This window comes from Carassius gibelio, chromosome A6 (genome assembly GCF_023724105.1).
Source record: "Carassius gibelio isolate Cgi1373 ecotype wild population from Czech Republic chromosome A6, carGib1.2-hapl.c, whole genome shotgun sequence".
Classification (NCBI taxonomy): Eukaryota; Metazoa; Chordata; class Actinopteri; order Cypriniformes; family Cyprinidae; genus Carassius; species Carassius gibelio.
This window is the reverse complement of record NC_068376.1, coordinates 22822075-23086492: the sequence shown is the minus strand read 5'-3', so window position 1 is coordinate 23086492 and position 264418 is coordinate 22822075. Positions and strand designations below refer to the sequence as shown.

General features: G+C 37.5%; 16 protein-coding genes and 2 pseudogenes across 32 annotated transcripts; 12 read left to right on the top strand and 6 right to left on the bottom strand.

The window, feature by feature from the left end:
* Positions 1 to 2662: 2662 nt before the first annotated feature.
* On the bottom strand, positions 2663 to 5914 carry endou (endonuclease, polyU-specific). Its single transcript, XM_052599848.1, has 7 exons — positions 5748 to 5914; positions 4353 to 4503; positions 4074 to 4273; positions 3474 to 3587; positions 3287 to 3393; positions 3017 to 3159; positions 2663 to 2903 (listed from the first exon to the last, which is right to left on the bottom strand). The coding sequence occupies exons 1-7, from the start codon at positions 5803 to 5805 to the stop codon at positions 2789 to 2791; spliced, it is 888 nt and encodes a 295-aa protein (XP_052455808.1). The 5' UTR covers positions 5806 to 5914; the 3' UTR covers positions 2663 to 2788.
* A 965-nt stretch (positions 5915 to 6879) lies between these two features.
* LOC128015187 (elongation factor Ts, mitochondrial-like) lies at positions 6880 to 9206 on the top strand (annotated as a pseudogene).
* Positions 9207 to 11136: 1930 nt separating this feature from the next.
* LOC128015752 (myosin light polypeptide 6) lies at positions 11137 to 16712 on the top strand. Of its 2 annotated transcripts, XM_052599847.1 has the most exons (7): positions 11158 to 11244; positions 11569 to 11596; positions 12529 to 12672; positions 13141 to 13314; positions 13705 to 13782; positions 13883 to 13918; positions 14998 to 16712. In XM_052599847.1, exons 1-6 carry the CDS (start codon positions 11242 to 11244, stop codon positions 13909 to 13911), a joined length of 456 nt encoding a protein of 151 aa, XP_052455807.1. In that variant the 5' UTR covers positions 11158 to 11241; the 3' UTR covers positions 13912 to 13918; positions 14998 to 16712. The 2 variants fall into 2 exon arrangements, with proteins under 2 accessions (XP_052455806.1, XP_052455807.1); XM_052599846.1 differs by lacking the exon at positions 13883 to 13918 and having other exon boundaries at positions 11137 to 11244.
* A 203-nt stretch (positions 16713 to 16915) lies between these two features.
* On the bottom strand, positions 16916 to 31162 carry LOC128015751 (SWI/SNF complex subunit SMARCC2-like). The gene is made up of 26 exons (XM_052599845.1): positions 31037 to 31162; positions 29553 to 29672; positions 29371 to 29456; positions 28341 to 28422; positions 28110 to 28202; positions 27738 to 27807; positions 27535 to 27604; positions 27373 to 27448; positions 26948 to 27192; positions 26677 to 26801; positions 26541 to 26597; positions 26188 to 26225; positions 25525 to 25655; positions 25332 to 25403; positions 25108 to 25221; positions 24847 to 25000; positions 24539 to 24655; positions 24383 to 24445; positions 23534 to 23792; positions 23162 to 23323; positions 23011 to 23078; positions 21767 to 21887; positions 21327 to 21490; positions 21099 to 21233; positions 20483 to 20789; positions 16916 to 19773 (listed from the first exon to the last, which is right to left on the bottom strand). Exons 1-26 carry the CDS (start codon positions 31145 to 31147, stop codon positions 19709 to 19711), a joined length of 3105 nt encoding a protein of 1034 aa, XP_052455805.1. The 5' UTR covers positions 31148 to 31162; the 3' UTR covers positions 16916 to 19708.
* A 5178-nt stretch (positions 31163 to 36340) lies between these two features.
* On the bottom strand, positions 36341 to 44556 carry LOC128015154 (complement C1q-like protein 4). Its single transcript, XM_052598834.1, has 2 exons — positions 43796 to 44556; positions 36341 to 36933 (listed from the first exon to the last, which is right to left on the bottom strand). The coding sequence occupies exons 1-2, from the start codon at positions 44318 to 44320 to the stop codon at positions 36754 to 36756; spliced, it is 705 nt and encodes a 234-aa protein (XP_052454794.1). The 5' UTR covers positions 44321 to 44556; the 3' UTR covers positions 36341 to 36753.
* Positions 44557 to 69449: 24893 nt separating this feature from the next.
* LOC128015749 (ATP-dependent 6-phosphofructokinase, muscle type) lies at positions 69450 to 79506 on the top strand. Of its 2 annotated transcripts, none has more exons than XM_052599843.1 (23): positions 69450 to 69703; positions 69910 to 70005; positions 70426 to 70521; positions 72174 to 72247; positions 72481 to 72558; positions 73455 to 73644; positions 74417 to 74582; positions 74666 to 74710; positions 75044 to 75152; positions 75269 to 75364; positions 75439 to 75531; positions 75629 to 75754; positions 75917 to 75981; positions 76064 to 76127; positions 76251 to 76397; positions 76485 to 76555; positions 77076 to 77163; positions 77262 to 77414; positions 77506 to 77670; positions 77757 to 77818; positions 77967 to 78078; positions 78199 to 78298; positions 79058 to 79506. In XM_052599843.1, the coding sequence occupies exons 1-23, from the start codon at positions 69676 to 69678 to the stop codon at positions 79153 to 79155; spliced, it is 2322 nt and encodes a 773-aa protein (XP_052455803.1). In that variant the 5' UTR covers positions 69450 to 69675; the 3' UTR covers positions 79156 to 79506. The 2 variants fall into 2 exon arrangements, with proteins under 2 accessions (XP_052455803.1, XP_052455802.1); XM_052599842.1 differs by having other exon boundaries at positions 69469 to 69703; positions 72174 to 72292.
* A 423-nt stretch (positions 79507 to 79929) lies between these two features.
* On the top strand, positions 79930 to 91078 carry LOC128015750 (integrin beta-7). Its single transcript, XM_052599844.1, has 16 exons — positions 79930 to 80083; positions 80868 to 80931; positions 81011 to 81090; positions 82191 to 82389; positions 82662 to 82832; positions 83347 to 83588; positions 83715 to 83870; positions 83951 to 84046; positions 84577 to 84666; positions 86634 to 86774; positions 86899 to 87089; positions 88874 to 89100; positions 89194 to 89401; positions 89883 to 90070; positions 90198 to 90358; positions 90520 to 91078. The coding sequence occupies exons 1-16, from the start codon at positions 80081 to 80083 to the stop codon at positions 90616 to 90618; spliced, it is 2316 nt and encodes a 771-aa protein (XP_052455804.1). The 5' UTR covers positions 79930 to 80080; the 3' UTR covers positions 90619 to 91078.
* Positions 91079 to 92381: 1303 nt separating this feature from the next.
* LOC128015748 (separin-like) lies at positions 92382 to 95996 on the top strand (annotated as a pseudogene).
* Positions 95997 to 97503: 1507 nt separating this feature from the next.
* Positions 97504 to 101324, top strand: LOC128015747 (prefoldin subunit 5). Its single transcript, XM_052599841.1, has 6 exons — positions 97504 to 97619; positions 98164 to 98266; positions 98381 to 98412; positions 98587 to 98661; positions 98756 to 98861; positions 100625 to 101324. Exons 1-6 carry the CDS (start codon positions 97554 to 97556, stop codon positions 100702 to 100704), a joined length of 462 nt encoding a protein of 153 aa, XP_052455801.1. The 5' UTR covers positions 97504 to 97553; the 3' UTR covers positions 100705 to 101324.
* Positions 101325 to 102345: 1021 nt separating this feature from the next.
* Positions 102346 to 132167, top strand: LOC128015743 (la-related protein 4). Of its 5 annotated transcripts, none has more exons than XM_052599835.1 (17): positions 102346 to 102753; positions 112337 to 112481; positions 113323 to 113436; positions 113536 to 113626; positions 120154 to 120290; positions 120372 to 120475; positions 120811 to 120921; positions 121270 to 121323; positions 122042 to 122242; positions 125473 to 125576; positions 126170 to 126211; positions 127541 to 127714; positions 128037 to 128085; positions 128191 to 128367; positions 128492 to 128613; positions 128794 to 128974; positions 129086 to 132167. In XM_052599835.1, exons 1-17 carry the CDS (start codon positions 102652 to 102654, stop codon positions 129461 to 129463), a joined length of 2286 nt encoding a protein of 761 aa, XP_052455795.1. In that variant the 5' UTR covers positions 102346 to 102651; the 3' UTR covers positions 129464 to 132167. The 5 variants fall into 5 exon arrangements, with proteins under 5 accessions (XP_052455795.1, XP_052455794.1, XP_052455796.1 ...); XM_052599834.1 differs by having other exon boundaries at positions 128489 to 128613; XM_052599837.1 differs by lacking the exon at positions 102346 to 102753 and adding an exon at positions 110637 to 110885 and having other exon boundaries at positions 128489 to 128613.
* LOC128015745 (uncharacterized) lies at positions 114309 to 115562 on the top strand. The gene is made up of 2 exons (XM_052599840.1): positions 114309 to 114978; positions 115217 to 115562. Exons 1-2 carry the CDS (start codon positions 114474 to 114476, stop codon positions 115540 to 115542), a joined length of 831 nt encoding a protein of 276 aa, XP_052455800.1. The 5' UTR covers positions 114309 to 114473; the 3' UTR covers positions 115543 to 115562.
* LOC128015744 (putative nuclease HARBI1) lies at positions 116475 to 117609 on the bottom strand. Its single transcript, XM_052599839.1, has one exon. It carries the CDS (start codon positions 117384 to 117386, stop codon positions 116490 to 116492), a length of 897 nt encoding a protein of 298 aa, XP_052455799.1. The 5' UTR covers positions 117387 to 117609; the 3' UTR covers positions 116475 to 116489.
* Positions 132168 to 132698: 531 nt separating the features above from the next.
* Positions 132699 to 143392, top strand: LOC128015741 (cyclic AMP-dependent transcription factor ATF-7). Of its 3 annotated transcripts, none has more exons than XM_052599830.1 (12): positions 132699 to 132795; positions 134167 to 134242; positions 134665 to 134761; positions 134992 to 135122; positions 135227 to 135385; positions 135490 to 135644; positions 135913 to 136006; positions 137872 to 137991; positions 138174 to 138269; positions 138498 to 138686; positions 140620 to 140722; positions 140856 to 143392. In XM_052599830.1, the coding sequence occupies exons 2-12, from the start codon at positions 134195 to 134197 to the stop codon at positions 141041 to 141043; spliced, it is 1380 nt and encodes a 459-aa protein (XP_052455790.1). In that variant the 5' UTR covers positions 132699 to 132795; positions 134167 to 134194; the 3' UTR covers positions 141044 to 143392. The 3 variants fall into 3 exon arrangements, with proteins under 3 accessions (XP_052455790.1, XP_052455793.1, XP_052455792.1); XM_052599832.1 differs by lacking the exon at positions 132699 to 132795 and adding an exon at positions 132856 to 134073; XM_052599833.1 differs by lacking the exon at positions 138174 to 138269 and having other exon boundaries at positions 132700 to 132795.
* Positions 143393 to 144412: 1020 nt separating this feature from the next.
* On the top strand, positions 144413 to 183669 carry LOC128015740 (disco-interacting protein 2 homolog B-A). 5 transcript variants are annotated; one of them, XM_052599825.1, is made up of 40 exons: positions 144413 to 144661; positions 159164 to 159235; positions 159647 to 159808; positions 161758 to 161883; positions 164089 to 164361; positions 168087 to 168224; positions 168544 to 168561; positions 169485 to 169604; positions 169681 to 169878; positions 169963 to 170054; positions 171008 to 171118; positions 171227 to 171350; positions 171455 to 171564; positions 171649 to 171751; positions 171881 to 171945; positions 172506 to 172599; positions 172679 to 172798; positions 172898 to 173012; positions 173096 to 173235; positions 173990 to 174126; positions 174265 to 174345; positions 174434 to 174561; positions 174654 to 174768; positions 175518 to 175719; positions 175843 to 175955; positions 176082 to 176105; positions 176225 to 176305; positions 176397 to 176520; positions 177070 to 177191; positions 177311 to 177422; positions 177845 to 177954; positions 178250 to 178380; positions 178536 to 178704; positions 178813 to 178983; positions 179147 to 179208; positions 179513 to 179570; positions 179647 to 179721; positions 179995 to 180169; positions 180482 to 180605; positions 180693 to 183669. In XM_052599825.1, exons 1-40 carry the CDS (start codon positions 144577 to 144579, stop codon positions 180943 to 180945), a joined length of 4833 nt encoding a protein of 1610 aa, XP_052455785.1. In that variant the 5' UTR covers positions 144413 to 144576; the 3' UTR covers positions 180946 to 183669. The 5 variants fall into 5 exon arrangements, with proteins under 5 accessions (XP_052455785.1, XP_052455786.1, XP_052455787.1 ...); XM_052599826.1 differs by lacking the exon at positions 168544 to 168561; XM_052599827.1 differs by lacking the exon at positions 176082 to 176105.
* A 1094-nt stretch (positions 183670 to 184763) lies between these two features.
* LOC128015739 (cyclic AMP-dependent transcription factor ATF-1) lies at positions 184764 to 190221 on the top strand. Of its 3 annotated transcripts, none has more exons than XM_052599822.1 (8): positions 184764 to 184953; positions 186395 to 186498; positions 186613 to 186732; positions 186821 to 186918; positions 188235 to 188368; positions 188604 to 188780; positions 188882 to 189029; positions 189154 to 190221. In XM_052599822.1, the coding sequence occupies exons 2-8, from the start codon at positions 186400 to 186402 to the stop codon at positions 189296 to 189298; spliced, it is 921 nt and encodes a 306-aa protein (XP_052455782.1). In that variant the 5' UTR covers positions 184764 to 184953; positions 186395 to 186399; the 3' UTR covers positions 189299 to 190221. The 3 variants fall into 3 exon arrangements, with proteins under 3 accessions (XP_052455782.1, XP_052455783.1, XP_052455784.1); XM_052599823.1 differs by having other exon boundaries at positions 184778 to 184953; positions 186398 to 186498; XM_052599824.1 differs by lacking the exon at positions 184764 to 184953 and adding an exon at positions 185754 to 185993.
* A 5526-nt stretch (positions 190222 to 195747) lies between these two features.
* LOC128015737 (putative methyltransferase-like protein 7A) lies at positions 195748 to 197766 on the bottom strand. The gene is made up of 3 exons (XM_052599818.1): positions 197135 to 197766; positions 196735 to 196820; positions 195748 to 196439 (listed from the first exon to the last, which is right to left on the bottom strand). The coding sequence occupies exons 1-3, from the start codon at positions 197627 to 197629 to the stop codon at positions 196292 to 196294; spliced, it is 729 nt and encodes a 242-aa protein (XP_052455778.1). The 5' UTR covers positions 197630 to 197766; the 3' UTR covers positions 195748 to 196291.
* A 1381-nt stretch (positions 197767 to 199147) lies between these two features.
* LOC128015738 (putative methyltransferase-like protein 7A) lies at positions 199148 to 202232 on the bottom strand. Of its 2 annotated transcripts, none has more exons than XM_052599819.1 (3): positions 201605 to 202232; positions 200278 to 200363; positions 199148 to 200051 (listed from the first exon to the last, which is right to left on the bottom strand). In XM_052599819.1, the coding sequence occupies exons 1-3, from the start codon at positions 202097 to 202099 to the stop codon at positions 199904 to 199906; spliced, it is 729 nt and encodes a 242-aa protein (XP_052455779.1). In that variant the 5' UTR covers positions 202100 to 202232; the 3' UTR covers positions 199148 to 199903. The 2 variants fall into 2 exon arrangements, with proteins under 2 accessions (XP_052455779.1, XP_052455780.1); XM_052599820.1 differs by having other exon boundaries at positions 199909 to 200051; positions 200255 to 200363.
* An 11477-nt stretch (positions 202233 to 213709) lies between these two features.
* LOC128015735 (sodium channel protein type 8 subunit alpha) lies at positions 213710 to 262511 on the top strand. Of its 2 annotated transcripts, XM_052599817.1 has the most exons (27): positions 213710 to 213851; positions 218895 to 219232; positions 223479 to 223597; positions 224037 to 224126; positions 224658 to 224786; positions 226449 to 226540; positions 234195 to 234416; positions 234543 to 234606; positions 234820 to 234961; positions 235734 to 235940; positions 236049 to 236324; positions 239464 to 239757; positions 241008 to 241140; positions 241327 to 241565; positions 242313 to 242486; positions 242686 to 243045; positions 244035 to 244511; positions 247824 to 247941; positions 248196 to 248350; positions 249684 to 249857; positions 251695 to 251817; positions 254841 to 255125; positions 255279 to 255332; positions 255409 to 255546; positions 255808 to 255912; positions 256659 to 256929; positions 257024 to 262511. In XM_052599817.1, exons 2-27 carry the CDS (start codon positions 218951 to 218953, stop codon positions 258178 to 258180), a joined length of 5880 nt encoding a protein of 1959 aa, XP_052455777.1. In that variant the 5' UTR covers positions 213710 to 213851; positions 218895 to 218950; the 3' UTR covers positions 258181 to 262511. The 2 variants fall into 2 exon arrangements, with proteins under 2 accessions (XP_052455777.1, XP_052455776.1); XM_052599816.1 differs by lacking the exons at positions 213710 to 213851; positions 218895 to 219232; positions 223479 to 223597; positions 226449 to 226540 and adding an exon at positions 226787 to 226878 and having other exon boundaries at positions 224042 to 224126.
* The last annotated feature ends 1907 nt before the right edge of the window (positions 262512 to 264418 follow it).

Below are 264418 nucleotides of genomic sequence, written 5' to 3'. Positions count from 1 at the left end.
TTAGATTGTAATAATATTTCACAATATCACTGTTTGTACAGTCAACACTGAATTGAAATGAATTCAAGAGGGGGCTAAAGAACAGAATGTCTTGGAAAGACAATTTTTTTTTTAATTAACTATAAATATAGTCAAGTAATGAGCCTGTCTCTTTGTGCCTCCATTAACTCTTGTTTTAGAAAAAGAGCTAGAGATCTTAATCTCCAAATGTAACTAAGATTTGCCAGAATGTGCATTTTATAGATAACTAAGCTGCACTTCAGGTAGTATTTTCATGGTCAGTACAGTAGGTGACTGCTGCTCTTTGGTGGTCACCAGTAAAAGGTGCAGACTGTGGACACTCAGAAGGACCAGATTCAACCATAGAGCACAGGTGGTAGCACTTTATTTTACAGTCCTGTTCCTCATGTACATACTATGTACTTATTATAGTAATTACAATAACTATGTAATAACTATGTACTAACCCTGAACCTACTTCTAAACCTAACCCTACCCCATGTAGTTACCTTGTATTACCAGAACTTTCTTAGATAAATACACTGTAAGTACACTATACATACATGTACGTACTGTAAAATAAAGTGCAACTGCACATGAAATAAATAACTAAACAATACCACATGAGCAAGTATAGTGATTGCAATAAACACCAATGATACTATATAATCAGATGATATGTTTTCAAGTCATATACCTGTGTAGAAGTTATATTATGAAACATAATATCTGTTTTTTTTATCTAATAAATCACCCTGTGCTGCATGTGCCATGGAGTGATGCACAGGTGTACTGTGTGTGTGTTTTGTTCATTGTTTGTCCATTTTAATGTATTTTTTACATATTCTCTCTGCCACTATTATGCTGCACCATGGGGGAAAACAAACTAATACCCAGAGGGCAGCACTATGCTAACCTGTGGCAGGGAGTTCTCCCTGTCACCGGTAACAGAAAGAAAGAAACAAAGTTGATTTATGTGTGTACTGGGTTTTAAATTCAGACAGGAGAAATTAAAGAACACTGACTGATTACCTGGGGTTATTTTGGCAGGTGATGTCATTTCCTGCCAGTGGCTTAGGGCTGCATGACATGGTGGGAAATGCATGGGAGTGGACAGCAGACTGGTGGAACGTGCATCACACTACAGAAGACAGGTACAACCCTGTGAGACCAATCTGAGTCAACTATACACACATCCACACTTTAAAGTTCTTTCTTTAATCATGTTAGGCTGTTCATGCATTAAAACCTTATCCTTATGACTTATCCTTTTTTTCACATAAAGGACCAGAAACAGGGACAGACAAAGAGGTCAAAAAAGGTCAAAAAAGGAGGATCCTACAAGGTAAAACATATACTAAGCCATCTAATGTAGAACTGTCATAAGTACATCAGGGTTATTGAGGTGTGGGATATTTTATGTTACCTAAAATGCTTCTCTAAGTATACTACATTCAAAAGGTTTGAGTTAGTAAGATTTTTTAAAGAAGTTATTACTTTTATTTAGAAAAAAGGATTCAGTTGATTTAAAACTGACAGTAAAGTCATGTTTCAAAAGATTTCTATTTCAAATAAATGCTGCTCTTTTTCACTTTCTATTCATCAAGGAACCCTGAATATATAAAAAGGTTTCCACAAAATAATTAAACCGCAAAGCTACTTTCAACATTGATAATAATAAGAATGGATGAATGTTAATTAAGCAAATCAACATAAGAGAATGCTGATTTCTGAAGATCATCTTTGTCTCTATGCCTGATGCAGAAAGGCTTATTCACACCTTTATAACATCCAAGCTTGATTATTGTAATTCTCTTTTTGCAGGGTTACCTGCAAATGTGATTAAGAGGCTGCAATATATGCATTTAGCTGCTCGAGTTTTAACTTACACACCATCCTGCAGTCATGTTTTTATCTCAACCTATAAAGCAGAACATGGGGGTGCCCCCGGCCCGAGTATATTTGTATTTTGATCACAATGTCTACTACACCATCTGGGTCTCTCCGCTCTGCTGGTTTCTCTTACTCTGTACCAGCCTCATTGTAAACTCAAAACTATGGGAGCTCATTCTCTTGAATTGCTCCCAGGTTGTGGAATTCTCTGCCTTTTCCTAGGAATGCTTCGTCTTTTGATTGTTCTAAGAAATTACACAAAACATGTCTCTTTAGTGAAGCTTTTAAGTTATAAACTTACAGTTGTTGTTGCCATTGTTATTATTGTGTTGTCATTGTGATTGTTATATTGGAGTAGTATTGTTTATTTTATTGTTGTTTTATACTGTAGTAGCACTTTGAGTGTAAGAAAGGTGCATTACAAATAACATTTATTATTATTATTATTATGTGACAGTGAAGACTGGAGTAATGTCAAATCTAGGAAGATTTAGTATTTTATGTAAATAAAGCCATTTGCAAGAGTTTGTTATTTGTTCTGTTCTTTTAATTACTATTAATTTTTTTTTCTTTTTGTAGTATAATTACAGAAGGTATTGAAATGTCAAGAATATGATTCTATCATAAATAATTAATTTCGAAAATGGTTTTAAATCAAATTTAAAATGGAAACAAATTATATGTGACACAAGTTTGCTTAACAACAAACTAAAAGATAGACAATATTTTGACAGAGAGTGTGAAAGAATGTTATTATGCCTTAGTAAAAATACAGACAGGAAGGGTGTTTTTTTGTATTCCTGTTTTATTTGGTCCAATATCAACTTCGAACAACCAGGAGAAGAATTAAGAGTTGTTCTGGTTGTGAGTCTGTTGATATTCAGATGACAGGGAATCATGGTGTGGCAGGGTAAGCAGAGCCTATGTACTTCTTTCCATCCCCATAGCTGCTGTTGTCCCATGTATAGGTCTGAATGCCCAGAGTCTGTCCTCCCAAACTCACATAACATCTGAGAATACAATCAGACAGATGTGCATTTCATGCAATGCATATATACATTTGTAGGTTTGCTCATGTGACCAAAAATGAGTTTTATTTGATGAATGAATGTCCAGAACTCACTTTTTGCCAGGGCGGGTGATGTAGCAAAGACTGTAGATAGCCAGATCAAATTCAGGACTACAGCCAATAAACGCAGAACCAACCTCTTTGAAATAGCCATCCCATTCAAACTGCATTCCTAATACATCAGGGTATGTGCTCCACTGAAAGAGAGGAGAAACTTGTCTTTTACAAGATCAAAACTTCTGATACAGGTAGACATCCAGACTTTTAAAATGCATGTTGTACTAGCACTGATTTGTTTTGATTCACATGCTCATTGGAACTCACAGGGCCATCAAAGCTATGACTGTAGTAATTCAGCAGTCCCTGTTTCTCACTCAGATAAAACTGCAGCCAGTTGTGGAAACCAGACACCTTTCCGCTCTTAATTTCCCCTGTTGACACACTGCATGTCAGCCAAAGAGAGATAAACAGAAGTCTGACAGCAAATCACATGTGGTTAACTCAGACTGACCGACAAAGATGTGTTCAAACCCGCTGGAGTCCAGTTTGCCACTAGATCGAGAGTAAAGACCAAACCACATCATCTTCAGATCCTGGATAAACTCGCTCTGTGATGAGTATACACCTAAAAAAAAGTGTTTTTTAAATTCAAATAGTTTGCATAATCTATTTATGGTACATACAATTTTATAGTTTTGTGGTACATTACACTATTTTTTTAAAGAGTTTAGTATATAAGTAAAATATTACAAAAATGTACACTGGCTTTCAGAAGTTTGGGATTGGTAAGATTTTATTGAAAATGTTTTGCATCTTAAGCTCACCATGGCTACATTTCTTTGATAAATATATGGTAAAAACTATAATATAGTGAAATACATATAATTCAAAAGCTCTTTTCTATTTTAATATATTTTAACATATAGGCCTAATTTATTACTGTGATGGCAAAGCTGATTATTTTCATCAAAAATCATTCGAATATACTGATTTGCTCCTAACAAAAAACAGTTTGTATTATAATCAGAGTTGAAAGAATATATCTGAAGGTTAATCATCCGAGGTTACTAAAAATTCAAAAGGTCTGACATACGGTTAGAGTCACACGTACCTTTAGAGTGGAGGAAATTGTAAAGCTCCCTGCCCACATCAGTGTTCATGGTCTGCTGGAGGAAAGTGTCCTGCTCCTGGACTTCCTGTGAGGGCACATCCTCCACTTCTCCTGTCATCCTTCTATAGTTGTCTAATAGATTCAGCAGAGCTTTATACGTGGGCTTGGAGAGCAAAGTACTACTCACTTGCTTGAACAATCTAAGAGAGAAAGAGTGCATCAGAATACATGATCACATGCATGTTTGGGTATATATCTAGATATATCTGTGTGTCTTACGGGCGTGATGAGTGGTCATTCTTGGAGCCGGTCTCAGAAGGAGAGATCAGTGTCTGAGGATCGATGACCAGCTCTGAGGCTGTGGCCCTGTTATGGTCTAATTTGTACAGCGTCTCGGACAAAGACTTGATCTCAGCGTCAGAGACACTGGCTAATGATTGGGATGGGAAATGGATTCATAAAGAAAGAGTTAGTGCTTGATGAGGAAAGACAAACCTGACAAAGCCTGAGAAAAATGAAAGAAAAAAATATGAGAAAAACTGAAATAGTAATTACTGCAATTTATAGTTTCAAATTTCAACATTCAGTTTCTAAAATTGGTGTTAAATTATGTTAAATTAACAGTCAACATAAAATATTAATAAAAAATAATGTTTTATGAAAATAAATAAATAGATGACAGTCGCTTTTGTCTGAATGTTATTGTAAGTGTTCTTAATACAAATAACTCAACTGTGATTAATTACATAATAGGAAATATGGTGTTTAGTATTTTGGAAAGAGTTTTGAGAGTAACAAAGTGTGTGAAGCTATAGAAGTGGACACAGCTGAGTTTCATGCCATTTTCGGGATCCAAAATAAACAAGACTCAGGGTCACTGAGTCACCCCCTAATATTAACAACTAAATCTTTCTCCCATTTTATATAAAATGCTGATTTGCCCCATGTGACTCAACAGACCTTGAGGACTGTACAGTATTTAAGAGACAAATAAAAACTGTTTGTGTCTTTTGTCTAACTGAACACAGACAAGGAGTTTTGAACTATATTTGTTCATCTACAAACTCCAGTCTGGCGTGACGGAACAGCAACTTTTAACTTTACTTTAGCTTTAACGTACAAGACCCGCTACTTAACTACTTTTTTTAAAATCCTACCATGTTAAACCTACACTCTCAAAAAAATAAAAGGTACAAATTAAAAAGTACTAACATACTCTTTAGGTACTAATATGTAATATGTACTTTCATGGTACTAACATGCACTATTTAAGGGTAAATGAGGTACAAAGATACCTTTTCCCCTCTGTACTTGTACTGACAGCTTTGTATCTTTTTTTTTTTTTTTTTTTGAGAATGTATTTGTTCTGGTTTTGTTGACCCTTTGACACTACATATCTCATGTTTTACAGAATTACAGATGTTGAATCTCACCTCGATGACCACACTGCTTTTTATAGTAATCACAGCAGTCCTCGTGCTGCTGGCATTGTGAATCGCAGTTACAAAAGTTACATTTTATGTGAAAGAAAAGATTTACCACCCAGAGGCATATCAGTACCCTATTATTTGTACTAGTTTTAGAGCTTGATAATACTGAGCAAAACATAGAACAATTAGACACAAGGCACAGGATTTAAGGATATTTGGGTATGAATAATTTGGAGGAACTTACCACTGCAGCCCTGAAAGATCAGGGTGACGGTGAGAAAGAGAATCAGGCTGAGCTTCATTATGGACTTTAGACGATCCAGAGACTCAGTTTGGTTTTTATACCATCTCAGATCAATAAAGCCTTATAGGGGACTCCTCCCATGCACCAAAACATTCTGTTGTGATAATAACTCATATTTAATAATACATTACCAGGTGACTCGTCTTGCTACGTTGCTATGATGATAAAGGTCATTTTGGGAGTGGTGAGACGGTTAAAAATAGGAAGTTGATAATAAATAAAATCAAATAAAATAAACGTCTCTTATTCAGTCAGCTGGTCCAAAATCTATCCAGTTTAAAGGCTCTAGGAATGGTAGACATCTGGTGAAAAAAAGATGAATATAGTATTTATAAAGAATACTCTGCATTTAATACAATATGTATACTCTCCTGAAATCATGAACTAATCCACAGCAAGAATGTGTTCTTGGCAAGAAAGTATTCTGTATGTTTCGATGCGCAAACAGTCAAAAAGACCAGGTGGTAGCATTCACACTGCAATCGCAATCCTTTTGTCAAAGGTTTTTATCTCCACGTGTGTTGGTGCTGAGCTTCCACATGTTCTTACTCTTTTTGAAGTGTGGATTTGTTTTTCCCCATATTTTACTTTGAGTCAGTTTTAATGTGCATTCCAATTTCGTTAGGCATTGTTATTCTTGTTCTTTTCATGTTTATAATGAGTTACACTGTTCTCTCTGTCTTCAGTCAGCTGTAGTTTAAACTCCTGTGCAGTAGATGGAGTGTTCAATTTGACCTTTCTCTCTCTCTCTCTCTGTAGAAAGCGTGCTTCTGCTTCACTGACATGCCTGCCAGTAACTGATCTCAGGAAACCTTAGTCCCATAGGTTACTCCAGAGGAATTTTGTCACATTTCGCACTCTAATGTTGTAATGATTTTGACTAGGTACTTCAGATGCTCTCTGAATGGCAGTCTGATATGAAATATTTGGCTTGTTATTCAAATAAAGGCGATTGTGAATAACAGATGACAGTATATCAGTTTCCATACGGCTGTGTAATGCTCTGTGGCACCATTAAATCATGTGTCATATTGATTAATAATATGTTGTTCATAGGGATGTCTCACACAGCATGTTCAGTCTCTCAACACCGAGTTTAGCAGCAGATAAAGCACTTCTCCTGAGATTACGAAAATCTACGGGCTACACCTTCATCAACTGCAAAAAGGCACTGGAGAAATGCAACAATGACGTAACACAGGTGGGACTGTCCACTATTTTCTGAATATTTTTAAAAGCTGGCTGTAAAAAGAAAGGAGGGTCCTATGCAATATATTTTCATGTCACCATCACATTCTCCTCATGGAATCCAAAAATTACCCATATACTCGCTGTCATAGTCCTAAAAGTTAACCAGAAAGAAATATATTCGATTTAATTGATTAAAAGTCTCTTTTTATTTTCAGAAATACTGAGCAATACTGAGAAAAGTCTCTTTTTATTTTCAGAAATACTGAGCAAAAGTAGTTGCAAAAACAGCTAAAAGTGCCCCTATTCACTTCCACTGTAAGTGCCATTTTTACTTTCTTTCTATATATATTATATATACATACACAATTTTCTTTCTATTGAAAATAATGCCAACCATTCTCTTCCATTTTAAATGGCACTTCTTTTAAATGCCACTTCTTTTAAGTAGTGAAATTAAAAGACTAAAAACAAAATTCTGTAAATATAAATTATTGTGTGTTGAATACAGAATATTCATATTTCTTTTAATTTCACTACTTGAGTTTTAAACCAACTATATTTTTTTTAACTGAAATGTTTCTAACTAGATGCTATGTATCAATTACTAGTCATCTAATTTGTCAAGCACAAACAGTAAACTCATATCCTTGTCATAGTTGTTGTCATCTTTGTTTTTGTCTGTGTGTGTGTTTGTTTGTGTGTGTATATATATATATATATATATATATATATATATATATATATATATATATATATATATATATATATTTATATATATATATATATTTTCTAAATCTTATGTTTGTAGGCAGAAAGCTGGCTGCATGAACAAGCCAAAAAAGAGGGCTGGAGCAAAGCGTGTAAACTTGAAGGTCGGAAAGCCAAGGAAGGGCTGTTCGGTCTCCTTTAGGGTCACAGTGTTGCTGTCATGGTTGTCAACATGTCATTCTTAGCACACAATGTGTAATTGGTCCCCAAAATGCTGCAGTGTGATTTAACTAAAATCTATGTATTTATTTTCAGGTGAACTGTGAGACAGATTTTGTTGCAAGGAATGAGAAATTTCAACAATTGGTAAAGGATGTTGCTTTGTCAATAATGGCTCATCACAGCTGCAATAAACAGACAGGGTATATCAAGGTACATGCCCATGATTGGCATTTTCAGAAAGCTATTTCTTCCACACCTTCTGTAAGCTCTGACTGCTGATCTGTTCTCTGATTCAGAGTGTGCTGTCTTCTGAGGATATTAGTCAGCTCCACGTTCCTGAGGGACCCTCGCTGGCAGATCAGATAGCCTTGAAAAACCATTATACATTTATAATATTACACAAAATATCTCCTTCAAATAAATTCTGTTCAGTCTGTTTATCAGATAATCCTCGAAAATGTTAAAATATTGAGCATTGTAATCAAGATATGTTTCTTGAGCAGCAAATTAGATTGATTAGGATCTTGTGACAGTAAAGACTGAAGTAATAGCTGCTGAAAATTTAGCTTTGCCAGCACTCTAATAAATTCCCTTATAAAACTGTTATTTTTAATTGTAATAATATTTCACAATTATACTATTTTTTTCTGAATTTTTAATCAAATATTTGCAGCCTAGGTGAACATAAGAGACTTCAGAAAGCCTTACTGACCCCAGACTTTTTAAGTCTATATTGTACAAAGAATTATATAATTACATGATGTGACTTTATCTTCACAACATGAGTTGTACGGCTTGTAAGCATTTTTAGCACACCCTGTCTATTGTCTTCCTCCTAAGAATTAAATATAATAATAATTTTTTTTCTCAGGTTTAGTATTCTATTTTTTTCTCCCTTTCAGGGCGATTACATGCGGCGTGCTGTATCACTTGCTGTGCCCTCTGATTGGCACATTGGCTCATACGTACATGGAGCAGTTCCCGAGCAGGTTGGCATTGAGATGGGGCACTATGGATCGCTAGTTGTGTTTCAAGGTGGACCAAAGGAAGGCATGGATGCTCTGGGAAGGAAGCTGGGGCAACATATAGTGGGTGAAGCATCTATTTCTCTTGGCTACATGGACGATATACCATGTGGTGAATCTGAGATGAGACTTTTGCCCCAGAACTTCCTCCTAGATCCCAAATATATTGTGGGACATTACTTGACTTTACAGAACGCACGTGCGAGACTTCATATGCTTCCAGTGTGGAGAGAGCACCAGTGAGGATGAGTGAACAGAGCTGTTTGAGTGAGAAAATATATTTCCTTAAAGGATGAACTTGTGAAATAAGAATGGTTCAAAATCATATTTTCAATAAAATGTACAAAAATTACTATACATCTTTTATTTATTTTATTTTTTTTGTAAGGATCAGAACATATCCATATCTCTGCATGCATCACTCAACAAAAATTCTAGTTAAGTCATGAAGTGAATTAAGAAAATGATTTGTTTTAACACTGACCTTTTACTGGTAAAAAAAAAAAACAAAAAAAAACAAAAACAAAGAAAAAGACAAAGATTCTGAACTCTTGTGCTGGTTTTGTGCCATCACAAAAATAAATGTTTAAAGATCTGAAATACTGACCTGGACAAGTGTCTGTAGACACAGTCTAATCTAGTGCTTTACTGCCACCTACTGAGTTCATTTCACTAGAATAATTGTCTGTTCATTCTAATGTTCTTAATGTGCTAACACCCATCTTGACTGAATCTTTAGTGTCATCTAATGGAGTGCAAGAAGAATGTGCATATTTTTTTACATTGATGATCTGTTTAGAAGATATCCAAAAATATTTTAGAAACATGGATTGGAATCAATGGCAATTATATTATTGTGATTTTTTTTTTTAAACCTGGTTATGATCATACAACTTATATTTTAAATGTCAGTTCTTTGATCTTAATGTGGGCCACCTTGCTGGAAAACTAAAACTATGTCAACTCTGGTATACCAGGTCCAGCATCTCTTTAGATGCCATGCAGAAATAACTAGAACAAATAATTCTATATTTGCACAGAGCCTTCTTGACAGTAACACTGTGTACATGAATGTTTCTTTTATTTTCTTTTTTTAAGATACATGATGTCCCTGTCTGAAAGAGATGTAGTTGAACATTTTGGCAGTGTTTTGTTTGTTTGTTTGTTTTCAGCTATAATCATTATACTCTTAAAAATAAAGGTTCTTTATTGGCCTCCGTGGTTCCATGAAAACATTTAACATTCATGGAACATTTCCATTGCAAAAAAAAAAAAAAAAGCTTCTTTACAGTGGAAGAAGGTTCTTTAGATTTTAAACATTTTCTTCACACTAAGAAAACGTTGCTAAAGAAAAACATGTTTTAAGAACTGTTCACTAAAGGTTCGGTTCTGTTCTGTTCACTGATGTCACTAGTGCATTAGGAAATCATCAAACTTAATATAATAATAAATATAATAGGAATAAATAATAGACACTAATCATAAAAGTATATTATTGTTATAAATAAATTGTACTGTAAAGTAAAAAAGTAAAAATATATATGATGAAAATTATCATTTAATTTTACACTAAAAGTTAGTCACTATTTATGTCTTAAATTCATCACTTTCAAAGATTCAAATCTTTGAGGTTTTTCCGAAATTTTTTGTATTGAAATACAAACAACCTACTAACGTATGCGAATTGGGTGAGATGAATATGAGATGCTGAAAACACTGGATCATGATCTGCTCATCTTTGAAGCAGACCTACTTTATTTAATTAAACAATTAAGTCTTAAAGTTATATCTCGATTTTACTATTATTATTATTATTATTATTATTATTATTTCGATGAATTCTGCAGCCCAATTTAGTTATTTAGATTTTACATTCGAGTTAGCTTGTCATCTGTTGCAAAAACAGTAGAGCAGGCAGCTACCATGCCGAGGTCATGGGTTCGATTCTCTGGGAGTCTGAGACAGTACAAGAACTGATCAAATGCGTACGTTGAATGCAAGTCGCTTTGGCTAAACTTGTGTCTGCCAAACACGTAAATGTTTATGTGCACACCAATCAACCCCCCACCATCCCCCGTTTACGGTATTCAAAGTTTCTACAACTGCGCATTTAATATTGACACACCGGTAATGACAGGAAAGGGAAAGCTGCGCCCTTACTATTTGATTGGCCTTGAATCGAGATGACATGACGTCATCGTGAATATAGCGGTGTAGCAGAGAGTGTGCGCCCATACTGTAATTCACACAGCGCTCGTGCCGACGCTCCATCCTCAATCACTGCAGTCATGGTAAGTACATTATGATAGACAGCGCTTCATTTCCACTATAATTCAGGCAACGCACAATTAGTCATGCAGCCGGTAGGTTTACCAATATTGCTGCCTATATGGACATAACGTCAATACCCCAATCACCATAAGGTATTTAAGCCACTAAGCTCTGCTCTCAGTCCAATATCTCACGCCTTTAATATTCAAAAATTGCTCGGAGTGTTTTGTTTCGTAGGATAATCTTGGAATCCTTAGAATATTATTGGAATAATATCAATCCAATGCATCTTCTGTTTTTAACGCTGATCTTCTCTATTGCCCTTTTTATCCTGGCATGGACAGTCTGACTTCACAGAGGACCAGATCTGTGGTGAGTAATGAATGCTGGCTATTTAAATATGGTGATGCTATGAATTCGACGTGGTTATATAGTTGCGATTTTTTTGCCGATTATTGCAAAATAAACGTAGGCCTGCACATCAGTTAAACTGGCTGACAGATGTACAGTCGATGCTCTCAGATGGGCTTGATATGATGTAGATGCTTGTGCTCGCTGTACCTAATGCCATAATGTAACAGAAAAATGAGGAGGTGTCTTTTGTTTTAAATTTTGTTGCTGACATACTGAGATTGAAGTGTAGGCAGATTACAGATGCGTCGCGTTTGAAGGACCGGAAACTGCTCCTATAATAAAGTAATAATAAAATGGGTTTTTCTCACCCAATGGGTCGAAACAGCAGCTGCACAAATCTCCAGGTTTAAAACATTTAGTGATCACAAATCACTGTCTGGAATCATCTCACTGACATGAATCTTTTGAATCGGTTCACTGAAAAGATTCACTCACTGTGACTCGTCCAGTGACCCGTTTGCAGGTTATATTTTACAGAGTGCATCGTGTAAGTGCATGGTGTACAGTGTTTATATTCCTGTCGATGTAGTGCTTGTTCTCTTTTCTGCCCATATATGGTTAATCACAGTAAGTATGTGTGTGTGTGTGTGTGTGTGTGTGTGTGTGTGTGTGTGTGTGTGTGTGTGTGTGTGTGTGTGTGTGTGTGTGTGTGTAAAGTTTGACTCGCATTCCTGTAAGCTGCTCTGCCAAGCGCTATGATAGTGATCTTAAAGCCTCAAGCAAGAACCAGAAGCCTAATGGTTTTATATTAAGATGTTCTTGTTGTTTTTTTTTTTATAAATGAATCACATGCTTTTTTACTCATTTTCATTTTCAGTCCACATAACTACAAATAATTTTCTGCATCATTCGCCTAATGCATTTTCTCACTCTCATTTTCTCGCTAACAGAGTTTAAGGAAGCCTTCCTCCTGTTTGACCGAACAGGAGATGGGAAGATCATGTACAATCAGTGTGGGGATGTGATGCGTGCTCTGGGGCAGAACCCTGTCAATGCGGAGGTCCTTAAAGTTTTGGGAAACCCCAGTAATGAAGGTCAGGCCTGTCTTTGGTTTCTGTGATGTCTGTGAGGTATCATGTGCTTAAAATATGCATTTATTTACTTGTTTTAGAACAGGGAATGATATTAATATTTAATGTTGTCAATATATGTAAGGTTGAATCATGCCAGATTTATTGACTGAAAATAGCAATGTTTGAAAGCCTTGGTTCTGTTCATTTAAAGGGATAGTTCACTCAAAAAGGAAAAAAATCTTGTCATTTATTCACCCTTATGTTGTTCCAAACCCAGATGACTGTTACTTCCCTTGAGCAATAAGCTACATACTGCTGTATAAGTAAAAAACAAAATCAGTCTAAATGCACTCAGACTCATTTCAGACAGTCCCACTAATTTACATATGTCTGTATTCTCTGCAATTATCATTTTTGGCTTACTTCTTAGTGTGTTAAGATGTTGGCATGAATGAAAATAAGAGTGATTTTTAATGTCCCTTTTCTCAGATATGAACATGAAAATGCTGGACTTCGAGCAGTTCCTTCCCATGCTGCAGGCCATCGCTAAGAACAAGGATCAGGGTTCCTTTGAGGACTTTGTGGAGGGGCTGCGTGTGTTTGACAAAGAGGGAAATGGAACGGTGATGGGCGCTGAGCTACGACATGTCCTAACTACACTGGGTAAAGAGTCACTGCCTCTTTTAGAACGATATTACAATACAGTACAATACTATCTTTCTTTGATTCTTTTCAAAGTTTCTTCAACTTAGCAAGCATCTTAGAATGTTTATTTTTTTTCAGTTATTGTCATCTTTTACTGAGAATGTTATTCTTTTTAAAACTGCTTACACGTTAGCATACTTTTAAAAAGATCAATTAGGATGGAAATAATATGCTGCAAAAGAAATTGCTCAAGTGCCAACTGAATATAAGGTTTTTAGACACTAATTTGGGTTTTAATTCAAAGAGACTAAACGGCAACAAATTGTTCGGAATAATGTTCTTTTGAAAACAGAGTGAAAAATCTTTTTTGAGAAGAATTTGATGCAGAGATTTGATGTTTTATGATAGGTGAGAAGATGACAGAGGAAGAGGTGGAGACGCTGCTGGCAGGACATGAGGACGCTAATGGCTGCATCAGTTATGAAGGTAGAACGCTCACAAATGGGTCTCTTTTCTTCTCTGAACATCAAGACTACAGCAAAAGTTTTGAAGTCCATGTTTAATCCGTTTGCTTTCCTTCTGACAGCATTTGTACGCCACATTATGGCTGGTTGAGGAGAGGGTACGGATGGTCCTCTGTTTGTTTTCCCTCATTCTTCTCTCCTGCAGCTCCCTCTCTACTGCGTCCCCTGGCTTTAGCGTAGCATGTAGCATTTCTGCATGTGCATAGGCGTCTCCTGAATCCCACTGTCGCCATGAAGATGCTAAATTTGCTGGTCACCCTAATGCCCAATCCCCCCCCTCCCATGATTCATATCTTTTTTGTTTAAATGACTGTCACTCCTAAATCTCTGCAGTGTGTTCGTAACCATTGAGTGTATAGGAGGCTAAAACGGTGCCAGTGTAGTGGATTCAGGCTGAGTTGAAAGTACAGATTTCTCGATTTTAGTCATTATCTCATTTCGTTGAACCCATAACGTTTATCAAATCTTTTGGTCTACGCTGTTTTCAGCTGAAGCGTGAAAAAATCATCTACCATGGAAAGATGTCAATAAAACAGCTTGTAAACAATGTCCCATAATGTTACATTTACCATTGAAGAGCTTTTATTTGACCTTTAATATTATAGTAATGTACCAAGTTGACAGGGTTCTCTGTATAGTTTAGAGCATTAGTTATGAGAGGTTTTTCCTTGAGGAAAATTGATCAGAGTTATTCATGATCGATATTTAATCAGATTGCAAGCTTGTGAATTGTGATCGAGTCATGAAATTTGTGGAAACACCCAGCCCTATCTTTTATAGAATTGCTGTTACGTTAGGAGGCTTTGTAAAGAGGTGTATTGTTGGTTCTAGTTTCCCGTCCCGTTACATTGCTGTTCCTGCTTTCTATCTGTTCTCCCCATGCCTTTATAAGGTATGCTAACTCATTCTAATTTTCTTTAGGCCTGGACAATCTCTTTTCCTGCCCTTTTCCTTCAAATCATCCTGGGGCTTCTGCATTTTCAGCTCCTGTTGTTGCAGGGAAATGTTACTGAGCTACACATGAAGTCTGTTGTCTTAGTACGATCTGTGGCTGTTGTGGGTCTAGAAGTATCTAGAACTTAACGTGTAGTGTCCATGGCAACGTTTGCTGATCTACTGTGTTTTTTTTCTTGGATCACTGCCTCATACTTATTCTTGTTTTTTCTTTCTTCTACAGAACTCGTAAGGATGGTCATGAGCGGTTGAAGAAATCAAACACATTTATTTTATTTTTGTCCGTCAGACCCCCCCCCCCATGTATGTGATTCTTCATTTCAATTCTAGCTTTTTTTTTTTCCTTAAGTGCCTTTTATCATATTTCTGGAGAATTATGGCTCATTTCATTCCAAAAGCTTCCACTGGTGTTCATAGGTTTGCTTGAATACCTCCCATTCAGCCATTCATTCCAGCAGTTCATGTATTCAGCCCCTGTTTGTCTTAAACTGTGAGGGACATTTTGATCGGCTCTTAATTGTAGTTTTTTTTTTTTTTGTATTAACCCATTGTCTAAATGTTTGTAAGTCATTTGACATCCCTCTTTATTGTCTGCTGTGTGTCATAATAAATATTCCGAGGGATCTTTGATTTAGTTGATTTGTGTGTGTCAGAGCTGGGAGTGTGGGTGTACTGTATGTGTGTATGTGGGAGTGTGGGTTGCCTTGTAGGGCATTGTTGTACCAACCACTTCCATTTTAGTATAGTTAACTCTCTCCCAATACACACAATACAAGACAATGCCAAATTAGGAGTATGAGAAGGTATTTGAATGTGCTGGCTGGGGAAACTCTCATTGCCTACATATTTTAGTGGGCCTGTGTTTAGAAGACGAGTGGACTCACTAAACAAAACTTAAAGGACTATTTAGACATTGATGGTATCTAAAAGAACACCTTGTGTTCTTCAATCACAGCACGTTGCAAGTGTGAGGGAGCATGCGAACAGAAAGAAACGCTTCTGAACGGCTGTTGTGTGGTCCATAGTGTTGCATAATACCCTTTTTAAACTTGGTCAATGAACGTCGATTGTGATTGGCTGTCAATGTTTACTTTGTTTTATCATCCATTATTGATCTGATGGTGATTGTAATGTCATCTGTCGTTATTGTTAAGGCCTGTTCATACCACACCGTTTAACAATGATAAGGAAGCCTGTTTCAGCCACAGAATTAGAGAGATATAAACAGAACTGTGAGGAAAAAATATTTTTGAGATATGAACTCCGAAATTCCAATTCATTTTCTCGCAATGTTGAGTTTATATCTCATGATTCTGATTTATTATTCCACAGAATATTCGAAAAGCTGTTATCTGTTATAGCTATTCAGATATTTTATTCTATCCTTTAAAGATATATCTATTATCTGTAGATTATATCTAGTCTATAGTTTATGTCTTGCAATTATGTTTTTGTTTCCCACCACAGATTCAAAAATAAAAAAGGAAGCAAATCTTTCTCACAATTTTTATGTTTTTTATTTTTTTTTATTTTTTTCACAAATGCGAGTTTGACTTGAACAAGTTTGAGCCTTTAAAGCAGCAGAAGACAGAACTGCATATAATAAGAAGAATAAAACATTATATTGTGCTGCTGTGGATGCTAACACAGTTATGTTTTTAGTTATCATTCTTGGTGTTTTTTTCTTGTTTAGTTTTTTCAGTCTGAAATATAAATATTGCCAACTAGTGAATGAATGACATTCTTCTATTCAGAGTCTTGAAAGGATAGTTCACGCAAAAATTTAAATTCAGCATCATCCTCTCTCTCATGTTGCTCAAAACCTATGATTTTATTTGAATGGAAAGTACAATGTTTAAGAAAGTTTTTCCAATGAAAGTGGGTAGTGACTATGTCTGTGAAGCTCCAAAAAGATCAAATAAACTCCAAAAGTAGTTACGGCTCGTGTTTTCTGAAAGGTAGAATGGCTTTGTGCAAGGAACTGCTTAAAATTTAAAACATTACTTGCTGAAAAGTTTTGCTTTCATATTTTTTCAAGTTTAAATGTCACATTCATGATAAACTTTAGAGCTACTTTTTGTACAAATGTAATGCATTGTTAGCATGATGAATTCTGAAAACTCTTCTTCACACAGCTCATATCACTGATGATGCCTTTTATTGTGCAGAAACGTTCAGTATTTTTGAAACCAAAATCGGTCCATTCTAAACCAAACAGGTGTTAGACAGCTCCTGCTACATCTCCTCAAAGGTCGAACTGAACATCTTCAAACATTCACACAAATCTCAATGCAATGGTTACCAGCTTTCACCATTAAAAAACAAAGTAGAAACAAAATGTAAAAAATAAACGACTAGTTATACCACTAAAATGTAAAAGACAAAGAGCAAAGAGCTGAGCAAATTGATCAAATGACATTTTCAACACAGATTATGAGGCGTGCAAAACTGTGAGGTTGATGTGAATCTGTTCTGTCAGTAATACTGCATGTTGGACTACTGCATATGTGTGCATTCACATACATGTGTGAGGATGTAAACTGCAGGTACTATCACAGAGGGAGTGTATGAGTTTGTCTGTTCTGATATTGGCAGATTGTACATCCATCACTAATAGCATTTGTAGTTTGGAAAGACTGCAAATTAATGTAGATTATAATAAAATATAAAAATACATACGTACATACAAAAAGATGTGTGGCAAATAAAAGAATGCATGCACCACACACACACACACACACACACACACACAAAGAGTCCAGCTTCATTGTATAAAGCAACTGACACTTTCACATGAACATGTCAATAATACGACAACATCCAAAGTCAGAAAGAGAAGGAGACATTACAGATATGTATAATATGATAACAGCATTACATCATTTGTAATGGTGTAAAGAAACATATAAAAATACAAAAATAGGACAGTTACAATATGAAGATATGAGATACACAGACCACAGCTGCAAACATAGTTTTTAAATCGCTTGTCCCTACTCATCAGGTAGTTGCCACTTATTTGTAAAACAAAATGATTTTCCTTCATCTCGTAAATACTTTTTGTGGGTTTGGCCTGTTACTAAAACACACACACGCACACACACACACACACAAACATTTAACCCTTGTGTGTCCTTTTCATTTTTGTTATTTTGATCATTTTGGCTGTTGATGTAAACAGCATCAATTTTGTCAAGAAATCTGTTTAGTTTTTTTTTTGGAATTTTAAAATTCCACCTTCGTTTCCTTTCATAAATGTATTTTACTCTAGGTATAAAAATTAGTCAAACTCAGGACTTTAAGGACAAAAATGTCCCCAGTGAAACAACAATATTTAATCCCAGTGCCATTAAGCATACAATAATAGATTCTTTGTTAATATGCTCTCATTCTTCAACATTTTTAATACTTTTTTTCATATTTATAGTGTGGTTCTTATGAGTGTTATTTTTATTAAATTTAATTTCCTTTAAGGTTTAAGTTATTTCAAGTGAGGAAAACATTTTGAAAATGATTTTAGTTTTAGTAAAATGATTTTACTTTTAGTGCTTAGTACATGGTAAAGAATGACTTTTTCATGAAAAACAGTGGCATTATGTAAACAAACTAGCATTTAAAAGGTTAAAATCCTAAAACAATTATTGCATTTTTGGTAGTTATGAATAGCACGGATGCATTTTTGTCAAGGAAAGCGGAAAATAATATTAATATATAATATTTTTATTACTGTTTTTAACATGTACATTTTGTCATCTAAAGACCTCTGTGTAACTTTTTTGAAATTGACGCACAAGGGTTAACAATCTGAACTGAAACATCAGTTCTGGCATGAACACTGGATAATAAAATGTGCAATATAATCTCACTAAAATGACTGATTCAACTATTTGAGCTGAGGAACCAATATGATTCCTTGCTGCATTTCCCAAAATGTTTTCATAGGCGATTAATCATACACTCCAATATTTAAGTATTCTCACAAACATTGCAATGAGATGAGAACGAAACAACTACTTTCACCTGTTAGAAATGTAGAGTAACTTATATTTTGTGGTAATGACGTACACACATACCCAAAAAATAACATGCAAACATCAATTATTCATGACAGGATTTCCAAGCTTACAGTACATGTTGTCAGAGACAAAGTAAACAGAGTTAATACTAATTTGTCTCTTTTTTTTTATCATGCTCATAAGAAAATAAAAAAACAGGCCAAACCACTGAAGCTTTCACATTGTCCCGAAAGACAAACCGACATTCACACACACGCATACAAATGAACGATAACAAAGTCAAGTTTTTCTTCAGACTTACTCCAAATCAAGTGCTTCTATGAAACAAATACAAAGATTAAGTGATAAAAATAACGTCGTTAAAATAAAAACATTAAGTCAGGGCTAATTTTGACTCCAAAATCCCTCCAAAAAGTACGATTCGGAAACATTCTCAAAGTGCAATCTGTTCTTGGTTTTCTTTTGTATGTTTGAGTACCTAAAGTACATCGAGATGCTTCTGGAGTGCAGATCACAGGTATCCTGGATCCTGTGGTTCGGCTCAAAGTTAAGAGATGTTACTGAAAGTGGAGGACGGACAAGGGTATGTATATTGAGCTTTGGGCCTGGTACTTGGATGCAGGCTGTTTGGGTAAGGAGTGCTTTTTGTTGGGTGTAACAGGGCTTTCAGTTCAAGACCTTTCCAAAAGTCCAAACCAAAGGTCTTGTTTTCAGTTTTATTTGTCAGTTTAAAGGTTATCTGTGTTTAGCTTTAGCTATTTATTTTGAATGATGTCATATTCAAGATGCTGGCAAGAATTCGAAGTGACAAAAAAGAAGATATCGCTTCCCTTCATCTCTGTCTCTTTTGCTTTCTATCTAATCTCCTTCATTTTCTTCACTGGAATCATTGATCCCCTTTAAATCTCACCATTTCCTTTACTGTGTTGGAGGCACAGGGGCATTTGGATACAGAGAATCCCCTGCTAGTGGAGTGCTGGAATCTGGAGTAAACCAGAAAAAAAAAATCTATTAGACAATTATACAATACTTACATTACAAGTTAATATAAATATACATTATATAAAAATTGGGGCAAATATAAGTGCATTTCACTGACAGAACAAGCACATCTCTAAACCAAAATACAAATTTTGACCTATTTCAGTTGTAAAAATATCATGAATCGTGCCAAAATCATTTAAACACACTGAACAGTGACCAAATTTCAGATTTCATGATGATATATATTTAAATCGCATCATTGTAAGAGCAAATAGCCAAAAGATTTTCAATCAGTAATATAAATAAAAAAATTATATCATACTTTAATTCAGCAAGTTCAATTGATCAATTGATCAAAAACAGTAAAGAGTTTTACATTGTTACAGAAAAGTTATACTTTAAATAAATGCTATTCTTCTGAACTATATTTTCATCAAAGAATCCCCCAAAAAGTATCTTAAATTCCACAAATTATTAAGCTGTTTTCAACATTGATAATTAGCACCAAATCAGCATATTAAAATTATTTCTGATAGGGATCATGTGACACTGCTGACTCGAGTAATGATGCTGAAAATACAGCTTTGCCCAAATATGAGCATAAGACTAAGACATAAAAAAACGTATCAACCTCAAACTTTTGAATGGTGATGTATGCACACCCCTGCTGTGTGTAGTGTACATGCATGTGTATGTTTCTGTCATTACCATGCGCTGCTCCAGTCTGTGCGATGGTCGGGGGAGAACTGCGAGAGGTGGGTGGTGGAGCTTCATTGAGGGCATTAGTGGCGCTCACAGAGGCGGGGCTTTGTGTTGGGGGCGGGCCAGAGGCGTTAGTGACAGGCTGGTGGGTTACAGATGGAGTACTGCCAGACTGATTGGCAGGCTGGCTGCTATGGTGCTGGTGTTGGATCTGCTGGAAGTGTTGCTGTCGGGCTCTCATCTCTGCATACTTCAACTGCTCCATATGAAACGACTGACGATCAGCAAGAAGCTGCTGCCTCTGATACTCTAGCTACAAACACAATATACATATATTCAGATTCATTTTCATTTAAAGGAATGGATTTTCAATGAATAATGACTTTGATTTCTGTCTGTTCCTCATTAAATATCATACTGTTTTTAGACAACAGCAAAAAAATCTGATTGAATTACTTTTGGAGCCTCTGGTCAATGATTTTTTCATGCGCATGAAAGAAATAAAATCATACAGGTTCTGAAAGAAATGTCTGTGAATTGTTCTTTTAAGCAACAGATGTACAAAACTATAATTTGATGAACCACCAAACGTAATATATATCCATTATCCATGTTGCCTTACTGCCTCTCTCTCTCTGTCCATGATGGTTTCCAACTCTTCAAAGTGTCGGAGTTTGATCTCCAGTTTCTTCATCTGGGTCTCCACCAGCAGAGCCACCAGAGACTTGATCTTCCTTTCCTCTACTGCTGCCAAGTGCTGAATGGAAAGAAATCAAAGAATACAGCGATAAGTGTTTCATTTGCAGGAAAGCTGTTTGATTTCTCACCATGATTTCACCTTTTCACACACCTTAGCTTTGACGGCAGCAGCAGCGAGTGCTGAAGCAGCGGCAGTGGCCAGGTTTCCCTCTCCTACATCTCTCTCCACCTTTGCTTTCTTCTCCCCCTCGCTCTCTCCATCCCTCTGACCCTCTTCCAACCCCTCCTTCTGTTCTTTCTCCTTCTCGCCATCAGCTGCAGAGATCCCAAACAGTTCAGTTAAGAAATGTTATCTAAGCATTTTGTAACTTTTAACAATTTATGCACTTTGTAACTTTAACACATACAATTGCAGATGTGTTTGTACCGCACTTACACAAATAATGCATTAGTATATCTGCATCACACTAAGAATCTGCATCTCTTAATCTTTGCATTTAAATTTCATTTGATGTCTTGTTCTATGTCCGAATTTTACTCTATTCGAATTTACACATTCTATTTTTATATTTTTTTTGCTGTAAAACTCACCCATTTCTGAGTCTGTTTTCTCTGTCTCTCTGTCCGTCTCCCCTTCTCTCACTCTCTCTTCCTCTTTCTTGCCGTTCTCTCCTTGTTTTTCTTCCTCCTCACTGGCTCCATCTTTGCTCTCCTAAAATGTCAAGACGTAGGAATGTCACATGTGTTAATATTAGGAAAATATCACAAATCTCCAGATAATATTTAACAGCACAACTGTTTTCAACATTGATAATAACATGAAAAGTGTCCTGAATCCCAAATCAGCATATTACCATGATTTATAAATGATTGTGTGACACTGAAGATTGGAGTAATGACTGCTGAAAATTCACAGGAGTTAAATTTTCACAATATTACTGATTTTACTGTACTGTATTTTTATGAACTAAAAGCCTTTTTAAGAACTTCTTCCAAAAATCTTTAAATAGCCAACACAAATTTTGTACGGTAGTATATATGAAGGGTTTGGTTCCAAAACGTGGTGAAAAAATGTAGTTTCCGCCAAAATCAGTATTGTATCTGGTGGGTATTGAAAATTCAAGTTTGAATTTTATGCAAAATACAATATTCGCAGTTATTAGGTCATCTTTTCTCCCTTTTTTCCAAACCGCGACAAATGCCAGTCTCCCTTTTTGTTGAACGCGATATATACGCTCAACCAATCACAGAGCACCATTCCACGCACTGTAAACTGTAACAAGCCGATTCTGTGATTAGTAGTAGTTGGAAGTTGAATGTAAGATAAAAGTAATTGTGGAATTTCTGTGGTCTAATGTGATATTGTTGTTCATGTTCTTGTTCATGATGAAATTTTATTTTATTGTTATAATTAATTTATAGCATTAACAACATGACCCATTGAATTCATTTTTGGAGCGATGATTGATGAATGCATTTTTAGTTCAGACGCTGTCATATGTGGATTAATTTACTATGTTGTATATTTTAATCAGTTTCAATTTTGCATTTTGAGAAAAAAAGTTATTAATTATTGCATTTTGAGAAATTTTTTTATTATAACCTAAAGATGCTATGTGAAAGTTTGAAACAGAAAATAGTGGTTTTCATCTTGCCACTTTCTTGGTAAAGAAAATACATTTTTACTCAAATTAAAACTTAATTTACTGCGTTTTGGAACCAAACTCTTCATATTATGTTTTACATTTTCCAAATTTCTAAATCTTTTTGTTTACTTCTTGGTTAAAATCAGACTTTTAATCCCAGATTTAGATAAACTTTTTATGCACATTTACCTTATTTTCTCTTTTATCTTGGCTAGACTGACCATCACTGTTTTTATTCTCCTCACTTCCATCTTCAGCTGAAAAACAAACATACACAGTTATTTTCTCTCTCACTATGCTCCAAAAAGCATAAAACATGTGAAAACGTTAGTTCATTTACAGGGTTTGTCAGAATCCTCAAGGCCGGTTCCTGCTATGCCACTGCCCTCCAGGCCGTAGAGAGGGTCTGGTCTCCCGCTTGATCTGGCCGCGTCCTCCACTCGACGCACATGAGCCTCCACCAGCGCAGCTGGTACCTCCTCCTTCATTCGAGAGAACTCCTCTGAGAAAAAGAAAGAGAAACATGATGCTCATGTAAAGAAAATACAAATCAAGTCCTTTTTGGGGCTTGACAGCCCCAGTTCTTATTTACTATTGTTCCATACAGAAAAAAAGACGAAAAGAAATCATACAGAAACAGTCATTCTGAGTGTTATTAAATTATGATATTTATTTATGTGTGAACTATCACTTTAAAATGGCATCTTCTCACCAAGTGCTGATTTAGCCGCAGCAGAAGCCACTCGAGGGTCAACCACAGAGGCCAGGAATGCCACCGTGCTCATGACAGGATTCCCCGCCTGACTGAACGGAACTGGCTGATAGGCCAGCGGGCCTAGGGAGGAGGAGCTATCCTCCAGGTAGGGGTCTTCGATCGGTAGACGCAGGAAGTGGAGGATGCACTCATCCTGTGTGCGGCTGCCCACGTGTTCCGATACTTTATTCCAGTCATCTTTATACATCTCTAGACCCTGAAAACAAACAGGAAAAGTCAAGTTCACACTACTGTTCAAAAGTTTGGGGTCAGTAAGACCTTTTTTTAATTACTACTTTTGAAGGACTAAAAACATCAAAAGTGACATTTAAGCCTTTTACATTGTTAAAAAAATTCTAAGAATTCTAATCCAAAACATTCAACTCAAAGAATCCTGAATAAATGTACCACATTTTCCTAAAATATCCATCAACACAGCCGTTGAAAACTGCTTCTTGAACACCAAATAAGCATATTAAAATGATTACTGAAGAATCATGTGAAAGAAAACTGAAATCAGCTTTGCCATCATAGGAATAAATTACATTTAAAATATACTAACATAGAAACATTATTTTAAACTCTAATGATATTTCACAATATTATGGTTTTATTGTACTTTCATCAAATTAATGGTGAGCATAAAAGACCTCTTTCAAAAATATTACAAATCTTACCGAACCCTAACTTTAGAACGGTAGTGTAAATCATGTTTAAAAATCAAATGTAAAAAATGTAAAAAAAAAATCAAGCATTTTGTCTAGTAGACTCAGAGAGTCTTGGACATTTGATATGTTTATACTGTACCTCCAGCAGTAGCAGTGTCTCCTGGTCTGTCCATTCTCGAGTGGCACTGGCAGCATTTTTAGTCTGTGGAATGACAGAAGATTCATATTCCAAAGTTCCTTTCAACCTGACACATTCTCATTTTCTCTCTGCCCCATCTGTGATGGGAGCTCTTACTTTAGTTGGGCCGCTTTTCTTACTGTACACATCTGTCCTTAACCCAAAGTTCTGCAAGTCAGCTGGTTTGTCCTTGATTTTGTCTGGGAATGAGAGCATCTGCTGAGAGGATGAAGTCTAGAGAGAAAAACAACGGAAAACAGCTTAGATAACCAATCAAGTGAAGACAAAACATTTTTTAGGGCTGTCAATCAAATAAAACTTTTTTCCTAGTTAATATGTTAATGCCTTCAGCTCACTTTAAACATGTTGAGCTTGAGAATCTGTGTGAATCACACATGCCGCAGGAGAAGACTATGTTATTTTACCTGGGATGCTTTAGGCTGTAGTGGTACCAGACTTGATGGAGTATCTGCCAGCACATGAAAGTGTGAGGTGGGTGGAGGCCCCATGGGAGTGGGCCGACTCTCTGAATCCACCTGATAGTTAATCAAGCCCCACTGTTCCAGAAAGGCATGGACCCTGTTCACACAAATAGACTTTCACTTTCACAAGTCAAAGTTGAAAAGAACCATGCATATATAATTTTTAGCATTTAACATTTTAGCAATTTCTTTCCTTTCCCAGACCTCATAATGGCACAAACATCTCCAGCCAGGTTCCTTCGGCATGCTGTAGAGGTCAAATACTCCTGTGGGTTCAGTCTGTACGTGTCAATCATGAAGTTACGGTATGCCAGGTAACTGTAACACAGCAGAAAGTGAAGAAGAAACAGGATCATTAATGAAGGTCAGAAAACATACTTAAATTCAAGTCAGTCTTTGTGTGAAGGTCCACCAGAAGACATTCTTACATTTCAGGTGTCTTTGACTTGTTTTTCCCATTGAAAAACTCAGGCAGTGCTCTGCGCTCTATAGCATGGACACTAAAAGAGACAGAAACAGACTGTTACATTCTGACTTTGTTGTGACCTGATTTTTCACTTCCTATTTAAATGAGTGATTCTTGATCAGAATAAGTTTCAAGGTTGTGTGTAGTCACAGTACCTGTTATAGTCAAACCAAGCAGCATAGCTAGGTATAATGATGTGATGGGTCTGTTCAGTGACATTATCCTCATGAAGGTCCGAACCCTTCACCGGTTCTCCTTTCACACTCGGAGAACCTTCTTCTTCCTCCTAGAAACACACAAACATAGAGCAAACCATTAAAACTGCTCATGAAATACAGTTGGATCTGTCTTAAACACCTGACACACTGATAGTCGAGACAGTCTAGATTAAGATTTTGAAACATTTTAATATAAAAAATTTACTATTTTTGGGTCATCAATCAAATCAAGTCATCAAATCACGAGTTCATGCAACCTGAAATACTAAAAATAATAATTTTTTGTTTGTTTAAATTCATATATTCTTTCAAAATTGTATGATACAATTTATATAAAAAGTAATTATTGTGATTAATAATAATACGAATAATCATATATTTTAATGTATTATTTATTTAATAAATGCAAATTTAAAAAAATATACATTAAAATTCCATTCAATTAAAATACTGCAAAGCATTTTAGAAGCATGACTATTATTTGGTCTCAAATCCAAATGTATATGTATACTGTATATAAATATATATATAAAACTAAACATACATAAATGTGAAAACTGAACTTTTTGAGCAGGAATACGGTTTAATTTGATGCTATACCTTCCCTACAGTCTCCATTGATTCATCCTCTTGCTCATCTAGGTGTGATAGCAGAAAACAAACATAGTTGAGGCAATTTTGCACATATACCTTCTAGTACAGAATAAAACAGTGTTTATTAGCACAGAAAGATGAAGTGTGTGCTTTTCATATTAAACTTTCTTCTAAAACGTCCTCCTATCACTGCTGTTCTGTGCAAAGACAGCTGTAATTACCCATTCACAGGCTGACATAAAGATCCTTTATTTTAGAAATTCCACTTGGTAACATTAATGGCACAGAAAACACACTTCACCTTTCAATTAGTTTGAGTGGCTGGTGTTTTAGAAACAAACACAACTGTAGAGACATACCCAGGTCAGTCATAGTGCCTCCTTTCACTGGAGTAGAATCTGAGTCCTTCTTAGTCACTACACACACAAATATCCAGATTACACACAATTTAGACTCACGCGTTAGGTAAAAACTGTTAGATGTGTGTGAAGGAACCTGTTTTAGGTAGTGTTGCTTCCTCCACTGCAGGCACAGGTGAGGGTTCATCTAAATCTTTAGTCAGATCTTCCTGTTCTTCCTCTCTCTGTCCTCGTTTGGACTTAGTGTAGGGAGTAGTGGGCCTGAAAACACACACACACACACACAGGTTCATACAAAGACACAGAGAGAAGTTCACATTTTAAAAAAAAGATACATTTTTTTAAAGATATTCTCTATGTAATTGTTTCCTGAGAATCAGGAGTTTAATATGCAGTAATAGAAATACCCTTTCTTGGTGTTTTTCTTCTTGCTCTCCTGTGGTGGAGGGGTAGGAGATGGAGACGGGGAGCGCTTCCTTTTTTTGGCACTGCTGGGTTTTTTATCCCTCTTTTCATCTGGAGCGCTCACTTCATCTGTGAGAGTCTTTGCTGAAATTCTCTTCCTCCGTGGTCCTCCTTCTCCCACCTCATAGTCTTCCTCATTCATCCACTCATTAAACTGATCCAGGTCAAGAATCCACTTGGCATGGACCTACACACACACACACACATATAAACTTACAGTTAGGTGATAAATGGCTGAATTTCTCAGATAACCATTATGAAAGGTAGAGAAAGCATGTGCAGGACAAAAGAGACAAAGAAGAAGAGAGGTAAAGACTCGGAGACAGATGGAGAGAGGTAAGGGGGTGGGGTGGGGGGGGGGTCTAACCTTCCTGGGTTTCTCAGCAGTGGGCGGATCCTCCACAGCAGCCTCCACCTCACTGGCTGAGATCCATGTGTCATAACTGCAACATAAACACAACACATTAATCCTGCATTCACATACACACTTGAACTCTGTATGTGTGTGTGTGTGTGTGTGTAAGCTCACCTATCAGGCCAGTAGCCCCAGTGTAGCAGCATCTGTTTGTCTCTCTTCATTACAGGACGAACCCACTCCTCTGAAAAGCACACATTTGCAAATTACATTATTACTACTTTTTTTTCTTTGGTAGCACATTTTTTTAGGCCCCTTGTACACTACACATGTATGTGAATATATTTTTACACTATGAAAAACACAGCAGAACGTACCGTCCTCCAGACTAGCAGGAATAGGCACCACTACATGAGAGCTGGACAGTTTATCTTCAGTCACAGATCCCTACACACACACGTACGATATTACACACAAAACTGTGTGTTATTTTATATACTGAATAAACATTTTACCAATATTTAAATGTTTTAAAAATCAATGATTCTGATGCCAACAAAAAATGAAGCAACACTGTAAATATGTAAATAACAAGTTTTATTTAGTAACCCTTTAAGCTGTTTTAGGGCACACACATAGCTACTGAGATACATATTGAATATTTTATAAATAAATAAAATTAACTCCTTATTTAAAATAAATTTTCCAGCCATAACTAGATGACCTTATCTACTGGTTTTGGCGAGTACCTGGTGTCGTTTGATGATGTCCTTCAGTTTTCCCAGCAGCTTGGGCTCTATCTCTGAACTCAGGTAAATCACAGGTCGGGACAAGCAGTTATTCTACAAAGGGAAAAACACATCATTAGTCAATATTTAATCTCACAGATGTACGTACTAATAAATACTAACTATATCATGAGTGCAAGTGATGTTCTTCTGACTGTATAACGTGTGTGTGAAACCGTGTTTGATACACACCTGTACCAAGGACTTTTCTATAGTCATGAACATTTCAACATTGCGGTCCATTCTCGAAGGATTCTGGAAGTCAAATCTCCTCCTGATGGATGCAAAAGTGAACAACTAATGAGTATTAATTAGATTTCTGATCTGCAATCACTGAAAGAGCTCTTCACTAATAAGTACTTTAACGTCACAGGATTGATTCACTGACAGAAAGTTCAAATGCAGCAGAAATGTCATGCAGAATCTATTCAGGAGCATAAGGACCAATTCACACCATGAGGGAGGCGAATCACGACTCTCTTGTCAAGTGTGCCATAAGGTTAAGTGTCAGAGAAATTATACAACAGCTGATTAGGACCACTCAAATAAATGGCAAATGTACATATTTAATGAATAGATACTTAAGCAGTCCACATGATGAATATATAGAAGTTTTGGAAGAACATTTTTGCAAATATTCATAGCCTATTCACACCTATAGCACAGTTGATTGAGGAAGAACATAATGCAGAGCAACAAGTCACTACATGATGTAGCCTTTAGAATTAAGTTATGTGCTTCTAAAATTCGATAGTTAAGCAATACCACACAAGCAACGAGTGCAGTGCTGTTTTTGTCCCAAATAGCACTAGTGCAAATGTGATATTGATTTTATACAACAGATCATTTAATGAAAATTTAACACTGTTATATTTTAGACACAATATTGGCTGTTTTTGCTCAGTTTTGCCAACGAAAATATTACCTATTAAAGCCACAGCAGAACTGTTGTGCATCTTCAAGCAACACTCAGTTTCTGAATGAATCTGTGTTTTAAATTAATTGGGTGAACCAAATGATTCCATGGCCTAGATATTTACATATTAATAAAATATATTTGAAAATGCATTTTTTATATTCATTTTAACAAAAAATTAATTAAAATATGTATATATAGCAAATTGATACCTTTTATTCTGTTTAATTTAAAAATTAATTAATAGCATTTATATATATTTAATAAAATAATAAATAGAGGTGAAAGGAGAGAGAGGACCATTACCATCCTTGATCACTCTTGAACTTGTAGGCAGCAGCCAGAATATGACACAGAGCTCCTCCAGATTTAAAATCAAAAAAACACTTTATCTAAGGGTGAGAGGAGAGCATCATCAGCACTCTACAATGCTGATTAGTTTATGCATTCAATTCAATACTATTACGAAAGAAGGCTTGTGTGAGTACCGGTAGTCTAGTGAGGGGAGGGTTGCTGACATGCCGGCCAAACACTTCCTCCTGAAACTGAAGGAGCTGAACCACCAGACTTGACAAAGATTTATTGGTGGGGGGCTCTGCTTGAATATACTAGAAAGAAACAGAGAATGTTTTAGACACTATAATAAAAGGGACACACACACACACACACACACACACACAGAGAGAGATATGTAGATTAATTAACAGACTAAGACTGATTAATTAGTCAATATTTGGTCATTGTGATCTTATCTGCATTAGCCAATGACAATAATACTGCATTAAAATTAAGAGCTAATTTAACTTCTGCAGTTTTTTTTTTTGTATATTTTGTTACCATGGCAAACTGTAACATATACAGTCGTGTTCAAATTCATGTAAATTCAACATTTCACTCAAATTGAATATGTATAATATAATTTATGTAATGAATTAAATTGCTAAATGAATGTGTTTTCACTATGGTTTCATTTCCTTGACCACTAATATGGACATGCTTGCTTTTGCTTATTTATATTTAGGAGTCGTCTGTGAGCTTTCCTCCATCCACAACTAAATGACTTGACATTTTAAAATGTAAAATTAGTATTTTTGAATGACAAAAAAAAGGAGAATCAGTCCAGTGGTTTTATGTTGTTTTTGTATAATTTAGCGTAGTATTTTTACGTATAATTTCAGCTTTTCATAAATCTATTTAATGTTTTCATATTCATATTTTAAAACTTAATTTCATATTATTTTTGTAATGGTAATTCCATAAAGGTAAATACATGCATTTATTGAAATTAGGTTTGCTTTGAACTATTAAAATACGTTTTCTATGCAAGGAATATCTATCTTTACCTCATATATGAAATACCTTTGCATTTTCATTTATTTGCTAACTGAAGTGTTTCATTGGAGGGAAATTACACTTTGTTGCACACTATAGCCGGTTCCCACACATTGCTTCAGTGTATCGAGTAATTTCCACGGGTAAATTGTTGCAACTGAATGGAAAAAAAAGCATTCTTCAGATCCGATTGTGAATTTGTCATCGTCTGTAACACATTGCTGTTTTTTTACACACACGGCGCGCGAGGCGGATTTGGCTGCACATCTGGATTCACGCACTTGCGCTGCCAGTACCGCAGCCCCGTTACACGAGCTGGCCTTACCTTTAATAAAAGAGAAAGGCCATTCATAAAAACCTATTAGATAAGGTCAAATGAATATCCAGAGATGTGGAAACGATATCAGATATTATAGATAAAACAAATTCTTGGGTATGACTTAAGACTTTTCTCAAGACGCGCATCCGGCATCTTCTATTGTCTGAGACGCGTCAGACTGTGGATTTTAAACAGCTGGATTTCTCTCCATCTCCTTTCCTGCCCTCCCCTCTGCTTTCTGCCTACCCGCCTCTAGTCTGCCCATTCCTGCACAAATATATCACGAACGGCCAGTGCTGGTTACAAATAAACGAATGGTACCTTTTTATAATTCTTGCCCAGCCAAACCCGGACATTGTCGAACTGCGAGACGGTATCAGACGCTTCGAAATATTTTACATTCGGGCCGCCGTCTTTCTTCCGTACCGCCATCTTTGTCTGCTCGAAAGTTTTGCCACCCACCGCCCCCTGGCGTTCATTCGTTTTTGCTAGAAAAGTCGAAAGTGGATAAGATGGATAAGAAACGACCTCCATTCCGGCTCAAATCCAGGCTTGCGCTTCCATTGCTGCTTTGGAAAACCTTGAGCCAATATGGCGGACAAAATTGGCCAGTGTATTCCCGGCATCCCATCCCCCTCCTCAAAGAGTGAAATCACATTGAGCTGTCCACAATAGATTGTTGTAGTCCCCAGTGATGGGCTAGTTACCTTAAAGAAGGTAATATATTAGTCACTCCTTTCAAAAGTAATATTGTTACTTTTCTTATTACTTTCTGGCAACAGTAATTACAGTAGTTACACTACTGGTTACATTACTGTTTCTTCACACCACACAGAAGTTGTAACTGTGTAACTTCCACATAAAATTCCTCTAGAATGTTACTAACAACATATTTCTGCCTCATCATTTGACCAAAATCCACACTGGATCGCAGTTATTACAAAAACTCAGTAGGCTAGTGATTGTGACATTCAAGTAGAAGTCTTATACTAATCTCATTACTTGTCATGTGTAGCTTGAAGCTAATTGTAATTTCTCTGTTACCCATATACGTTTATATTTCATTATGAATTTGATTAAATCACATAAATTTGTAAGAAACTGTTTATAATATATAGTTTATGATATAATTATAATATAATTTACCAGATTCTGATCCGAGGGATGTGGGTGGGATGTAATGCCAGAATAAAGTAAAGCCACAATTTACACAACAGTGTTCAGATCATCTTTTTTTATTCCTGGCAAAATCAATATAATGCAATGTTTCTACATGCTGAATGTAAGCTTTTCCATATTCTAAGCTTGCCTGTTGCACTGGTGACATCACATGCATGTGCAAGTTGCGAAAATTATGAAAATAAATCTAGGAATTATTTGATTGTTGGATTGTAAATCAGAGGCGTTGAGACATCAAAAGTAACTTAGTAACTAAGCTGTTTTATGTATGGTACCTGTAATATTATTACTGAAATCTTATTTGTTATTAGATACACTACCAGTTACTGCAAAAAGTAATATTATTACAGTAACAAATTTATTAGTAACTATAGCCTAGTTGCTGCGCAATACTGGTAGTCCACCTAGTAAACTTGATAGCCCTTGTATTCTATATTCCTAGCCTATAGAAAAACCTCACAGGAAATGTTTTCATTTGCTATTACAAACAATGGCAACTGAAGCTATATCTTGCGCAACAATTTAATTTTTTCTATGTAATTCATATGAAACCAAGGAGAGGTGCAGTGTTTCCAGTCTGAACACATTATCTGTAATGTGGTCACACCCACACTATATGGTCATCATCAATAATTATAATAGCATTTTTTTTATAAACATTATAATAGAAATATATACGAGAGGTTGGGTTTTTCCAATGAAAGTGTGTTATTATGTATATATTATGTATATATTATGTGTGTATATATATATATATATATATATATATATATATATATATATATATATATATGGTGTGTGTTCCTCAAGAAGTAGAGCATTCCGTTAGCAAGCGCAAGGTTGGGGGTTCGAATCCCAGGGAACACTGTTAGCTTTTTAGAAAATTGTTAGCTTGAATGCAATGAAAGTCGCTTTGGATAAAAGTGTCTGTTAAATGCATATATATATATATATATATATATATATATATATATATATATATATATATATATATATATATATATATATATATGTGTGTGTGTGTGTGTGTGTGTGTGTGTGTGTGTGTATAATTCTGCTGTTGTTGCTTGTTTTTCTAATAGGCCTAGAATAAAATAAATAGGCTATTAGTATCATATTGTATTCAATGTAGTTGTAGATCACATAGGCTAAAGCAACATTCGAATGCAGTTCTATTGCTCCTTAACTGAGCTCGCGGTTGCCGTGTATCGGTTCAGTAACTACAGTACGGTATTGTTACAGTAGATGCACTTGAGCCTCTTGAATTTATCAAGTTCAAGTCTTTAGTTTTGTAGTAAATAGCAGTATCTAAAAGTATACAATAGGTGGCGCTGTTGTCTAAAGTAAAGTATTGCCAGAGCTGCGTTTTTTCAGTGCTGAAGTAGTATCTCATGTTCTGTCCGTTTAATAAACATGTTAAACATGATGAGATGATATCTCGTGACTTATCCTAATCTAATGAGAACTGATTATAAGCAATAGATGCATATGCTTATTGTCTGTTAAAAAATAATTCTAATAAATGTTTCTATCTATCTATCTATCTATCTATCTATCTATCTATCTATCTATCTATCTATCTATCTATCTATCTATCTATCTATCTATCTATCTATCTATCTATCTATCTATCTATCTATCTATCTTTCTATCTGTCTGTCTGTCTGTCTGTCTGTCTGTCTGTCTATCTGTCTGTCTATCTATCTGTCTGTCTGTCTGTCTGTCTGTCTGTCTGTTTTAAAGTTTTGCATTGAAAAAAAGTAATGACACGTTTTTGTTTATGTCTAGTTGGCGGATGTGTTTGTGAGAATCTTTTACCCATCAATGTTTTCTCAAGTGACATCTTGTGAAGTCTTACCTACACAAGAAATTCAAGCTTTAGAGACCTGCAGTGTCAGTGTAGATTGACAAACAGTGAATTTTTCTCTTCCATAACCTTGTTTCTGTCAGAGTTATCACAAATTTAGAAAGTGTTGATGTTGCTGTCTAGCCAATCTCTTTGACCTTTTTACTATTGTCCATCAAAGGATGCCCAGTCATCTATCTCCCCTCATTACCAAGGAAATGTGTCTGGTTGTGTGTGTGTGTGTGTGTGTGTGAGGCACAGTGAATAGTAATCAACACTATTAATGGCTTCCTGACTAGTAAGTGGTGTGTTTTGAGAAAAGGAAAAAGAGTGTATGTTTTTATTACAGTTTTTCTCAGTCGCTTTGGTACATTTCTCTAATCATTCTTGAGATTTGCAAAACAGTAAGTGCATTTCTCAAAACAACTCGTACAAATATCAAAACACAATGGATGACCTGCAAAAGCCAGTCTCTTGCTCAAAATCCTTAGTTCATCTCTCAAAAATAAATATCTAAGACAGTCAAATTGCTTAGTCATGTTGTCAATTTAACAGTGGAGGGATGTTCTGATGTAAACTACTGTATTGAACAGTATGCCATATGCTTATGTATGCCATATATCCATTTCAAAACTACACATTTACACATTACTGTTTGTGGGATGTTGATTGAAAGAGACTGGATAGAATTCCCAGTTACACTTTTACTAGTGGTCTGACCAAAAAAAAAAAAAAAAAAAATACTTTTACAATGCCATTGTGATATAGAAAAGGAAATATGGGAACAAAGATGAAAATAATTCCATTTTCAGAATTTGTAACTCTTGTGTTGTCCTTTGTCTATACAGTATAAGCTTTCCTACTGAAGATTCATGAGATGAACCTTTGAGCTATTTCAGAGAAATGGTTTATCATTGGTTTATCATCTACATTCTCTTCATTAGTAAAGATTCACTTGCACAATTCATGCCAAATTGACAAAACATCTAATAATAGTGTGTAAAAATACAAATAAAAAGTGTGCTTGGCAGTTTATGACAACTAGATTAACCATTTTGCATTTAATGACTTATACTATGAACTAAAGACTAGATGTTTTGGGGGGTAAGACTATTGCACAGAAAACTGTATAATACATTTTGAGCAACATGACATTAGCAGCTGATAATGTAGGAAACCGCAGATAAATGTGCGTAATCAATTGCATGAATGTACAATAGCAATCGCAACTTGTTCAAAAGAATGAGAAACTGGTTTTATGATGTGTATTAATGACTAGATGATGTGGAGGTTGTACAAGTAGTTTTGAAAATTGCATTTCTGTTTTGAAAAATGCACCAAAGTGACTGAGAAAAACTGTAACAGCTAATTTTGTTTGTGATTTTATTCTATATGAACTGTTTTTCTATCTTACATGCTCTTTTTTAAGCAGTTATGTAGCTCAATTTAATAATGGGGCAGGCATGTATTGATTATATGTTGGTTAGTTAAGTGGATTGCCTGGCCTTCATCCTTTCAGGCTGTTCAAATACACACACTTAACCAAAATAACCCCCCCAGATTGTCAAATGCCCAACTTTAATTAAAAATGGAAGGCAAGTTGAAAGATAGACACGGAAGTGTTTATTTATTTATTTATTATTTATTTACAGCATGTCTTTAACATGCCAGAGTAAAAGTCTATAATAATGATTAATTACACAACTGTAAGGCTTTACAACAGCAATCAACCTACAAGTCAAATATTTAGAAGCAAATTTTCTTGCACTTTATATTGATATGGACACATGCTGTATGTGAATTGTGTGCTTATACACACACACACACACACACACACACACAAACTGCATGTTTTCATATTACAGATGGATCAGGTCACTTTTAAATGTTTAGTCCACTAAGATGTTTGTGGCATTAAAAAGAGAAAGACTTAATATCATTATCATATAATTATCATTTATAATTTCACAATAGTCTTAAAGTTCCTCCAGTATAAACACTGTGTACATACTTAGTAGACATACAGGGTTAAGACATACAGTTTCCATGCCATGAAATGCAAACACCCTTTTCCCAGTTATGCACACACATACACATGATGCAGGGGGAGAATGGTGATCTAGTAAAATGCTGATAAATCTGGGTAATCCTTTAATGTAGTTTTCTTTTTAGCCTAGTGGATTAGCTTTGCACACAACATACTGTAACAGTGTCAAACACTATAATTAAAAATAATCAATTACAAATATTTTCATTGGTGAGCTCAAAATCAAAATATAAGACCCTGACTACATTTTTCTAATGTTTCAAGTTAATTCTTAATAGTAGCAAATACACCATGACTAGACCAAGATGACTGATAGTAAAGTCAATACAAAGTGTCTACAACTTGATTAAAGTCAACATGAAATCAAATTTGAAAAACCCTCTTTACTTTCTTAATACACATTCATGGTGTTATTGTGATCAATTCATCTGTTCACAGTATTCCAAAGAAAAAACATAATCAAAACATAACTTGATTAACCACCGAAAGAAATTTAGTAAGTAGACTTTTTTCAGCTGTTTATATTATTATTATTACTATTTTTATTTTTTTGTCTGTAGTTATAATACTATGGAAGATTTTTTTCCACTTTCCACTCAAATTTATTAAGGCTTATGTTTAAAATAACATATTTTATGGAAGAAGACTAAATTTACGTTGAGTGACAGACCACTTCTTACAATCCAATCAATTTCCAGTGGATAAAATCAAGTCCCAGCAAACTTTTTTTCTCTTTTAACATCCTGTTTGACTTTGAATTACATCACATCAAGAAGGTAAAATGGGTTGTCACTGCTGTTGACTTTGTCACTTTAGGTTTTGAAGTAAATTTTACAATGTTCCTCTCGAAGTTCCATCACGTTGTTGTATCGCTTGAATCGGATGTTGTTGTCTATCAGTCAGTCTGATTTGATGGTGTTAAATATGTGATAATATATTAGATTTTTTTGTGTGTTTGTGTACTTATTAGTCAGGGTAGATGAGAAAGCCACTGAATGTGCTGTATTTGTTGGTGTTTCCTCCATGCACTTTTCCACCATCCAACTGCACGCAGATCTCATCCCCCACGTCTAAATGCAGGATCACACTGTTAGAGGCGTAGTCATAATTCTGATCTGCATCCTGAGCGATCGCACTGGCCCTCACCTAAGAGAGGGAATGAGAGAGAAAAAATGGTTTTAATGTCGGATAAAACAAAGAGTAAATAATAATTAGCTGGAGAGAGAGGAGGTAAGTGTTCAGCAAATAACAGCTTGAATTTTGTCTTTTCATCACACAAAGCTAGTGTATTGTTTTAAAACTAATTGCAATATAGCACATAAGTTGCATGGAATGCATACTATATGATACTTTTATGCTTCTTTTGCAATTAAGTTTGAAGGCTTCAGTTAGACAGCTTCTTTCTAATATCCTATCAGTCTGCTTCTTCTCATTGTCAGTGTGCAGATGCCTTTAAATCTTTTAACCTCAATGGAAACTGGCAATCTCTCTCATAACAGTCTTTCCCTCCCGTCTTATGATTTCTTGTCTCCTCCCCAAGTATCCTATGGGATACACAGAACCGAGAGAGAACAAAAGACCAAGACAGACCAAGGTCTGAGGGAATAAGGTTATTGATCTGTGTGTTGCATGTGTGTGTGGGGTAATTTATAGGAAAGGCTGTTAAACACTGTGGTCTTCAGCCTTTCACAAATGTACTAATTTGTTAAACTCATATAATACTATTTATTTTGCATATATCCCAAGCTTTGGCAATATTGAATCACTTACATTCATGCCAACAATGCTACTCTGTTAAAAAAAAAAAAAAAAAAAAAAAAAAAAAAAAAAATTAAAATTGATAATTTTTTTGAACATCAGAATTATAATAAACACTGTCATGACAAAAGAGTGATTAATGTCTATGCTTCAACCAAAGCCTAATTTTTGACTGCTAATTAATGCATAGTATATGTACGAATCAAAGCAAAATGTATGCTTCCAGTCCTGTGAAAAAGTGTCATTCAAATTTATTTAACCCTTTATGCTCAACAAGGTCTGCTGTCATTAAAATCTATAAAATATATATCCCTTTTTAGTTCTCGTTTATCCATAAAATACTTTTTGCTTTTTAAGATTAATGTTTCCAAATTAATTTCGGTCGCGTCTCCAAGTGATCGACATTTGAGTTGTGCTTAATTCTTCTCACATATACTCATTAATTATCCGTCTTCCCCTCATCTTTCTTTTCCCAGCACCTCTTCCCCCGTATCTGTTCATTCCTTGCAGCATCTATCCATCTTTTTCTGCTGGGATCTAATAAAATGCAGGTCACGCGCGTGTCTCTACTGCGCGTCTCGTGTTGGCGCGTGTCCCTGTCCAGTCTAAATCAGATTGATTAACGGCGCGAGGGGGCAGCTCCCGCGGGAGGCCTTGGGCTGCGTCGGGGCCTCGCTAGCTCGGTAATTGCCCGGCGCAGTGCCTCGGCTGTTGCTCCTAATGTTGCCCACTCCTCAATAACTCCATTGTATCACAATAAACGGAGACTACCGACCACCGGTCAAATGGAGTCACTAAGTATTAACTGTATGTGTGCGCGCGAAATAGAGAGACTAGGATATGCATTGTATTGTTCCCCCAAGTGATTTCAATCAGATTAAATAGCAGGTCTTCGGCTTAAACTATACAGACAGTTTCTGACAGAACCAGCGTGATGATAATGCAAACATTCGTTAAATAAATTCAAGAACCAAATTATGCGTTCAGAAAAACATAAAATTGTCAAAAAAGAAAAAAAAGAAAATAATACACAGAAATTCATACAAATTATTGGTTGTTAACCTAATTTATTTTATTTGGTTATGGACATAATTTATTTATTTTGACTTTTATGAAAGCCAAAAAATAAACTACACATGACACATGGCTTACAGCTGCCTTTAGATTTATCTTATTATTTTTTTGCATAAAAACAAATAAATCTATTCCTGTAAAAACTATGGACTTATGTTGTGCTGTACATAATATTCCTGAAGTTTCATTACTAAATAAATTTCTTATAATGAAATAATAATATTACTAATAATAAAACAACATTTTTAGCATGTCAGTCCAAAGGCATGTAGCTTTACCACAGTGTGTAACCTATATATATATATATATATATATATATATATATATATATATATATATATATATATATATATATATATATATATATATATATATATATATAACGTTCTCCATTGCTAAAGGTTAACACTGTGATTTATGAATTCATGAATGAACCATTTATCTTCTGTAATTCTGTATTCATACAAATCCCCTTTTTCTGAGTAACATTTAAGAGGCTAATTGGTTATATGACTGCAGTGCTCCCTATATGACTGATTTTACTTGAAGTAGCACTTCACTTATCTGGTGGAATTAAAAAAAAAATGTTTACAAATATGTCTTGGTAAAAAAATAACCCTGGAATGAAAGAAAAGGGAACTGAGAATGGCTAGAGATCATAATCACAATTAAAAGAACCAAAGACTTAAACTACTTCAATCTGTGTGCAGTGATTTTATACACAAGTTTCACAATTTGAGTTGAATTACTGAAATAAATGAACTTTCCACGGCATTCTAATTTATTGAGATGCACCTGTATTTTTGGTACAGTATGTCCACTCCTAAATGGGGCTCCTCAAAAACATTGACGTAATCTCAGATTTTAAATTAGATTGACCTTTTGTTCATTCAAAGGGCAATGTAAGCACAGGAAATGAGAGCTAGATACAAAAGGAAATAAGAGGCTGAAAAAAAGGCGCAGATCTGTAAACAGGGAAGATGGGTATACAAGTTTCTGTTGCAACAGCTGTAAAATCCCGTCAAGGTACTGAGGGATTACCTCATTACCTATATTAATTAATTAATTGGAGTATGTAAACTCATTAGCTGCTGTGTAATTGACAGGATGTTCGAGGCTTTTCTAACAACTTCTCTGCATCACACCTTAATTAGTGCCGCGTTACTCTGACGAGACCACAGAGAGGGTGAGATTTTCGAAAGAGACAGGGAGGTGAAGTGCTAAAGATGAACCCAAAGTAAAAGCTAGACGTACAGTGGCATGAGAATAGACAGGTTTACATAACCAAGAATCAATTACTGAATTAATGAATCAAATTTGAAATGAGAAACAAATTGGCTGGGTATTTTACTTGAGTGACATTAATTTGTGGACGTTGCGCTCCCTGCTTCAACCCTCATGATGCAGTTTTTGTTTCTTATTCAGCCCCATTGCATCTATCCCTGCCACGATGAACCAAACTTCAACTAATAAGTGGCATTTCACAAATACATTAATATTCAGAGCCCTCTAAAAATAAAACTAATTTCTACAATCTCGCTGCAGTTACAACAAAAGTTTTGCCTGTCTCAAAGTGTGTTGGAATCTACCTGTATTGGATAGAAGATCATATACTATGTCTGTAGTATCAGCTTCTGCAAATCTTTGACCTGCAATGAGGTCAATAGTCCTTTCTCGTTGTCTCTCTCACTTACACATGCGCTCAGACTTTCTGTCGTTTTGCTCATCTATCTTACTTACACTGATCTGATGCTGTCTGTGTCTCTGGCCTCGCAGTAACACTTTCTCTTGACCTCTCCTGTCGGCTCTCCAATGATTAGCCATCCATCTTCTTCTCGTCCGTTCATCTCTCTATCATCCCACACCATTTTACTGCCTCCTATTGCACCCCCTGCTCATTTGGGTGGGCTCACATTTTCATGTTTCACACTTTTTAATTGCCTTTTCACTTTAAACTTTAAGCTATAATAAATATAGTGTAAATATTGTTTTACACCTAAAACAACAGTGACATTGGGAAGTTAACAGCTTTCTTTTCAAAATAATAAGTATTTCATCGTTTACTCACTCTCATGTCGTGGCTTTATTTCCTCTCAACAAAAAAGAAGGCGGAACTGTTTGAGTCAGTATAAAGTCAGTGCACTGTAAAAAATAATTTTGAGACTGCAGTTTCAACTCTTTTTTTTTTTTTTTTGTAGAATAATTAGAAAATGTAAGTTTATTGGATCTCAACTAAGCTGAAAGCTAATTTAACTAGTAAAACTGTTGTTTCAACTCAAAAACGCATGTTTCCGAAAAATTGTAAGGAAGTGGGGTAACAAAGTTGATTCAACAAATTGTTTTTTACAGTGTGAGGACCAAAACAACACTGGACCCCATCGCTTGTCAATTCTGTGAACAAAAAAAAAACACTTTTCAAAATGTCTTTGTCTTTGGTGTACCACAGAAGAAAAATTTTTGGCCATAAGGATGAGTAAATGATGACAGCAAATTTCATTTTTGGGTGAACTATCCCTTTTGAGTGAATCCAAACTCATGTTGGTTTGGTTGTGTGTATGTTTGTGAGAATGCTTTGAGTGGACCTTGAGATGGGTTAAATAATTTAGCTAAGGCGAGAGATAATTAATGAGGGCAGAGATAGACATTTGGCAGAGTGTGGCTCTGTGTGTGTGTTTGTGTGTGGCCCAGATGGAAAAGAGGGAATCTCATCTTAAAGACATGAATGATTTAACACAAGAGGAGATCAGTGGAATGACAATATATGCAATACAGCATGCCATACACTGCCTAAGCTTACTCTCCTCGTCTTCTGACTTTCTGCATCTCATCCTCCACTTTATGGAGGCTGTGTTGAATCCCTAAAATTCTGGATTTGGCCTGCAGCACAAGAGCCACTTCAGCAATGAGTAGCATAGACATTCTGCTCCTCAATGGAACAAACTGAGTAACAGCATTAACAAAATTCTGTATTTTATTAATATTTCAATTAGTCATAAAGTCAATTAGAGTAACTTTTGATCTGATATTACATTCAAAACGTGTCCCAATTTGACTTTTAAACTATACACAAAAAGCTAGATTGCAGCAGTTTCTCAAATTAGATTCCCATCTGAACATAACCTTGAAAATGAATTTGAATTGTTTATTTAATGTATTGTGGTTTATCCAGTCATATTCTAATATTTGACCCTGGATCAAAAAATCATCTTAAGTTGCACATGTATATTTGTAGCAATAACCAAAAATAAATGTTATGGGTCAAAACTATACACTTTTCTTTTATGCATTAGGATATGAATAAAAATCATGTTCCAAGAAGATATTTTGTAAATGCAAGTTTTAATTAGTAATATGTATGGCTTCATTTGGACAACTTTAAAGCCCATTTTCACCACAAAAAAACAAAGACTGTCACTTAGTTGTAGCTCGGCCAAGTATTATTATTATATTACCCTATCCTACAAACTATAAATCAATGGAAAGCTTATTTATTTAGCTTTCATATGAAATAAAAATCTCAATTTTGAAAAATTTACACCTATGACTTGTTTTGTGGTCCAGTTTCACATATTAACATAATATTTTTGAATAAATATTAAAAGTTAAATTAGATGTTACCACTTCAAACACATTTTAAGCATTTTTACAATGTAGGACGAACAGTAGTTCGATGTTTTTATTTTTTGTGAAAATTGATTTTTTTTTTCCTACATTTTTGAAAGATAAATCCACTGGTTTAAAAAAGGCTAATATACTGCATATGTTTGGCGTAGTTTGGCTTCACACTCAGAGCTTGTGAAGAGATTGAATCAGTACATTTAGCTGAGAAGGTTCATATAGCTAGTACGATTACTAGTATTTCACAGATACACTCTTTGGATCACAAACCTGTGGACTCACAACAAACAGTATCTTTTGTGCTAGATCATTTATGATGAACAGACAAAGAGCATAATTGCAGGTGTTATGTCATGTTAATGGCAGTGTGATGAAGGGAAGCTGACAGGTTGCTACAGACTCATTATTGGGTTTTCATCATTTCCTGTCAGATATATCTGTCACAAAGGGTCAAAAGCTCCAGGAATCTGTGTGTGTGTGTGTGAGTGTGTGTGAGAAAGACAGAGACACTGTGTGTATGTAAACACATGTTGCCAAGGGAATTTTTATCTCCTTGGATAATCCCCACTTTCTGTTCCACTACTAAAAATCAAAACTGAGCGGTTGAGTTGAGAGTGCCTGAATCCCAGATCCGTGTCATGTTTCACCAGATGGAGAGGTTTTTTCTCTCCTTACTTTTTCATTTATTCTAAATCCACGGCTCCTGTGAGGACTGTCTCCAGCTGTTGCATTTCGTTCCTCTCCAGAGAGTCAAATAGAGAGCATTTGCGTTTGTTACAATTGTCCTCTTTTCATTGGAAACTGTTAACCTTTTGCTATTTCTGACTGTTCAAATAAAACCATGGTTTATTCTGTTAAACAGTCCCAAATGGACTGTTCAAAACACATTTTAACCCATATGATATATGCTTTTTTTAAGTTGTCATTGTCTTATCTAAATCTGTATATATGTTTGCATTGTCTTTTTTCCCTCTCTCTGTAGGTGTCTACAGAAGGATAGGCTGAAAAAATTACTGATGAATAATTGAGTAGCAGCCTTTCTGGATCCTATTTAAATGTTAAATGTATTCCTTAATCCTTCTGGTGAATTTAATATTTGTTTGATATTTCAGTCTTTTACAGTTCATTCTGACTTAGTCTAGTTAAAGTAGCTCTAAAAACTTAGTTAGCAAACTCTACCATTGTGTAGAATGAACCCAAAGGCTGTTTTTACCAGGGATAGGCAAAACTAAGAGATGAACAATTGGCTTTCAATTTAAGAGTTGGAATTTGAATTGAATTGGTCACAGTCCACAAGTCCACATCTATCTATCTATCATTCTGTCATTCTATCTTTCTGTCTGAAAACAAGAATTCAAAATTAATTTTGTGTCTTGAAAAACTTTGCTTTTCTAGTTAAAATGAATTGACAGATTTTTTAAATCTTGTTTGCTACCTGAATTTAATTCAGGAATTGAATTGGAATTTAAAAGGCATTCTCAATTCAGCTCTAAATAACACAATCTTTGTGTACACACACACACACACACACTCACACACTCACAGTCACATCTCCTACCTGTCCATTCTTCTTGAGGTCGGCCCACATACTAGTTCCATCTCCGCCCCTCATGAGCACATGATAAGTGAAGAAGTAGATTCCAGGAAGAGGGCAGGTGAACTTGCCAGTGGTAGGCTCATAGTAATTCCCTACATTTGTCACCACATCATCAAACTTAAGTATCTCACTCCCCTCATGTTGTTTGCGCAGACCTGCATAAAAGGCCATTTTAGGGCTGTAGAACGATGGGATGTATCCTCCTGGGCCTGGACCTGGAGGTCCAGGTGGACCTGGTTTTCCAGGTGGCCCACGTGGGCCTGGTGGCCCTTGGTTTCCACGAGAACCCGACTTCCCTCCCCCTCTGCGTCCAGAGGTGTCATGAGGTGGAGGCGAAACAGGTGTTAGTTCATTGGTGGGCGTTAGAGAGTCACAGACCATCTTGCAGCTTCCAAGCATCTCATAATGTGTACTTCCGCCTCCAGACCCACCCAGTTTGGTGCTGTGGACCAACAGTGGAATAGCGACTAGTAGCACGAGCACCATGGCCACACCCACTGCCGCGCCAATAACGCGCTTCCTGCGGCTGAGGTGCGAGGCAGCGAAAGAGAGGAAGTCCTCTTCCCCTTTAGAAGAAACAGGCCCGGCCAGAATGAACTCTGGGAAGGAAAAAGCACTAGGGTGAGATAGAAAAGTTAACGAGAAAAGTGGCTTGTGTCTGAGAAATGAGCTAAAATAAATACTTTTTTTATATGAAAAATCCACCTTCGGCAGCAAACAAATCAAATATCCTATATGGAACAAAGTCTTTAAGAACGTTTGTGTTCATTTCCTTTTAAAAGTTTAAATTTCTGCTATTTTCCCCATCTGCTCTCAATTACTACTTCAAAATCATAATCACCAGTAACAATAAACCACTAACCACTACCTCTTCTGAGTGACACACACCTGGTTATCACTCCATTTAAACAGCAATTCTAGATGATCCAGTGGGTTTATATTGTCACATGAATATATATTACTTGTCTAATATAAGCGACATGGGGGAGTTGGTGTCTCCAAATGTATGTCCGTGGTTGGAGATTCTATCAGGTGATGTGGAGGTGTATTTCTTAGGGGGTGCTGTATGGCAGTGGTGTCTCCTCATAGATTGGTGGACTGACAACGGTGAGGCTTATTTTTCCATGAGAAGTTCAAGAAGCGTTCTGGAGAATTCCCAGAAAAGTCCATGTCCACCTCAGCATTTAAACAAACTCTGCCCTTCCTCTCACAGAAAAAAGCTGTGACTGTGATTCAAATTGATCAAAAACGATCCACGCTGTGTATTATTTTGACAGTCTTAAACCTTCAAATGCGTAAAGGTTTTTGTTCTTCGCTTGTAAACATCCTGTAAGCCCGAAATGGATGGTAAGATATAATCTTAAATCAGGCTCACAGCACTCTGGGTGATTTTCAGTCCCCGCTGGTCTTCATCAAACTTCAGCTGAATAACATTCAGGTTCCAAGATCAACCAGCATCTCGACAAGTGTTTCACTGAGTTGAAACATAAAAAGACCTAAATCAGATTAACTGTAAAACTTACAGCACATCTTTTAAGAGCTGCCAATGGATTCACTGATGCTTATTGAGAATGCGCTATGAGGTTATTTATTTTTGTTCAAAATTAGGCTTTTCACAGAAAAATAAGCTTTTAAGCACAAGGCCTCCTAGTGACAAGTAAGGTTGCATATAATGTATTTTAATCATTATTTAACTGACTTTAATAAAATTATACCATCAGAGTTTGCAGACACATTACTACATCACAGATACATTACCCCTCCAAAGCAACTACAAACATTAGCCAATCAGCAATCACAGATTTAAAGAATTTAAATAATGAGATAACAATCAATGTGGTGTCAACTGCTTGTTTCCAGGTATTGTCCATTTACCTTCAAACATATATATTAACTTTTGTATTGCACTTTGTAGGCTTCTTACTAAACCACTATCAAATAGCTATGTTTCCTGATCCCCCCCCCCCATCCAGTTAAAATGCAAATCATGAAAAACATCCATTAAAAGTTTTTTAACACTTTCTGAGAAACAAATGACCACGACAAAACAATTCAACCTACCTTACAAGTTCCCAGAGAGTATGAAAATTGATGAGTAACTCCGCGCGACACAGCAGCTCCTCTCGCGTGCGCGAGCAGCTCAGAATATGTCAGAGAATCTCGAGCCTTAGGGTTTTTCTGTAACAGTCACTCTGCTCTAACCGTTGTCAGATTGAAATATCTTGTCTTCTCCTTTTGTCGCTTCTTTGCGACCTCGTCTGCTTCTTCAAGACATTTCACTTTAAACGCCTACTTCTATCCTATCATATCTTTAGGGATCAATAAACTAGGCCTACTGGTGACTGCAAAAATTATTTAGTAACCAAATTACTGTTTAAAAGTCCGATATGGCAATATTTTTGTCAGGATATTGTCAAGAAGCAACAGTTTCTCACTTGTTCGTTTTCTGTGAGGAAAAGGCGCTTCCACCTGCGAGATGTGTGTCTCGCGCTCCACCCGCCCTTCACACAGTGATACGCTCGCGCTCACTCGCACCAGTCTCCGCAGATCAAAAAATCGATTTCCCGAGGAGATGTGCATCCTAATAGGGTTGCTGTCTTCCCAATTAGTACTTATAAAAATAAGTCAGGTTGTATGGTATGCTGTCATAGCAGAAGTGAGGGATGGCCGCAGTAAGAAATAGAGGACCGACTGTACATAAGCTGTCTATAACTACTAGTCTGAATGTGGGAAATGCCCAATGATCAATGAAGGCTGTATTTACTGCTGAATTGTTACATATTTATATACGAGTTTATGATGATTATGTATCATCCAATATATTAACTGGGATTTAATGTAATCACTTGATAATTTTATTTTTGTTGTTATATAACAAATCACACCACTGCACTCTTAAAAATAGGCTACAAGTTCTTTACTGGTATCAATGATCCTGTGAAAACCGTTTAAAATCCATGGAACCTTTCCAATTCACAAAAGTGTATTTTTTTTTAGTGGAAATAGAGTCTTCAGATTATTTAAACATTAAGCACTAAAACGTCATTTTTAGAAGCAAATGCAAATCTTGTGCAGGAGAACGGTACACATAAAACATTGCATGAAATGCTTTAAAGTTTAATGTAAGTATGCCTCCATAGTAGTTTCAAATGTAAGACAAAAGCACAGATAATATAGCATATTTGAAATGGTTTAAATAAAACATAATGAGAATTATTAGCATAATCTGAGCCAAAAAAAGTGCATAAATTGTGTGACTAAAGAAAATGTCCTGTGGGCAAATGTACATTTGATTGTCTTCTTCCATATTCAATGAGGACATCTTATAGGATTTTTTTTTTTAAATCTTCACTCTCTTAGCAAAATTCAACCCTTGTTTAACTCCTCTCTCACTTCACTGCATATGCCGCAGGAGTCGACTGCCCTGAGAACGCGTTTGTCATGGTGAACCTATAGCCTTCTACAGTATATCAGCTTACTTATTAATGCCTGCTTAGGCGTCTTTACACTTATTAGTAGCATGAGATTCTACAGTATATCAGCTTACTTATTAATGCCTGCTTAGCTGTCTTTACACTTATTATTAGCATGAGATGTTTTTATCATATGGCATTTATCTGTGCTGATGTTAAAAGAAGGGAGAGGGAGGAGAAAAGGATAAGAAAGCTTGAGAGAATGACAGTGTGTAGGGTGAAAGACAGTTTAGCTGTGTTTTCAAGTCTGTTGTCAGTGTCTCTGTGTCTTAAGCCTTCAGAGCTCATTAGGAGTGATAGACACATTGCTACTGACAACCTCCCCCACACACTTTAGCTCTCACCTTTCTCTTTACCTATCATCCAACTTTCACTGTCATTTATATATCTATCACCATTTCGCTTTGCTAGTCGCTATTATCTATTGAACCAAAGCACCTCTCCTTTTCTCTTTCACCATTAGTTTTTATCTTGGACTGCTGGAGAATCAGCATTGATGTTTCTCTTGTTGGGTTGTACTCACTGTTAACGTGAGGTCTTTGTCACAAGGTGTAGGTGGTTTTATTCTCATTAAAGTGTATGTTCCTGCACATTATGATCGATTGAAAGATCTGTGTTTTTGCATTTTCAGTTTAAATTATCATTGATTTGTTCTGATTGTTGAGGATGATACAATAAATGGTAATGTTGGAACTTACTGTGGTGCTAAACTTGATATGATATAATCTCAGGTTTCTCTGAGTGCAGATAGAGAGAAAGAGAAAGAGAGAGAGAGAGAGAGAGAAATAATTTACACTATTTCACCACTGCATTCACACCATTTTGACCAGCAAGCATTGTCAGTTTGTAGTGTTTCAAGTGCACTGAAACAAGGAATCATCTGGCAAAGCTATAGGTTTTCATGATTCAGAGTTTCAAAAAGCTCAGTTTGTCCCATAACTAGTGTCCAGTGATGTCGGGACAACCAATGGCATTTGGCGTCATTAACTCCAAACTTGTGTGAAATTTCTCACTGTGTAAAGTTTGAACAAGTGCAAATGAGACTTCACGATTTTAAGTTTAAAATGAATTCAAAATGAAAAATTCTCTCAATTACTCACCCTCACCTTCCAAAACCAAGAATAATCTTAAAAACACAAATCAAGATATTTTAATGAAATCTGAAAGTCTTCCGATCCTTGAAAGTCCATGCCATGTATTTGAGAGTTGATAGAGATAATCCATATAAATCAAGCGGTTTAATCCAAGTCTTCTGAAGAGACATGATGGCTTCATATGAGGAACATATTTCATTTGGCTTTTTTTTTTAACATAAAAAACACTGGTTCTTCCGCTGACCTCAACCCATGCCTTGCTTTCTCAATGTCTGTAGCTCGTCGCGACGCCTGATACCACGTGATGTAGAGTTTGCCGACAGGTCAAGATATTTAACATGCCATGGCGCTTTCCCACTGCGTGGTGCGTCTCAGCTCGGCACGGCTAAGTACGGCATGGCTCGATCTCAAACATATTCTTGAAACTGTCGCTTTCAATGACTATTATTTATTTATATTAAAAAAAATCTTGTTACATTGTTTATAATTAATATATTGAGGAATACTAAGAGAATTGATGTCTAAATTTAAATGAAGGAAGGAGAGTGTAATGAATTACTTCCCAGGTCGCCGTAGACCTGAGGTATGCATTTAAGGGTTAATTCCACAAAGCTATCATGGCTTCAAAACTTTTAGAAAGTTGAGTCAAAACACTTAATCACTTAACTACTGCAGAATGAATTTGAGGAACAGTAGTATATCTAGTTGAATTCTTGCTATTAAAAGAAACTATCTTTCAAATCTTGACAGACAAATGGCACTCATTTACAATTCTATTGATGGTTTTCTGGAGTACAGAGGAAGAAGGTCACCCTAAAGCCTTGGAAGAGGAAAGATGCGTGTTTGTGTAACACTGTAGCCTTTCTACACCATCTCTTTGGAGGTTTCATAGGGCCACTTCTGTGTTTTAGTCTCTTTCTATCACAAGTAATTGATTTTGGTGAAGCTATTGAGAACTATTGTTGTAGCAGCTGTTTATAATTGTGCGTGTCTGCCTGTCCATGTTTCCTCCTGCTTAAAGCTCACTGGGGCAGATCCAAGGAGGACTTGTCACCATTTTGCCTCTTGATCAATAGAGCACCTCCCATGATGCACCTTGTCAGCTTCTCACACTGGCAACTACTTGATGTGTCTGAGGTCACATTAGCATAACTATCTCATGAAAACTTTTAGAGCAACTCAACTCAGTACATAAATAATTAATATGCAAAGACATAGTATCCAAAAAAAAAAAAAAAAAAAATGAATTGCTAAAACTAAAACAATTAGTAATTTTTAAATGTAAATAAAAATGTAATCAAATAAAAATAAAAATAGTATATAATAATTCATAATATGAAAAAAATTATCATTATTTGGGGTTTGGATTTGCCTTCTAAAATTACTTTTGTAATGAAAAAGAATAAGGCAAGGGGGAAGCTGAGTTTGTAACGTGTGTTTGTGTGTGTGTGTGTGTGTGTGTGTGTGTGTGTCTCTGATTGCTTGCTGATACAGGGTGACATGGTGCAGATTGACTCAGCCTGCTTTTCTAATTCTCTCTATTAATAAGCCACAGCTTCCCACTGTTGCACCGGACTATATCTATTCATCTCAATTTGTCATCTGCTCTCTCCCCTCTTCTCTCCTTCTCTTTCAGTCTTTCTCCTCGTAAACACCTCTGCCCATCTCTCTCTCTCCTTTTCTCCAATCATCTCCTGCATCACATCCGATTCACTCCTCTCCTGTTCCAAATCTGTCCATTCCACCTGCCTCTTGTGTCCTTCTCAGCATGAAGATGGAGAAGGCCACCATTCCTACATCTTAATTCTATTGAAATACGAAGGCAAGATAAGATGTTGCTCTTCAGTAAATTGTCCTGGCATGAAATTATTCAGCTATTTAATTTAAATAGGAAATAATGCTATCACTCAGAAGCATGCGGCAAAAATCAACAACAACAAAAAAACCTTTTCATAAGATCCTTGATGGAAATAAAGGCTTCACAGTACTCACTTTTATATTTAGAACACTGTTTATTCAAATTCATCCTTGCTGTTTTCATGAAAAAGTTGTTTTCCCCTTTCTGATTGGGCAGGGATAGACTGCTATAATGAATCTTAAAACAATCATGCTTCTTTTATGCCCCCCCCCCATGCTATTATTTATTGCAATGCAAGTTCAGAGTCTAACAAAACTGCATGGCATCTTAAAGAATAATAATTCAAGCAAAAGTATTTAATGAATTTCAAGTTGATGTGACATTTTCTGAAATATATAGACAACATCTCCCACTGTGTTGTCACAAAATGTCAACTTGTTCAGTGAATTTGATCTTTTAATGTTGGAAATGTACATTAGCTTTTTTATAGACAAACTATTTGTCTAGAAACTGACTTTCATCAATCTGTATAAGCCTATATATATTTTGTGAAAGACCCTGTATATTCACAGAAAAAAATACACAAACACAGGATTGCTTTCTGGAAGAAAATGATGACACTGAACATTTTGAGAAAAAAAGACAAAATGTATTGATGTTACAGAAGTACAAAAACTAAAAAGATAAAAGAAGAATCTCCAAAGCATGACAAGGGCTAGAAAGACAGCAGGGAAGAAGAGAAAATGAGGGAACATCCAGCAAGACTGACAAGAATCGCCGTTAACTTCATTCATTTGCAAACACACATACACTCGCTTCTCTAACCAATTTATACAGACATTAGTCACACAGTTTATGAAAATATATATAATAAATGCTTTTCTTGATTGGTAACACTATATAATGTTAATTATTTTAGTCTAACACCTACAAACTGCCAAACACAAACACAAAACTATCAAAAATCTTTTATATGTATTATATATGTATTTATTGCTTTCACACATTCTAATTTATCAAATGTTTACTGCAAAGCTTTACACAAATATATTCTTGAAGTACAGATGTGAACCATTCAGAAAGACTTAAAAAACTAACTTAAAACACAAAATAATAATAATATATATATATATATATATATCTTTTTTTTTTTGCGAGCACAAACCCAGCTATCCAGAATTTCAGGGAAAATGTTAACAAAGGTGAAGCCAGGAAGTGATTTTTTTATATTTTTATGTCCAGTCAGTGATCTCACTGGTGTGTTATCGGCAGTGATCTGTGCATTTGCTGCATTTTGTGTTTCATTTGAAACCTAATATTGATCTTGATGGAAGAGAGTAAAGCTTAAAGCATTTTTTAATGCAAGTTGGAGGTTTTGTACAAATTGATGTTTCATTTGAGATTGTGTTTGTGGTGGTTGAATCAAAATGCATGTGTGAAAGCGTCATGTCAAGCAGGTACAATTACTGGTATGACCAACATCAGCATAATATGACCCTGAATAACCCACTGCTAGGATGCATTTTTATATCAGTATGATTTTAAGTATAGGTTCACAACTACACCCCCCCCCCCCCTTTTTGTTGTTGCTATGTTTGTGTGTTTGTCTAAGGTTTTTAATTAATGCATCTAATTTAAGAGATCATCCAAAGAACTCCCACCTTCACATTCTCTTCCTCCTCCATCTTTCTCTCCCTCTCTGTCACCCAATTTATTATGAATGAGTGTTGTCTGTCTCGTTAGTGTTCAGAACACAGCACTGTAAACATGAACAAAAACAAACACATCAGGCTAACCTCAGATAATTGCTGTCTTTCTATTTCTTTCTGCATTCCTCCTTTCTCTTTCTCTCCATCGTTTCTTCAACTTTCATTGTTAGCAAACTACAGTGGACAAAACTGGCAAGTTTCATACTCCATCCAGCATGCTTACAAATCCACCCATTAATTAATGGGCTGCAACTCCTTGTGCCACAGAAACAGAGGCATGCATGGCAGAGGCCAGTTTTGACTCTCATTTAAGCTAATAATTGATTTCAGTAGAGTCTAATTTGAGCGTGTAAGCGAATTAATTTAATAGCCTAGTTTGAGTATAATGTTTAATTGATTCGTCAATAGGTAGTGACAAGTTTCTGTGTGGGAGTCATTGTGTTTTCAATGGTTAAACAAACTACCAATAATGTGTCTAAAATGTAATAACTTAATATTAGCTTATTTTTTTTAAACCAATATCGCATTCGCAATCATACTATTGATTTAGCGAAGTAAACTTGCTTGGAAGTTGACAACGTATCTTAGAAGGCTAATTAATAGCAATACATTTTTTTGGTTTGTTACATATGCCCTTAAATGTAAAAAAAAAAAAAAAAAAAAAGACTGACTAGGCTAAATCTTGCTTTAGGCTTTACACTTTAATCTGACAAAGTAGGCTATAGAGCAATGCTGCAAATCCATAAATAAATAATCAAACAAAAATAAAATAGAATAGTAAAAATACCATAAAGTATCTCCTCTCCAAACATGCAGAATCCAGATAGCTAAGGGCGCTCTGTTTGTGAGCTAGTTAAACAAATATGGTTGAGGACTCTGGCTGTTGAGATAATTGCCCTCTTTTGCAATGATACTGCTTCAGTAAATAGAAAATAAATGTAAAAGGGCAAACTGCTCTTGGGTCAGGAAGCCGTTCTCTTGTAAACATGCACTTCCCTCCCACTGGACTCTCATTGAAATTCTACACAGTCTCCTGTAGTGTTGTTAGGAACATCTTTCAGAGCCAATTAATTTCCCTTACACATGTCTCTCTCTTTAACTCTCTGGCATTATGTATTTCCAGTTCCTGTCCCAGTTCCTCTTAACAATCTTTCCTGACCACTAAGTTCATGGTGACTTTACGATACCAACATACTATTGAAGTTAAAGTCATTATGTTGTTCTGAAAAATCCCTAACCTGAGACCAGCATTTTAAAGTTATACTTCTGCTATGCTTTTAAACTATGCAGTCCGCAAACAGCTCTTAAACTTGTTTTGTGATATAACCTTTCTGATCTATAACCAATCATTATGTATCTGAATGGTTTTTCCCTAGGTTGACAACCAAATATCCCAAAACCTATAGACCCCCACTGAAACTTTTGACTGTTCCTCCTAGATCCTGTAGGCTAGATTCATTAAATTTAGTGTAAAACATCAGTACCTGTTTTGGGCTGCTAATTTTTTCCCTAAGTATTATATTTACAGATATTTTTCCAAGAGTGAAAGATCAAAATTACAATAGACAACCATTGCATACTTCTGACTAGAATTCCCCTCAGAGTTTTTAGGTTGGCACAGTCCATTATAGCCTATTCTGACTTCCTGAATAAAATTAAAAGAAGTTTTACTTGGAATTTTCACAAATTTACATGCCAAAAGCCACTGACTTCACTTTAGATTAAAACACTATGGAAGTGAATGGCTACCAGCACCTGTTTGGTTACCAACATTTATTGTTTTATTTTTTTAATATATTATTTTGTGTTCAAGAAATAAAAGCATACAGGTTTGGAACAACTTAACAATAATGATAGATTTTTCATTTTTGGGTGAACTATCCCCTAAGGCTTTTTAATCTCTCAGTCAAGGCTTTATCAAACCATAAAAAGTTTGTCTTAAAGAATTTTCTTTCTTTTTTTTCAGACTGGGAAGAAGGATCAGGATGAAATGAGTAGGAAGAGAAAGAAGCAGATTGTGTCAGGAGCTTTACCCCTTGAATGTGAATGCACGCAGGAGCCTTCACTTAACAGAAGGATCTGTCACACCACGTACGGTATGTGGTGCGTTTACATGCTTGTGAGAATCAGACTCTGTTGACAGAAAATCTTACAGAGCTTGATGGTATTGACAGAAATCACTGCCTGAAAATAATACAGTGGACATTTGAACACATGGGTCTGCCCTTGTCCACAATGACAAGATGAAATATCACTGAAGACTGCATTTGTGTGTGTGTGTGTGTGTGTGTGTGTGTGTGTGTGTGTGTGTCTGTGAGCATGACAGTTCTCTGACTTTGACAACATGCCATAACGTGCGACAATTTAATTATGCATTAATTAAATTGTAGGAAAAGTAGGAAGAGCATCATACATTCAGATTAATTAATAAAGACTAAAAATGCTGATAATCACACTAAGGTCGACATAGATCAAGTTTTTTTTTTTTTTTAAATGGTGATATTTACAGGATCTTAAAAATAAAAAAATAAGCCAAGGCTTGACTCCATGTAATACAGTTCTGAAATTAAAAATTTCAAGTTGTTTTAGCTTATTCTAATGAAATAAAAAGCTATAAAAATAATTTTTACTGTGAGTATAGCATTAGCCATTGCTGCCAAAGAAGAAATGTGAAAATGCAAGTATTTGTTTGAATCAGTGTGAGTGAGTCAGTATGACTTGGTGTGCCCTTTATCTTCATCAGTTAATTTGGCAGTAGCTGGTTTGAGTCTTCCACTGATGCTGATTTTGTGGAAGGAAGTGGCCTTTTCTGGGAACACAAGGGAAAATGTTTGTTTTAAGAAGAGTTATAGAGTCTCTCTCTCCTTCTCCGTCATGCTCCCTTGCTTCTGCTCTTAAGGTCACGGTTTGTAACCACCGTCACTGACTGTCACTCCATTTCTCTCTTTCTTTCTCACTTTTTCTCTTTCCACCTCTACCCTCCCCCATCTCTCTCTGGCCCTCTGTCAGCCATTTCAAAAACACCTTTGAAATAAAGCGAAAAAAATAAAGACTGAGGAACAGTAAAAAGGAGGTGAAAGAAAGGAATAGAATCAGACTGAAGAAAGGGAACAAAGACAGAAACGTCAAAATATTGACCATCATTCCATCAGAATCCCTGCCAGGAAAAATCAATCCATTAAACATCATGCTAGTTGTGTGTCACGTTTTGTTTGACAGCGCTAACAGCTAAACTCTGGCCATGCACTAAAATAATTCAGAATTGAAAAGGTCGTTCTTGCTCTGTGGTCTCTGTGAACTATTTACAGTGCTCCAGTTTTTCATGTCAAAAAGACTTTTACCTCAAAATCTGACACATAAAAATTGCCCGACATTCAGATTAAAATAAAAATCTTAAATAACTGGCAGAATCCAAATAAAGAGCCCATATCAATGCAAAGTGTACTTATGTACAAATTGTACAAAACCTAACATTCAAATGTATGATTTTATTATTTATTTATATTTAAAGGTGCCTTAGAATACATTGATACAATATTTTAAATTGTCTGCTGATGTTCCCAGAGTGTGTATGCAAAGTTTTATCTAAGAATACACCACAGATCAGTTTTTATAGCTTCTTGAAATTGCCACTTTTAGGGTATGAGTCAAAACGCTCTGTTTATTAGTGATGGGAAGTTCAGATCATTTTTGTCACGCTGTCTGGTCTCTGTTTTCCTGGGTGTCCACTAGTGGTCTCACTTCCCCTTAGGCACCTCACCGTAGGCACTACAATTCCCACAAAGCCTTGTCCCTTCATCACAGTAATTGCACTCCTGTTAATTGCACCAGGTGCCTTCACTTATTAATCATTATCCTCCCAATATTTACCAGTCTTTTCCTGTTTGTCTTGATCCTTTCCATCCTTTCAGTCCTTTCCTTCCGTTACCCAGTTTTCTTGTCTTCCGAGTTCCTTCCTGTTCCCTTTCCTGTTACTTCTTTGTTTGTTTGTTTGTTTGGATTGATTTCTGGTTTTGACCCCGGCTTGTTTGATTCTGATCTGGATTACCCTTAATCAGTGATCCTCAAATCTGGCTCGCGAGATCCAGTTTCCTGCAGAGTTCAGCTCCGACTCTAATTAAAAACACCTGCCTGTGATTTTCTAATGATCCTGAAGACACTGATTAGCAAACTCATGCGTGTTTGATTAGGGTTAGAGCTAAACTTCGCAGGAAAGTGGATCTCGCGAGCCAGATTTGAGGATCACTGCCCTTAATAAACCACACTACGATTGGATCTTTCGTCTCCTGTATTTCCCTTGGTCTCCGATCGTCACAATTTTACCCACATTTTACCTTTGAGTCTCATTCAGCAAAATTAACGTATCTTTGTCATCTCATTCATTTTTATCAAAATACAATTAAAATGTTATGCGTTACTTCCCTAACATGTCTACTAGTACTTACACAAACGTTGATCACACTACAAACAATACAAAACTATACTGCTATAAGAAACAGAAAATATTAGTTCATTGATTACCTTGGTCATAATTTACAAGCTTCCTTACAAACGGGTGCATAGTCATTATTATCAACATCATCATTATTAACATCATTATTATTATTTACTCTTACAGTTACTGCGTTTCTTATCTTAAATTGTAGTTTTTTACTTCTTACAGATTATAAAAATGAACTAATCGTTTGAGAACAACCCATCACTACTCTTTATGTGTATGTCCCCTTTAAATGAAAATGAGCTGGTGCTCCCTCCTCCCTTCCAGTGTGGCCAAGTGGTCTACCTTAACACTTTTGCCACAGGTTGCTTTTCATATGGACGGGGGTTTGTTGCCTTCTCAGAAGTGTGCGGAGCGGTGTTAGGTGACCACCACATACCTATTCACGATCATTCTGGTAGCATGTGAAGGCAGCATTAGTGACAATGGTAGCTTTAGCAACATTAGCCTTGCAGAGAGCCAATAGGTTTTTTGGAAAACAAAATATGATGTGTGATGCTTACTTTGTCTGGAGTCTGGGCGTTTGCGCACGATACATTTGTATCGATCCTTCTTTCAGAAGCAATGTTTGCACAACTCCAGCACTGAACTTACCATCTTTTTGTGAGGCAGTCGAGTCCGGTGTAAAATATTAGCACAAACTTTTTCTTTTAGCATTGGACATTTCCTTCGAAAATTAAGTTTAAGTCAGTGGTCTATGGACACTTCTATGTTCGTAATGCATCCAAACCATAGACTGTATTAAAACATGGACGTAGTGTCTTTTAAGGCACACATAGGTTTCCGAAGAGCATATTGAAGCCAAAAGTAGGCGAAGGCGTCACCGGTTGTCACTCCTTGATAATCGAAAATGGGCAAAAAAGGCGGGAGCTGGTTGCTGAAACCACACCCACCTAGCTCGACGGCGGTGACAGCAGCGGCAATCCACCTGTCACTCAACTTTATTGTAGGTGGGCCTCCAGACAACTGGATGGGCCAGTTAAAATAAGACAACCCCCCCCCCCCCCCCCCCCCCCCAAAAGACGGGGTTACCTTCATCTCTGTTCCAGCGCTTTTGTGCGCCGCTAAGTACAGCAACTTGTATCGCTGTCCTCAGCTCAGTGCTGTGGCCGAAAATTTGCTGAATTTAAAATAAAATAGCCTGCTTTGTTTTGTTTTATGTTTCATATTAGCAAAACTGACTGTGTCTGTCTTGAATGATGTTGGGAAGTCGTGGCCTAGTTAGAGAGTTTGACTCCTAACCCGAGGGTTGTGGGTTTGAATCTCAGGCTGGCAATACCACGAATTAGGTGCCCTTGAGCAAGGCACTGAACCCCCAACTGCTCCCAGGGTGCCGCAACATAAATGGCTGTCCACTGCTCTGGGTGTGTGTTCACGGTTTGTGTGTGTTCACTGCTGTGTGTGTGTGCACTTTGGATGGGTTAAATGCAGAGCACGAATTTTGAGTATGGGTCACCATACTTGGCTGAATGTCACTTTCACTTCATGAATAACGTCCGCCAACTTCATTCATTTCATTGGATCACTTGCTGGTGATGATGCAGAGTCCAAACGTGGGGTAGAAGCCACTGAGAAGCTTTCACTCAAAACTTTCCTCGGGCTGCTTATTGGATGAACTGAAAATCACTCTCTCTCTACTCATGGGCCTGAGACAAAACGGGTGGGCCCGGACCCTAAAATAGGTGAAACAGAAATTTTAGGCTTAATATAATTTAATTGGATGAGTTCTACAAAAAATTCAGCCCCCTCATAGTTGTCATGAAGGGCAAAATTGGCTATATAGACCAAATTTTTTTTTAAACTAGGCAGTAAATGTTTTTTTCTGCTGTAAAATTGTCTTACAATTTTTTTTTGACGTGATTTTGCCAAGTAAAACATTAGTTTTACTTAGTTTAACCTGGATCAACATTATTGTCCAAAAAATATTATTTATCGCGCACCCCTATAGGTGAAATCATGCTCACCGTCATCATAGTCTGGTATTGCTTGTGTAGAGAGACTGTTTATGACTTTTTGAAATTATTGGATTATTTACCATTAGTTATGGATTTTTACCATTATAGGCAGGTTGTTTTCACACACTGCAGCCACACAACTGTATTCAAACACTGTATAAAAGTGATTTTTGCATTCTATGGCACCTTTAAAAGAATAGTTCACACAAAAAATTTTATTTGCTGAAAATGTACACACCCTCAGAGATGTAGATGAGTCTCAGATTTGGAGAAATGTACCATTACATCACTTCTGCAGTCAATGGGTTCCATCAGAATGAGAGTTCAAACATCTGATAAAAACATTGCAATAATCTAAAAATAATCCACATGACTCCAGTCTATCAACAGACATCCTGTGAAGTGAAAAACAACTAAGAATTTCATGATGAATAACATCAAGATGATTAAGACAATAATCAAGCATTCTGCATTAGTTCATGCAGGCCTCATAGTCAAGCTCTGCTATCATCTGATTAGAAAAAATCAAACCCAGCCCCTATCAGTTTATCTGACTCCTAAACACTCAGTAGGCAAATCTCAAATAGGGCATCATACTTAATTGCAGCTTCTGTCTCCTTGCTTTAAACTTAAGTGGTCCTTACTGAATTATAAATGGAGGGCTCCGAAAGCAAAGGTTTGAAATAATAAAAATCTTTAGGATTGAATTTGTTTATTGATCTTCACTTCACAAGACTTTTATTGATGAACTGGAGTTAGATTAGATTATTGTGATGTTTTCATCAGCCGTTTGGACTCTCTTTCTGACGGCACCCATTCACTATGGAGGATCCGCTGGTGAGCAAGTGATGTCATGCTAAAATTCCCCAAAAATCTGTTCCAGTGATGAGACCAGTTCATACTAGATGACCTGAGAGTGAGTACATCTTCAAAAACACCAAACAGGTTTGTTATTACAATTTAAGTGTATAGTTTTTAAATGACTTGATGGTTTAATTTTCTCCGAAGCCAATAATTCACAGTGCAGAACTCACAGTAGGCACCATAATGTGTCACTCACAGCAACCAAATAAACACTAAATGTTTCCTCTTGCCTTCAGATTACTAATACTATGTTCAATGCAACAGTGCATTATGTATTTACTTAAGCAAATAACACATCTCAATATTGGCTTACTCATAGAAACATATTCAACCAAACATGCAAAGAAACAGCAAAGTAATTCATTTTAAAAACACATCAGGGATCTCTCGGTTTTCTTTATTCTTTTTTTATTGTTCGATACTTTTACTCTCTTTTTTTTCATCCTTCTCTCTCCGTCTGTCTCTGTGTGATCCCTCTCCCTGGACCTGCTGTGATGCGTTCAAGCGCTCCACCGCCACGCACTAACGAACTTCCAACATCTTGTCCCGTCACGGCAATTACACACACACACATGCACACAGTGTTTACATTGACACTAATACATGAATTCCCAATACACCCTGCCCAAATTAAGGCCTGCAAATTATGTAGTAAGGTGTGTGGATGCAATATCATTAACATTAGCCATCACAGTCGATTTAAATCAAGCACTGAAAAAGGATATAGGAGGCCAAGGAGACTGGTGTTAGTCGGCTACAGGAGTAGATCATTTCTGGTTCATAATTGATGCTGTCATAAATTGTAACATGAATGTTTGCTCTTTGGCCCACAACAAGGGACTGTTGTTTCAATATGAAATGATTCATTTAAGCGATTCGTTCAAAAACGTTGATTCAACGTGCTTTTATGTGTGAATCGTTGAATTATCCACTAAACTGATTAAAGGGGGGGGGGGGGGGGGGGTGAAATGCTCGTTTTCACTCAATATCCTGTTAATCTTGAGTACCTATAGAGTAGTACTGCATCCTTCATAACTCCAAAAAGTCTTTAGTTTTATTATATTCATAAGAGAAAGGTAGTCTGTACCGATTTTTCCCAGAAAAACACGAGCCGCTGGAGGCGTGACGTGTGGGCGGAGCTAATGAATCACGAGCGCCAGTAGGCTTTTGCGTTGAGAGCATTTGGAAGCTGTGACATTAACATGAGGAAAAAAACATCCAAAACAAACCATGGCTAACAGAGGCTGAAAATGAACAAGAGCAGCATCAGCAATGACTACAGCAGGAAGTCTCTATGTGGTATGTACTGAAACTGTATATATTTGCTTAGCGGTTTTGGAAAATGACTAAGTTCCACTTTATGTCGTCTTTTTTTTTTTTTTTAAGCTGTACATGTGGAAAGTGCAGTTTGATGCCAACATCGCATGTTGTTTACTTGATGTGCTTATGCGCCAATAGCTAAGTTAACAACACAGAGATATTTGAAGCAGTTTTACTCACCGCCTGCGGTTCCAACACAGGATCGTGACCCTTTTTCGGTGGGACTGCATTATCCTTAAGAAATAAACGATGTGCAAATCTGTCGTCAAACTGGGCCTTGTTTGTAAAACAAGCATCTTCGAAATGCAGGGAACAAACAAAAACACTTGCACAACTCCGTTGATGCTCTGTAAAAATAAACTCCATCCACTGGTCCCTTAATGCTGTTTCTCTTTTGGTAATCTGTGCAGGGTTGTCTTGCCCTCGCAACCAAAAACACACTTCTTTTGTGACATTTTGCGACACTCTCGCTCTGATCAGTGAATGTCTGTGCTCTCAGTGCTCTGCTATACGGGAGCGCGCGCTCTTCCGGCAGAAATGCCCTTAGGACCCATATAAAGAAATTCCGTTCCATTTAACGTCACTTTCCAAAAACTTTCCGAAACTTGTGACAAACCGTACAACTTAATTTTTGAACCTTTGTCGATGTTTAGCATGGGAATCCAACTCTTTAACAGTGTAAAAAACTCAGTATGCATGAAATAGCATTTCACCCCCCCCTTTAAAAAATACTGATTCATCCACTATTGTTTGTTGCTTGGAGACTCCAGGGTTCATTATGGCTTTTTTTTTTCGAGAGCTAAAATAGACAAAGTAACTAAAAGCAATGTCGTAATTGTGCCATTGTTTATTATAAAACCGGTATAAATTATGCATACATCAATAAATTGCTAATAAAAATAGGTGTGTATCTATGTAACAAATGAGATAACAAAATTTAGCGAACATCATTTAATCACACTATCAGAATTTATTGTGTGAAAATGTTATGAAGAAAACGGTTCACTTCACTTCAACAAAACTATAGATTTACAGTTTAAGGAATATATTTGAGTGGTTATGGACACTGTCGTCACAGTGATATGACAAAGACATAGGGTTAATTATGGCTCAGATTTCAATAACACATACTTAATCATTCATAGCTTAGCTGACTAAAGCAGGCCTAGGGCCAGACACACATATTCACACTTGCATGCATTATTTAGCCATATTTCTCTTTTCCCTGTTGCTCCTGAGTAGACAAATAGACAAACACACATATCAGCACTTCTGTAATTGGCTTAGGAGACACAAGAGGTTCATTTGAGCGTTTGTGGGTATTTTTTACAGACTCACACTCTGGATGGATGGATTGCTGAAGACCACTGGCAAATTAAAATGTTTTAATAGCATAGTATTAAAGCTGATGTTCAAATTGCCAAGGATTTGAAATTAAAATGAAATGCAGAGGAAAATTTAAGAGCATTAATATAGACAAGCAATTACCATAAGTTGATGCAGCGAATAAACCAAACAACTAATATTTGAGAATAAACACAAAGGTGAGTACAGAATAGGTCAATCAATACATGCATTTTTGACAATTTTAAACCATAACAAATGTGTACAAATTCGCATTCATACCAAATTAAATGTGACCTGTTATTTAGACAAACCAAATGCAACTTTATAACTGTCCTTCTCGCTTTAGTCTGAGACGTAAATTGAGTGTAAGAAGAAAACAAACAGTCTTTGAGGGAGAGAGAACAAAATAAAGCTGAGCGCCAAAAAGAGACTCAAGGGATGGTTAGGATTTATGGTTCAGTAGCTGAACTCACGATCAGATAATTCAAAAGTTAATCGCTTTCCATAACTCTCTTGCACATAATCTTGCTCATCTTTTATCAATGACAACACCAAATACCAGAATAAACTGCATCTCATGCTATTGCATCCTCACGCACTGCTTGTTTATGAGAAGAAATTATGCCCATTAAAAAGTTTGCTTTCCATCATGAAACAGCAGCAGTTTGGTGAACAGTTTTTGTACGCTTTTGTAGACAGTGCAGCACTGAGCCTTTAGAAAAGTTATGGGGATCAGGCATGCAACAAACATTTACAAAGACATCCAAAATTGTGCTGTGTTATTTTATTTAAATATTTGCATTTAGAACAAACCAATAACTAGAATGTTAGAGGAATATTAATATAGCCCTGCCTTGTTTGTAATTCCCACTTGCATGTTAGAGTGAATAACAGTTTATTTCAGGATCCTCCATTATGTATTGCATAAAACTGAGCATTGCATTTTAAACCTGGTCTATTATAACATATGCATTTAGACTATTCTTTAAAGTTTGGCTCAGATAAAAATCTTTATTGTTTTTGAAAGTAGATTGTTATGCTCACCAATGTTGTGTTTATTTGATCAAAAATACAGTAAACACTGTTTTTTTTTTCAGCAGCCATTACTCCATGCTACAGTGTCATGATCCTTGAGAAATCATTTTAATATGCTGATTTGTTGCTCAAGAAACTTGTCTTATTATTATCATTGTTGATAGCTCGGCTGCTGAAAATTTTGCGGAAACTGATACATTTTTGCTGAAAAGGAAGTACAAAAGAACAGCATTTGTTTGAAACAGAAATGCATCCTTGCTGAATGAACGTATTTCTTTCTTTCAAATAAATATGTTCTTATATTTATTTTTGGATTAAGTAAACTTTTGCATTTTAGGTTATTATATTGAAAAAAAAAAGTGTGACAATAGGTTGACTTCTGCTGCAGTATTGTCATTTACTCCCTTGGGGGTGCAGACCACATTTTAAAACCCCTTAATTAGTCAGGTCTTACATGGAGAGGTCTTCAACTGAATTCTTTTTGATAGTTTTAAGGATTTTGACACTTTGTTTGATTACTTGAAGCTAATATGGCAAAGGTTTCATTTCTTGAATTTCAGAGCTTTCAATCGAATCCCATTCTTCCTGTATCCACACTTCACATGCCGTTAGATGTTCATGTTTCTACAAGTTTTACCAGTACATAAGCTTTATATGTTGCTGTTAGTCTGAGGAGAGATGTTTTTAATTAATGGTGTCAACAATCAATATCCTTACCAATATATTCAGTGTGTTATTAAAAAACCGAGTGGCACAACAGAACATCTTCACACCTTCATGCATGTTATGGTATTTGAAATATGCTTCTGAATGTGTGTCTGTCAAGTTGCAGTCAATACCCACTGGGGTGGACTGAGGCATGGGGAGTTAAAAGTATACAGCTAGCAGCCAGTTCAAGCCAGGACAGATAAGCCAATTATCTATAAGCTATAAAACAAGTTACCTTGTTTATTTGCTTCTTCAAGTTACATTTGAAATCTTTTGATGCTGAGCATGTTCATATGCATTGGCACCATGTTGTGCCTTGCCTGAACCAGTTTTCAGCAGAAGGGGCAAAAATTCTGGTTGGGATGTTACGACATGGTGAAGGATTAGCTTTTGAAAATGAATTAGGTAGTGCTCAAGCAACAAATAAATCTGGTCTTAAAGGGATAGTCCATCCATGAATGATAATGCTGTCATCATTTACACATCCTCATGTTCTTCCAAAAACTGTGTAGTGTACAAGTGTGGCAAGAGGCAGAACAACATGGTCAAAGTCCAGTTCAAAACACAGACTGTGCAAAACTGTTTTCTCATTACACAGTTATTTGAAGGAGCAGTCATTCTTTCTCTGACTAATTAATTTGTTCAAATGAACATCTGTCTTGAATATATACTTCAATCACGGTTCACAAATCAAAAAATAATGTAAATAATGCTTATGTCAATGTAAATAATTGTTCTTTTAATCATCACTTTTATCTCTCATATCAGTGTCTTATCACTCGCCATGAGCCTCATTGTACAAAGATGCTGGTGCACTGGGTTATCTGATTTTGACATTCAAGAACAAAAGACATGTAAAAAAAAAAACATACCAACCAGCATGTGATGTAATGGCTAGCACCACACTGAAACCACAGAAATGTTCTAGGCTAAATGCACGCTTGTTAGTGGCAAGATAAAAAGAACAAAGAGATGGGAAAGGAAAAAATGGAGGAGTGAGGGGATTTGTTGCTGTAACTGAACAGATCTGGTTTGCTACCACACAGTTATAGGTGTCAAACTGGGTGTGTTTGTGTGTGTGTGTGTGTGTGTGTGTGCTAGCAAGAAAGTTAACACATATCCTTATGGCCAAAGTAGCATGAATGTTTGTTAGTGTGTATGCACATGTGTCTTTGCATCTAAGAATGAGAAAGAGAATTTGAAAAACCACATGCTGATTATTATTTTTCTCCTTTCTGAGCACATAGTGTTGTCCATCTAATAGGTTTTGTTAGCGTCTTTTCAAAAACAGGTTTAACAGTGAATGTGGTGTTTATTATGCACAGTTCCTCCAGACCTGATCAATGTATCCAAGATGACTGAACGTTACTATTAACTGTATTTTTAGTATAAATGCTAAATGGATAGTTGCAATTCTGTAATCATTTCCTTACTCTCATATCTTGTCTTTTCACTCCAGTATTTTATTCCTAAACTTTTTCTACCTTTTTCCAGGTAGGCATTATCAGCCCTCCTCCAATTCCCATGTAACATTCTTCTGACAGCCCTAGACGGTGTTTCATGGGTTGGTGATCAGTACAGCTTCTGAAGCTCATCTGGCAGCCTTCAGGAGATGTTCTGTCCAGCTCTCTGAGTGAACAATGATGTCATGCAGGTAGCTGACAGCAGACATAGTGAGGTCTCACTGTGATTCATCTTACCCCTAAGAAATTTTTTGATTGAACATAAGATTTTGAACAGTTGTGTAATTTGAAGATGATCTCTAGGGTATGGAGTCCCGCACATGACATAGCAGAAAAAATAAATAAACTGTGCACAAGATTTACTAATTTGTTCCCTTGATGTACTAAAACGTGCACACATTAGTATTTGGTTCCCTTGATTTGCTAATTCATTCCCTCGATTTGCTGAAATTTTCCCTCAGTTTGCTAATTTGTGCACACAATTTACTAATTTGCTCTATCGATTTCGATCTCAATTTATAAATTGTGTGAACGATTTAACAAATGGAGGGAACAAATTGGTAAATGGTGCGCACAATTTATAAATTAAGGGAACGGAATAGTAAATAGTGCAAACGATTTAGCCTACTATTTTATGTGCGGGGCTCCATACTAGTGTGTTGTGTACATAGCTAAAAAAAAAAAAAGAAAAATTATAATTGAATTTTATTCAGCAAGGAACCACTGATGATAAATTGACAGTAAAACATTTATATATATAAAAAAAACTGTTTCAAATAAATGATATTCTCTTGATATTTCATCAAATAATCCTAAAAAATCAGTTTCCATAAAATATTTATCAGCACAACTGTTTTTAACCCAAAATCAGCATATTCAAATGTTTTCTGAAGGGTCGTATAATTTCTAAATATCCTTTCTTCAAAGTATATGCCCATTTTTAGCATCCATAATAAGGCAAAAATCATTGATCGGATCATTTAGAAAATAATGGCTAATCACTGAGCCCCAAGTATGAAAAATAATATAAATTTCTTTCATTAATAGTTTGTATTGCCAACTTATTTTAAGACATACACAGTTTCAGTATTTGAAGATTTTATACCAAGCCCCAGTGCACAAACACCCTTCATTCCATTTCCTGCACGGCCACACACACACATTCATTTTGAAATGCAGCACAAAGTGTGTGTGTGTGTGTGTGTGTGTGTTTATGCATGTGCATTCTCAAGTGTGTGCTTTAAATGTCAAGGGTGTGTAGGTTTAGCATTTCATTTAGCATACAATTAAAAACAGGAAGAGTAGGGATAAGAGAAAGATCACGAAACAAGAGAAGTTAGGAGAGGGCAAGTCACTATAATGAATGTGGGTGGTGGAGGAGGATGAGGAGGGAAAGAGGATAAACAAACATTTATTGAGAAGATAAATGGAGGAAAGCAGAGATGGTGAAAAGGCTAAAGAGAAATTAAAGATGGGGGAATGAATCAAGTGAAAATAGCAGATATGTTGAATAAATAAAGTAGCTGGAAGATGAAATAGCAATACAGTATGAGGTATACATCAGAGAGAGAGAGAGAGAGAGAGAGAGAAAGAGAAAGAAAGAAAAGACTGCAAAATGAAAGAATGGATTTTTATGGATATTTCTATAAAATTGACCACAATCCATCATTACAGAATTGTAGCACAAACAATTTAAATTAAAATAATCTTTTTTTTTTTTTGTGAATCATTATGGTGTGGATTTTATTTACTGAATATTTTGTACCCTCCCTATACAGCTGTGAGAAGATTTTAAAGTAAGTAGCATATATTTCCACCCACTGGTGAGAAATAGTATTGCAACATGTTGAACGAACACTTAGAGAGAGAGATAGAGAGAAAAGAGAAAGATACTGAATAAAACAGGAATTTTTGTCTTATCATACTGTACGTAATATGGATCTCATAATGAAGCCCTGGCCTAGTGTATGATCTTGTCTATAGTAGAGTATTTGCCTTTTTATAAATATCAATAAATAAAGTTTTTTATTTTCAATATAAACGTCCCTACTACAGTGGTTAGTTCATATTTGCACTTGCTTATATTTTCACAGGCTGCATCAAAACATCATCTGGTGATTTTATTATTGGCAGCATATATATATATATATATATATATATATATATATATATATATATATATATATATAGATAGATAGATAGATAGATAGATAGATAGATAGATAGATAGATAGATAGATAGATAGATAGATAGATAGATAGATAGATAGATAGATAGATAGATAGATAGATAGATAGATAGATTTGGGCAAGAAAAATATATTTTCATTAAATGTTATGTTTAAAAAAACAGTCCACCATAATGTTGAGGTAGACAAGGTAGACAAACAAACAAAAACACTGTACTAATCCTGTTAGTCATAAGCATGGTCTGTTTTTTACTAACCTTTACTTTATACTAGTGGCATAACTCCTGCTTTGAACCAATATATTCTACATGTGAACTCTGTTACATGCAATCCTATTACAATATTAGACTTCCTCTGCTGTGAGCCCAGATGATTTCCAAGTAAAGAGGCAAGCAGCAGTAAAATACTATTCATTCATTTGATTAAGATAAACTCAGCCGAAACAGACCAATGAACAAATGCAGATTTAAAAGACCAGAGAGTTAGAGAGAGATTTTTTTGGAAAATGCTGAAGGAGTAAATGAGTGCACAGAAAGGGAGAAAACGAGGGAAGGAGAGAGGAAAACGTGAGTAGAAACGTGAGGTCAGTTCTAATACTGATAAGAGCTTGTCATGGCCACCACACACTATCTCACTCTACTAGAAAGAATGGAGGCAGTGTTGGACAGCTGTGTGTGTGTCTGGCAGGTGTGTGTATGCGTCTGGGATGTGTTTGTATGTGTATGTCAGATTAGTTTTTCTTTGTTAGAGTTGTTCATGTGTATTCTGCGATTGTATGTACTCCTGTTCCACTGGATTCCTCACATTGGGCTGGCGGTGTTCATCTGGCAGTTCAAGCACAGGAAGATTCAGTTAGATCCAGTACACATACAGTGTTTGTTTGTTTGCATTCATATGTGTGTAAAAATGATGACCAAATGACACAGCACATTTATGTTTTGATGTCACAGTAAGCAAGCATTGCTCAAAGTGAGGTTGATATTTATAAAATGGGAGTGGCTTATTAAACCTTCTCCCAGGGCTGTTTGATTCCAGAAGTTTGGAATTTTTCAATTCCAAGAATCGGAATCTATTTACTTGATTCTTAAGAAAAAAATGGGAATTAACTTATGTTATCTTAATGGGAATGTATCTGGCAATAAACTGTCTAATGGTTTAAACGTGATAGTATGAATGGCACAATATCTTGACATTTCTTATTAAAATTAAATGGGTCTATGTAAATCTAGAAAAAAGTGTCCTTGAATTTGTAATTTAAGACAAATTTTTGTGACCGAGAAGGATTTCTATTGACATGAAACACTGTACACACTGATCTGCCATGAGATCACATCATACAATATCTCATTACAGTATCTTAAAGGATTCAAAGAAATCATACAGTATGTATAGTGGGTTTAAGTCTAATTATTTTGAAAAGCTTTTTAGAACAGCTTTTCAGAATAAGTTTTTGTAGAGAAAAGATGGCACTACATTTAATGTTGCCGGAGAGAATTATCTGGTGTTAAGGAGGTTTAACTCAGCTCTGTAAATGACTTGTTTAAAACAGGATTGGCGGATTTGTAGTGGTCAGCTTCTCTAAACCATAACAAATAATTAAGAAGTACCTGGCTGGGTATAAGCATAAACACCAGTAACACTGATTAGTCTGCTGTCCCTGATCCACAACAGCGTTCGATCAGTGGACAGTAACATACTGGAGTCTAAACATCTAACACCAATGTCATCCAACAACAAGCAGCTGTTGTACTCTGGGACACCAGAGTCATGGAGTTTAATACAGACTCTACTATAATCTCATTAAGACTCTAATCTTGTTTACTAGAAGTCTTCTTCTTTGTAAATGAAGAACCATAAGATATATTTACTATTTACTGTATTTATGTCACTGTTAATGAATAGGGTGGATAAGTTTTTACTATAATTAGAATTAAACACCATAACATCAATGAATCCATGTACATCAGGGATCCTCAAATCTGGCCCACGAGATTCCCTTTTCTTGTAGAGTTTAGCTCTAACCCTAATTAAACACACCTGAGCATGATAATCAATGTCTTCAGGATCATTAGAAAAACACAGGCAGGTGAGTTTGATCAGGGTTGGAGCTAAACTCTGAAGCATATTGGCCTTCCAGGGAAACATTTGAGGAACCCTGAAATACATGTTTTGTTAGAAAACAAAGACATGCAGTGCAAACAAAACTAGTGATTTGTTTGATGCGTTAGCCAGCTATTATATTGGTGACCTGAATCTGTGGAATTACATCACAGTAAAATTTAATCTGCAAGTGATAATGCAGCTCTGTCCATTTAAGACTTGAGCTTGATGAAAGTCCTTCATTGTTCCCTTTATAGTAAGGGTTATCTGTAATAGTTGCAGCACTAAACAACAGCAAATGCACACACTTCCTCAACATATAATCATGATACTGTGTTCATAGTGTTTTCTCAGAAATCTCAGATATAAGTGTGCTATAAATGGTTGAGTCATGCTAGAGCTTTGTTGATTATTCTAGGATGAAGAAGTAAATTGATCTTTTTCAATGCCCTTTTGTTATAGATGGAAAGCCCACTTCTACAAACTATTTAGACGGAACCCTGAACAACCTCAGCTGTTCCAGCACCATACACAATGACTGCAAGTGTGTGTGCATACGTGAGTATTTTTTTGCATTGCATACTCACAGTATGCTCTATGGGAAAAGATAGCGTAAAGGTCATGTTGGTGTATTCATTTCCAGCCATGACTGTATGCCTTTGTTTGTCCATGTAAGTGTTTTGTGATTGTATCTGGTTTTGTTTGTGCATGAAGATCACATGACATGGGATCAAAGTGACTGTAAATGCAGTGTCTATGTGTGTTTGTTTTAGTCAGAACACTAGCAGCGTGTGGTGCCACTCCAGATAATTTTATATTTGTTTGAAGGGGGTGGATCATATCTGTGACACTGCATGCCAGGGTAGAGGGAGTTCATACTGTCACGTTCCCACTCCACTTTCTTAGTCAGTCTCTTTCAGCGGTCTGATAGAGAAAAGTGTTCACAGTTGACTTCAAAATTTCCCTTGTCTTCCCCAGGCCATCTCAATATGCAACGTTCAGCACCTGTGGACCCCACAAAGATGGGCGTTGGAAAGGCCATCGCTGTCCTCACCTCTGGAGGAGATGCACAAGGTTAGGTTTGTGTGGGCCTTTATAGAGACCAACTCCGTGGAAGTACAGGGCTTTAAACAGTTTTGGGGTGCACTCTTTGTTTATCTCTACATCCTAATTTCTAATACTGAAACTAAAATGTCTTGTGCCTTAAAACATAACTTTTCCATATTTTTGCGATATGGCAACTGTATAAAACAAAACAAATAATCTACCATCGGTCTAATAATGTCAAAAGATGATTGGGTTTTTACGTTTCTGTGTATGAACAGTACTATTCAGAAATTTGGGGTTGGTAACATTGTTTAATGTGCAGTGTTACAAGATCCTTCAGGAATCATTCTGATATGCCTATTTGTTTCTCAAGTAACATTTTACCATTATCAGTTGAGAATTTTTTTCTCTGGAAACTCACATCCCCCCCCCCCAGCCTCCCAAGGTTTTTTTTTTTTTGTTGTTGAATAGAAAGGTCAAAAGAACAGCATTTATTTGAAATTGAAATATTTTGTAATGTCTTTACTGGCACTTTGATCAATTGAATATGTCCTTGTTGAATACAAATATTCACTTTTTTAAAAAATAATTACTGAGCCAAAATGAATTTGAAGTATAAACACTATAACAAATTCCATATGAAAACGTTTGATACAAATTTTCTTAATGCATTTGTTCATGTATTCTAAATTCTTCAATTTGTTTTCTTCCTCCTCATTGTTGTGTAAATTTGGACTGTCCGCTTTTGTTATATGGAATTCTGCAAAGCATATCTTGTTTCACAATATGAAGGAACATGAGTCTAGAATGACATGAGTGTGAAGTGTTGGAAGAACTATACCTTTGAAATTGGGTTTCGATTTTGTGGAGTGAGAAAAATATCAGTATTTGTCATATTAGTAAGGTTTTTACCTGTATTATCAAGAGTGATATGCAGTTTCCTCTTTGGCATTAAAATGCAAGGCATAAAGTCAAATGTGTGTGTGGTATTGAATTTGGCCGTAACTTGATAGATGATCATTTAAAGTGGTTTTGTTGGTTGCTTGATTACCTGATTGAACTTCCACCTCCTCATTTACAACATGAATTGTACATTAGAAAGGTCATGAGAAGTGCAAAAGCTTTCACACTGACCTTTTTATTCAACCTTTAGCAATTGGAAAAAAAAACTGACCTTTAACCTTATCTGGTACCAGCTGGAGAATAAGTCAAATAACTGAGTAATGGCAACTAGTAGTAGAAGAACCTTAACTATGTTCGCCCTATCATTCCCTCTCCCTCTCACTCAATTCCTCCCTATGATCTCTGTCTCTCTCTTTGTCTGAGGGGTGTTATATTTAGCCGGTGACCTTTGGGAAAATGTGGTTGCTTTAGAGAGCTGGGCAATGAAGCTTGCCTGTTGTCCTCTCTGGTTCAGTCTTTTAAATGAAACACTGGGACTTAACCACCATGTGTGTTTGTGTGACCAGATGACAAGATCACAGGTTTAGAATAGATTTTTTTTAATTACACACTTTCCAGTTAATTAGTAGTTCGCTTGATACATTTCATGAACAGTCACCAAATCTTAATTAAATGTAATGCTTGTGACAAGTTAAAGACAACCTTAGACCTCTTAGTTCTGGAATAAATGAATATAAATGTGCAATAATTATAATTCTTTAATGATTATATCTCAGGTATGAATGCTGCTGTCCGAGCCACGGTGAGAGTTGGGATCTACACCGGTGCGAAAGTCTATTTTGTACATGAGGTCCGTACATCGAAGCACATACACATAAGAAATAAAGAATTAAAGGTGAAAGACTGCTATTCGCTGCACACAGAAATTGAGAATTTGTCATTCTAAATTACCGCTATTAGGCAGGAGAAATTCACTTTCTAATTCACTCAGCTCTTGCTTATTTTTAAATCCACTCATTATTTAAAATGTTACGTGTGCATGTGCATTCAATTATGCATCCTCCAATCTTTTTGTGCATCTAGGGTTATCAGGGCCTAGTCGATGGAGGAGATAACATCGGACAAGCAACTTGGGAGAGCGTGTCAATGATGCTGCAGCTGGTAATAAACTCATCATCGTCATCAGCTTTTTACTGGGTCACGAAGGAGTTGTTTTACAACAGTTTACTCATGCACTGAATCGTTTGCAGCAATTTCTAGCACCATAATGGAATACTTTATAAGACAAAAATAGTGCTGGATGAGGTCAAATTTCGCAAATGTCCAATATCATTCGTGCAGCTATTAAGCAGCTCTTTATTGCTTGTGAACATTCAGCACACTCTGTACTGCAGGTAAAGACAATTTCTATCCATATATCCAAAACTGTATCACGATATGAGAACACTTTTTGATGGGAGGCCCGTGTTCCAGTACTTTTGAGAAATTAGAAATCCTGCTTTCAACAAACCTTTTTGGACATTGTATCATCACATCAACATAATCCATAACTGTAACTAAGGGAGGAGTTCATCAGGTTATTTGTGTATATAAGTGATTATGTTGCATGGTATAACCTCTATGGTTTAGTACAAAATGCCAGAGTTCACCCAGAGACCTGCTTGAGACTTAGGGTAATGTTACACACACACACACACACACACACACACATACTCGCGTACATACTGCTGCCAACACCACAAATTCTAAGTGAGTAATCACACGAGGTGCAGACATCATGACAATGCTTTTTGGCTGATGGCACCACATGAGCATGGGCAGTCTCAAACCCTTGCTAACCAGCCAAACCTTAACCACTGGTCTAGCACAGTTGCCAGAGAGCAGTGTGAGTCTAAATTATCCCTCTAATATTATCTCAACACATCTCAACTACACTAACCATCCACCGCACTTTAGTATATTCCTTGGCCAACATCTTAAGTTATTTTAATGTTTGGCATTTTTGCTGAAGTGTTTGTTTCCTATTATTTTTCTGTTTTATCCGATTCTTTTGTCAGGGTGGCACAGTCATTGGCAGTGCCCGGTGTCAGGACTTCCGCTCTAAAGAGGGTAGAGCTAAAGCAGCATGTAACCTGGTGAAGTTGGGCATCACTAATCTGTGTGTTATTGGTGGAGATGGGAGCCTGACAGGCGCCAATGAGTTTCGCAATGAGTGGAGTGAGCTGCTCCAAATCTTGCTGAAAGCAGGTAGGACCATATCACATGGTAATCATTATCGGTCTGTCAGGGTTTTTCACTTTATTTACTTTTATTCAGAATGGATGTATTAAAACAATCAAAATGGACAGTTAAGTCAATAAAGGGGTAGTTGTGAGATTATGGCTAGACAGTCGGACTTGTAACCCAAAGGTCGTGGGTTTGAGTCTCAGGTCCGGCGGGGATTGTAGGTGGTGGGACTGAATGTCCAGTGCCCTCTTACACCCTCAATACCACAACTGAGGTGAGACCCTTGAGAAAGACACCGAACCCCAAACTGCTCCCCCAGCACTGCAGCATTGGCTGTCCACTGCTCCGGGGTGTGTGTGTGTGTGTGTGTGAATGTGTTTGTTCACTACTCCGTTCGGTGTGTGTGCGCACTTGGTTACAGTTTTTTTCAAATGAATGCTGTTGTCTTAAACCATTCAACAAACTTCCCTGAAAAACATGTATCAAAGTTATTAAGCAGCACAACTCTTTTAAAAATAAGAATAACAACACTGAAAATAAATAAGCACCAAAACAGGTAATGATTTCTGTGAGTAATGGAGTAATGGCTGAAGAAAATAATTAAGCTTTGCCATTAATATAATAAATTGCATTTTAAAATATATTAAAATAGAAAACACTTAATTTAAATTGTAATTTAAATGTAAAATGCAATATTACACAATTACAGTTTTTACCTGATGAGAAGATTCAGTGTGTCAATTTTTCTTAGATATATAGAGAGAGGCACGTGTCTGTGTGTCTTTGCTCATAGGTAAAATCACAGCAGAGGAGGCTAAACGTTCATCTCATCTGAACATTGTTGGGATGGTGGGATCCATCGACAATGATTTCTGTGGCACAGACATGACCATTGGCACTGATTCAGCTCTGCACAGGATCATGGAAGTAGTGGATGCTATCACAACAACAGCAACGAGGTACATACATGCATGCATACTACACAGTTGGATACTGAACTTGACAACACATTGATTTGTCTGTTCTTATCTCACCTTTGCAGTCATCAAAGAGTATTCATTCTGGAAGTTATGGGGAGGCATTGTGGGTATGTTGCAGTATGGATGCATATGTCATTTTGTTATTGTATGTTCGCATATTGTGGGGGGGATATTGTTTATTTAAACTTTTACATTTTAATTTTAGTAATTTTGTTATTTGTCATTATTTATTTTATTAGTTGTAGTTATTTTAGTACATCAAGTTATACTAAGTGAAATTATTTCAGTTAACATTTATTTTGTTTCTAGCATATTCTTATTATTTAAATTTGAGTTGAAAATGGGTTAGTTCTATAATTACCCTGGTTATCACAATGCAGTGTTTCTCTTATGTTCTGCCTCTAACACAAGAGAGTGTGTGTGTGTGTGTGTGTATTTAGATATTTGGCCTTAGTCACTGCCCTGGCGTGTGGCGCTGACTGGGTTTTTATTCCTGAAATGCCTCCAGCTGAAGGATGGGAGGAACATCTGTGCAGGAGACTTACCCATGTAAGATCTATACACATTATGACTGCCTTTTTTTTTTTTTTTTTTTTTTTTTTTTATCATCATAATCAACGTCATCATATTCTTTCTAATGTCATTATGCTGTCTTCATTGTGCAGCAAAGAAGCATTGGCAATCGTCTGAATATCATCATTTTGGCAGAAGGTGCTCTGGATCGCCATGGCAAACACATCACCTGTGATATTATCATGAACGTACGCATTGGGATTTTTCTTTATCAGCTAGTACATAACATTACATGGCTAATTCTTCACATTTCTTTGTTTAGCTGATCACTAAGAAGCTGAGCTTTGACACACGCGCCACTATTTTGGGTCATGTGCAGAGAGGAGGAACACCTTCCGCCTTTGACAGAATCTTGGTTTGATTAGAATTCCGATTTTGAAAGTAGTTTTTGTTTATTTGATGCATCTGTAACATGCTGCCAACAGGTCTTCCCCTGTCTGTCTTGTTTTCAGGGCAGTAGGATGGGGGTGGAGGCTGTGATGGCGTTGCTTGAGGCCACTCCTGACACCCCTGCATGTGTGGTCAGTCTGTCTGGAAACATGGCTGTTCGACTGCCTCTTATGGAGTGTGTGCACCTGGTGAGCAGGCACAGACACATCCTGCCTTGGTTTCAATGTGGTATTTCAACAAACTGCTGTCTTCCCAAATCAGATATGTACAGTTAATGTTTGCTTGTTTTTCAAAATGTACACTTATGTGATTTAATTTGTAATACATAGTCTTATTCACTTTTTTTTTAGACAAAGGAAGTAACCAAAGCTATGGAAGAGGGCAGATTTGAGGAAGCCATTAAGCTAAGGGGAAAGTGAGCTCTTTATCTTGTATATTTTCTTTTTTGTTTAACAAAAACTGATCTTGTGATTTGATCTGTTGTTTCTCTTCTGCAGGAGTTTTGAGCACAATTGGAACACGTATAAACTCTTGGCCCATGTGACCGCCCCAGACGTGAAGGTGTGTACCAAGCATCATTTTATCGTGTAGTTTATCACTTTTGTTAGGCTTTACTCCATGTATTTTTATATATTTATTTATTGTGCTTTAAGATCTTCCTCCCATCTTTCATTCTTTCTTTAGAGTAATATAAACATAGCTATCATGAACGTTGGAGCTCCATGTGCAGGAATGAATGCAGCAGTCCGTTCAGCCGTCAGGATCGGTATCCTTCAAGGACACAACATGCTAGCTGTACATGACGGCTTTGATGGACTTGCACACGGAACTGTAAAGTATTTAACATACACGAGGAATCCATGAGTAAATATGTAGAAATTCGTCAATTCAATTTCAACTGTCTCCTGCTTTTCACAGATTGAACCAATGACATGGGGCTATGTTGGAGGCTGGACAGGCAAAGGTGGTTCTAATTTAGGAACCAAGAGGTACAACAGAACTGTTCATTTACTGAAATTGATTAATTTTATATCTCTTAGTGCTTCAATATTCCAAATCAACTATTAGTAAGGGATTTTCTTAAGAATTTTTTTTTATTCAGCAACGATGCATTTACAAAAGTAACAGTAAAAGACATTTATAATGTGAACATTTTTTAATTTCTAACATGCTATTCTTTAGAAATTTGGTTCATCAAAAAGTTTTCTTTTCATTGATAAAAATGTTAAATATGTGTGGTGTTTTTTTTTTAAAAGCACCAAATCAGCATAGTAAAATATTTTCTGAGGGATCATATGATACTGAAGACTGGAATAATATCTGCTGAATAATGTCACCCTGAATAAATTACGTTTTAAAATATATTAAAATAGAAAACATTTATTTTCAATTGCAATAATATTTACTGTATATTTGATCGAGTAAATGCAGCTCTGGTGAACAAAAAATCCTTTGGATGTTAGTGTATGAGGTCCAGCATTTAGTTGTTGTTTTTGTTTCTCCCCGGAGGTCACTGCCAACTAGTATGATTGAAGAGATCAGTCTGAACATAACCAAGTTTAACATTCACGCCCTGGTTATCATTGGAGGGTTTGAGGTGATAAAATTTCAAATATTACTTCCAATATGAATAAAAGGTGTTTTTATTTATTTTACCTCACCTTTCTGTTCTCTCTCTCTCTCACACTCATTTAGGCCTTTGTTGGAGGTTTGGAATTAGTGACTGCCAGAGAAAAATATGAGGAATTGTGTATTCCCCTGGTTGTTATTCCAGCTACTGTGTCTAATAACATTCCTGGATCAGACTTCAGCATCGGTGCTGATACTGCTCTCAATACTATCACAACTGTGAGAAACCACATATTATAAAAATGAATATACAGTTCACAGATGTGTAAGTCCCCAACTATAAATGTAAGCATCTGTTTTGTGTCTTTAGACATGCGATAGAATCAAGCAATCCGCAGCTGGGACAAAGCGCAGGGTTTTCCTCATTGAAACGATGGGGGGATATTGTGGATATCTGGCAACTATGGGAGGACTGGCTGCGGGGGCTGATGCTGCTTATATCTATGAAGAACGATTTGGCATTCGCGACCTGGAGGTACATCATGCTTGGTTTAGTTGATGTTTGGTTGAATGCATCTCATTTCATTTTTTTTAACCATTAAATGTCTGGTTGGGAGGTAGACAAACGTGGAGCACTTATTGGAGAAAATGAAGACCACGGTAAAAAGAGGCCTCATCCTTAGGTTGGTCACTCTGTCACACAATCTGTTTCTGCATTTTTTCACTCTCTGTTTCATTCAGTCAACTTCTCCAGTAATCTAGACAAATGACTCTGGTCTTATTTTATTCTTGCACCAGCGTTCTAAATAACATCAAACTGTTTTCCCTCAGGAATGAGAAATGTAATGCAAACTACACCACAGATTTTCTCTTCAGCTTGTACTCCGAAGAGGGCAAGGGAGTTTTTGACTGCCGCAAGAATGTGCTTGGGCACATGCAGCAGGTCTGTGTTTACAACATTGATGGTATTTTTTGTTTTAACATCATAACTGAGCTGAGATATCCCTTGTCATGATCACTGGGGCCTGGGCTCAATTATTCATTTTTCTCATGGTATTTTCAGGGTGGAACCCCTACACCTTTTGATAGGACCTTTGGCACAAAGATGGGTGCAAAAGCAGTGTTGTGGTTGACTGATAAACTGAAGGAGTGTTACAGACATGGTGAGTGAACAGTCATTTCAATGAGTGCATGGCTGAGGAAAATAATTTTAACCAGATCACTTGCCTTTTATTTGGCTCTTTACATCAATGTATAAATCCTGACCAGGATGTGTCTGGGGGGAAAAGGGGACGTATGGTCACCCTAGTTTTATTTATATAGAAAATTCTAAAGGGTTCATAAAATTTAAAGCAGAACTGTGTGTGTATATATAATAAATGGTGACAGTCAACTTTAGGAAGTCAAACTAAATATGTAAATTATGTTTTAGCATTCAAGCTGTCTTTTGTATTAATTTTATGAACAATTTTGCAAAAATGACAAAATTATGTTTCATGTGTGAATAACCAAAAATTAAACACACTTTAAAAAATAACACCACTACTACGAATTGAAAAATATTTCAATAAATAATGAAAAAAATGTACATGCTTTACTATGAAAAACTGAATATCAGTTTCACAATTAAGGCTTGTCTGTGTTTGATGGTAAGTCAAGAAGTAAAAGAGGCCAAAATCATCATTTTAAGAGTGGGATGATGAGATTGAATGTGTTTTAACTAGCTACTTTATGCCAGGTTCATTTTATCTTAGGAAATAGTGTAACATAATAAATCTCACAACCTTTAGTGCATATAAAAGCAATGGAACACGCAAGTGGAAAATGCATTTACATATGAACCTGACCTGTTTGTGTGAATAATCTTCTATTTTTATCTTTCCATAAATGTCTTCATTTCATTCATATCATCATATGAGCAGGACGTATCTTTGCTAACACGCCGGACTCTGCCTGTGTTCTGGGAATGAAGAAGAGAGCCATGGTATTCCAGCCTCTCTCTGATCTCAAAGAGATCTAAAACTACTAGATTTCGGATTTTGGATCATGTCTGGACTAAACTGTACTATTGTTTGAAAATGAATAAAACTGACTAAATGCAACCTGTATATTAAAGACGTTTTCAATGAACATAGAAAATATTGAAAAGATATTTGAAGATTCATATTAATATCAATTTCGGGAGAAAACGACACTGTGTTTTGGTTTTGTTTTAAAGGGCCAACAAATTACTTCATTTAAATTGAGCAAAGTTCCAAAGTGCTCAGTTTTTCTTATGGTAAGATACGACCAAAAAAACAAACAAACCAAAAAGAAAAACATTGTATTCTTGCATTATTAAAATAAAACCTCAAATATACCAATCCTACCACACTTCTTAGTTTTCCTTTTGTTTTCTTCACAAGAGCGCCGTCATGTGGCGAAAAGGTTCTCACCCTAGTAACAGTAATTCGCTTTTAGTATAACTGCTGTATTGAGTCAATGCTATAAATAGTCATCTTAACCATAATAAATACAAGCTTCTTATCAAATGCTATAGATTTGAATATTTTAAGCGCGTTGCATTTGGCTTGAGGGGAAAGTTACAAATTAAGACGCAAAAACATAGGCCTACAAAAATTGAACTGGAAGAGGTAAAGTGACCACATTATTCTGTGTAGTGATCAATGTGCTGTGTCTCAAATCCTAGTGCGCTGCCTATCTAGACAGCACGTTTTTTTAAAAAAAAATGTTTTAGGAAATGACATACACGTGCAAAAGTTTCTACCATCATATCTGTCCTTATATGTCGCACCTGTGTGTATCGACCAAAAATGCTGTCTAGGTAGGAAGCTCACTAGGTTTTGAGACAGCCTTAGACACGCCGATGAGAATGAGGATGACGCCTCCAGTCACAGTGACCCTTTGAATTCTCTTTCACAAGCTCCGCTCGACATCAACCTTTTATGGTAAGAGACTCCATTCAAATGATTAAAAATGATAAATTTCGATGTGTTGAGTTTAAACTCAATATAAACGGCTAGGTTTGGTTAATACTTGGCAGCTTTAGCGTCTAACCGGATAAGTTTTAATTTGCAGAAAAGCATTTTTCTGTGTCGCTGTTAGGCTGAAACTTGTGGTAATTGAATTACTGTTTGAGTGTACCACTTTCTTTTAAAGAAAGAAAATAAATGAAGTAAAAAATATAGTATATTGGTAGCCAGTAAATAAGAATACATAGCCATAGTTAACATGCCGTTTGGCCTTTTAAAATTTTCAAAGGGTTAAAAACTTAGTAATGACATTAACTCTTACGTATAATATTGTATAATATAGGCTATGAAATTTATGTGTGTACACGATTAACCTTCATATGCCATTTCGTACAGGGTACCTAAAAAACTGGTTGTTTTTAGCCTAATCAATTAGTCAAAGTGGCATCATACAGTAAGGTATATTATGTTTATTAAAAGTGGATAGGGATATTTTCCCCTTCTTCATAATTTGTGTAAAAAGAAATGGTAAAGAAGTTTGTTTTGATTAAAAGTCATGTAAATATGAAAGCATGAGTGGTTTAATAAAAACTTTTATTCTGCATAATTGTACTTTTACTAAATTGATTAGTATTAGTACAGGTTGTTTCATATTAGAAATTATATAAAAATAATTAGCAAATGTTAATCAAATGTGCTCAGAATTAACATTTTGTTGTTGTAACCTCAGAAGTATAATAAAACTCTCTGTTCTCTGCAGATGAAGGCTGTTTTGATAGCTTTGCCGGTTCTCTTTTACTGTTTGGAACAGAGGTTTATACATGGTAATGCACTTGGTCTCTTTAAACACATCCAGTCTTTGATGACTTTTTATTTTAAATGATCTGTGCATGTGCATTTTAGGGCAGGAACCACTTTGCCAATCTCACTTTTCGTGTTCTGACTGTATAAGGAGTCCTGGATGTGCATGGTGCAAAAAGACCGTAAGTGAACCTGCCGCAAGAATCAGTTTCCCATGATCAGGAAAGAGATGTCAGTTGTCAGCCTGAGAGAACTGAGAAAAGAGATTGCTAAGAAACAAAGCAATCATTATATGTTTAACACTGACAAATATTTTAATGTGTTCCCTTTTGAAGTTTTTTTTTTCCTGCTGTGGTACTTGTGGCTGAGCATGTTTTTTTTTTGCAAATTACGCAGCTGCTTTTACAGTAATTCATGCTCGTACATTTTAACACTTATCCTCACATGGTGACCTTAATGGTATAGTCTGTTTCCTAAACTAAGCAATATAGGCAGTGTTGTTGAAACACTACATGCAATCTATTGTACTGTAGATTATCGGTTGTGAATGTATCACGAACTATTTCCTGCTTTTTAACATTTAAAACAGAGTACGTTCAAAGTACTTTTAGTTAATTTTGGAAGACCTAAGAAGAAAATGGATAGTTAAACACTGTTTGCGATTAGGCTACTTATATACATTTTTCTATTTGTGTATTTTTAAAATCAATATACAAGTAAAATAATCAAATAGACAATTATGACATTTCTAAAAGTTGTTAAATGGGCAAAAAGAATCAGCAATTTGGTAATTATATAAACAAAATCAATTATTCAATTTTAACAAAAATTACGCCTCCTGACCATTAATACGACTTAATGTAGGTTGATTCAGTTAATAAGTATTATTATAATATTTTAAATATTTTCACTTGAAGTTAATTTAGATGTTACCATATGAAGCACAGTTTCAAGTAACCAAGTAAAAAAAAAAAAAAAAGCTAAAAAGCGAATTACAAATTGAGAATGCAATTGGGAATCACTTTGTAAACTATAAAAATATATTTCTTTGAAGTTGTAAATAAAAGCTTATTCAAAAGATTACTTGAGTATATTTTACAAGAAAATGGCACTTCAGTTTTTCTGCTTAAGTTGTTTAATTCTTTGATTATGAAGTTTACTAGCAATATATATATGAGAAAATATTTTCTACACATGTTTTTTTCAGTGTAGTCATACTAATATTATTATATTTATTTATTAAATGATTGTGCTTGTTAATGCAAATTTCCTTGTAATGCAGGACTTCCTGAAATCAGGTGAGTCAAATGAACGACGATGTGAGTCTCCCGAGGCTCTGAAGGTCAGGGGATGTAAAGGGAATGATGTGATCAATCCTGGAGAACATCCCTTGACCTATGTGAAGAACAGTGTCCTCAGCAGCGATCATGCAAATGTGGTCCAACTCAAACCGCAGAATATCAACATCACACTCAGAATTGGTGAGATTAAGACTTCGGTTCAGACATACAACAACATTGCTGCATTATATTGGAACATAAGCTTAAAGCCATTTGCAGAGCATTTACGCTTTAGTGTAATTAAACACTTTAGTATGCAGATGTGTTAATATACAGCCAAGATGTACAGTCATATGCAACTTACACATAAAAACAATACAAACTGGCCACACAACTATATATATATATAAAAAACAATCGTGCTTCAACAGTCTTTGAATCTTTTCCTCTGATTGTTCCTTTTAAATGTGCAGGAGTTCCACATGAATTCAAAGTTGAGTTTAAGAGGGCTAAGGGTTACCCTATAGATCTGTACTACCTGATGGATCTGAGCTATTCCATGAAAGATGATCTGGAACAAATCAAAACCCTGGGGCAGAAAATCCTCAAGAAGCTGAGAGCCATCACAGACACTGTCCGGATCGGTGAGACAATATGCTAAGTGAAATACTAACATCAGTTGGTGTCTGACCAATGGTGAATTTTTTAACAATGGTTACGGTTTCCACAAAAATAATAAGTAATGTTTCCTCACCATGTCAGCATTTTAGAATAATTTCTGAAAGATCATTTGACAATGAAGTAATGTAAGTAGTAAGTAGGAGTGTCAAGACATCAAAGTGGAGTAATGGCTGCTAAAAAATTAACTTTGCTATCACAGGAATAAATTACATTTTAAAATATATTTAAATTAAAAAAAACTTATTTTAAATTGTACTATTTCTTTAAATACTATTAAATATGTCACAATATTAATGTTTTACTATGTTTTTGGTAAAATATTTTTTTCTAAACATTAGAAAATCTTACGGATTCCCAAAATAGGCTTCATTAAAATATATCAAATTCAAATAGAACTATTTGAACTGCACTTCTAAAAAAAGAAATAGAGCTGTATTACTGTCATTCATCCCAATAAGCCGTTCCTCTTCCTTTCAGGTTTCGGGTCTTTTGTTGATAAGGAGATGTTGCCATATGTCAGTCAGGTGAAGTCAAGACGTCTGAACCCCTGTCCCAATCGCATAGATACCTGCCAACCGGCTTTCAGTTTTAAGAATGTCCTGCCCCTGACTCACGATGCCAGCGAGTTTGAACGAGAAGTTAGCAAACAGAATATCTCTGGCAACCTGGACGCTCCTGAGGCTGGTCTGGATGCCATTATGCAGGCTGCGGTCTGTAAGGTGAAAACTGCGTATTACCTCTGTGTAGTATATGGTGCATGTAAATGATCAGATTCGAACAGATCTCATCCACAGCTCACCATAGTAGCAACATAAAAAGGCTTATTTTTTCATTTCTCACCTCAGGATGAGATCAGATGGGGTAATGTGACAAGGATTCTGGTTTACACATCTGATGATACTTTCCACATGGCAGGAGATGGACGACTAGGTGGTGTTTTTCAGCCACATAATGGACAGTGTCATCTCAATAATCAAGGTTCCTATGATGGAAAAGCCTACGTGAGTATTGCACATTTAATGCAGTTCAAATGGGATCATTTGTATGTGAAGACATACAATTATTTAAATTTGTTCTACAGGATTACCCATCAGTGGGCCATGTATCTAGGGTTCTGCAGGATAACAATATTCAGCTAATATTTGCTGTGACTGAGAACATCTATCCAGCATATAAGGTGTGTATGAATTATTTATACCACTGTTTAAATGTTTGGGATCAGTAATTTTTTTGAAAGAAATAAAACTTTTTTTTCAGCAGGAATGCATTACATTTATTAAAAGTGACAGTAAACACTTATAAATTATTGCAAAATAAATTTGATCATGTGATCAAATGAACACTCTCAGAAAAAAAGTTACAAAAGCTGTCACTGTGGCAGTACCTACACATTTTTACATAAACAGTCCATATTGGTGCTTTAAATGTATAAAAGTGCACCTTTTGAAAAGGTACTGCCCCAGTGACCGCTTTTGTGTTTTATCCTGAGTGTACCCTTGGTGACTTCTTTCAAAAACAACAAAAAAAATTATCAATCCCAAACCTTTGAACGGTATTGTAATATACATTAGATATTAAATATTTAATAATAATAAATTTTTTTATTATAATTAATCTCTCTCTTTTCCATTATTCTCTCTCTCTCTCTCTCTCTCTCTCTCTCACACACACACACACACACACACACACACAAACAAACATTCACAGGCATTGAGTGCATTGATTCCTCAGTCAGCGGTTGGTGTATTAAAGAATGACTCCAGTAATGTTGTGGATCTCATCTCTGAAGCCTATCGGGTGAATGTTTTCAGATTTAAAATGTTGACTCTATTTAGTGATGGCTTTTGCACTAGCTCTACTTCCCATTTTAAATAACAGTAATGACATGTGGCTGCTAGAACAAAACAGTCAGTGTTTCCCCACAACCTTGTTTTTCACTTCTTCTTAAATGGTTAAATCATTTAAAATTTATAAACGAACTGAAACTGTTTATGTATTACGTGACCGACATTTACTCAGTGCAACTTATAACATCCAAGTGAAAGTTATAACACCAACATTATAACTTTCACTTCACCAACAAACAAAAAAAAAGTCACTGAGTTAGAAAAAGGATCACCCACTTGTGTCAGTATTTTGTTGAACCACCTTTTGCCTTACTTGCAGCCTAGTCTGTTAGGATATGTCTCAACTAACTTTGCACATCTAGACTTTGCTCTATTTGCCCACTCTTCTTTGCAGAACTGCTCAAGTTCAATTAAAAATGGTGACCGTTTGTGGACTGCGTTTTTTGAGTCATTCCACAGATTTAACGAGGTTTAAGTCTGGGCTCTGACTAGCCCATACAAGGACATTCAGACATTTTCTCCTTCAACCAACTGTGGTCAGTTTTGGTGTGTGCTTCATCTCATTGACAACTTTCTGGCAGAGGGCAGCATATTTTCCTCAAGAATTTGATGGTATTTTGCCCCATCCATTTTTCCTTCTATCCTGACAAGTTCTTCAGTCCCTGCTGCAGAGAAACACCTCCAGAACAGGATATCACCTCCTCCATGCTTTACTGTAGAAATTGTTATTTGGATGGTGAGCTGTATTGGATTTCTGCCAGACAAATCGTTTGGAGTTGAGGCCAAAATTCTATTCACTTCATTCAATTCATTCAATTCAAAGTCTCATCTGCCTCAGAATCTTCAAGGTGTGTTTTGGCAATGCTAAGGCTGACTGCATGTGGCCTTTCTTGAGGAGTAGCTTTTTTCTTGCAACCCTCCAATACTAACCACATTTGTGGAGAATTTGTGATATTATTGTCGTGTGCACACAATGACCTCTGTCATAAATTTCTGCAACTGCTTCAGAGTTGCTGTAGGTCAGCTCTTGGTCAGTAGCCCCTCACTGCAGAACATGAAATCCAGGGCGTGGTTGGATCCACATTTAGGGGGTGGGGTTTGGTAGGTTTAGGGATCAGGGTGGAGATGGGTAGGTTTATGTATATGTAAGGAGGGAGGAGTTGGATCTGGATCCAACGGCGCCCCCTGGATCTTGTGTTCTACAGTGATGACCATCTCCTCTTGGTCCCCTCTATGAGCAGTTTCTCCTGGCTCTTTCATCCAGTTTGGAGCAATGTTTTTATCCAGTCAGGGTCTGTGTTGTACCAAATACCTTCCACTTTATAATAATAATTGGCATCACAGTGCTCCTAGCCGTTGTCAAAGGTTTTGACTTTTTTGAAAGGTTTTTTTTTTTTTTTTTTTATCCATCTCCTGACTTGCCTGTCCACAACTTTATCAGGCATATCTTTTGACTGCCTTGCCACCCATAGTTGATTGTCTGCTTCGGTTGCACTACCAAGGACTGATATTCTCCAGGAAAGCTCTTTTCATATTGATCTAATCAAAATGACCAAAGCTGATCACAGTTGAATTTATGGATTTATGTGCCGTTGAGAAGATGATTAGCTATACCTGATTGAGTTTACAAGTCATTTTTAGGAGAGGGGTGATCCTTTTTCCAACTCAGTGATTCTTGTTTTTTAATTAATTTTTTTTCTGACATGTTCGTGTTACAGTATATCTTTCACTTGGATGTTATAAGTAGAACTGGGTAAATACAGCTATATAAAACAAAAACTGTCTTCATTTCAGGCTGCAAAGCAACAAAATGTGATCATTTTAAAGGGGGAAAATTATTTTCAATACCCACTGTAGATACCAAATAAGTAATTACCATGATCTTATTGTGATCATCTGAATGTTTATGTGAGCCAGAATTTGTCGTCCAAGCTGGTGTTAGAGCAGGAGGGAGCTCCAAAAGAATTGGATGTGTCCTACAGGTCTACATGTAAGGGGAATCAGGTAGATATTGAATGGAAGAAGAAAGGAGAGTGTCAAGGTATCAAGCATGAGAAGGTAAGCACCACCTTCAGTGCTTTCATCTGAATTATCAGCAACCAGGAAACATTTGGTGTATCTCATAAGACTGATGGGTTTTCTTTTTCTTTTCTTTTTTTTTGTTGATACATTGATTTTATAGATTACTTTTGATGTACGTTTGAATGCATCTGCATGTCTGAAGGAGCCGCAGACATTTCGGATCAAAATGCAAGGTATCAATGAGGAGGTGAAGATCACAGTGGATACGGAGTGTCACTGTAACTGTGGTGTTCCAGAGAAGGCTTCCATACACTGTAACAGTTCAGGAGCTCTCTCATGCGGCGTGTGCAAGTAGGTCCTCCTAGTGTCTCAGCAGTGTCTTTATCAACAATACTTATACTACCGAGCCAGAAAGACAGAAAAGCATAATTAATGTATCTAATTTGCTATCACAGTCATTATTAGGTCTTAAAGGTCCCATGGCATGAAAATTTCACTTTATGAGTTTTTTTTTAACATTAATATGAGTTTCCCGAGCCTGTCTATGGTCCCCCAGTGGCTAGAAATTTCGATAGGTGTAAACCAAGCCCTTGGTGTCCTGCTCTCCCTTTGAGAAAATGAGAGCTCAGATGGGCCGATCTGGAATCTTCTCCTTATATCGTCATAAGAAGAAAGGTTACCTCCCCTTTCTCTGCTTTGCCCGCCCAAACATTTACATATAGTTCAGTCGCAATGTCAGCTGAGCCGTTGCAAACAGATCTGATCTGTGATCAGTGATTTCTGAACTGTAACTAATTATTCAAGTTCAGACAGACTTTCTTTCTAAATTGTGTAATACTGTTTATGCATCAGTAAATCAAGCCAGTGGCCAAACGATCAACTGCACGTTGTTTCTCTTAGTAGCATGAAACAAATCTCTTATTTAAATTTTGATTAAACTACAGAGAGCACCTTTATGTTGTTCGGAAGTTGTCAATCAAACATCGCAAGTATGTCTGCACACTTGCCCAAACTGCTGTTATAATGAATGAATCTGTTATGCTGCACAACGAAGTTTTTACTGTATTCATATCGATATTGTGTTTACTGTTAGTTGTGGTGAAAGCATTTTGTGAGAGAAAACGTGTTGCAATGACGAGATCACTGCATTCACGTGATAAACAGACTCAATGCTCATCACTGCAGCCTTTCATGTGATGGGAAAAGATTTAAAAAATAATGCTATAATCAACACTTCCACGATTCGTTAATCTCGACAGCTGTAATAGTAAACGTATTAGAGAGAGGTTCCACATGCAATATGCATTTTGAATGTAAAGATGCCAGCCAAATACAACAGTTGGCATATACTCTGTGTCTCACAGCAGACACTCCCCTTCAAACAGAGCATTCAAGCCAGAGGGATAAAATCACGGTATAAAAATGACCTTTATTTATACATTTTAAATGTAAAAATCATACTAACAATATAAGTACACTTCAGAAAAACATTTAAAAAAAGCATTTAAACAAAGAAAATAATCAATGTCATGGGACCTTTAAAATCCAGTCACATTTCCTGTCACAGGAAGTCCAGACTGAAGTCTCAAAATCTAAATATGAGATAAGCATCAAAGTTTGATTTCCACCATTGATTTCACTATGATCTCAGTCAGTAATAAAGGTATCATTGTTATATTTTCACAGAAAGCTCTTTACCTTATAAAGGATTATTTTATATAGAAAACAGTAAATCACCAAAAATTACTTTTCCTAGACAGGGTCCCATACGTCTTGATCAGTCACATGACACGAGAAGCAATAGGATTTGGTGTCAGATATTTCGAGCAGGACATTTTCAAGTACTAGCAACTTAAAGTTTAGGCAGTATAAATCAACTTTTGCATTTTTCACAAGAAAGAAAATATTATGGGTCCGGAATGTGTGTGATGTGATCACATGTTGAGATTTTTATTTATTTTTTATTATTATTATTTTTTATTAATATGTGATGAGATTACCATGTTGATTTAATTAAAAAAGCTCTTTTAAATGAACACCTTATTTGATTTAGCAGCTTTAAATGTTGACACACATAATACTGTGTCTTACCGGTTTACATTTTTTTTAACTTCTAAATTGTGTGTGTGTGTTAGCTGTGATGAAGCGTATTTGGGTCAGCGCTGTGAGTGTATGAAACAGAGTGATGCGGACTCTTATGCCAACATGCTGGAATCCTGTCGGCCTGACAACAACTCGCTGGTTTGCAGTGGACACGGCAACTGTGAATGTGGCAAGTGTGTGTGTAAAGGCCAGTTCAGTGGGAAACTCTGTGAATGTGATGACAATAGTTGTGATTATCATAATGGCCATCGCTGTAATGGTAAGTACAGTGGATTGGCACAAACATTTAGCTATTTATATTTGTGTTTTAGATTCAAACCTCAGTATCTACTCCTCTGTATATTGGTCATAGGTAAAGGCATATGTAAGTGTGGAAAATGTATCTGTTCTGATAACTACACGGGGTCTGCATGCGAGTGCTCACCTATCCAAGACAAGTGTATCAAAGATAAAAGGCTTTGCAGCGGTCAAGGCAAATGCACTTGCAACCGTTGTCAGTGTAACACAGGCTTAAAGGGAGAGCACTGCTCTGCATTCATTAATGATTGCAAGCTGTTGAAGTGAGTATCTGTCTCTTCCTGTGATCTCATATCTGTGTTTCAAGATTGTTTAGTGAGGTGTGCATTCGTGTATGGGTTTGTTTCTTTTTTGAAACCACAATTTCAGTTTCCTCTTCCTGAAGTTTGAACTTTATATAGTTCATTTCAGCCATTAGCAGAGGCAACATTTTTCATTATCATTTAGTTTAACTTGATGTATTAAAATAACTAAAAGTAATACTGAAATCAAAACAAATACAAACTTTATAGATATAGTAAAAAACTGAAAATATAAAACTAAAACATAATTCAAAATATTACAAAAAATTATAATGGTATCTCCGTTATATTGAAATATATCTGCTAGCAACACCAAGGTCATGGGTTCGATTCCCATGTAATGCATGAACTGATAAATCACTTTGAATGCAATGTACTACAAATTCAAATTCACTTTGGATGAAAATATCTGAAAAATGTGTCTTTGTGTTAATGTCTAAAGGGACTGTGTGGCTTGTCACGTGGATTTTGGTGCTCCTGATACCGATTTCTGTGCTATAAAATGTTTAAATGCTACAGTATCTCGTCTTGAAGGAGCTCATGAGCTGCATTGCACATATCAAAACACCACTTCGTACGATGTGAAACTTGATGATGGCAAAATTGTGCTCAAATATGCAGACTTGCCACGTATGTATTAAAATCTGATATAATTTAATTTGACAAGAACGGAAAATAAGCACACTCTTGAGCTCATGTATGACACAGAATGGAGGTAACTGTGAATGTTAAATATTTGTTCTTTTTGTCTCTGTAGGTTCTGTTGATAAGACTACACTTTTAATTGGATTCTCCGTGTCAGCCATAATGTTCATTGGCATTATAATAATCATTATTTACCGTTGCCTGCTGGAACTGTACGACATTAGAGAGTACCGGAACTTTGTAAACGCACAGGAACAGACTAAATGGAAAGAGGTGAAATACTCACAGTTATTAACCACTCAGACAGATTTAGCTTTGTAGGCTTTAAATGAATAGCAAATTATAACCTCTGTAGACAACATATTGTTTGAGTGTGAAATTAAAGAATTCAAGACTGACCATGTTTCAATCAAATATTTCTTTGTTTTGTACAGGTCCAGAATCCTCTTTTCATAGGTGCCAATACAACGGTGTATAACCCTTTGCATACGAATCACGACGAAAACGAAAAGGAACATTCTGAGCAGATTTAAAGGGGTGGTTGATTAGCTTTTTTGCTTTTTTTTTTTAGATTGATTGTGTTTTTGTGGTACAGTGGGACATGTTCATTTTCATGTATTTTACCTTTATTCTACACCACTGTTTCTGTTACATCTTACATTGTGCCAACTTCATTAAAACATTTTAATACAGAATTGGATGATTGTTATAAATATTGTGATGTATTTTATGCATATTCATAGATACGCTTAACAATAGACTGTATAAAAACAGCTCTCAACACAAAGCCTTTTTTCACTTATACATATAGATCTATTCTGGTTGATAAACTGAACAACTCTACAAGACAGTTAGCATTTGCAGACCATGGATTTCTGAAGAATGTCATTTTATGAATCAAATAAAGTGTTTAACATTATTTGATGTTTGTGAATTGTAAAGCAGCTACATTGCTAAATAAAAACTACAATGATGTGTTTTCAATCTTATAAAGCAGCTTCACAGCTTACATTATTATAATTTTTTTTTAACAGTTAGGCTACTTAAAGTTATGTCTGATGACCTTAACCGCTTTAGTTCATAACCTTATGGAATAAAAGTTAATAACTGTTATTGTTTTACTTTCACTTAAAAGAAAAAAAGTATGTATTCATCTTTTCATTTAAGTTCAATTAGCAGGTCACATTTTATTGTCCTTTTCTATTTCTGAATGACTAGAACTTAAACGTATCAGAACCATAGACTGTATAAAAACAGAACTAAGGAAAGCATAACATTTCTATAAACTACATTACCCATGTTAAATTAGTTTCACTTCCGGGACGGTGTAGTTTCCCGATAGGCTATGAAAAACAAAAAAACACCAAAAACAACGAAGAGAGAGTTGAAATAACTAATTTTACCTTTATTCAAACACATGTATTAAAAATACACATGAACGCAATTCACAACACTCAAATAGTCTCGCCGTTCCTCCATATTTGAGAGTTTATCCTGGCGTGGTGGTGGCAGGTTAACTGGTTTGTTTGATTTGTTTACACTGATTGAGGATTTAGGCTGGGCTAAGTTAGCTAGTTAACATGCTAGGTTGTAACTTAATGTCAAAGTAAACAAGACGATATAGTTGATGATCATGAAATATACTTTTAATGCAGTAACGTTAACTCAAGAGTATATATTTGTATTTTCAAGCTTTTATTACATAATTGCGTGTGTTACTTGGATATGTTGGTTGTATAAATCTGTCTTGTTACTAAATCGTCTAATATTTGAGTGGCTTTTCATTTACAAGTAACGTACTTTGTTTTGCAGTCCAAACAGTGATAATGAAGTGCTTGAGAACAGAGGACTACGTCCAACAGTTATCTTGTGTAAAGGACACTGTTGTTCTTCACAATGAGCTGAAGGTAAACATTGATTTATTGTATATGTACATGTTAGATTGGGAACAGTTTCCCATTTATTAGCATTTATTTGAAATATATTTTTTGTAACAATGTTAATGTTTTTGTCCCTTTTAATCCATTTATTGTGTCCTTGCTGAATAAATATATTAATTTCTTAAACAAAAAACAAAGTTGTGAACACACCAGTGAGTGCATGTAAACTGAATTCTATATTCATTTCTTTCTTTCCTTTCTTCTCCCTAGTGTGTGCAGTGAATAATGTGGTATATGAGCTGTTTAACAGGAAGCTGTATGAGGGAGCCTTTGGTTTGGCTGTGATTGTGTGTCAGGAGCTGCCCATCCTCTCTTCCTGTGGATAGGGTAAGAACTTCAGCTTAGTCTGGTCTTTTGTTGACACTTTTTTGGGATTAACGGTGAATAAAAAGGAGCAGTATGAAATTGTGACATTTTGGTACATATGTGGCCCTTGAAGACAATTATATTGTGTTTTGTTTACTTTATTATGAATATTTTGATTATTTTCAAGCTTCTGAGAACAGGGGACAAAGGGAAGGCTACAGTCCTGTGGGAGGAAATCGAGGCAGGATTAGAGGCAGTGATCCCCAAAGGGGCACTCACACCAGAGCTTGGGCACATCAGAGCTGCTCTACTGGGGGCTAAAGCTGTGTCCTGCTGCTTGGCATTGGCCATGAAGAAACAGTGTACACCTGAAGAACTATTTTCTTCTGTATGGGGCTGGAATCCACCAAAGTTTAAACCTCAATTAAAACTAAAAAACGAACCAAAGCATAGATCCAAGAGCCTTTTTCTGACACAACTCCTCCAGAGGCAGATGCAACATGCCACACAGATGTTAAGAGTGGATCTGCAGAGCATGAAATCAGGAAAGCCAAAGAGTTCCCTGTAGTTTCTAAGAAACCTAAGGACTTGGTGCCTAAAATCACCATCACCAAATCTTCCATGTTTTTCAAAACGCCTAAAGCAGCCAGGACAATCCGGCCCAAATCTGTCTCCACTAGCACTGGGATTGGTGACTTAAGAGCCTTTGACTTTACTAATGAGGTCCCTGAAACGTCTGTCAACTTTACGCACCAGATGCACCTAAACGAACCAAGCGCTCTCGCTTCAAGGTTTGGCCCATTGGTTTCATACCTCCTGAGATCATGGTAGAAGATATCTTTATATCAAAAGTCATTATTAATTATTTACATCTGTTCTGTCTCTTAGGTTGAATTCAGTGATGAAAGTGGCGCTTAAGACATACCTCGTGCTGTAGTGGAAAAGTCAGAGAAAAAGCGCAATGCCTCCAACTCCAAAACATCTCGCACCCGGAAACCAGCTCTGAACTCCGTTCCTATTGACGCCAAAGTTGTGAACCCCACTGTAGAACCAGAACCTCCCAGACGCACACGGACCACTAGGAAAAGCATAGCCCTCCCCTCTACCAGCTGCCTCTCTTCTGAGGAAGAAACTGGCTTATCTAACCAGACCCGCACCCGCAGAGGACGACCAAAAAAGAGTCAAAGTTCAGAGGCCACAGAGGAGCCAGAGAGGATGAGGATGATTAAAGAGGATGAAGATGATGCTGTTTTGGACATCAGCCTGGAGGAGCTCAGAGGGTCTGACACGGAGAGAAATGATGCGGGTGTGTTTGTTGAACAAACTGCTATAAAATGATTGCTCATTTGATTAATTCTCATGGACTGAATTAATTGTATGTATTTGATTCTAGGCAGCCCAGATAATGACTGTGAGGTCTTGAGGAGAGATCTGGCTGCAGATGTTGGACGAGAATGTTTTAGTGAGCTCAGAAGAAATGGACAGAATGGCTCGGGATCTCACACAACTATACCACATGCATCTTGGGGTCAGTAAAAAGATCAGTTTGTAGTTTGTTTTACAGTCATGTAAAACTTAAAAAAATAAAATAAATGTAATACTTTTATTACATTGAACAAGAGTGACAAAGACATTTATAATTATAATGCATCTGCATCTGCGATGCTACATGCACAGTCACTGGGGGTGTCCACTCGCCACCATATGACCCTTCGTGTGGTTAGCCAGTTCAGGTATGTCAGTTAGTATGAAATGGAGACATTTTGACAAAAAATAGTCACAGCCTGTCTTCTAAAGCATTTGCATTAGGAATCAAACCTCTTCTCTGTCTATTTTTGTAGGAAGCTGAAGAAATCTTGTAATGATGTAACAGAAGGTCTTGGTGCTCTGAATCTGGAGGAAATGTCTTGGGCAACACAGTCTCAGAAACTCTCTGCACTAGAGCAAATCTTTTCCTTCACCTCATCGCACCCAACACAGTTCCCACAGACACACTGTCACCAGTTCACACAGCAGCTGAAAAGATCTGCCAGCAGGTAACGACTGTGCTAAAAGTGACCCAATGAACGGCACTGTTTATGACAATAATGCAGGGGTAACAAAACATTGGAATGATTTATGCATAATTGCAAGAATGATGCAGAATGGTTTAAAATTGATGAAATTGTGCTGGTTCAAGGAAATTATATTACTCTGCAGGCACTCTCGGAAAAAAAAAAGTCAACTCTGAATCCATATTACTTTTATTTAAGTTTATTTAAATTTGATAGTTCCACATCATACAGGTTTTTAAAATACTCTTTCAGCTTGTTACTCAACATAAAAATAGCCAAGGATACTGGCCTGGGATTAAAATGACAAACAACCATCCATTTAAATTGGGTGGTTTTTTTGCTCTAGGAATAACAGTGTGCATGCTTTCGCTCACGGGTGTCTATCCTGATGAAATCGGCAGCAGTATTCTTCTGACCTGACTGGTGCATGGCTCTAACCCAATCACTGTTCGAATCCCTACTGCAAACAGAAAGGTACAGATATATTTGTGATGTTTACACTACATTGGTGTATTATCTAATGCAACAAGTTTAAAACATTTAAAATGATGACAGTGAGAAGGAAATGGGGAGATGTTTGCACAAACTATCTGTTTATTTTTAGCGCTCTGTTGCTGTGCTGTTGGAAGAAATGGATGGAGTATTGAAGGGGCAGAAGAGAGTGAGCACGGTGGCTGAGAAATCGCAGTGGTGGGAAGGAAGAAAAGCTTTGGATGTTCGTGTGGAGGAAAGAGACACAATCTTTGATAGTTTGCAGAAACTAATTATTGTAAAAGGATGGATGTAGGATACTGAATGTGATGCTGTCTTACTTTATCCTTAAGAAAATGTTAGAAGAGATGGAAGAGGCTTTAGGTGTGTGGCGCACTCTACTCCTGTCTTTGACTTCTGACCCTGAGCTTGAAGTTCATGCAAAGTGCTTCCAAAAGGAACTGAAAGGAACCAAGATCACACAGGACATTCTTAAGGTATGGGTATCTCTTGGCACCTGCAGTAGTTTGATCATCGCATGTTCCCACCTTCTCAATACTACTTTCTCTCTGAAGGTGGTTCTCTCAGCATCTCCACTGCTGTCCTGTGGGACGTGCTCCACTGCTGTAACCTGTGGGACGTGACAGATCGTGATTTAGATCGTTTCACGTTGGCTCTGCTTCAGTCCTGGCTCTCCGCTGGTTCTGGCTCCTCCCTTCTTCAGCATTTAGCCCAATCGCGTAATGCCACACATTTAAAACATATAATTGGTGCTGCACCCATTGCATATGGTTTGCCTGTGTATATTCACTAGCCCAGATTAGAACTTTTATTTTTCACATCTAATGTAGCAAATATTTGGTGTGTAAATGCAACTATCTGTTATTTAAGGTCTAAAATAACCATAATCTCAGGGCTTGTTTACAATGCAAAGAATAAGCTCTGTCTATATGAAAATGAACCTAGGAAATATAAATTAAATGTAACTTGGTCCTAGTTGACAAGCTCAAAGTGTTTAACCATTTTAAAGTCCTTATTTAATTTCTGCCATGTTCTAGTTCATTCTTGTACATTTTTATTTTCTCTTTTAAATTATATCAAGTGACAAACTACTTTAAAATAAAATGATTTTTTAGTCTATTTTTCACAGTGGTTGTTATTTCCACTTGCTATGGTGTAGCAGGAATGAGGGAACTACAGGTGCATCTCAAATTAGAATGTTGTGGAAAAGTTCATTTATTTCAGTAATTCAACTCAAATTGTGAAATTTGTGTATTAAATAAATTAAATGCGCACAGACTGAAGTACTTTAATTCTTTGGTTCTTTTAATTGTGATGATTTTAGCTTACATTTTATCAAAAACTCACCAATTCAATATCTCAACAAATTAGAATATGGTGACATGCTAATCAACTCAAAACACCTGCAAAGGGATTTGCTGAACCACAGACAAGGTCAGAGGCATCTTACCTGGGCTAAGGAGAAGAAGAACTGGACTGTTGCCCAGTGGTCCAAAGTCCTCTTTTCAGATGAGAGTAGGGTTTTTTTTATTTCATTTGGAAACCAAGGCCCTAGAGTCTGAATAAACCAGACCTTAGCTCTATTGAGTATTGTTGATAGGAAGATGAGAAACGAGACAAAAAAAATGCAGATGAGCTGAAGGCTAAAAAAAAGGTCAAAGAAACCTGGGCTTTCAGACCACCTCAGCAGTGCCACAAACTGATCACCTCCATGCCACGCCGAATTGAGGCTGTAATTAAAGCAAGAGGAGCCCCTACCAAATATTGAGTACATGTACAGTAAATGAACAAACTTTCCAGAATGCCACATTGGTCTTGGTCTTATGAAGTGTTCTAAATTGTTGGGTCAAAAAATCAATCATCAAAAAAATCCAAAATCATCACAATTAAAAGAACCAAACACTTAAACTACTTAAGTCTGTGTGCATTGGATTTATTTAATACACAAATTTCACAATTTTAGTTGAATTACTGAAATTAACTTGTCCACAACATTCCAATTTATTGAGATTCACCTGTACATTCTAGAGAGTAAATATGAGGGGAAAAACAGCAGGAACAGGGCAGGTGTTAACAATAAAAGATAAACTGACAGGCAGCTCCAAGGACCAAACAATGAAGCCTGTGTCTTCAGAATATCAAAGACGGTGGTTTCAGAGGACATGGGGGATCTATATTTTTAACAAGTCTCAGATGTTTCTCTGATATGTGTGCAGGGGCAGGCTTGATGAATGTGAGGAAAGTGGAACTCAATAAAAAGATTTTTATCAATTATTGAATTTTATTTCTTTGATTCACCTGTTTTTACATTCTGGGGTTTTGTAAATAAGTGTGTTCATGACCCACTCTGCTTTTTGTTTGAAAATCTAAATAAGATTTGGCAAAAGGGCATGTGCATAATAATAAAATACTTGTTCAAATTGTATAATGCTACAGGGTGAATGCAAACTTTTAACTAGCATTAGTAAAGACAAAAATCCATCAAAAGTATTTGCGAGCATTAGAAAGTATTTTAATTAATAGTTTTTTTGCATTTAACTTTTCTGTTTTTATTATAGTATTTATTTTCATTATTGTGTTGAATAATGTTTTTTGAAATACAAAATAATTGATAAAAGTCCTTCAAGTGGTGTCCGGCTGACCCGGAAGTTTTCCTCACCTCATTCTATTGTCAACATGGCGGTGAATCTAACTGAATTGTCTCTTTCACAATTAGAAGGCTTGAAAACTCAGCTTGATCAGGTAAAATATTTTATAAATATAACCCTTTTCTCATTTCATTTTGAGCCGCAATATACGCTGATATAATCAGTCAATGGTTTAGTTATGTGCACGCAGCGGCTGTCATGCTGTCTGTCCGCGTGCTGCTGCTCTGTGATTCACCATCAAACTGATACTTCAGCCGAATGTGAATATTCTGTCATCATTCACTAACACACATATGATTTCTATTTTTCCCAGTCACCATTTATTTGCATAGTATGGAATAACTGTTAGATCAAAACATTCTCCCTTACACTGAGGAATTTATGACAGATTTTTACATTTTTCTCTTTATATATATATATATATATATATATATATATATATATATATATATATATATATATAACACAGAATAAAACATTAAGAATTGTATTACTTTTACATTTTTATTAATTTTATTTTGCAAGGATGGGACAGATCTGCACATATTAGAATAAACTGTTTTCAGTTTTTGAATTTAGTAAACTGCAATTTGTCAGAGCCATGGTTACAAATAAAATGACAGGAATTTCTTTTCTAGGAAACCGAGTTCCTGTCATCATCCATAGGTCAGTTGAAAGTTGTCCAAACTAAATATGTGGAGGCCAAAGAAAGTTTGAATGTACTTAACAAGAGCAATGAAGGTGAGCATTACTGCTTCAATTTAATTTGATGCTCATGTGAAAAAAATTGAGTTCTTCTATTGTTACATCTACACTGAGTTCTTTTCTTTTCTGAATTCTTTTTTTTTTCCTCAGGAAAAGAACTACTTGTACCTCTCACCAGTTCTGTATCCTCTCAACATCTCATCTGAGTGATAAATAAGTGTTGATTGATTAATTTTGTCTCAGAAAGTATCAATCCACCATCAGGTCCTCAAAAATGTCACACAGGCTGTTTGGTGTTTATGTGAATAATTTGCATAAATCAAAGATAAGTTGTTCCCTTAACTACTGTACTGCAGATGTATGTTCCTGGAAAACTGAATGATGTGGATCATGTCTTAGTGGATGTCGGAACAGGTTATTTTGTAGAGAAGGTGAGGCAAGATTTTGCCCAACTTCATAATATATATATACATACAAGATTTTAAAACACTACCAAAGAAATCTCACTGCTTTTTATCTTTTCAGAAAGTAGAGGATGGCAAAGAGTTCTTTAAGCGCAAAATTGACTTCCTTACAAAACAAATTGAGAAAATTCAGCCTGCCCTTCAAGAAAAACATGCTATGAAACAAGGTAATATCACAAAAATACACACACACACACACACACACACACACACACACACACACACAGTAAGGTCCATTGATTTTGGGACATTGACACAATTATAATCTTTTTGGCTCTATACACCACCACAGTGGATTTGAAATGAAACGAACAAGATGTGCTTTAACTACAGGCTTTCAGCTTTAATTTGAGGGTATTTATATCCAAATCAGGTGAACGGTGTAGAAATTACAACAGTTTGTATATGTGCCTCCCACTTTTAAAGGGACCAAAAGTAATGGGACAATTGGCTGCTCAGCTGTTTCATGGCCAAGTGTGTGTTATTCCCTCATTGTCCTATTTACAAGGAGCAGATAAAAGGTCCAGAGATCATATCAAATGTCCTATTTGCATTTGGAATCTGTTACTGTCAACTCTCAATATGAGAGCCAAAGAGCTGTCACTATCTGTGAAGCAAGCCATCATTATGCTGAAAAAACAAAACAAACCCATCAGAGAGATAGCAAAAACATTAGGTGTGGCCAAATCAACTGTTTGGAACATTCTTAAAAAGAAAGATCGCACCGGTGAGCTCAGCAACACCAAAAGACCCGGAAGACCACAGAAAACAACTGGTGGATGACCGAAGAATTCTTTCCCTGGTGAAGAAACCCTTCACAACAGTTGGCCAGATCAAGAACCGTCTCCAGGAGGTAGGTCTAGGTGTGTCAAAGTCAACAATCAAGAGAAGACTTCACCAGAGTGAATACAGAGAGTTCACCACAACATATAAACCATTGGTGAGCCTCAAAAACAGGAAGGCCAGATTAGAGTTTGCCAAACAACATCTAAAAATCCTTCACAGTTCTGGAACAACATCCTATGGACAGATGAGACAAAGATCAACTTTTACCAGAGTAATGGGATGATAAGAGTATAGAGAAGGAAAGGAACTGCTCATGATCCAAAGCATACCACCTCATCAGTGAAGCATGGTGGTGGTAGTGTCATGGCGTGGGCATGTATGGCTGGCAATGGAACTGGTTATCTTGTATTTATTGATGATGTGACTGCTGACAAAAGCAGCAAGATGAATTCTGAAGTGTTTCGGGCAATATTATCTGCTCATATTCAGCCAAATGCTTCAGAACTCATTGGATGGTCTTCACAGTGCAGATGGACAATGATCCGAAGCATACTGCGAAAGCAACCAAACAGTTTTTAAGGAAAAGAAGTGGAATGTTATGCAATGGCCAAGTCAATCACCTGATCTGAATCCGATTGAGCATGCATTTCACCTGCTGAAGACAAAACTGAAGGGAAAATGCCCCAAGAACACGCAGGAACTGAAGACTGTTGCAGTAGAGGCCTGGCAGAGCATCAACAGGGATGAAACCCAGCGTCTGGTGATGTCTATGTGCTCCAGACTTCAGGCTGTAATTGACTGCAGAGGATTTGCAACCAAGTATTCAAAAGTAAATAATTTGATTTATGATCGTTAATCTGTCCCATTACTTTTGGTCCCTTAAAAAGTGGGAGGCACATATGCAAACTGTTGTAATTCCTACAGCGTTCAACTGATTTGGATGTAAAAACACTCAAATTAAAGCTGAAAGTCTACAGTTAAATCACATCTTGTTTGTTTCAATTCAAATCCATTGTGGTGGTGTATAGAGCCAAAAATATTAATTTGTTGTCGATGTCTGAATATTTCTGGACCTGACTGTATATAAAATATTGTGCACCAATTGTAAATGCATTAAATAAGAGTTTAATTTGCCTCCTATCAGCTGTTGTGGAAGTCATGAATATGAAGCTTCAGCAGCTTCAGAGCCAACAGGCATCACAGTCTGGCACCACTAAAGCCTAAGAACAGTTCCAAGCAGCATGGCAGATTCTGGGGAGGTCCTGATCATTTACCTTTCAGATGGAGCCGTTATAAAACCTTTAAATGGGGAACCACAGCTCAGATGTCAATATGTTCACATCTCCTTTGGGGGGAGAAGAAACTCCTGCACTTTTTTTTTCTGCATCAAACAACGAACCAACTTTTCTGTTCCATGTTTTCATCCTCATGTTTAGTGAACAAAGCTTTGGGTATGGCCCGTGGTTGTATCCACAAAGCCTCCCAGCACTGCAATTCGTGTCTTTGGAGGAGATTTACTTAGTGGCACAACATAGCTTTGTGGCAAACATTTGGTATGAATTTCTTTGGTAATACAGCAACATTTTGACCGTAAACATTTAAATCTGAAATTGGCTAAAGAAAATATTCTGTTTTTTTCTAAAAGTGAGTTTAAAGAAATGTACAAGTGTCTGCATTTCATTACTTGTATTTTCATGTGTCAAAACAATAAAAGGAAAAGCTTGATTTATTGTCCCAAGCAGTTACTAGTCCATGTTACAGAGAGCAGAAACGTTATGACTACTGTAAAATGTACAATTTTCCACCCATGCTGAAAAAAATAAAAGCTGACATTTGAAACCTGACACTATGGGTAACATTCATTAAAATGAACCATATCCGTGTAAACTTCTGAAAACAATTATCTAGACATATGATGCAAGCACACACACACACACTTCGAGAGAGAGAGAGCACTTTTTAAAAGTATGGGAACATTACGATTTTTAAAATATTTAAATTAAGTCTAAATATTGCTAAATAGTCATATTACAATAAAAAAAAACTGTATTCTATTGTAATATATTCTGGTCACACACAGCTGAACATTCAGCATAATTACTCCAGTCTTCAGTGTCACATGATCCTTCAGAAATCACTAATATTCTGATTTACTGTTTGAGAAACATTTATTATTATCAATGTTGCAAACAGTTGCATTACTTAATATTTATACAGAAACCATGATTTACTACCATTTATGTTTGGGTTGTGTGTGTTTAATAGAAATGAATGTTTTTATTCAGTAAATATGCAATCAATTGATCAACAGCGACAGTAAAAACATTTAGGCTATAATGTTAGAAAAGATTTCATTTCAAATAAACACCGTTCTTTTGAACTATTCATCAAAGAATCCTGAAAAAAAAAGTTTCCACAAAATATAAAGCAAAAACTGTTTTAACAATACAAATAAGAACTATTATTAATAGCCAAGTACAGCCAATCAGCATATTAGAATGATTTCTGAAGGATCATGTGACACTGAAGACTGAAGTATTGATGCTTACAATTCAGCTTTGCATCACGTGAATAAATTACATTTTATGATACATTTAAATAGAAAATAGTTATTTAAAATTTTAAGAATATTTAACAATATTACTGTTTTTTTTATATATATACTTTATTATTTTTTGGACTGCTGTAATTCGATGTGGATTAATTTCCGTATCACGGTTCGTTGCCCGGGTGCACTTTTCGTTCAGAGTCTGTCGCTATGCGGCGAGAGCGCCAAGTGGTTGCTATGCGGCGCAGCGTCTGTTGCGCTCTGTTGCTATGGAAGAGCGAGCGCGATGGAGGGGGTGGTCGCATTGTCTGTCGGGACAGTGGCGGTGTGTGAATTTCTGCCAGAAACACTCGCTGATCCCTATTAAGGCTTGTTTGAAGTAGACCCGTACTGGAGATAGATTCGCAAGCGTTAGTGTGAGCGAGTCTTATTTTTTCTTCCATCCTTCGTTTGGTTTCTGAAACGGTAAGACAAACCGACCGTAACTACCTAGAGCAAGTGCTTGTTGCATTCAGGCGGCGAGAGGAGGCGCGGAGTGGCGGACCGGGCGAGGAGGCGCAAGGCGCTTGATCGCGGATTAGGGTCGAGAGTGGCCGGCCGGGGGGCAGAGTTAAAAGCGGTTGATGACTTCGGAGAGTAGCAGCCAAGCGCAACAGAAGGAGGTCGAGCCGGGATCAGTCGCCCGTGATCAAGAGAAGAAAACCGGCGAGGACCAAGGCGGCATGGTAAGCTCAGGCCTGAGGTGCTGAATCGGCACAACCCACTTAACCCTCCCCCTAAACACGACGTTACTGTGTTATGACTTTTCGTTTATAATGTAAGTTAACACTTTCATATTTTAAACAAACGACAGTGTGACTGTTTATCGGACTGGTAAGCACTAGTGTGTACGTTACTTGCAGTATGTTGACAAACTAACGTTACCTGTGTTCTTGCGCGCTGACAACATTGTCAGGTCGTTAGCAAATTAAGTTGTGTTTAATAACGTACTGTTACGTCTGGTTAGCCCCCTTGAAGTCGGACTTCGGTAAGAAGACATTACTATACATAAATATATTGCCACCAAGGCTTAGTCTGCCCATAAATGACATATCACGTGTTGATATTCTTGTCAGCGGAGCTCTGCTGTAATTGAGCAATTATTTAATGACTATAGGACACGTGACACAAGTTCATTTTAAAGGTTACAATTAACTACTTTTTTAACTATTCAATTTTTTTTCGAGATGCTAGAGTAATAATACTGGGTACAATTGTAAGAAGAAAAAAAACATTATCATTTAATCATTTTTGTTGATTAAAAAGTAAGAATTGAAATGGATAAAACCTCATTATGAAATGAAATGTATTAAATTGTTTTCATATAAAGCAGTGTTTATGATGTTTTAGTCTAACCAAGCAAGCTGTATGACTGTCTTTCCACTAAAAATGCTAGTCCTAATGTACTTTTTACATGTTTTATTTTCTAGCTCCGACAGATATTTTATTACAGGTATATTATACATTTAAAGATGTGCTTAGATTCTCCTATCATGTCTGTATTCATGAGGCAATGGTAATTTCTTGTTAAAGAGGCTTAAAGGGCTAGTTCAACCAAAATTTAAAATGAGCCATATGACTTTCTTCCCTTGGATAAATCCAGTCAGAGTTAAATGAAAAAAAAATTCCTGGCTATTCCAAGCTCTATCATTGCAGTCAGTGGGTGTTGCAGTTCAGGGGCGGACTGGCCATCGGGCGCTGTGCAGTCGATCAGGCTGACGTGCAATAGGCTGTTACGCAACTGCAAATTAATTGACGATCTTATGAATCTACGAATCAGGCGACCGCGGAGTGATATGAACCCACCACATGACCAAACATCAGCGAAGCACTGCCTAATTGGCTATATCCAGAGGCAGGCTTTATCTTAGAAAATCGTGCAAAAAATGGAGCGCAAAGGAGGAGCAGAGAGGGAAAGGAGAAAAGCCCTGGGAAAAGATGCAGCAAGTTGCTGCAAAATCCCAGCCATTTTCGCCAGTAAGGGAGCAGGTCGGTCAGAATTACATTTATATTTACTATGGTTCACTGAAAAAACCGAACTGTTCAGTTTAGCACACACGGTTCGACACGCGCTGGGACCGCTGTTCAACTTAAATCTGACAAAGCATCTGTAATATGGTTTAAATAAATAAGGCCGGGCATACACTGTGTGATTTTCATCCGATTTTGAGCCGAATTCTGACTCGTGCGACTCTTTTTCGGGTCGGGCTGAATTTCAGCATTTTCGTGCGTTATTTGTCGTGCAGTGTTCGTGCAGTGTACAAGGGGAAACGAGAGGCGATAAGCCTCTCCCGACTGGCAATCGGTTGGTCGGATGGATTTCTGACATGTCAGAAATTTTGGTCGCCTCTCGTGAGGTATCGCACTATTGAAGCAGGGCTAAGAACCGCTTTTCCGCGTTTCCCTCACTGCGCGTGCATGAAACCATAAAGGGAAACCATGGTGACACCTGACACAGCGTGTAGTGTGGACTGAAGTGACGGAGGGATAACTTGTGGAGTTATGGCAAAGAAAAATAAAAATAAAAGAGGGGAAAAACGCCTGCTTGCCTCCAGTTCGCGTTGCAAAATGGATTGACCATATAGGGCTTGGGCGTCATGACGTCATTACTTGGCGTGGCCGCCACGTTGAATGCTTCCTTTACTGCCACTCGGACTACTGCGCAGTGTTTAGACATGCTCCCTCTCATCCGTGTGTCTTAATTTGATGAATTAAAAATCTATTTTAACCATTTTCAACCGTTGCTTTATTGTGGGGTGTAAAAGCGCAACACATAATAGCCATGGGGAAAATAAAATGAGAATGGATTAACTTTAAACCGCTTTCCTGCTTGGAGGCGCGACTACGGAGACCATAACATCTGAATATTAATTTATATAGCTTAAGTCAACATTGAAAATAAGGGAAATTTCTCGAGTTACTCATCCAAAATACGGGAAATTTCAACATTCATCTTTTTGTTGCTATCCCTCTGCTGACAGCAAAAATTTGTACTATAAAACTGCTGCATTAACTAACGTTAAGCGATTTGTGAAGCTAGGTCTAACGTGACTTTAGTTACAGATTGGCGTGAAATCGTGCTCTCACAACAACCAAGCTATCTTAAAGGTGGACAGCTACTAACTACACTTTTGAAACACATTGTTAAAAGTCCATGTGTGAATGGTTGTTAGCACTAATGGTTACTATACTAGCAGCTAGGTAACGTTAGAGCGCAGCTTACCAGATTACTGTATACTGTTTTGCCGCTGTTCCGTTTCTATGATTTGCAGCTCCTGAACCCATCCATTTGTGAACTGTACATGAGACTTGACTTGTAGCTTCGGAACTATTCTGAAGTGTAGGCACTCACAAAACAAACAAGGTAGCCGAAGATATCTGTAATGCAAACGTGCGGCAAAGAGTCTCCGTCGGTACTCCACTATATGTTGGGAGTTTCATATGGATCCAAACTGTTAATAGAGCCGATTTTGTCCACATACCGGTCCCTGGCATCCCTATTTAACGTATCCCTATAAATCCCACAACCTTTTCGGGATTTTGACATCTTTTTTTCTTTCTACCAACTCTGCTCTTTTCGTTAAACTGGCTGTATGTTTACATTCGCGAAGCTGGCAACATGGCCGCCACGTCCCAGAATGCAACTTGGCGCCCAAGCCCTATTGGCCACGTCTTCCCCATAGACAGTAAAAGAAATGGACACTGCGACCCCATTGGAACTCAACTGAGACAATTGAAGCCCATTTTTAGCGTTTTTTAGCACTTCCGTTTCTGACGCGCAGACTGAAACGAAGCTTGACGATGTCAGCGACCTGTCTGACAGATGTAAATCTTCTAGTAGCGAACTTCTAGTGCAAACTGCCATTGTTAATCTTGCAGAGACGGCGAGCTTGAGCGGGGAGTTCTTTGGCGTGAGTGAGCAGGAGTAAGTATTCTGATTTATTATTTTGTATAGTATTTTTAAATGTAACGTCAGTACGCCATATTAAGTTAATTGCCTGCGAGCTTCTCCTCCTGTCTGTACGGTAATGCGACAGAGAGTCGAGTGGTTCTGACGCAATCGATAGCCTATTTTTTACAAAAACTGTTTCTACGGGGCCATAATGTATCTACAAGGTAATGGAACCCTTTATACATTGTCGTGTATCTTTAGAAATAAATAATGGACAAACAGAGTCTTTAAACGCCTCAGATGTAAAGTTATTTGCTGTCAAAGTGACGCCAAAATGAATGGGAGTCAATGGGAATGCTAACGCAAGTGAAGTTCTGCTACAAGATGGCAGCACGCAGCCGACTTCAACTTCCAGTCGACTTCCTTGCCCCCTGGTCTTCCCACGCACCTGCGCATCTAGATACGCCGACGCTTTTTTTTTTTTTGGACGTTTCAGCACACATAATTACGCTTTGCGCATATCACCAAAGCAGTGCATTTATCCCGGGAAAGCATGTTTATTCTGAAACAGCCACAAACATCCAGGTTCTGAGGGATCATACGTGTTGATTCGGTTGATTCCTCACATATAGTGTGAGCAGTCAAATCGCAACTCGGCAATCGGACCGTACAGTGAGCGCACAAAAATCGTGAGCTTTGGCTTTACATTGCATGCGATCTACCCGTACAGTGTGAGTTGGTACCTTGCCGAAATCGCACAGAAATCGCACAGTGTATGCCCGCCTTAACACATAAAACAAACAGGGTTCAGATAATATATGTTTCTGTTGATGCATGCGCATTCTGGATTCCCAGACATTACAACAACAGCGATGGAAAAAAACCTCTACAAACCATTGACTCTTGTTCAATACTAATACGAACACTGGATCAGTGCATTCTCTTAAAGTGACAGTCTTTATATTAATCGAACAGCAACAACCAAGAAATCACTCACTGCTCTTGATTAAAAAGGTTTTTTTTTTTTACTTAAATAAAGAATAATCTTTAATTTATAGTCCAAAATGCAATGCTGTTTTACATTTGATTACTTTAATTTCTGTCCTAAAAAATAATGCAAGACCTACCTAAAAAAACCTGAAAGTCTTTTATCTTTACTCTATTGTATTTATTTGTGCTGTTGCTTGTATTTAGAATATTCTTAATAATATGATAATATATATGTTTTGAAAGTATAGTTTTTCCATAAACATAGCATATACAACTATACCGAAACCGTGACTCTAAAACCGTGAAACAAATCGAACTGTGAAAAAGTTGAACTGTTCCACCCTGATATTTAAATAATCATTTGGCAGATGGAAGCTTTCATTCAAAGTGACTTACAATAGATAAAATCAATTTAAAATAAATATATATTACAAATGTATATAATGATAGATGTTTTAAAAGAGCATCTTAATGACAAACTAGCACACTGTTTTACATATGAAGATACAGTATTTTTTTTTGTGCCAAAATTGACCAGAAACTGATTTTCTATTTCTAGCCTACCATGTATAGCCTAGTGTACAATGATTATTTATTTTGAAGGTGACGAAGGAAGCAACATTAGCACTAGTGTTGTTAGTGCTCCTGCTTTGAACAAGAGAGGGAGGACCCCTCAGCTTTTGAGTGAGAGCAGGAACCTTCAGCTAAAGTTTAAGCTATAAGCAAAACTAAACATGCTGGCTATACTCTTAGAAAAATATGTGCTTTTATGATTTATAAGGTCATCAGTAGTAGGACTGTGATCATTGGGACATACAATTGATGGCTGCATAATTTAATATAGATTATTGAAAGTTCTTATTTGATATTGCAGAGAAACCCAATGTGCAGAGTGAGAGAGGGGATTCAGGGAAAGATGATAGAGACAATGAATGCCTTGATACTTCTTGATACTTCATTTGATTATTTTGCCTGTCCACAGTCTAAGGATTTTGGTTTATTTTTTAAGTATAACCCAATTCAAACAACTGAAAGAGCCAAAGAGTTTAGCAGTCTGGTGGACACATGAATTGGGTGGTGACTGCAGCAACAGAGGTGGGCTGGGGTGGAGTCAGATTCCCGGCCTGATTTACTGTCCCAGTCCACCACTGTTGCAGTTGAACAGTCCACACATCATAAATACATAAATATATAAATAATACATAAATATATGGCTCCGGGGAGTGAATAAAGTCCTCCTGTAATGATCCATGTGTTTTTGTAAGAAAAATATCCATATTTCAAACGTAATAAACACTTTTCTCTCACTTCCAGTATCTGTCATACACTGAAGCCGTTCCGGCGGATGACATAAGACGTCGCCGTTGAGTGATTAATGACAGATGTGTTATGAGATCAAAAGAAAATGCGTTATGAATTAGAAGTTAAAACTGAGGGTTTGTAAAGAAAATTGTTGGAGGATTTCGATATAAACCAAGAGGAGACTTGTTTTCCTTCGCTAAAGTAAGGAAACTTTGCTTCTATAAACAAACTTGTGAGACTAGCATAACTCAGAGGCACTGCGCATGTGCTGTGTCATCCGCCAGAACTCATTCTGCATATGACAAATACCGGAAGTGAGAGAAAAGTGTTTATTACATTTAAAATATGGATTCTTTTCTTACAAAAACGCATGGATTCACTACAGGAGGCCTTTTGTTCACCTCCCAAAGCCATGTGAGGCAGGTTTTATTATGGGTGTGCGCGCTTTATTTAACGACTTGTGGACTGTTCAACTGCAACACCTGCTGGCTGCAATGATAACACTTGGAATAGCCTGGACAATTTTTAAACATAACCCTGACTGGATTCGTCTGAAAGAAGAAAGTCATATACACTTAGGATGCTTCGAGGGTGAGTAAAACAAGCTAATTTTCACTTTTGGGTGAACTAACCCTTCAAGTGGCTTGGTTATTGTAATTAATGTTTTAACATAGTGAGGAAGGTCAGCTTTAACATAAAAACCCCTTCATTTTACCTATATAAAGCACTATCATGATGCAGTGATGCTATTCGTTGGTAATACCATGGTACTTTCCTAAACTATGGCTCTGAATGATAACCATTTTATGTACCATAATATTAATATAGTACCGTGAAAAATAGCAGTGTGCCAGATGTGGACTTCCACCAAAAGGAAGCTGACAAATTCAGTTTTTTTTCCCCAGTTTCTGTCCTAGATGTGCCAAGTCTCTTATGCAGGAGTCTCTCTATCTCTCTTTTAGAATAAAGCAGACATCAGTATAACCTGTGAGAATACTTTCAAAGCATTTTAACTACAAAACCCCCCATTGTCCAGAACAATGTTTGAAGGCCCCATGACTTTCCCAGATGATCATGATTTATTTTCTTTCTTTCTTGTGCTATCTTTCTATCTCTGCCCCACTTTGTTATTCACTCAATCGTTTGAACCGTCACTTAGCACAATAACAGCATAAAAAAAAAGTTATAAGAAATTACTGTTCACTGTATGGATTGAAGATTTTAAAATATTTATTTGAGATTAAATATGTAGTAAATCTTAATGTAAAATTTTAATTAGTAGGCCTAGCTATGTGGTTGCTAAAGGAGCACTGTCGTTGTTAATGTGTTCAGAGTTGTTTCTTGGCAGCTAATAAGGTGTTCTGGATACTTGTTAGGGAATTGCTAGGAGATTGCTGTATTGCTGAATAAGGTGTTCTGACTGGTTGACATGCCCTTGCTCGGTAGTTGCTAGAAAAGAGAGATAATCCATAACTAAGTTTGTACAACATTAAAGATTCTGATTCTCACATCACACTTTAAGTATGAGGATAAAAAAAAAAGTAGTTTGTGCTCAAAATTTCTACCCCATAAAATAACTCAGAGCTTGGCAAAACTAGAAAAATGGATATAAAAAAATAAATAAATAAATGAATATAAACAAAAATGCCACTTTTTAAAGCAGGCTACCTGTTCCTATAATATTTGTGTTTTTCAATTTCAAAGATTTTTGAGGAGGGGAATTCAAATCAGAAATATCTTGATTTTAAGTTGTTTTAGCTTATTTTAATGTTGTTGTTTTTTCTTCTTAATTTAAATGTAATTTTGAGGAGGCCTTGTAGGTTTGCTGAGGCACCAGCCCCTGGTTGAAATTTGTTTAAACGTTTTCTCTGTGTGAATTCACAGTAAAATACAATTCACGTTTTGTTTTCTGAGCTAGTGTAGATCATGATTCTGTGTTACAATTCAAGCAGTATAAAATTGCATTTTTGACAAACTAAATACACAAACATGAAGTATTGTATGTTTAATATTGTTTTGAACAAATAGCATACTTAATTCAATAAACCACTATCAAACCAATTTTTTTATTATTGAGATCCAGCCACCAAGACTGTTCATGATCTGAATTGCGCGAGACCGACGAGATTACATCACGTTTTTTACAGCAACACAAATTTCATCCTCAAAAGCCGTTTTAATGTTTCGTAACGTCATATTGGAATATTTCAGCTGTCGCCACGTGCTCAGCAGTGATCTTGGTGGCAGAGACTACAGTTCCGGTAACTTGAACAGAAGTTTGACAAACGTAAACCTTCTCCGTCCTATCAGCCGGAGATTCGTTATGACGTATTTCAGTACGCACCAATCCCATTAACAGTGGTCGGGAGATATTCAAAGCGTGCTGTTGCATGTGATCACAAAAGAGGCAACGGCTCTGGGAAAGACTAACGCACGGCCAATCAGACTCGTAAGCGCCTGAGCAAAGGGGGTTGATGCAGATGATAAGTGGCCGCGAAACTCTCTGGCAGTGAACTTTTGCTTTAAACGGAAAGAAGTGGAGTACGGTCCGTGTTATTGTGAGCTAGATTAATTCTAGGTATCTAGCGAGTGATAACGTTGTCCGTGGAGAAGACCATGCTGTTGTTTGTGGAGGTGAGATATAATGAGGTCATTTTGGCGACTGCGAAGATTTTTCACATCTGCGGCATGGATTGAAACTCATGGCAGGCGCCATCTAGCTGAACAAGGAGAATGATTTGTTGTGTTTTTGTAGTTAAGTTAACATTCTGCTTTGTTTTTGTTTTGAGTTTAAAATGGTTATTAGCGATTACACAATTATTTGAGCTGCTATGTGAGACCTTGTTTATGTGGACGCGAAGTGACCGTCGACAGTGAAGGATCCACGTGCGCGCAATAAATACTAGCTATTTAACGTTACCCAGCCAATTTTATTTGCGCTAAATGCGTAACTTTCATCAGTGCAGTTAACAACTAAAGCAGTGATCACAAAAATGCTGAAGGTATCCACAAATTTCCTCGGCTTTTTAATTAAACCTTTAGATTAAAAATATATTTAGCCAGTCCAAATCCTAGTCAGGTTAACCAGGCTGCGTTTCTTATGCAGGGTTGTAGCTCTTTGCTCTGAACTCTCGCTCTGGTTTATCAGAGTGATTAATCAGATTAAATGGGCGAAAGGCCGGCTATTTAAAACCTCCAGCTTGTATGCATGGAGTGTCGCGTCGGGTAAGTAATAGATCTTGTGAATAAGGTTCTAACCTGATCGAGCGTAATAGTATAGAAGTTGTTGTGCACATTTCTGGTTTTCCAACTCGTGAAGTGTGTTAATACCTACGTATGCCCTTGCCTGTCCTGTCCTGTGGTGTTTGCAGCGTTTATTTGTTAAGAAAGCACATTTAAGCTATATTGTATATAGTGCCTCGGCGTGTCATGTGAAACTTTGATAGCGTCGCATCTGTTGACGATCGCATTTATGCGTCTTCTTCCCCTCCAATTGAAGTGATTTTAAAAGTAGCGATTAAAGAGTTTTTATGTTGCCCACTGGTGCACTTGAAAAGCTGTATTGTGCCAGGTGATTGAAATGTGATCATGTTTTAATCGCTTAACATGTTGGGAATTGAGAGAAGTTTAAGTCAGATATTGAAATTTTAAAATTATCCGTGACTTATGTTATCAATAGGATTGTTCACCTGCTGCAAGCTTTGACGGGCTTTATCGCTACCAAAAATGTTGTTAATATCATCTCTGAAACCCTGAACTGTGCTGTTCACATTAGTGGTAACTGTTTAATTGCTTTGTTTTTTCAGTATTTCTTTACTGTTTTTATTAACACTTTTTGTGTGTGATCACCCTGCCATCATACTGCGAAACGGGGTGGATAACTATTTGCCTACTGAACATGAACTTTGATGAGTTTGTGCAAATATTTATGTGGCAGTCTTTTTCTGACTGCATAATAATGGGTAGTTAAATGATTAGCAGTGTTCTAGTTAAAGTCTTAAAATTGTTTACTAAAGCTGCAGTTAGCAAATGTTGACAGATTTCTGCTGACTCAAACCCAGGATTTGTTTAACCTTGTCTTCAAGGTGACCACCAAGGGGGCCGGTCTGAATCCCAATGCTAAAGTGTGGCAGGAAGTGTCTGCAACAACCACCCAGACTCCAGAGGCGGCCACAGAGACGTGCCATTGGCCACAAGCAGCAGATACTGTCTCCACCGAGGAGTCAGAAGGTACATGTATTGACTGGCAGTTGTTCAGTGCTGTAATTAATGTGTAAAAATTGACATCATATGTTATCTGATCTGAAATTGTTCACCCGGAAATGAACCTCATGTCCTTTAAAAGCCATATGCTTTGATTTATTTGTGGAATAAATGGGGAATGTAAGAAATTTCCTACACACCAGTTCATTGCAGTAGGCTGTTAATAAGATACTTAAAAGCAACATAAAATTAGTTCACACATTTTATTTTCAAACATGTAGCCAGTTGTTTGCCATCTGCTAACATTGGTTTCCATGTGTCTTAAATAATTTTGACATTAATTTTTTTTCATAACTATTTCTTTAAGACTGGGATTCCCAAACTATTTTTTTGTCAGCTGATTTTGCATTATTTTAAGTACCCAGTGGGATTATAAATTAATGTGTATAAATAAACCCATCTGAATGGTTCTCTGGTGTTGGATTAATGGACACATGACATGTAAGTAAAATATAAAATAAAAAATATTACCCCAACGGTTTGGAAAACCCTGCTGCTTTAAGGGAATGCTGATGCAGTTTGTCTAATGGAAAATGGCTAAATCATGGTGGTGTTTTGTTGATTTATGAAATGAATCTTGTGTGTTCCATATGCAATAGCAACATTAGCAGTTCATCTCACTCCTTTCATTCTCATCTTTTTCAGTCTCTTTCTCTAATTCTCAAACAAAATTTCTTGGTCATTCTCTGTGGAGTGCGTGTGCCCTAATGAGCATGAGATTTGAGGGTTAAATGGCCTATTGCTGTTCTTACATGGTGAAAGATCGGTAAGCTTCAAAACTAATTTATTATTGTCATTCCTTATCTAGGTTTCAAGGAGTATGGTGTTGGCTATGGCGACTCTGAGTCAGCCCCTCCTATGGAGATCAGCATGTTGAATGGCATTGAGTCTGCAGAACTGGCTTACCCACTCTGCGAACCAGGTCTGTCACACCCTCTGTTACACTTCAGTTGCACTCCATTCTAGTGTTGCTTACTGGCTAACTGACATTGTGGGTGTGTACGTGTCTTGTTTTACTCAGTGGAGGTTGAGGCGGTCGAGGAGCAGCCTCCGCTGTCTGAAGAGAGTCTGAAGGAATCACTGAAGAAGCAGCTGGAATTTTGCTTCTCAAGGTAACGCCCACTGTACTCCCAGACATGCTCACACCTGCTTCCCTATATTACGTAATCATGTAAGGGATGATTGGAAATTCATAATCATCTGTACAGTAGAGCAATGCTTATTTACTCTTGCTTGAGAAAATTCTCATTCACAAATAAATGCAATGTCATAATGGAACCATAATATTGGAAAAGATTTTTTGTGGATGATCCGATTGAAGCCATTTTATTTGGCAGTATTGTAATTTTTGGTTGCAAAATAAGGACAGTTTAATTTAATAATGATAAAAAAAAAAAAAAATCACCCACATTTTTTTAAATTATCATCTTGTACTCACCCAAATGCCATTCCAATGCATTGTGGCTGCTGGATGCTAGAAGTAATTTGTTTCTTGTGTGTCGTGTGACTATTCGGAAGCTTTAATTTCAGCAAATGTCAGTAGTTGGTCATTAATCAATTAGTGAGTTAATCTATTTATTTTTTTGATTGGTGGTTGATCAATACTTATACTGGACAGATTCTTTTTTTATTTTTTATTTATAATTAAATATTCAATGACTTGTTGGCTGGGATGAAACTGATAATTACATTTCAAATATCAGCCATTTCTAAATCGGTCCACTAGAAGCAGTGCTTTTGAGTGTTGAGAGCATCACCATTGAAAGGTGAACTGCAACATCTGGGGCCGGTTTCACAAAGATAGACTTTGACTATGACTTAGATATAGTTGATAGTCAGACTTCAGATAGACATCTAATTCAGACCATTGCACAAAGCACTTAAGACTCTGACTATCTCAAGTAGGACTACACTGCAGTGCATTCTGGGTAAAATAAGACACTTTTCAAAACAAAAAACATGGCGGATCGAGTAAGCGCATTTAACCGGTCAGTTCAGTTTACCCCAGCAGAAAATATGTGTTTGTTGGAGGAGTATAATAGTTACAAGGACATTTTACTAGGGAAATTTAGCGGAGGAGAATGTAGTAACAAGAAGAAATGTTTAATTTGGAAAAAGATTTCCGCGACAGTAAACAGCATTAATCCGACCGTTGAGCGCAGCGTTAAAGACGTACAGAAAAGATATAAAAACATGGTGCAAGATGCCAAAAAGGAAATATTTAAGAGGAAATACCCAAAAACGGGAGGAGGACCCCAAGAGAAACTTAAAGACACCACTGAAATGGTGATGAATATATATGGTGGACAGTCGCCGATGTTCTGGGGGATAAGCGGAGGACGGGAAAGTGGAGTGTGTGGAGCCGTCAACACTGACGTAACCGGCGGAGTTCCCTCAGCCACTGACAGCAGCACCCCGCCGCCACATCAAGAGGAAGAGCCAGACAGTCAAGATGAGAATACAGGTAACAGCGGGTGATTGTTATAAATAAATCAGTTTGGTTTCTCCTTTTGCTTTATTGCCTTCGATTTGATGCTTATAAAGTCAAGTTGATGATGTATGCTAATATGAACCGGTAATAATGTATGCTAATGTGAACCGGTAAGCTTGCTATCCAGCAAATCATGTGAACAACGTAATGACTCAGCCTATAATAGAAGGAACCTACAAGTAATAAAATGTTATGTTCTTATTTTTTTTAGTGACCCTGTCTTTGAATTGGGACCGAAGCGAGGCAGTGGTGGAGGAGCCGGCTGAGAGACGTGAGGGGACAGGAGATGAAGAGTCTGAGTCAGCGTCAGCATCAGCATCAGCATCAGCTACAGCTACAGCTACAGCTACAGCTACAGCTCCTGGTCCCATGGGTTGCACAACGGTGTTCAGAGGAACAACCATGTCAATGGTGCTAGACAAACAATACAGGAATCTTCAACTGGAAGAGAGGAAATTGCTGCTAGAGATTGAAGTTTTACAGCTTCAGAGAGATAAATTAAAATTAGAGCTTCACAAACAATCGCTGGAGTCCTGAATATCTTTGAGTAGCCTACTAATTTATTTAATAATTTATTGAATGAACAGTGTATCACTTGTTTTGTGAGTTAATAGTTTTCCAGTTTGTATAGTAAGTTGTACTTTTAATAACCTTGAAGATTTTGATATGAATGAAATGAGACTTGAATGTAATTTATAGAATAATTTATTGAATGAACAGTATGTCACTTGTTTTGTGAGTTAATAGTTTTCCAGTTTGTATAGTAAGTTGTACTTTTAATAACCTTGAAGATTTTGATATGAATGAAATGAGACTTGAATGTAATGTATAGAATAATTTATTGAATGAACAGTGTATCACTTGTTTTGTGAGTTAATAGTTTTCCAGTTTGTATAGTAAGTTGTACTTTTAATAACCTTGAAGATTTTGATATGAATGAAATGAAACTTGAATGTAATTTATAGAATAATTTATTGAATGAACAGTATGTCACTTGTTTTGTGAGTTAATAGTTTTCCAGTTTGTATAGTAAGTTGTACTTTTAATAACCTTGAAGATTTTGATATGAATGAAATGAAACTTGAATGTAATTTATAGAATAATTTATTGAATGAACAGTATGTCACTTGAGAAACCTTAAAAAATAAATTTTTATATTTATTAAGTTGTTTGCTACTCATTTAAGCCTAATAGGTAAAGACAGGCAACATGATTTTTTCAATGTTTCAGACATTGAAAATCCTGTCAGCGTACATCTGACGCACATATCGACCAGTTCCATTCTGCTCCTCTAAATCTTCTCTATCCTCCAGTTCATTGAGATTGTCATCTCTGATATCCTCACCTTCAGGCTCAGGTAGCCGGAGATCCCTAATGATTAATGAAATAAATAATTTTGATTATAGTTGAAGCATGTGGTAAATAGTAATTCAATTAGGCCTATTGAAAATGGATGGCAATGTGGATTTTGTTTTCAGGTAGGCCTACCTCGCTATGTTATGCAGCACTACAGTCGCACAGATGATGTTACACACTCTGTCAGGTGCCATTCGCAATTCCCCATGTAGGCAATGAAAACGCCTCTTCAGTACACCAAATGCCCGCTCTACAGTGTTACGAGTTGAACAGTGTGCTGTGTTGTAGTTTCTCTGTGCAAGTGTAGTAGGATTCAGGAAGGGAGTAAGGAGCCAAGGTTTTAGAGGGTAGCCCGAGTCCCCCAACAGGACCCCATCGATAATGCCTTGCTCAAATGCTAGACAGAGTTGAGAATTTTGCAGAATTCGAGAGTCATGAAGGGATCCAGGCCAGCGGGCCACACAGTTGAGGAACCGGAGATCAGAATCACAAACAGCCTGAATGTTTAGGCTGTGATATCCTTTTCTATTGACAAACAAATGTTCATGAGCAGGTGGAGCCTGGATTCTGACATGTGTCCCATCAATTGCTCCAACAACATTGGGAAATCTTGCTATGCTGAAGAACCCTCTTTTGAGTTTGTTCAGCTCAGCCATTTGGTTTGGGAACTGAGGGAGCTTATTTGAAAGTGCCCTTGATACCCTGTATACCACCCGTGACACAGAAGCTTTGCTGAGACCCACTGTGTCACCAACAGTATTCAGAAAACTTCCTGTAGCATAAAATCTCAAAGCAGTGCAAACCTGTAGCACTGCTGGGATACTGTGGCTCCTTGAAGTGGCAGGGCTCAGTACTTCAGCTAATTCATCTGTCAGACTCAGTATAACTTCTTTGGGCAAACGAAACCGACTGATGAAGTCCTCATTATTATACATTTCCAGTAGGTTACTGCGGTCCCTAAAAACCCTTTCCCTTCTCATAGCTCTCTCCATAACGTTGTCAGCAAACCACAAATTATGAGCCATTTTCCCCTTTTCTCTTGGCTGTTTGTTTCTGCTGGTTGCCAAGGTAACAGAGTCTTAGACCTAAGTTAGCCTGGGGGTAAGGTGTCTAATTTTTTTGGTCTAAATTAAGTCAGTCTTTATCTTTGTGAAACAGTCTAACTTGCATTAGACTAGTCTATGAGTAAATTTTAGACTTGTCTAACACTATAGACCGGTCTGAATAGCTTTGTGAAACCGGCCCCTGTATTACATAAAGCTTCCTTAGTAGTGTTGTCACGATACCAAAATTATTTTTTCGATACCTAGTCAAGAATTGCAATTTTGATACTTTTTCGATACTTTTCTTGAAAAGGGAAAATACACTCAAATATCATTGCTGTGCTTTATTTTAAAACCAGGACAACATACTAATCATATAACACACTTATAAATGAACATGAACAGCAGATATAGTAAAAATGGTAACAATTATGAAATATCAAAAATAAATTAGAGAAATTACATTCAAGGTAAAGAGAGAATAAATTTAGCAGAATTATCTGTTATCATAAGAAACATAAGAGTAATAAATTTATCTTGATTCTGAACTTTGAATAAAAATATAAACGGCGATTATATTAAACAATGTTACTGAACTCTTGTTCTGAAGATTAAATGTCAAAAGAGAAATAATACAAATTTAAGCGAAGTGCAACCTTTTCTTTCAGAGGAGAAAACTCAGCCAGTGAGCTTTAATGAGTGTCATCTTTTTCTACCAGTCGTGGACCAGCGGCCACAGTATCACTTGTGCTCGCACATGCAGCCTAGTGATGCGCGGGCGGGTTTCTGTCCAACCTGCGGGTCCCGCTTTTATGAAATTATTTGGCCCGCCCCAGCACCCAAATAAAGTAAAATTTATTTTCTCATTTCTCGTTCACTGAAGTTCCTCCCTCCACAGCAGCATGCGAGCACGGTGCTATTAGCAGCGCATGCGCAGCTCGTGAACCGCTCTGTGAATTGTTTCATCCTGTCAGAGTTTCTCAAGATGTGACTGAGCATGTGGTTTGTTGAATGTAGTGAACCCATACGCCCTTCACTGAACGAGATCAAGAGATCTTCTCATTCGTGTACAAGTTGAATGAACTGATACATCTCGTTTATGAATGAAATGAATGAGTATACAGGGTCAGTGAGCCAAGCATGTAAATCTAGATCAGCAAATACAAAGCGGTGCAGATATGCTCGTTTTCATATTTAGCTTACAAAACATAACTCCATGTTTAATCCCTGATTAATGTGAATATTATATATGAACTGTCTGACCAAATAATTAAAATGTTAATTATGCAAGAAAACCTCGTGCTTTGTTCATCTGAACAACTTATTTAAACTATTTAATGCGATTATGCACACATTTTAGTTAAGCCAAATCAGTTTAGTAAAGCCACTAATGCAGCCATCTCGCTGTAGTGCTTTTTTGCCACTTGCGTGAGGAGAAGAAACACCGACGTCCATAGGGAGGCACTGGAAGCATGCGTTGCGCACACCAACATGAAATAGCCCACGTCTCTTACAAATCTGGAACGCAGTCATTCTTTGAGGCATCGATACTAATAAATTTAGGAATCGTGACGTTTTTAATTTCCGAGAATCGCGATATTTTTGAAGTAGCGGTGCACCGTGCAACACTATTCCTTAGGACCAAATAGTTGACTAGTCGTTCAGGAAACCTACTGACTTGTCTAGTTTGAAATTTAGATTTGCACATATGGTGTTTTGAAGCAACACAGTATGTAGTAAAAGTTCCGTATTCCTGAAGGGAAAAAAAAGTTAGTTCTCAGGGTTTTTTTTATTTGCATGCGTGAACTTAAAGGGTTAGTTCACCTAAAATGAAAATTAGTGGGCTTTGCATGCATCAGTCCAAAAGAAGTTAAATAAAGAGCCAATCCATAAAAAAAGTCTTGCATGGGTCTGGGGGGTGAACAAAGGCCTTCTTTATCGAATCAATGCATTTTTGCAAGAAAAATTTCCATATTCAAAACGTAATAATCATTTTAATGTAGTTTGCGCCAACAGTTGTACATGGAAGCAGGTTTTTTTTATGGATGGGTGCTTTTTATTTAACTTATTTTGGACCATCAAAATAAGAAAATTAGGTCACACTTTATTTTACGGTCCACTTCTTGCGATTAACAAATCATTAACTGATTTTGCCTAAATATACTCCCAAATGGCTGCTTATTAATAGTTAGTAAGGTAGTTGTTAAATTCAGGTTTGGGGCAGGATTAGGAATGTAGAATATGGTCATGCAGAATAAGTGCTTTTATATGTTAATAATAGACATGCTAATAAGCAACTAGGTAATAGTGAGAATTGGCCACTAAAATAAAGTGTTACTGAAAATTATTTTGGACCATGAAAAAATGAGTGCCATGAAAGAGCTTAAAAGGTCAAAGGCAATTTTTTTATAGAACTCCTATTGGATTCGTATACACCTAGGATGACTTGAGGGTGAGTAGTTTATGGGTTAATTTTCATTTTCGGATGAACTAACCCTTTAAGCAAACCAGTCCTTTAGTGGTGTGATAACATGGTAGTATTCAGTATTTTCAATGTAATGTGCAAATCATGCAATGGTAGATTTTTAGTTAGCAAAGCAGGCATTCAAATTCCATTTTCCCACTGTATACACTTAATCTGTATTCAAAATGTTTTTGCAGTGAAATTCTTTAAAGCACACTGACCATTTCGAGTGCAATGGATATCACTGCAAGTGTTCATCATCTGTTCATTGTGTTTTTCTTACAGAGAGAATCTCTCCAAGGACCTTTATCTGATGTCTCAGATGGACAGCGATCAGTTTGTCCCTATTTGGACCATTGCAAGCATGGAGGGGGTTAAACTGCTGACTACTGATATGGACCTGATACTTGAGGTGCTACGAGGTAAAACAAAACCCGACCACAGTTTCAGAGTTTGTTTATTTCTTGCAATGCATGAATTCCTTTCTTTTTTGTCCTCCTCAGCCTCTCCCGTGGTGCAGGTGGATGATAAGGGGGAGAAGGTACGGCCAAACCACAAGCGATGCATCATCATCCTCAGAGAGGTTCCTGAGACCACACCTGTAGAGGTGAGGGCACACTTCACGATCATCTCTGGTGGCTGTATATAGAGACTGGTTACCATAACTGTCACCCCAGTGATGATCAGTATCGCGCTTGGAAGGATCCAGAATCACTGCTGCTGTTGAGACTTTTCTGTCTTTTTCTTTCTTTTCATCTGCTCTTATTCACCCCCCCCCCCCCCCCCCCCCCCGGTTCCCCTCCTCTCGCTCCTTTTCTCAGTACAGTGGATTTTGCCCTAATGACCGTGAGATTATGAGATCTGAGGGATATCTGGGCGCCTAATTGTCAGTAGTTTTCACTTCTTCTGATTTGCTGACTGATGCTTTTGTCTCTCTGTCAGGAGGTGGAGGCCCTGTTTAAAAGTGAGAAGTGTCCACCGGTTATCAGTGTGGAGTTTGCACACAATAGCAACTGGTACATCACATTCCAGTCTGACACTGATGCTCAGCAGGTATTATTGACAAACGCACACAAAGGGCCTTTCTCATGGAATGAATGTTTGTATAAATAATTGGTAAAAATCATATGTGAGGAATATTTCATGGTGTTATTTGCAAGTAAATTGGCATGAATTTATTCACTGTAATATGACTTATGACGATAATCTATTATTTGTAACTTTGTTTGCCATTTATAATTATTCATCAAATATGGTCATAATGAAATCTTAAGAAGCTGTAGGTAAATAAAAACATTTGCTGTGCTGTTCTTGCATTTTATAGTGTTTTTGCATTTTCTCTGCTGGTTTAATAAATGCAGATTTTTGTCCAGATTGACTCAAACTCTCATTGTTTTATAGGCCTACAGATACTTGCGTGAGGAAGTCAAAACCTTTCAGGGCAAACCAATTATGGTGAGTGTATATTATGATGCCACCTCTCTTGTTAGATCTGCTGTAATTTAAGCATCCTGGATGTGTGCGTTCCTGGCAAACACTTCAAATACAACTTTTATCACCTGGACCACTCTGGATGCTGTGATTAACCGGTTTCTCTGAAGTACTTCGCTTTGACCCTTGTTCTTTCAACCAATCAGTGATCAGTTATACAGTCAGTGTGTAACCCATAGGAAATACCCCATAGACTGTGTATGGGATTATGTATTCCACAAACCAAGATCTTTTCATCCTGTTCAAAGTCTTGTTGCATTAAAATTTATTTTGTCATAGAAGTTCTCTTGTCCAGCTCACATCCTAAATAGACAGACAAAAGGCATCTGTATGAGTTATGTATGAGTACCATATGAAGGAAATCTGATCTGCTGAGAAAAAGGTTCACGTTTATAGCAGTAATTGATGGATTAGAGTGGTACATGTATTGTTTTATTTGTTTAGAGTATGTATTGTGTGTGTGTGTGTGTGTGTGTGAGAGATTCTCCTGTCTGTCTTGCTTTCTCGAGTTCCGTCCTGACTGCTGTGAGATTAAAATCTGAGGGGATATGGATAAATGTGAATACTGATTTGTCATTTATGGTCTACCTTGAGTTTCACAACTGAGTGTAATGCATAATGAAAGATCTTCTAGATGTTTTATTTTTAATAAATGTGTCTCTTTGTATGTTTGTGTCTGTAGGCTCGCATCAAAGCCATAAACACGTTCTTTGCTAAGAATGGTTATAGGGCGGTGGACTCTGGGGTTTACTCCACTCCATCACAGTACTCGTCTCCAGTTTACCTGCAGCAGGTGTACCAGCCTCCACAGCAGTACCCTCTCTATAGCCTCCTGCCACAGACTTGGACCCCCTCACCCACTCCTTACTTTGAAACGCCCCTGGTGAGAGCTTTATCTTGAAATATATTGTGAAGTTGATGTTTTGTTTGCAGTGAGAATTGCCCATACAAGACAAGCACTTCATGTTCTAATGTGCTGATATTGTGCTCAAGAAACCGTTCTTATTTCAGTTAAAAATGATGCTACACAAAATTGTGATAATGTAAGATTTCTCTGAATTATTAAAAACATTATTTATTTGAAATATACACCTATTTTGTATCAATGTAAGAGTCTTTAATACTAGAGTCTATTAATAATTTCTTGCAGACAAAAACGTGTTAAAAAAAAAAAAAAAAGTAAATCAAAAACCTTTTGTATCGGTATATGATGGCTAGAGCAAATTTGGTTGTTTTGACCCAGTGATGATAAACTAAGCGCATAGAGGGAAGCAGGGAGTGATCAGAAGATTTTGGGAGTTATTTTTCTTCTCCTTTTCTGCTACTTTTCTCTGTCTCTCTCTCTCTCTCTCCTTTAAGTCTCTGTCATTCCCGTCCCAGTGAGCGTTAAGATTATGAGATCTGAGGGTCACTTTGACTATTTGCTGTTGGCTGAACATTGAAGCAATTAATTAATAGTCATTTTAGAACTGCTTTAAATGTGAAACCTAATCTTTTTTTTGTTACCTTCGTATTGTATTCATGAATGCTGAAGGTATGAGCTGATAGTCACAGTGGGTCAACTAGTTTGTAATCAGGGTTGTGGTTGCAGGCTGAGCTGCAGGGGACTTGCAGCAAGGAAGTCGGGTAGTTGAACAGTTAACATTAGGGCTGTTAAAAAAAAAGTGAACTTCGAATATTCGTCGAATTTAAAATATAAATCCACATTAGAATGCAAAAACGTTGCATTCGAATTTTAGGTGTGCATTAAGGAGGCTGCCTTATAATCCCTGGTTATTAGGGGTGGTGAAAAAAATCGATTATTGATTAATCGCGAGTATGTTATGGACGAGTATGAATCGATTATTACATTTTCAAAAATCGATATTTTTTTTTTTTTTTTTTTGCATTATTTTATTTTGTAAAAAAAATTATACCGGGAGTTGAACGTCACGAACGCGCCCAGTTCCAGTTAGCAAGCAGCCAGAACAGGTGTGTAAAATGGAAAAACCAGGAGCGAGCAACCAACCGAACCACCCAGCTCCATCTGGGCTCAAAGCAAGCGTGTGGATTTATTTTGGTTTTCATGGCAGGAGCTCTAACCCTCTTGGCGCCATGGTCGAGTTTACTCGACAAGATGTGGCACTGAATAAAACGGCCGATTTTGTCAAATAGGGTGTCAAATTTCACGCGACCTCCCCTGCACCAGATATCAGACATGTAATACTTAATCTCTGACTCAAAAAAACGTAAACGCTCTTCGAGAGCGCATTGAATCAGTGCGAAAAAAAAGCGGAGCTAGTGTGAGAGTGAGCCATTTTATTTGACCAATGTTGTCAACGTCAGCGAGTATTGGCATTAGATTATTATTATTATTATCATTATTATTTTTATTATTATCTAATGGCATCAATAAAGCTTCAATAAACCCGCAATGAAGTGTTGGGACTTCTATTCCCGGACACTGATTCTGAAGGGGAATATTTGTATCCAGAAGATGACGTTGATATTGAAAGTGAAAGTACACCAAGCACAAACGGTGAATCCTTTGCCCAATGTAAATGGTCCTTTGCCAAATGTCAGAGGTGTGAACAATGTTTGCAGGGGTCGGAGTGTTCATTGCGAAATTAGCAGGCGTGTTAGTGTTGCGTGGACGAAGCTGGAGATTTTTTCCGCGCTAGACATGTATATTTGTCTTCTGACCGCACCTCTCCGCAATCGCGGTGACAGTATTGTAGTGGAGACTTTGTCTAATGCCTCTGGGTATGTTAGACGAGGTCGAAGTATTCATAGGACAGTGAGGAGGCAAGGTGGGGAGTCGCAATGACCCTGACAGTAGTCCGAGCTGTGCACACTCGGCGCGTGCGCGAGGCAGATCTGGCCGCGCTGCTCATAGCAGAAGCAGAGGCGATGTGACACGGGGCATAGATTTTGAACTAAAAAGGTCTTGTCTACTTGTGTTTGTGTGTCATATGAATAATATATATGTGCCCCATACATGGAATCAGAGTGCCTGCTGCATGTAGTAAACTGAAAATCCCAACCGCTACATGCATTCGGTTTGTTTCTACCATTTATTAGTAATGATTTACACAGTTTGTTTACTACTTACTGTTGTGAAATGGAAAATCAATAATCGTTAATCGAGAATCGTTAATAATCGAAAATCGACTGTAATCGAATCGGGACTTCAATAATCGTAATCGAATCGGGAAATCAGACAGATTAACCACCCCTACTGGTTATGCTTCACATTCCGTGTTCTGTCTCATCATTTACCTCATGTCTGCTTGTTCTCAAAAAATTGCCTGCACGTGGATAAAAAAAAAAATGACAGTGTGGACTGTGCGCGGATGGCCGAAGTATACTTGACCTTTATCAGATGACGATGTAAGTGTCATTGCATCATTAAGGTTATGTTAGCCTGTTCAGTTGAAGCCACTAGAAAAAAAAGAGAACATCAATGTGGAGAAGATCTTGTTTACATCAAAACTGAAACCAACCCGATCACACACAATGCAAATTTCACAAATGTTCTAGAGGGACACCGTTGAATTCGCGTATCGAACAAGAGAGCCGCAAGTTTAGAAAGCCATGTAAATTAAGTTCAACTTTTTAAAAACCTATCTCGAGACTTTTATGGTGGGTTTTTGTTTCCCGTCCCACTGCATCTTTTTTTTTTTTTTATAATAAAATTTATTCTGTGGAACTGGCTTTCTACCCTTTGTAACACTGTTTAAGCAACTTAATTATAATTGGTTTATAAACATTTTAAAAGATTTTTTTTTTCAATCACGTTTTCTTATGCTTTCAATAAATTGCATTAGCAATATTTTGCTTGATGCGCCCTCTTGTGGCCATAGCAGAGAAGCCAAAAGCTTTTATTCACCCTAACTCAAACAATGCATTTTAAATTCGGAGTTAATTAGAATTTTGATAATATTTGAGTACAAAATTCAAATTTTGTTTTTCAGCTATTTTGACAGCCCTAGTTACCATGGCAGCAGTTATTTGGTTCATTTAGCATATCAAAATGTAAAGAGTTGCTTTGGCCATGTATCACAAAAATGTGAATTAAACTTGTACTAGTTCGAGGATGTGAGAGTTAATCGCAGCTGTTGATTTATCTTGCAGGCTCCATTTCCAAACACAACATTTGTTAATGGCTTTGGCCCAGCAGGAAACTACAAAACTGGCTCCCCTCCAATCAGCCTTACACGCAACTACTCCCGCAACCGGTAAGATCCTGAATCCTAGAATAGTCTATTTCTATTTATAATAGGCTTGTATTTAAAAACTGACTTGTTTTATGAAGGTCACAATAAAACCGTCTTGTAGACATTAAGTTGCTTTGCTGCATTCCAAATGTTTTAAGGATTTGGATGTATCCATTCATTTGGCTCACACTTTGTCCAAAGCGGGCAAAATTGGACTCATGACCAATGTGTTTTGGAGTACAAAATTTCTGTCTTGAAAAAACAGGTTTTTGCTCAGGTGTCCAAAATGTCTGCCCATTAGAGAAAAGTTTTGGTCATCAAGAATAAAAAAGTAGCTGGAACATATCTCCTGACCATGACACTGCTAGTGCTACGTTCTACCACATAAACAGAGTAAAATGATTCCGTTATTTGTGTGAATTTATAATACTTAAACAAATAGCAATTTTACATCAGTTATTGTGCATCCTTTCCTATTGAATATGTTGTACTTTTTGTCCAAGTGGGAATGTTGAAGTTTACCTACGTTGATTTCCTCTCATATTCAGAAAGTGAGGAAGACACTTGTGTTTGGCACGTTGGAGTCACAATGACACTATTCCTTTACTTTCTAGACTTCCACTTTATTCCAGAAAGAATGTAATCAATGCCTTCAGGTAGATTTGGTCTGCTTTTATTGGAGCATTTATTTCCTCCGTTGTCATTTTGTGCATGTTCATGTACCATGCAAACTGCTTTAAAATATTAGTATGTCAGAACTGCATTGTGGTGGTTAAAATGTTTAGGCTAAAGTTGGTCTAATGTTATACTAACGTACCTGATGGACCGTATCGCATCACTTGAAAATAATCAGAACATTTAGTGCTCTTCAACTATGAGTAAGCATTCCATAGTGATTGATCATCATGACTCTGCAAAATGCTGCATCTTGACGCATGATGCCTTTCACAGTGAATGAATGTCAGTGCATTGTCATCAGATCTGTCATGTGACCCTGTTTTGCATGTATCATCTGTTGCTCTGTGTATGAGTGTTTCCTGACAGTGTCCTTCTCACGGGCAGAATTCTTAATGTTGGTTCATCTCAAATGGTGAGAGATCAGCTGGTTTAGTTTATACTGGTTGTCTGTATTGCTAAAATGGAGAATTCCAAAACAAAATGTCACTCTTCAGGAACTTCTCAAACAAATGGACGTTTCTTTTTTTCACTACATATGTATAACCCTTCTAGAGGTCAACCGATTGTTTTTTTTAATTTTTTTTATTAATCCGCATCAGCCTAGTGTCAATTTGGTCTTAGTCTTGTTCCAAATGTCCTTGTTAGTTTGTCATATTTAGTCATTCACATATCTTTTTCTGTTAGTCAAGTTTTAGGTGACAAAGTCTTTTCGTTTTAGTAAAAAAAAAAAAAGTCTTTTTTTATTTTTATTTTTTTATAACACATTATTATTGAGATTATTACTGATAAACATTTCAGTAAAAAAAAAAAAAAGTTTCACATGTCAAACATTGGTTAAATGTCAATTACCTGACAAAATACACTTGTTGAACACTTGAAAAAGCATGCTTCAGAACGGTTTTGAGAAGGTGCTTAAACTTTGAGCCATGTATTATTACTCTAAATTGGGCTGCTATTACCATCTTGTACCCTGCGATAATTTACTCAAACTCACTTTTATTAGATGAATGGAAAAAGACAATCAGCCAAACATATTAGCCAAAAAATCAGCATCCTATATCAGCCATCAGCTGCCCGGATTTCTAAATATTGGCTTCGGCCAGCAAAAAACCCAAATCGGTCGACCTCTAAACAATTCCATATGTGATGCTTGTTCTGCACAGCCAGAGTGACCACCCTTAAAGCCCAGCTGAACAAACAGTCTGTTATACAGATGTTTACTGAGCTTTGCTCTGGCTTTGGAGCCTCAGTTATAGTTGCATGCAGTCACCTCTAAGAAACCTCAGATTTTTCTGTGTCCTGATCAGGAATCATGTAAAGCCACAGCCTCATGCTGACGTGGGTCAGCTGACAGAGACATTGTCTGGCACTTGTAGTCCCCAGCCTCCGTCCACTTCTACTACAGACTCCACCCTCACCCCGCTCTCTGAGTCGCCGGCTTCCCCCAGAGAGAACCACCACTCAGACTTCAGTCGTGCCAGGTCAGTTTTTTTTTTCTTTTTACCTTAAGAAATGTAATTAAGTGGCAGATTTGGCATTTTTTTTTGACCCAATGATGATCAACTAAGTGCATGGAGGGAAGCAGGGAGTGATGGGAAGACTTGAGTTGTTGTTCTTTTCTCTGATCACTTCTTCCATCTATTCCTTTTTTTTCTCTCTGTCTCACTCACACTTCTTTAAGTCTGTCACTCCTGTCCCAATGAGCAGATAGATTGAGATCTGAGGGTCATATGTTGAGTGTGTTCCCTGAATGGTGACCGGTTTGCTGATAGGAGTGTATTTAATGATTTGTGATGTGTCCAGGAGGGGAAGCTATCGTGGCATGAGGAGGAGAAGAGAAGATGAAAGAACGGTAAGTACTAAACGTTTATTACACCGCTCTTTGAAGTACTTCATTTTTTTATTATGCATTCATGCTCTTTTTTTTTTTTTTTCATTTGGATTACATTTTTCACAGAGGCAGAATCCTGATTCAGAAGTGAAGGCTCCTCCCCCTAAGTTTGACCTCGCAAGCACTAACTTCCCGCCATTGCCAGGAGGTGTCCCGAGTAGTCTGCCAAGTGTGACTGTGCAGACGGAGTCAGTGTTGGAAAATCGCATGGCAGATGTAGTTAAGGGCATCAGCAGGGACAAGGTAGTAAGAACTACTACTTGTAGTCATTTATTCTCCTTTATATTTCTTTTGCTTGTTTGCAGCGAATCTCTGAAATCAAAGTAAATAAAAAAAAAAAAAAAAAAAAAAAAAAATGTTTTAGCAGGAAACAAACAAGATAGATGTCGGTCAAGATCCCAGAACATATCCAGTGGAAGCTCAGTTGACCAAACCCTCCACTCCAGTGCCAAAGCTTCCTGCCACAAGACAGGACACACCTAGCACTAGGTACACATACATGTACAATAGCATCTTATATTCTGAAGAATTCAACGATCATAAAATACCTCAGAACAATACTTTGACTAATACTGTACTTTATCATGGATTAATTTATAAATGCATTGTAAATGTTAATATGAAAACCTAATACATTTTAATACCTATTTAATTACATTTCCTCTATAGTGCGTCACATCAAGTGAAGAAACCTGAGGAAGAGGTTCAGGTCTCTGACACACCTCCGGACGTTACATCAGTGACTGCAAAGCAAGTCCATCCCATTTCTGCCCCCAAATCTTTACTCAGCCAATCAAGCTCTTCAAGCAATGCATCGACACCACCTCACCCAACAAGCGCAACTGTCCAGGTGAATGCATTTATGTGCTGAATTCTAAATGTTTCTGTTGCTTGTTCACATCTGAAGGTCAGAATGGAGATGTTTCTCTGTTAACTTGAAGGTTTTTTTGAATCCCTTTAGGAGACTCGGAAACTGAGCTATGCAGAGGTGTGTCAAAGGCCACCCAAAGACCCTCCCCCTGCACCAGTAGCCCCGCCCAGCCCAAGTCCCACGCCTTCTCCCACCACAAGCCAACCACTACGTGAACTTCGTGTCAACAAAGCGGAAGGCCCAGATTCATCTCGCAGCAGCCCCGGTGACAAAATGGAAAAAGGAAGTGATCGTCGGACATCAAGAGAGCAGACTGCATACCCACGTGGTAATGCCCCCAGAGGGTCAGGTTTTAAGCTCAGAGAGCAACAGAGACGGGCTCTAAATGGTCGACGCTCCTCTCCACAGACTGGGTACAACAGACGCAGTGGAAAAGAACAGAACATCCCACCTAGATCGCCAAATTAATGCCTCGTATGCCCACAACACGTGCACACTTGCGTGTATACACAACTTCTATATAAAGGAAGACTATATATATATATATATATAAAATCTCTATCTACATATGAAAACTGGATTGTCGCACTGTGGTGTCGAAGAACTCTCTGCTTCCCAATTGTCTGCGAAATCCGGTGTAAATATAAAGAGAACTAGGAATTTAAGGAAGACAACAAAAAAAAAACTTACACTTGAAAGGAGAAATGGAGGCTGTGCTTCCTGTGTTGTCTGTGATTTACAGAAATGTTTTTTTATCTAATATTATCGTTAAATGGTAATAGTACTGTTGGCGAGAAATCAAGCCAGCACATATGCTCCATATGCAACAGATCACACAAAGACATTATGGCAACATCCCCACTGGTCCATAAGTCACCTTTGTGTCTCTTCCTATGTTTGCACCAGTCCTAAAAGGGGCTGGGGAAGACGTTTGATTCAGATGTGATGCATTTGAAAATTATCATATGATCAAAAGATTCATAATTTTTCTTTAATTTTAATTTATTGAAAATGTGCACAATATAAAACTTTACAGATATCCCAAAGTGTGTTTTCTAGACCTGGAAAATTTAATAATATCGTTATTATAAATTACTCTAATATGAGTCTAATTGAAATATATACATTTCAAAAGTTATCTAGTCATTAAAATCAACTGGAAAAGTCATAAATTTACCTAAAAACGGTGGAAACCTGAAAATATTTGGCATGCAGTTTCAAAGTCAGGCAGATATTAAGGGTTTCGCATGATTAAGAAAGCGTAAAGCGAATCAATTGTGCATGTATTCCATTGTAATTGCTTCATGACTAAATTGAAATTACATCATGAGGTGCCTGTAGATTCCCCGCTCCACGTCTATAATTGGAAGACAAGTGTTTGTGTAACGTCCTCTGTGATGTCCAGTGTTTCTGAAGTCTGGGTCTGTAAGTAACGGAAAGATCAAGCTGCTTTGCTGAAATAATTTGTGTAGGTGAGGGGGAAAAAAACACTTGTTTGTCTTTCCCTTGGGAGTGTTTTCTAGTGATCCTGTTGTTTGTAGTGTCTGCTTTTGACAATTTCCAATTGTTCTGTTTCGTTTTTTTCTCCCCTCTGCTGTAGATGCTGGTGACTATGCTCTTGAGTTATGTCGGGTTCAGACTACACACTATTTTTGTCTGTCAAGATAGTCGCGGTGTCAGATTACACTTTCTTTTGACTCCTAAAACCTTGTGTTGTGGACAAGAAACATGTCCGACTACACGTTCATTTATTGAGATGCCATCTATAATGATGTCATGATGTTGTGAAGCATTGCAATTGGTTGTCGTCCAGTATAGCACTACACGAGCTGAAAAGAATCATGCCTCCCGTTGTCATTTACGAATCCCTACATCAAGCAAATCATGGCAAAATCATGTAGTCTGAACCAGGCTTTAGTGTGCTGCTTCAGATTTGCCGTTCGTGTTTGTGATCTTGTCAAGTCTGTTTTTCTTTGTATGTTTATTAATGATAATCTCTATGTGATGCTTGTGTTTATGCCTATACAGTTCAGGTATGATTACATGTAATAATATACCTGCTACAGCACTCATAATGTACCTGTTATCCAATCTCATGTCGACTTGGGTAAAATAGATGGAACTCAGGACCTCAGAAGAAATAGGTGGTGTGTATGAATGCTAATTTTGCCCAATGCTTACTGTGGGATATAGGTTTAATAATAATAATTATTATTATTAATATTATTATTATTTTGAATTCAGTAACCACATTAAACTCTTTAGGGGTCTTAAGTTTCAGTTAATAATTAATATTTGAATGTTTAATCAGTGAAACTGTAATGCATGATTCTCTCCTCAATTTGTTTGTCTCCCCACCTTTTTGTATGCATGGATGGGTTTTGCACAGATCCAGACCAAAGTCAAATCAGCAGAGAGACAATCTCAGGAAGTGCTGTTTTAAATGCAGTAGCTCCTCCCTCACTCCTCTCTTATCATTCTGCCATGGGCAGGGCCGCTGTTTAATGAGCGAGTGGTTAAAATCATGATTATGTTGATTAGTGAGTTGAACAATGTATGTTTTAGTTTTATGAAACTTTGTGTGTAAAACCTTTATAAAGGTGTTCTATGAATAATTTCTCAAAATCCCCTACTTTTTATTTGAGTGTTTTAGGCAAAACATTGGAGGGAAAATTCATGCATCAGTTTCGTTTTAAATTGTCGGTTTCTTTAACATTTCATTAGTGTGGATGTATTGCCCTAAAATAGATGTTTTTAGTTTGAGATGTATTTTCAGATTTTTATTTTCTAATTTTGGCAATATTATCCTTGGGGTGCAAATTATGTTGAAACTGTGCCACTAAAATTGGAAAAATCTGTGGACCTGGTTTTCTTTTTTCTTTTCTTTTCTTTTTTTTTTATCTTAAGTAATTGATTTGATTTATAACTTGTTGGTGACATGAAATGTATTTTTATTTTATTTTTTGCTAATCTTGTAACCTGTGTATGTTGTAAGCTTTTTAGATATGAAATGGTGCAGTTTTGAGTAGCAAGTTAATTGTTGACCATTTATTTTTATTTCTATAGACATAGCAACTGCTGAGTGAAGTGTTTTTGATGATATTGTAGATATTCAATGAAAAGATAAAGATAAAGGAAATGGAAGAAAAAAATAAATTATACACAAATGTAATCTACGTTTTAATATTTTGTATTATTATTATTCCTGAAAAACCTAGTTATAGGTATACATTTCTTTTAGAAACCAATTATTTTAAGTATTGCAACACTTGGTAGGATTTCTAGAACTAAAGTAATTTAATATTCTCTTTATTCTAAAACTCGTGTGAATTTCTTTAACTGTCGAGTTATTTAAATACAAATAGTGATGTTAAGTAATAACAGTTTATACAATGAAGGGGGTTGGTCCCAAACTGTGATTATCAATATGGAAATTCTTATCTACTGTACGTGATATCCATGTAGGCCCCGATATAGACGTTTGATTGCAATTATTTTCGGATTTAAATAATTTAAAGAGGAGTTAATGGCTATCATTCTGTTATATGGTTCATTAAAAGCATTTTGCCCGTCTGTAATAACCGTTTTAATTTGACGCGTTGGGTGAGTAGCACAGAGATGTGTACTCTAAAGCACCGGATTTTTCACGGTTTCAAATATGTTACGTAACGACTTTAATCTGGATTTTAGTATTACATCAACATATCGCGAGATTTACATAGAGTGAGCTAGCTGGATGAAGGAGTTCCAAAGGTGGGAACGCGGAGCGAGAGGGAACGAGCGAGAGAGGGAGGAGCAGGGTAAGTTTGTAAACACTGAAACCCTTGGATGGTGAACAGGCGACATGTAACACAATTGGATTATCAGATGCATTATAATAATTGATTTCAAGTGTAGCAGCGCAGGGCGCGCTAATGGTGGAGGTGTCATAAGCACCGTGTGTACACTGCACGAGACGCGACACAATTAGAACATCCCAATTATAATCACAGATAATAATCTTCTCGCGCTGGCATTGTAGCTTCGTTTAATATAAATGGGAGAGTTGTTGTTTTGTCTATTCATGTCGCTCGCTTGTAATGTAAACGGGGTGTTACAGCCTGGTGGCTTGTGTGTAGTTAGCATTAGCTAGTTAGCTTTAGTGATGGGAAATCCGAATCGTTTCTGCGAATCGGTTCTTTTGGAGAGTTCGTCAAAAAAAGAAAACCTGGGTTAAGTGATTCAGATATTACGTACGCTGTCACGTAATTGCGTCATCTATTTTTATGGTCACTATTTTGCCAAATTGTGATTATTAATGAAGTAGCGTGTCTTATTTCAGATGTTTTTTTTTTATATTTAAAACCTTAAAATTTTTTACATTCTTTTACATGAAAATGTTTTACTAACGTTTTTGCACGTGTTGATAAAGATGCCATACAATCGCATAGTAAACATATCTACAGTACATTTTAATTGTAACATGTCCGCTATTTAACTATTAACTTACAGTAGTTTTACGTTTCGGTTAATTCGAAATGCTCTTAACTGTCAGTTCTTTAATTCAGCCAGATTCGTGGACGAATCGTTCGGATTGGTTTTGTGAATCGGTTTAACCAATATGCAAAGATCCGATTCAAAAGAACGATTCGTTAACGAATCGGACATCGCTAGAACCTTTTAAACGAAACAGCGCGCCAGGAGTTAGTCAAATCCTCCGAATTGTTATTCTTTCGTTAAAACGCTTGTTATGGCTTTATTACATTCTAGTGTGGCGTAATTTTATTGTATAGATTATCCTGGAATGACTTACAGATGAAACGCATGCTATCTTGTGTATGTGCTGATGTGATAAAGCTTTTGGGTTGAAGCGGCAAGCGGGTTTAATTTAGCGGAAATGTTCTTTAAACAGGGATGATCTCAGACAATAGTCAAATGAAAGCATCTTATCAAGTAATCATCATATGCACATTATGCAATCAGTTGAAGCCAGCAGGCCTCTGTGCTGCAATGAAGTCTGGATTCCTGTCATCTGTCAAGAGACTACAACATTTCAAATGCAAAGTTTGGGAGGAAATCTTTTAATTAGTGGTTTTATGGTCAGAACATTTTATTGAAACGAATAGAACTGAGGTTTTTAAAAAGTCTGAGGTCTCATAAGACATAACTATTCTTTTTTGGATGATGTTTAGAAGTGACACAGGAAGTAATTGCTCTAAAATGGGGGACGATCGACCTTTTGTCTGCACTGCCCCGGGCTGTGGACAGGTAAGAGCTATTTTCTCAGATTATTACTCTTAAATTCTTCTTTTTATGATGGTCCTGTCCTTCTGTATAAAGGGTTTAACCCCTGTGCTGTTTAAGGTTTTGAGATCCCAAATATAATGAGTTAAGAATCTTTATGGCCCTTAATTTTGGGGCCAGTCAGTGACAGATTGTTGTCCAAAACTATTATTCTAAAATCACACCAGCTGTTTAATCCCTTCTTCCACTGAGCAACTGTAAGAGGCTCCCATAGCACTGCATAACTGGATAACATAAGCCCTCATCAAAACAACAGATGGCCTGTCATCATCAACTGCTTCTCTGTTTCTAGCCTCCATCTGATTTGAATTAGGACGAGATGCAAATTGACTGAAAACTTTGAAGCGGGTTGATGTTTGTGTGTCTTGATGTTTCTCTCCCCTTAGAGGTTCACCAACGAGGACCATTTGGCAGTGCACAAACACAAGCATGAGATGACGCTGAAATTCGGACAAGTTAGAACAGACACCGTTATCATAGCAGGTTTGTGTGCCCACATAGATGAATTTGTCATTCTGTTTGGTCAGAGTGCTTGTGTTAAGGCCTGTTCACAACTATAACAATGATGACATAAATGAATTATGTTATTTGTATCAGTTTTTTGGAGCAATTTTTTGCAGCTGATGAACAATACAAATATTGACAGCTAGGGTTGGAAGTTCATGCAATGTCCTCTTTAATATACTCAAACAAACGTGTGTGTGTGTGCGCAGATCAGACACCCACTCCCACTAGATTTCTCAAGAATTGTGAGGAGGTGGGTTTGTTTAGTGAGCTAGCTGGCTCCTTCGAGCAAGATCTCCGCAAAACACAGGAGGAGGAGGAGAGGAGGATTAAAGGCACGGTAAGATTTTAAATAAGGAATGTGTAAAATATTAAAGGGTTATCAATTTAAATGCACTTTTTGACAAAGTTTATTTAATGAACTTGATGTCTGAAACTTCAAAGCTTCCAGCTCTACAAACACCTACAGAAGTTAAAGAGAGGGAGGGGCCTCTTGAGATTGACTCCTCCCCTCCAGACAGCCCTGACTCCGCCTCCAGCATGACAAACAGCAAAGATTCAGTTGCCATGGCAAAAGAGCCTAGTGCCATGAGGAAAGCCAAGGTGAATTCAAATTTGTGACAAGATAGATTACAGTATTTATAGGTCGTTGTTTTTTTCAAGTGTGCATATAATATTTTATTATATCATGTATCTCACTTTTACAGGATGTTCCTCCACGAACTGCAGCAAGTTCCACCCCTACACCAACCATAGTGCGTCCAGGCTTTCTCCCACTTCACAAAGGTTTCGACTCCCTGAACCCAACTCAGCCATCTCCCACCTCTGTTATCACTAGGACCCCTCCATCAAACAGACTCAGGTACAAACACACTAGTGCAGAATTAACTTTGTGTTAAAAAGGTAGTGTGCCTTTTTTATGCATTATATGTGTTAATCCAACCAAATTAAATCACAAGTCTGACTTAGTGATTAGTTGTGTTCATCCTCCGCAGTGAAGTAGATTTACTCTTCTGAGTTGAAACTTTTTGTAATTGCATGAATCATTTCAGTGTTATTCACACCTCTGCTTCCTCACCCTTTGTGAGGAAAAATGTCCTAAAATAGTAGCTCTGTAACTCTGTTTTTAGCTCGCCATCTGGTTCTTTTCCTATGCTGATGCAGCTTCCAAATGGTCAGACTGTTCCTCTGCTGCCCAGTCCAGGGCAGACTTCAGTCATATCGGTATGGAGATCTCACACACGTACTCATTATGGACTAAGTCAGGGTAGTCGATTATTTATTTGTCTTCTAACTGGTAAGAGTTAGTGAGGTATGCAAGTTATTATTTATTATTGTTATTATTATGTATATAAATATAAATAAATATATATTTAAAATGATTATTAGTCTTAGTGCTGATTTAAAGGTGTTGCATTAAAAGACACAAATTCTTGGAGAGGTTTTTATCAAGCTGAGAATGTGCAGTGCAGTTAAGCTCTCTGAGAATATGCTTCCCAAAATACATCCTATTTAAAGCACAGAAACTACAACCAACAAACATTGGCTTTGTGCAGCTAATTCATTTCCTTTTTTTATGTGCTTTCATCATTTTAATTAGAGTTTGTTTTTTATTTATCTAGTTTTGTATTTTTTTGCTTCAGTTTTAGTAATTATGGTATTTTAGTACTAAATGTTATCTTAAGTTTTAGTTGGAAGTATTAGTGTGGAATATGTGTTACTCATTACACTTGTTTTTTTGTTTTGTTTTTTTTTCTTGCACCATCAGCATGTCAAGTAAAAAAAAAGTTCAGCATTTATGCATTACGTTGCTCTTTGTCCAGCTGTTTTTTAATGCAAGAATGCATTCTGTGTGAACAGTCCTGTTGAACATGACCCTAAATCAGTCATTGCAATTATACAGATGGTCTTTAAGACCACTGACTAGTCAATTACGAAGATATATATATATATATATTTAAATCAAAACAATAGTAATTATTATTACCTTTACAGTATCTGTGATGACATTTTCAGCAATGACCCTCAAAACAAGTACACATCTGTTTTGCATTTGTGTCTATGCTTTGTTTTTAAAGTGTTAGTTTACCCGAATATTAAAATTATGTCATTAATAACTCACCCTCATGTCGTTCCAAACCCGTAAGACCTCCTTTCATCTTCTGAACACAGCTTAAGATATTTTAGATTTAGTCCGAGAGCTCTCAGTCCCTCCATTGAAAGTGTATGCACGGTATGCTGTCCATGTCCAGAAAAGTAATAAAAACATCATCAAAATAGTCGAAAATACATTTTGGTCCAAAAATTGCAAAAACTACCACTTTATTCAGCACTGACTTCTCTTCCGTGTCTGTTTTGAGTGCGTTCACTGCAGTTTAGTGATATCTGGTTCACGAACCAATCACTCGATGTAACCGGATCTTCTTGAACCAGTTCACTGAATCGAACTGAATCGTTTGAAACGGTTCGCATCTCCAATACGCATTAATCCACACATGACTTAAGCTGTTAACTGTTTTTAATGTGGCTGACACTCCCTCTGAGTTAAAACAAACCAATATCCCAGAGTAATTAATTTACTCAAACAGTACACTAACTGAACTGCTGTGAAGAGAGAACTGAAGATGAACACCGAGCCGAGACAGATAACGAACAATAGACTGACTCATTCTCGAGTCAAGAACCTTTCTGTTAGACGCGTCCGATACAAGAACCGAGGAGCTGATGATACTGCGCATGTGTGATTCAGTGTGAAGCAGACTGACAGCATCTGATTTTTATCACTGATTCTGTGCTAATGTTATGAACGCGGGTAAACAGAAGGCTTGAATCAAGGACAGTCATCACCAATGATGCCATTACGTAGAGCGGAAAATAACCGGTGAACTGTTTTCTTCAACCGGTTTATTGAAGCAAACTGTCCGAAAGAACCGGTTCGCAGAAAAGACTGTGTTCCGAAGATGAACGGATGTCTCACGGGTTTGGAACGACATGAGGTTGAGTTATTAATGACATCATTTTAATATTTGGGTGAACTAACCCTTTAAAGTATGTTAAGCTTGTTTTGCTGTGTGTGTGTATATATATAGCTTGCTAGATCATCAAACCCAGTGCCCAATATCCCAGGGATTCCTGGCCCTCCTATTGGTGGAAGCAGCAGTGGCTCCTCCTCTCCGTCTGGATACAGTACACACTCTGATGCCAAGACGGTGAGAATGCGCACACGTACACCCATGCTAGCACATGCAGTGTTTACTTGGGTATAAATGCTTAACAATGGGCTTATTATGTAATGATTAATTAACTACAAAATTTAACAAACAGGTTTGAGCATTAAATTAAATGTTGTGGTATTTCCTTGTGTTTGTGTATGGGATCTGTCTCCATCTAGAGGCTAAAAGCAGCACTAACTCAGCAGAGTCCTAGTGGACCAGCACCAATACAAAAAACAGATCAGACTGAGACACCATCACCTGCTCAACCACAGGTGCTCACAAACATCTCATACCTGTGTTACGTATAAGATAGTATTTGCCTGTTCCTTTTGAATAGGGTTTGTGACTTTTATCAATTGCTAATCGCTATCGGGTTTATATGGGATATTTCTTGGTAAATAAGCTCAACTAAAGCATTATATATCAGTATACACTATTTTACTGTTGACATATGCATATAGGTTCTCAATGTATTTGACAGCTCATGCGATATCTTGCAGGTATCCCCTGCTCCACCAAAAGGAGGCCGCAGACGACGAGGGGCAGATATTGAGCCAGATGAGCGCAGGCGCCGTTTCCTTGAACGAAACAGAGCTGCTGCTTCCCGTTGCCGGCAAAAACGGAAAGTGTGGGTCAGTGCCCTGGAGAAACGCGCTGAGGAGCTAGCTACTTCTAACGTCACGCTTACTGTGAGTTAGGCTGTAAAGATACAAGAAACAAGATGATTTTGATTCATTACTGTTGAAAAGTTTGGGGTCAGTCTTTTTTTTTTTTTTTTTTTTTAAGAAAATAATACTCGCACAGATGAATTATCTTGATCAGAAGTGATGGTAATGAGTCCTACATTGTTACAAAAAAATGCTGTTCTGTTGAATTTTCTAAAAATACAAGAATCCTAAAAAAATGTATCACGGTTTCTACAAGAATATTAAGCAGCACAATTTTTTTCAGCAATGATAATAATGAGAAATAAGCATCAAATCTGAATATTAGAATGATCATGTGACATTGAAGACTGGAGTAATGATTGCAGAAAATTCAGCTTTGCTATCAGAGGAATAAATTACATTTTAATAATATTTTACAATTTCACTGTTTTGCTATATTTCTAATATATTTGGAATAAATGCAGAATTGGTAAGCATAAGAGCTTCTATCAAGCTGAGAGTGTGCAGTGCAGTTCTCTCTGAGAAAATTGCTTCCCTAAATTCATCCCATTTAAAGAACTACAACCAACAAAACATCGGCTTTGAAGCTAATTCACTGCCTTTCAATGTAAATTTCAGGACAAGTACTATCAAACTTCTAAACGCCTGCTGGAAGCAATGTTCATGTTTTTTGAATAACCTGTTAATCTGTGTTTTTTTTTTCTGAAATGTAATGGTTTTATTCAATAAAAGGTTGTAGTTATTAGTTAATTATTTATTTATTTATTTTTATAGTTTTTTAGAATGTATAGATATTTGAATTGGCTTTTATTGTATACTTTCAGTATTCTTTAAAAAAAATTATCTCAAATTTATGTTTAGTGTTTTTATTTGTACTTCAGTTTTAGTAAATTTGGTGTTTGGGTACTTAATCTTATATTTACATTTTTAGTTGGAAATATTATTGTGTAATATTTGTTACTTATGGAGGAAGGTGGGTTCTTACACTCTGCTGTTTTTATTAAAAAAAATGAAATTCTATTTCTTGCACCATCAGCATGTCAAGTTAAAAATATTTCAACATTTATGCATTCCGTTGCACTCTGTCCAGCTGTTTTTTAATGCAAGGATGCATCCTGTGTGAACAGTCCTGTTGAACATGACCCTAAATCAGTCATTGTAATTAAACAGATGGTCTTTAAGACCACTGACTAGTCAGTGAGCACCAAATCAGAATATTAGAATGATCATGTGACATTGAAGACTGGAGTAATGATGGCTGAAAATGCAGCTTTCCATCACAGGAATAAATTACATTTTAAAATCTATCAAAAGTGAATATATTTTACATTATAATAGTATTTTAATGTTTTACTGTATTTCTGATAACCTTCGAATAAATGCATAATTGGTGAGCATAAGAGAAAATTCTTTAAAAAACACACACACACACACACAAATCTTACTGATCCCAAAACCGTTGAACGGAATATAGATATTATTGGTTCACCCAATGTCTAGCTGGTCATGCACTTTTCGGGTATAAACCTTTTAATGGCTTTCTTATTGTTGAGAGATAGTTCACCCCAAAATTTAAATGTTTATCTGCTTACCCCCAGTGTAGGTGACTTTGTTTCTTCAGTAGAACACAAACAAAGATTTTTTACTCAAAGCGTTGCAGTCTGTCAGTACATGGGAATCACATTTTTGAGAGTAAAAAACAAACCATGATTCCCATTTACTTCCATTATATTACTGACAGAATGCAACGGATTGAGTTAAAAATCTTCATTTGTGTTCTACTGAAGAAACAGTCACCCACATCTTGGATGCCCCGGGGGTAAGCAGATAAAACATTACATTTTTATTTTTGGGTGAACTATCCCTTTAAGCACCGATATGATATCCAAAACTGGCATTTATGCACTTTGATCATGAGACTTCCTTGACACAGTCGTGTATATGTTCTTTACAGAATGAAGTGTCTGTGTTGAGGACTGAGGTGACCCACCTGAAGGAGCTGCTGTTGGCCCATAAGGACTGCCCTGTTACTGCCATGCAGAAAAAAGCATATATCGGTACACCATCTATTCATCATCAGCCTCCAACCTGGCCAACATTATTTTTATTTGTTCTAATATACATACTAAATTACATATTTATTTGTCCCTTATACATAATATTCATCTTCCTCCGTTTCCCTCCCTTTAGCTGCAGGAGTGGATGAGAGTTCAGCATCGGCGTTGGTGATGCCTGTGTCAGTACCGGCTCCGGTGTCGGTTAATGGTCTGAGTGTGCGTGCCGCAGAGGCTGTTGCTGTTTTAGCGGGAATGGGCTCGGGCCAGTGGAGTAACTCAGCTGGAGATGCTTCCTCCCATTCGCAACCCACATCCAGATGATGAGCATGTCGTTCAGCCAATGGGAACTAAATATACTTTTAAAAGAGCGAATCCCCCTTTCCCCTAAAACTGTCAGTCCTGGTGTTTTTGACAAAGGTACTCATTTGACAAATGGGAACGAATGTTACCATGCTCTGACCACACCCTGCTCACCCTTAGCCTATCACAGACTCTCCCCCGGGCTAAGTAGTGACATCATAGGACTCCCCTTTTGGACTGCACAGACTAGGAAGCACTGCAGTGGAAATGAAGTCTCTTCGGTGATCTCTATAAAATATACCTTTACATATACTTGTATAGATCTTCTCACTAATGCATTGAGTTGATATTTGTCTCGTTTGCAGATATTTCTACTTATTTTGCTTTTTATTCAATGGTCTTTATAATATGTGAGCCTGGACCACAAAATAGCTATAGCCAAAAAATACAATGTATGGGTCAAAATTATAGATTTTTATTTTATGCCAAAAATCATTAGGACATTAAGTAAAGATCATGTTCCATGAAGATATTTAGTCATTGTTTTATTGTAAATCTATCAAAACCTAAGTTTTGATCATTAATATGCATTGCTAAGTACTTCATTTGGACAAAAGGCGATTTTTCTCGACATTTTTGTTTTTGTTTTTATTATTATTTTTTTTACACCCTCAGATTCCAGATTTTCAAGTAGTTGTATATCAGCCAAATATCGTCATACCCTAACAAACCATACATAAATGTAAAGTTTATTTATTCAGCTTTCAGATGATGACTTGTTTTGTGGTCCAGGGTCACGTACAGTATAATGATTTGTTGCATGATTCTGGCCACATTAGAAAGATGATTACTACACTATGCAGATAAGTTGAACACCTTTCTCTGTCTTTTTTGGTGTCACTATCTCACACATACTCACTCTTACCATTTCTCCCAGTTTCCCTTTCTCTCTCTTCCTCTTCGTCTTAATTTTACTGTTGTATCTAAAGAAACTTCTCTCAGGTTTGTGCTTCTGTGGCTGTTTTGGTGACATTTAGCGTAATCTGGCACTGAAGAATGGGCTCACAAAAGCTGAAGAATGGAGAGAAAATATATTTTTATATTTGAATATCGTTATTGGTTTGACTGCATTTGCTATATATGTGTATGTGTGTGTGTGTGTGTGTGTGTGTGTGGAATATAACGGGTAGCGTAACCATGTGGACATGTTTTAGATCAGTATGATTATAATATGCTCTGCTGAATAATAGGTATCTTTAACCAAAATGCATAAATCTTTTGTATTTAGGTTAGACCCCAAAGTTTAAGTGCATCTGGTCTTATAACAGGGAACATGCACAAAAAAAACTCACTCGTAATGACTCTTGTGCTTGCATTTTGTGAATGTACAGTAGTTAACTAACCCGGCTATGAATGTGAAGTTTTGTTTCAAAATGGTTTTAATGCTTTTGAGTAAGTTGGTTGTTAGAATGGCGTTATAGAAATAAAAAAAAACATTGTTATTTCTTTTTTTTGGTCCTGAAAAGACTCACACTTGGCCACGCTGAATGAATTTCAACTGGTGCGCATAACTAACACAAAACTTAAACAGTTCATGTCTGATCACTTTTTAAATAGGGTAATCTGCATTAGTTTAAGCTTGGCTTTTATATCAAAACTCTTGCTGCTTTTTAAAATCCAACTTTGAATATAACGTTTTTTTTTTTATGGAAGCCCATTTCTGCCACATAAGGAACAAATCCTACAGTGAATAATCATATCTATGACAGAAAAAGACAAACCTGTGACATGAAAGTCAAAATTATGAGATAAAGTCATAATTACATCAAAGGTGAAATTAAAACAAAAGAATAGGTTTACATTTTGTATTTGTATTACATTTTTGTATGTCAAAATGAATTTTTATCTCATCATTTTGACTTTTTATCATAAGTTTTAATGTTATCTTTTTATCTCATAATAATGATTTGCCAAATCATGTTTGTTTTTCTCTTCTTATATTTAGGAAATTGGCTTCAATGGGTTTTGGACAATGGTATCATTTTTCCTCTCATAATGCATTTTGCATAGATGATGTGTAGATTCTCTTTTTTTTTCTTCTTTTTTTTTTTACGATCCAATCTGCCATATCAATATCTGTCACTGACCTTCCTTGCATCTGGATTTATCCTATTTAGATGTAGACCGTACTGCTTTCCACAGTGTGTATAACTCACTGATCCCAAATAGTGTAATGTGTAAGTGAAGACCTTAAACTAGAGTTGTAAATATGAAATGAGTGTCAGCGTACAAACATTGCTTACTGTATAATAATTGACTAACTGAAACGGTCCTTAAGATATGTTATAATTAAAGATTGTTGGAACTTTAGCCTCTTTGACATTTAGTGAGATGCTTTGAGCCATTTTTATCATTTCGTTTTAAAGGTTTTCTGTTCCTCTGTATATAGAGGTGGTATGGTGGGATTTGTGTGCGTGACTGCTCTGTGTATATGGAATAGCTTAAACGAGGTGCATATGCTTTCTGTTTTTTTATCTGTTAGCAATATAAACATTACAAGCCTTGTGTATGTGTATAACATAATATTTACAATGATATGTACACAAGTAGGGATATATTTCTTAATTAACATGTTATCACCCATTCACTAGTCACTACAACTCTTATCGCTAGTGTAAAACTATATAATCAGAGGATGCTGATTGGATAATGGGATTGTTTTAAAAAAAAAGATTTAATGGTAAAAGACCATAAAAATTTTATGGCAAGAACCTTGGTTAATGGCAAGTAAATTTATGTATTTTTAAAACTTTAATAGACCTAATAAGACTTGCAATTTTCATGCAATTTTACAGTAAAATAGTGTCAAGTGCAGTTTTTAAGAGTGAACAAGAACATACTGTAAATCTTTTGTGACACTTAACAGTTGATGTATTTTATTTTACATTTTTTCTATTAGTGTTTATATATATATATATATATATATATATATATATATATATATATATATATATATATATATATATATGAACGGTTGTCAGTATATTATAAGGGTACAAAACAGAGTAGACCATATTACATATCCATTAATTAAATATACATTTAAAGGATATGCTAAATCTTTTTCACCCTCTTTTGACAGACTTGGTTGCAATGTTCTGTTGAAAAGAGCTGCGTGATGCTTCTTCAGATTGTCTCCCTTTCCCCATTTTTTCGCTATACGGGTTTAGAAAGACAAACGGGTGAGTAAATAATAACAGAATCTTCGGGTTTGGGGAATTGTATTTTTTTTTTTTTGCATTAGACAAAGATTCTCCCTCGCCACACCAGAGGGAGCAAAACCGCTGCGTGTTCAGAGCACAGCTCAGACTCCTCATCCCGAGCCCTGGTCATGTGACTCTTCCCATCGGTTGGGATTTCTCTCTCGGCATGGCGGAGATGATGGAGCTTGGTCTGCCGTCTAATACCATTTGTCTTTTACTGTGAGGAAGACACGGGTATTTTGTTGTCGGTAAACCGTTCTGCGCCGTTCTTTCCCCCGGTTTCGGGCCATAATGGCAGAATCCGGTGTGGATGTGTCCGCTCTCCCACAAGAGGTCCGGGAGCAGCTCGCGGAGCTGGATCTGGAGCTGTCGGAGGGTAAGCCTTTAAACAACAACGGCTCTTTCTTCCTCGTTTCAACCCGTGCATTTGGATGTATTGAATTGACAGGCTCAGTCTTGCATCTTCAATAAATCATCCACACACACAGGTTCCGTGATGATGCTTCAATGTCGCCACCGCTCGCGGAAACAAACTGACCTGTTTTTCTGCATCTCACTGGTCCAGCGTCCCATTTATCCGAATTTTAAACGTCTATTCCGCTCAGTTTTGCGCTTTAAATGTACTGTAATTGTCATTGGTCTAAAATGTTTTCTTATTAACTGTTATGTTGCGCAAAACAATAACATTTCGTCTGTGAAGCGCTCTGGACGTGTTTATGTGATTATTTACAGGCCACGATTATTCAGCATTATGTGTCTCTTCATAATACACACAGACTCCATCAACTAGCATTAATCCTTGTTAGTTGAATATTTGGTCTTGACTTAATTTGATAATGGAAAACAATTGTAATAGCCTGCTGTTTGAAATTAATAGCTTTAGTGATATTTATTCTATATATTGCTGTTATTATAATGGTGAGGCTACTCTGTTTATGGGTAAGCTATAATGGGTAAACTAACATATTTTGAAGGGGTCATCAGATGCCCATTTTCCTCAAGTTGATATGATTCTTTAGGGTCTTAAAGGGATAGTTCACTCCAAAATTATGATTTTGTCATTAATTACTCACTCTCAAGTTGTTCCAAACCCGTAAGACCTTCATTAATCTTCGGAACACAAATTAATATTTTTGATGCATTATGAGAGCGCTCTTTGACGCTCCCATAGATGGCAAGGGTACTACCACGATCAAGGTCCAGAAACATAAAGACATCATACTTTATGTGCACAAAGAAAACAAAAATAACTTTGTTCAACAGTTCTTCTCCTCCTCATCCAGTCTGATGTGGCCTGCCTCCATTTTGGGTAGTATCATGATGCATGCGCGCACTTCCTCTTCGTGTAAACAACACATGCGTGTGCCGACGCTTGTCCGTGTTGACGTAAGCTGCAGCACAATGTGCATGCATTGTTTACATGAAGCAGAAGTGTGCGCATGCATCATGATTCTCCCCAAGATCAAGCCATTTTTTTTTTCTTTTAATTTTCAAAAACTTGCTAATCAACATATTATTAGGAAAGGCGATTTTCAAAGATTCATAAAAAAAAAAAAAACTTCTACTCACTTCTGTTAGTGAAGCTGGATCATTAATGATTTGCACGAACCTACAGTAGATGCATTCCCTTCAAAAACAAATGTAATCCACTGCATCTTCAGCGGCTCAGATGTCAGGAGTAAATGGTGACTGCTATGTTCATTATTACATCCAACAACAGAACACCTTGATCGCTTAGGAGACATTCTTGTCTACATCTGCTCCGGCGGTGAAACAATACCGGACCGTTCACAGCTCACTCAGGGCGGGTCTTAGGTAAGACGCCAGTCCAGTTTGTGCTGAAACGCTTCTGTCAATCAAACTTTCGTGGGAGGGGCCTGTCTGTGTGACATCACACAGACCCGCATCTGAGATCGGCTCGATTTGAGAAAGTGGAAATTATTTAATGACATAAAAAAAAAACACTGGGTGGATTTTTATCATTATAGGGTGGTTGTGTACACACACTGCCAACACACAATTAAGTTCGAACAACTAAAAGTGCAAGTAGCATCCGATGACCCCTTTAAGACTCGATGCTTTATTAATGAGAGTGCTGCTTGACACATTAACCATGTTAATAATACACGTAAACAATTTTTTCCTCCATAAACAATCAACACCTATAAGATTCAATGAGAGGTCATGTATGGCATTAACATTTCCTTATATATTATTATTTATATATTATTACTATCAAGTAATCCAATAGTGACTAATATTTTGTATATTTTTCTGTAGTACTTGTGCATTGGATATTACTAATTCCTTTGTTGATCATTCAGTTGAGTTCTACAAAAGTCTGTCATTCAGATAATTGATAGTATGTTTTCAATTGCATACTATCAGTAGCCTATGTGCATTTTCACTAGGACTATAAGGTATTAGTTCTTATTATTTTTATTAAATTGTTCAAAAGTTTATTAAGATATAAATAATTATTTATAAACATTAAATCTTTATTATATAAATACAGACCATTAAACAGATTTGGACTGCCAATATTCCAACCACAGACCAATAGAAATCAATGGCAAGCTTTTGCAAGTACTAAAATGTGCGAAATTACTGTCCAGTAATTACTAGTATCTAAAGAGTAGTTAACTGCAAATTTGAATTTGAAAATGCTAGTCATTATTGAAAAACATATATGCATTAAAGTAAGTATTAGTAAAACAATAATAGACGTTGGTTCTATGGAATAAATTAAACGGCTTGCCATAAGACATGTAAATGGTCCACTCAGACAAAGAAACTTGGCATGGAGTGGACTGGTGTCGCATGTGAAACTTCTGTGGTTTAAGCTAAATATTACTCTTTATTCAGCATTTTAAATGGTCTTCAGAGTATGAACAGTGAGTCTAAGCCTCAGTTAATCAGAAATACACTGGAGAAGTATAACACCGTTATGTGTCTTTGGTTTTTCACATTTAATGTGCCATTATTGTCATTGTGATTCATTGCAGAAGGGGCTCTGTTTGATTATGTGTGTGTTTAGTCAACCTTATGTGTTATATAAGCCTTTCAGCAGTAGTGTATGAAAGATTTAGGAGAGCAAACCAATATCTTAAATAGCATTACCGAAAAATAAAAAGAGATTCTCATTTATCTCTGCACCAGAGGATTGGTAGGAATAACAGCTGATCTGCCATCAGTAAAGCCTGGACTCATTCTCAGTATGTCTCCCACACAGCAAATCAAGACAGCACCTGGAGGCAGATTACAAACGTTGGGCTAGTTTGCTTTTAGCTTCACTTTCTAATGCCAGGATGTTTTTCTATTTTATGACAGTTGCCTACATTATTGTCTTGTGTCTTTACTGATGCAGTTTTTCAAACACACACAGTGCTATCTCTTTCTGTCTTTATGTTTATGTTTTTAATTTCCCAAAGGTTTGGCTTATTGAACCATTTTGTATTGTCATATAGCTATGTATTAGCTAAGACTGCATATCTGTTTTTCAAAGCCCACAATGCAGTCCTGGCACAATTCACAGTCCCCACCTACAGTCCTCACTTTTTGGCTCTTAGACAGGCGATGTCTACTGCAGCCTTTCAAATGCAGTCAAAACTGACGTATTCAGTAAGTAGCGAGGTTTACGTTAAAGTATTGGCATGTATATGAGCATATGTTTAAAATCACACCCTTATCGTCTTGCCTTTGTACTAATGACTGTATAGGTGACAGCACAAAGAAATGTCACAATGAAAGTCTCTTTATTTCAGATTTTATTTTTTTTTCAGTGGGAGTATAGCTGCTTCAGCTCATTGCTCAAAGACCCTGCTTTGATGATTTTTGCTTGGGTTCAGACATAATAGTTTTGGCCATAGTTTTAACAGTATAGTTTATTGGGCCAGCTTAGATAGCATAGGCCCTTTTATTATTTTAATAGCAGAATAATGTGTTATGACAATATTAACACGTTTGTATGAATAGTAACAATTGTCACTTTAAAAATATTACTGTAAAATATGATTGTATTGGATAGGTTTCCATGCTAATGGCATGTTTTTTTTGGATGTTGTACCACACATGTGGCTAAGGATGGTATGATTGATTTATACAGTATAATTGTTCCTTACACAGTATAATTTTCCCTTTCTGGGGCTGTGCATTTACTTCTCATTTTACTTCTGTAAATTGATAGATTTCAAAGACAACAAGTTTCTGAATTTTATTTTATTTATTTATTTATTTATTTTTTGGGTTAAACATTTCTATAAATGTATTTTTTGTACAGAAATATACATTTTAATTAGGCTTACTAGTTATTAAAATATTTGTACATGTAAAATACACAAAATGTCCTTACATATAATATTCATACATTTATAAATGCGTTGCTAAAAAATTGTCAGCAGAAAAAAAATCCGTATTGTTCAACCCTGTAAACTATACAAATAGGTTTAATATTGATTACTAATTATAACATCCAAGTGAAAGATATATCACCAACTTATCAGAAAAAATAAAGTTTTAGGAATTTATGAAAGAGTGGTCATCGTGTACACGTGACAACAATATCACAAATTCTCCACAAATGTGCCTTGTATGGGAGGGCTGCAAGAAAAAAATTATTTAGTTTTTTTTCGGGTGCTCATGTTGCTCAAAGATATCACTTCGGCCGTTAGCATCTTTCTGTCACATTCTCGTCAGTCTTGGTTATTAGACAGAGGTCATTGACTAATACTTTAGATTGCAATCCTATGCTTGCTCATTCTAAATGTACTTTTATTTAGCCCCCATAGATTTGAACACATTGAATAAAACAACATTATTTCTAGTCAGAGGTCACGACCACTACTATAGGTATAAGCTGACCAACATTACTTTCCCTGACAGTAGTTTTGGTATGGTCATGGTTTCCCCATGTACACTTAGCTTGAGTAATATTACAATAAACAGAGGTTAGGCTCACCCTATTTAGGTTGGTCGAACAACATCCAGTTGACCTAAACGGAAATTCCCTGTAAGTCCTTACAATCTAAGTACACTTGAACTAATGCCAAGTGTTAGCCGCATCTCTAAAGATACATTTGGTGTGCCCTATGCTCCATCTCAACTGAATTTTAGTCTGTTATTAACCTGAAGCGGGAAATGCGGTAACAAGGAGAGTCAATAATTACAAGTAAAACCAAATAAAATCAAATGAACCAATTTATTATCAGTCAGGTAAAAATGTATTATGTCAATTACATAGCCAATTGAAAGATATCAAATCAATACAAGACATCAAATTCTCAAAGATGAATCTAAGAGTAAAAGGTGGAGCCACACTATGGGCTTTCTGGCTACAGAATCGCCCCGATCCTCCAGCCACATTTCCTTAAGTAACCTCAGACCAAGACACACATCCTTCAAAATGGTGAAAGGAAGCAACAATTTAAATTCATTTTGATCAAGACGAATTAGCACCTTCTGGGACAGAAGGTAATTTGCATGAAAGGCACTGGGAAATAACACACTCTACAGAAATCAAAATATAAAAATCTCTAAACTATTAGGATCTCTATTACCTTTTTATTGCTGTCTGTCCTATTGTTAAGAGAATGAGACCTTTTTACCAGACACACAGAGACCTTTCAAACGACATCAAACATGAACAGCTGCATTGCTATAAACTCGATTAAAAATACTGGTTTCAGTGATGTCTGTAGTGTCCTGTGTTTAGATGGAAATGAGGGGAGAGAGGGAGTAAAGGAAGTGGATGGGTTAGAAGAAAGTTCACTATAAAATCTTCTTTCAGTGAGATGTGGAAACAGATGTCTGTATTTGAAGACACTATGTGTGTATTGTCTGTCTTAGAAGATAAAACCATCTGAGGTTCTTACAATAGAAAGAAAAATGAATCAGGCAAAATACTGTCAAATTCAAACATGCATTTAAAAAATATGTAGCTAAAATTGCTATATTCTTCCTTGACCAACAGAAAATACTTCTTAATTGTTGAGCCCTGTAAATTATTAAAATTGAGTCATAACGTACTATATTTATTAAGTATATATTTTTACTGTTAAAATAGCGATAAAGAAAATACTTTTATGTATGTATTTATTTACAGTAACAAGACAGGAGATGGTTTTAAGATGACGGCCTGCAGAGACTCCACCATCAGCATGTATTCATTATTTGTAATGTACGTGTGTTGTGAATGAAATAGTTTGTTTCTGTGTGTGTGTGTATGTCTTCATGACAGAGGAAGAGGGGTGGAGATAGGAGGTTGTGACACATTCACACACAATGAGCACCATTGAAAGCATCAGGGCTGAGCAGTCGTGATCTCTGCTTGAATTCCCAGCACATACTCAGACGCTTTTATACACTTAAGCTGATCAAATGAGTTGTGTGTGTGTGTGGAAGGAATCCTCTTCAATAGCTGGTCAGCATATACTTAAAATGAAGAGGCTCGGACCAGCTGTATAATGTCGGATTGTGTGCATCTGTTAAGATAACCTCAGTAGCTAAACACCCACTGTGACTGTAGGAGGACAGGCAGGCTTTCTGAATTGTAAAGAAAAAGAGAAAAAATATATAGAGTGGGAGAGAGAGACCTAGGGAAAAAACAAAGAGAGATAGAGAGATTACTTTAAACTAGGTCACAGAGCATTGGGAAGCAAATACACTCATTTAACCATGATTCACAGCAAGCTTTCCAACATGTTTCGTTGTCTCTCCCACTATCTTCTCTGTTTTCACCTCTTTCCCACATGTTATTGCTCGTTGTCTCCTTGAAAAAAAAAATCTTTACTGGTTCATGTAGCTAGCTTGCTCTTAAGTGCATGCCACACAGGACATGTTAATAGTTAATATCTTTCGCAATGCTTGCGATATATTGGTTCCTCGCTAACTGAATTATTCACCGGTCTGTGATGGACATCAGGTTTGAAAAGGAAGAGATGCACGCTTTACTTCTGGTAGACACACACTATAGACACAAATTCAGTCATCGAGTTTCTCCAGCTGCCAGGTGGAGCTTTCTACTTTCCACTCGGGTAGCACTCATCAAGAAAGGACTCTTGGAGTCAGAAGATCTTGTTAGCAAAAAGTACTGTGTTTTTGGACACATACCATGGTATTTTTTAAGTACCTTAGAGTACTATGTAAATACCATGAAATTACTGTAGTATTTTTCTATGTAGATTTTGCCCACCTTGTATTTTTCTGAAAAGTGTGAAGGTGCGGTTACATTAGCAAAATTTCTGCCAAATGAAACAAACAAAAAAAAGCTCTATTTTCAATAATATAGGGTTGACTGGGAGTAGAGCGCAGTCTCGATGGTACCCCCCGGCCTGCGAGGGGCGATGGGGGTATGGGACAAGTGGGGCGGGGCCGAGAGACGTGGGAACAGAGCGAGGCCGGTGGAGTGATTGGAAATGAGTGAAAATTGCTTGACCCACCGGTCTCGAGTCCCACCGAGGAGATGGAAGGATATAAAACCGAAGCGACGACAGTGACGGACGAGAGTGGACCAGGGCTGGATTTTAGTTGTGTTTGGTTTTTATTTGTGCGCGTCAGTCGTCCGTGAGGGGCTGACGCACTGTTTTATGTTTATTTTGAGCATTAAAGTTTCATTTTGATTGTCCGCCGGTTCCCGCCTCCTTCCTGATGATTAGGAAGTTTTATTGTTACATTCACCTTCACTTAAACTCAAGCAGTGATTCCTTTTGAAGTGACTGGGTTTCGTAGCGCAATGGTAAATGTGACAACACTTTCAGAATTCAATTTATAATGTATCACAAGTATGTGTTGTGTTCTCTGTGTTGCTACTGATATAGCAGTCATTAATATAAACGGTCTTCCTCAGTAGTCTTGTTTTCTTTTTCAAGTCTGTTACTGTCACTGTGGAGAAATAATTTGAATACTGATGGAAATAGCATGAATGCTGAGGTTTGTCACCAAGAACAATGCAAGAGTGCACATTTTTGTGTTTGGAACTTTGCATAAACTGTTTCTAGCACTTACATTAACAGACCCGTTTTAAAGAACCCTATGCTTTTATTGTGGCTAAAATGATCTCTCCAAACATGCACAGATCATTTCTCATCCGAGTAGGTTTTTTTGTTGTTTTGGTGTGTGTGTGTATGTATTTTGGTGGGTTGTATTAGAGTCATAGTTGCTATGGTAACAGTAGAGTTAGCCTTAAGCTGGTCTCATTCATAAGGAATAAAGCTAGAATCAGTAAGAAGGCCATATGCTGCAAGAACAGCTAAAACAGTATGACATAGATCTTTGAACTGTATCACGCACCACACAGTGCAGGGTTGTCTTGCCCTTATTAGAGGGCTGCTGAAAGGTGAAGTGTGTAATTTTTGTGTCACAACATAATTGTAATAATAGCTGAGGGCAATGTGAAGGTTGCCTTCCTGCACAAATCCTGCTGCCACAATGCTGGGGGTTTGCCTGAGTGTTGCTATGTGGTTGCAAAAGTGTTGAGTGGTGTTTATTTTGTTGTTAGGTGGTTGCTAGGGAGTTCTGTGTGGTCATTTATTCTCAATGATGAAATAATTTTTATAATCACTTTTTTTAATTGTTAAACACAGTACAGCGAATGTAATAATTTAAACTTTTTTTAAATAAAAAATACTTGTATAAATTAAAATAATGAGAATTCAGAAATGAAGTAAAAATGTCCCTAATAATAATAATAATAATGACAATAATAATAATAATAATAATAATAATAATAATAATAATAATAAAATCATAAGGGTCCTAAAAGCTTTAGTAGGGCTTTAAACTTTTGTATTTTATTTTGGCTGATCTGGACACCTCTTCATGTTAGTGTTTGACAGCATGTTAACGTGCACACGGTAAAGCACACTGTAAACACAGGTCAGATCATTCCCATATTCTGTGTTATAAAGCGTATTAGGGAAGGTTACACCTGACAAGGCATGTTCCCAGGTGTGTGAAATGGTAATTTGAGTCAGCTGTCCTGCATGCACACACCCTGATAACCCTGACTTTACTGTTTCTGTGAGCGGGGTTTCAAAGCTGGTTTGTGGATCTGGTTGTATTATATGGGAGTCAAGAACAGATAAGAATGAACTGAACTCCCTGTTGTGTCTTTTTCTCTGTCCATCTCTGTGTTTCTATCTGTCTGTCACAGTCTGTTTTTATATTCTCAGCAGAACAGGAAGCCATGTCATAGGGTAGAAGATTTAGCACTGGAGAACATGACATCATCCAGAGGGAAATTAAATGTGTGTGTGTGTGTGCGTGTAAGGAAAGATAGAATGTTGGATCTGGACAAAAGAACAGGGGGGCAATGAAATTCAACTTCAGTACAGTGTGATACAGTGTTGGCAGTTGCTGAATGTTGAGTCACCATCTGGTGGTAGGAAACCAAGGCTGTGTGTGTGTGTGTGTGTGTGTGTGTAGGGTCACAGTGGAGAGATTGCAGTATTGTGTCTTGAGTGAATGTCATTGTGAGCGTTCTGTTGTGTCATAGTTTTCAGGGCCAGCGAGCGATGCAGCACACCAGAGGGAGGGTGGATATGAGTATCTGAAAACAGTGTAGTCAGGGAAAGCTAATACTTTTCAAAAGAGCAAGACAAGTTCTCTCTTACTGTCAATAATTAAAGATGAAAAAAAGATGTTTTTCCATCTCTCTCCCTCTCTTTCCCTCATACGCACACTCTAGACAATGAGACACGTACATATTCCTGCTCCCGATCCAACTTTCCCACAGTCCGAGCAGCTGGTATGCATGCCTGTCGTATAGGAAGTCACTAAGGGATTAAATGTTTCAGTCTCATTTACTGTTTTTAAGCAAAGAAATGCAGACTTTATAAGAGACTTCTTTCAAAAAACTAAAATCTTACTGACTATTTGAATGGTAGTGTGTTTTATTTATTTGCTAAAGCCATTTTTCCCTCAATAATTTAAAATTTATTTTTATTTATTGAAATATATTGTTTTATTAATGTTTTAAAACGTAACTGAATTATTAATGATCATATTTAGTCCCTCAGTTAATATTAAAATGAATGTAAAATGTAAATTTATACACAAATGGCAAAAACACTTTTCAGTTGTAGGTTGTCTCTAATCATTTCTATTTTGCTAATACAGTCAAACAGTAACACTCATGTGGCTTTCTCTCTTAAAGCGGTGACATCCTCCCTTAACTCCTTGCTCTCAGGGCGAAGAAAACCCATGTGTTTGTCAGTGTGTATGCATGCATGCCAGTAGACGTTTAAGTATGCACAAACTAAATCATGGAAAATGCCAGAGACAGGAAAAGTGTAATGCTGATAAAGGTTGCTTTTGCCCACAATGCCTTGCAAATGCAAGATTTTCAACCCCCCTTCAGATATTATCTCAATTCAGACTAAGGATCCACAATTAAAAAAGTATTTGGATTATTTTTTTTAAATGTTGGATTACAGAGATTATTTTGGATTTATTGCATTGATAGTAGTTAAAGGGGGGGTGAAATGCTCGTTTTCACTCAATATCCTGTTAATCTTGAGTACCTATAGAGTAGTACTGCATCCTTCATACCTCCAAAAAGTCTTTAGTTTTATTATATTTATAAGAGAAAGATAGTCTGTACCGATTTTTCCCGGAAAAACACGAGCGCCTAGAGGCGTGACGTGTGGGCGGAGCTAAAGAATCACGAGCGCGAGTAGGATTTTGTGTTGAGAGCGTTTGGAAGCTGTGACACAGATCCAGAGGCTGAAATTTAACAAGAGCAGCATCAGCAAAGGCGTCTCTATGTGGTATGTACTGAAACTGTATATATTTGCTTAGCGGTTTTGGAAAATGACTAAGTTCCACTTTGTCGTCTTTTTTTTTTTTTTTTTTTTTTTTTTAAGCTGTACATGTGGAAAGTGCAGTTTGATAACAACATCGCATGTTGTTTACTTGATGTGCTTACGCGCTGATAGCTAAGTTAACAACACAGAGATATTTGAAGCAGTTTTACTCGTGCAGTTTGATGACAACATCGCATGTTGTTTACTTGATGTGCTTACACGCCGACAGCTAAGTTAACAACACAGAGATATTTGAAGCCGTTTTACTCACCGCCTGCGGTTCCAACACACGATCGTGACCCTTTTTCGTTGGGATTGCATTATCCTTAAGAAATAAACGATGTGCAAATCCAGCGTCAACCTGGGCCTTGTTTGTAAAACAAGCATCCTCGAAATGCAGGGGAACAAACACAAACACTTGCACAACTCCGTTGATGCTCTGTAAAAATAAACTCCATCCACTGGTCCCTTAATGCTGTTTCTCTTTTGGTAATCTGTGCAGGGTTGTCTTGCCCTGGCAACCAAAAACACACTCCTTTTGTGACATTTCGCGACGCTCTCGCTCTGATCAGGGATTGTCTGTGCTCAGCCTCTCAGTGCTCTGCTATACGGGAGCGCGCGCTCTTCTGGCAGAAGTGCCCTTAGGACCCATATAAGGAAATTCCGCTCCATCTAACGTCACACAGAGCCATACTCGAAAAAAACTTTCCGAAACTTGTGACAAACCGGAAGGAGTATTTTTGGAACAGAAATACTCCTTCAAACGTACAACTTAATTTTTGAAACTTTGTCCATGTTTAGCATGGGAATCCAACTCTTTAACAGTGTAAAAAACTCAGTATGCATGAAATAGCATTTCACCCCCCCTTTAAAAAATACGATTTTTTTCGGGCCAGTATACATTGGCTTTAAGTCCTGGAATAATTTACCTTTGTAAATAAAAAAGAAGGGTTTTTGAGTTATCTTTGGAATTAAGGTTAGAGTTCAGGCATAATGTTTGGATTACAAATTAAAGGGATAGTTCACCCAAAAAGGAAAATTAGCCTATGATTTACTCACCCTCAAGTCATCCTAGGCCGCATGCGGCTCTTAAGCGCCGCCCTAGTGGCTCCCTGGAGCTTTAAAAAAAAAAAATATATATATAATATAATTTCTGTACAATATAAATTAATAAACATTCTTAACGTTTTTCAATGTTTTAAAAATGTGTATAATAAATATTTAATTTCAATATTTCTGTCAATGAAGATTTCCGTCATAAACTGTGACACACGTTTCTGTCAGATCTGCCTGATGCTGAAAAACAAACAAACAAACAGGTGGGTGTGTCATGGGCCATGGATCCCAAGGGGGAAAAAGAGAAAGATAGCTGAGGAGAACAGAGGATTCAACAGTTCTTGGACCGAATCATTTGCTTTCATTGCCAATGCGGAAGGATTGCCTGCATGTTTGCTTTGTAATGAGAAGTTGTCAAATAACAAAAAGAGTAACGTGGAAAGACATTTCCATGGAAAGCATGCTACATTTGCAGCCAAGTACCCAGTTGGGAGTGAGAGAAAAAGTGCAATTGCATTACTTCTGGAAAAATTAGAGGAGTGCAAAGATAAATTTAAGAAGTGGATTGCATCTCCAAACTCCACTACTGCTGCTGCTAGTTTTGTTGCAACCCGGGAGATAATATAGCGTGGGAAACCGTTTACAGATGGTGACTACATGAAGGATTAATTCATTAAAATTTCAGAGCACCTATTTTCAGACTTCAAAAACAAAACTGAGATAATACAGAAAATTAAAGACATGCCTCTCTCCGCAAAGACAGTGAAGGAAAGGGCCATTAAAATATCAGGCAACATCACCAATCAGCAAATCAAGGACATTAATTCAGCTCCAGCATACTCAGTTGCCTGTGATGAGTCATGTGATGTGATCGATATTGAACAGGCAGTGCTGTTATGAAGCTATGTTAACTCTGATGGGCTGCAAGAAGAAATAATCGACGAATGATGCACGTTGCACATTTTGTTGTATTTTCGAATCCTAAAGTAAAAATGACATCAAAAATCAGATTTCTTTATTGCATTTCTTTAATTTCATCAATGCAATGAAACATAATACATTAAAATTATAATGGAAGTTAAACTTAAAGCACCATTGTACAGCAGAGTAGTCACGTGGTGCGCCATTTTCTCCAGGATGTACTGCAGGGAAAATAAACATTTAATCATGAATGCTTACTATGTATTTGTAGCCTACTTATCATTTTAATACTAAGGGGATAATATAGACGCTTACATTACCTTTAATATAAGGCTTATATAGGGTTTTTAATTTTTTGTGGCTCCAGACAGATTATTATTTAATTTTTTTGGTCAATATGTTTCTTTCAACATTTTGGGTTGCCTCTGTCCTAGGTGTATATGACTGTCTTTCAGATGAATACGATCGGAGTTATATTAAACAATGTCCTGGCTCTTCCAAGCTTTATAATGGCAGTGAATGGTGGTCCAGATTTTAGGATGGCTTGTGAGTGAGTAAATCATGGAGTAATAGTAATTTTTGGATGAACTATCCCTTGAATGTTCACGTTAGATTGTAGGTTGTATGGCATTTGCCTATATTCAAATGTTACTATATTACAGTACATTGAAAGCACACAGTTAATTAGATTTCAAATTTGTAGCATAAATGCATAGACTGACAGTGTGTGTTGATGTATAAATTTAGGTCATGGGTATGAGCGAGTGATTGACTGGTCAAGGCTTAATGTAGATTTCTGCCTTAGTCTGTCTGTGGTCACTCACTTCAAGTTATCATGATCTCCCGACAACCAACCACAGTCCATCTGAGCCTCACTTTGTGTGGACTGGACCACCATAGGCCACCAATAAAACCTTCTAGCTTGTGGCAGACTTACAAGAGCACATTTACTTGTCTTGAAAGTTGGCTGTGTCATTTACTGTTCAAAACCATTCCTTCTGAACAACACTAAAAGAATCATATACAGAATATACAGATATACATAACCCCCTTCATAGCTACATGTGATAGAACAGTCTGGTGAAGCTAAAAATATCCCATGGTGCTGCTGGGTTCGGTCTTCATGCATTAATTATGGAAGTTGACTCTTCTTTGGCTATTTTCCCCTTTTTTAATGTTGAAAATGCTTAGAAAGAATGATTTGTTTATGTTTATTAGCCTGTCTCATGAATCTGTGCTGTTTACTGTCAACACTTAAACATAAGGGCCAGCTGATTTCTATGGGATTATAATAAATAATTCTCTGTTATCTCTTTTGAAATCTTTCCCTTTCAGGGGATGTGTTGAAATGAGTTTGAGCTGCTCACATATCATAACCAAAGCTCTCTCCATCCTTCATAATCCCCCTAGATTACACATTCTGCTCTTTCACACTTACAAACGCACACATGTATGCAGCACTAACTCACACAAATCATCTTGGCTGTTAGAATGTAAGATTTTGAAGATCTTTATGGTTTTGGATGTTTCTAAACCAGTGTTTCCAAACCTCCTCCATCAACAGCTAAAAAGTGTTCCTTTGAAATCATATTTTACCAGATATTATTTAGCATTATCATTCATAATAATCTGCTACTACAATGCCAAAGCATATACCCTACTGTTCAAAAGTTCAGGGTCAGTAAGATTTTAAAAATGCTGATTAAAAATACAGTAAAAAATAAACAAATTTATTTTGGGATTCTTTGATGAATGAAAGGTTGAAAGTTGGAATATAAATATTTGGTAACATTGGAAATGCCTTTGCTGTTACTTTTGATCAACTTAATGCATCCGTGTTGAGTAGTATTATTTGAACATTAGTGTATATATGCACAAAAATCATAAGATAATCACAGTTATTTTAATATGTTCACAATCATTTATAACTTTATTTTAAAGTCATAATTTCTGCTCAACAATGCAAAATTTAAATCTTAATTAAAATCTTGTGTTTTGCAAGCCACAATCTGACTGTTTTGAAAGATATTCGACCAAAAATGAAATGTTGAATTCGTGCTGTTTATGTTTTTAACAGTTAATCATGCTATCTCTCTTTTTAGGTGACATCACACAAAAAGGATACGAGAAGAAGAGGGCCAAAGTTTTAGCACCCTACTTGACACAAACACAAAGTAAGAATACAGAAATCTCCCTGCTTATGCACCGTCTTCCCTCCATCTCCTTTTCTGCCATATTATCTCTCTCCTTGTTTTTCTCAGTGGTCCACTGACTCATGTGATAATGTGGTTATGAAACATCTTCTCAGGCTGTTCCTCTTGAGGTTGAAGGGTTCCATCTAGATTCCCTCTGTAACTGCCCTCTACTGTTCATGCATTGGACTGCAGCTTGAATTGCTATTTTTTTATTGACAATCACTGATGCTAGATATGTAGGATTTATTGGGATTTTTGTATTTTTATATGCTGGAGGGATTGGAGTTGAAACAGCTTTTCACATCTACTTCACATTCATATCTTCCATTTTCTGTTATCATTGACTGCGTCTGCTAGATTCCATGAAGTTCACTATTATTGTCTTTATAGATTTGGCTCCGCCTCCGGCCTATGATGCAGAGTCTCCTGGTCCAAGCTCTGCCTCCGCACCTGAACCTGGCCCTTCAAACTCATCTTCCTCCTCTTCTCGCCACCGGCGCACACGGCGTCCACACCGGAGCGGTGGGACTAGAGATGAACGCTACAGATCAGGTTAGAACAGCCTGACAACATACAAATGGTTTTCTGGCTTTTTTTTTTTTTTTTTTTTTTTTTTTTTTTTATCAGCCATTATAGCCATCATAGTGCATTTCAGTTCTTCGGAGGTGATGTTTTTGCCTTTAGCACCACTAAACAAAAGACAATTCTGTGGCGAGTGGGGCGGGGCCGAGAGGCGTGGGAACGAGGAGTGAGGCCAGGTGTAGTGATTGGAGATGAGCTACACCTGCGCCCCACCGCCAGTATCGAGTCCCACGTAGGAGATGGAAGGATATAAAACTGGAGCGACGACCGTGAAGGACGAGAGAGGACCAGGCCTGGGACATTATTTTATGTGTTTGCTTTTTATTTATGCGCACCAGTCAGCCGTGAGGGGCTGGTGCGCCGTTTTGTATTTATTTTGAATATTAAAATTATGTTTTGATTGTGCGCCGGTTCCCGCCTCCTTCTTCCCGATGTATATGGAGATTTGTAAATCGTTACAGTGGTGCCGAAGCCCGGGAGAAGGAGGGACGCGCTGCTGAAGATCCCTCGCCACTGTGGTGAATCCGCGGTGCCCTCGAGCTGGCGAGGTATGTGCCGCCAGGGACGCTCGAGGCGGTGGGCTGGAGCGAGTTGCCGGGGACGGGCGAGCTCGCTGCTGGCCGCCCACGATATGGAGGGGCGGCTGCCGTCCGTGAGGGAGCGGAGGAGTCGGCGCCGTTCGCCAGGGGGCCGGAGCCTGCCGCCTCCGTGACGGAATCCGGAGGGGCAGGGAACGGGGGACTCCTGCCGGCTGCCCAAAACCGGAGGAGCCGTCGCCGTCCATCGGGCGGCGGAGGAGTGTCGCGCCGTCCGCCGAGGGCCGTCCAGTGCCACCGCCAGGCACCGCGGAGGATATCACCCAGCTGGTGGAGGGCCGAGCAGCAGTGCGTCTGGGAACCGGATTTTTTTTTTTTTTTTCTCTCTCCCCTCTCTCGTCCTTGTCGCTCCTCCTTCCATCTCCTTTTCTCTCGCCTCGTCTGTCCTACCCCCAGGTTCCTGCAGGTCCCCGTGAGCGGTCCCCCCCGGAGGGAAGGGGGGGGGGGGGAGTAGAGCGCAGTCTCGAGGGTACCCCCCTGGCCTGCGAGGGGCGATGGGGGTATGTGGTGAGTGGGGCGGGGCCGAGAGGCGTGGGAACGAGGAGTGAGGCCAGGTGTAGTGATTGGAGATGAGCTACACCTGCGCCCCACCGCCAGTATCGAGTCCCACGTAGGAGATGGAAGGATATAAAACTGGAGTGACGACCGTGAAGGACGAGAGAGGACCAGGCCTGGGACATTATTTTATGTGTTTGCTTTTTATTTATGCGCACCAGTCGGCCGTGAGGGGCTGGTGCGCCATTTTGTATTTATTTTTTTTTGTAAGAGTCTGAAGATGGTCATTTTGCCTTTCCTCTGACCACATCCTTGAAGAAACTGTTTAGTCATCTGCCATGGCAGTGATAATTGGACAAAATGGTTGCCTAGATGAAATGTGTCACTTTGGATTTCTGGTGCTTTGTGGCAATTAAAAGATGGCAGCTTGCTTGTTTGATTGTTGATTGCTTTTTCAGTTGCTCGCCACAGATGTGATTATATATTTTACTGTCCGACCATTGTCAGAACAGTTTGATTAGTCCTGCAGATTCAATCAGTTGATTTCACTGCATCATTTATGTTCAGGGCCTTGTTATGCAAGCATTACCAAAACTCTGATGGGTGACTATTGGTTAAGAGAGTTTACTGATAATACAGAAGTGACTGATTTATATCAAAGTACAGAAAGAAAGTGAATGAGATTCCAATAGTGTTGTACTCTGGAGTAAAGCATTTAACCCCAGGATGTTCAAGGCTGATTGTTCCTGTCACTTTGGTTAAAACCAAGCATGTGCTAACATCTCATTACTTGGACCTTGAAAAGTTTATTTTTATTTTTTGTCTCAGATATCCACACTGAGGCAGTTCAGGCAGCTCTGGCCAAGCATAAAGAGGAAAAGATGGCACTGCCCATGCCAACCAAACGTCGGTCCGCATATGTACAGTCACCAATTGACAACTGCACCCCACCAGGTAATATATGCAAGCACCAAATAAACCATTTCACTAATATATTAGAGAGCTAGAGAATAATATCTCTCGTAAATTTACAGAACCATACCACATATAGTAAGGAAGTATATCATTACCGTATTTTTCGGACTATGAGTCGCACCTGAGTATAAGTCGCATCAGTCCAAAAATAAGTCATGATGACGAAAAAAACATATATAAGTCGCACTGGACGATAAGTCGCAGTTATTTAGAGAACCAAGAACCAAGAGAAAACATTACCATCTACAGCCGCGTCACTGTAGACTTACAGGAGCAGTGAGCAGCATCTCTGGCGGCATAGAGCGCCCTCTCGCGGCTGTAGACGGTAATGTTTTCTCTTGGTTAATTTCTCTCGGTTCATGTCAAATTAATTTTGATAAATAAGTCGCACCTGACTATAAGTCGCACGACCAGCCAAACTATGAAAAAAGTGTGACTTATAGTCTGGAAAATACGGTATATAGTTAATAGTTAGTATAGCTAATCAAGATCATACATTTTTTCGGGTTAAAATGGCAAAAGTACCAATATTTCTCAGTGAATCTATGACAGCATCAAATTCTTATCCTTATGTGTTTTATATACGGTAATAATCATGCAGTGAATATTAGATCAGTTATTTAAGTTATTTTGTATTTTGTGTGTTGTATTTTTCAAATTTGAACATTTAGTCATCTACTACTTTGAAATTAAATTATTTACATAAGTTACTTTTATACTTAATCTTAATTTAAAGGGGGGGTGAAATGCTATTTCATGCATACTGAGTTTTTTACACTGTTAAAGAGTTGGATTCCCATGCTAAACATGGACAAAGTTTCAAAAATTAAGTTGTACGTTTGAAGGAGTATATTTGTTCCAAAAAAACCTCTTCCGGTTTGTCACAAGTTTCGGAAAGTTTTTTTCGTGTATGGCTCTGTGTGACGTTAGATGGAGCGGAATTTCCTTATATGGGTCCTAAGTGCGCGCTCTTCTGCCGGAAGAGCGCGCGCTCTCGTATAGCAGAGCAGAGAGAGGCTGAGCACAGCCTGATCAGAGCGAGAGCGTCGCGAAAAGTCACAAAAGAAGTGTGTTTTTGGTTGCCAGAGCAAGACAACCCTGCACAGATTACCAAAAGAGAAACAGCATTAAGGGACCAGTGGATGAAGTTTATTTTTACAGAGCATCAACAGAGTTGTGCAAGTGTTTTTGTTTGTTCCCTGCATTTCGGATTGCACATCGTTTATTTCTGAAGGATAATGCAGTCCCAACGGAAAAGGGTCACGATTGTGTGTTGGAACCACATGCTGTGAGTAAAACTGCTTCAAATATCTCTGTGTTGTTAACTTAGCTATCAGCGCGTAAGCACATCAAGTAAACAACATGCGATGTTGTCATCAAACTGCACTTTCCACATGTACAGCTTAAAAAAAAAAAAAAAAAAAGACGACATAAAGTGGAACTTTACTTTCCAAAACCGCTAAGCTAATATATACAGTTTCAGTACATACCACATAGCATACCGCCTTTGCTGATGCTGCTCTTGTTAAATTTCAGCCTCTGGATCTGTGTCACAGCTTCCACATGCTCTCAACTCAAAAGCCTACTCGCGCTCGTGATTCTTTAGCTCCGCCCACACGTCACGCCTCTAGGCGCTCGTGTTTTTCCGGGAAAAATCGGTACAGACTATCTTTCTCTTATAAATATAATAAAAATAAAGACTTTTTGGAGTTATGAAGGATGCAGTACTACTCTATAGGTACTCAAGATTAACAGGATATTGAGTGAAAACGAGCATTTCACCCCCCCTTTAAGGTACTTTTTATTTTAACATGTAATTAGTTTTAATTGAATTTGTTAATATTAATATAGACTTATAATACATATGAATATTAAGGAATTAAAACAAATTAAAAAGTAAATTAAAGCAATTATTATAATATGTATTATTATATTATATATAAATATACAGTATTTATTATAAATATATATTTATTATTTATAAATGTATTTAAAATATATCTTTAGCATAACTTGGTGTTAAAATTTGTGGCAAAAAATAAGAAATCTTACTGGTATTAACAGCTTTGTCTTGTGATAACCACTTTTACTATTCTTATGCAAAACAAATTTAAAAATGCTTTACCTAATACGTATTCTATCATTCTCTTCCTTGTCTTTTAATTTATTTTCTCTCTCTGTTAGACTCCTCCTCTTCCTCTGATGATGAGGCCGTGTCAAGTGAAAGTGCAGAGCCTCAGCAGTCTCCAGACACCTGGATTAATAGCTCTCTGCACGGCTCCTCCACCTCCTCCTCTGCCTCCTCCACTCTCTCCCATGGGGAGTCTCGGCCCACCCAGGCTCCTCAGCCTCAGTCTCAGCAGGTGCCACCTCCACCTCCACCCGCACCTGCCCACCCGCCCCACTCCTACTCCCAGCCCTCCGCCCTGGCAGAGGCCTTCGCTCAGACACGCATCGGTGAGTCACAAATTCTCCACATTATCATTTGGTTTTAAGTTAGAATTTTATCTGATTAGCCAGCCAATTTTGCACGTGTTTTCGCTTTATTATTTCTACATTTACATTTTCTTCTTCTATGTTTTTTTTTTTGTAACTGTCAGTGAGAAGAATAGGAAGAGGTAAAATTAAATTAAATTAACACCTTGCCCTGTGTGTAAAATTTGTTGTGAGTTATGACTATTATCTGCTCCTCCACATGCCCCACCCTTAAGCGTCTGCCCCACCTGTGCGTTTAAAGCCTATGAATGATTGGTCTGTCCATAGGAACTGATGAAAGATTAATAAATGTGTGCTTTTCCTGCTAATTTTGTACCTTGAGTGTGTGTGAAATGCAGAAAGTTGCTTTAGACAGTCTAAAATCGACAAATAACCAACTGTGAATGTGTAGACAGCATGAAACAGCATTTGCACCCTTACAAAAACGGTTTATTTGCATCAGACCTGAAACAGAATAATCGGTAGACTGATATTATTGGTTAATTTATTTTTTCTCTACCTACACACAGCCTTAGCCCATAGAGGCAGAGAAAGTAATTCCATTTTGATGAAAGATTATGATAACAGTGATGTACGATGATGATGAGACACAATAAAACCAGAGGCAGTTATGTAAGAGATAATGTACAGTAGGTAAAATAAAACCTGACAGGGTGATCAATATTGTAGCACCCTGAAGAGGGTTATTTTGGGATAATGAGCGAAGGACTGTACATTATCTATTGATTTGAAATTAAATTAATTTACAGTTCTATCATTGTATTTTTTATTTTAATCGTTTTTTTTCACATTGTTGAAGCACTTTGGGTGTGAGAAAAGTGCATTACAAATAAAATGTATTATTATTATTAAAACAATGTGGGAGAAAGAGATATTATCATTCAAAGGTTTGGGTAAAATTATTTTTTGAAAGAAGTTTTTTATGCTCATCAAGGCTGCATTTATATAATCAAAAATAAAGTACAAACAATAATGTGATATTACAATTATTGCTGTCAATTGATTAAAAACCAATTAATTGCTATTTTGTTTCTGAAATCTTGATTAATTGTGATTAATAACACCTGACATTAAAGTTTTTTAAAATACAATTATATTGCATTAATTTCACATTCACATTCAATTATGTTAATGTAGAAACAACATAAAGATAGTGTTTTTTTTTTTATAATTGTTTAGTGGCATCTTTTTATGGCTGAAGGCGAGTATCACTGTCACAGTGTCATTCAGTTTGGACATTGTTTTGCATTTTGTACCATTCCACCGTTAATTGTGTCATTTTGATCAAGTGTGTGTAGTCAGTTATCCTTGTTTGGTCTTTGTATTTAAGTTCCTGTGTGTTCAGTTCTAGTTTGTCTGGTCTCGTCAATGCCAGAGTCTGCGTTTATGCTACCCTGTGTGTTGACTTAATAAACCTTCATCTTCGTCTTCGTGCGTTTGTGAGCAGCACTGCTGTGATGGAAGACTGGACCTACAAAAGTGAAAGCAAAGTGGCATTTATTTATCTTATTTTTGGTTTGATACAGTGGTTCTTTTGTACATTTTTTCCCATTATGGAAAACTTTGCCACTTTCCACCTGCTCTGCCTTGAGCAGGGGAACTGTTCTCTCAAGGAGCACCTTCCTGGATGTCTGTGCATATTCCTGCACACTGGACTGAACACCACCCGGTTGAGCACAGTTTTGAGGAGAGGGTCCTCGACGGAGCTTCGCCTCTTATATGGTGTGAGTGTTGTGCTCCTTTAGATGTGCCATCAATGTTGGCCTCTTGGATAAAGACGCCAGCCCCACATCCAACCCAGTGCCCAGCCAGTCACCACCCAGCTGTACGGAGCATCTGCTTGAGCCCACCGCGACTGAAGAGCCATCGTGAGAAGAAGCGACTGTGCTTGCCATCGCTCCCTGGAGCCTGAGCCAATTGATACATCTGAATACGAATTCTCATGGAATATGACTAGACTTGGACACTGTTTTTCAGTTTGGAGAGTTAGAGACTTTGCTTCCCCTGAGGCTGCCTGGTTCTATTCATCTGTCTGATTCACTGGTCCTGCCCAGCCTCCCTCTCCCAGCTCCTCTCCAAATTGCTTTAAGAGACTTTATTTTTGATTGGATTTTGTGCTTTTCTTCATTTCCCCCAGTCCTCAGCCACTCCTGCTGACTAGTCATCTTCATCCCCCATCAGTCCCTCTATGTCACTTCCTCTCAGTGGTGGGGCTCCATCTTGGGTCTGCAGGGAGTCTTTGTCTCCTGGACCTGAGGAGCCCGTAGCTCTGACTCCGGCCTCGTATGGCTCCGCTCCACCTCATCCCTCCGTCCAGATTCCTGCTCTTGCACTCCTCCCACCATCGATTCTGGCATTAACCATAGGCCTTTCGACCTTGCCGGGCTCCCTCAGTTCTTCAGTCCCTCAGACTTCGCCGCTGCAGATTTGCGGGCCAGCTGCTGCCCTCTGGTCCTCCACCCCTTCAGCTATGGCCTGCTTCTCCTCCTTCCTCTGTCGCTCCAGCTCATCTTGGCTCTTCCCTCTAGCCCAGCCGCCATGGAGTGCTGTCCTGGCTGTACCCTGGGTCTCCACCTACTCTCTCCTGTTCAAGGCTCCTCCCTGGTCATCTCCTCCACCTGCACCTCCCTGGATTTTGCTTGTTGTCCCCCTGGTTGTCCGTCCTCCTCCCGAACCTCCTGCATTTCTCTGCTTGCATGCCTGCCTGCTCTTTGCCATTAATTCACCATCTCCTCATCGCCTCATCCTTCTATCTATGATGCGTGTTTGAGCTTTCCGGGAGGGGGACGATCTGCCAAAGTCAAGCTACAGGATCACTGAATTCTTAAAGCTCAAGGATTGCTGAACATGATGCTAATATGACACGCATCATATTTTCTCATAACTCTTGAGTTTTTCTTACTCACTTTTGGTGAGGAGTTAAGTGTGTGTTAGATGAGGTAGACAGTGCTGGGTTGCTCCAGGACGTATTTCTGTGACGCATTCTTAAATATGACTCATATAATAAATACATGTACGCACAGATTTAAGGCGGTTTTAATTTCCTTTTTCGGTAACTTCATGACTTAACTGATGACATAATTACGACACTGCATGCTCATAGTTTCAATGAACAGTGCGTGCTGCTGCATTAGTGCATACAATTGAATAGCACATTATAACCGCTGACAGGAAAGGAAAATGAGTTTTTACTGACATATGGCCTTGACAACATCTCATCTGACCGTTATTCTACTGATGCTCCCTCATCACCTGTACATTTTCCTCATTTGACTAGCACCTGGCGCTGAGGTGAAGTTGGAGTCTGTGTCTGAAAAATCTATCATTTGATGTAATCGTAAAGACGTTCTGCGTCTAAATAAACACAATACTTGTTAAGAAAATAGAGACAGAAGCAGCAGTTGTGAGTGGGTTGGCCAACCCTACCCTCACATTACCTCCCCCTTCTCAAGGCCGCGTACTGTCCAGGTACTGTGACAGGACTGTGTTCATTTATTTTTATTAAAACTCTTACTGACCCAAACTTTGCAAGGAAGAAACAATTCAAGGAAGCATATGCTGAAAGCAGTACTGAATGCACATAATTTAACAAGACGCTTAAATTGATAATTCACAGAGCTAGGATATGATATCTTTAAAACTTGACCTGGGCTGTGTATGAGTAATATTATGTTATTTCGCTCCAGATCCGGTAGGAGTCGGGCCCCCTGATATGCCATCCCAAGCTCAGGCCAGAGGCTCTCGTGTGGATCTGCCACCCAACGCTGTGGTGCGAGGAATGAGTCGAGGCCAGAGTCGGTCCAGCATGATGGAGACAGCAGACGGTACTGAGTGTGTGTGTGTGTATGTGTGTGTGTGTGTGTGCAGTACAGGGGAAAAAAGAGAGAGATATATAAAGAAACATTTATTTGTAATATGCTACAATAGACATACATACTCTCAAAATGTACTGTATGCCATTCTTTAAGTGCCTTTTCATAACTTTCTTTTTCATGCCTCTCAGAACTTTGTGTTAACATCTCAGTAGGGGCATTTCAATAAGTCTTTATGAATGCTGTGCTTGATTGCTTCATTAATCGCATCCCGTTTCTTTTTTCTTTTCTACCTTTTATCCACTTGTGTCATGTTGCTTTCCTCTGTCAGTGAGAAGAGTTGGCAGAGGTAATGATTGGTCATATACATGTCCTGTAGGTTGGCTTTAAAACTGTGTGCTTGTGTTTGTATGCTATAAATGTGTTACTTATAGAGAATGTGAACCCAAGTGACACCCTGCATTTCTTTAGGAAAATAAAATAATAATAGTAGATCACTCATCCCTCCATCTCTGTTCACATGCGGTTTTACTCAGTCCCGATCCTTCATAACTCATCAAAGCTTCTTTACAGGTGAACCAGTATGATATTTAAATTAAATTAAAATTAAATTTATGCATTTAGCAGATGCTTTTATCCAAAGCGACTTACAGTGCATTCAGGCTATCAATTTTTACATATCATGTGTTCCCGGGGAATCGAACCCCCAAATTTGTGCTTGCTTGCTTGCTAGCGCAGTGCTCTACCAGTTGAGCTACAGGAACACTAAATTATATTTATTATTAACATTATATTTAAAGGAATAGTTAAAATTCTTCCAAAAATCCTCATAAATGAACCATAAAATAATTTATAATATTATAATATATATAATATAATAATAACTGTATATTCCAAAGCCCTTTAGTATTTTTTATATAGAAGAATGCAAAAGATATCTAAGCTACTGATAAACTACCACTACTAAGATGTATTTTAATTATTTGAAGCATCCTATACTTTGCTGAATAAAAGTAAGGGCAAATAAAATTTTACCGACCACAAACTTTGGAATGCTGGTGTATAAATAATTTTACGTATATTGATTATTGATCTATAAGCCATCACGTATCTTGACATCTTTGGACCAGAACTGATAATACCACTGTAGGAGAGTGTAATACATATGATCTAGTCATGATTTACGAATGCCCAGGTCAGTTGAAAGTGTCCGTGAGTGTGTGTTTGTTCGTTTGTCTCATCCCACCCTGCCTGCCCACGTTCCTGGTGTAGGTGTTCCTGTGTCCAGTCGTGTGTCCACGAAGATTCAGCAGCTGCTAAACACGCTAAAACGCCCCAAACGCCCACCGCTCAGCGAGTTCTTCATGGATGACCAAGAGGAGATCGTAGAAGGTAAATGAATGAGTTCAGAAAACATCTCTGAAAGAAAGGTGCAATAATCTGGATCAGCGTGTTTCGTCCTCCACAGTTCCCCAGGCAGATCCTAACACCCCGAAGCCAGAAGGCCGGCAGATAATCCCAGTGAAGGGGGAGCCGTTGGGTGTGGTCAGTAACTGGCCTCCTGCTCTTCAGGCAGCATTAACTCGATGGGGTGCCACACAAGGCAAAAGCCCGGCCCTCACAGCACTGGATATCACAGGAAAACCACTTTATACACTTACGTATGGTAAGACTGAGCAAGGTCACCTGCAAAACTCTTGATTGAAGATGCATGGGCTTTGCAACTGAAAGATTGGTGTGTAATTGACAGGGAAACTGTGGAGTCGTAGCGTAAAGCTGGCCTACACTCTCCTCAACAAGCTGGGAACCAAAAATGAACAGATCCTCAAACCAGGAGACCGGGTAAAAAATAATATAACCTAATAATATAATTCAGATGTTTACATAATATTTTAAGCTGTGCACGTAACCCAACGCTATTTTAGTATTATTTATACAGTATGCTACTGTAGTTATAAATCTATTGAATTTAATTTTTCTATCTTCAGTTTTGATTTTAGTTTTACAAATTTTATGTGCTTTTATTATTTTAATTCTTTCATTTTAATATTTCTGTTTAACTTTATTTGTAAGTTTAGTTTTAGTACTTCAGCTTATTTTTTTGTTAGTTGCCATAATATTAACAAATATTTAATATTCGTTTCTAATATTCATATTTTATTTTATTTCAGCTTTATTTATATAGTTATTTAATATTTAGTTAACAATAACAACACTGATGTAAACACACTCTTTTACTTAACATTGCTATACAGTTACTGTACAGTCCCACCAGGATTTTTTAGTATATTTTTCTGATTCTTGCAGCTGAAAATGACTGAATTTGCTGTGATTTTTCTTAAAACTTACAGCATTTTTTGGATGATTTGTAATAAAAACCCAGCAATAATCATGATTTAATTAAGTGGCAGCAACAATAGTACAATTACCTGTAAATACTTTTCAAGTTTATACAAATAAACAAGTATATTGTCTGGTGTGTAATATTGCTAATGCCCTTTTTCAGTTTATAATGGTTTTATTAGTGATTGCTAATGTTGCGATCCCCCTCTCAAGTTTCTCTCTTTTTTTTGTGGGAAAATTGTGGAAATAAGAGAAAAATGCAAGCTGCTGCAAATATTGTGGTAATGGCTGTATTTTTTATTAAATTCTGCAAACGCAGAATTGTGAAATCCTGGAGAGACTATGAGCTATGAGCAGGATGCATTTTTAGAAGCAACATTTATTTAAAAGAATGCTGCCATTTCACTTTTTTTGTGTGTGCAATTATTTTCAATGTCTTTTTATTGATCCAGGTGGCGTTGGTGTATCCTAACAGTGACCCTGCTATGTTCTGGGTTGCGTTTTATGGCTGTCTGTTGGCTGAAGTCATTCCTGTGCCCATAGAGGTTCCGTTGTCCCGAAAGGTAGCCACAGTTATCAATAGTATATTTTATAAATAGCTTTTAAAGTCAAATGGAATGCTGACAGTTCATATTGGTAATGTGTTTGAAATCATTTCCATGTGTTTACAGGATGCTGGGAGCAGCCAGGTTGGTTTTTTGTTAGGCAGTTGCAGTGTGGGTCTGGCTTTGACCAGTGAGATCTGTTTGAAGGGTTTACCCAAGACCCCCACTGGAGAAATATTGCAGTTTAAAGGTCAGAGACTTCACACGCACAAATGACTGATCCATTTCCTTTTTTAAAGTCAGTCAGTGATGGCAGTTTTACGATGGGTCTAAAATTTGTTGGGTTTTTGATAGGCTGGCCCAGGTTAAAGTGGGTGGTGACGGATTCCAAATACCTCACAAAGCCTTCGAAAGACTGGCAGCCTCACATACCAACAGCCAACACAGACACGGCATACATAGAGGTACAATCATCTGCATGGTTATGCGTTTCCATGTGTGTATATTTGTTGAATATAAATATCCTCCTCTCTCTTTCTCTAACGCAGTATAAGGCCAGTAAAGAGGGCACAGTGATGGGTGTTGCGGTTTCAAAAGTTGCCATGTTAACACATTGCCAGGCTCTCACTCAGGCCTGTAACTACTGTGAGGGTGAGTGATGCTGTTGCTATGGAAACAACATCTTTCTGTTGCAGCCTACACTAAACCAAAAAAAAAAAACAGCTATGTAGCTTTATGCACTGCTCATATGGAGATGTAACAAAATATGTCATCATGCAGGTGAAACAATGGTGAATGTTTTGGACTTTAAGAAGGACATGGGTTTGTGGCATGGAGTTCTCACGGTGAGTGACAGAATGTGCCATCAATGCTGTTACAACTGATTTTTTCAGAAGAAAGGTATGTTGATCTGCCTACTGCAGACGTAATAACAGACATAATTTGAAACACTTAAAACGCAAAAAAATCTGACTGAAACTGGTGAGATTATAATTGGATGAATTGCATATTATTGGCATAAAATTGTATTAAAGTTTGGGTATATACAGTGTGTGTGTGTGTGTGTGTGTGTGTATATATATATATATATATATATATATATATACATACATATGTATATATACATATATATATATATATATATATATATATATATATATATATATATATATATATATATATATGTTCATTTATGATGAAAAAATATAAATAACATAAAAAAATAAATAAAATAAAAATTAATAAATCTCATTAGTGTAAAATAATAATGTAAATGGACAATGTTTTTTAATCAAATCAGCATAAAGGCAGCACACCAGATTTTACAGTGAAGTACATACATTTGTACGTCATTTTAATGGCAGTTTTCAAGGCATTCATCCAATAATCTCTGTGTGTATTTCAGAGTGTTATGAACCGAATCCACACTATCAGTGTGCCATATGCTGTAATGAAAGCCTGTCCACAGTCTTGGGTACAGCGAGTACACATACACAAAGGTACAACAGACACACGACCAAATGTAATTTTGTCATCTACACACGTTTGTTTTGATATGAAATATGTCTGGTTCTATAGCACGGGTTGCCCTGGTAAAGTGTCGTGACCTGCATTGGGCGATGATGGCTCACAGAGATCAGAGAGAAACCAGTCTGGCCTCCTTGCGCATGCTAATTGTTGCTGACGGAGCCAATCCTTGTGAGTTACACTACCAGACCTCCTGCAGAGGGACATGATATTCATATTCAACGATTTGACTCTTTTCATCTCTCTGTATCTCCATCTCTTTCTTTTTAGGGTCCGTTTCTTCTTGTGATGCATTTTTAAACGTATTCCAGGCTCATGGTTTGAAGCCAGAGGTCATTTGCCCATGTGCTACGTCACCTGAGGCCATGACTGTTGCCATACGGAGGTATATCATTTTTTGACAAGCTGTAGGGATCCCTTTTTAAAAGCACTAGTTATTTGTTTCCTGATTATGAGATATTCCTCCAGGCCTGGAGTCGCTGGTGCTCCTCTTCCAGCAAGAGCCGTCCTGTCCATGACTGGGCTGAGCCACGGGGTCATCAGGGTCAACACTGAAGACAAGAACTCTGCTCTCACCGTCCAGGATGTGGGACACGTCATGCCCGGAGGTGTGTGTGTGTGCTACTTCACACTACCGATCAGAAGTTCGGAATGATTAAAATTTTTTAAACGTTGATGAAAGAAGTCTATAATGCTGATAAAAATACAGTAAAACTATATTGCTAAATATTATTACAATTTTCTATTTTTATATATTTGGTTCTCACACTTCTTATTATTATCAATGTTGAAAGCAGTTTTTGCTGCTGAATATTTTTGTAGAAACTGTGATACACTACCATTCAAAAGTTTAGTCTATGTAAGATAAAGAAAAACTTTATTTAGCAAGGACACATTAAATTGATCAAAAGTGAGAGATATTTATTATTTAGATATTTATGTATAATTATTTTTAACTTTCTTTTCATCAAAGAATGCATTGTATTTGTAATATTTTTTCACAGAAATATTAAGCAGCAAAAAGATAATAAGAACCATTATTAATATTTGACCACCAGTAATAATTGAAAATAATTGAGCAATAAAACGGCAAGGGTGAAGGTATTTTAAATTATATTTACTGTATTTTTGAACAAATAAATGCCTTGGTGAGCATAAGACACATCTTTTTTAAAAACATTATAAAGAAATCTTGTCACTGAATCTTATATGTGTGTTTCGGAGGACTACACACACAAAAACATAACCATGGTATTACTGTAGGATTATGGTAAATCCAGTTCATAATACCATGCTATCAACATTTAAAATATGTTTGTCATGCATATATGAAGTTAGCATGTGTGTTAATGTGTATTTTAGCATTGATGTGCATTGTGAAACCGGATGGACCGCCCATGCTCTGTAAAACGGACGAGATTGGAGAAATCGTCGTGAACTCTCGTGCTGGTGGGAACATGTACTATGGCCTGTCTGGAGTCACTAAAAACACCTTTGAGGTATGGAAATCACCACTCAGAGATGATGATGCAACTTTTTTACTGAATTAACACACCATAAAAATATTTTTAATGAGTAATGCTGGGGTTTTGATGTGCTCCCAATGTTTTTTGTGTTATTGGTTTCAAATCTGGCAGGTTATCCCAGTCAACGCTAGTGGCACTCCAATTGGTGAAATCCCATTTGTGCGGTCAGGATTACTGGGGTTTATTGGACCGGTGAGTGTCTGAAAAAGGAAAACAAGAGAGAGACAGTGACATTTCTTATGCATTAAAATTAATATTTTCCCCTCTCTTCTATCAATAGGGTAGTCTGATATTTGTGGTGGGTAAGAATGAGGGCTTGCTAATGGTTAGTGGTCGTCGTCACAATGCTGATGATCTGGTAGCGACTGCACTAGCTGTGGAACCAGTCAAAACTGTGTACAGAGGAAGGTGAGTGTTCCCATTTAAATAGAGGGAGAACAATAAAAACATATTTGATCGAGAATAGATAATAATCAAAAATGTGTCTGTGTGTTTTGTAGGATTGCTGTGTTCTCAGTGACTGTGTTCTTTGATGAGAGGATAGTAATTGTAGCAGAGCAGAGGCCTGATGCCAGTGAAGAAGACAGCTTCCAGTGGATGAGTCGGGTTCTTCAGGTACCGACAACTGTATAACAGTAATTGTAATATAGATAGTTTTATACTTTAAAATATAATAAAATGCCATGATACAGTAAAGCCAATGTACTATTGACTTGATCTTTTGCTGTAGTGATTATTATTAAATATCACTATTATTTAATGATTATTTAATGCTTATAAATTACTTCAAGCTATTTATATTATCTAAGCCTATGGTGTGATTGTTAACGGAAACAAAATGATTTAAGAGCCTTTCCTTTAATTGAAATAAAGCGGAAAAAATAAATACAATTAAAATATTATGTGTAAAAAAATATCTTGGCAGCTGACTGAAATAAAATAAAGTTGAAGTACTAAAATTAATAAAACAAAAACTGAAACAAGAAATGAATGAAAGCTAAATGGAAATATTTAAAGGCACAAAAACTATTAAAACGTGTCAAAAGCACACAGAATTATTTAATCCTAATGTAAAATAAAAATATAAAATGAAGAGGTCATTAAAAATATCAGTAAATACTATGAAAGTATATAAATAATAAATGGTGTTTATCTGGTTATGCCAGTCAGGATAAGTTGAATATAGTATAATCCCGATTAATATTATTTTTCTGCATGTTAGCAGTCAGGGGTTTACCACAGTGTCTTGTTATAGCTTACATAACAGTTATTTCATTGTTGAACACACAAATGTTTGGTAATTTTTTATGTATGATATATTTATTTATGTGTTGGTGGCTTTGTGTATTGTTTCACAACTTTAGGCAATTGACAGTATTCATCAGGTGGGATTGTATTGTCTTGCACTGGTTCCTGCAAACACCCTGCCCAAAACTCCCCTAGGGGGCATTCACATCTCAGACACCAAGCAACTCTTCCTGGAGGGGGCGCTGCACCCCTGCAACATCCTCATGTGCCCCCACACCTGCGTCACCAACATGCCCAAGCCACGTCAGAAACAACCAGGTGTGTATACAGGGGTAAAATGGAGATCTTGGAGGCGAGGGAAACCTAAAATCTGGAGGTAAAAATCTCATGCATGTGAAGTTGTTCTCAGAGTCTTCTGTCCTGTATTTATGTCTTTCATAGTTGGTGTCGGCCCTGCCTCCATCATGGTGGGTAATTTGGTTGCTGGGAAAAGAATTGCACAGGCTGCAGGCAGAGATCTGGGACTCATAGAGGACCAAGACCTGGTCAGGAAGGTAAACTCAGACTTGCATTGTATTGTAAGCCCATATAACAGTAAGTAAATAATGCATTCAGTGTAATTTTGAAACAGTTTTTTTTAATGCATTCTGTGGTATTTTAATGCTTTCGTGTGGATGCAGCTGTGCATGTGGCCTACAATGATGGTAGGCACTAGGATTATTATAGCACAATCACATGCCTTTTTGGCATGACACCACTGTTTTAATTTTTTGTTGTTATATATTTGATGGTATTGATGATGAACTGTCTGTCTTGTCTTTAGCATCAGTTCCTTGCAGATTCTTTACAGTGGAGAGCACAAACCGATCCTGACCATACGCTTTATGTACTTTTGAATGCAAAGGTTAAAACAGCCACAAACAAAACCTTGATAAAAGCTCACTTAGAATTTCTGATTTGCTGGCCTATAATATGCTTTTTCTCTCTCTGTCAAGGGAGTGGCGGTATGTACAGCTACATGTGTTCAGCTTCATAAAAGAGCAGAGAAGATAGCCGCTGCTCTTATGGAGAGAAGTGGTATTAACATCGGAGAGAATGTGGTGCTTTTGTATCCACCAGGTAAATCACACGTACTTTGTCCTGTTTTGGCAGTTTTTGAAAGATTGGGACAGTAAAAAAAAAAAAACTATTTTGGAGTAAGCCATAAAGTCAAGGGTTATTGCAGAAAAGTGCATTTTCTCATTCCACATGTGAAGAGGGTGTTTTGTGCCTCTAAGGCAAAGCAGCAAAAAATTGCAAAAAACTAAACTAAAAGCAATAAAAATGACCAAAGTACATAACAAAATTTCTAAAACTTAAAAATTGGAATGAAAACTGGAAATATAAAAAGGGTAATTCACAATATGAATAAATGATTTAATAGTATATAAATAATACTACATTATTAATGGCAAAAAGAGCCTTTATTTCAGCCTTTTTGTCAATCCAGAAGAAAAGATAAAAAATTATCATAAAAAAACGAATGAATAAATAAAAATAATTAAATTATAATTATGATGTAATAATAATACATTACTAATATATTACATAATGATTAAAAAATAAAGTACAATATGCAAGGGAGTTTCAGTTGATCATGCGCTGCATATGAATTCTCTGTGTATGCAGGTATAGATCTGATCGCAGCATTTTATGGCTGTTTGTATTCTGGTTGCATTCCTGTCACCGTGAGACCTCCACACCCACAGAACCTCTCTGCCACTCTGCCCACTGTCCGCATGATCATCGATGTAAGCCTCTGTGTTTGCATCTCTTAATACCTACAATTGTTTGTGTTTTCTTTGAACTAGTGATGGCTTGTGTTCACACGTGGTTCACTTTTCTTGCATCTCTCTCCTGGTTTCCTCAGGTCAGCAAGGCTGCTTGCATTCTCACTACTCAGGTTTTAACGAAGATTCTCAGATCTAAAGAAGCAGCAGCTACAGTCAACATAAAAACATGGCCCATCATAATAGACACAGGTAACTCACGCCAGTCAATTTTCAATACAGCTACTGTGTAGAACATCCTGTGCTTTACATGTATATAATAATAGATCCAAGTCAAATGATATGATATGATAATTTAGGATATACGTACACTGGATCAGGATTTGCTCTTTCATTGAAACAACGTTTAGTTTTGTGTAACAACTTGACGAATAGCAGATACAATACAGTCATTTTAAGCACTAACATGTTTTCATGCTACATAAATAACAACGTTAACTAACATAAACTGTCCAGTAATATGCATAACAAGCAAGGAAAATGTCCTGCTTTACATCAGTAATTCTTTGCTTAGTCAATTTAATGGACATTTTTGAGTATAATTTTTATGAAAGGAATGCAATTTAATAAAAATTACTTATATCCATAAGTAACATATCCATGGTTTTCCCCAGATGACTTGCCTCGCAAACGACCTCCCTCAATCTACAAACCGCCCAATGCTGAGACGATTGCCTATATGGACTTCAGTGTCTCAACCACGGGCATGCTGACAGGAGTGAAGGTGAGGGATTTTACTTATCATCTCAATGGATGTTACTTAATTATCTTAACACCAGAGAGTTTTACCTGGATGGGAATTTGTTAATACACAGTGTTTCCCAAAAATCTGAGACCACTAGTGAAAAAGCTTCTGCGATTTTAAATGAGAAAATTGCAAAACACTTTCATTTAAATTAGATTTCCAGGTTTTCAATGTTGTCTTAGACGTTTCGAACCCTACTGTAGCAAATGTCTCCCTCTGCCTTAAAACACTCTTATTTGTACTGTACCCCCCTCTCTGACTGGCTGTCTATCAGATCTCTCATGCGGCGGTGAGCGCTCTCTGTCGATCTATAAAGCTGCAGTGTGAGCTGTACTCCTCTCGCCAGATCGCCATCTGCCTCGACCCCTACTGTGGACTTGGTTTTGTGCTCTGGTGCCTTGCGAGGTAACAGATGGATACACACAAACAGTCACATTCAAATGAGTCATACTAACATAAAATGACTCACAGCATTGGCATACAATGGCTTGTTCTCTTCAGAATGGATATGAATCTACTTTGAAGCTGTTATAAACTGGAAATGTGCCTTTGTTGTACAGTGTATACTCCGGTCATCAGTCCATCTTGATTCCTCCCATGGAGCTGGAGAGCTCACTGACCCTGTGGCTGGGCACGCTCAGTCAGTACCGTATCAGAGACACCTTCTGCTCCTATTCTGTCATGGAGCTCTGCACCAAGGGCTTAGGCGGACAGACAGACATACTGAAGGTATGCTCACATGCATACTGAACCATCATTAAAGGCATAGTTCACTTAAAAATGACACTTCTGCCACCATCATGTCATTTAAAACTTACATGACTTATCTGACATCAGGCACGTGGTGTGAACCTGTCGTGTGTGAGGAGCTGTGTGGTGGTTGCTGAGGAGCGTCCACGCTTGGCTCTTACACACTCCTTCTCCAAACTGTTCAAAGACATTGGACTCTCCATGCGGGCTGTCAGCACCGCTTTTGGGTCGAGAGTAAACCTGGCCATCTGCCTACAGGTAAACTATCTGAAGTTCAAACTCCTTTACACCTACTGTAGGCATCAATACATATTCTTCTCACTGATCTATCATCTCTATGTTACAAATAAATGCATTGTTGGGATGTTGGATATGTGATGTTAGTTATTTGATGTGCAGCTGATCTCTGTGTTTTTCACAGGGCACCACTGGACCAGACCCCTCAACTGTGTATGTGGACATGAAGTCCCTCCGACATGACCGGTAAGATGAAGACAAACACAGATAAACACACACAGCATACACAGTGTTTAAATATTAAAAAGCGTGTTTTGTGTGTTAAAACGTGTGAAATTTCACTTTTCAGCCAATTGGAATTGCTTTTGGTGCCGTCAACAGTGCAGAAATCATACAGTTTCCACTGTTTTAAATCGTGCAGAATTTTGTCAGTGTCAGATATGAAAAAAGCTTCAGAGCTGCTGGTTCCTTGGGGCCCTAAATGATTATACTGTGTCATATTACACACTCTTTCTCCTTGTACAACACTGATGGTGTGTCTGTGTTGTAGGGTGAGGTTAGTGGAGCGAGGAGCACCTCAGTCTCTTCCTCTCATGGAGTCTGGAACAGTAAGCACATTCCCACCAGTGGATCAAACATAAATTAATTAGAACATTTTGTGAGTGCTATTTCTCCCTCTTTTAGATTCTTCCTGGTGTGAGGGTGATCATAGTCAATCCAGAAACTAGAGGACCGCTGGGGGACTCTCACCTGGGAGAGGTGCGTTTACATATGCAAATAATCTTCAGCTTTGTGCATTTTAAAGAAAATTAACTACCTTATAACACACTTAAACACATAACATTCTTGATTTCTTAACAAATTCTTAGATACAGTGACTTCTTTGTATTGCTAAAGCAAATTTTTTAAATAGTTATAATTTGGCTAATAATTTGAGAAATCTACTATTTGATGGGAAATGATAGAAGAAAACTGTTATTTATCGAAATAGCTTACATTTCTTATCCAGTAATACACTTCTTCCTTTTGTAGATTTGGGTAAATAGTCCACACAGTGCAACAGGATACTATACTATATACGGAGAGGAAAATCTGCAGGCTGACCACTTCAACACTAAGCTGAGTTTTGGAGATCCTCAGACGCTCTGGGCCAGAACTGGATACCTGGGCTTTGTCAAGAGAACTGAACTCACAGACTCCAGTGGAGGTGAGAGGGAGAGAGAAGTAAAAATGGCTGAATTAATGAAACGAAAGTGTTAATGATAGATTGGTGAGGGTGATATAGTGTTTGTGTGATGCTAAAGTCTACATTAGAGTCCACATTAATGTACACCAAAAAAAAAAGTTTTAGGATTTTGGAAAAATATACATACAAAAAGTTCTTAGAAATTCATAGATTCTGCAGTTCCACTAATAAAGAAAACTAAAATATTTTTTAATTTATGTATTGTTACTAGTGGTCTCTGACTGTATGAAATAAAGACACATGCATTCTTGTAAAAATGTTCTTGCTTGTTAGACCGCCATGATGCTCTGTTTGTGGTGGGCTCTCTGGATGAGACTTTAGAATTGAGAGGTTTGCGATATCATCCAATTGACATCGAGACCAGTGTATCACGCGCCCATCGCAGCATTGGTGAAAGGTAAAATCCCAGCGACAAGCTCTTTACTGAATTTTCATTGTGCAACCATGTTATCCATTATCTGTTACTTTGTTTTTCCCTCTGCAGTGCCGTGTTCACCTGGACAAATCTGCTGGTGGTGGTGGCTGAACTCTGCGGATCAGAGCAGGATGCTTTAGACCTGATTCCGCTGGTAACCAATGTGGTATTAGAGGAGCACCATCTGATTGTGGGTGTAGTGGTTATCGTTGACCCTGGGGTCATCCCCATAAACTCCAGAGGAGAAAAGCAGAGAATGCACTTGAGAGACTCCTTCTTGGCAGATCAGTTGGACCCCATTTACGTAGCATACAACATGTGAGCTGGGTAATGGGCAAGACAAAGGCTTACTAGATAGTTGCTATGGAGCCTGGCCTCACAACTGGGATTGGGTTCAAATACAGGCAGACTTGGCCCTGTTTTTCAGGGATGAGGTGTCAATGGACAAAAAATTACAAAAGTTTCTGGAGAAGAGATACTGTAATAGAATTTCCCTTTTTTCTCACGTCCTTCACCCCCAGAAGCCCCTTTATCTGCAAAATGCCACTTACTGTCTGTCCAGTTCTTGGTCGTGATTTAAATTTACTTGAATTACCTAACTGTTTTTTTCTACTCAAACGCATTCCTTTCTAGCACTGACTAACTAGTGTTTTGTTTTTTGTTTTTGTTTTTTTATTAAAAGGAGCTTAAAGCTTCAGTTTGTAAGTTTTCGCCTGGGTTGTTAAATTCCAAAATATTTTGTTCTGATTCCAAGTTTTTGGAATCAATGGAAACGATTTCAGGACACAATACTCAAAATAACTTAGTGAAAAAAGGGAGAAAAAGTGAAATATTAAACAAAAAGTGCAATATAAACTGTAATTTATACTATTATGATTGATCAAATAAATTATAGGAGGTCTTGATGGATGGACTACAATAGACGTGAGTCACAATGATCAGTCACGTATTTATATAGGTTTAGCATTATAAATTCTGTATCTTAGTTTTAAATTAGTTTTGTTGCAACTCTTTTGGGATGTTTAGCAGTGTGGTAATTAAGGTATTGAACGGACTAGGAATGGAAGATTAATTCCTTTTAGGATCTAGCATTTCTATATACACAGAATTGATCTGCAACCCAGCTTATAACACAGGGACGGTCCCTCCAGAGCAACCTGGGGTTAAGTGCCTTTCTCAAGGGCAGTATTGATTATAGGACATTTCCGTAATGCTTCAGTTCATAGAATGCCCTTACCCAGGTTAAAACCCAGTTTCATCCACCATCATTGTGGTTAAGACACAGATGTGCTACAGAGACTGCAGCTGTCAGCTCAGTTTGCTCTGTCAGTTCTGGAAACATTTATCATTTTAAATCTTACCACTGGGGCTTTAAACAAATTTATTTCAGATATGGAGCTTTCCTGGTTACAAACTTACATCTTTTAATTTGTTTTAGTTCTACAGTATTTACAGAACACAATCTACAGTTGTACTAGACAAAAGTGCAATGTGATACACAAAAGTATTTAACTTTTATTTTTATTTTGATCTATATTCATCAGGTTAAGATGGTTCACAACCATTTTAATTATGAATTACTTAGTTTTGCAATTAGTGAGTTTGATTAATTGAATGTTAGCCATCCATATATATATATATATATATATATATATATATATATATATATATATATATATATATATATATATAATACACTGAACAACCTCACTCCTTCAACTCCCCCAAGTTCAGCAAGAGGATAATCAACCCTATTATTTTTAATTTTTTATCAGATAAATGCAGATACATTCTGTAACATAGATTATTAATATCTGTCAACAAGGGCAAATGTGTAGTATTATTTATTACTTGCATTATTGAGTAGCATGTGACTTACACAAAAAAAGTGCTGGCACATAAAAAAAAAAAAAAAACATTTTTGGGACTTTATGCCCAGTCTAACCTCAATGCCTACATTTACAGATCATACATTCCTTGAGTTCACTTCTCACCATATAACAGTAGGAAACACTCATATAGACAAGAGCATTCACCAAATGCAGACCTCTTCATCACACATCAAGCCCAAACCAAACACAAACTGAGGTACGTATACCTCTATTTTTGCTCTCATCTAAAGGTGCTTATACACGTCAGGACAAGCCATTTAAATCTCTGAATGGCAAAAAAAATAAAATAAAAATCCAGGCATCTGTACAATAAAACAAAACAACTGTAAAATAACACGACTCTCTGTACAAGCAAGCCCCTCGTGAACATCTAACTGTACAAAGGCATAGATTTTACATGTTCTCCTGTACTATAGACATTTTTACTAGGAATGACTAACTTCTTTTAAAGCATAAATAATTGTAAATAATTGCTTGTGTACAGATGCAAAATTGTACTGTTCTGTAAGTAAGTTGCTGTATTCTGTTAAGTTTTTGAATGAATATGAATATTAACTACTGTCACTGACATCCCTTCGCAGCTGAGTGGGGATCTGCAGTTGAAGACTTATAGTAAATAGCTTGCTGTTTCTGTTTGGTCATTTCCAGTTGATTAGAAATGTGATGGGTGTTCAGATCTCTCTGTCATGCATTTCTTTTTATAATTCAGATTCAGAAATCTTACAGTATGTACAAGTCTTGAAGATGTAAGCATGATAAAGTCAAGCACTGTGGGGGTTTGAAAGACTATTTTCAGAGTCCTTACACAACTGATCACTACAGTGTGTTCGCCTAACCTCATTCTGGGGTTGTGTACGTATGTGTATGTATGGCCACAGCTTTGAAAGGTCATTTGATTGTTGATGAGTTCCACACCTTTACCCAAATCAGAAACGCTGTCATTAAATATATTCTCTCATTCTCACTGTTATTAATGGAATCATAGCTGGGTTTATGTGATGTAAGCACAAGCGAGTGAATGAGCTTTTTACATGGGGCATTCAGGGAAATAGTGCTTTCCAGGACGGAGAGGATATTCATTTATAAATATTCACTTTCATGTTTGCAATGATTTTGTTCTTAAAATAAAAAGATTTTAGTTGTCATTTACATAAGTGTTAATCAAGTCTTAATATGGACCAATATATATATAATATATATATAAATAAAAAATAAACAAAGCAAAAAATTTGACACAATCACTTACTTAATTGATAATCTATCATGCCAGCTAAGTGCTGGAACCAAAATAAATGTTTCACACATTATGCAACCAGCTGCAGTTACGTTTCAAAATACACATCAGGCAACACACACACACATAAAATGCAGATTACTTGCTACAGAATAAAATGAAGACATGCAACTGTAAAATTATTATTTGTTTATTTGGACAATGCGTATTACCCTTCTGTGTTGATTAAAATGTTTTGTTCAATTCCTATATAATTTTTAATTATAAGATTAAAATGTTGTATTCAAATTATAAGAATGTGATATTTACAATTTATTTTGGTCATTCATGGATTTAAATGAAATCATTATTATGCAAACAAGTATTTCCCTGTTGGTTCACATCTCTTTTTTTTTTGTACATTGGTTACTGTAACTGTTTTTTACTCCAATGAAAAACACGAAAAATAATAAAAAGCATTTATTTTGCATCTCTGAAGTTTTGTATAACTGCCGTTTACTGTCAAATTTTCTCTATCTATCTATCTATCTATCTATCTATCTATCTATCTATCTGTCTATCTGTCTGTCTGTCTGTCTGTCTGTCTGTCTGTCTTTCTATCTTACACTTCTTTAACATCCAAACATCTTTCTGGATAGGAAAAAAAAGTACATTTTTCAGTGAAATACTAAAAAAAAAATGTATTTCATAGATAATTGTCTGCAGTGTGTGTGTGTGTGTGTGTGCATTTTATTGATTTATTTCAACAACATAGTTGGGGTTGTATAACAGGAAAATTATATTAAGAATGTTTACATAAAATAAAATTTTTGTGTTCATAATAATCTTTAAGAATTCTTGCACATAAATAAAAATAATGCACATTTTTATTTGTGAATATAGTAGCATATTTGTCAAGCAGAATAGAGAAAATCTGAAAATTGCATTGGTTTCATTCAAGTCCCCAGACCACTTTTCCGTTTGAGTGATATTGACCAATCACAAAGCTTAAAGGAGATTTACGTAACACGTCCTTCTAGGGGGCGGCGCTTACTGCGGCCTTTAGAGAAAAAAAACCCCGAAGCCATCTAGATTTTTTTCAATGGAAACCGCCCAGGTTTATTCTATGCATTATTAAATAATTTACTTTACAAATTATATCTCGAACACTGACATCTCTATAGACAGCGTTATTGTTTCCAGAAGCGATTCAAAAGGATTAAAGGTAAAGCGTTGCTTTTGTTTTTTCCTCTTTCTGTTCTGCCGACATGTCGCTGCAGTCATGGCGCCCGTCCGCTCGGTTGTAACACTCGTTTTCGGGAAGGTGTTTTAATGGCTCCCCGTATCGCTGACGTCTGTTGACGCGGGCACTTGCGTACCAGTGACTTGCTTGGAACTTTCTGCAGAGCACGGCATAAAGTCGCTCACGGGCTTCGTAACGCACCGCAGCGGTTAGCTTTATTTGGAGATGCGCTTTTGGATCTCATGGAGGAATTACACTTTAAGCCTCTGACACTAATAAAATATTTGCAACATCAATACAAAAAAACTATCTATATCAAGTGATGTTGCTTTTGTGGAGTAGAAACAAGTCCGTTTACAAATACTGGCAGAGTCTTATGTGTTTTCACAGATAAGTCTCGAAATGAAATCAAAGACAGCTTTTTTCCCCTTCTTTTTTTTTTTTTTTTTTTTTTAGCCTGCTAACGTTAGCTGCTGTAGCCTTATATTTTTAGTTTAAAATGTGGACTTTTAACATACGGTATTAACGTAAATATTGAATCAACACATCGATATAGCTCGCAGTGTTATTCTGGCTTTGTTTAAATAGAATTTAGCCTGATATAGCTTGTTTTTTTGAGTATTTGATGGGCGATATTTAGCATCCGGTTCTACAAGAAGGTCTTTTAATAACAACTCAAAGCAGCTCCATCTGCTTTACTACTACAAGGAGTTGTGTCTTCCATGTGAAGTATTTTTTTTAAATTTTTTTTCATTACATTGTAACTTTATTTTCCATTTATTGTATTAACATGATTTTACTGGAATGAAATGAGGACAACTGCAGAAAGGTTGCAGCAGTAATGTGTTGAATGTAACCCACAAGGCCAGTGTAAGTGTGTGTGGTGGAGCTGAAGGTTTGAGAGGTACTGACTCAGGGTTGGGGTAAAATGGAAACGGTGACCAAATCAAGGCTTTTGACTGTTAGCCTGGGTTGACCACAGAACTACCTCAGCACACAAACACACACACCCTGACCATCCCGTAAGCACAATATAAACAGTCTGCGTTTTTTTTTTTTTTGCATTATTCAAACAGAATTGATTAAATATTTATTCAGACATTATATAATAATATTTTTTACCAAATATTCTTCAAAGTTATTTGAAAGGCTTAAAAATGAACACAATTAAATATGTAAGATATTTCAGAAATATGAGGAACTTTTGATTTCTGGGCCTGGAAAAAGTATTGCATATGTGTGTGTACTTCTCCCCCCCCCCCCCCCCCTTTTTATTATAGTCAGCTCTAAAATATAACTGGTCATAATTGCTTGTTTACTGTTATCTCTGTAAATGTTTTTTTCTGTATATAGGCACTTGTCATGAAAAGCATGATATCTACATTAAGTATTGACAAAAAAATGTCTCATTGTTCATTTGCAGCAGCAATGGAGGAGGTCCAGCAGAATAACCGTAATGGCTCTGAGTCCCAAACCATTGCCATCCCCACAACTATAACTGCCTCTCACATATCACAGATTGCACAGGTACTGTTCATATTTGTACTTATCTACCCATATTTGCATGATTTATATGTGACTAAGCATTTGTAAAAAAGCAGCAATGAGTGCTTGTTTCATGCTATCATCATCTTGTTGAAGATGTCTCTGGGTGGGAATCCAGTGACTGTGGTTCAGCTGCCCAGCGGTCAGTTCCAGGTTCAGAGTGTGATTCAGTCAGCGCAGTCATCGGTTATCCAGTCTCCACCGGCACAAGCACAGGTAACGTGCAGACACTCATACAGCGTGATCTTAAACTGCTCTTTGTTTTACTTAAGGCTCCCTCCACTTAAACCATGTTTCTTATTAGGGTCAAGGATCTGATAGTGATGATTCTCAGGATTCAAGCGACAGTGGAGCATCTAACCAGAAGTCAAGAGAGATCTTGGCTCGGCGCCCATCCTACAGGTAAAAGGGTCAGGGCAAATTTATGAAGTGCCAATTAATAAAATGTATTAGTCTTTTAATGATTAATAAAGTAAGAATGCAGGGTGTCTGAATCCACTTTTCGAAGTTTAAAGACGGGAAAACGATTGGCGCGCCCGGGTGCATGGTTTGAATGGGTTTTCCCTATTCTCTTAATGAGTAATGGGTGTTTTTTTTTTTGTGTAACATGGAATAAACCAATCAGAATGTAATCTCCCATTCCCTGTAATAGCCAGTTGCGCTCGTGCAATGGCGGATTTGCTATTTACACGGCGGAATTGGCAAACGGAAAGACAGGCGCATCTCTAGAGATGAAACGGAACTGCTAGTGTGCAAGCAAATCAGTAGTCTAAATCTGATACATGCAATGACTATCCATTAAGACATGTAGGCATTTTTATATTCATGTAGTTTATGCAATAATAATCTTTTATATTTTAATCTTTTATTGTTTCATGTTTAAAAAATTTTGTGTGCTGCTGCGCATCTCTCTGTGTACCATATTTTCCGGACTATAAGTCACACTTTTTTTCATAGTTTGTATGGTCCTGCGACTTATAGTCAGGTGCGACTTATTTAACAAAATTAATTTGACATTAACCAAGAGAAATTAACTAAGACACATGAACCAAGATAAAACATTACCGTGTACAGCCGCCAGAGGGCGCTCTATGCTGCTCACTGCTCCTGTAGTGTACACTGAGCAGCATAGAGTGCCCTCTCGCGGCTGTACACGGTAATGTCAACTCTTGGTTCTTGGTTCTAAATAAATGCGACTTATATGTTTTTTTCCTCATCATGATGTATTTTTGGACTGATGCGAATTATACTCAGGTGCGACTTATAGTCAGAAAAATACGGTTATAAGCAATGTGAACGCTGTGTTGTGGACCTGTCCAGAGGTGCATTTTCTATTAACGCGCTCTTTAAATAACAAAAAAAAAATCTTGCGCCATTGACAGGATTGAGTTGGTCTATGGCACAGTCTATTTTCAGTTCCTCAAAATAGCAACGCGCCAACAGTGTTCCTGAACACACCTCTTTTTAAGACCAGCACGCCCATGAGCACAAAAACGTGTTCAAATGCATTTGCTATTTGAACAACGAGGCGCAGGGCATGAAAACGAGAACTGCGTTGGGCTGAAACTAGCAAAAACACTTGCGCTACTCCTTGCGCCAGGTGTATGACAAGGCCCAGTGTTACTGAGAGTGGAGTGAAAAGCTAAATTTGCCAAGCAACCTCCAGGCACATCTCGGGCACAAAACCAAGTTCTGTTCTGTTCCTTTTTGTGTTTCAGGAAGATTCTAAATGATCTATCAGCTGAGGAAGTGGCAACTCAGAACGAGGGAGAAGAAGAGTGCTCCACCTCTTCTGCCATAACAAGTGTTTCACTTCCTACACCGATCTACCAGACAAGCACTGGCCAATACTGTAAGCCAAGCCAGCATACTATTTGAGTACTGAGTGCATCATGTGGTAACTTCCTATGTATTTTGCAATAAAGCAAATGAAGCTAAGTGTTTCATAAGTTCTTATTTTACGATATGAACTAGAGCACAGTTGTAATAATTGAATAAAAAGGAAATAAAAAAGATGTATCTTCATGCATGATATACAGTTTTATACCATGAACCATCCGTCACGATTCTTGTTTGCTCTGTTGCAGTTGCGATTTCATCCAATGGCTCTCTGCAGCTGGCCAGTACTGGTTCAGAGGGTGTACAAGGCCTGCAGACTCTCACCATGACCAACTCGAACCCAACCCAGCCAACTATACTGCAATATGCTCAGACCGCCGATGGACAACAGATTCTGCTGCCTAGTAACCAGGTGGTGCTCCAAGGTTGGCACACAAGGGCAAAAAGACCTTTTAATTTGACAATCAGCTCATATTGTTCCTTTCGTACATGTGCAACACACTCTGGCTGTGATACTGTGTTATAGGTGCAGGGGGAGAAATGCAAGCTTATCAGATCCGCTCTTCTTCCTCCTCGCTGCCTCAGACCGTCGTCATGACATCACCCGTTATCAGCTCTCAGGGCAAAAGCAGTGACCCGCAAATGAAGAGAGAGATACGCTTGGCGAAGAACAGGTGGGTGTATTCGAAGACAAGAGAATGAATTTGTTGGTTGGTAATGTATAATATCCTGCAGTTGTTGTCATGTGCATTGTAAGCCTAACTGCATTTATGTGTAATTCCGAACCTCTGCGTGCAGGGAGGCAGCCAGAGAGTGTCGCAGAAAGAAAAAGGAGTATGTGAAGTGTCTGGAGAACCGTGTGGCTGTCCTGGAGAATCAGAACAAGACTCTTATCGAGGAGCTCAAGACATTAAAGGACCTGTACTGTGTTAAAACTGGCTAGTGGGACATCCATTCAATCATGCTAATGGGACTTTGCTGGCAGACCTGTCTGCCTATGTGCTTATACAAACACAGACACAGGGACTTTTTTTTGACCTAGGGGATACATTTAATCCTCATGTCAAGTGCTTGTTTTTATACAACTCATTTTTTAACTACAGCCTAAGAATAATTGACCAGAAACAACAGCAATTATTATGCTTTTCAGAATAGATGGAAAGAGGGAAACGCTGTTCCATTAACATTTTTATTTGCAGTCATAAGATGTTTATATTTGTGTATGTATCTTGTGCAAGCATTGGCACGTCTACACTGGGAGATCTTGCTTTATTCTTGACCCATTTGGTTTCCAGGGAATATTGAATGTTAATTTTATTGAATAGCTGAATTTTGCTTTATCCAAAATAGAAGACTGGTATTTTTACACCTGATCTCAGATGCGCTTGTATGTATGAAAATTGTGACGCAATTGTGTTTTTCATGAAGTCATGCAGCTGTGTTCTTTGCATTTTTGCTATTTTCCCCTTAGAAAGCTCTGGTATTCTTATCCCCATTCCGTATTTTATTTTAGTGAGTTTTAGTGAGACATTTTCTACAGAGACTGAGCAGAATTTAAGGTGAGGACTTTCAGCTTTACTATTATGGATGAGATGAAACAGTGGTAGGTTCATTTAAGGCTTATTCTAGATTGATAGACAAATGTCATTTCTAGTCCAGGTCTTTGTAATATTTCTGACTGGTCTTTAAGCCATATACACTCTTGGGTTGGGGCCGTTGTTGGTTTTAGCAGAGTAATAGGCCTGAGGCCTTACCACTGTTTATAAGCCAAGCTGTTACAAGACAATCAAATCAGGGAGTATACGATGAAAAAGACAGTCACTTGTTTTTGCTAAAGTGAATCTAAATAAATATTTTTCCAGCCTTTGTTTTGCTCCCTTTCAGTTTCAATAAGTTTCAATCTCAAGGAGGACTTTTGGAACAATTCCACTCAGATGGATTGATAGGACATGCAAGGTTAGCTTGTTGGTCAGTATATTTCGGAAAACATATTTTCAAAATGACAGCTTTGATTTTGTTTTTATTCCATAATTTAGAACAATATCCAGGCTTCCAGAAAAAAGATTAAAAAAAAAAAAATACTACAAGTACAGAAGTATGACTATTAGTATTGCTACTTTTTCTCCTAACCACTAGATGGAAGTATGGCTTTTTTTTATTCATTAACCATCAACTCAAACGCGGGTCCTGCAACTTCTACAGACAGGATACTCCTGCAGCAAGAAGATACAGTCATATAAAATACACAATCTATTTTTTAGATTGTCTGTTATTAAACAGAAGCTTGTATTTTAGGGTTTAATACAAATTGTTTTTTTTCCCCCTTACAAACATTTAACAGTCCATAGTGAAATGTATTAGGCTAACTGAAAAACAAACATGCAACATTTTCTTTTTTCTTTTAGAAAAATTCATATTCATTATTTTACTGAATAACCAACAATCTGTGGTTTCAGCAAAAAATAACAAATTAGCCTGGATGTGTCTTAGCTAAAGATCAGAGAAACTATAGTGCCATTGTAGACATTGTACCATGGCCGTCGTTCGTATAGCACCTGACAAAAACATACTGTACAATATATGCAATCATATATATAAATTACCAGAAAGGCTGAAAAACATGCTGACAATTTTTACATTTGAGGGGTCAGACACTACATGCTCAAGAATAATGAAAGAATAATGCCCCCCCCCCCCCCAAAAGACAAAGACCACGGAATCTTTATTTCTCAACTCGAAATTGTGTATTTGAAACAGTAGCCTACTAATCTGTATCATGCATGACTGGAAAATGATGGCCTTGAAATGAGTCGCTTATCAACAGTTGTTAGTTGTTGCCAATACACATTTTTACAGAGGTTAAAGGCACGAGACACAGTTGTAGTTGAGTACTATTTTAGAATTATATCAAAGATAGTACTGTTTTTAATAAATTAATCTCATAATAATGTCAGGTGATGGTGTATAGTTCAAGATACTCACAATAATAATTACAGTACATACAAAATACATATAATGTACACTTTTTGACGTGAAATTACACAATCTAAAGCTATGGCTTTGGGATTTTTTTTTTAAGCAGGGGCTCTCAAACCTCTCCATGAAGTAACCCCAGCACTGCACGTTGTACACTGAACAAAATTATAAACACAACACTTTTGTTTTTGCCCCCTTTTTCATTAGCTGAACTCAAAGATGTACATAAAAGGCCTGTTTCCCTCAAATATTGTTCACAAATCTGTCTAAATCTGTGTTAGTGAGCACAGTGGGGTTATGGTATGAGAAGGTGTACGTTATGGACAATGAACACCGGTGCAACACGGGTACAGAGAAACCTGACAAGATCTTGAGGCCCATTGTTGTGCCTTTCATCCACGACATTCACCTTATGTTGTAGCATGATGATGCATGGCTCCACGTTGCAAGGATCTGTACACAATTCCTGGAAGCTGAAAACCTCCCAGATCTTGCAGGGCCAGCATACTCACCGGACAAGTCCACTATAGAGCATTTTTGCTGGATCAGCGTATACGAGAATGTGTTCCAGGACCTGCCAATATTCAGCAACTTCGCACAGCCATTGAAGAGGAGTGGAGATGGAGATGTGTTGCACTGCATGAGGCAAATGGTGGTCACCCCAGATACTGACTGGTTTTCGGACCCCCTGGGACCCACAATACTGTAAAACTGTTTCAACCGCAGTGAATAAGTCTACAGAATTGTGTCTCCAGCATTGCAGAGCTTGCTTAGAAAAGGCAGAAGGTTTGTATGTGATCATCTGAACACACAGTGAGGCCAAGACTTTTGGACAACTGTGTGGTGTTAAGAAGGGAAGCAAAAAAAAAAAAAAAAAAAACACTTCTCTCCAAGAAAAACGTGAAGGACAGACTGAAATTCTGCAGGAAGTACAAGGATTGGGCAGCAGAAGACTGTTGTAAAGTTGTTTTCTCTGAAGCTCCCTTCTGACTGTTTGGAATTGGAATGCTACCATGAGTCCTGTGACGTGCTAACAGTGAAGACCTAAGACCAATCATGTGTGGGGTTGCTTTTCAACCAAGTGATGGGGCTCTCTCATAATTCTGCCCAAAACACTGCCGTGAATGAAGAATGGTATCAAAATGTCCTGACTTCCAATGATCCATGAGCAATTTGGTGATGATCCGTGCATTTTCAAGCATGAGAGAGCACCATGTCACAAAGCAAGAGTGATAAAAAAAAGTTGCTCTGAGATCATTACATTAAAATTTTGGATCCGTGGCCAGGCAACTCCCCGGATCTCAATCCCATAGAGAACCTGTGGTCTATCCTCACAAGGCGAAATTCTGATAAACTCCAAGAACTAATAAGACAAGAATGGACTGCCATCAGTCAGGATCTGTCCGAGAAGCTAATATCCAGCATGCCAGAAGTTTTGAAGAACAAGGGTCAACACTGTAAATATTTACTCATATTTTTTTTTTCCAATAAAAGCCTTTAAAACTAGTATGCTTATTGTTTATCAGTTTACCATAGAAACTTGTGGAAAAATAATCTACAAAAACTGAAGCAGAAAACTTTGAAAAACACTATTTGTGTCACTGCCAAAACGTGTGGCCATGACTGTAATATACTGTATTGTCATACAATTATTGCATCCAGCTTCCACTGACCACAGCATGAGTATAATAAGGCAGCAGGTGCAATGCATACCAGCCTTTCGCTTTCGGAGCCAAGCGTTAGTATCATTCTGCTCAACTGTGTCTGCTGTGAACTACGAGTTCAGCACACACTCTCTGACGTTTTGTGTGTTGTCGAGACGGCGCTTCAACGGTGGTTGTTCCTGTGTCGGGAGGGTTCTGCACTACATGCTACACTACCCCATGTCATGTTGCAATTGGCCAATTCCCCTGTGCGCCTCAGAGAGCATTTCATACAGAGCAAATTTCTCTAAAAGAGCTTTTCTTTGTAAAGATGACAGATCGTCCTATAAGGATGCTGTTTCACCTGTGCGTTTCTGGGTGCGGTCATTACCTGGCAATGGGTGATGGTCACAATCGGTGCTTCACCTGTCTGGGCGTCGAGCACGCTGAGGTGGCCTTCGTGGATGAGTCATGTTCCCACTGCGGGAAGATGACCATCTCTGAGCTGCAAACCAGGCTCTGCTACCTTCAGTGGGTGGAGTCCTGCTATCGCGATCTGGAGCTCGTTCTGGTGGCCGACAGGTTAGAACTACTTCCGGCAGTAGCGCGGGTGGTTTGAGGATTACAGTGGTGGCAAACCTTGCAGGGAACTAACCCTCTGGGGACCATCACCCACTGGAGACCCAGTACTGCCTTCCCGTTCATTAGCGCCATCTCTGGCTGTGTCATGGCAGACATGAGGGATACCGACAAGGTTCGGTGACGCAGTCGAGAACTTTGCCCAGCAGTCCTCGGCTGCCCAGAAGCAGACTGGGCACAAGCAGGCCGCTCCTCCCGTCCTGGCCCCCGTCAAACCTGGCGGTGAGCAGAAGAGCAAGAGGCCCCGGGATGGGTGTCCCAGAGAAAGGTAGATGCTTTCTGGGGGGTGGTGAAGGCACTTCTCCCTCCTCTGGAGGAGGGCCAGGCAGATAATCTGGAAATCTCAACGAGAGAGCAGTTTTCTCTATCTCTGGGTCCCAGGATGGCACGGAGAGTTGCAGATGGCCTAGCACCGGACCTCACTCATCCTCCACCTTCGACAGATGGCAGCAGCGGGCTTTTCAAGAGCATCAACAAAGGCCATACTCACGCACTCTCTGCAAACCTGTGGAACCAGGTGAGCCCTGCACCCTACACTCACACCAAACTCCGGCTTGCTCACAAGTGGTCCGACTTGGGTCCCTGGCTTCCCCACCACGGGTATGTCTATGGTTCCACTAGTCCAGGGGTCGGCAAGTTCAGTCCTAGAGAGGCGCAGACCTGCAGAGTTCAGCTTCAACCCTTATCAAACACACCTGAACAAGCGCATCAATCCATTAAGGATTACTAAGACACAGGCAGGTGAGGTTTTTTCCAGGGTTGGAGCTGAACTGTGCAGGACTGTGGCTCTCTAGGACCGTACTTTCCTACTCCTGGGCTAGTCCCACTTGTACGGTTTCTAAGCGACTGATCAGCACTGCCCAGCCTGTCTCTTTGGCTTCTAATGGACCATCAGCCTCGGCTATGCGATTCAGCTCGCCTGGCGTCCACCCTAGTTCAGCGGTATCCACTTCACTATAGTGAAAGCAGCTGATGCCCCTGTTCTGCAGGCAGAGATCGCAGTCTTAGTGGCGAGGACGTGATAGAGCCGGTCCCTCCAGCCAATATGAGGACGGGGTTTTACAGCCCTTACTTCATTGTACCCAAGAAAGGAGGTGGGTTATGACTGATCTTGGATCTGCGAGTTTTGAATCAAGCCCTTTATCGGCTACCATTCAAGATGTTGATGCAGAAACACATCTTCGGGTGCATCTGTCCCCAAGATTGGTTTGCAGCGATTGACCTTAAAGGATGAGTACTTTCATGTATTGTTCCTTCCATGCCACAGACCTTTTCAGCAGTTTGCATTTGAAAGACAGGCATATCAGTACAAGGTCCTGCCCTTCAGGCTGTCCCTGTCTCCCTGTGTCTTCACGAAAGTCGCGGAGGCAGCTCTTGTTCCCCTCAGAGAGCAGGGTGTTCGCAACTATCTAGACGGTTGGCTTATACTAGCACAATCTCGGGATCAGTTGTGCGAACACAGGGACTTGGTGCTTCAGCATATACCTTCGGGTCAACTGGGAAAAGAGCAAACTCTCACCGATGCATAGGATCTCTTTTCTCGTTATGGAATTGGATTCGGTCGAACAGACCGCTAGCCTTAATACATTCAGGGGCAGGACAGTGGTCACACTGAAACATGACATTGAGAGTGACCGACTGAAAGGGAACGTGCCGGTTACGTATGGTAACCCTCGTTCCCTGAAGGAGGGAACAGAAATGTCATGTACCACCGCCACGGTAAGTGTACCACCGCTAAGCCGCCAGGTCACTGGCTCGGCTCCTCAGCAAAACCTGGTATGCATTGCACCTGCTGCCTTATTATCCTCAAGCTGTGATCAGTGGCAGCTGGATGCAATAATTGTATGCCAATGTGAATTGGGTCGTTTAGTTTAAACTCAAAGTAGATTGTTTTAGTGAAGTGATATCTCAATTTCGTGACATCTACGTTCCCTCCTTCAGGGAACAAGGGTTACCATACATAACCGAAAAGGTTTTTTCTTTTTCTTTTTTTCTCCTGTTCAAGGACACTCTTGGAAAAACTCCACTCAGATGGACAGACAAGAGACTAGGTTATCTTATGAAATGGTACTGGTCAATATTTGGGAAATCAATGTCTTTGGTTGTTGCATTAAAAATACATTTACTTTATAGCTTTAATTTTTCTTTTTATTCATACCATAGTGTTTCAACAGTCAATGACAATGTGAAAATATTTGGTAATTGAAAAAAAAAATACATTGTTCTTTTTTCTGATTTATCAGCAAGAAATTACTTTTTGTGAGTACAGTGTTTTATAACCGGAATTTTAATAGTCAGAGGCATTGGGGGGGAAAAAATTACACCTGGAGAATGCAAAGTGGTCTTCTTGAGTATTCAACTATATTACAAAGTATTAAGGACACATTCCCCTAACCACTACATAGCAGTATGGCTCATTTATAAATTAACAACCTCACCATAGCTGGCCTACATTCATCTCCAAAAGCCTGTTATAGATAAAAGTATTTTGTGATTTTACCTGCCTGAATTTTTGTACTCCATAAAATATACAACGCAGTCTTGAGATTTAGTGTCTGCATATTAAACAAAAACTTTCTTTTAATGGTTTAACACAAACTGCTCTTGCATACGAACAGCTAGGTGAAACGAAAAAATTTTGAATGAAGGTAGTTTTTTGGAGGCAAAAATAATTTTCACTATTTGACTGCATAACCAACAATGTGTGGTTTGATCATAAAAAACAGCGGGGCTTGGATGTGACGTAGCTGCAGGTCAGAGAAGCCAGCTGCCTCGAGGTGCTTCCAAGTAGCACGGGTCGTCTCACAGCCATCACCGAAATAGTACCTTACAAACATACAAGTATAGACTTTCTTACTCTATAGTGGTCATATGCTTTGTTACAAGTATTCCATCATTATGTAAGACAGACTATGGTTTCAAAGCAAAATTAACAACAAAAATTATAATCTGCCTGAATTGAACCCATGCTCTCCAGTTATGCATGGGTGATTGAATGCATATATATTTGCTATATTTATGCAGACATTTCACCCACTTATGTTTTATCAAACATTTACCACTATATGAAAACACAAGTAAAATATATGGTGATTTTATAAATACTGTGTTTTTATATTACCAGAATGGTTGAAGAACATGTTGAAAAAAGTAGGTCCAGCTTGATGGGTCAGACACCACATGTTCAAGGAAGAAAAATGCTCCTCCCTAAAGAAGAAAAATACAAATGAATTATATATTCCAACCCATAATTTTGAATTTGAATACACGCAGTTTAGTTTACAATATTTCAACATTTCTAAACAGCAGTCCTAAAACAAACAAACAGCTGGTTCTAATGGATTTAAATCGCAGCCAAACGGCGATCTTCATGTAGTCACGCAATACTGTAACCTTTCATCTCAAATAAACTTAATGCAATCAATATTTACTCTTTGGTTTTGGAGAGATAAGACACAATTTAGGAACCATCAACGCATATGGTAGTTTCAGCACCTAAGCACTGTCTGTCCTAAACTTACAGGCCTTAGAACTCTCTTTGCTTCTTGCAGAACCTTCGGTGAATCCTGTACTGAGCACAGAACCAGCGTGCACACCACAACATCCACGGAGTTGTCCTCCACCGCCTTTAGATTCTCCCCTGACGCCACTATGAAGCTGTCATAAACGAGTTGGTCGTTCTTGGTCATACTTTTCTTCAGGTACTTTTGGAAATGCGGGTTGGGGTCGGTGCATGTGATCCTGGCGCCCGTCGGGTAGTGCTCGAAGTTCGCCCCGGATCCGCAGCCCACCTCCAAGATACGCAGAGAGCCTTTCGTGGGGTAGAACTTGTCCAGGTTTCGAAATAGTTCCCTTTTGTTGTCTTTCATTTTGTCATTGTAGGAGATTGACATTTTATAGACGATTAGAGGAAAGACGCGTTTGTAGAAATAGAAAAGTCCAATCACCTCTGCAATGTACAGCGGGAGAGTGAGGACTTTGACTAAAAAAGCGCAAGCGTTCATAAAAAGCGTCATTTTTAACGACAAATCTGACTGGAACTCTAAACTATATTTGATACCCAAGAGGAGAGTACGTTAGCTGTTGCGCGCACCTTGTGACAACTGAACTGAGAACTGACTGATCAAAATAAACGTCATTAAAGCACGTAATCTGCTCCAGGCAGCGAGCCAGGCAGTAATCCAGTCTGTCGCCAGATGGCGTCCGTGTATAAATAATATTAGTGGATCTTTCTTTCTTTTCATCACTCAAAGTAACCCTCGAAAACACGAATACATTAGTAGTTTTGAGAAATATGTACAAACACAAATAAGTACTGACGCCTTCAAAGGCTCATACCTAATAAAAACTTATTTTATATGGAGCGGTCTTGAGATCACATGACCAAATGAACATCACTTTAAAAGACTTTGATGACTGTGATGACGCGTTTCAACGGTCATCGGCATCGAAAATCCTCCAAAGTTTTTATATTTTCATTAAAAAAATGTATGTACATTTATAGGACTATACTTGGTATTAAATTATACAATTATACTTTGTATTAAATGTATATATATATCACATTTTAAATCAGAATTTTAACCAGAAAAATCTGTCATACTGTTTGATAAAATGCTTCAGTGTGCTCAGTATAAGTTACTTAAAAATAGCATTTTATCGCAATGCTAAATTTGATGCAAATTCCTTATTAACACTTGTTCAGTTATGTGTAGTAGCCTATACATTATTGTGAAAGAAAGTAGTTTCAGTGTAGCTATCTACTTTTTGGTAGTGTGGGATTACACATTTATAAAATGTTAAATCTAGGTTCCAATGTAATAGTATGTACATTTGTGTTTTTACATTTTGAGGTCAAGATTATGACATTCCGAGATGATCAAGTCAAGCAGCCCAGATTTCTAAGACATTTACCTTTTGTCTTCATGCACTTCCTGACTATAGGGCAAGGTCCCAAGATAAAGGTGCCTGCTAAACTCAAGGCACAACTTTGCCTTTGTTTCTATGATCATGTCAAGGTATGGGTGATACTATCAGGCACCTCTGTATTTAAATAACACTGTTATGCTCATGAGATGAAGGCTGGGAAAATGCCAGTGTCTGATTTCTGATTCCATTTGCATACTTTGTTTAAATGGTCTCCACCTCCATGTATCCCTCCTCCTAGAAATGTACATAAACTACAATGTATTAATGACTAGTTAGACTTTTGATGACTACAGCGCCACGCAAAGCATTCTCAATAAAGAATTCTGCTGAAGATTACCCAAGAATCTCCTGGTCTTCGCTTCTGAGGTTTCAACAGTTTGTTGGTGTTATTTTAAAAAAAAATTTTTTTCAAAAGGACAACTTGACTTTAGCTTAACTAGTTTAACTCATGAGTTTTTTTTTCGCTCAGATTCAAGGAGGCTCTTGGAATAAGTCCACTCAGATGGTCTGACAGGAGAAACAAGGTTATCTTATGAAGTGGTGCTGGTCAATATTTGGGAAATCAATGTCTTGACTGGTGCATAAAAAAGACAGCCAGAGAACTATTTCATATTTACTTCAGAATTATACATTTCATTTTTATTTTGTTTTATTCATACCATATAAAGAAAAGTGTTCCAACAGTCAATGACAAAATTAAAATATCAGGTCATTTCAAAAAAAAAAAAAAAACTTCTTAAATAAATGTCTGTTGTAAAAAATGCATTGTTCTACTTTCTAATTTATCAGCAAGAAATTACTTTTTTTGAGTACAATCTATTTTATAAGAGGAGCTAAAGGTCAGAAGTGTTGGGGTAAAAATTGTGTCTGCCAAAATTGAAATCTGGAGAATGTACAGTGGTCTTCTTGACTATTAAAATATATTGCAAAGTATAGAACAATGATCCTCAAAACTGGCTCGCGAGATCCACTTTCCTAAAGAGTTTAACTCTAACCCTTATCAAGCATACTTGAGTTTGCTAATCAGTGGCTTTAGGATCATTAGAAAATCACAGGTAGGTTTGTTTGATTAGGGTTGGAGCTAAACTCCATAATTTATTAATTAACAACAACCTCACCATAGCTGGCCTACATTCATCTCCAAAACCTGTTATAGATATAAGTGTTTTGTTGTTTTACCTGCCTGAATTTTTGTACTCAATAAAATATACAATGCAGTCTTGAGATTTAGTGTCTGCATATTAAACAAAAACTTTCTTTTTAATGGTTTAATTCAAACTGCTCTTGCATACGAACAGCTGGGGGTGAAACTAATGAATTTTGAATGAATTTTGTTTTTTTGGGGTCACAAATAATTTTCATTATTTGACTGCATAACCAACAATATGTGGCTTGATCATAAAAATCAGCGGGGCTTGGATGTGATGTAGCTGCAGGTCAGAGAAGCCAGCTGCCTCGAGGTGCTTCCAAGTAGCACGGGTCGTCTCACAGCCATCTTCGAGATAGTACCTTACAAACATACAGACTTTCTTACTCTATAGTGGTCATATGCTTTGTTACTACTATTCCATCATTAAGTAAAACAGACTATGGTTTCAAAGCAAAAAAATAAATAAAAAAAAGATAATCTGCCTGAACTAAACCCATGATCTCCGGTTATGCATGGGTGATTGAATGCATATATTTTTGCTATATTTATGCAGACATCTCACCCAATACTGTGTTTTTACATTACCAGAAGGGTTGAATAACATGTTGAAAAAAGTAAGTCCAGCTTGAGGGGTCAGACACCACATGTTCAAGGAAGAAAAGTGCTCCTCCCTGAAAAAAAATACAAATTATACATTTATATATTTCAACCCATAATTTTGAATTTGAATACATGCTGTTTAGTTTACAATATTCCAGCATTTCTAAACAGCAGCCCTAAAACAAACAGCTGTTTCTTATGGATATAATCGCAGCAAAACGGCGATCTACATGTCGTTACGTAATGCTGTTACCTTTCATGTCAAATAAACTCATGGCTGTAGCCAGCGATGCGGTCACCGAGGTCCGGACCTCGGTAAATTCTTCATGTTCGAAAATAAAATTTGTTCTCTGATTGTTTAATTTGCTGCTAAACTCCTCATATGAATGTCTGCATGAATAATTCAGAATGTTTAGGTCCGTGGTATGAAAATGATCGCTGCGAGACGCTTCCGAAGTGAACGAGTCTTCAGAGAGTTGTGAGCAAGAGAGAGAGAGATCTGGCTTCGTGTTGCCAGATCCAGCTATTATACGTGTTTTTCAACTTGTTTTGGTTCTTACACTAAATTTAACACTAAGTGCAAATATCTATAGATTATATTTATACTACCGCTATGTTAAAATAGCAGGATTTTCTGCTATTTATACTATTTACGCACATCAGTATAGTAGTAAATTATAAAACAGTAGTAATAACTTACTGAGTCTAATTTAATGGATGCCACCTTATTGGGACAACACCTACACCTACCCTTACCTTTTGATTATTTATTTAATTTTCATTGAAAATAAATGCTTTTCTGATATAATGTGAAATTTGAAAAGGGAGAAAAGGTTTTGCTAAAAGGCGGATTCGAACCCGGGTTGATCATGTCAAAAAAAAATTATGACACGGTTATCTGTTTTTTTTTTTGTGATCTTGGCTATCCGGAAATAACAGGATTGCATGAATATTAAACAACTGATAAAATTATCCACCCCATAAATATAGTATTAACAAACTTTGATGCAGTAAATAAGGAAAGATTTAAAAATGAGCATCCCTCCAAAAACATCTACATTTCTGTATCTTTTCAAGTGTTACTGTATACAATTAGTTGTTTTTATACGGCTTATTATAATTCTATAATAAGGGGTTATTATAGAAACCCCCTGGACTAATTTTCACAGCCTGGCTACGGCCATGAATAAACTTAATGCAATCACTATTTACTCTTTGATGGAAAACGGCTTGGGAGAGATAAGACACAGTTTATGAACCATCAAAGCATATCGTAGTTTCAGCACCTAAGCACTGTCTGTCCTAAACTTACAGGCCTCAGAACTCTCTTTGCTTCTTGCAGAACCTTCGGTGAATCCTGGACTGAGCACAGAACCAGCGTGCACACCACAACATCCACGGAGTTGTCCTCCACCGCCTTTAGATTCTCCCCTGACGCTACTATGAAGCTGTCATAAAAGAGGTGGTCGTTCTTGCTCATACTATTCTTCAGGTACTTTTGGAAATGCGGGTTGGGGTCGGTGCATGTGATCCTGGCGCCCGTCGGGTAGTGCTCGAAGTTCGCCCCGGATCCGCAGCCCACCTCCAAGATACGCAGAGAGCCTTTCGTGGGGTAGAACTTGTCCAGGTTTCGAAATAGTTCCCTTTTTTTGTCTTTCATTTTGTCATTGTAGCAGATTGAGAATTTATAGACGATTAGAGGAAAGACGCGTTTATAGAGAGAGAAAAGTCCAATCACCTCTGCGATGTTAAGCGGGATAGTGAGGACTTTGACTAAAAAAGCGCAAGCGTTCATAAACAGCGTCATTTTTAACGACAAATCTGACTGGAACTCTAAACTATATTTGATACACAAGAGGAGAGTACGTTAGCTGTTGCGCGCACCTTGTGACAACTGACCTAGCGGTAACCTCCCTCTGTCTTTCATCTCGTGTCGTGTAGCCAACAAGGAAGTGAGTAAAACTGTAATTCGTCGACTGGCCGCTTGAGGCTGGCTGCAAAAGGCTGCCATAGACTTCCCATATTAAAATGCCCAACTTTACAGGACAAAAAAACGTTTCCCTTTCATAGGTCACTTCGATGCTGCGGTGACGTCACCACGTATGGGAACACCTTCGGTGTGACGAATGTCTGAAGCCCTATACCATCCCGCCAATCCTATTGGCCAAATAGCGCTTGGCACCGCCCTACGCATGCGTACGCATCGTATACCCGGGTGCCGCGCGCCATTTCGCTCAGATTTCATTCCTTCAGGAATAGCGAATCATCTGTGCCCTATCATCTCGCTTTCTCCAGCGATTTTCTTCGAGCAGTGTTTAACTCCTCTTTCGCGGACGCAACGAAAGGTAAGAGCCGTATAATGGGTTTATCACAGGGAGCCACTCATGAGAGATTCGTTTGCAGCCTCTCTACATGTTCTCTCTGTGATAGCCTACGGCTATGGTAAAATAAAGAAAAGTATCCGCACTCTGGAGTCTATTTCTTAAGTCGCCTCGCGTCTAACCCCCACCGTTCGCTTCTGCGGTCGCCGAGGCCCCGCACGAGGTGTTGGTTAGGGGTGATATGTGCGGCTTGACTATGAATACAGTGATGCACTGGAGTTTTTCCACTTGCTCGCTCTTCCCCACTCGAGCGCGTTAATCAGAGCAGTTTTGCTTTTATACTATGTTGTCTAACCGCAGCTTCAAACTCAGAGTAGGCTCTGGCCGGCATAAGCGGTTCTCATATGCGGTTCTCTCCCTCCGAGCGGACAGGAGAAACGCGCCTCCCCTTCCTCAGTGTGCTATTATGTGGCTATCCGCGCGGTGGATAAACTACCCTTCTCACGGACCTCCACCAAGAGGTTTCGAGGTCCTGGAAGCAGCCTTTATCAGCGCTTATCACGAACGGTGCGGGTTTTTGCCACGATTAAGTGACATGGCAGACTGCTATTATATAGCGATGCCGTTTGACTACCTCTCTAGCCGAACGGATCGCGCCGAACTCCGCTGCGACCTAGTCTCGTCGAAGGCGTATCGAGTCGTGTCTATTTCGGCAAATTTTATTCTCTTATTACGGTTCTTTACTAGGAGCCTCTCGTTCTTAACCCCCACACTCTAACATTGACTGTCTCGCAGCACAAGCACTTCGGCTGTTATTTGAGCGCCCCCTCAGACACTGCACAATTCAGTCTTCAGAGTTTGAGGAACGGCGTAGAGACTGGCGAATATGGCCAGTTTATGACGGCTCACACAGCTGCCGCGTTCTCGCTAGCGGCGTGGCCCTATGTTTATCTTGTTGGATTAAATCCTGCCGTGGACACGCTTCAGGATTATACACAACGAAACGCAGCGATTTTGACGCATGCACTTTCCTTCAATATTTGCCAGGGTCTGTGCCCTCCACTAGAGAGTGCTGTCGGACTGCTAATGCACATCCAACCCTCTCACTGCAGTCCCCACGCTCTAACATTGACTGTCTCGCAGCAAAGGCACCTCGAGCATCATTGGATTGAGCTATTATTTGAGCGCCCCCCCCCCCCCCCCCCCCCCTCAGACACTTTGCACAATCCAGCCTTCAGAGTTTGAGGGACGGCACAAAAGGCTGGCAAAGATGGCCAGTTTATGACTGCTCATACAGCTGCCACGTTCTCGCAATAGCGACGTGGCCCGATTTTTATCTTGGTGAATTAAATCCTGCCGTGGATACGCTTCAGGATTATACACAACAAAACGCAGCGAGTTTACGCATGCGCTTTCCTTCATGTTTGCCAGGGACTGTGCCCTCCACTATAGAGTGCTGTTGGACCGCTAATGCACATCCAACACTCTAACATTGACTGTCTCGCAGCAAACAGCGCTTCGAGCAGCATTGGATCGGGCTGTAACGCCAAGCGTAAAAATAAATAAATAAATTACTAATCCCTCAGACACTCTGCGCAATCCAGCTTTCAGATTTCGAGGGGCGATTCAAGGGTCCTACACAGACGACCCGTTTATGACGGCTCGCACAGCCGCCATTTTTAGTTAGCGGCAGAGCCCGATGTTCAATTCGTTGGTCTAATTCCTGCCGTGGACACGTTTCAGGATTATACACAACGGGACGCAATAGCTCTTATGCATACACTTCCCCTGTGCACGAATGCCGCAGGCTTTCCGTGCACGGACATTTATGTGTATGACAACGTTGCAGAAAGCGGAAATTTGAGACCGCTAGTATTGTTTCGGGTCGCGTGGAACGCTTGCCTGGCATTTCTCAATGGGTGTTACGCACAATTGTCACGGATACACCAATTAGTTTTTAAGAGGCCCGCCTCTTTTCCGCTGAATTCTTTCCACGGTGTTAAACCGATGGTTATAGCAGTGTTGCGACAGGAGATGTCAACTCTGCTGAGCAGAGGGGCTATAGAAGACGTACACCCCTCTCAGATGGAGGCAGGGTCTTACAGCTGTTATTTTGAAAAAAAAAAAAAAGAGAGAGACGGCGGATTGTGACCCTGTACTTCTCAAAATGCATGGATGCAGCTCTGGCCCCGTTGCGGCTCCAGGGCGTCCGTCTGTGAACCACTAGACGATTGGCAGGTTTTAGCGCAATCGCAGACTCAAGCACATTCTCATCGGGTTCTTGTGCTGAATCACTTAAAGAGCCTGTGCCCTTTTCAGTGGAAAAATGGGCGGAAAGACGAAATATTTCACCCCGTTGTCTTCCGCATCGGACGATTTCGGTGACACAGAGTTGTGTGATGTCATTAAAACTATGGATGCCAACCGAATTTCTCCTACCGGGGTTCGGCTGGGGATTTGAGCTTTCCCAGAGACCGTCACGACGGATGCGTCTTTGACCGGTTGGGGAGCTGTTTGTCAAGGGCGACCAGCCCATGGAGTGTGGACAGCTGCACAACGCAGTTGGTATATAAACAGGTTGGAATTACTGGCAGTTTTCTGGCTCTCCAGTAATTTGCGAATCTGCTGATCGGCCGTCTTGTGCTGCTCAGATCAGACAACACAGCGTTTGTCTCATACCTGAATCATTAGGAAGGATTACGCTCTCGCCCCCTGTGCAGGCTGGCGAGACATGTTCTTCTTTGGTCTCAGAACAAATTTCTGTCGATCCGAGTTGTTCATGTCCCCGGACGTTTGAATTTCGGAGCGGATATCCAGACGGTCTCTGGAACAAGGGGAATGGCGATTACACCCCAAACGATGAATCTCTTATGGCCTACGCATTGCCCACTATGCAGAGCCGGCCCTAGACCTGTGGGGGCCCTAAGCAAAATTGGTTGGAGGCCCCTTTGACCGTTTTAAGTAAGGCCTACAGAAATTAATGACTACCTTGTAACTATACTGTACATATTATATCTACTGTTATTTTTTAAATTTTTTAGTCTATTAAATTATGTTTTAATTATTCTATGTATGCTGTATGTTAATTATCTTTTTTACGCTGCTGGCCCCTAGCAAGTATTTCGTTCTTATGTGGCAACATGTACAGAATGACAATAAAAGACCTTGGAGTTCTTGAGTTGAGTTCCATGTTTGATGTCTAACAGGAAAATTATGATACCACTGAGCTGAATGGCAGTGCAGTGCAACGAACACACACTGATGAACTTGCTGAATAAAAAGACTGATTAAGTGATTTTCACTGACCATAAAATAAACATTTTTAATTGACACCAGAGTTTAAGAGGCACAAACAGCAGCCTTTATATAGAATTTAAATGAAATAGAGCAAATAGAACTGAATACTGTGTTGTGGACCAGGAAAAGTATTATGTTATTAGCATTTATTACATGGCTTGGTTGAATCCCAATGTAGAAGGCGGTTTGTTATTTCTTAATAACAGACCGCTGCGAAGTAGAACACACCATTGCCATAAACAGAGCGTTGCTATGGACGTGGAGCGGACTATTTTCTTTAACATGGAGTCACAGTGTGCAGCGCTGCGCTGCTCAAGTGCGCATTTAAAAGTTCACGGCACAAAGCGAAGAAATGTCGAGCGCACAAATCCTAATGTATATCTGTCCAACAGTTTATTGATCATTTGTTTCTTCACAGTTTTAAATTCCAGTTAGTGTGCGTTTGATGCCTTTTCATAGTCCTTGTGATGTGTCCGTGATCTATCACTACACACGGTAGCGAGTCGTTTAAAAACAGCAACAAACATAAAATACAAATACACAAAATAAAGTCATCTTAAGCAAATCCACAGCCTTTTATCTACAGATCAAGCATTATAATGTGAATATATCATATATTGAAGAGAGTTTTACCATGCAAGAGGCGCGCGCGCTGTTTGAATAACCTTACTGAATGGAGAATGATTGACGAGGAAAAACGAGTTTCCGTAAACTTTAATTTAATGATGTAAATAGTCTTCTGCCCCTCACATTAAGCTATGGAATGGCTTCAGATGACTTCGTGAAATTATAATCAGACGGACCCTCTCAGATCCAAGTCACCCAAAATGACGAGAAAAAAAGCGGGAGGCGCCGAAAAGCGCGCTGTAAGTGTTTGCATCCCAATTAAGACTTTTAGACTGCAGATTATCTATACAGGTATCGGAAAATTAAGCCTACAGGTTTACGTACCTTTATCTTCTTGCTTCTTCTCTTCTACCAGCTATTTTCGTTTCTTGTCTAAATAAAGAACTAAATAAAAAACAACTGTGCTTATCATGATGCCTGATAAAGAGCCCTGTAGGCCCATTTTTTTTTTTTTAAGTTACTTTTGTTTGTTTGTTTTTATTTTTTTCCCCCACTATACAGCAGTGACTCAAGGGGGCCCTCTGCTGGCCACGGGGCCCTTTGCAATTGCAAGGGTCGCTTAGTGGCTTGGCCGGCTCTGCCACTATGCTTCTCCCCATCGCTCCTGGGCTTTGCTGCGTTAGCTCACAGTTGGCCCAGGACCAGTCTGTATGCTTTTCCCTGATTCATTTGATCCCAGCGGTATTATCCTAATAGGCTGGACAGAGTGGAACAGCTGCTGCTGGTGGCTCCGTGATGGCACACGCAGGCGTGGTTTGCGGACCTGATCAGTCTGTTAGCGGGCTCTCCATAGAGTTTTCCCTCAGACAGGATTTGGCACTCGAGGCCGGATCTGTGGAAGTTGTGGGCGTGGCTTCTGAGCAGAGTGAGTTAGTATGTCCCGGTCTTTCTGTTGAAACTACCGAGACTATACTTAATTCTAGAATAGCTTCTACGAGACGCTTATATGCTTTCAAGTGAAGACTGTTTACGACCTGGTGTACAATCGTAATGTGGATCCAGTTTACTGCCCAGTGGCTTCAGTACTGGAGTTCCTTCAGGATCGTTTTTCGAATAGAGTGGCGCCAGTCACTCTAAGGTTTACGTGGCAGCTATTCAGCTTACCACAAATATATAGACGGTACCTCAGTGGGCCGTTATCCACTGGTTTCTCGTTTCATACAGGGTGCGTGACGGCTGAGGCTTTTCCGCCCCGTGCGAGTCCTTCATGGGATTTATCCATTGTGTTGCAGGGTTATCAGGGCATCTGTTGAGCCCTTGGAAACCGTTCCGGATAAAATCCTGACTCTGAAGACACTTCTTATGGCTTTATCCTCCCTCAAGAGAGTTGCAGTTTACAGGCTCTCTCTGTCTCACCCACGTGCATGGAATTTGCACCGGGATCTATGTAGGTGTTGTTGCGACCGAGGCCTAATTATGTTTCTAGTTCGCATCTAATCCCTTTCGCTTTCAGCAAATGGTCCTGGAAGCTTTATCCCCTGCTGAGGCGGGGTCAGAAGATCTAAGTCTTTGCCCTGTGAGCTTTAAAGACTTGTGTATCTTACAGCCCCATGGCGTGAGTCTGACCAGCTGTTGTCTGTTTGGACATAAGAGTAAGGCCATGCGGTTACAAACAGCGTATGTCCCATTGGCTGGTGGAGGCAATATCTTTAGCCTATGAGGCGCGCAGACTCGCTTCGCCCTTAGGAGTTAAAGCTCATTCCACTAGAGCTGTGGCTTCTTTTCAAGCTTTTCTCAGTGGATCTTTTATGGATGATATCTGTGCTGCGGCAGGATGTCCTCACCGAGCACTTTTATCTAGTGAGGATAGATAGTGAGGATGGCTCCTGGCTCCCGGGTTCTCTCCGCTGAGCAGATACTTCCTCGGATCCCAGCTATCAGGTACGTCAGGCGTTTTGGTATAGCGTTCCCATACGTGGTGACGTCACCGCAGCATCGAAGTGACCTATGAAAGGGAACATCTCGGTTACGTATGTAACCATGGTTCCCTGAATAGGGAACGAGATGCTGCGGTCCTGGCCGTGCCGTACCTGATAGCATTCTTCTTCTTCAGTCATGAAATCTGAGCGAAATGGCGCGCGGCACCCGGGTATACGATGCGTACGCATGCGTAGGGTGGTGCCAAGCGCTATTTGGCCAATAGGATTGGCGGGATGGTATAGGGCTTCAGACATTCGTCACACCGAAGGTGTTCCCATACGTGGTGACGTCACCGCAGCATCTCGTTCCCTATTCAGGGAACCATGGTTACATACGTAACCGAGATGTTACATCCTGGTTCTAAAAATTATTTTGAGGGGGTTTAATTTTTTTATAACTCATCCGTTTAAATTATATTAAGCCTTAAATTTCTGCATAATTAAGGGCGTGACCACTTGAGTGACAGGTTAAGTGGGCTTCGTTTCACCAGCCTTTTTGCCCATTTTCGAATGTCTGAGAGTCAATCATGAGAAAAAAAAATATGAATATTCTTAAGAAAAATTTTTGGGAATACAAAATATTCTTATTTTTTTCTTAAGTTAAAAAAATAAGAAGAAAATGGCAGTAAAGAAGAAATTCAAAAATGTTTCTTGAATCCAGCCCCAGAAGTCTACGAGTGACGTCACGGACACTACGTCCATGTTTTTATAGTCTCTGCAACTTTGCCTTATTGTTATTTTTTGTTTTTATAAAAGTAAAAGTAAAGAAAAAACGTACTTCATTATGAAAAAATGAATGTAATAAATGTAAATTCAGCTCTAAAAAACTTTTTTTTTTTTTTTTTACTTTTTATCATTGAAGTTGAACATTATATTAACAAGATTTCCTCCTCAAACAGCAAAAAGGCTGTTAAAACTATCAACAATTATATTTTCTGTTTACCTCTGTGTTTTTGTATATTATGTGTATTTTGGCTTATCACATGGGATTTGTACCCTTTATTTGCAAAAAAAAAAAAAAAAAAAAAAAAACCCTCCCGGTATGCAACTGACTAATCAAAATGAATGTCATTAACGCACGTAATGTGCTCCAGCACATTCTTTTACTGTCTATGGCTCCAGCCCCTATGCTCCAGCCAGGCATTAATCTGTCACAAGATGGCGTCCGTGTATAAATTATATTATTGGATCCTTCTCTTTTCCTCACTAAACGATAACTCCAAATAAATGAATAGTAGTTTGGAGAAATAGTTACAAACACAAATAAGAAGTGACTCGTTCAAAGGCTCATACCTAATAAAAGCTTATTTTATATTGAGCGACCAAATATTGAGGTCAAGTGACCAAAAGAACGCCACTCTTTTTAAAAGTCACATGACATGGATTATTTCATTTTCTTAAAATGTTTTTAATGTTAAAGCATTTTTATATCCTGACATGATTCCTCTGGCTTGAATACTCTGTTTGAAGGGGCGTGTCTGCTGTGAGACTCCGAGTAAACTACAACTGTTGTTTGGCTGACATCTTTGCATTCGAAATGCATGTGGAACCCCTCTCAAATATATATATATACACTATTACAGCTGTCGAGAAGTGGAAGTGGAAGACTTTGATGACGCGTTTCAAAGCCAACCGTCATCGGCATGTAAAATCCTCAATTTTTCTATATTTTTATATATATATTTTTTAATGTATGTGCATTTATAACACTATACTTTGTATTACATTACCGTTGCATTAAAATAAAACAAACAAACAAAAAACATTTATTTGTCTCCAATTCGACGACTTCCGCTGCTGAGAAACCCGGAAATGTGGAAAAAAGGGTCCATCTGTCTTATTAATGGGGTTTTTGAAAGTTTTTTTTACAGAAAGAATCACTGTGTTGTTAAATACAATCTATTGAACGCACTGTAATATACCTTAAGCAACCTTAGCTATACAAATCTTATGATTACTCACTGCTTTTTATTCCAGTTTACAAGAATACTGATTTACAGCAACCTAACAAATAACCTAACATTCCGTTTTATTTTCTTGCAAACATTGTGGAAACATTACTTTTAAAATGTCGGCTGAACATTCTGAAACAAGTACTAACAATTAAATAACTAATAAAAAACGTTCGTAAATTTTTTTTTTTGCTAAATGTTAGAGAGCATTTGAGACTTGATAACTTTGAAAAAAAAAAACATTCTCTTAATGCCGAAATTAATGCCCCCAATCTATCTTAATGCAATTATCCATAAGATCCTCTATAGCTTTCTTACTTGAAATTAAGTTTACAGTAATATATTTAGATGCTGTAAGCTCTTGCATTACTTGCAGGCAATAGTCCCAATTTCTTTTACATTGCAAACACATAAAAATATTCCCTTTTGTTCTTCTGCTCTGCACACAGTGTCATGTGAAGGTGCCTCTGTGTCCTATTTGACTCACACACAAAGTGGGGCTTCATCAGCACCAAGGACAGTGGCCAAACGCTTCAAGGCTTCGACTAGAAAAGATACTCAGGTGGCCCAGAAGGGGGAGTTGGAGGTAGTCTAACGCTGTTGTTTCCTTTCACTTTCTAACAGGATTAGACGAAGAATAACTATTGCCTGCAACATTTGACCATGTAGTTCCTGCTCCCACAACCAAACTGCTTGAACCAACCCCATAAAACAAACAATGCCTCGGTCTAATCTTGCACTAACCACTGCACCTACTGTAAAATGCCAGATACTTTTTCGTGCCCTCATGTCCACATTTTGTGCCCACATTGTCCACATCCTGCATTTGCCCTCTGAATGTAGATATTTTAAAGGAATATTTAACCCAGAAATGAACATTTGCAGAAAAATTTCTCTCCCTCAGGCCATCCAATATGTAGATTAATTTGTTTCTTCATCAGAATAGACATGGAATTTTTTTTTTTTACATTAAATCACTTAGAGAAAGCAAAAGTACATGTATTTTTGCTTCACCAGATGTTAACTGATGGACTGGAGCCGTGTCAATTACTTGTGGATATTGTGATGTTTTTATCAGCTGTTTGAACTCTCATTTTGATGTCACTTATTCGCTTCAGAGCATCCTTTGGTGAGGTGACTGGTTAAGTGATGCAATTCAAAATTTCTTCTGTTCAGATGAAGAAACAAACTCATCTACATATTACATGGCCTACTTTTTCAGTAGTCTAAAAAAAAAAAAAAAAAACAGAATTATTACGGATAACCATAGTGAAGATATTGAAATGTGGCTTATACATGGAAAAACATTTATAAACGCAACACTTGTTTTTGCCCCATTTTTCATGGGTTGAACTCAAAGATCTAAGACTTTTTCTATGTACATAAAATGCCTATTTCTCTCAAATATTGTACACAAATCTGTCTAAATCTGTGTAAGTGAGCACTTCTACTTTGCCAAGATAGTCTATCCACCTCACAGGTGTTGCATTTCAAGATGCTGATTACACAGCATGATTATTGCACAGGTGTGCCTTAGGCTGGCCACAATAATAGGCCACTCTAAAGTGTTCAGTTTTATCATCACCACAATGCCACAAAGGTCGCAAGTTTTTTGGTAGTGTGCAATTGGCATGTTGGAATGTCCACCAGAGCTGTTCCCCATGAATTGAATGTTAATTTCTCTACCATAAGCCATCTCCAAAGGCATTTCAGAGAATTTGGCGGTACATCCAACTGGCCTCACAACTGCAGACCACATGTAACCACACCAGCCCAGGACCTCCACATCCAGCATCTTCACCTCCAAGATCGTCTGAGACCAGCCACCTGGACAGCTGCTGCAACAGCATAACCAAAGCATTTCTGCACAAACTGTCAGAAACCATCTCAGGGAAGCTCATCTGCATGCTCGTTGTCCTCATCGGGGTCTCGACCTGATTGCAGTTTGATGTCGTAACTGACTTGAGTGGGAAAATGCTCACATTCAAGAGGTGTTCTCTTCATGGATAAATACTGGTTTTCACTGTACAGGGCAGATGGCAGCGTGTATGGCGTTGTGTGGATGAGCCGTTTGCAAATGTCAACATTGTGGATTGAGTGGCCCATGGTGGCAGTGGGGTTATGGTATGGGCAGGTGTATGTTATGGACAATAAACACAGGTGCAATTTATTGATGGCATTTTGTATGCACAGAGATATCGTAATGAGATCCGGAGGCCCACTGTTGTGCCATTCATCCACGACCATCCCCTCATGTTGCAGCATGATAATGCACAGCCCCATGATGCAAGGATCTGTACACGATTCTTGGAAGCTGAAAACATCCAAGTTCTTGCATAGTCAGCATATTCACTGGACATGTCACCCATTGAGCATGTTTGGGATGCTCTGGATCAGCGTATATGACCATGTGTTCCAGTTCCTTCCAATATCCAGCAACTTCGCACAGCCATTGAAGAGGATTGGCCCAACAGTCCAAAGACCACAATGAACAACCTTGTCAACTCTATGCGAAGGAGATGTGTTGCACAGCGTGAGGTAAATGGTGGTCACACCAGATACTTACATGTCCCCCCCTCCCTCCGGGACCCCCAATAAATTAAAACTGCACATTATAGAGTGGCCTTTTATTATGGCCAGCCTAAGGCATACCTGTGCAATAATCATGCTGTCTAATCAGCATCTTGATATGCCACTCATGTGAGGTGGATGGATTTTCTCGGCAAAGGAGAAGTGCTCACTAACACAGATTTAGACAGATTTGTGAACAATATTTGAGAGAAATAGGCCTTTTGTGTACATAGAAAAAGTCTTAGATCTTTGACTTCAGCTCATGAAAAATGGGGCTCATGAAAAACAAGTGTTACGCTTATAATTTTGTTCAGTGTATGTGCCAACATAGAAATGTCACCATTTAATTTAAAAGCCAGTGGTGTATTATGAAGCTTGTAACCATAAATGACAGAACATTTTATTTTATATTGTTTATTGTGTGGTCTGAAAGAACTTCCTAAATTTGCAAATATATAATTTACATTTAATTTCAAATTATTATTATTATTATTCATCAAACATTCCTGATCCAATTTTAACAATTAAATCTGAGACAGTTTAACAATTGTTTGAACGGAAATTAGAAGATTAGATTAATTTTACTGAGAAGTGGTAAATATAATTAGACTCACATCATTGTGATTGATGTTTCCTTTTGGCGCTGTTTCGCTTGCGTTGCAGCGTTCTGTCGGTCAGTACGGAAGTCAGAAGTAGGGTACTTGCAGACGCTCCCTTACAATTTGCTGAGAGTCATCAATTATGCAGGCTAGCCGTACGCACTGGGAAGGAAGATAGCGGCAACAATATGGCGACATCCGCAGTTTCTCCTGGGTCTTTTAAACATCCTTAGGCACGCAAGATCTACATGGATCGCTCTTAATGTGGAAAAAGTAAGTGGGCTTTCTCTTATCTACAGCGCAAGTGTTGTGTTTTTTCCCCCAGGTGTTTATAGCCTGTTTTGAGCGTGTCTTATATCTGGACTCATCTGCCGCAGAGCGGTCTCTCGCGCTCAGCATCTTTTCTGCTCACAGATGTGGATAGGTTTGCTGCAGAAAACGCAGGAAAACGCCAATTAACACGATAGGACACTACTAACCGCTATAGTATTGGAGAAACAGAGGCAATGCAAAAGGGAAAAAAGTCTGACTGAGGTAAATGAGGGTGTTGGCCTGGCACTGGAGACATAACATTGGTGTGTGTGTCGAAATGTAGAACATATGCATACCATGGGACAGGCAAGTACGACCGCCGCAAACTTTATTGCATGGGAATATTGTGCGGACAGAAGACGCAAGACGCATTATTCAACATTCAGATGTCATTTGTGACCGTTTTGCAACGTAACATGTCAAAATCACTAATGTGGCAGCTTTTTTAGTTCCCTTGTGCCTGCATTCCCCCTCCCTTCGAGTCTCTCTCGCCATACTACTTTGGGCTGGAATACTGAATGGTTGCGTTTCCGTTTTTGCCGTTAAAAACTGGGACTACCACCCTCGTTTTCTCACTCATTTCTCCCTAAAGCGTTAGCGGCATGATGTGCCCGAGAGTGTGCGCGGTTGCGGGTTAAATCACAAAGGGGACGGTCTGACTGCACGGGTGTGGTACTGGAGCCGTCAAGAGTCCCAGATGTTCTTAAGTGTTCAGATACGAATGCTTTTGAAACATAGCGGGATAGAAACCCGAGACGTCGCTGGCACGACTGTCTGAGACATCAGTGGCGTTCATATTGAGATGTTTCACAGATTGATTCGCTGACTCGTGGCTTTGCACGAGCTCCCCTCAGCTCCACTGCAGTATTTCAGTCGAGAGAGTGGGGCCCACGCGCGTACGTACAGATGCCATAATTACCGCAAACAAACTTGGGCATCCTGGTCTGTAAATTTCATAACATGCACCGCCTTCATATGCGCAAAGCTTGTTATTAGGAGAAGAAATTGCATAGTAAGTGTAGGAAGTATGAATCAATTTAAGTATGCTTTTGCCATCTCAGATGCTCTATAAATTATATCTGCTTTCAAATGATGTGGACCGTGTCCTTAATGAGGTGTAGCCTATGCTACTGTTGGCGTAACCAAACAAATATTACATATGCAGAATGTGAGATAGCTAAATGTAGTAAGACAAGGGCCTATCAGTGTGTTTATGTGTTTTGAGAAATATAAAATAGAGAGTTATAGTCAGATTTTGCGGCCTTTATTCTCCACACGGGATAGGTCGGCGAGGTTCGTCCTCGTGACAGCTGTGCAGATCCCCTCCCCTCGATGTACAGTGCCAGAAGCCAGACATTCACTTTCCATATAATTACGTTAAAGGCATCAAATTCGCGAAAGTCACTTCAATCGGGATGTTTCATCGTGGCTTGAGGAAGCATCTGTACGTCACCCCCACCCCTCTCAATCTCTAAATCTTAAGGGCAAACGTGAGCTCGCGCTGAGCGGTGCTGAACGGACAGCGCCGCTCAGACTCGGCATTTGACGGCATCTAGAAGACACTGGATTTGTTTGTGTTTCCTGAAAGCATACTTCACTTCTTGCTTGATAAGGAATACCTTTGCCACGGTACAGGAACGTACAGTTTACCAGACATGAGAGCAGGCAATGACATTGCTTGAAGGCACGTAAGTCTAACCCGTCGAATGGCATCGTTTATTTTGGATTTAACGTTTAAGTGTTTGAACTTGGGGCAATCTAGAATTGGAGGACGTAGGCTACCATGTAACAGCATATTATTTTTCGATAACCAACGATGGCAAAACACTAGTTTATAAGAAACAAAATGCAGGAGTTTTGTTAAGGTCATTTTGTGTATATATTGTGAGGGTCTGTCTATCTGATGTATCACCTTGAGGATAGGCATCTCTACAGTATCCCAGGAAGGAGACTTGGAGGTTGGACACAGCCAGCGTTTAACTTAAAACGCACATCATACTCTTTACTCTGTATGTCTTTTGTCTACACAGTCAATTTTTGAAAAATGAATTACTTTGTTGCTTTGCCTAATATGTCTATGGCAAGCTGGTTTAATAAACATTAATTAAAACTATCTATTGATGCAATTAAAATACTTAATTTAATAATTAATTTTAATAATGGGTAAGTGATTCAGTAGTGACTAGTATCTTTTTCAATTTAGCTATTGACTATTCATTATATAAGTAGTAATTTTATTATTTCTAGTCGAATAACTAATAAGTTCTACTACCTAATGAATGAACTATACATTCTGTTACCTAATTAATAGCGAACCTGGATCATGTACCAGCAATATTTGGAATTCTTATTGCAAATGCTACTATATTCGGAATAAGTGCTAGTGATTAACTGTACTTGTTACTATTGTAATACAAAATACCATTTTTATCTAATGAATATTGAATAATGAAAAATATGAATACTAGTCATAGTTGGATTGCTTTAAAATGTGCAAGTTAATGCTATATTACATGAATAAATATTAAAAGTACTTGCTGTAAAATCTACTGTAGATCAAGAAGCCTTTTAATGGTGTTTTAATGGTGATAAAGTCATCCATCATATTGAGCAGTTCTGCTACCTAATGAATAGTTATTAGTAAAACTGTAAAACTTAGTAAAAGTTTGAAGGAATAAATGTTAAAACGACTTGCCATAGGTCTGCTGTCGATCAGGAAGCCTTCTTTTTTAATGGTGATAAAGTCGCCCATCATAAAGAGCAATGCCATGTGACCGTGGGCACTTCACTATTGATTTGGCCGGTGCTGACTTAACTGAATCAGTTTTTGGTGTATAAATAATTAAGAGACTGTCATTAAGGATATAGAGAACAGGGATTCATCATTAGACAACATAAAACAATCCAGCAAAAAGACAAATGATAAGAGAATCATTAGTGTTAGGTTTAATGTTTTTGAAAGTAATTGTGAAAGAATGTGATTTCTGTATAACACATCATATAGCTCTTCGGGATGATGGTCTACAAACAAGCAGCTTCTGTAATCAGTTGAAGAGGGCATCATGTCATCAGTGGTTATGTGCACTTATACGAAGTGCTTACAAAGTGCACATGTGCTTTTCTTATTTTTGCTTGTCTAATTAGTTTTGTACTAGAAAAGGATACGTTTTACATTGATCACTGGACCATAAGTGCAAGTCAGCTCTGTGATAGAAAATTCCTGTAAAAGGACATTCTGGAAGAGGAATAGCCCAGTTTAGTGGAGCCTGAGGGACTAGACTGGGACTAACTCTGCGACACACACCTGGAACACAGGATACGGTGACTAAATAGCACTAATGTAATTTAAAGTTGTTTTTTTTGTCTTCACATTTGTGATAAATCTCCTTGAAAAGGATTGTTCTTCACCAACAAAACTCTATTGGGGAAGTTACTTGTTAAATTGCAATGGAACAGCTACATCAAGTGTAGTGTGTAAATTCTACGTTGTGCAAGATTGTATGGTATTTGTGCTAGACCAAAGTCAGTATATGTATATGTATATGTATATGTATATGTATATGTATATGTATATGTATATGTATATGTATGTATACAAACCTGGCTAAACTTGGGTTAATTAAGCCTTTACATTATTTGTAGTGTGATTAATCCATGTGTATTATGATTGAAAATATTCACAGTTACGTGAATCTGTCTGTCTGTCTGTCTATTTATTTTACACAAAATTTTACGCAAAATTAATCTTTTTCTATTATATGTTTATCTATTTTGGATTTGGACAGAGTTAATCTCAAAATGGCCAGATATTGGCTGACTAATCAGTCTGGTCAATATATCAGGTCTGTCACTCTAAACATAAATGGCAAAGGGGCACAGTTCATTTTATTGTATTTGTATTGAATTCTCTGTCCTATGTAATCTTTATTGAGAGACACATAATGTGTTGTTGTTTTTTCTGTATTATTTAGGTTAAGAGATTCAGTCAGAAACAGGTTTGTCTCCATCCTGTGCTAGAGATTAATTGCCAACAGTCAGCACACACATACAAAAATGCATCTTTGCAATAGAAATTAAGTAAGATCAAATAAAAGCTGGTGAAATAGTTCCAGTAAAAACCTAATACATCACAAACGTGAAACGACAAGTATGACGACAACAATGTTGACTTTTAACTTGTTAAGACTACCTTTCTTGAACAGCTGGACCTTTGCTGAGATGATGAGATGAACTCATTGTACAGCAAGAATAATCCATTTTATTTTGTATAAAATTGAAAGAAAAGTGTTTAATCAGCATAGTGTATCTAATGTGTAACCTTAGTATTAAATGAGTAAAGTGGAGAGTTTGTGATCTGTAATCCAAAAACACCAAATTCGATGTGGTGGTTTCAGTCTGAACAATGACATTAAGTTATAAATCTGTAAAAGACAGATTCAATATGTTTGAATTGATTGAATGTTTAATATGTGTTTTTTTTTTTTTTTTTTTGGAATGGGATTGATGACATCATGGACTGGAATATTAGTTAGATAATCCAGGTCATTACAGAGGGTTGATAAGGGCAGTAATGCAGTTATGACCTTACCCTCTAATGTACAGTCTTTGAGCCTCCAGTGCTGCAGTGCATTTGGTATTATTCTGCTTGGTCATCTACTTCTTAATGGACGTAATGAGTGTGTGTGTGTGTGAGAGAGTGAGAGAGAGAGAGAGAGAGAGTGTAAGAGTGAGAAAAAGAGGATAACCAATAACACAGGCCACTGAAATCAATGGATAATTCGCAAACACACACACACACACACACACATTACACACACACACACACACACACACACACACACACACAAATATGCTTAAAAAGTAGAAATGTTTTGTTTGTTTCGTTTGTGTGGAATTATTAGCTTTTTTTAATGTATTTTGAATTTTAATTTCTGTCCTTTTTCTTTCTTTATTGTTCCCTTTCTGCATCTGTCCGGGTTCCTGCCTCTCCCCTCCTTTTCCTAGAGCTGGCTGTCCTGAATGGCTTCTAAATAAAGAAGATTCTGCTGCAGGATGACAATATGGCTGCGCAGCTGCTCGCACCTCCAGGCCCCGATAGCTTCAAGAGGTTCACCAAAGAATCTTTGGCCAACATCGAGAAGCGCATCGCTGAGGAGAAAAAGAAGAAGCCCGTTAAGCCCAGATCTGACAGCAGTCACCGTGATGACGATGATGACAACAAACTGCAGCCCAACACCGACTTGGAAGCGGGGAAGAGCGTGCCCTTTATTTACGGGGACGTCCCTTCTAACATGTTGGCTGTGCCCCTGGAGGACTTGGACCCCTTCTATATGAACAAGAAAGTGAGTGAGCTTTGAGCCCATATCATCCCTGATAAAATTCATTCTCCATGCAGGCTGAATACAGTTTTCCTCACTATGATAAGTTAAGAAGTGTCCTGAATGCTTCACTCTCCATCATCTGGGAGAACCGAAGGAAAGAGAGAGCAATGGAAAGGTTTAGAAAAGTGCGGAGAGGATAATGAGTGGTGGTGATAATCAAACTTGCAAACTTATATGTATGTTTGGATGGATTATCAGATTAGATGATTTAGTAACAAATAAGCACAAGGAATCACAATTTATTTAAAAAAATGTGGTTAGTAAACATATTCGTTGAGACTGGTTTGTTGAAATTGAGGTTTCTCAAAAATAGTTCATTGACAACTAACAATTTGATACAATGATTTTCTCACCTTGATTTTGGGTAAAAATGAATGTAAAATTAAAGTTAAACTTCACCCAAAAATGAAAATTCTGTCATCATTTACTCACCTAAACATGTATGTGTTTCTTTCTTTTGTTGAACAGAAAATAATATATTTTTAAGAATGTGAGTAACCAAAGGAGTAGGTGATCCATTATTTTCCAAAGTATGGAAAAAATACTATGGAAGTCAATGGGGACTGCAACTGTTTGGTTATCCATAGTCTTCAAAATATCTTCTTGTAAGGAATATTTTTCCCTTATTTGAAATGGCATTGGATAGTTCATACTGTTCATACTGAAGTAATCGGTTTGGTAAACTCTTATCTTCCAGTGTCAGAATGTACAATATTCTCCTGATTTTAAGGCAAGCATAATTCTAGTGTGTACAAACATGATTTGTTTGTTTGAATGTTTCCTATTCCACATCAACGGACAGAGTGGGTATTGCTTATTGATTGTTTATTGATGATGGTGGAGCTCTATGAGGTGGAGAATTAGGTGAATTAGGGCTTGATAAAGATTAATAATGATATCTTACTTTTTTTAGGCATTTGAATATTTTAGATACTTTTATATTTTGTATTTGCTATGAGATGACTGTTTTTTTTCATCAGATATTCAAAATGTCTAAAGCAAATAAAATGCATCAAAATGTGAAATAATTAGTTTCTTACATACAATTTTTATGAACTAACTTAAATGAAATTATCTTTTATTTATATGCACAAAATAAAAAATATGAAATAATAAATAATATTTACAGGCAGTATTTTTTTTTTTTTTACTTAAACTTTCTTATACATGAAAAATGATACATTTTTGATGGATGATGCAAACAAATCTTTCCATCTTTGTTTTTTTTTGTCAATTAATTCAAACAGGCGATTAAAACACAACTGAATCAAACTCTAATCCGCTCTGATGCTGTTTTTGCTACTTAAGTTTAAATCAGAAATGCTGCAACATCTCTTTTTTTAATTCTCACACTTACAAGTTTTGAAATAAGAAATGATTGTGAAATAGTCTCAAAAGTGCATTCAGATTATTACAATATTCGCTGTGTTGCATAGTATACGCAAGTTTATATACTCAGCAAACTCATAGCAAACACAGAATGTATATGTTCATATATTGCACAGTTAATTTGAATGCTCTACAAATAATGAACAAAATTTTCCAAGTGTGTGTGTGTATTCTCCTTATGGTATGTTGGTAAGAACTTTTCAGTGGCTTTTTAAATGCCCTTCAGCCTCAGTGTAGTTGGTGTGTATGTATGGGTAAAGGAGCGGTGCACCCACATCAGCACCTCCTTGTTGGTACACTAGAGGTATGTGTTACATAACCAAGAACAGTGTAGCATGTGTTCTACAGTGGGAGTAGAGCAGATATTTTCGAGAGAGAATTAGTAGAGGAAACAGAATATTGGTCTTGTCTGTGTTTTTATCATCTTTTGCACACTTTACCATAACCACCCCGCATTACCAGAAATAATGTGCATTGCTGCCAGCGTGCATCATCCAACATATATCATCCCCGTTTCTGCCCTCCCTTCTCCTCTCCCTCTTGGCAGTGGTGTTTTTTTGTTGTTATAACTGCTGCAGCTGTGGTACTGTATACTCATGCATTGTGGGGAAGGGTTAAAGTGAATAAGAAAGAAGTGCGGAGTTGCAGTTATACTGGTCCCTTGAGTAGTGGGGTGAAAGAGACATTCAGATTATAACTTTATTGGCTCTCAAAAAGATGGATAGACAGACAGAAAGATGCATCTTGAAAATTGTAAATGAAGACTGAGAAGTGTTGGTTAGTGGTTGGATGGGTGTTGGCCGCTTGAGGCCTTACGGTAAGTGCATTCAGTGACGTCGAGTAGACCGGATGTACTTGGACTTAAGTGCAACAGTGATGCTACATTATATCCAGTTTTTCCACTTTTGACCCCCCTCCCTTCTCCTTCCCTTCCTCATCCTCCTCCCCCACCCCCGCACCAGTTCCCTCAGCTCTTGTCCACATCTTCATGTCTCTCTGGCTCTCTTCTCTGTAGATGATGAAATTTTCAGTAGCTTTGCAGCATATCACTTATGCTGTCAGAAGGAAAGCCCAATAGTCTGCATTGTGTGTGTGCAGGTGTTGACATAAAGCTTTGATCACATGTACATGACCATTTAACTCAATGTTTTTGTAGCATGTTTCGCTCATATTCACTCTCTGCAAAATGCTTACCTTTTATAGACACAAGGACAAAGGGTCGAAGTCACAGTTGAAACTATTTGTTATGATCATGGATTATTCGGATGGGACGGTTGAGGTTTTGTGCTTGCATGTGTGTTGCTTGACTGTTAGACACTTGTACTTGTCACGCTCATTTTAGCATAGTGATAAACAAGATGCTCGTTAATATGAAGTTTTAGAGAAGATTAGGACGATTTTTAGGCCAGGATACTGAGAGCTGCAGCTATGTCATTAGCATTGAGTGCAGCATTGTGAGAGTGGGAGCTCCCGCCAGCGGAGGAAGTCCACAGTCTGTCGCAGTGTGTGTGTCTGTGTGTGTGAGAGAGACTCTGGGGAAACCAGTGCTCAGTATTCAGTAACACATGGAGCCTTCTGGGCGGTTCACAGCTTTTGCTAGTGTGACAGTCTTTGTGATTTTGTGCCTCAGAAGGACAGCTGTCTTCAGACGGAAGACGCAGCATTTTCGTTCCGACATACGCTGTCTTTTAATTTATGATTTTGTTAAGCATGTTGTAGTGTTTGACATGATGAAATTAACAGACAGACACAGAAAAATACAGTGAAAAAAGAGATAGTGGAGGAGAAATCGAGACATAGGGACACTCTGAGGTAAAGGTGCTCATTTTGTCCTCCTTCAGACAGCTGTCTATTTTTAACCTAATTAGATTTCAGGAAGATTCTCATCCGCTCGTCTCTGTGGTGTTTCCTTGTGTGTGTGTGTAACTGGAGTGGTGTTTTGTGCACATTATTCAATGTGTGTGATGCCACAGGGCTGAAGAAATATTGTCTTAATCAGTATTTTGTCTTGTTCTCCATTAAAAATCTCTGAAACAAATAATATCAACAACAATAAAAACATAATGAGGTTCATTCTAAAAAAACAAGAAAGAAAGACTGTTTACCAAGTGGATAAGAAAAAAAGGATAAGAAGATATGTACAAACACAATTTTACTTCTTTGACATGAAGTCTGTATGTGTGTGTACCTTGGATTGATGTGGTTTCCGTGATGAGTATGTGGATGAAGATTCTCTGTCTCTTTTTTTCTTACATTATGCAGGATCAAAGGAGCTTTGCAGGGCTTTTGACCCATCTTTCCTTCCTTCCTTCCTTCCTTCCTTCCTTCCCTCCCCCTCCCTCTCGCTTTTCCCTGTCCCACACACACTATCTGGAGTCAGCACTTCTGCATCTGATGGATCGCAGTGTTAGTGGTTAGCATTAGCGTTAGTATTACAGTCTGAGTTCCTGTAAGAGGTCCATCTCTTTGCCAGAGCTTACTGCAGTTGTCTTAGCTCCAGTCGCGTAAATATATCCCTAGCTGTGTTTTAATGGGCGTGATTTAGAAATTACATTTGACCTGGATTTTTATATTTTATTTTATTTTAGGAAAAAGTTGTGTGGGTGTTTTTTAATATTGTATACATTTAGCAAGTTTATGTTGAATGCTAAGTTCTTTTCATGTTAACCTTTCATATATGTGATTTATTGCCATTTCTCAACTGTTTTTTTTTATGTTTGTGTGAATGACTATGCTGTCTCACCATGCACCCTGACACATGAAGCTAATATCTCTCCCTCTCTTTTCTCTTTTTTCTGTTTTCTCTTTTTCTCTTCAGACCTTTATAGTGCTTAACAAAGGAAAAACTATCTTCCGTTTCAGTGCCACGCCCTCGTTATATATCATTAGCCCTTTTAGCCTATTCAGGCAAATAGCAATTAAAATTTTGATACACTCATATCCTTTTCAATGCTCCAGACATTGTCCATGTTATTAAGGATTGTTCTAATCTGTACTTCGTCTGTCTGAAATATGAGAACAATGCTTTGTTGCATTTGTAGGTTTTATCACATTTATAAATTACATGTGTTCATTACACCCTATTATCTGTATCAAACATTGTACTTAAATGTTTTGGAGAAAAAAAAGACTTCTGAATTGTGTTGTGACACAGAAAGTGATTTAAAGACCATTAGGTCGAGGCTAATATCATATCCTTAGGAAACATAGTAAATGTTCCTCAACCAACAATTTTTTTTGTGTGTGACCCCAGATTTTACTACATAATTTTATGAAATGATTCACATTTTTATTAATGTTCCTATTTCCATTTTTAGTTTTGATATCTGATGACTATTTATGACATTACCACAGGATTTCCTTAACTACTTCTTACAGTTTTCAGCATGATCATCATGTGTACAATTTTGACTAATTGTGTCTTCATGACATTCAGCAATCCTCCAGAATGGTCCAAACAAGTAGAGTAAGTATTCTAATATATTCTATTGTATTCTATTCTAGTCTAGTCTTGTCTAATCTAGTCTATGAAGATTGGTGTGTGTGTGTGTGTGTGATTTATGTGCACAGATTTAATAATTAAAGGCAGTATAGTATAAAGGGATAGAAGCCAAGGGTCTAAAATGTAAACTCTGAGCACCAACCACTCCAGTGTGTGTGCTGAAAAGCAGGGCTTATAATGTCAGTAGAGTGACAAGTTAATGACTGGCTAGGAGGGAGGAAAGCTTAAGGACAATGTAAGATTCACTTGGAAATTTGGCCAGTCCTATAAATTGCTGGATCTATTTTGGGGTAACTGGGGATAATGGAGTCCTTAACCAATGGTAAGCTCTGTTCCAAAACTCACAGACCCATTGTGACAAGCACCGTTGGTGAGGGTGAGAGAAATACTGTATTAGTTAAACAAACCATGTTTCATTTAATGATGAAAAGTATCAATTCAAATTTAAATTCCAAACAATCATTTATATGCCTTTTTTTTTTTAAACAATTTTAGATACACCTTCACAGGAATCTACACTTTCGAGTCACTGACAAAGATTGTGGCTCGAGGATTCTGTATAGATGGCTTCACCTTCCTCAGAGACCCTTGGAACTGGCTGGATTTCATGGTCATCTCTATGGCGTAAGTAGAATCCTGATTTAATTCAAACATTAAAGAAACATTTAGGTAATGTTGCATTCAAAATCTGTTTTGCATGCAATAATTACACGTGCATAACTCTTGTGTGCAGCATTGACTTTTAGGCTATAGAGGAGCTTTAGTTGGTGCCACCTAAGCAGTGGAGCAATATTATTAGGTAAAATTATTAGAAAATAAATAAATAAAAACACTATGTTCCATCCTTTTCCACTTTGCAGCTTTTTTAAATGAACTCTTTGATTCGATGTGCACCCACATCGAATCAAGCATCTCCACTGATTTTAGTGTAATTCTAGACCAAGCCTCAAAGCTTTGAAAATGACAATTATTTATTCTAGTAAACCGTTGACTTGTTTCTTTGGTCTGAAGATGCAATCAACACCATAGGATGACCTTTGAGCCTTGGAGTCATGCTTGCACAAAAAAAGTGTTTGTGGGCGAACTTGATAGAGAAAGAGGCTCTAATGTCCTGCCTCTCATAGGTGGTGGATTTCAGGGAGTTCAATGCTCAAAGATGACAATGTTTGTGCCTATACTTCTGTATATGTCTGTGTACATAATATATGATAACTATCTTTCTTTACAAACTTTAATTAATCTGTCCATCACTCCTTTACTCTACATATCTGCATTTTCTTCGTACATAAGACAACCATTTCCCCTAAAAAGTAAAATGTTCAAATTAAGAATATGGTGAAATATTGACAAAACAACTATTACAAAAAATAACTAAATAAATAAAACCCCCGCTCTTTCCCTTTGGAATGAGCAAGTTAGGAAAGAATGTGATACATTTTTTAAATGTTAAGGGTTCAATAGAAGTGAATCGCTATGTACAGTTTCTGTGACATGCAGTCAGTAACCACAGAAAATAATTTCAACTTTAGACCGTAAAATCAAAGGAAAACAGTTTATCCTATTATAAGTCTATGAGGCAAGGCATTATACTGGAATAAATGCCACAAGATTTAAATTCTTATGCTGGGATTACATCATGTTAGAATTACTGTAATTACGAGATAAAAAGTGTGAAAGTGACATGACACACAGCCAAGTATGGTGACCCATACTTAGAATTCATGCTCTGCATTTAACCTACTCAAAATCCAAAGTGCACACACAAAGCAATGAACACGCACACTGAACACACACTCGGAGCAGTGGGCAGCCATTTATGCTGCGGCGCCCGGGGAGCAGTTGGGGGTTCGGTGCCTTGCACAAGGGCACCTCAGCCGTGGTATTGCCAGCCCGAGACCCAAACCCACAACCTAAGCCACAACTTCCCCCGATAGCAACTCTTAAGATTGTAATCTGAGCTGTTTACATCCTCGACTTGAGAAATAAATGGTTTCTAAGGGAATGCTCATAACGTGTGCTGTGGCAAATAATTTGATTGTTACACTGAACAACAGTTGAACAAAATGTGGGTTTATTATTTTTTTTAACCAGCCTTAAACTTGTAATTACATTAATGCTGTGAAATATGGATCCTGGATCATTGTTTTAATGGGATGCATATATTTTTACATCTCTTAATTTTTCTTGTGAACCATCTTCCCTCATTCATTCTGTATCTATTCTCCTTTCCATTCTCTCGCTCTCCTTTCTCTCTCTCTGGTAACTATGTTGCAATCCATTCTGCAGGTATATTACAGAGTTTGTAAACCTAGGCAATGTGTCAGCTCTGCGCACATTCAGGGTGCTGAGGGCTTTGAAAACTGTTGCTGTGATCCCAGGTAAGTCCAGCATCCATCTGGGCCAACAGACGGCGCCGTTCGCTGTCTCTCTTTTCACGCTCCTGTCTCTTCCTTCCTCCTCCGTTCGTTTCTCTCTCTTCTCCCATTAGACAGGCTTTGCGTGGTGTTTTCCTCCCAGTTCAGTGGTGGTGCTGGTGGTAGTGGTGTGTCGTACGTGTTGTGGTGTTGTGTGTGTGTGTGTTGTGTCATAGTGTTTGTTCTGTGTGTGATCCTCCCTTGTTGCAGATATGTAACAGAGTTTGTGGACCTCGGGAATGTGTCAGCCCTGAGAACCTTCAGGGTTCTACGAGCTCTCAAAACTATTTCTGTCATACCAGGTGAGAACGCGTTTAAACACGAAGGCTGAGCTGCTTCCCACGCCGATGCAAACTATTATTATCATTACCAGTATTACTACTAGTGTTATTATTTTTCTCTTAGTGTTTTTTTTCTTTTTCACTTGACTTGCTGTACTTTTTCAAGAGGATGCTGCTGGAAGAATACTTTCATTTATGTTCTATTTATGTTTTAATACACAAACAATCAAAAATGGTAGCGATACATTTTTGATAGGCTTTGCAGTCTGCAGTCAAATCATGGAAAAATTACACGCGCTTCCAGTTTTCTGGGATTTAAAGGACTTTATTTATTAAAAACTGCATACGCAACTTGTTATAAATGTCGGCTATTATGACAAAAAGTAGCGTGAATGACTGAAATATGCATTTAGCCCTGCTAGCAAACCCATCTTAAGGTGCTAGCTGTGTTTTGTAACATGGTCACTAGTTAAGGTGGAATAACAGCTGGTGAGGACTTGACTGAGTTGGTATACCAACTGGTTAAATGTGGTCAAGCAGGTATAATGTTGGTCGAGTATGCCTGACCAGATCAGTTTTAAGGAACTTAGACCAATGAATGGCCAGACTGGAAACCAGGTGCAATGTTTCAAACCACTTTAAGTTGGTTTTAACTTGGGTTTGCAGTTGGGAGATCACATATCCTAGTATGCAGTTTAGTTCTGAAGTACAGTACACATAGACATGAAATGCAGTTGTTATTACACAACCCATATATATATGCATATCCCAAAAAAAGGATTGCTCCTCTGCGTTCTTTATTCAGTATGTCCAGCCTAAGAGTTATTGCATCATAGGACAGATGTCTGTTCTTTGTTATGTTGAGTTTTACTAACAGTATCTAAGCAGACTACATAAAACTCAACCTTATGACATCTTTAAGGCATATAAACATTAATATGTGCAATTCATATTGTTCAAAAAGCTGGAATAGTTTGTCTTTTGGTGAACATCTCATCAGATTTGTTTAAAAGAAGCTGATGTGATGTATCATGAAGCCAAGGTTTGTGGGTAGAGCACTCACTGAGACTGCCAAGCCAAGTTTGACACATTTTTGCTGCATGATGCTTTTGAAGACATCTGCTTTTTTAGTTTGTCTTTCTTTTATTCTGTTTTTATTTTTGGTAATTTTTTTTAAACAAATGGCCTCAAATGTCTGCATCCTTTACACACATGTAGGTTTATATAATTTTGATCTTATTTTTTTGGTAAAATTACTATTTTGTAGGTCCCTCCCTATTCTTAATTCAAAGAACTCGGAGTGGAAAGTAAAACAGAGACATCAGAAGATTTGAGAAGATTTGTGTGTGTGTGTGCATTGTAGCAAGGGGACGAAAAATCAGGAATTGCCAAGTTAACACAATTACACCCACCTACATTAAACACATTCACATTCAGGATTGTCACATTATATCCATTGTTGTAGGCTTCACATGTGAGTATTTAGTTTAGAGAATGCCTTTTTTTTTATTCACCTGGTTTCTCTCAGCTAAGAGATCAGATGGGATAAGAAGACAGGGTTACACATTCTCGGGACATGAACAATTGGTTAAACGGATATTGACACCATGGTGACAAAGCAAATATGATGATGTTACTGCCTTCAGCCTTGGCGTTTAAATGACCTGCATGCCCTTCCTCCCCTTGCCTGTCCTCTCCTCTTCCTCTCTCTGTGCTGGCTCTCTGCATACTGTTTGAGTATGGCACCGCTCTCTTCAGGCAGTGTCCATTTTGCTGATATGTGTTGAATATTGTATGTGTGTTTATCTTTTAAAGAGTGCTCCTCGTGTCTCTCCAAGGTCCCTACACAACCCGTCTTTAGTAAAGTGCTTTTGAGAAAACTGTAAATGTGCATTTTTTGGAAATCTTTTGAGCATTAGCATCTGCAGCATCCCGTTCATTATATTGGCTACTACTTCATTTGAAAGCCCTCTCACACATAAGAAGGAAATACATGTATGACTATATAATCTCTTATATAAAAGCTTTCTTTTTTTCTCTCAGATTAATTCATATAGACATCAATGGAACTTGTATATTGAAACTTAAGAAAATGTTAACATTACTTTTCAATGGCTGGTTATTGCCCTATGGGCTAGGTGCACAAGATGGCGCCGGTGAGCTTCAGCGACGCGAGTGTGTGCGTACTTATTTCCGGTCTTGCGATGCTCGCATTGACTGTAAGGGAAACTTACATATGAAACTTGGCTAGATGTATATAATTAATGTTTTTCAAATTTAACAGCGGATAGTGGTATATCCGAAACATGGGGAAACATCCTCCCTATATTTTGCGTACCTCTGTGGGGAAATTCATCAAGATACAACGCGGAGATTGCTTTATTCTTCTGTTGATTATGCGGATCAGCGTCCGGTCAGGTCCACAGGGATTTCTTTTTTCAAACACAAAACTGTCAAATATGCTATACTTTTCATTTTCGAAGAGCTGGTTTTGTTCTGTTATGTAAGATAAATGTTTCTGACTGTCAGACGCACAGAGATTTCTGATAAAGCATGTTTTATTAACTTTATTTGATAACATAATTTATAACTAACTGTACAATTAAACGTAATATAATTATGGTAGGTTTGCCTTAAATAAAAGATCGCTGTTTGCATTCATGTGCGTTTTTATCTGTTTATTTGTTTGTGAAAGATCTGCAGCATAAATCATTATCTGTCTATGAGCAGCCATGTATATATTGTTATTGTTTTGCATTAATTATCAAATTAAACAGATATTAAAATTAGGCACGTATTTTTTACTGTGTAAAATGATAAAATATGTTGTGAAAATAACGATGAAACAGACTGATGTATATGTACAATTGAGAAATGGATACTTCTGAAGATAAATCGCAGCCCATGTCTCACGAGGTAAATATTTAATATATATATAAAAAAAAAAATAATAATGCAAACATTTTCGAGAAATAAGTAATTTGTACATTTACATATTTGGTAAGATAAAATACATGATATAGCTGTGTATACACACCATGAGTTCAACTTTCATCTCGTGAACAGTAGTGAACATTAGTGTATTTAATTCATTTACCAGACCCAAACATAGACAGGTTTCAAATCCACTGGCTCAGTTAACATTTGTAGTATAGTGATAATAGCAGTGTATATCTTATTTGCATATGAAGTGATATTATAAATCCTGTAAACATATAGAAGGTAATATTTGGACTTCTCCAGTTCTCTGCACTGACTTTAAGCACAACCGGAAATACCTACGCACACACTCGCAAGACCGGAAATCCAAGATGACTGAGATATGCAACTAGCCCATTATTAGTACATTCTAGCATCACTACTATTAGTATTGATTATATTTAGGGTTAACACTGTCCTGCACTGATTGTGCTACAGACTTGAATGATACATCAGATCATATGTTATGTGTTTGTTGAGAAACTTTCTGAGCAGTGAGATGTATGGTTTTAGTTTGGTGAACAATAAAAATACCTCATAGCCTCATCCTAAAGCAGTGGTTCCCAAAATGGGGTGTGTGGAGTTAAAAAAGAAGGGCATGGCAAGGCAAGATTATCCCGTTTAATATGTTAGTAATTGCCACCTAATTTGTTAATAGAACAAAAATATTAATTTTAACATATTATATTACCTCAAGATGACTCACCGTCTGTTATCAGTTGTTGTGGTGCTTGTTGTGGAATAATAGACCAATAGATGGCGTGGTTGAAGAATTCGAAATGAGTTGCAGGGAGCTGTGTCAAATTATTATTAAGTGATGCATGGTTCTGCACTCAACATGGACAAGTTTATCAGTGCCTAATACAAAGCAGACAATGAATCTACTTCAAACATCTCTAAAACAAAGACAAGCAAAAATGATGAGGCATATCTCGCTCTGAGAATCACCAGTACAATGGTGGGTAATGAAGAGAGACCACAGTGTGTTGTGTGCCTCAAAATATTAGCTTCTGATAGTGTGTAGCCAAACAAGTTGAGACAACACTTAGGGACTTCACATCATGAACACAAAGACAAGCCCGTTGATTTTTTTCCCAAAAAACCTACTCAACTGTTGTGCAAAACTAAAGCAGCATTTGTGCCTTCATATACTCAGCTCGCCTCATACGAAGTGGCCTACAGAGCAGCTCAGTGTAAAAAGCCATACACTGTAGCTAAGGAGTTAATACTTCAATCTGTTATTGATATGGTTTCAACTATGATCAATTAAGCAATAGTCAGTAACCTAAAGGTTATTCCTTTGTCAGACAACACTATCAGGAGGTGCATTTCTGACATGTCAAAAGATGTAGAGGAGCAGCTTGGTGACAAGATACGAGACAACCATTTTGCTCAGCAGATGAATGAAGCGACTGAGAGTAGAAAAAGACTATTTATTGATAACATGTCAGAATCATTGATGCCGATGATTTGGTAACTAAAACAGCCACTGCAGTTGAATTGTTTGTGAATCATTGACACTGATCTGAAATGAGAGGATTGTGTTGGGATATGTACAGATGGGACTCAGGCAATGGCCGGGAAACGAAGAGGGCTGCAAGCATTAGTCAAGCACGTTTCACCGATTGTGCAGTAGACACACTGTATGATGCACTGGGAAGCGCAAGCATCTAAAGAGATGAGTCCCAACCTGAAAGATGTAAGGGAAGTTATTAGCACCACTGTAAATTAAATCAGAACAAGACCAGTCAATTTCTCCACTCTTTGGGGAAAGGGGATCTGAACACCCAGCAGTTTTGTTTCACTTTAAGTCCCGTTGACTGTCGCATGGGAAGGTTTTATCCAGGTTGTTTGATTTGAGATCAAAATCTTCTTGGAGGAAGAGAGAAATGAACTTGCCTGCAAGTTCAACAATAACAATTTTCTCATGAAACTTGCATACTTCAGCGACAGAAGTTTCAGAAAACTTCAATGAACTAAATCTACAGCTAACACACACCTTCCAAAGCTGGCAGATGATATCATAACCATCACAAGAAAACTAGAAAGGGGGAATGTAGACTCATTTCAGAGCTTGAAATCATTCATTGAGGTCAACAAGCTGCTAAAACAAAAACATTTCCAGATCCTTCAAAAATATTACTGGATTCGAGACCCCTTCAAAGCACCACAAGCCTCTAATTTAAGCACAGCAGAAGAGGAACACTTTCATCGATGCCATCTCTAATGAGGCTTCAGTTTAAGTCCATTACATTAGCTGCATTTTGGGATGGAGTGGAAAAGGACTACTACCGACTGCTAGACAGGAGAGCCCTGGCTGTACTCCTTCCTTTTGCCACATCCAACATATGTGAGGTTTCTCTGCAGATGCTTCAATTAATACAAAGTACAGATCGAAGCTGGATGTTGAAAATGAGCTAAGAGTTGTAACCATACAGCTGCATCCTTGATAAGCATAATTTCTATAGTTTATTATTATTATTTTTTTTTCATTTTTTGTGCAGAGGCAAGTTTGAAAATCTGTTGAAATTATCTTTTTTTTTAAATTGTAATTACTGTGTTATTACAATGTTTCAAATATATCCTGTAGGATTTTGCAAGCAAGGTAATGTCTGAGAGTGACTTTATGTCGGTGCATTTAAGATTGAAAATATTTTTCTGTACAAAAGGGGACCCAGGAGAAAAAGTTTGGGAATCACTGCCCTAAAGGAATGGTTGAGTCATATTTACAGATGGAAATACAATCTCATAGTCTTGCAACAACCACCCAGAACCCCTTAGCAATGCACTGGTAACCACCTAGAACTTTCTATTTGTGTTTAAAAATTTAGCACACAAGTCATCTTGCATGGTTCCTGCTGCTAGCATGAATGATACCACAAATCATGTGATTAAAACCTCATTCACTACTTTTCTTGGGAGATCAAAAAAAAAAAAAAAAAAAAAAAGAGAGAGAGAGAGAGAGAGAGAGAGAGAGAGAGAGAGAGAGAGAGAGAGAGAGAAAGACCAATACACATATAACAACTTAATAACCCTAGTAACAACCCAGACCAGCCTAGGAACACCATAGCAACACCCGAGAAACCACATAGAACATAACTAGTCAGAATAACTTATGAACAACCTTTACACCCCTAGCATTGTGGTGGTGAGTTTTGCACAAAAGCACCACTCACATTTTGTCTAGAAAAAAAGTAAAACTTCAGTGGCTCATCTGTATTGATGTCAGTTTCTGATTTATTATTTGTAAAATGTTTTGCAAAAATTGTAGTGGGGATTAAGGAGGGACTTCTCCCCCTCAATCTTGTCCTTTCTTCTCCAAGACTTTATAAAATGTGATCCTTGTGTTGCTGTTGTTATTATTACAAACGACATTACACAGAATTGACATTTCAATTGTTTTTCAGGTGATATAATGTTAAACTGATAGCAAACTACACATACATCTATTCACTGAGATACAGACAGATTGTGTGCAGTGGCCGTGTGGAGACGGGAGACTCTTTAAGCTGCCTGTTAAGTGTAAATCATTGTTTTATATAAGTAAAACACATGATTATTTCTTATGGTATATGTGTGTGAGAAAGTAAAGAAAACTAAATAAGTTATGGTGTGGTTGCTTAGGTATCTGAATGTGGATGTAATGCTGAAGTAATATTTTTTTTTTCTTATTCATATATATATATAAGCTTAACACAATACTGTTCAAAATTTTGGGGACAGTAAGATATTGACATTAGTTTTTAAGGCATTAATTATTTTATTTTTCAAGGATGCATTTAATTGATAAATAGTGACAGTAAAGACTGTTCTTTTTACCTTTCTATCCGTCACAGATTCCTGGAAGTTATGTATCACAGTTTCCACAAAAATATTAAGCAGCCATTTTCAACATTGATTGTAATAAAATCAATCAAACCAGCAAATCAGCATATAAGATTGATTTCTGAAGGATCAAATGACACTGAAGAGTGGAGAAAACAATAATTTTAAACTGTAATAATATGTGACAATATTATTGTTTTTACTATAGTTTAGATTAAATACACTTTGCATAAGCGACTGCTTTCAAAAACATTAATAAAATTTCTCTGACCCCAAAATTTTAAACGGTAGTGTACATTGTAGTACAAAGTAGTAAAAACAGCATAAAGAATGTTATATTGTAGGAACCCCAGTGTAAAAAAGTATGGCATGAAAGTGCGTTTATCAACAAAGTTTAGAATATGTATTATATTTCTAAATATTCTGTGTGTGTGTGTGTGTGTGTGTGTGTGCTCTTGCGCAGGTATGACCATTATCACTTGTGCAGCAGACTATATATTCCTTGTTGTGTTTGTCTCCTCATCTTCCCTCAGGGCTGAAAACCATTGTGGGTGCTCTGATCCAGTCAGTGAAGAAGCTGTCAGATGTGATGATTCTGACTGTGTTCTGTCTGAGTGTATTTGCCCTCATCGGTCTACAGTTGTTCATGGGTAATCTTCGCCAAAAATGTGTCATCTGGCCATTCAACCAAACTGATTCCTACCTAGCCAATGGGAGCAGAGGCTTTGACTTCAATGAATACATCATGAATGAAAGTATGTATAGGCAAAGCTCTGACTACAAAGGATAGTTTCTAATACAGCTGCGTTAAGCGGTGCTGTTTTTGGTGATTTTAAACTTTCAGATTTTACAAGTCTCTCTTCTCTCTGCTCTTTTCACAGCAAACTTCTACTTTCTGCCAGGCATGCTGGATGCGCTGCTATGTGGAAACAGCTCAGACGCAGGGTGAAGAGTGAAAACATACACAATATTCCCAATACTAAATTTAGCAACAATTATTAGTCTAAATCGTAAAATCTAAATGTTTATTTTCAAATAATAGCACACTTGATGCACTTTCCAATGACCTTTTATTGTTAAGGTATGATCTGTTATACAAAAGCACAAACATATTTGTTATTTGTAGTATAGTGTGTGTGTGTGTGTGTGTTTGTGTAGGCGGTGTCCAGAGGGCTATACTTGCATGAAGGCTGGACGCAACCCAAACTATGGCTATACTAGCTTTGACTCCTTTGGTTGGGCTTTTCTTGCTCTCTTCCGACTCATGACACAAGACTTCTGGGAGAATCTGTACCAACTGGTGTGCACTCATTCCTCTCACTCTTGCTCTGTATTTGACTTGCTTCTGGTCCTGTTTCAGCACTAGTTTACTATGATGAACTGGATGATTTTCTTGTTGTGATTTTTTCATTTGACCTCACCATGTTGCATATTTAATATAAAATTCTGGCTACCATACACTTACAGTGTAAAAAAAAAACAACCTAAAAACCTTTTTAATGTCGAGATTTAGTTATGACAGAATCAGTGTTATTTTAATACCACTGAGATACTGTCATAGTTTTTGTTAATATTTAGTTTTCGTTATATTTAGTTTTTATTTTTATATTTTCATGATCATTTTAGTATTTTGTTGTGTTTTCTCCTTTTTATCAGTTTTTGTTTTATGTCTATGTTTTTAATATTTGATTTGATTTGATTTCAGTTAACATTTTATTTTACGGTTTTAGATTTAGTTAACTATAATAACCCTGGACAGAATTAAATTTTTTGGATTAAATATCCCTTTTATTATTTAAAAACAAGTCAGGTTAATAGACAAAATAACTGTAATTTCTTGAAATTTCTACCCTCAGTTTTTGAACGAGGATATTTTTATCAGGTTTTATTGAACACTGTCCACAATCAGAGAGCTTAGAAGTTTGGAGTGGCACTTAGCTTGGCCAACCAAATTTGGGGGTGGCTTTGGATACGCCCCTGATATTGCATACAGTAAACATATTGCATACTCCAAGAAAGTAGTATGATATTATGCTGCTTCAAATATATTAATAGGAGTTTCTTTCTTTAAGACTCTGCGAGCCGCAGGGAAGACGTACATGATCTTCTTTGTTCTGGTGATCTTTGTGGGATCCTTCTACCTGGTGAATCTGATTCTGGCTGTGGTAGCCATGGCTTATGAAGAACAAAACCAGGCCACTATGGAGGAGGCAGAACAGAAGGAGGCTGAGTTTAAAGCCATGCTGGAACAGCTGAAGAAACAACAGGAGGAGGCACAGGTACACAAATACTGTACATGCATATTACAAGCTGAATTAGTCAACTTCCCTACGCTTTTTTGTTCCTATGTTCATTCTGTTTCTTGTCCTTTTGTCCCTCATCACTAGGCCAATGCAATGGCAACCTCGGCAGGTACAGTATCTGAGGATGCAGTAGAGGATGACGGAGGAGGGCATCTGTCCCGCAGTTCATCTGAGTTGTCTAAGCTGAGCTCCAAGAGTGCCAAGGAGCGACGGAACCGAAAGAAAAAGTGGAAGAAAGACCAAGAAGAGAAAGGTGACAGTGAGAAGGTGGTAAAGTCAGAATCTGAAGACGGCAGCAAGAGGAGCCGCTTCCGTTTCAGAGACAACAGGCTTGGGAGGAAGGCGTCAATCATTAACCAGGTAAGAGTGGGGTTATTTCAACAGCGGCCCACATAAACATATTTCCTCATGATCTTGTCCGTCTCATGTTAAGTGATATATGTCTTGGCAAGGCAAGGATAGCTTAAATTAATTTCATAAGGAGGAGATCATTATGTTCATTCAGACATTGGTTAAGGAGCAGAGAGATTTAAGAGGTGTTTGTTGTTTACTGTTGTCATCATTGAATTATTCTCTTTGTATTTTATCTATTTTTTATCATTTTATCTGTCTATATTAAGATAAAAGTAGCACATAAATACCTTTTTGTGGCTTTTATTCCATGTCTGATAAGACTTTTATGAGCAGATATACGGGTAATTGACATGTCCTATGGTGAGACAAGCTCTACTACTGTACAACTAAAATTATTTTAAACAACGTTTGCTATTTTTTTATACTTGTTATACATTCAGCTTTAATGTCTTTGTTAATTTATATTCCATGGAATATTCATATTTTTAAAAATGCATTTGTCACACCACAGGACCATATAAAATAAACTAGTTAAAACAAAAACAAAAATTTTATATATTTTTTTAATAATTATTATTCATGCAGCTTTTATGATCTTAAACTTATTTGTATTCCATGAAATATTCCCATTTTTTTTAAATAAAATTATCACACCACACCAAAGGACCATTTAAAATGAACTAATTCAAACAAACAAAGTGTTCAAATGTTTTGACTATTTATAGAATATAAATATATACATTTTCCTTTCAACTTACTACACAATAATTCTCAATGCGCAACAAAACCTTAATTATTTCAGCAGACATGTCAATAGACGTGTGATTAATCTTCTTTGAAAATGGACCAGAAATATCATCTTTGAATTATCAAAACTCTTCTTGCACTGGGGCTTATAAATATTTTGTTGAATAAAATGCCCTCTTGAATAAGACCCCCCCCCCCCCAAACATAAATACCACATGGTGTCAGTTAGCAACAACATGTAGCAAATTACAGTTTACTGTTTCCCCTTGAACTTTGCCATGCATGTTTGTTTTGATAGACAGTATTTTATTATTAGAGTTAATGATTTAGAGCTAATCTCTACAACTGTACTCTGCGATTATACTGACATGCTTCTTTTGCAGTCTGTCATGTTGCAATATAAAGCTGATATAACCTCTGGTGTATGCTATCACGGCCCAGTTGAGCCCAGCCCAGTTCTTGATACTACTGTTCTCTGCTCTGTGCAGTCGCTAGCACTTTCTGCTGAGTCATCGTCCATATCACCAGGGTGATTAGACAAAGTGCTTCAGTCTTACACTCAAAGATCAGAAGAAGAGGAAGTGCTCTTACTCAGTGCCCATCTATCTATCACTATAATTCTTTCCATCTCATTCATTGTCTAGCTTTGGGCAGGATTTATGATTGTAGATTTCTCTGTGTGTCTAAAAGCTCAGTTAAATTACTCGAAACTACATCAAACCTGGTGCTTTTGGAGTTATTTAATTTGATTCCTCTGTCATCTGTTCATTTTGTCACCTTTCTCTGGTTTACAGAAGAATGCTTAGCCATTCTGAGGGCAGTAGGAACTCCTGTTCAAGATCTGTCTTATGTTGTTGTGTGGAGATGTGAAGTATGGCATGGAACCCCATACTTTCACTGGTCCTGTGAATTATTTAACCTCTCGCTATGAATCTTTCATCTGATGAGAGCAGTAATATAGTGTGCTTAAGCAGGAAGTTATACTCCTGGGTCCCACCCTGCAAATTCTGCCCAGCTCAACCTCACAACAATGGATAAAAGCACCTTATTAGACAGTCGCTGGTTAAATTGGAAGCTGGTTTCATTACATTAGTTATTACAGTGTGACCCAATATTTTACCCCTTGTACAGTTTTTTTTTTCTCCTTGGATTTAGCACAGAATGCCACTGATTGTTATGGCTTTGTAGCACTGAGGTCTCAACCCTTTACCAGATCAACCCACTTCTCCTTAATGAGTGTTCTGAATTAAATAGTCCCTGCTGCATTTGGGCTTCTTTCTGCTGTACAAAGACTGCAGTGGTCAACCACTCTATTAGGGAGAAGGCTCTCAACCGCACCGCAGAGAAAACGCCTGCGCTAGCAACTAGCATTCTGCATTATCAGTGAATTTCGGCAAACAGTTAGAGCACTATTATTGGTCTCAACTAGAATCTTGGATCATCTGTGAATTTCATATGGGAAGTGAATTTTAGCCAGAAGGGAGCATTCTGCAGTAGGACAAAAGTTACTTTTTGCACTTACAGTATAAAAATGCACTAAACTTCCGTAATGTTACGTGTTTCCAAGTGAAATAAATAATTTATTGGATTGTGAAGTGTGGGTGTCACAGAATGAAGTCAGAGTGAATGTTAAAAATGATTGCTAAATGTACTTTTGTCATTTCATAAGCTTTTTTTTTTTTTTTTATTCAGCTTTCATTTATTTTTATTTCAGTTTTAGTAATTGCAGTACTTAAAACATATTAAGCTAAAACATATTTTATTTCACTTAGTTGCCAAGGCAACATTTCCAATTAATTTAATACTTACATTGTATTTCAGCTTTATTTTTAACTAAACATGTGATATCCGTCAGCTATTTAGCAATATGTTTAGCATTCACTCTTACATTCAGCTTTATTTCATAACAAAAACTATTTAGAATAGTTACTTTTAGGTAACAATGACAACACTTTACTGTTATTATGAAGAGTATGAAGATAATTAAAAGGTTATGAAGAAAAAACAGTTATTTCTAATAAGCTGAATTATTGAAAATAAATTAATAAAAATTTTAGGAATGTGCAATAAGACAATAAACATGGTCTGCTGTAATTTCATACTGATCTTAAACATTTATCAGCTTTGGTTCTGTTTTATGAAAGAATAGAGAACAATGGCTCTCTGAATACCAGAAGGGACCTGTAGTTAGCTGTTCAATTATTCATTTAATGACTTTGGTCAGCGGTTTTGCTCTCCATGTTTCTGAGTCACTGTTCGGTTAGAAAAATTATTCGAAAAATTGGATAAATCAGTGCAATGCAAATGCCTTTTTTCTTCTCATGTTTATATAACACACTTGCTTCTTACACACACTGAAGATTTCCCGTTCTCATGTGTGCCGTCCTTTTTTTTATAGTCCCTGTTGAGCATCCCAGGCTCACCCTTCATGTCCCGCCGCAGCAGTATATTCAGCTTCAAGGGCTCGGAGAACGAGTTTGCAGACGATGAACACAGCACGGTCGAGGAGAGTGAAGACCGCCGCGGCTCCCTCTTTGTCCCGTACAGGCGCAGCAGCTACAGCGGCTACAGTCAGGGCTCCTCACGCATTAACCCACTGGCCCACCACCCAGGGTGCAAGAGAAACAGCACAGTGGACTGCAACGGCGTGGTGTCTCTGATCGGAGCTGTGCCCAGCCGGCTACTGCCTGAGGTGAAAATAGATAAGGCAGCTTCAGATGACAGTGTAAGGACGTCCACAGGGGGCAGGTTCAGAGTATAGGCATGACAAGAGTGGCCGATTATGATTCCAGTTCATATTCTTCCTCTCTTTACCTTTTCGTTAACCCCATTTTGACTCTGTCCTTCTAAGTCTCTCAGTTTCTAGTCTGTTTGTTCCCTCTCAACTCCTCAACTACCTTTCTTGTCTCAATTTTTTTATTTTTATGGCAGTCCCACTCCCTGCCATCACTCTCCCTCTGTGAATGGCATGGTCAATCAAAAAAAATAAATAAAACTGAAACAAGATACTTGTAATATTACCATTCCTTCATGTCAACCATAATCTCAAATATGTAATTTTGTAAAGGTTTCCCCCTCGATTGTTCCCCCCCCCCTTTTTTTCAGAATTTCAGGACCACTCTGCTTCCTCCAAAAAAGTGTGATGCAAGAAAAACCTATCCTAACTTTTCCAATAACAGCAGTCTGCCTCATTTTAGTTAGCATGGTGGATTGACATCCTTATACTCTCTTTGCCTTCTCCTCCTGTGTGGGAAGCATGATTTTGTGCCCAGATTTCACCCAAATTCATAGCATGCTGTTTCAGACCTTCAACTAAACAAGCTACTGTCACCAAGTAACTGCATTGTAAAATCTAGATGATCTTTGGAACTGAACGTAACAGCGAAGATAAACAGATAAACATTGCCTTGACCAACACCCACAATACCAAGTGAATATATATTCAAGATACTTTTCTAACGGCAGTGAAAACTGGGCCTTAAGCAATGTGTGAATTTCTTTTTGCATGATAATATTTGCTGGAGAGCAAGTAGGCAACCTTTTCAGCAGCTAGTAGTGATGAATAGTCTTGTAATTTAAATAAATAAATAGGTGTCACTCATTCACAATTTCAGATGTAGATAAAATCTGTATTTATTTTTACTGTTAAATGTCTGTAAGAGAATTAGTTATAGTAGGTCCATATGCCATTGTCATAGTAAAGCTAGTTTGAAAAGAGTTTAGGTACAACACTTTACAGTGTAGTTAAGAGAGAGACAATCTACATAGAAATGCATCAGAGAAATGAACTATAAATGTTAAGAATGAGTTGCAGGTTCATTCGGGCTTGTGTTTTTGTCAGCATGTGCATGTGTGTTGGCATGGGTTTAAATGTTTCTTGAAAGAAATCCCGTCTCTGATTGTTTTTTGTCTTTCTCCACCTTATGTCACTCTTGTCCACAGGCCACCGAGGTGGAGGGAAAGAGAAAACACTCAGGTTCTCATATGGTGTCAGTGGACCAGCTCAATACTTCCTTTAGCCGGAAAGAGCGAGCCAACAGTGCAATGACTGTTGTCACCAACACACTGATGGAAGGTATTGTGTAACATCTGTCTGTCTGTATTATAATGTTGCCAAAACATAGTAAAAATATAATAATATAAAATCAGTGATCATAAAACCATTTTATAGTTCCATATAGATTCATATTAAATTTTTCCTTACTCATAATATAGTTCTCAACATATTCCTCTTTTCCTTATTATTTTTTTGTCACCACAGAGCTGGAGGATTCTCAGAGAAAATGTCCACCCTGCTGGTATAAGTTTGCCAACATTTTCTTAATATGGGATTGCTGTCCAATTTGGATAAAGCTAAAAGAGATAATGAACCTCATAGTGATGGATCCATTTGTCGACCTGGCTATCACTATATGTATTGTGCTGAACACAGTCTTCATGGCCATGGAGCATTATCCCATGACACCACACTTTGAGGAGGTGCTTTCTGTTGGAAACCTGGTAAGACTGTGTGTGCGTTTCTTTTTATTTTCATAGTTTGTTCTTTTTTATACAAATGACCAATGCAAAACTCAACTGATTGCAAAAAAAGAAATGGCTTTCTAACTGATAGCATCTTTGTGATTTTGTTTCACCAATGATTATGATTCTGGACATTATACTCTGTTTATTGCAGAAAGAATACCTGATCAAATGTAATTAATTATGCACCATGAGTGGCACATTATTTTTAATGGATTTATATATTTTTAATTATATTATACAATTTTAAGTTGATACAAAACACAAATATTCTGACTCCTTTCAATAGCTATGACAATGTGCTTTCGAATATAATTATTTGATACTTTTCTTAGCAAATGTTTGTATGTATATGTTTGATTAATTGCTATGTCATTTTATTAATTGAATTGCAATTTTTAATTAATCGACAGCCCTAAATTCAATCGTTTCCTTTTTCAGTCCTGACCCTTTCTCCCCATTTCTGTAATGAGCAGAAACATTATACCACATTTGTGCCACATTTCCACTGATTTCTACTCAGTGTCTGATGGACCTGCAATGAAAATGCAGAATGCATTAAACCAGTATTTCTCCATTGTTCTAGTTTCTTCTACCTTCCACCACCCATCCATTGCTTCTCGTATCCAATTTAGTGATCTCACAGTATTCATGCTACAGGCACAATCAATGTTTGTTGTTTGAGTCATATTAATGGTATTTTTATTTGTTTTCTTTTTATCTCAGGTGTTCACAGGCATCTTCACAGCTGAAATGTTTGCTAAGCTGATAGCCATGGATCCATACTACTACTTCCAGGAGGGCTGGAATATCTTTGATGGCTTCATTGTGAGCCTGAGTTTGGTGGAGCTGGGGCTGGCTGATGTAGAGGGGCTGTCTGTGCTCAGATCCTTCAGATTGGTGCGTTATTAGTGAAGACATTTTTATACGATATAAATTACGATGCAATACATTTTATTAGAGATGTAAACATCACTCGTTCCTAGGATTTGCATGCTCCCTTCTTATACCAACACTAAACTTTTAAGCGGTAGAGTAAAATGTCCCTTAATTTCTGATTCCGAACCTTTTGTGAATCCCAAACTTCTCTCTCATACAGCTGAGGGTGTTTAAGCTTGCTAAATCATGGCCCACGCTGAACATGCTGATCAAGATCATTGGTAACTCGGTGGGAGCTTTGGGAAACCTGACCCTGGTGCTGGCCATCATCGTCTTCATCTTTGCTGTCGTGGGCATGCAGCTGTTTGGGAAGAGCTATAAAGACTGTGTGTGCAAGATCGCCGCAGAAACCTGTGAGCTGCCCCGCTGGCATATGAACGACTTTTTTCACTCCTTCCTTATTGTGTTCCGGGTGCTGTGTGGAGAGTGGATTGAAACCATGTGGGACTGTATGGAGGTGGCTGGACAAACAATGTGTCTCACTGTATTCATGATGGTGATGGTCATTGGAAACTTGGTGGTGAGTTTTAGAGTTCTTCTCTGCTCAGTTACTTTCCCATGTTGCAGTTCATCCTGCTTTTTTGTCACTATTTCTTTCCTCACTGTAAGGAACGTCCTGCGAGACTGTAGGGTGTCCCACCTGTTATTTTGTGGTTCAAACAGTATTGGGGGTAACGCATTACAAGTAACGTAAGTCACATAATCAGATTATTTTTGTCAAGTAGCTAGTAACGGCAGTTACTTTGTTTTTCCATTTATTGACTGACAAGTCTCCTGTTCCCTTATTTGGGAGAAATCGAAAGTACAGAGGCATTTTGTGCACTGTGTGAACATGACGTAATTCTACACTAAATGTGAATGTGCATTAATTTATCCCACTCGCAAAAAAAACTGAATTAATTAAAATTAATTAAAACAGGGAAATGCAAACTCAAAATATGACGCAAACCTGCAATAATTAAATATGTTAAACAACACAAATGTATCAAATCCCATTTTATAAACTAATTTCTTTGCTGCTGACCTTTGATGATGCAGTTCAACCAATAAGCAAAAATTACTTTAGATAAACTAACAATTGTGCTTGTTGTTTATTGTTTTTTTTGTTTTTTTTATGGTTGAAGAGTGTTCTTCTCATGTGTTCCACTGTACAGATGTGAATTTACTTTTCCTTCAGAGGTTTATTCATTACACTTTTTGGTGTGAAAATAATGTAATGCAATACTTTTCATAAAAAGTAACTAAGTAATGTAATTAGTTAATTTTTAGGGAGAAACGCAATATTGTAATGTATTACTTTTAAAAGTAACTTTCCCCAACACTGCATTCAAAAGGATGTTTGCGGGACTCATTGGGGTTTGCACAAGTCTTCAGAAAAAGCGAAGTCACATAAGGGGAGGGATTGAGCATGGTTGGACCAAAAAATGACAAATGGGTCAGCCTATTGTCTTGTGGACTTCAAGTCTTCATCATATGGAAAAGCTAAAGCGATGCTCTTCTCTTGATCAGGTGCTAAACCTATTCTTGGCCTTGCTGCTCAGCTCCTTCAGTGCTGATAATCTGGCAGCCACAGACGATGACGGTGAACTGAACAACTTGCAGATTTCAGTGATCCGCATTAAGAAGGGTATCGCTTGGTTCAAGATTCACGTACGTCTCTTGGTGGCCCACATCCTGAAGAAGAAACCTTTGGAAGATGATGACAAACCTCTTGATGATATGTATGACAAAAAACTCAACCTCATGGGTAACCACACTGGTGTTGACATCAAATGTGGCGATCTAAACTACCCCAAGAATGGCAATGGCACTACAAGCGGCATTGGAAGCAGTGTAGGAAAGTACATAATTGATGAGGAGCCCATGTCCTTCATACACAACCCCAACCTAACTGTACGGGTTCCCATCGCTGTGGGAGAGTCAGACTTTGAGAACCTCAACACAGAGGACTTCAGTAGTGAGTCGGATGTGGAAAACAGCAAAGATGTGAGTATTACTGAAGTCCCTTTTAAGGAAAGTCAATTCACTTGGTTTCCATATTTGAAATGCCTCCAGGTAGTTATTTCTGCGATGCAAGGCCAACTACTATCTACTTGAATGAAGAAATCCTGAAATCTTAAGAAGTCCTTGACCAATTCACATTTGAATAACATATTTAAAATCAGCAATACAATCTTTCATGAACTGTGCTATAAATCTAGTTTCTGATGCTGTAATAACATTAAAAAACATATATTTTAAGGTCCAACTTAAGCACACTAAATGTTCCTTTAAGAACTGGAGCTTCGAAGTTCTAATAAGGCAGCTTTAATGCGCTGTTTCGTATATACTGTATAAAACCAAAGCAGCATCAGAGTTGCCTTATTTATACTTTAATGCGGCATTGGATCTTTGTAGAGAATTTAGAGGCAACACTGTCTAGGACAACTTTTGACTTTCCTTTGTATTTTTAGCTGGTTACAAGAGATAAAAATAGTTGTTTTTAATTTACTGTTGAAGGAAACTCATTTTGGATTGAAAATATTTATTCTACAATCTCAAAAAGGTTATTTATTGTAACATTTTAGTAAATGTCCTTATACTACAAATAAATGTGTGTGTGTGTGTGTGTGTGTGTGTGTGTGTGTGTGTGTGTGTAAGTTAAAGTAAACCAGAGGAAAATTGTATATAGCCCATACAGTATTCTTTGAGGAATTGAAAATGGCTTACTGCTGCTTACTGTACAGAATTCACAAGGATCATCATTTTGAGCCCATGTTGCTTTTTGCATCATTTCACTTTCAGAAGCTGTTGGCTTATGTACTCTGGCAGATAGACTTTCTTTTCCTGGCACAATGCAAATGCTTGTGAAACATTTGATTGCATCTTTTTAGATATTTCCTAAGGCCATATTATGGCTTTTTGATTAAAGATGACTACTCTATTAATAAAATGCCAAAAGAAGGCTTCCTGAGTCCGTAGATCATGACAGAAATAAATAACAACGTGTTCACACTTAGAGAAGCAAGCTAGTCATTTATATTTTGTGTTTGATACTTTGACAAATGCATTATACTCAAATGCAAATACATGAATGAATTCAATGATGAAAACCTTTATTTTGGGAGTATGATCAGATTATGGTGATATGTGTTTGTAGAGCGTGACTAGATGAAGTCAGTGTCAGTAGTTGATTACAGGCTGCAGATTCCAGCAGTATGGGTGGATTAAGGCTTTGCAGGCAGTATAAGAATGTTGAGTTGGGCTGTTCCTGTGATTTATTGCCTTGCTGCTTCTGCTGAGTGCTGAGCCACTCAGCCAAAGAATAGATGCAGTCCAGCACCAGATGATGTAATGTTTTTCCTTTGCATGTGTGTGTTCGTACACGTGCATTTGTGTGTAAGTTTCAATAAAATCAGGTTATTAAATCTGAGGTAACAAGAGAGCAACAAAGAGCATAGCCAGCCACTAAAAGTTAATACTGTTATATTTCTGTTTTAGCATGCTACCAGGCATAATAATGAACGTGAAAACAATGTCAGTGATCTATTTTCATCCGAAATCATATGTAATTCATAATGTCAGTTTACCTATGGCCCTCAAAGTGAGGATCAAGCGTGAATTCACATGAATTGAGTAATATTGAGAACTGAATAAGAAAAATAATGCACTTTTTTAATAGTTATATTTGATATTAGCACACATTTACATTAATACTGAATCTCCTGTCATTGTCCTGGTCTCTGTGCAAAGACTGGGTCACCTTGACCCAGTTTAGACGTAACGGATCTAGTACGGCTGAACTATCCATGCTATACTGTACATCTAGCCAGTGGCATCACAGTAAATCATTCCTGTTAGCCAATCAGGGCACCCCTGGTTGAGCCTTTATTTTTGATTGGCTAGGCTGGGTCAGGGAGGACTGCAGTGGTGGTGTGTAAGGGTTGTTTCACTTTATATGCTTTAAACTGCTGATGTGTGTGTATGTGTATTAACGATTCAGGTTTTATAAAACTGCTGTGTCATCCTGGCCTGCTATCATCAGGGTCAGGCTTTTCCAGTAGGCTGAGGAGTATTTTTTTTAGTGTTTGTATGTTATAATCATGTGTGTGTGTGTGTGTGTGTGTGTGTATTATTTTTAAATTATGGTAGGTGCTTGCAGTAAGAGAGAGTTTGATGACACTGCACAAGGCTTATACGTCACATTTATGCTTCCTGGTAAAAATGTCATATCATATCATATCATATTATAATAGCCAATGTAGACACACTAACATTTAATACGAAAACTTTTAATAAAATAATAATCAGAAACAATGAGACCTATTTTTCTGTGTCTGAATGATTGTTATCATATTAGTATAAAAATGTGTATAATAATAAAATTAATATTAAAAAATTGTATGTATCACATTTACCACATGCTAGTAGTTTCAGTTTCACATAAAATTTGTTTTTAATGTATGTTGTTTATAATGAATGCCTCTACAAGTTATGTTTGTTTTATACTAATATTTTTTATTTTTGTTCTGAACAAAAATAAACTTGTTGAGTGAGTAAAATATGCCGTTATAGCGTTTTTATCATTTTTATTATTATTATTATTATATATTTTTTACAGGATTTTTTTTACATTTAGGGGGTAATAAAATTTGACTTACCCATTTTTTTTTCCTTTTTTTTTTTTTAACTTAATGCGACCTATAGTCAAATGCGACTTATTTTCCAGAAAACAGAAAATTATATTATGATGTTATGTTGTTATATATGGACATCATAGTTTAACATAACGTTCAGATTATTGTTTATTTTCAAATAATAATCAGAAATATTATTATTATTATTATTATAACAATAAATATTATGTGATGTGCCGTACCATAATATGTAACAAAAAAGGAAATCAATACTCAATACCTGATCACAAGAAAGTCATTAAATACAGTCTGATTTGCATATGTAGGCCCTAGATGATAGGTTTCAACCTTGTTAATTCAGTTAATGTTGAGTCAAGGTTAATTTTTTCTTGGGTAGAGTGAATCCTAATTAAGCTAGACATCCAGAAGAACAATGAAGGTCAGAGCTGTCTGGCCTCAGCTTATAACTAGTAGGTTACATTTTTTGACTCACTGCACTGTCATGTTCAGGTATCAATTTATATTGCATCAGGTTTTCACTTTGTGTTGACCTTGTTTGTGATTATCTGTAATTTTTTTGGAAAGCTGTTGTTGAAATAAATAGATCCAATAAAAGTGGAAGGATGAATCAAAATAAACCAAATTTTCATTGATGCATATTTGTGATTTTATTTTCCTTTAGCTGGATGACACCAGCTCTTCAGAGGGAAGCACTATCGACATAAAGCCTGATGAGGAAGAACTGGCTGTAGTGGAGGTTGTGGAAGAGTACTTAGACCCAGAGGCATGCTGGACTGATGGTGAGCAATGCATGCATCTGTCAATAGTTTGAATTAATTACAATTAATAAATCAAATGTATAAATATTTGCTGAGAACAAATATGTAATTAATTGTACAAAATAAACATTAAACTGTATATACTGTACTGCACATTTAATGTTCACTAGTAAAGCAGTACATTTGTTTTAGCTTTAGATAAGAAAGCATACATTGTGAACATCGATTTGATTTGATTTGATGTGTGTTCAGTATATGTGTAATATGTTTTTCAGCCTGCGTGGCACGGTACAAATGCTGTGACGTGCCTATTACCGAGGGCTGGGGAAAGTACTGGTGGTTTCTGAGGAAAACTTGCTACCTTATTGTTGAACACAACTGGTTTGAGACACTCATCATTTTTATGATTCTGCTCAGCTCTGGAGCTCTGGTGAGGTCACACACATGCACACAAGTAGAAACTGATTTTATTTGCTACTATTCTCTTAAAAGTGCTAAGATGTAAATCACATTCCATGGATGCAGTACACAGGTGTTCAGTTCATTTTATTAAAGAATTTGAAGCATATATTTCATGTTGTAAATTAATAAATAAATACATTTCTTTAATTTATTGGCAATATTTATTGATAACCAGAAACCAGCATTGATACCAAACTTGCTATCTCCTACTTAGTGGCTGCTTAATTTAGTCTAAATTTATTAAATGTTGTTAATTTATATATTTTTTATGTTGTTATTTGTTATTTAATAAATGCATATTTCTAGACATGTATTTAACATGCATTTAGAGTACTTTACATTGGGGTTACAACAACATGAAATATTTAGTTCTGGTGTTTACATATTCTGAATGTTAAGCTTCTTTTTTCATTTACCTTTGTTGAAAAAGAGGGGGAAATATATATATATATATATATATATATATATATATATATATATATATATATATATATATATATATATATATATATATACACACATACATTTTTTGAAAGAGTTCTAGGGCATATTTTACATGCAGTTTGTTTAAAGTGATTCAGATAACCTTTATGTGTGTTGCAGATAAATTAGTTATAAAATTTTCTATAAATTAGATAAAGAGTAGAGACCTCAAAAATGTCCATTGATTTTTGAACATCAGTGATAAAGATTTGCAGAAGCTGAAAGAATTAAAGACTGAGATAAAGATTCTGAAATAGGATCGGACGATACATGGGCACAGTGTAGATATCTCAACCTTTCACCATATATTTGTGCAAAACTAATGCAATTTAATGCTAGTGCAGGTAGATTTTAATGTGATTGAGGAGGCATAGCATAATGTGTGATATATGATCTATGTAAGTAGCTAATGGCTATCACTATATTGCACTGTACCGGCTCCTGCACCTCAGCAGTCTGTCTAGGGGCTGCAGTATCTCATGTCTGCTGTTAGGGACCGTAGCCAAGTGCTGCAGAAATGGACGCACATGCAGACAATTCTGCTGCCTCTCTCACAGCTACTGTTATAGATCGTGCCCGCTAAAGTGAAAGTGCAAGCTAAAGTAAGTGGGGTTGCAGTGCCATCCTTTGGTGATGTCAGGGACTGAAAGTGCTTGTGGGAAATATGCAGTTGAGAAATCTTCAATTAAACAAACTAATTGAAAATAATTTTGACAAACATGCATCAAGATTTAGTTACCATAATTGATTTTGTAGCCATTAGAAAGAAGAATTGAACATTCAGAAACACTGTGCTAATTAAATGTTTTGTTTCTAAGGCATTCGAGGATGTATACATCGAACAGAGGAAAACCATCCAGATCATTCTAGAATATGCAGACAGAGTCTTCACATACATTTTCATCCTGGAAATGTTGCTGAAATGGGTGGCCTATGGCTTTGTCAAATACTTCACAAATGCATGGTGCTGGCTGGACTTCTTCATTGTGGATGTAAGTAACTTACAGTAATACCCATAAATCACAGCTGTTATCCCTTGCACTGCCTCACATCAGATGGGTTATTTTGCAGACATATGCAGTAGTTTTCAGTTTTTCATGGTGCATTGTCAGTCCTTTTGGGGATTAATTATATTATTCTCAATACAAACAAACATGTTTTTCTATTCTATTCCTTTTGTGGTCTGCTCTGAGGTCAGTGGTCATTGTCTTCGGACTGATCTTAAAATTAGATTTGATCTTCACCGGTAGAGTCCTCGGGTGTTGAGGCGCACTCAATTTAGTGTTTATTAGTCCTGTCTCAAAATATGTATACTAATAACATTATTATTATTACTTCTTCTTTATTTTCTCTAATTATTATTTATTCTTGATCTTATGGGAATAAAATGTTAATGTAAAGCAGAAATGTACAGAAACATTGTTACTAGTGACACTGTTACCTTATTTTATTTAAAGATATATATGATGCATTTCAATGTATTTCCCCTTTTCATAATATAAACATTAGAATCGGCAAAAAACTACTTATTGTGAATCCTAGGTTTACGAACAGAACCCAGATTTTTACAACTTAATTGTATCATTTTACATCTATCATAGATGATTCTTTTAGTTGAAACCACATAGAAAAATATCAAGACTCATTCATGTTACTTTTCCATTTCTAAAGATTCAAGTGACTAAATGTAGTGTGATATCCAGGTTTAAAATCCAGCAAGTTCCCATACATACGTTTCAAATTATTTTAGCATTTTTTAAATGAAAGTTAATGCAATTATTAATGTTAGTTCATCATGGAATACTTTTGAATTTATTTATATGCTAATATTATTAAACTCTCACAAAAAAAAAAAAATCACTTTTTCACTTTGGCTCCTTGCTTTTTTTTTTAATGAAATATGTACATAGACATACTTGTAAATTAACTTGATAAAATAGGTCATTTTGAAATGGTTGACATAGTAATGATGTCAAGACAGTGAACATGTCTAAATGACATTTATATACATAGCCTATTTTGGTTTGCAGCCACTTGGCAGTGCCCATTGTATGTTTGACTACATATCTAAGTCCTAAACGAAGGTGTTTCTGATTGCTAGTTATTGTCCCTGACAGGCACTGTAACCTTGTCTCTCTATAGTGCTGATGGACACAGAGGGCCTGAGGGGGCATAAGAGGGCCGTGAAATGAGGGGCCAGGGTAAGGTCTCTGCTAGGACTCTCTTGTTCTTTTACAGGAGTTCCTCTCTCTCTCTGCCTCCTTACTCTCCCAAACCGCCCTGTTATCCTAGTGACTCTCGATTGGTCTCGTGTGTACCGTACGCGGTTGGTGTTTGTACGTATTGTGCGTATCTTGTGTGTACAAAGTACAGTGAATGTGCTTGTAAGTTTGTTCACACCTCTTCTCTAAATGTGTCCCTTCACCCCTTTTTGTATTTCTCAACCAAAAGTTTCCTTCCAGGTTTGCTGTAAGCTGCTTTCCGAGCTTCGTCTGCCTGTGATACCAAAAACGAATCGCATACTAAGATCAAAATGCAAACATTTGGGTCACCCAATATACAGTACCTATGACTGGTTTACCTATGACTGGTTAACCCCATGTTTAACCTAAATCTCTCTCCTCTCTCTCTCTCTCTGATGTTGAATACACGTATATGCATACATACATGAGCAAGCCCTTCTATATGTATGTATATATGTGTTTACTGCCTCTCCAGCTCAGTGTCAACGTAGGGTCCTCTCTCTTTCTCCTTGATGTCCTCCTTGAGTCTAACACTTTGGCCCATCTCTTTCTCTCTTCCTCCCTTCCTCTTTCTCTCTTTGTATAGGTGTCTATAGTCAGCCTTATAGCTAATGCGCTGGGCTACTCAGACTTGGGCCCCATAAAGTCCCTGAGGACTTTGAGGGCTCTCAGGCCCCTGAGAGCTTTGTCCCGGTTTGAGGGCATGAGGGTAAGATCCAGGGCTGCCCTATGCATGCCAGTCACTCTGTGAGAACACGACTGCATGCCGAAAACCACCATTGTGCAGAAAGCAAAACCACAGCTATATAAAGTATAAGCAAACCTATCAGGATTCTGGAAATCCAAATAACATTGTTTTGGCTAGACTTATCCTTCAAGTGCATGTATTTTAAAACTCTCTGCATGGAAAACCTTTTCAACATTGCGTCATGATGCAGCTGAAATATGAAGATTTAGCTTCCTTTTATGGATTTCTTAGATGTCAAGAAGCATAATGAAATTCCTTTTGCATTCAACTGACATCGCAAATAATCTTATAGCAACTTTTGGGGAAACTTATGGTTTTTAGAGTAAAGATGAGAGGGGATATTATGTGAAGCTGCCTCATCACCACCATTCATTTCTTTTGTTGGGTTTTTATTTGAAACAAGATAACTACCATTCATGCAACAACATTAATTAAGGCCTTTTTGTGATGTTTATAGCATCCATATGCTTTAAAGCAGCACTATGTAACTTTTGGCACTCTGGCGGTTAATAAACAGAAATGCAAGCATCCCACAGCAGTGCATTCTAACCGGAGTCACTTCTCTTAAATTTATGTCTATGACAAAAACGTGGGTTTGAAGATGAATTCATGATGTACTCGCTCAGTATATCCATTTTTTTATTTTGGATACTGAAAAAGTTACATAGTGCTGCTTTAAAGGACTATCACTGTTTCACTGTTTCTCTCAAAATACCTCTGCCATTTTCTAAAGTCGTCCTCCAGCCTGAACCCCTAGTTCCCATGCTCTGTCTTCATCCTGCTCTTTCCTGCAACCTAATACCTATCCACCAATTCCTCCAGTCAAAACAGAACAATGTGTAAAAATGCCATGGCATACCTATTCAGTTTGTCTGATCATTTTTCTCAAGGTGTTTAATTATAATGTAATCTGGTTTTGGTTATGATGGCCATATGTTTGGTTTTAAGTATAGTATTCGCTATAAAAGACATATAAAAGAGAGCATTTTTATGCATCAATCATAGGCCAGTAATGGAATATGGGAATAAAGTGATTTATGTCAAAAATGCATAATTTTCAGTCATTTAAGCCAAATTTGAAAGACTAATAGATAATGTTAATGCAAAGCAACATCAGAAGTCAGCAGCTTCTAACCCTAATGCTAAATAATTATTTGACTAATGGAACTTGAATATAACTCTTTATCTGCATTAATACTAGTTTCTTGTATAGGCTAATGGTTTGTCTTTTTTCTTTTTTCTTTTTCTTCCACTAAAGTACTGCATTACTGTTTTTTGTATCCACTCAGTTGTTCATAATCTTGTTTAATCTCTTTGCCATCGCATATCATGTAGAATGCATGTTCTTGAAGGTGTAAGAATAAAGTCATGTTCCCCCCTTAGTTGTTTCGTATCTAATCTCTGAGATTGTGTAATTATCTCATTGACTTGTGTATTTAGTAATGCTAATCATATTTATAAATCATATATATATATATATATATATATATATATACACACCATTCGTATACATATACACCAGGCTGAGAAAACTCCACTGATTGCCTGAATGCCTGGACTATGGGAGAATGTACAGGTCAAATTTCCCTACCTGAGAATTATTCGTTTTTACTTATTTTTGAGAAATATATTTTTGATACTGTCCCTTTTGATAAAATCCCTACACTTTGTTTGTAGGATCACTAATTAATGAGTTAGTAAGATTGTTGATATGGTTAATTTTATAGATGGGGGTGGGGGTGGGGGGGGGGGGGCATGGCTGCTGCTAGGATTGAGGCCCTGCATGCACCATTATTGGCTAACCATTTCTGACATCACCCAACCAGATGACATGTGCTGACATCACAGCTTTTGTGTGTACCATGAGTGAGAGGTGATTGGGAGGGTGGGAGTCTTCCTCTACAGTGTCTACCTTAACATTTTTACCACAAATGTGGCAGGTATTTTCTCTAAATATCTGTGTTCTTTCTTGACACTAAGTGGTATACTGGTATGGCAAGAGAAAAAAAAAATGGTGGTTATTTATTAATGTATCAGTAATAATAAATCAAAAGTGGCAATGGTTTACAAATTGAATTCCACTTTTCCAGTGGATACTGAGGCTGTTTTGCTTCTGCTTGTTTCTTACTACTTGAGACAGTTGTCAAGCATAATTGCTACCCATTCTTATTTTAAAAAACATAGACTCATCATATTTAATATAATTCTGGATTCTTAAGATTATAGAATATTTGAAAATAATACCTTTCTTCCAATCATCGAATGGGGAACAATGCTGGCTTGCAAATAAGGTAGCAAGTGAATAATGTGAAGCAGATAGAAGCAGAGCATGTGAAATCCAGCATGCAGCTCACAGACAGAGAAAAAAAAACACTTTTACTATCCTGCATATTTGAACCTTGGTGTGATAAAAACTGCTAAAAGTTCAATTTAAATCAAACATTTAATCAGAATAAAGAATTTTCTTGTATTTTATCTGTATAACCTTTGCCACTTTAATTTACATAATTTCTGTTTGGGGATCGAGCCATACCGGTTTACATCATCTTAGTGCTGTCATCTTTAGATTCTATGTTAAGTTACAATACATTTGTGTATTTATCTCCATGCTCTTACTGTGTAATTACAGTAGATGCATAGACATTGATCAACAAATGACCAGATATTACTACAATTTATTTGTTATTAAACATTTATCAGTAAAATAAATGTAAATAGATGTTGTTCTAAAAGAGATTCATTTACCTTTTTGTTCATGAAAAAATATGTAGAGGTGGAAAATTGGATCGCTTTCAAAAGAGCTTGAAGATATGCACATTACATGTTTAACGTAAGAACATCAGAATAGCTCAATTTTACTCTAACACCCACTTTCTCTATCTCTCTGTTTATTTTTTATTTCTCTCTCAAACATTCTATTGAAATCCATCCTACTTTTTTGCCCACTTCTCCCAATTGTTTTCCTTTTTTTTTTTGTCCTATAGGTTGTCGTGAATGCTTTGGTGGGTGCCATTCCCTCCATTATGAATGTGCTGTTGGTGTGTTTGATCTTCTGGCTGATCTTCAGTATTATGGGTGTCAACCTGTTCGCTGGGAAGTACTATTACTGCTTCAACGAGACATCAGAGGAGTATTTTGACGCTGAAGTTGTCGACAACAGGACAGAATGCTTTGCACTCATCAATTCAAACCACACAGAGGTTCGCTGGAAGAATGTGAAGATCAACTTTGATAATGTGGGCGCAGGTTACCTGGCACTCTTGCAAGTGGTAAGTCATCTCACATCTTTTGTGTATCAGTTGTTTAAATACCCACCATACCAACACAAGTTTCTTAATAATTAAACTCTTAAGAGGATAAACACATAGTACCTTTGTTACTGTGCTTAGATTTGAGTTTGGTTTTTTCTCCGTATGACTTAGGCCACATTTAAAGGCTGGATGGACATCATGTATGCTGCTGTGGATTCCAGAAGGGTACGGATGTGTCTATAGTGTGACACTGTTTGCTCTTGATTCAAGTGAGTCAGTTTTTGCTTATTGCTGCTTTCAGGTTGAGGACCAGCCCATCTATGAAGACAACATCTACATGTATATATATTTTGTCATCTTCATAATCTTTGGGTCCTTCTTCACTCTGAATCTCTTCATTGGTGTCATTATTGACAACTTCAACCAACAGAAGAAAAAGATAAGTGTTCTCTCTTTTCCCACCACTTATAGTGCTGACCTCACCTACATTTCTTCTCTGTCCTTTGCACTTTTTTTTATTTTATCTCCTATTCTGTCCGTATTTTTGCAAGACAGGCTTTCAGTTTTGTGTTCAATGGTGAAATCTCTACAGCCACAGTGTGCAATGCTGTGGGTTTGTATGGGCCTGTGCTCCATTTGAGCACATGTGGTTGAGGAAGATTGTCAGGTTGTAACCAGTCTTTTTTGTTTGTGCCTATACTTTGGAGGTCAGGATATCTTCATGACTGAAGAACAGAAAAAGTACTACAATGCTATGAAGAAACTAGGCTCAAAGAAACCCCAGAAACCCATCCCTAGACCTCTGGTATGCAGACAGATAAGCATTTAGATCTGGGTTGCTACACATATCTGGTCATAGTGAGAGACCAATAATGGCATATTTAAGCATGTGTATTCTTTTTATATCAAGTTGATAAAAGAAGCATATGGCATAAAATGCAATCGCAAAGGAAATTTAAATGCAAAAAGTTGCATTTAAAAAACATTCTTATGGTTGCATTCAGCTATATTCTAAATATAAATTAAACAGTTTTAAATGTTTAATTTGTCTATCTCAAAAGCATTTTAATTTATTGATTATTGTTTAATTTAACTACATTTTAAATAAATGAAAAAGTTTTTAAATGTTTATTTGTCAATTTCAGAAGCGTTTTATTAATTTATTATTTTATTGCTACATTTTAAATAAATGAAAAACTTTTCAAATGTTTAATTGTCAATTTCAGAAGCGTTTTATTAATTTATTATTTTATTGCTACATTTTAAATAAATGAAAACGTTTTCAAATGTTTATTTGTCAATTTCAGAAGCGTTTTATTAATTTATTATTTTATTGCTACATTTAAATAAAAATTTTTTTAATGAACTGAACATTTTCTAGTTTTTAAATATGTCTATGTATTTGTCAATTTCTAATTAAAAATTCTGTCTTATTTATTTACTTTACATATATTAGAAAATAAATCAGCTGATTTCCTCATATTGATTTTAAGTAATTCTTCTAGTCTTTTAATCTCTTCTGTATTTTGTCTTCTTTTCCTTTTATTACAGAACAAAATCCAAGGGATGGTATTTGACTTTGTCACTCAGCAGGCCTTTGACATTTCCATCATGATTCTCATCTGTCTCAACATGGTTACCATGATGGTGGAAACTGATGATCAGTCGGATGAGACAGAGAACATTTTGTACTTGGTAAACTTCATATTCATTGTGGCCTTCACTGGCGAGTTCGTCCTAAAACTCTTTGCTCTACGACACTACTATTTCACCAATGGTTGGAACATCTTTGACTGCGTTGTCGTCATTCTGTCCATTGTGGGTGAGTGTTGTGTCCAAATGTGATTTCATCAATATTTTTCTTGACACCTTTTTGAACAGTTTTGTAAAAAAAAGATTTTGGTTTTGTTTTTCAGGTATGTTCCTGGCAGACCTCATTGAGAAGTACTTTGTGTCACCAACTTTGTTCAGGGTCATCCGTCTGGCTCGAATTGGCCGTATTCTGCGTCTAATCAAAGGAGCCAAGGGCATCCGGACATTACTGTTCGCTTTGATGATGTCGCTTCCTGCGCTGTTCAACATCGGCCTGCTGCTTTTCCTAGTCATGTTCATCTTCTCCATTTTTGGCATGTCTAATTTTGCCTATGTGAAACGAGAAGTAGGAATTGATGACATGTATAACTTTGAAACTTTTGGCAACAGCATGATCTGTCTGTTCATGATCACCACATCAGCTGGGTGGGATGGCCTCTTGGCTCCTATCTTGAACTATCCGCCTGACTGCAACCCCGAGAAAGAGAACCCAGGAACCACAGTTAAGGGCGATTGTGGCAATCCCTCAGTAGGAATCTTCTTCTTTGTGATGTACATTATTGTGTCCTTCCTGATTGTGGTGAACATGTACATCGCTATCATCTTGGAGAACTTCAGTGTTGCCACCGAGGAGAGTGCTGATCCACTGTGCGAAGACGACTTTGAGTCCTTCTATGAAATCTGGGAGAAGTTCGACCCGGATGCTTCGCAGTTCATCACCTTTGCCAAGCTGTCAGACTTTGCAGATACATTAGAACATCCTCTCCGTGTGCCAAAGCCAAACATCATCGAGCTGATCGCCATGGATATGCCCATGGTGAGTGGCGACCGCATTCACTGCTTGGATATTCTGTTCGCCTTTACCAAGCGTGTGCTGGGTGACAGCGGCGACCTGGACATGATGCGACAGCAAATGGAGGAGCGCTTTGTGGCGGCCAATCCCTCTAAGGTGTCATACGAGCCCATCACTACCACATTGCGGCGTAAACAGGAGGAGGTGTCAGCTATCGTCATCCAGAGGGCGTACCGAGCCCACCTGTCACGCAGAGGCTTCATCTGTAAACGCAGGCCCGCCAACAACAAACTGGAGAACGGAGGCACTAATCAGGAGAAGAAAGAGGGCACACCTTCCACTGCATCCCTGCCGTCCTATGACAGTGTAACCAAGCCCGAGAAGGAGAAACAGGACGACAACAATGAAGGCAAGGGCCGCAAAGAGAAAGGCCGAAACCAAAAAGACGTCAGGGAATCCAAGTGTTAAGACTGCTGCTGTAAAACTCATGGACAGTGATAATGATCACGATGATATTATAACAAAAACTGTCATTTCAAGCGAATGGAAACCTTGAATCAAACTATACAGATGTACAGATTAATTTCATTTAAGAGGAAAAACAACGCCGAAGTAACACGACAAAAAATTGTTTACAAACGTCACTGGTGTATCGAGGCGAAGAAAAGTGTTGGGGTTCCTCAAAGCTTGAAGATACTTACAAGTTAAACCAAACATAATCAGCTTCCTGTGTGACACTGTTGCATCAAGTCTTGATTAAAACTGAGTCAAATACGAGTTTAAAAACACAGATACTTTATGAAGTGTATTTTAGAGGGCTATATTGCGCTTCAGTATGGAACTCTTCACAGAGCAGGAACGTGATAACCCAAGGGAGAACTAGGATCCAATCCCACGCTTCTGAACTGCAACGGCGAACTTTCGATGCAGAAAACGAACACTGCTATTCATGAATGGATCAGCTTCCGGAAGCGAATGGTGAATGGAGTCTGCACCGTTTCATTTCATATATGTGTAAGAACTCAACGTTACTGTGAGAGCGAGCAGGATAGACATGAGTATGAAACAAAACAAAGAGTCTGGCTGAGTCCAACGTCTCTTTGCGTTGTTAGCGTCGAATATATTTTACAAGGTCTTTACATTATTTGAGCGGCAAAAATAGGAGAAACATGAGGAAAAATCCGAATTTAACATTTTGCCCATGTCACACTCAGTAACTGTGTCATGATAACTTTGTTATACCTGCATCAACAGGCTTTTTCTACATGGGCTTTCACACCGATAGGACAGGGGGCAATAACCAGGGGCCCCCAATACACATCTCCAAATGAATAATAAATAATTGTGCTTGTTCAATGCATAGAAATGACTTGCATGATGGCATGTTTTGATCAGAAATTTTGCATGAGTAATCATAGTCCACACAACACTAATACAGACCACCACAGTGGCTTGACGATGTTTTAGGCTGTCCACTGGCAAAATTTATGACCAGAAACCGAATTTAATCTGATACTGAGAAAACCAAATTGGTCCTAAGATGCTGAATCGCGTCTTCTCCTCTACTTAACACTATGAAATAGATTATCAAACATTAGGACAAAATTTGAGCTTGGCTTCAGATGGTACAAAATGCCTGTGACTAATCAGTGGCTTACGTACATTGAAACAAATACTAGCATTGTGGCACATTATTGGAGAGAAAGGATACAAGGGACATCCCATTTTTTGCTGCTCAGGAGATAATGAATGGGAAAACTAAATGTCAGAATGCGCGTGTATTGAGACGGGAGGAAAATGATACAAAACAACACTGTAATTCCTAAAGCTTCGTATTTTATTTGTATGCAGCAATATCGCTTACCTCACCTACAGCACTGCCCGCGCCGCGGGACATATTCTAGGTGGGTCCAGGGAGGGGCAAGAGGGTGGGGGGCAATGGTTTGGGCATTATTAGAGGAGTAGCAAGTTGGTTGGCATTTTAAATCTCCATCAGGAGTTAGATGAGATGAGCTATAACCGTTTCTGAGAAAGTGGCAGTTTTTTTTATTTTAGAAGAACAGAATTATAATATTTTTCATTCGATTTTATTTCCTTAAAGAGTTTTGCAGTGTGTCTATGCCTAGTCTCGTCCCGGTTTGTCCTTCAAGGATCAGCCGGATGTTTTTATCCGTGTATGAAGCCATCACATCTTCAGCAATGGTTTGATCGTAGCCAGGGACAGGACAGGACTTGAGAGAGACAGCGGGATGGTTGGGCCGTCACAGCTGTTTAAGGAGAAGCCAAAGATGTTTGTCTGATTATTTGGTGTGTGCAATTTGTGTCTGGAAGTTTCTGGAATGTCTCAGGAGCGGAGTGATCCTCTCCTCCTTAACTCTTTCAGACAGACTGATGCTTGTTGACGTTCCCCATTATTCTCAGGATACAACGCAGATGTATCATGTGACTCTGATGTCATCAATAAGGGCCTTCATTAGGTCCAGAGAATGTTTGTAATCTGGGGTGGAGCTGAAGCAGAAGCGCTCCCACCACACTGAACTCTCATGTAGAGAGAGGAGTAGGGCTATCTGACACAGAGCCGAGCTTCAGGCAGTAATAAGAGTGTTCATTGTGGAGGCGATGATTAAATGAAATCCAGACTGAGAATATTCAATTCTCACCACTGTTCTACAGAGGGCCTTGGTTTTAAATGTGCAGTTATTCGACCCCTGGTCAGCCTCGTTTCTCATCAGTACACCTCTACACTAATGCCAAATAACCAGTCAGCACTGGCCCCACAGCAGCTTATTGTGAGCCGGGCAACTCCACACATCAGAGCGACTTCATTTTCAGTTTAATTTAGTGATATCAGCGGTTTTCCCTTACCCTTCATCTGGTGTCAGTGGTCCAGTTGCTGCATGTGAGGGTGTTGACCTGAAACATAAGGGAAAAAGAATAATAAACTGCTCAGCAAAGCTCAGTCATTCTCATTTATGCATTCTCATTTATGCAGCCATGCAGGCTCGTCTGTATAAACAGCAAAAAAAAGAAAAGAAAAAAAAAGAATAAATAACATATGTTCGTTAAAAAGAAAAAAGGAATGAAAAATCAATGGAAAAATATATTGTACAGTATAGGCTATGTTGTAAGCAGCACAAAATGCTGAAAAGTTAAGAATTAACTTTTTAAGAGACTATAAATAATGTAATATATAATTTATTTTAATGGCATGCATAGTTTTTTTTTTTTGTAAATACAGAAAAAAAAAAGGAAAAAAAAACTACTACTGCTATTAATCTAATATTGAAAGATAATTATAACCTTAATAGAATGACTTCACTCATTGCCCTGGTCTCACTAGGTAGACTGTGACATATTTGTTAGAAGGTGTAGATTTTTTCGACACACTTTTCACATTAAAGAGGCGAATCTAATATATGTTACATGCAAAAAGTATATATAAATCTATACATAAATAAAGGCATATATATAGAGCTATACAACATATGTATCTATGTATATGTATATGTACATATGTGTATATATATGCACATGTATACATATGTATGTATATATGATACTGAGAGCACTGTCCTCCTCTGTGTTGACCTCTGCTTGAAGTGGAGGTGAAGCACTGCTGGCTGTCATTTGCTCATGTTCTTTCTTTCGTGCAATACGTTCGGTGAACGACCAAAACTGACCTGGCCCACATAGTGTGAGCTTGTGTGCGTGTTTGAGATGTCTGGGTTTGAGTGAGTGTTGTCTGTGTGCGTGCGCGGGTCTAGCTTTCAATGCACGGTGATGTACTGGCTTTTCACTATGGCTTATGTCGCCTGTTTTTGGGAGGGAATGCACTACAATTCATTTACACCCTGTGTGAATATGTCCTACCATCTCAAACTCACATACTACATACATATGCACTGGACACCACATGTTCTTTCCCCATAAACCCTGTTTTCATCTTCTGGCCTAATCGTCAAATACCATGATCTTTCAGTCCGAGTCTGAGAGAATGAGTGTGTGTGCACTTGTGGGGTAGGGGGGAAGGGACGAAGCGCGTGTGACCGTTTGGTCTCTTTAAATATGTGTGATGCAGCTTGACTTAAGCTTAGCTTGTTCTTCATCTCATAGATACACAGCAATGCATTTTGCAGTCTTAGGTTTGGTTAGGCTTTCTATTATGCTTTTCTTGTCTTTGTATGTTTGTTTAAGGTGCCTTTTGCTGCCAATTTTGTTTGTCGAAAAATGTAGATGATGTTGCATAAAATTCTCCTAAACAAGTGGAGCTTGTTTCAAATGAGCACTGGGAGAAAGAACTGAACTAAAGAATGTCTGTGACATCTATTAAAAAGCAAAAAATGAAACTAAAAAAAGACAAAATACAAAAAACGAAAATTACAAAAAGCGGGAAAAAAGAAAACTTAACTGGCATCAGCCTGACTTCATCAGAGATTGTCAAATAGCCTGGGGTGGGAAATAGAGTGCGTTGGCCACTCAGTGAAGAGTTGAGTCTATAGAAAGAGAAACAGTTTGCCTTCTGTGCTCAGCTTATGTTAATTTTCAGCCACTTCTTTTATTTTTCTATAAATACTGATTTCTGTCTGTTCTTTTGTAGCATGACTGAGATGCTATTTCCTTCATTTGCTGACAATAACTCAAGTGGTTTTTGGTTCATAATGTTGTTCTTATCTCTTGCCACTGATGTTGGAGAGGAGAGGGTGTGTTGCACAACCACTTGACTTAGTGAGAATCAGTGAAAGATTGTCTTCATTTGAGCACGAAAACCTTTTCCAAACAATAAAGCAGCCTTCCAGTTATGCTCGAGTGTTTGTGTTTTTTCTTCTTTTAAAAATGTTTAACAGTGTACCATATGAAATTTGGTGGAAGAGCATCTACTAACTCCACTGTGGGATATCCTGTTTTTATGTTTCAATCTTTCAAATATATGTATTCAGGTTTAAAATTTTGATACTCTACAATCGTACACTCATTATTGTTCTTATTTGCGATGTTGATAACGATGACTGGTCGGCCACAGTTGGAACACAGACAAACCTCTTTAAAAACGGCTTGTCTAGCTCTTGCCAGTCAGTTGTTCTTTTTTTTCCTCACCAGAACAGAGATTTCGTAAAAAGGGTTAGTTCACCCAAAATGGAAAATTAGCTCATAAATTACTCACTCTCTAGTCATCCTAGGTGTAAACACTGCAGTGCTTCAGTCCAAAAGAAGTGAAATAAAAAGTGACCATCCATAAAAAAGAAGTGACTCACACAGCTCTGGGGGGTGAACTAAGTAAGAAACTTTGCTTCCTTTGTTCCTGTTAACAAACGTTGGTTTTCACGATACTCACAAGAGGGGCGGGACCGAGAGCCATGGTAACCTGAGACCGGTGAGTGGTGCACATTCTCATTAACTCTCGGCCCCGCCCCTCTCATCAAAGTGATTATTACATTTTGAATATCAATATTTTCCTTACAAAAAGGAGGACTTTGTTCAGCCCCCCATGCCTTTTGAGACACTTTTGATTAGCATGGGAATTTTTTATATAACCTCTTTTGGACTGATGCATGCAACACCCGCTGACTTTCATGAAACGGCTTGAAAAATCAAAGAAATTATATATATATATATATATATATATATTTAAATTTTTGAGAGAACTAACCCTTTTAATTCGATAACTGTGAATATTCCATGTACCTTAGATAAGGAAAATTATAATCTACTCATCCTCAAGAAATGTATCATTTTACCCTGAAAATACCCACTGGATCCAGATGAAGTCTGTTGAGGAACACATCCTCTGTTTGGGAATCACTGTTCTGTGGTGTTGGTGGATCCACGCAACATTAACTTTGTAAGAAGTGCTGACATACACTTCCTAAGGTTTCTGTTTTAGGTGTCATTGAAAGGGTTGTGTATGTTCCCTTGCTGTGTTCTTACCATGATGAATTGAAGGCTATGTTGGCATTTGAACAGCATTCCTCCACCCCACCCCTTTCAACTGTGAGCCAAACAAAGAATCACTAAAGACAAGAGTCCAAATGTCCTTACATCCAAATGGGGGTTAAAAAAGAGAGGCATAGTCTGACTAAAAGAGCATATATCACATTTTGTGGTACTTTGACAAGAAATGACTACAATTAAATTCTGAATCACTGTCACCAAACCACAAAGACTAGTTTAGTTTAGATTTAAATGTGTTAGGAGAGCAGTTGTTGGTGAATATTATCTTCAAGATGCGAATAACCTGAAGACACACAAATAAACAATAACATGTACAAAGCTTCTATAGTTACTAAATAATGTGTCATACTCTATATGTTATATCCAAATATCCACCTTCACATAAGTACCATCACTGTGTGTAGTGCCACAATCTACCACAGTGGATTATTTTTCATTGTGTTATTTGAAAGAGAGCATGTCAAGTGCTGGGAGAGATTTAGATGTTTTCAAGATAGAATTTTGTCAGTTACCGATACGGATTGATCGAAGAGAGACAAAAATAAATTATGGATTACTTCAATGGATAGACTAAGTAGAACCAGTCTAAAAATGGTCTCAGGCTTTACAAAGATGTTAAGACCTTACGATGAAAGACCTAATACATCAATCTGAGATTAAACGGCCCACACTGAGGCGAGGACAGTATTGGAACTTCTGAAAAACAAAGCGCTGAGGGCTGTGTGTGCTGGGAGGTGGGGGTAGATAAAGAGAGAAT

Bases quoted from the DNA above. Each gene is read 5' to 3' on its own strand.
- endou (XM_052599848.1), bottom strand. From the start codon at position 5,805: ATGAAGCTCAGCCTGATTCTCTTTCTCACCGTCACCCTGATCTTTCAG. The intron at 3,588-4,073 runs GTACGTGTGACT...ACTTTTTTTTAG, and splicing joins CAATTTCCTCCACTCTAAAG to GTGTATACTCATCACAGAGC. The intron at 3,160-3,286 runs GTGAGTTCCAAT...CCTCTCTTTCAG, and splicing joins GTCATAGCTTTGATGGCCCT to TGGAGCACATACCCTGATGT.
- LOC128015752 (XM_052599846.1), top strand. The intron at 11,597-12,528 runs GTGAGTAATGAA...TCTCGCTAACAG, and splicing joins CACAGAGGACCAGATCTGTG to AGTTTAAGGAAGCCTTCCTC. The intron at 13,315-13,704 runs GTAAAGAGTCAC...GTTTTATGATAG, and splicing joins ACATGTCCTAACTACACTGG to GTGAGAAGATGACAGAGGAA.
- LOC128015751 (XM_052599845.1), bottom strand. From the start codon at position 31,147: ATGGCGGTACGGAAGAAAGACGGCGGCCCGAATGTAAAATATTTCGAA. The intron at 24,656-24,846 runs GTAAAATAACAT...TTTTCTCTCTAG, and splicing joins TACAGCCTAAAGCATCCCAG to ACTTCATCCTCTCAGCAGAT. The intron at 23,793-24,382 runs GTACAGTATAAA...GTTTGTTTTCAG, and splicing joins AGACACTGCTACTGCTGGAG to GGTCTAGAGATGTATAAAGA.
- LOC128015154 (XM_052598834.1), bottom strand. From the start codon at position 44,320: ATGGTGCTCGTGCTACTAGTCGCTATTCCACTGTTGGTCCACAGCACC. The intron at 36,934-43,795 runs GTAGGAGATGTG...TCCCTCTCTTAG, and splicing joins ACCTCAAGAAGAATGGACAG to GTGAGGGCCAGTGCGATCGC.
- LOC128015749 (XM_052599842.1), top strand. From the start codon at position 69,676: ATGAAAGTCCTTCATTGTTCCCTTTATA. The intron at 70,006-70,425 runs GTGAGTATTTTT...TGTCTTCCCCAG, and splicing joins CTGCAAGTGTGTGTGCATAC to GCCATCTCAATATGCAACGT. The intron at 76,128-76,250 runs GTGTGTACCAAG...TTCTTTCTTTAG, and splicing joins TGACCGCCCCAGACGTGAAG to AGTAATATAAACATAGCTAT.
- LOC128015750 (XM_052599844.1), top strand. The intron at 86,775-86,898 runs GTAAGCACCACC...TTGATTTTATAG, and splicing joins AAGGTATCAAGCATGAGAAG to ATTACTTTTGATGTACGTTT. The intron at 87,090-88,873 runs GTAGGTCCTCCT...TGTGTGTGTTAG, and splicing joins CTCTCATGCGGCGTGTGCAA to CTGTGATGAAGCGTATTTGG.
- LOC128015747 (XM_052599841.1), top strand. From the start codon at position 97,554: ATGGCGGTGAATCTAACTGAATTGTCTCTTTCACAATTAGAAGGCTTG. The intron at 97,620-98,163 runs GTAAAATATTTT...TTTCTTTTCTAG, and splicing joins TGAAAACTCAGCTTGATCAG to GAAACCGAGTTCCTGTCATC. The intron at 98,662-98,755 runs GTGAGGCAAGAT...TTATCTTTTCAG, and splicing joins CAGGTTATTTTGTAGAGAAG to AAAGTAGAGGATGGCAAAGA.
- LOC128015743 (XM_052599834.1), top strand. From the start codon at position 102,652: ATGACTTCGGAGAGTAGCAGCCAAGCGCAACAGAAGGAGGTCGAGCCG. The intron at 125,577-126,169 runs GTAAGATCCTGA...TTTACTTTCTAG, and splicing joins CGCAACTACTCCCGCAACCG to ACTTCCACTTTATTCCAGAA. The intron at 127,715-128,036 runs GTCAGTTTTTTT...TGATGTGTCCAG, and splicing joins TCAGACTTCAGTCGTGCCAG to GAGGGGAAGCTATCGTGGCA.
- LOC128015745 (XM_052599840.1), top strand. From the start codon at position 114,474: ATGGCGGATCGAGTAAGCGCATTTAACCGGTCAGTTCAGTTTACCCCA. The intron at 114,979-115,216 runs GTAACAGCGGGT...TATTTTTTTTAG, and splicing joins CAGTCAAGATGAGAATACAG to TGACCCTGTCTTTGAATTGG.
- LOC128015744 (XM_052599839.1), bottom strand. From the start codon at position 117,386: ATGGCTCATAATTTGTGGTTTGCTGACAACGTTATGGAGAGAGCTATG.
- LOC128015741 (XM_052599830.1), top strand. From the start codon at position 134,195: ATGGGGGACGATCGACCTTTTGTCTGCACTGCCCCGGGCTGTGGACAG. The intron at 134,762-134,991 runs GTTTGTGTGCCC...GTGTGTGCGCAG, and splicing joins AGACACCGTTATCATAGCAG to ATCAGACACCCACTCCCACT. The intron at 140,723-140,855 runs GTACACCATCTA...CCCTCCCTTTAG, and splicing joins GCAGAAAAAAGCATATATCG to CTGCAGGAGTGGATGAGAGT.
- LOC128015740 (XM_052599825.1), top strand. From the start codon at position 144,577: ATGGCAGAATCCGGTGTGGATGTGTCCGCTCTCCCACAAGAGGTCCGG. The intron at 171,351-171,454 runs GTCAGAGACTTC...GGTTTTTGATAG, and splicing joins AGAAATATTGCAGTTTAAAG to GCTGGCCCAGGTTAAAGTGG. The intron at 176,106-176,224 runs GTAGGCACTAGG...TCTTGTCTTTAG, and splicing joins GCATGTGGCCTACAATGATG to CATCAGTTCCTTGCAGATTC.
- LOC128015739 (XM_052599822.1), top strand. From the start codon at position 186,400: ATGGAGGAGGTCCAGCAGAATAACCGTAATGGCTCTGAGTCCCAAACC. The intron at 186,733-186,820 runs GTAACGTGCAGA...GTTTCTTATTAG, and splicing joins CTCCACCGGCACAAGCACAG to GGTCAAGGATCTGATAGTGA. The intron at 189,030-189,153 runs GTGGGTGTATTC...CTCTGCGTGCAG, and splicing joins ATACGCTTGGCGAAGAACAG to GGAGGCAGCCAGAGAGTGTC.
- LOC128015737 (XM_052599818.1), bottom strand. From the start codon at position 197,629: ATGACGCTTTTTATGAACGCTTGCGCTTTTTTAGTCAAAGTCCTCACT. The intron at 196,821-197,134 runs GTAAGTTTAGGA...TTTCTTCTTTAG, and splicing joins CAAAGAGAGTTCTAAGGCCT to GGAGGAGCATTTTTCTTCCT. The intron at 196,440-196,734 runs GTAATATAAAAA...TATGTTTGTAAG, and splicing joins CATGTTCTTCAACCATTCTG to GTACTATTTCGGTGATGGCT.
- LOC128015738 (XM_052599819.1), bottom strand. From the start codon at position 202,099: ATGACGCTGTTTATGAACGCTTGCGCTTTTTTAGTCAAAGTCCTCACT. The intron at 200,364-201,604 runs GTAAGTTTAGGA...ATTTTTTTTCAG, and splicing joins CAAAGAGAGTTCTGAGGCCT to GGAGGAGCACTTTTCTTCCT. The intron at 200,052-200,277 runs GTAATGTAAAAA...TATGTTTGTAAG, and splicing joins CATGTTATTCAACCCTTCTG to GTACTATCTCGAAGATGGCT.
- LOC128015735 (XM_052599817.1), top strand. From the start codon at position 218,951: ATGGCTGCGCAGCTGCTCGCACCTCCAGGCCCCGATAGCTTCAAGAGG. The intron at 219,233-223,478 runs GTGAGTGAGCTT...TTTTCTCTTCAG, and splicing joins CCTTCTATATGAACAAGAAA to ACCTTTATAGTGCTTAACAA. The intron at 224,127-224,657 runs GTAAGTATTCTA...AAACAATTTTAG, and splicing joins GAATGGTCCAAACAAGTAGA to ATACACCTTCACAGGAATCT.